This window comes from Phasianus colchicus, chromosome Z, assembly GCF_987193195.1.
Source record: "Phasianus colchicus chromosome Z, bPhaCol1.hap1.1, whole genome shotgun sequence".
NCBI lineage: Eukaryota > Metazoa > Chordata > Aves > Galliformes > Phasianidae > Phasianus > Phasianus colchicus.
In genome coordinates, this window is record NC_143476.1 from 47,129,937 (window position 1) to 47,351,578 (window position 221,642).

General features: G+C 41.9%; 4 protein-coding genes, 2 long non-coding RNA genes and 2 pseudogenes across 22 annotated transcripts; 4 read left to right on the forward strand and 4 right to left on the reverse strand.

Moving 5' to 3' along the window:
• The first annotated feature begins 37,893 nt into the window (after nucleotides 1-37,893).
• Nucleotides 37,894-48,990, forward strand: LOC116241483 (maestro heat-like repeat-containing protein family member 7). 3 transcript variants are annotated; one of them, XM_090131736.1, is made up of 22 exons: nucleotides 37,894-38,665; nucleotides 39,030-39,130; nucleotides 39,345-39,449; nucleotides 39,692-39,777; nucleotides 39,887-39,998; nucleotides 40,226-40,312; nucleotides 40,913-41,017; nucleotides 41,380-41,560; nucleotides 41,807-41,898; nucleotides 42,366-42,515; nucleotides 42,700-42,845; nucleotides 42,962-43,100; nucleotides 43,337-43,521; nucleotides 43,605-43,742; nucleotides 44,097-44,211; nucleotides 44,578-44,730; nucleotides 45,132-45,308; nucleotides 45,685-45,840; nucleotides 46,126-46,227; nucleotides 46,565-46,667; nucleotides 46,970-47,032; nucleotides 47,325-48,990. In XM_090131736.1, exons 1-22 carry the CDS (start codon nucleotides 38,446-38,448, stop codon nucleotides 47,510-47,512), a joined length of 2,904 nt encoding a protein of 967 aa, XP_089987862.1. In that variant the 5' UTR covers nucleotides 37,894-38,445; the 3' UTR covers nucleotides 47,513-48,990. The 3 variants fall into 3 exon arrangements, 2 of the variants coding, with proteins under 2 accessions (XP_089987862.1, XP_089987861.1); XR_016461872.1 differs by having other exon boundaries at nucleotides 46,565-47,032; nucleotides 47,325-47,360; XM_090131735.1 differs by having other exon boundaries at nucleotides 46,565-47,411.
• A 10,880-nt stretch (nucleotides 48,991-59,870) lies between these two features.
• HINT1 (histidine triad nucleotide binding protein 1) lies at nucleotides 59,871-63,889 on the reverse strand. Its single transcript, XM_031611745.2, has 3 exons — nucleotides 63,710-63,889; nucleotides 60,936-61,040; nucleotides 59,871-60,201 (listed from the first exon to the last, which is right to left on the reverse strand). Exons 1-3 carry the CDS (start codon nucleotides 63,818-63,820, stop codon nucleotides 60,037-60,039), a joined length of 381 nt encoding a protein of 126 aa, XP_031467605.1. The 5' UTR covers nucleotides 63,821-63,889; the 3' UTR covers nucleotides 59,871-60,036.
• Nucleotides 63,890-65,915: 2,026 nt separating this feature from the next.
• Nucleotides 65,916-83,394, forward strand: LYRM7 (LYR motif containing 7). Of its 8 annotated transcripts, none has more exons than XR_016461986.1 (6): nucleotides 66,000-66,335; nucleotides 68,350-68,422; nucleotides 69,435-69,505; nucleotides 73,219-73,300; nucleotides 74,658-74,743; nucleotides 76,251-76,337. XR_016461986.1 is itself a non-coding variant. In XM_031611741.2 (5 exons), exons 1-5 carry the CDS (start codon nucleotides 65,976-65,978, stop codon nucleotides 76,325-76,327), a joined length of 321 nt encoding a protein of 106 aa, XP_031467601.2. In that variant the 5' UTR covers nucleotides 65,916-65,975; the 3' UTR covers nucleotides 76,328-83,394. The 8 variants fall into 8 exon arrangements, 2 of the variants coding, with proteins under 2 accessions (XP_031467601.2, XP_089988068.1); XR_016461985.1 differs by lacking the exon at nucleotides 76,251-76,337 and adding an exon at nucleotides 73,625-73,761 and having other exon boundaries at nucleotides 74,658-74,737; XM_031611741.2 differs by lacking the exons at nucleotides 66,000-66,335; nucleotides 74,658-74,743 and adding an exon at nucleotides 65,916-65,993 and having other exon boundaries at nucleotides 76,251-83,394.
• Nucleotides 83,395-85,675: 2,281 nt separating this feature from the next.
• LOC116241121 (actin, acrosomal process isoform pseudogene) lies at nucleotides 85,676-87,234 on the reverse strand (annotated as a pseudogene).
• A 12,977-nt stretch (nucleotides 87,235-100,211) lies between these two features.
• LOC149912950 (uncharacterized) lies at nucleotides 100,212-106,123 on the reverse strand. The gene is made up of 2 exons (XR_016461993.1): nucleotides 105,827-106,123; nucleotides 100,212-104,918 (listed from the first exon to the last, which is right to left on the reverse strand). It is a non-coding gene; the product is annotated as an uncharacterized LOC149912950 (long non-coding RNA).
• CDC42SE2 (CDC42 small effector 2) lies at nucleotides 104,844-205,124 on the forward strand. Of its 5 annotated transcripts, XM_090131946.1 has the most exons (7): nucleotides 105,300-105,721; nucleotides 126,824-126,896; nucleotides 131,195-131,251; nucleotides 159,268-159,585; nucleotides 194,106-194,207; nucleotides 203,896-204,013; nucleotides 204,423-205,124. In XM_090131946.1, the coding sequence occupies exons 4-6, from the start codon at nucleotides 159,532-159,534 to the stop codon at nucleotides 203,992-203,994; spliced, it is 255 nt and encodes an 84-aa protein (XP_089988072.1). In that variant the 5' UTR covers nucleotides 105,300-105,721; nucleotides 126,824-126,896; nucleotides 131,195-131,251; nucleotides 159,268-159,531; the 3' UTR covers nucleotides 203,995-204,013; nucleotides 204,423-205,124. The 5 variants fall into 5 exon arrangements, with proteins under 5 accessions (XP_089988071.1, XP_089988072.1, XP_089988070.1 ...); XM_090131945.1 differs by lacking the exons at nucleotides 105,300-105,721; nucleotides 131,195-131,251 and adding an exon at nucleotides 104,844-104,984; XM_090131944.1 differs by lacking the exon at nucleotides 131,195-131,251.
• On the reverse strand, nucleotides 122,812-126,817 carry LOC116241752 (uncharacterized). Of its 3 annotated transcripts, none has more exons than XR_004169582.2 (2): nucleotides 124,558-126,817; nucleotides 122,812-124,085 (listed from the first exon to the last, which is right to left on the reverse strand). It is a non-coding gene; the product is annotated as an uncharacterized LOC116241752 (long non-coding RNA). The 3 variants fall into 3 exon arrangements; XR_016461992.1 differs by having other exon boundaries at nucleotides 122,812-124,081; nucleotides 124,240-126,817; XR_016461991.1 differs by having other exon boundaries at nucleotides 124,240-126,817.
• On the forward strand, nucleotides 195,695-203,888 carry LOC149912951 (uncharacterized; annotated as a pseudogene). The gene is made up of 2 exons (XR_016461984.1): nucleotides 195,695-198,516; nucleotides 198,556-203,888. The product of XR_016461984.1 is annotated as an uncharacterized LOC149912951 (transcript).
• Nucleotides 205,125-221,642: the final 16,518 nt, after the last annotated feature.

Here is a 221,642-nt window from a genome sequence, read left to right on the forward strand (position 1 = left end):
ACTTTAATGTTTTGATTTTTTTTTGTATAGATACTAAAATGCTCAGCGAGACAAAGGCTTTCCCATTCTAAGTGTCTGTTTCAACATAACGGGTTTTTTTGCTTTTTTACTCAAAGTTTGAAATCTACCGAATGACTCTTGCACCACACAACACTCACACTCCACTGTCTACTGGTCATACTGCAGGTTGTGGATTAATACGTCATTCACATTGCTTCCTTAGCTTGCATTACTTCTGTTTTGATCCAAATACATCAGCAGTACACCTAGTCTTAAACTAAAAACTTTATCTTAAATAACTGTAGGATATTAATTTAAAGTTGAGTTTAGTTGAGATTTGTAGATATCATTGATATTTACCTAAAACAGAGGAAAAATTTTGGATTCCAAACTTATAAATGGCACAAGAAGAAACAGTCTGGCAAAAACCAAGTGCACTATATTTCCATATTCAGAAAGGCATCACCATCAGAAGAGATCTCTGAAAGACCATCTCTTCAAACAAGAACATTAAGAAGGAGTCTGTTGGTGAAAAGACAGCAGGAATACAAGGTTTATAGCAATTAAACATCCACATGTAATGAGCTATCTTCTCTAAATTCAGACAGTCAGAAGATAGCAGGAACTCTCTTCATCTTACATACAGATAGAAGGGCTATAAGTAGAAAGGAATGACTTAGTAACGATGCTTTGTTTAACAATACCATTCTCAAGGCTGCAGACTTCATTTACATTTAACCAACACAAGAACTTAACATGTCCCATACATCCTCATGAAGTCTTACTGAGTCTTTGTCAGTGTTGTTGTGCAATGTTTCTGGTTGATTAAATCATCACTAGTTTGTCTTATATCTATGATTTATACCATGATCAATGATCACTGCTCTTCCCCCTCTTCCCCCCATCTCATTTTCAAGTATGAAGTTGCCCACTTGTAGCAAACATTTTTACTAGTACCTGTGTTATTAATCTAGTCTTGTGTGAATAAATTAATTTTGGCTCTATTACTGTAGCCTCAGGCTTGTTTTATTTTTTCCTGTACAATATCTGGAGTCCCTTCTGCACCTTGTACAAGTGTCATAACTATACTGCTGCACCTTTTGTGCAAGGATTGCTGGGAAATACCACTACCCATGGCAATCTTTCAGAAAATTCACCTGCAACCTCAGAGCTGGTATTTAATCTCATTCAAAAAGAAGTTCTTATCATCTCATATTTTTGCAAGTTATTCACTAACGTCATAATTCTTATACTAAACTCTACCGTAAGTGATAATTTTCCTTGCCAGTGTTTACCAACATTTCCATGAACTTCAGGAAGTTTTGTTTCATTTTCTCCACGTGATCGGTTACTGAAGAAATTTATTGAACATGGTGAGAGTAAGTTGCTTGGATCACTTGTTTTCTGCTAGCAATAAACTACTTCCTATCAACCCACAAAGTTGAATAAGGAATCACTGTTTTTCTATGAGCATTCTCTGATTGGCTTGTAAACTTGTGTGCTAGAGCTTTCACAGTTGTCAGATGCAGATGACTTGCTTCTTGTATTTTAAACTCATATTAACTGACAGACTTAAATGCAAATTTGAGTGTTACTTCTTTCTTTGATCTGATCACCTCATTCAATGTCACTTTGTATTGTGCAGATATCTCCATCTTAAACTTTGTTCTCAGTTGTAAGGAGAAATAAGAAGGAAGACAAAATTCTCTTTAGTTTCATTGCATGGTAGTTCTTGGGTTGAATGGAATGCAGTTGTCCCAAGAGGTTATCTCTGCAGAAGGAAATGTGACCCTCAGGTATCTAAAACAGGCAAATGTGGTGCTTTCAATATGAAGGCAGTGACAGAACACATTCTAGATTTAGTTGCAGGCAAGCATGGCAGTTTTGAGCTCTCTGCTGTATGGACCTGTTAAAAAGCCAAGTTAATATGTTCTGTAGCAGACAGTAGATTTCTACTGTAAGGTAGTTTCAATTAAAAAACAAAACAAAACAAAACAATAATAGTCACAGTTAGGGTAAATATATTTGTGATTACTGTCACCATTTCTGGGACTAAGAGGATAGGTAGAAATGTCCTTGCATTGTATGTATCACCTCCATAAATAAGTGATCACCCAACAGCCTATTGGAACTGTAAGGACCCTGCGTGATTGTTCCAGTTCCTGATATGGGAGAGAAAACCCTAAAGCTGAAACTGAACAACAGTTTATTTTTACACCATAAGCAAAGCACTTAGTTACAGAGTCAGGTGTATTAATTTGAGATTTGTTAAAAGATAGTAAGGTGTATGCACGCACAGTAGTTTTTCATCTCTTACCTCTCTGGAGCTTAGAGAGGTGGCAGACTAACTGCTCACTGCCTCCTGATTGCTGTCTTCCTCTGAGCAAAGCCTGGCAGGCAGCAGCAAGCACAGCTCTTCCTTGACCTCAGGAAGACAGGAAATGTTAGCATGTAACTGCAAACAGAGCAGAGATTTTAGGACCATGTCTACAAACATGGCTTGTGACAGCACAAAATAATGACATCCAAAACAAAAACACTGGCTTCTCTTGTTTTTGCTTTTGTTTTGTTTTGTTTTGTTTCGTTTTTCCCCTCCTATCTTCCTACTCTCTGCTCAAGTTGTGTTAGCAATCTGCCTTGCTACTGATCTTGTCATAGAGTCTCACATAATGCCCATGTGAGGGTAATGTGCTCAGAGCAACAAAAACCCCTACCTGGACTGGGAGAAAATCGGAGTTCCAGGAGTACATGGTGAGCAGTGGAGTTCTTGATGAGGAACCAAAGCAACACATCGACCGCGGATAATAACAAAAGCCAATACAATGGAGACTTTATGCCAGAAATTTGAGAGATCTCACTGATATTTCCAGTGACACTGCCCAGAATGGGAGTGTTTCCCTTTGAAAAAAGATGCTATTGGGTGCACATTTCTAAATAAATAAATAAATAAATAAATAAATAAATAGTTAAAGAATTTAGTGGTATTTTTGTAATTTAGTAGATGTTTTTGTTCCTGATTTAATGATTGAAGGAATCCCCTGCATTAAAAGTGCTGTGCCGGAGTGTTTCTAGCTTGGCTGTAGCTTGCAAGAATTCCTGTATTCTTAGCACATAAAAATTGTTATTTTAAAAGTATAATCAGAATAAATAATTGTAAACTATTATACATATGTAGTCCTTGACTGAAGGCTGCTAATAAGAACACAGTAGGACTTATTCAAATTACGCAACTCTTCTGACAAGCTTCCACAGCATGCTCCTGCCCACCAATGTCCTACACTGCCTCTCCTAGAGCATGCTACTCTTTTCAAGGCAGTTTTCAGAGGCAAGATAATTTCTTTTTTTCTGCTTTTTCCCATTAGTCTCACACTTTGCTACCAGCTGTGGTTCTGTCAATCCTGGCTGTACGTTCTGCAGCCACCATTTTGATACAGTATGATCCCAATCCTGTTGGTAGTACCACAAAAGCTTTCAGAAATGATTTTTTTTTTTTAGCAGATCCTGAGATAACTGTCGTGCTGTGGACTATTGCCCTCTGGAGTTCAAAGCTGGGATGAGCGTTTTCTTTACGTAAAATGTTTGTCCTCCTAAGGCAAACTTGGTGCTTTTTATCTCTTTTCAATCCATTCAGTGATCCTTCACACAAGTAGGAATGTTTCTGCCTTGCTATCAGCCTGGCATCCCAGCTCTGCTGGTATAGAAAAAACGGAATTTTTTTTTACTTGAAAATGCATTTTCTGCTTTAGGGCTATGCCAGTGGTTGAGCTGGCAGTCTTGGCTCTTTGCTAGTGCTTATCTTGACTTCAGAACCTTTTCAAAGAAATTTGGAAGTCTATAGCATGTCTGGGGATCAGCATATTCTTGTTCCCTCACACTATTATTAATTATGGGAATTAACAGATCTAACAGCTAGCCTCAGGTATCCAATGAAAAAGATATCAGACAAAATCTCACTGAACTTTTTTTTCTTCTCTTTAAGAAATACCACAAGAAATCAAGCTGAAAACAAGAAAGCATCCCTGTGATTCTTTTGTTTTCTGTGGGTGTTTGGCTGTTCAGGGTCACAGTTTTGTTTTCCTTCAGAGCCATTCACACAAGTTAATTGGTAAAATATCTGGCCCAAAAATACAAATTCAAGACTGATTGGGATTTCCGTTACTTATATTTCCTAGTGAAAGTGGGAAGGAAAGCATGAAATGGAAGGCAAAGAGGGTGGAAGGGGAGGGAAAGAGAGGAGAGGAGAGGAGAGGAGAGGAGAGGAGAGGAGAGGAGAGGAGAGGAGAGGAGAGGAGAGGAGAGGAGAGGAGAGGAGAGGAGAGGAGACTGATAACCAGAACATCTAGATTTCTGAAAGCCCTAAAGCTTTCTGTTTGAAAACACATGCTGATATATCCTGGTTTAGTGTATTTTCCTATGGATATTCAATCATGCTCAGCATGTATGTGTAATGTTTGTAAGAGAATTCTCTCACAGCAATGCTTAAACTCTCAATTATGTGGAGACGTGAGAGTTGAAATGGTCCAATAGAGAGTAAAATTCCTTTAGGTTCATGGAAATAAGTGTCAGGGATGAATACAAGAACCTATGTGTCATCTGGTAGAGGACGAGGCCATGCCAGACCTTCTTTTTCTTGGACTATGAAGCAAATTAACCAGAATAAAGACATCCATCTGAAAGCAGGGTCCCCAGGTTCTCCTGCTCACAAAACTACCTGTCCTGAGGTTTAGAACCATGTTCTGAATACTCACAAGTTCCTTAACTGGGTTTAGCTGCTAAGGGGTACCTGAAGAGGGGTACCTCCTCTTCACGCTGAATCTAGTTTCCAAGTGATCTTGAGTTGTTTTGGCTTCAGTTTTGCTGGTGGGTGGTGAAATTAAGGAACGCTGTCAGGGGTCTGAGGGAGTACAGGTATGGGGGAAGCAAAATCCTTTCTTCTTCTGGCATTCCTATGCCATTCAGAGGGACCTCGAGAGGCTAGAAAGGTGGGCCCGGGTGAACCTGATGAGGTGCAAAGTGCAGAGTTTTGCACTTGGGCCAGAGGAATCCCAGGCATCCATACAGACTGGAAGGAGCAGTTCTTGAGAGCAGCCCTGCAGAGAAGAACTTGGGGGTCTTGATAGATGAAAAGCTTAACATGAGCCAGCAGTGTGCTCTTGCAGCTCAGAAAGCAAATGGTATCCTGGGCTCCATCAGAAGAGGGGTGGCCAGCAGGGACAGGGAGGTGATTGTCCCCTTCTACTCTGCTCTTGTGAGGCCCCATCTGGAGTACTGCGTCCAGGTCTGGAGCCCCCAGAACAAGAAAGATAAGAGAGCTGTTGGAGAGGGTCCAGAGGAGAGACACAGAGATGATCAGGGGACTGGAGCACCTTCCCTATGAAGACAGGCTGAGGGAGCTGGGCTTGTTCAGCCTGGAGAAAAGAAGGCTGCGGGGTGACCTCATTGCAGCCTTTCAGCACCTAAAGGGAGCCTCTGAACAGGAGGGGAATCAAATCTTTGAAAGGGTAGAAGTTCTTTACAGAGAGAGTGGTGAGGTGCTGGAGCAGGCTGCCCTGAGTGGTTGTGGGATGCCCCATCCCTAGAGGTGTTCAAGACCAGATTGGATGGGGCCCTGGGCAGCCTGGTCTAGTATTAAATGTGGAGGTTGGTGGCCATGCCTGTGGCAGGGGAGTTGCAGATTCATGATCCTTGAGGTCCCTTCCAACCCTGGCCATTTTGTGATTCTGTGATTTGGGGGAATAACACGGGCAGCAGCTTGCAAGGAGCTCCAATGAGCCAGATGGACCACTCATACCTGGAGAGGTCCAATGGACTTAGATATGCCAATGGCATTGGAAAATCTGTTCTTTCAAGACACTGATAAAGGATATTTCACTTGACAAGAGGAACGTAATATAGACCTTGCTATACTGTAGCTTCTGAATAAAACTGCGGGAAGGCAGCGTTGTTAGCATGGTTCCTAATGAAGATATACAGAGCTCTATTTTTGGAGAGTCTATAACAGGCCTAGTGACAGCCCATGGAGATTTATGCTGCAGGGTATCCTCAGATATCTAGTGATTTCCCTCCCACAAAGATGTCCCACCATCCTGCACATTTTGTTCTCATGCATCTCAGGAGAGAAGGCTGCTTATTAGCTGGACTAGTGTAAAGTATTAACTAATGGCCTTGCATTACATTTTGTCCTGCATTAAGCTTTATACAGTCACTTAAAAAATCAAATCCATGGCCATTTATTCTGAATTCTTAATAGTTATTTTAGCAACAGTAAGAGGGATATTTCTTGGCTTATCATAAAAAAAAATTAGATTTTAAAGAAGCTGAAATTCTAATCAATGATTTTTTAGGCTGGCTTGTTTTTCCACTATATTAAAAAAAGTTCTGCAAATACTTGAATCCCCCAAAGTCTGTGGAAAAAAATGAAATCTTCTTCTCCCAGACCACACTGTGGTGAAATAAATTAGTATAATGATTTATGTTTACCGTTTTAGTCAATTCTGATAGAGATTATAGAGACAAAATGACAAACTGCCTTAGCGGTAAACTTAAATCATGTCAGCCAATCTTTAGTTTTTCCTTACTCTAATTGCTCCTCTTGTTCATTTATCTTCCCAGGCAATCTTTAGAAGAAATACTAGTTCAATCAGTGCATGTGCAAACCACCAGAGATAAAAAGTTTAGCCTAATTTGTCTCACTAAATTGTAATGCCTCTAGTAAACAAATCTTAGTTTGAAAGGAAACCAAGAAAATCTAAATAAACATCCTCTACAAAATGTTTCTCCCCTGTTTGCTACACCTAGTATTGCTGATGTTTTATAAACCTTGCACTTAGATGCAAACAAAACAAAAGCATAAAAATGCATAATACTGTTTTGCAGTCAGCCAGAATTGTTGCTTTCAGCTATTCATAATAGCTTTTAAGCGTAAGTAATTTGGTATTATCACAATAATGCAATTAAATGGCAGGATAAATTACTGCCTTACAGCAGTTATGCAGCAGATATTCAAAACAAAGGAATTTTAATTTCTCTTTCTATAATATTGAAGCCAGTACAGTTCTGTAGCTTGCAGAATGCAGAAATTCTTAATTTAATGTAGCTTTACTGCAGTTAATATTAGCTTCCTTTCACTCATGTGAACAGTTTTCCCATTCACTATGAGAGAAGTAGGTTCTAATTGTTAAGCTCTCCTTCCACAAATGCATCTCTTTTATTTCAGCAGGAGTACAAGTCATGGAGAAGGACACAAGTGTGCTAGTCTTTTCAGAGCATAGGCAAAAGACAGTGAACTATCACTGGGTTGTAAGCATGCCTGCTACAAATTAATTCAGAATATTCACTTGATTTCTGGGAAAATTAAGGCTCTTGAATACAGATTCTGATTTCTGAAAAAGTCCACAGATCTAATTCTCCAACAGCATGCAGTGGCTCATTTTTTTAAACAAAGATTTGAATGGCTCTGATTTTGTTGCTTCTCTGGAGCAAGAGTCCTATCAACGGGAGAAATCTCATTAAATGGAATTTTGACCATATAAGGCTTTCACAATCCAGACTTTCTGGGCATCTGAGATTAAAATCTGATCTGCACAGCCAGGTTTTTGAAATGCATGTGTGTGTCATTACTCATATAACTAATCCCAGCAATTGAATCAAACCATATATGTGAGTAAATGAGCATGTATTTTCAAAACTCTGTGGGATTGGGCCCTCATCCTTTAATCTTTTTCTTTTTTTTTTTTCTTTTCAAATCATCAGGATCCCATCAGATTTTATGTTTAGCAATTTTTGTTATATATCACTGCATTAAGCTTGCTCCTGTGGCTCATGCACTATAGGGAGGAGAGACATTTTCAAGCATTAAATTACAACAGTATCTATAATAAGGTCATTGGCTGAGATGTTGTGTTATTAGACAACATGCTTGCCAAATACGTATGCACTGGGTGGAAAATATGCTTTCTTTCTAATTAAGAAGTTAGAGAGTAAAGATAAAAGCAGAGCATCTCCATTTTTGGACGTCAGAAGCATAACTCATGTCAGATGCTGGTATTCTTATCACTTTCTCATTATGGGCATTTATCATGGTCATTCATCTACTTATCAGGTCTGAATGATGGTACAAACATCAAAAAAGCACAAACAGCCATAAGGCCTCTAAAGGAGCATGGCTTTGGTCCTGACCTTTGAAAATATATCAGAAATATCTCATGCTCTGTTTCATAGATGGAAAAAGATTAAAACTTTAAAGATTGAAGACAAACAAAAACTGTATATATATATATATATATATATATATACACACACATATATATAAACCTCTATTATCAACATATTTTAATGGTCTATGTCTCATTTTGGCTGTCTTACATTTCTCTTTGCTCTGTCTTTGGAGCCAGACTCTCAACTGTTCCCTACTAAAGCTCATCACAACAGCCAATTTACACAGTCTGAGGATCCAGCCCTTGCTTGTTTCTGAGAAAGCACTGGCCACGTTCACACTCCCTTTTTCCTTTTTTTTAGATACTGTCCCTGTGCCTCTGGGAGCAGCAGAATTACACTAGTGAGAATTCTGCAACTGGTCCTCTTTATGTCTTTTCAACTTTAGTAGAAGCACAGTAGGCTCTTCTTCTCTATCTTACAAGACATTTATGCAGAGGCTCAAAGCCTGACTATGTGGATGATCTGATAAAAATAAAGTTTCTCTCTGATAATTTGTCTATCAGTCAGCATATTCAATCAACCAGAACAATGTTCTAGAAGAAAACCCAACTCTGTTCCCAAAGCACTTTGACAGGGTGAGTTTTATAGCTCTTCTTTGTAAGGGCAGCAGACAGAAGAGCAACACATAGAGTACAATCAGCCAATTCAGGACAACACCCAGATGGGAAATGTTATTCTGAGATCTGTGGTGTGTGCTACTGCAACCTCGTGGAAAGCAAAGCAGGTGGTTGAGAGCTGGCAAACTGATGTCCTTGCACCCATTTATATCATCTGACCAGTCCTTGGATAAAACAAAACTGGGGAAAGAGCAGCCTCCTTCCTTATCCTTCATGGTGCAGAGAAGACAACATCGTGCCATGGAAGTGACTTTGGCAAACAACTGCCAACTCTCCCTGATGGTGTTGCTTGCATTGACTCTTGTGAGGCCCCATCTGCAGTACTGCATCCAGGCCGGGGGGCCCCAGTACAGGAAGGACATGGAGCTCTTGGAGCGGGTCCAGAGGAGGGCCACTGAGATTATCAGAGGGCTGGAGCACCTCTCCTGTGAGGAAAGGTTGAGGGAACTGGGCTTGTTTAGCTTTGAGAAGAGAAGCTCTGGGGAGACCTCACTGTGGCCTTCCACTCTTGAAGGGAGCTTATGAACAGGAGGGGGAACGGCTGTCTACATGGGCTGATAGTGATTGGACAAGGGGGAATGGTTGTAAACTGAGACAAGGGAGGTTTATTATTTATATTTACATTTACATTTACATTTACATTTACATTTACATTTACATTTACATTTACATTTATATTTATATTTATATTTATATTTATATTTATATTTATATTCATAAGAAGGAAGTTCTTTACTCAGAGGGTGGTGATGCACTGGAACAGGTTACCCAAGGAGGTTGTGGATGCCCCATCCCTAGAGGCACTCAAGGCCAGGCTGGACATGGCTCTAGGCAGCTGGTCTGGTGGTTAGTGACCCTGCACATAGCAGGGGGGGGGGTTGAAACTAGTTGATCATTGTGGTCCTTTTCAACCCAGGTCATTCTATCATTCTATAATTCCATGACCTATGGCATGAACCCGGCACAGGGAGGATGCTAGGTGTGGGATGTTAGCAAGAGCACTCAAGATCTTTCTCCTGCATTGCATTTGAGTGCATTTGTACAAGTGTGTCTGATTGAGAAATGAAGAACAGAACACTGTATAAGAGTTTCTCTTCTGCTGAATTTAAACAAGTATGAACAAGGAACTTGACACGAAGCCCAGTCTCTCTTTTCAGTACAGACAAGGACACACAGTGGTTATGAGGCCTCCTTAGCCACTTTAGCTTTCCAGGTGTGAATTACAGAGAGTTGAACAGGGTTTGAAAGCAGTCTGGAAAACATAGCCTTTTTGTGAGCTGCTTGGTAAGAGATCACAAATTTACAAAATAATGGGCAGTCCAAATCATAGGATGAACAGTTGGCTTAAAAACTGTGTCTGCCTATCATAGAATCATAGAATGCCCTGGGTTGAAAAGGACCCATGAGCACTTCCAGCTTTTATAGCAGTTGTTAGGTATATGCCATACCACCCTACATGCCATGCCACACCTTCACTGAATGGCTTCAGCATACTTATTATGAGCACCTGAAAAAAAACTGTGGAGCTCAGAGATACTCGGACAAGGGGTGGGAAGATTGGAGCATTCCTCAAGCACTGCCATAAGTGCCAGGTGCTGCAGAAATACATATTCTCTGGCTGCTTTAATTGTCAACAGTGTCCCACAGGTACCTACCTACCTGTATGGAACAGAAAAGACACTTATAAAGTTCTGTGGTACCTGAACCCTAAGGATGATACAGGAATTGAATGATTCAAGGAACATAGGAAGAACGTCTCTCATTTTTCCACCTCACTTACTAAGCAAGAAAATGGGGAGCTTCTTTACTTTCTAAGTAAGTTGCAACAGTGCAGTACAGGAAGTGCATAGGAGCATGGTATGCCACAAAGATGGCAAACTGGTCCTGCTGTTTGTGGGGTGTCCTAAAAATAATATGTCCAGATGGGAGCAGTGTCCATGGGAGATACAGCTTTGATCTATGCCACTCCAGTGGGTTCTTAATCAGACCCAATATCACACCACGCTTATAGCTATTCTCAGTGGTTTCCTCCTAGCCCCATAGAGGGCCACTAAATGATAAGGACATCTGGCCCATAATAGAAAGCCAGGCAGGGAAGAATCCACAAATATGCAGAAATGAAGATGACAGAGCAGTGGTCTTGGAAATCACCAACAAAGTGCAAAGATGTCCACTGAGATTCTCAGGATTTGTTAGCCTCTCTGATCCAGAAGTGACAGAGGCCATATTCAACCTCTAGCATTAGTAAATTTTTTTTCCTAAGAATGACGATGATTATGACAATGGCCATGTTTTCGCTGCTGGCATGTTGGGTTGTTAGAGACAGGATGTAACTACAGTGCAAAGGAAAATTATCACCGAAGCCCTACCTTCTTGTAAAATCATGAGTTGCAAGAGAACATGCCCCAGAAAGCTCCGTATGAAAGAAAAGCTGTGTTTATAATACTGATCTCTTAAGCCCACACAGCCTATTGTTTCCAGCTTCAGTGAACCTTTGCTAGGGCTCTGAAAGGATTTACAACTTTAGCAAAAGATAATCAATTCAAATAACAAAGCACAGCTCTGAAACTATCCAAACAGAAAAAAAAAAGCTGACAGTTACAAAGAGAAAACGTGTGTTCCAAAGCTGTAAGTTGAACTAGACATAGTACTACCAGACACAGAGCTAAAATGTACAGGCAGAAGAGAGTCTACTAATGCACACAGAAGAAGGAGATAAAAGCTGGAAGATGGCAGGTTGTTCAGTCACAGTTTCAGTGACTGAAGACTAGGCAGATGTAACAGACTGATATTTTTAAGTTACTTCACATTTGTGTATGATAAACCAGAAGACCAAGCTAGGAAAAAAAAAAACACCACCAAAAATCAACACCCTTACATAGCTGGAATTATAATACAGTAGTCAATATTCCTCTTTCTTTACATTTATTGGGTTTTGGTAACACTGTTAGAGCATTTCATACTCAATCTATGTATCAATTTACATAAAACATTCTGAAGAGGATAACCTAAAGATCCACAACATTTTCTGAGGAGGTTTTATGAAGAAAGTATGCTTTAAAGTTTACAGAATCACAGAATTGCCAGGGTTGGAAGGGACCTCAAGGATCATGAATCTCCAACCCCCCTGCCACACGCAGGGCCACCAACCATCCCACCTAATGCTAGACCAGGCTGCCCAGGGCCCCATCCAATCTGGCCTTGAACACCTCCAGGGACAGGGCATCCACAACCTCTCTGGGCAGCCTGTTCCAGCACCTCACCACTCTCTCCGTAAAGAACTTCCCCCTGACGTCCAACCTAAATCTCTCTTCTCTCAACTTAAAACCATTTCCCCTTGTCCTGCAGTTATCAATCCTTTCAAAGAGTTGGTTCCCCTCCCCTCTGTAGGCTCCCTTTAGGTATTGAAAGGCTGCAATGAGGTCACCCCGCAGCCTTCTTTTCTCCAGGCTGAACGAGCCCAGCTCCCTCAGCCTGTCTTCATAAGGGAGGTGCTCCAGTCCCCTGATCATCTCTGTAGCCCTCCTTTGGACCCTCTCCAACAGCTCTCTTATCTTTCTTGTTTCATCCAGACCTGGATGCAGTACTCCAGATGGGGCCTCACAAGAGCAGAGTAGAAGGGGACAATCACCTCCCTGTCCCTGCTGGCCACCCCTCTTCTGATGGAGCCCAGGATACTATTTGCTTTCTGAACTGCAAGAGCATACTTCTGGCTCGTGTTAAGCTTTTCATCCATCAAGACTCCCAGGTTCTTCTCTACAGGGTGATTCCATCATCGATGTCATTGATAAAGATGTTAAAGAGCACCGGTCCCAAGACAGACCCCTGGGGGACGCCACTCGTTACCGGCCTCCACCTGGACATAGAGCCATTGATGACCACCCTCTGTCTGCGGCCTTTCAACCAGTTCCTTATCCATCCATCAAATCCACATCTCTCCAGTTTGGAGAGAAGGATGTGGTGGAGGACCGTGTCAAAGGCCTTGCTCATGCCCAGGTAAATGACGTCTGTCGCCTTTCCCTTGTCCACTGATGCCGTCACTCCATCATAAAAGGCCACCAGATTGGTCAAGCATGACCTTCCTCTGGTGAAGCCGTGCTGGCTGTCTCGGATCACATGCCCTTTCCTCATGTGATCAATCATGTCATCCAGGATGATCTGTTCCATGATCTTCCCAGGCACAGAGGTGAGACTCACCAGCCTGTAGTTCCCGGGGTCCTCCTTGCTCCCTTTCTTGTAAATGGCAGTGATGTGACCCTTCCTCCAGTCATCCGGGACCTCACCTGACAGCCACGACTTTTCAAATATGATGGAGAGCAGCTCAGCAGCTCCTTCAGAACCTTGGTATGCCCGCCATCTGGCCTCATAGACTTGTACACATTCAGTCTCATGAAGTGGTCTCGGACCTGCTCTGTCCTCACAGCGGGGGGGGATTTACCAGTGAAGACCAAGGCAAAGAACTCATTCAGCACCTCAGCCTTCTCTTCATCCGTTGAAGCCAATTCGCCTTTTACATTTACCAAAGGAGGTACACTTGCTTTGGCCTGTCTCTTCTGGCCAATGTACCTGTAGAAAGTCTTCCTATTGTTTTTCATGTCCCTCACCAAGTTCAGTTCCACTTGCACCTTGGCTTTCCTAATCCCACATCTGCAAGTCCGGATGACATCCCTGTATTCTTCCCAGGTGACACGCTCTTGTTTCCAGAGCTTGTACGCACCTTTCTTCGCCCTCAGCACACCCAGCAGGTCCTTACTGAGCCATGCCGGCTTCCTACCTCCTCTGCCCCCTTTCTTGTTCAGAGGGATGGAGAGTTCTTGCGCTCTCAGGGAAATTACAGCAATTAAATCAACTGCAGAAGAAAATGCAGATAGTGTGAGAAGATTCACAATTGCATTAGGAAGATCACTGACAATGTTTAATCAATCAGAACAAGATTTGTTTGAGTATGAAATTTTAAACACACAAAATTAACACCTAGAGATGGCTTATATAAAACATAGAATTTAAAAATAAATGCTATCTTGGTCAGTGACAGAAGCCCTTAGTTGTTACAGGCTGCAAAATGGCATAAGCAGTATAGACAAAGCATGATGGGGCAATAGATCACAGTAATAACATTTGCAATAAACAATAACAGAACAAAGCAGACTTCCATAAAAATCCCATGAGGAATTTGCCTTATCCATAATTTTCCTTTACATTTGAGAAACCATGTCAGGAAAGGCCATTACAGCCAATGGCACCAATTAATTTCTGCAACTTTTAATGACATCTTTCCGGGTAGAAACATCAGATAATACCCCAAGCACATGATTGAAAGAAGCCTGTGTTTGATTTGTACCAGACTGTTGATTTTTTTAGTATTTTTAAAGAGTCCCAGTGCAGCCAATCAAGCTATCAACATGAAATACTCAGATATTCCTTGTAAAGTAGAGGAAAAGAGAAAAACAATGGGACTTTCTTAGTAGAGTTGACAGACTGCTGGTGATTTTATTTCAGTAGCTCTCTGAGTGATGGATTACATGAATTTTTATTCCAAAAGAAAATGCTATCTTGAAAGAAATCTTTGATTTTCATTTCATCCTGGATGTTACTATATCCTTAAAAGGACTGTTGAAATGCAGAGGAAATAAAAATAATTGATTCTGATGGGTGAAACATGTAACAATATACTGACTTGCATTTGGTTCTCTGGTCGCCAGTTAACCATAATTCAAGCATATGATAAAAATTCTGTCTGGAATTTCCTCATAGATAAACCTTAGGAAAATTTAGAAGATGCAAACATGATTCCATGTTTCTTTGCAAAAGAATTTAGTAACATCATTCTCTTATTATCTTGGATCACTTGAAGAATTAAACAACACCTGAAAGAAGATATACTAGTTCTTCTTTGATTAGTGAGCTTCCCACACCCAGCAGAATAAGTTTAGGGATTACCATCTCTGTGGTAATTATGACATACGGTACCATAGTGACAATAAAATCATGTGCGTCCCACCCTGAAGCTGGGCCAAATCTTGTGTCAGGGGGAAAATCCCACAGTGTGACCTTCCACATGGGAGCTGTGTGCATGCATGTTTCTGCCTGTGTTTGTAGGGGTTGTGATCCGATCGTTGATAGATGGTTAGATAGTTGTTAGGCTGCAGTTGGACTTGATGATCTTGAAGGTCTTTTCCAACCTGAGCAATTCGATGATTCTGCATATCTTTCTAATTGCTGCTGAAATAATTTGTGTCCTCATGGAAAATACAACACAGCTTAGCATTCTGTAGGACCTAACAAGAACTTTTGTTATTATGAACTCAGATTCCAATTTCTGGGATCTGTTGCTTCCATACTTGATGACTGTTACAGTATTCTAGTAGAAAATAGGATAATGATTCTCATAGATGAATTAACTTGAAGGTTTCCAATAACACAGATATACCCAATTTCTTCAGAGTATTTTCTGAATACTGAAGAAAACCTTGTAGTATAAGAAGAAGTATATCATCACAATTTGATCTTCTAACAAGCAGCAAATAACAGTTCGTGGTAATGATCCTCTATGCACTGCATGCATATCAAAATTAGTACTGCTGCCTGTGAGGTAACAGCAGATTTTAGCCCCCTCTTGGTGTTTATGAAGAACCTCGCCTGCTGTTGCAAATGGCAATAAGCTGTTTAGCTGAACGTTCTGACCTGGATTGCCAGCAAGGACTGTGCCAACTGATGGGAATGGGCCAATCCCAGCCAGTAGAGTGGATAGTTCAGAACTGTAAAATCTATGAGGCCAATATATTTCATTCCCTCTAAGTTTTGTATGTACAGTTTTACTATTATTCCTTTTTCAGAGACCTTTCTGCTGCATGACATTGGATTTAATTGCTACTGCATAGCTCTTGTGAATGAAAACACCTCCTCAAAACCTGATTTGCATTTACTGTCCCACTGCATTAAAACAAACGAACAAGACCCAGATCAAAATTTCTTCATAGTTCTCCCCTTGTCCTAAAATAAAAGTAAGAGTCATCCCTCTGCAAACAAGCAGATATTTCCATGTTTCCCTTTGAAAAAGAATTTTCCATGAGACGTTTGTAGTTTATTCTTCCTTACAGAAAATCATTGTCGTATCAGCCACTTCAGGGGTCACATCTGCTACCATTGTCTCCTATATAATTACCATATACCTATGACTACACCAGAGGTTAAAATTTAACTCTCATAATATCTATTCTGGAAGGATATTTTCACCTCAGGCATTGCCCCTCCCAGTCCCATACTGCCATCTCTTCAAAGATGAATTATCTGTCGTAGAAAAAGAAGTATCTGCTGTGTATATCAGATAAGACAAACGCAAGGACTAAGAGTATTAAAAATAATTATGTTTACTTTTATTGGCAGAGCTGCTCAAAGGAATAGCTCAGTAGCTGCAGCGCAGATATTAATTATTGTGTAATGATCAGGAAACAAACTGTAAAAATGCTGCCAGATTTTTGTTACAAGCACCCTTTTTCTCTCTCCTGCTACCTTTGTTAACTACTGCAAATACTCAAACTAAAAGGTGAATTATGTCATGGATGACCAAGTAAGCATGTGCTTTTTTTGCACAAAGACGGGTGTTTCATCCCAGAGCCTAATTCACTAGATTTATCTGCTACAATTACAGCACTTTGATCACTTCAGAATAGGTGGTGTAATGCGTGGTGTAGCTGTCCTTTTGCAATTCACTCTCCTTATCAGGATACATGTCTGTTGATTTGTGGGAAGCTGGCTGTTTTTCGTTCCTGACAAACTCCAGTGATTAAAATGTAGTGGCTTGCTCTTGTTCCCCTGATAAAGGTGACAGCTGCAGAGTTTCCAGTGTTAGTGGATATGGTCCATGCAGATTGCTTTTTAATGAAAGCAATATATTATCTTACCTAGAGACCCCGCAGCCTTACCTTGTTAATGTATTCTGGCTTGGCACCACATTCATCTATAAATTAGTTGTATTAAACATGCTTCTTACTATTTATCCAGTCTCTAAGAAGTGGGGTTTTTTTAAGTTTATTTGTTTTGTAACTTTTCTTCACACCTCCTCCAGCAGCAACACGATGTGCAAAGTGAACAATGGTGTGGATTTCTCATAAAAATATCTAGCATTATATAACATAGTCACAGACACCTCCACACTCAATGACTTGATAACCCTTTACATTTAGCTATTAAAATACAGGCTGAGGGATGTGGAATCAACAGCATTTGATTATACGAGTCATATCTGCAAAGGTTTTCCCTTCCACCGCACTTCTGCTATCGAAATGATGTAAGTTAATAAAATAAAACCAAACCTGGATTAAGTTAAATTGTCCAACATGTACTTCATTTTTTTCATAGCCACGTCGTTTAAATTGTCTGTAACAAAGCAGATTGAAAATTCCAGTTGCACTTGTATCCTTTAACAAAAGTGTGCAGGTCTCTGGAACGCTCAAATGTCAAATTCATTATCACTATGAATGGTCTGTTCTTCAGATATAAGCAGCACACTCACTGTCAATAATTTATATTATTTCTACCAGCCTTCAGAAAAGGACTGGGATATCATTTAAAGACAACTTCTGCTCTTCCACCAGGGGTTTTCTTCAAGCATAAGCTAAATACTTTAACTCAGTATCTCTCATAAAAGAGACATGAAAAAAAGATGAAAATTTAATTACACTCTTCTTTCTTACTTCTAAACCACAACGCCCAGTACATCAGTATAATTCAAAGGTGATCATTAAGTGATCTTTACACATCTCCCATGTGTAGTGTAGTGAAAAAAAAAAGGAATGCTTCAATAATGCAGAAAGATGCATGTAAGAGCTACTCATCATTGTGAGGATGCTTTATAAAACTCAGAAATCAAATATGCTCTGGTGGTATGAGGACTTTTTCAGTGTGGGGTTATTCTGCATTTTGGACTTGCAATATTGGAATTTAACTCCCTTAGAGTGCCTGCACGTCTCTGCACCAGTTCTATCTTTGTTAACAACACATGTACAGTAGGAGAGATAAGAAAGGGATTAGCAGTGGGTTAAAGGAAAGCCTTTGGTTTATATACACTGCATGCATTGCCCCTGCAGTTAATTTTTTGCATTTTTACATTTTGTCAGATAGATAACAAAATACCACGTTTGCTTATTTCCTCCATCTGAACTAGCACCCTGCATGTCTTCTAATTCCTTGGAAAAGGCTGTGTCTAGACATACAACTAAAGAAAAGTTGAATTTCTCCGAGCAGCATCTTCAAAGCCAACAAATTATGTTACTTCGTTTCTCATCTTGCTTTTATTTGCTTTATATGTTTTAAGCCAACCGGACCTTTGAAGTTTTCTTGTCTCAAGGAAATAGATTGTCTTCTTTTGGTCAAATACCAACTATCCTGTGGGTCTGTAAGTGCAGAGATAAAGACAGAGAAAAAACTGTAAAGCTGTAGTCCTGCTCAGAGACTGCACATGGATCTCTTCACCCGGAAATACCAATTCACAGCTTAGGTGGGAACTGCACTTTCTCATGCTCCCTTTTCTCTGGCAAAGTTTGTTTCTAAAAATAGGTTTGCTTTTTATCCCTGACAAAAATGTGAGACACGCTAAAGGAATGAGCAATATTGCAACTAAACAGGCTGCCATTCAAAGCTTTTTGAAACGAGCTGGTTGGATTTGATGATTTTAAGGTCTTTTTCAACCTGAGCAATTCTATGATTCTATGATTCTATAAACAGGCTCCAGCTTCCTGGGTTATTTCAGCAGCATATATTTGCCTCCTGTAAGGAGACCTCATTGTATTTTTGCTCTGCCTTTCTTTTCTTTACAGTCATGTGAAGTCCTGATTCCATCAACACTGATATCTGCATCATATTTATGGTAAATACTGGAAGTCTAAACTAGAGATTTAAGGCTACAAATGCCAGTTTGATTTTTGCTGTTGCCAGAAACAGGCCTGTGAATTTGGGAGGTATAGGACTGAGCTGCACAATGTGTGTATGCCTCCATAGTGGTGTAAGAAGGCTGCCTGCATGTACTGTGCACTGTACCACACAAAAGCTGGACACTGTGCTTGCTTGTCTGGATGGGCACTTGTCTCAGTAGAATTGGTTCCAACAAAATGGAAAAGATTCAGCCTGAAGTTGTCTTTAAGCACATGGTATCCCTTTGAGATTGTTCTCTCTACTTTGTGCAATACTGCTGGCACTCTTGTCATAGAATTTTGTGGGGAGCTCTTTTGTTTCATTTCAGTAAAAGCCAACTTTTGATGGTTTTCCAAAATAAAAACATCACTGAAAGAAGAAACATCAGTAGAAGAGCTTGTAAAGTAGTGTATCACAGAATTATAAATCTGATAGACCTGTAGGAAGAGATCAAATGGAACACTGGTTATCTCATCTCACTAGGAAGTATTAAGGATCTCGATAAACTTGTGTTTTCTACATCCAGCTTTTTATGCAGACTGCTCTGAATGGTCGGTACATGTGCCATCCTTTTCTCTTCCACCTTAGAGGCCCAAAGCAGCCAAGTCCCAGGCAGAGCTTCTCATTACTCCAGCCTGTAGCTGTAAGTCTGCAAGAGGGGAAAGGCAACAACCAAACCAGATCCATCCCTGTGCTTTGTCCCAGTAAGGCCAGGAAGATGAGTAAAGCAGCAAAGACAGAGGATAGGACTCCACCATCAGGAGAGAGAAAGGAAAGGTACAAAAGCTCAAAAGGAAAAAAAAGGAATTTTCATTTTGTGTTCATTAATCATTTAGACAACTGTACAGATCCACAAAATTTATGCAAACAAATCCACAGAGTGCTGATTGCAGCATTTGTTCTTTACATATTGCCAACCTTTGCTTTCCAAATTGGTTCCTCTGATACATTTCTCCATCAATAATCTGTTTAAAGCACACATTAGATATGAGTTGCTCTCCACTTTTTTTTTTTTATTTTTGTATATCACTGTTGCACATATTGTGATTGACAAAAATAGCATGCTGATATAAAACAAACAGAAATTCCACCTCATAAATCACAACAGAAAGAAAAGAGATTATCAAACAACTAAATAATGCAATCTACAGCAAAACATACCGGTAAATCATACAAACCAGGGTAAATTAGATAACACTGTCCATATACAATTACACTGGTTGGCTCCCATGACAGTCTTTAAATGTGACGTGTTATTTGACATGTATGCAATTAGGGCTTAAAATCAATTTTTTTCTATTCCATTTAAAATAAAAAATGTACTGTTTCCAAACCAAACACTACCCTTTTAGTGAAGATGGACAGGAAGTAGTACCAGGTTAGCAGCTTCTCAGCACTACAATACAAGCCTGTAAGGGATGGTTTTCTGAGTTAATGTGAAAGATCAGATCTCAGCAAACAATCATTACTGCACACTGTTCATGCTCAATTATTGCTGCTATATTATTATTTTCATAGGACCTACTATAAAACCAGGCCCCAGTGAGAAGCAAGAAATCTGATGCACAAAGCTATAGATGACACAGTAAACACCAGGGCAGATCTTTCCAGGCACAGCACCTCTTGCACGCGGTGCCCTGAGTTTGTGGGGGAGGGAAGGCCTCACACTGTGCTGGGAAGAGAGATGCTGCTGGTGCCATGCTTTGGGGTGAGGAGTCACCACTCTGCTGCTGTTCTCTCAGCAAGAAACGAGCATGACAGTGCTCCTGCATCTTGCTCAGAGAAGAGCTAGGAGATAGGGCTCCAACAAAAGAGGGCTGGCCAGCAGGGACAGGGAGGTGAAAGTCCCCCTTCTACTCTGCCCTCGTGAGACCCCATCTGGAATGCTGTGTCCAAGCCTGGGGTCCCCAGTACAAGAAAGACAGAGCTGTTGGAGAGGGTCCAAAGGAGGGCTACAGAGATGATCAGGGGACTGGAGCACCTCCCCTATGAAGACAGGCTGAGGGAGCTGGGCTCGTTCAGCCTGGAGAAAAGAAGGCTGCGGGGTGACCTCATTGCAGCCTTTCAGTACCTAAAGGGAGCCTACAGAGGGGAGGGGAATCAACTCTTTGAAAGGGTAGATAACTGCAGGACAAGGGGAAATGAAGTTGAAGGAGGGAAGATTTAGGTTGGATGCCAGGGGGAAGTTCTTTACAGAGAGAGTATTGAGGTGCTGGAACAGGCTGCCCTGAGAGGTTGTGGATGCCATGTCCATTCCTGGAGGTTTTCAAGGCCAGATTGATGGGCCCCTGGGCAGCCTGGTCTAGTATTAAATGAGGAGGTTGGTGGCCCTGCATATGACAGGGAGGTTGGAGATTCATGATCCTTGAGGTCCTTTCCAACCCTGGCCATTCTGTGATTCTGTTTTGGTGAAAACTCTCAGAAGGTCAGTTGGTGATAACTGCTTGTTAACAGTTGGGTTGCCAAGCTGTCAGGGGCTCCAGGCACTGATTTCCATACAGCTTGTGTTCCTTATTGTGGGGACCTATGTGAGGGCAGCAGACTGGTGCTCCATCTGGGACAAAGCAAGCTCAGCCTGATGGTGCCTTGATGCCTTCAAAGAGACAAACCTGCTGCACTGTTGTGGTAAGGATGGGCTGCTTTATCTCAAATTCTCAATTTGTCCCACAGTTCTACTCACTTTTCTTCTTGACTATTTAAAAAGCTGAAAAAAAAAATGATCTTCTCCTTTAAGCATAAAAACTCTGAACAAGCCTTAAGATTGGAGTATGTCATCTGGTGCTTTTATCCCCTTTTTCCTCTTGCTGACTATCCTGTTTTCCAGACACGTTTAAAAAGGTGTTACCATTTCTTCAAAAATTAATTTCCAGACCATCATGAAAATTTTTCTCCATTTGAGGAACCAAAGATCATTTCAATTTCTTCCATAATATCTTCATAGACAAGCTGTTGAAGTGTGGATTGGGGGAACAGTGATACAAAAACTGGCTGAATGGCTGGGCCCAGGGGGTGGTGATCAGCAGCACAGAGTCTGCCTGGAACCAATAAATAATGAGGTCAGTACTGGTTACAGTCCTGTTTAACATCTTCGTTAATGACTTGGAAGATGGGTCAGGGTGTACCCTCAGCAACTTTGTTGATAACATGGAACTGGGAGGAGTGGCTGATACACCAGAGGGCAGTGCTGCCATTCAAAACGACCTCTGCAGGCTGAAGAAATGGGCTGAAAGGAACATGGTGAAGATCAACAAGGAGGAGTGCAAAGTCCTGCACCTGGAAGGTAACTCCAGGCACCAGGAAATGCTGGGGAATAAATGCGAATTATACATGACAACACTTTACTCCTTTTCATGTAGAGAATATTAACCTTCAGGAAATAGTAATTAATAAAACAAATCTCTCTGTAGTGATAGCTTCTATCCTAGTTATACTTTTTGAAGACAGGGTCTCATAAGCAGGTTCCATCATGTGTGGTATTTCATTGCCATCAGTACTGTGTTGCAGTCACTGGTGTGAAGATAAGATGAATTCTGATGAGTGCTACATCAGTTCTTGACAACCTATACTTTAATCTACATGTGATTAAAAAAATGCAGCCTTCTAAGTGAAAACTTTTTTTTTGTACACTTTACCAGTTTCAGGCAAGTCACTTGATAAGGAAAATAGGTTGGAAAATTCTCACTGTTCAGGACCAACCTGTATTCCTGTAAAGGAACTGTAAAAATGGGGCATGATGGGGATAAGCGTTTTCTTAGCATCATAGAATCATAGACTGGCTTGGTTTGGAAGGGACCTCAAGGATCATAAAGAATCCTAGAATGGCCTGGGTTGGAAAAGACCACAATGCTCATCTAGTTCCAACTCCCTGCTATGTACAGGGCTGCCAACCACCAGACCAGGCTGCCCAGAGCCACATCCAGCCTGGCCTTGAATGCCTCCAGGGATGAGGCATCCACAACAGGCAACCTGTTCCAGTGCCTCACCACCAGGCTGCCTCCAATCTCAATGTCTTTCACAATCATTGCACTGGTGAGCTCCAGTTCCAGCAACGCTTCAACTTTGATCGACCTGTCCAATATATGAGTTATCATCAGTGGACTCAACGAGTCTCCTAGATCCCTCGCGGCTCGCCGTCTTGTTTTCCCAGCAGGTATCCCAATGATTGCAATCCCCCATCAGGATGAGAGCCTGAGAATGTGACACTTTTTGCAGCTTCTTGAAGCCTCCGCTTGAAGCCGTAGCCGTGAGCAGCCCCGCGTAGCCCCTTCTGGTCGCGCTCCGCGGGGCACGAGCGCCCTCTGCTGCTTCCTCCGGGAACTGAGAGGCCGCGGGACGGCTGGGTTCCTCGCCGGGGCCCGGGCTGCAGCGGCTTTGGGGAGATTACTGAAATCCAGCACCGCCCCGCGGAAAGGACGTCAAAGGAAAGCTCTGTCTGCCCTCCTTTCGGAGAAGCTTATGTGAGAAGGGGCACCGGTCGCCCCTGTGGTTGCTGTGGTGGGTCCCTGAAAAGGACTGACAGCAGAAAAGCGAAAGTATCTATCCCCAGCAGGGGCCTGTGGATATTCCAAAATAAATCCAGCTCTCAGAATGCGTGCTGAATGCTGCCTCAGAGGCTGCTGTGGGCTCATGTCTGGAAGCAGCACTGCCCACACAAAGTGTGGGTGTCTGCAAGTGGTGCCACCCAGCAGCAAGCGCACTTTCATAGTCCTCTCTGCAGGTTTGCTTCTTTTCCTGCAGTTTTGCTTTGCACTTTCTCTTCTAACACTGAGTTTTGCATTTGTCAGTGCATAAATAGAACTGAGATTGTAAAAATATTCTGCTTGGTGGCCAGGCTTGGCAGTTCCAATCAATTTAGGACCATTAGTCATGATGGGATGGAGAAGGCAGCCCAGGCCTGAGGAGTATAAATGTTCTCAGGGACTAAAAATTTCCTTGGCAGCCCCACGCAATTCAGTTTGCTTAAATTACTCTGTTTTCCAGTGTTCCTGTGCTGATACGGTGTGGTTTGCCTCGTAAGGGTGAGTGAGACCTCAAGAACACTTTCTGCGACGCTGACAAGGCATCAAGGTATTTCAGGATGCAAGGATCAGAGAGGCAAGCAGCAAGGCAGGAGTTTTTCACAGTGTTCTGCTACACATCTTCTACCTCTTGAGTAAGTTACAATCACAATAGCCTTCTCGCTGTTTACCTGCATGCCTTCCACAGCTTCAGCCACCAGGAAGGAGGTGTTGCCAGCAGTTGTCTGTCCACCAACTTCTAGGCATCATGAACTACAGCCCTGTGCTGTGTTAGTCCTGCTCACTTGTCACATGGTGTGCAGGGAGAGACCTGTGCTGAAAATAGCTGTGCTGCCTGGCAGCTGTCAGCGCCTTGGTTTCACTTGGAAGCAGATGCAATGCATGGAACACAGATCAGGTTTCTCCCAGGTAAGCCACCTGACTAGAGAGCAGCCCTACCACCCAGCCTTCAGAAACAGCTCTGGGCACAGCAGAACACACTGGCGATTGAGTCAAGGGCTGAACAGCTCAAAATTGTCAGGCAGCTCAGTGCAGGGTGTAGCATTGAGTGTCACAAACACTAGGGACAATCAGAAAATGAAGGCATCCATTGTCTCAGCTCTGCTTGCATCGCAGCCAATACAGATTGCATTGGGCATGCAGGTCTGCCGTGCTACATGCACATCCTGGGAGCTTGTCCTTGCTCACAGATCTCAAAAATCCATGTTGAGAGAGCTATCTGCTGGGAATGGCACAGCAGACTGGTGGTAGCCTGGCTGCTACACTGAGCAGATTGCTCAATACCCATCTTGGAGTCAGGTAGGGTTGGGTCTTGGTCTTGAGCTGGGCAGGTTGGCACAGTCACGATCTGATCTTTGCTTTATTCCTCAGTGTGGTCAGGGCAGGAAGGCATTTTCCTTTTCCCTGTACAATCCTAGAGTTTCCATGTTGTAAGAAGACTAAGACCAGAATTTTAGTCATGGGATCCAGACAAATGACTCTGGCCACCTATTGAATTAATCTGAATGGGATCCACCCTCATGGCTGCTAACTGCACGCTTCTGTGTAAGCATCTTCTGCAGAGATTTGCAACAGATTTATTTGCTGGAGCCAGATACTTTTCCTAGTTCTGCTTCATGCCAAAAACATGCTTTAAATAAATATTTCTCTGTCTGGCACTGTGAGATCTGTTTGACTTAGTCTTTCTTCTTTTCTCATGACAAGGGATTCTATTTTGTGCTCCTGTACTATGAACATTCATGTTCTATTTTAGCTCCTGCTTAAGCTTCACTAAACCCTGGATTGCTTACTTGCCCAACAAATATATAGGTCTCATTTACCTTTTCCAGTAACCAAAACTGAAATTATTGATTACCTGTTTCCTCCAGGACAAATTGTTAAACTGCTCCACTTCCAAACCAGAGAAACTGCAGAGCAGAAAATTCCCCTGAAAATGTAAAAAGGTCAATGGTGCATTTGATGACATGAGTGCTTATGAAGCCACATAATTCACCATTTGTTACTACAGAACTTATTCCTAGGGGGATTAGCATTGCCAATAAATATACTGTATGCTGGATTCTGCGTGGAGATTTTTTAAGCTACCTTACTAAGTCATTAGGATCTCCCATGACAACTATGACTAGAATGGGCCAAACCCACCAGGGTTCCTTAGACCAGTGAAGCATGCACTGGTTAAAGGATGAAGTCATGTCTCACTCATGTACCAGTTCTTCAGTGAGACATATACAACTGAATAGTTTGCCTGTGACTTGTCTTTTGGGAAGAGCTATTCCCCCTCCACGAGGACATGAGCTTAACCCTTCCCTCCCTCCAGAAAGGGAGAAGAGGAGGAAGCACAGAGGAAGGCACAGCAGAGTTTGAGCAGCAATTTGTGACCGCAGCAGCTCAGGCTCCAGCAGGAATCATGGAGGGAGGTTATTAACTGTTTCTTATTGCTAACAAAATGGAACTTAGTTTTTAGATCAAAAGGCTAAATAAATCGAAGAGAATTGATTCTTGGAAGCTGGCCTCTCACAGGAAGAGCTCTTGTGAGCATTTTCGTGCTGCCAGTGGCTTTTCCTCAGCAAAGTTGCTTGAAACTCCAGAGAGAGAAAAGCCTTACCAGAGCAGGAAGCTGTGTGACAGACACGCACACACAGAGGGAAGGCTACACCGACCTGCTGAGAGAATGGTATTGCAGATGATGAGAAAACATTAAGCCGCTTTAGATCTCAGTTATTTTCCAGACTCCTAACCCCAAGCAGCCATGTGCCTCCATCAGCTCCAGCCAGCCGCCAGCAAACAAAGCTCTGCCAAGCACAGTGCCTGAGTGTGTGAGCACGGACCCCAGCTCCTGCAAAAGCAGTGTTTGCCTTGACATAAAATCATGGTACACATTTGACACTGCAGGGGCTGAGCAAAAGCCTGGAGCACACAACTGGAAACAAACTCTTGGAGGGACCGGGAACACCGAGGGGAGGTCTGCACTGTGTGTGAAGTGTAGGATGTTACTTAATTGTAGAACATGGGGAAAATTCCCAATATAGATGAAAACAAAAGACAAAATTCCTGTAGACTTCATTGGAAAGAGTATTTGGCTCATAGGACATGGCACAGATGACTAAATTTTGTCAGGATGGATACAGGGTAAATTGCTGAATAAAGAAGTAAAACAGCAAAGGACACTATGAAGTGAAAGCAATTGTAATGTATGTTTCCTAAAGCAATCCTAGAATGATTGCTCAAAAGAGATATATGTTGGGCTTTTGTCCTCAGGAGCAACCTAATTTGCTGTTTGCACTAACACAGATATTTCCTAAAGTAACTTAAGCTAGGGCTAGCACACAAACACCCAACTCACATTACAACAGGGTGAAAACATGTACTTTCTGCAAACATTTCACCCACCATGTAAAAACTAGCAGAAACCTAGCAAATGTGAGGGGAAATGGAGGAACAGAAGGCCAGTATGTGCCTTCTTGCCGGTATAAACTTATTCTTCAATGTGAAAAACTCTTGAGAAAGCCAAATCCAAGCAATTAACGAGGTAATCCTGATGTCTTCCCCCTCCATATTTTAAAAATCTTTTTATATCATGGTGTTTGAATAGCTGAAAATGGTACTGTATCTGCTAAAGTGAGTGCTAAGCAATCTATTCCTCCCATAATGTGGGTAAAAGGTGTTTAGTCTGGGGCTGTTCAGTGTGGGGAAGGGGAGGCTGAGGGGAGACCTTATTGCTCTCTTCCGGTATCTGAAAGGGGATTGCAGCAGAGCAGGGCTGGTCTCTTCTCACTCGTGACAGGTGACAGGAAGAGGGGAAATGGCCTCGAGTTGTGCCAGGGGAGGTTTAGGTTGGATCTCAGGAGGAACTTCTCTAAAGAAAGGGTTGTTGAGCAGTGAAATGGGCTGCCCAGGGTGCTTGGGTCACCATCCCTGGATGTGTTTAACAGTCGTCTGGATGTGGTGCTCAGGGCCATGGTTTAGCAGAGGGCTGTTAGAGTTGGGGTCGGGTGGTTGGGTTGTGGTTGGACTCGGTGATCTTTGAGGTCTTTTCCAACCTGGGCAGTTCTGTGATTCTGTGATTCTGTATGTACTTACAAGAAATGACAGATTTCGTGCATGTGTTTTATATTACAGGTTACTTTGTTGCCCACATTATGCTGTCCATTAAAGGCTGGTTCTACTCTGAGATGTATCAGGGTACTTGCACTAAGGGACAGTGCAGTGAAAAACAGTGTCTGACAGCCCAGCTATTTGCAAATCAATATGTTGCCAATTTCTTCTTTCCTTTCAGTAAGGTAAGATGGAAACCAGAACAGAGATGTTTAACCATGTAGGCAGCTAGCAAATCCTGATTCTTGAAAGCAGAGGGTATTAATTAGCCTTGGTCAGCCAGATAGTCATGATGCTTTTAAGATCTGCAGGCCAATTGCCAGGACCAATACCATGATTCTTATTTGACAGATTTTTTATTTTTTTTTTTTTTCCCCAGCAGTCAGTACCATTCTAGATTGCTAAATCATTGTTTTGGTTAATGAAGCAGGGAAGGTTTTGAGTTCCTCATCCACAGCCTGACCTCACCTCCTGTCAGGTGTTGGGCCCTGGAACCTGGGCAGAGGTGATCTTCCTGTTTGACAAGAACATTATCTCCCTAATGACAAGAACCATGGTTTTATTAAAAAGGATGCATTTTCCCCCCATTCTCTGTCCATCAAAATTGACATACTTATTAGTTTAAAAGCATCAAAACAAATAATAATGTAGATGCACCAGTTGTACAAACAGCAGCTTCCTCTCATTCAAGTCTCTGACATCCTCTGAGTTACCTATCAGTAAGGCTGCACTCCAACAGTGTGTGTACTTGCAAACTGAGAGATTTAGTCAAACTGTTGTTTATGAGAGTCTTGTATTAACACATTATCAAAAAATAATTAAAAAAAAAGATGACTCCTGATTCCTGCTTGGGAACACTTCCCCTCAGCTGACTTGCAACCACTCTCACTTCTCCCTCCACTGCTCAGAAGCAAACAGAGATGAGCACCCATCTCCCATCATCTCCCAGCACTCATCTCCCAGCACCCATCTCCCAGCCCCAGTCTCCCATCTCCCAGTCCAGGTGATGCTTTAGTACCCATGGCCATCACCTGTGGCTGTGACATTCTGGATGTCATCTCCAAGCAAGTGAAAGAAAAAGAGGTTATCAGGAGTAGTCAACATGGATTCATCAAGGGAAAATCATGCTCAAGCAACCTGATAGCCTTCTATGATGTCATGCTGGCTGGGCAGATGGAGGGAGAGCAGCGGGTGTTGTGTACCATGACTTCAGCAAGGTTTCTGACACTTGCTCCCATGGCTTACTTGTAGGCCAGTTAGTAAGCGTAGAACGGATGAATGAACAGTGAGGTGAATTGAGAACTAGCTGACTGGCAGAGCTCAGAGAGTTGTGATCAGTAGCACAGAATCACAGAATCACAGAATCACAGAATCACAGAATGGCCCGGGTTGGGAGGGACCTCAAGGATCATGAATCTCCAACCCCTCTGCCACATGCAGCGCCACCAACCTTCCCGCCTAATGCTAGACCAGGCTGCCCAGGCCCCATCCAATCTGGCCTTGAACACCTCCAGGGACAGAGCATCCACAACCCGGAGGCCTGTAGTTAATGGGGTCCCTTCCAACCTCTACATTTCTTCTCAGTAGCAGATGTAAAGAGGGTCCACCTTCTTGCCCATGACTTTTTGGCATCTCAGTCCCTGCAGTAGTAGTTTCAGAATCACAGAATCACAGAATCGTAGGGGTTGGAAGGGACCTCCAGAGATCACTGAGTCCAATCCCCCTGCCAAAGCAGGTTCCCTACACCAGGTCGCACAGGCGTCCAGGCGGGTCTTGAATATCTCCAGAGAAGGAGACTCCACAACCTCCCTGGGCAGCCTGTTCCAGTGCTCCACCATCCTCACCGTAAAGAAGTTCTTGCACACATTGGTGCGGAACTTCCTGTGCTCCAGTTTCTGGCCATTTCCCCTTGTCCTGTCTCCACACACTGCTGAAAAGAGTCTGGCCTCGCCACTCTGCCCCCCACACCTTAGATATTTATAGACCTGGATCAGGTCCCCTCTCAGTCTTCTCTTCTCAAGGCTAAACAGACCCAGTTCACTTAGCCTTTCTTCATAGTGGAGATGCTCCAGGCCCTTCACCATCTTTGTGGCCCTTCGCTGGACTCTTTCCAAGAGATCCCTGTCTTTTTTGTATCGGGGAGCCCAGAACTGGACACAGTACTCCAGATGAGGCCTTACCAGGGCAGAGTAGAGGGGGAGGATCACCTCCCTCGACCTGCTGGCCACGCTCTTTTTAATGCACCCTAGAGTGCCATTGGCCTTTTTGGCCACAAGGGCACACTGCTGGCTCATGGCCAACCTGTCATCCACCAGGACACCCAGGTCCCTCTCTGCAGAGCTCCTCTCCAGCAGGTCATCCCCCAACCTGTACCGGTGCATGCAATTATTCCTCCCTAGGTGCAAGACTCTACACTTGCTTTTGTTAAACCTCATCTGGTTTCTTACTGCCCAGCTCTCCAGTCTGTCCAGGTCTTGCTGAATGGCAGCACAGCCTTCGGGTGTGTCAGCCAATCCTCCCAACTTCGTATCATCAGCAAACTTGCTGAGGGTGGCCACTATCCCCTCATCAAGGTCATTGATGAAGATGTAGAACAAGACCGGACCCAGCACCGACCCCTGGGGAACACCGCTGGTTACAGGTCTCCAACCGGACTGCACCACCAATGACAACCCTCTGTGCTCTGCCAGTCAGTTTGTCAGTCATTTACTGAAATAGGCTCCTATCATTCCTTCCTGCTAGAAGCTGCAGAGCTATACTTTAAAAGCTGGAGCTGGCTGCTGACCTGAGGTTAATACTATAAGGGTAGCTGCAAATGGGTCATACCACTGACATGACTTTGCAGTTACAGGGTTCCAAATAAAGCTTAAATCCACACAGTTTGAATCTAACTTTTAAAAAGAGTTTTCCTTTCCAAATTTGTATTGATTCAAATTTTAATTATATCATTAGGAAAATTTTGGCTCCTAAGAAAACTGTTTCCTGAGAGTTTTTCTGAACATGCAGTGTATGATTGTCTACACAATTTGCTACAGAAATGCAAACAAAGAGCACAAAATACCAGACAATACCTGCTAGTTTCATAGGTTGTATCTTTTACCTGTGCAGCATCTTAAAATCTTTTTATATAGAAGAATGCCTATATGGTGGAGGTGTAAAAATCAGCCTGTTAAAAGTGGAGTTCCTTTGTTTCTGGATACCTGTGCTCTCTCCACTCTCAAAATAAATTCATTCAGTTCCCATGTCTGACTTCCCTCATCACCCAGGAGATGGTGACCTTTGACAGCTTTAAAACATGCTGTTACAGGAGGAACGTGTCCCTTGAATATCATGCACTGGAAAACTCCAAACGATTTACCTATTTTTGTTTTAATCAACACCAAACTCTGTTCTCCTCAGCTGCCACTGGTCTAGTCCTATTTAAACACTGTTCTGAGCACATAACACATCTGTTAAACATACACAACTTCTGCCCTAAAAGTCATATGTTGAAGTAGAAATCACCCGTAAGGGCAGGAAAGGGATGAACAACACCTTGTTAAAGATGACAATATTTTTTTCCCTAAGATGGAACAAATTTTTGTACCCCAAAATTTAAAAAATTGGAAATCAAGCATTACTAATTTTCTAGTTATGAGCTTTTATAAATAAATCTCCAAATTACACTGGAACACATAAGTATTGATCCCCATATGGATGTTTTGTCTATTTAACACTGCCAGAAACATGCAATTTTTACAATTGTTTTAAAAGTATAATAAAATGCAAAGAGGGACAGTGCTTGTATTTTATTGCTACAGCATGAAAATGATTTTCTTCCTGTTTCTTTCACTGTGGCCTCTGATGCTGTGCTTACTTATCTTTGTTCATGGAGATACAGTGTAAATTTCCAGAAAAAAGTCCAATGTTAATAACTAAGCTGGAATTTGTGAATTTTGTTTCTATGTGGTATCTTTTAACACTTTAATGTATGTTTTAGTATCTGCATTTAGTACTGTCACGTTTGCAAGAATAATAGAGTTCCACAGAAAAACTGTGAAAACAATTTCCAGTGCTGCCACTGGACACTGGATGTCACTGGAAGGCAATTTTCTGTTGCAGAATTGGAATTAGAGTTGCTCTTAAATACATTGGTCAGTCTCCTGTCCATCTTACAGTAGAAATTGGCTTCAGAGAAGAAGCTGCAGAGAGGATGCCAAGAAACAAGCTGGTCAGATGCATTCAAGCAAGCAAGAATTCCAAGTGTCTTTAGTTGAGAACAGTCCTCACTGAAAATGCTTTCTCATGAATTTTTCACCTGAAAAATTACAAGCAAGCTACTGAGAGGAGATTTCTTTCTACTGTTAAGATTTTATGTATTTCAAGTACAATTATGAGCTGTAGTATCATATTAAAGAGTGGTCTAAAGGTATTCTCATTATCAAGCACCTGAAGAAGTAATGCATTGAACCACAGCTGCTGCAGGCTCTGTGCTGGGGTGCAGCTCTTCTCTCTCAATGTAGTTCATTGCCTCTCATAGGGAATGGCCAGCTTCACTCTCCAAAAGACAAAGCAATGTGTCTGGTCTGCTTGGTGCTGCCCAGGACCTGGAGGCAGCCAGCAACCTTTCGCACAATGTCACACATGGCCTTCCTGAGCAATATCAGCAAGCCAGGCCCCAACTCTAATAGCAGAGAAGATCAGCACGCACCATCAAACAAGGTCACAAGAGTTCTGGCATAGCAGACTTACCCAACTGCTTACTACAAACTCTTCCCTCCAAAAATCAGGAGCCTCCAAAAATCAGGAGCACTAACAGCTTCTTTGACACACATGCTTCCACAATGCAGCTCTTGCTTTGTGCACAGGCCATGTTCCCACCCTCAGCAAAGCAGGCAGCTGGCAGGAAACCAGCCTAACAAGGGCACGACTGCTTGTTGCTGCCCTGTGGATGTCCAGACAGTGTTGCTTAGGCAGAGGCAAGAAGAGCTTTGGAAGCAGCTGTGGTTGAGGATGCAGTTCAGTGGTCCTCTTCTTCCAGAAGCTGGCAGCAAGTCGGGCTTGCAAGAGTCCTTTGCCAATGTACCCTTTCCATGCCAAGAACTCAACTTTTCCCCATGCTGCTGAGTGTAGTAGTATTTACTTATTTGATATCTCTGTCTTGATTTTTTATGGAAACATCCAGCAAAGGAAAGATAGAATCCTCATTTCAGCAGTAAGGATGAGAAATTAGGGAAATGGGCTAGATACAGGGCCAGGATCACCACCAGGTCTGGCACTCTGCCATCTCACATTTGCTCCTGTTGCCAATGGCAGCTCTTCTTCATCAAAATGGGCAACTTCAGGTGCTGCTGGAGACCCTTCCTTATCACTCAGTCTGTACCACTCTCAGTGAGTGATCTCTTCATTTCTCCTGCTCTACTACCATGTGTACAGTGAAAACAGAGGATCCTGGACAAAAACATTTTCTTATGGCTCAGAAGGCTGGTACCTGGTGAAAACAGGCCTCACCCTGGGGAGAAGGAACCTACCTGTGTTGTTTTTTTTTTTTTAATGGTCCAGAAACATGTTTTAGAAGCTGTCATAATTCAGGCAGACATTTTCAAGGAAGGCTAAATTTGTGACACCTATTAGATTCCTTAGCAAACCCATATGTGGGTATTATTTGATCAGTGTTCTGAGATAATAAATGCCATATCACAAACCTCTGGCAGAATGCTGGTTCTCCTGACAGTGCTATAAAAGGCATGAAATGCAAAGACCTCAATGGTTTTCTCCCCTCTGAAGCTGATTCTGACACTGCTGAATCACAGACCCATTAAAAGAGAGCAGCCTGAGAGGGATCTCAGGAGGTCAGCTGAGTTCACCTGCCTGCCCATGACATTTCTCATGGCTGCCTCTGGCATGTCAATTATGACATTTTTTTCTCCCACCTGTTCTTCAAGTCCTCCAATTACAACTCTCCCACATCTTCCCCCTCAGGCTATTGATTCTGGTGCTATCATTACTTGAAGAAAGTTTTGCTAACACATAACCTCCATCCCCTTTGTTCTATATTCACTGCTGCTTGTTTTACGCATGGCAGACAATGCATAGAGCAACACAGAGAGGCAATTTACTCCCAGCGTGCATGGGTGCATTGTAGTTTTCCTGCTCCTTCAGTCTGTCACCAGTGTCCCTTTTTAATCTATGTATGTCATCCTGTAGCCCTGCCCCAAGGCAGAGCAGTTGTTCTGCCAGCTCACACCTCACACAGCCGCTCTGAGTGCTGCCCCGCAAAGCCAGTGAGAGGCTCACGCACTCCACACGGCCGGAGGTCTGAACTGCTCCACGTTCACCTCTGAATTCAGTCAGGGTTGTTGGAAACCCTTATTTATGTTGACTATTAGATTTGCTCTTTGCTCATATAACCCTTGCTCACGTCCAGCAGCACGAAACCTTTAATTAACCACCTGCTAAGGCACGCCTCACAGTCCTTCCCATTCCGTGGCACGTACATTTTTAAAGCAGTGCTTATAGAAAACGCTCAGTAACCGTGAGCCATTCATTCCTTTGCAGAGATTTCTGTGCAATGGAGTGCAATGTCATCCTCGTCCAGAAGGGGGGACTGTTGTTTCGTATACAGCGAGTGCTAAACCTTCAGAACACATTTTTAGTCTGCGTTTCACATACGGCAAAGAGGAAAGTGAGCTGCTGTAAGGATGATAGAAGATGGACTGTGAAAACAGAGTTATTGAGTTAATTTAAAGAAACACCAACAGTTTGGATCATAGGAAGACTGAATCTATCTTTGTGTTTTGTATATTCTTACGCCGGTGATGTATACAAAAATATGAATGTTAAATTAAACTGTATTCATCATAAAACTTGACCAGTTGAGATCTTGTTTTCTGGAATGTCGAATTAATTTGTTGTAATTAGATTCCTTAGGTAACATGGCTGACATCGCTGTGATTTGTGTCCAGTGCCTGTGATTTTCTGGGACACAACAGAAGCCCATGCTACAAACGGTGGTGTTTGCAGTTCTGCTGCTAGCCACTTCCAGGAATCACAGAGCAGCGTTCTCGAAGGGATGTTCTCAAGCAAACACTGATTCTCGGTGTTTTGGTTTTATAAATCTCTGTGTTTCATTAAGAATGGCTTAAGGGGGGGAATTTTTTTATTATTATTCTGTTGTAAACGTATGCTGAGAGAATTTAACAGTCATTTACTTTGTAGCTCTGGAGAAGGTGCTTCTTTGTCATAACTGGTCTGTTTCCATCTCCAGTCTGCTGGTCTCATCTTGCATTCTCAACATGAGATGAGGTATTCCAATTGTGACATATTTTGCACTGTCTTTCATCGTGCATAAAAACATGCAAAAGAGTGCAGGCATAGTATGGAACCATCAAACCTCTGTCAGTTTGTTTCAAACTTGGCTTTGGGTATACAGACTGGGGTAGAGAATAGGAATGGAAGGTAAGTTAACTGCTTTCGAAACAAAATGTGGACAATGTGTCCTATGTATGATGTTCCTTGTACTACTGAGTATTTGACATCAAATCTGCTGAACTGCAAACACTAAGGCTAGCACGTGAGAGTAAACTTGAAAAGAGATCTGAGGGCTACTGTGAAATTGCAATGAATGACTTGTCAATTAAATCACTCCATTGTCTTCATTACTGCTGCTAACCATAAAAGCAGTGTATTAAGACCACTAATATCATCCTTGTGGCTCTGTCTTCAGTCCTAATAATCTTATGGCCTGATGATGGCAGCTGTTTTGTATGCTCTTCTTTGTTTTCTCCCTTATCTATCACCAGTTCATCATACTGAAAAAAGCTAAAATTTCTAAGTATTTTCAATTGTGGTTATGTGGGAGATGATTCTGTACAATGATTTCTGTTTAACATCACTAGACCAATTGTATTTCTTAGGTAACTCCAAGTAAAACCAGTGGAACATGGTTGTCTAGATGTCTTACATCTACATCTATATCTACAACACAGCAATTTGCAGTGAAGCTGTGCCTCTTCCTACAGTCTGTGGCTGAAAAAAAAAAGCTTAGTCACTTCTAATGAGTTTGTTTGTTCTCTTTCTTTGTTTTCCAATAATATATAAATTAATATCCATTCTTCACGTTTTTCTCTCGTTTTTATTCATTCTCTTCTTCTGCAGTCTGTGTATTTTTTTCAGTCTGTGTATTTTTTTCCACCTTTTTTTTTTTTTTTTTTTTTTTTTTTTTAATGGATATTAAATACAACAGAAAAGCAGTTATGGTGGTTTGCCATGTGAACATCAAAGAATTATGTTAATATTCTAGCTCCTGAATCTTAGCAACTGATGGCGATATTCTGAGTGAAAAGAACACAACTTGTGTTGCAGGTAAGATGGCAAGACTGGCAGTTTAGACTAGCTCTTCCTTTGTTGATAAACAAAGCAAATAGGAATCCAGATGATACCTCAAGGCTATGTTATAATCTTTCTACAAACACTGCATGTATTTGCATTTGCAAATTTACCATGGTGTGAAATTCTTTATAAGATTAGTATAAAATATTTGTTTAATGCAAGAAAACAAGTGTATTTCAGTCTCAGAAAACAAAACAAAACAAACAACAAAAAAAACCAACACCCAAACAACAAATCCAAAGAAGCAAATGTGATGTGAAACTCACTAGTGAAGAATAAGTACAGTTAAATAAGATGTCACTTCTTTATTAGCTTCATCTGCCTGAGTTGCAGGGTCAGTGACTTCACCACCTCCCTGGGCAGAGTGTTCCAGCACCTACCACTCCTTTGGAGAAGATTTTCCTAACATTAAACCCGAATCTCCCCTGGTGCAACTTGAAGCCATTCCCTCGTCCTGTTGCTAGTTACATGGGAGAAGAAGCCGACACTCACATCGCTATAAGCTCTCCTCAGGAAGTTATAGAGAGCAATAAGGCCTCCCCTGAGCCTCTTCTTCTCCAGACTGACCAATCTCAGCTCCGTCAGCTGCTGCTCATAAGGCCTGAGTTCTGGAGCTCCATTGCCTTCCTCTGGACACACTCCAGGGCCTCGATGTCTTTCTTGTAGTGAGTGGCCCAACACTGAACACAGTATTCAAAGTGTGGCCTCACCAAGCTGAGTACAGAGGGAGGATCACTTCCCTGCTCCTGCTGGCAACACTTCTGATACAAGCCAGGATGCCATTGGCCTTCTTGGCCACCTGGGCACACTGTTAGCTCATATTCAGCCAAGCACTGACCAACAGCTCTAGATCTGTTTCCTCTACGCAGTGTTCCAGCCACACTACCCCAAGCCCGTATTGTTGCCAAGGGTTGTTGTGGTCAAAGTGCAGGATCCAGCACTTGTTCTTACTGAACTTCATCTCTTTGGCCTCGCGTTATCTTGGCTACAGTCCTGTTTCTATATGCCTATATCATGTTTGCTTTCCTAAAGAAATGCATGGAATACTCAGTCCGAGACCGCCTCATGAGACTGAATGTGTACAAGTCTATGGGGCTGGATGGCGTGCATCCAGGGTTCTGAAGGAGCTGGCTGAGGTGGTTGCCGAGCCGCTCTCCATCATATTTGAAAAGTCGTGGCTGTCAGGTGAGGTCTGGATGACTGGAAGAAGGGTCACGTCACTGCCATTTACAAGAAAGGGAGCAAGGAGGACCCCGGGAACTACAGGCTGGTGAGTCTCACCTCTGTGCCTGGGAAGATCATGGAACAGATCATCCTGGATGACATGCTTGATCACATGAGGAAAGGGCATGTGATTCGAGACAGCCAGCACGGCTTCACCAGGGGACGGTCATGCTTGACCAATCTGGTGGCTTCTGTGATGGAGTGACGGCATCAGTGGACAAGGGAAAGGCGACTAACGTCATTTACCTGGACTTGAGCAAGGCCTTTGACACGGTCCTCCACCACATCCTTCTCTCCAAATTGGAGGGATGTGGATTTGATGGATGGATAAGAAACTGGTTGAAAGGCCGCAGACAGAGGGTGGTCATCAATGGCTCTATGTCCAGGTGGAGGCCGGTAACGAGCAGCGTCCCCCAAGAGTCTGTCTTGGGACCGGTGCTCTTTAACATCTTTATCAAAGACATCGATGATGGAAATGAGTGCACCCTCAACAAGTTTGCTGATGACAGCAAGCTGAGTGGTGCGGTTGACACGGTTGAAGGAAGGGATGCCATTCAGAGGGACCTCAAGAGGCTGGAAAGGTGGGCCCGGGTGAACCTGATGAGGTTCAACACGGCAAAGTGCAGAGTTTTGCACTTGGGCCGGAGGAATCCCAGGCATCCCTACAGACTGGAAGGAGCGGTCCTTGAGAGCAGCCCTATGGAGAAGGACCTGGGGGTCTTGATAGATGAAAAACTTAACATGAGCCAGCAGTGTGCCCTTGCAGCTCAGAAGGCAAATGGTATCCTGGGCTCCATCCAAAGAGCGGTAGCCAGCAGGGATAGAGAGGTGATTGTCCCCCTCTACTCTGCTCTTGTGAGGCCCCATCTGGAATACTGTGTCCAAGTGTGGAGCCCCCAGTACAAAAAAGACAGAGCTGTTGGAGAGGCTCCAGAGGGCGGCCACGAAGATGATCAGGGGACTGGAGCACCTCCCCTATGAAGACAGGCTGAGGGAGCTGGGCTCGTTCAGCCTGGAGAAAAGAAGGCTGCGGGGTGACCTCATTGCAGCCTTTCAGTCCCTAAAGGGAGCCTACAGAGGGGAGGGGAACCGACTCTTTGAAAGGATTGATAACTGCAGGACGAGGGGAAATGGTTTGAAGTTGAGGGAGGGGAGATTTAGGTTGGATGTCAGGGGGAAGTTCTCTACCGAGAGTGTTGAGGTGTTGGAACAGGCTGCCCTGAGAGGGTGTGGATGCCCCGTGGCCAGACTGGATGGGGCCCTGGGCAGCCTGGTCTAGCATTAAATGAGGAGGTTGGTGGCCCTGCACGTCGGCGGCACGGGGGTTGGAGATTCGTGACCCTTGAGGTCCCTTCCAACCCAGGCCATTCTGCGATTCTGTGAGACAGCTCAGGTGCCCGAAGGCGGACGGGCTCGTGGCAGTCCTCGGGCAGCGGGCAGCGCACCCACTGTGCGCACGTGACGGGAGGCGTCACAGCAGGGCCTTTTGTGACATGCCCATGGAACGCCTGGGGCTACCCGGCACCGGCACCGGCACCGGCAGCCCCGCATTGTCCAGGAGGATCGCGATGGGACAGCGCTGGAGCAGCGCGGCTCGCGGAGGAGCCCCCAGTTCCACCGATGGCGTTCTCCCAGAGTCCCGGCTCTTGCGTTCCCCGAGGACAGAGATCGAAGGCCGAGAGTCGTTCGAGGAGACCCGCGGTCTCCAGACCGGTGAGTACGCGCGTGGCACCGGGCCCGGCCAGCCTCGGCCCCGGCTCCGGGCTCCACGGCGGGCTGCGGTCGGGGCTCGACGGGGGCCGGATGCCACAGCACGGCGCCGCCGTGTCAGCGCCGCTACGCGTGGAGCCCGCCCGGCGAGCGAGGCTCTGAGTCGGGCTGGGAGGGACCGAGGCCAGGGAGCGCACCCTGCTCTACACCGGGAGCCTCGTTCCCCGCTCCGCCAGGGGAAGAGCGGGCGCCGGCGCGCCGACGCGGGGCTCCCCGCGTGCGGGGCGGCGGGCACGGAGCAGGAGGGGGCGCGGCTCTTTCCTGCGCCTCCCGCCGCCGCCCACAGCTCTCCCCACTCCTTCAATAGATGACGCTGCCGCTGCCGCTGCCTCCGGCGTCGGGCAGCTGGATGACAAGGAGAAGGAGGACTGCGAGTTCTTCTGGTCCTTCCTCGCCGACCGGGAAAAGGTAGCGATGTCCGACTTCGTCGGCGCGAGGCTCTGCCCGCCGCTCCCAGCCGGGTGCCGCCGTGCTTGCCGCCCGCGCCCAGGCTCTCGGAGCGCTGCTGGCTGCGCAGAGCTGCTGCCCTCCCGGCCCCCCGCGCCACCTCTGCACCCCCTCCGCGCAGCGGCCCCGCCGCCCGCGCGCTCTCACCCTTCCCGTTCGTCTCCCCGACTGTCAGGACCTGGACGCGAGGACGAGGTTCCTGGCCTCCCTCCGCACCGTCTGCAGACTGCGGCTGGAGGGGAGGTACCTGCCCGACGGCAAGCTGGAAGCGCAGCACGAGGTGAGCGGGCACCCGGCGAGGCTGAGGGAAGTGGCCGAGCTGGCCGGACGCCGGCCCGGCGGTGCGAACAGGGACGAGTGGGACAGGTCTCTTTGGGCGCAGACCAGCCTGCCGGCCAGGGGGCTCCTTCCCCGGGTGCCGGTGCCGGCGCAGGGACAGCGGTGCTGTGCCCGCGGTGCATCCTGGTGCTGGCCGCCGGCAGCGCCCGTGTCCCAGCTCAGCTGTGCCGTCCGTGTCTCCAGGTGCTACTGCGAAAGAAGTTCCCCAGTTACCAGTGCTCGGAGATGTGCCTGGGCAGGCACGCCGTGCTCGCCATCACTGCAAGGAGGCAAGTGCCCCAGAGCCCGGCTGTGCCAGGGCCTCTCCACAGCAAGGGCCCGATGGCAGCATGCATGCCCCAGCTGCCAGCATCCAACAGGTGTTTCCTCTCCTTGCAGCACTGAGATCGCAGCCCAGATCAAACGGCACCTCAGCCCCTGCATTAGCTACATCTGCTTTCTCGCCGTACAGAAGGAGCAGGCCAGCTTTAACACTTCTCTCTACAACGAGGTAAGCGCTGGCTGTGCTACGGAGAGCCTGCCAGCCAGTTCTGCATGTTTTTTCCAGTTAGCTTTGGCTGCTGGAAGGAGACAGCCAAGGCAGACCCTGAGGCACAACAGGGCAGGCTCCTGGCTCCGCAGGGTGGCTGAATTCTGCTTCAGGTGGCAGGAGTTGAAGCCAGCTTCCCGCAAAGAAAGGGCAAGCAAAAGTGCACACCTGCTCTGTTCTTCTTGCAGATGCTGCAGTCTCTGGACAGCGTGCTGCGAGTGCTGCTGCGTCTTCCGCCACGCTCTGCCGCCCTCAACCTGGTGATCGTCTTGCAGGTCTGGCACGTGCAGAGAGCAAGGCTCACAGGGGCTCTTCCTTCCTCCAGAGAGAAGGGACACTCCGGGGTGGGCACCGTGTCCCAGAAGCAGGCACAGAAAGCGTGCCATGGGGTGGGGATGCAACCACCTGAAACCCAGTGGTTTGCACCTGAGCAGTGGAAGGCCGCTGAGTGCCCTTCCCAGATCCCGCAGCGGCAGCTGGCACTGCTGACCCACTGCCCTCCTCCCTGCCTTGGTGGTGCTTTTCGTGCCAGATGTCAGCAAGGCCGAGGTCTGCTGGGATGTGGCCATCATGCAAAGGGAGCTCAGCCTTGAAACTTTCTTCTTCTGCCGCTGTGGACACCCAGCAGCATGCCAGCCCCAAAGCCCTTCCCTCTTGGAGAAGGGGCAGAGGGCATTTTGTAGGAGCTGAGGGTGGGGATAATGATTGGTGACCTCAGCAGGTCTCCAGTGGGGCAGCCATTCCTGAGGCTGGGCCTCCTTTCCAGGCTCTTCTGTTCAGGGGAAGCCTGGGCACCTTGTCAGGTGCCTGGCAGAGCGGCCGCTTCAGGAGCTGCCATCGCATCTGTGGTTGACCAGCAGCTTTTGTCTTCTCAGGCCCTACTGCCTTGTGCCAAATCTGAGAGGGTGAGAGTACGCCAATGTGCCATGGAGAGGATTGCCAACCTGAGCAAGGTCCTAGTCCCTGCTTCGCTGATAGTGGTAAGGAGCCGGAGAGACAAGCAGCATTTAACCCCCTTCTTGTCCCATCCTGGTGCCCTAATAAGCTGGTAGTTCTGGGCTCTGTGCTCTGCAAGACCAGCACATCTGGGGCAGATCCCCCAGACACCAAAATCCAGCAGCCACTCAAAACCCTTCAACAGTTCCCACCAAAGACAGTCAGTGTGCTCCTAGATGTGGGTCTGCCACGGGTAGGCCCCTGCGTGGCACAGGGCAGAGCTGGCCAACGCGCTGGCTCTCAACTCCTGTGGTGCTCAGCCCGCTGCTGGCTCTGGGGGGTCAGGGCTTTTGTCCCATGTGCTTCAGTTCAACCCAGCTACCTCTGCCTTTCCTTCGTTCCTCAGAGCTCATCTCGATACAGTGAAAGCGGGGACAGCAATCGCTTCTTAGAAAAGAAGTCTGAGATGCTCGTGGGGCAGCTGTTGGGGCACCTCATCCTCTGCTGTGCTGAGGAGGATCAGGACATCAGGCATGATTCTATGGAGGCTCTGCATGACATCCACAGGATCCTGGCAATGCGACAGAGTAAGAGAGGCTGGGATGGACTGGGGTTTTCCATACAATAAGGCCCAGGCGAGGCAGCGCACCTCTTTGGACGCCATCCTTGTCTTGGGGAATCCTGGGGAGCAGCGGCATAGCAGGGCTTCTCTCCTTCAGAGCAGAAAGCTGGACCTAGTTCTCTCCTGCCTCGCTGCAGCCTGAGAGGCGCTCTTCTTGCCTTCTCCCCGTCATTCCTACCACTCACTCTCTGTCTCTCCTGCTGCTGCCCAGGTTACAAGTTTGGACGTGCTAATCTCGAACTATATGCGGAGAGTGAATGCTGGGACTACTTCTGCGCCCAATATGCTGCCCTGAATACACTGGTAAGCAGCTCATCCCTTGCTGGGATGCTTGACCCCTCCCCCCCCCACGGCAGGAGGCTCACATGAGCCAATACTTCAGTAAGTGTGGGCACGAGGCAGGGGCTGTCTCAGCCTCTCAACAGTCTGGCTGCAGGGTCCAGCCATGGCTCAGCAGGGAGTAGTCAAAGGCTTTATCCCAGTGTCAAAGCTGTGACTGCAGCTGTTCTGGCTATCGGTGAGCCCCAGCTGCTTGCAGAGCCAGTGCTCTGTGACCCTGACTCCAGCCCAGTCATGGCTCTGCACACCAGCTCCCTCTCTGCACCCACTGAGGCCGCAGTCAGCCCAGCGCTGGGCTCTCCTGGGGCACAGTGCCAGTGCTGCCCCGGGTCTCTCTCTCTCTCCAGAGCCACCCTCACTGCTGCTCACGTGTGCCCCACCACCATTAAACACAGTGCATCTGGTCTTATCTCCCTTCCTCCTTCCCACAGGTAGTGGGCAGCTGGCTCTGCCCCGGCGAGAGGGGAAACTTCATCCTAACCGTCCTGGAGGGCATGACGCAGCCGAGGGTCTCTGACACCGAGGTGGTTACCAGGACACTGGATGTGGTCCTGAAAGACGCGAGTTTTCAGCTCTCAAATGTAAGCAGTTTTCAGCCAGACTGCCCTGTGCTTTTGCCCTCTGGGGCAGCTTTCCCTGACCTGAGAATGGAGCTTGGGAGCTCGGTTGGCTTTTCAGGCCGGTGAAGTGCCACGGGAGGGAAGCAGCAGTTCCCGGTGGCAGCTGTGGCTGTGGCTGTGCTCAGTGCCCTTGTGTCTTCTCCAGGTGCGACTGATCGTGCAGTGCATCTACGACCACCTCATGTTGGGCTGTAAGGAGTCGCTCCGAGACATCGCGATTCGGACCCTTGTGCAGATGACACGCTTGAACCCGCAGTGTGTGGTCAGCACTGTGCTGCGTGACATCCCATGGTGCGACACTTGCGGGGCCTGCCCACCTCATGGGTAGCTCAAGACCCTTGGGGCCAGCACAGGCCAAGGGATGGTGGCTGGGGCAGCCCCCGACACAGCGTGCTTTGTCTCTGCAGGTCTTCCACAATCATGTGGCAGACGATGGTCTCCGAACCCAGCCTTGCGGAGGTTGTGCTGGAGAGTCTGCTGCAGAAATGGCCAAAGCCCAGGCATGATGGCCTTGGCCCAGACCACAACTGCACCGGTTACCTGGCTGTGAGTATCTGGATGACACCTGGCTCACCCCTGGCGGGGCTGCATTCCGCACCCCTCCCCTCCTGTCCACTCCCTTCCCCTTCCTTGCTCTCTCCTCTCTCCTTCCCCCACAGCCCCTCTGCAGCTCTTTGTCCTCTCTTTCCTTGCCCTCGAACCCCAACACCTCAGCCCATGGCCTTGGGCAGCACGGCAGGGGCAGCTGTATACTGAGGGCCATCCTTGGGTGTTTTCTGCAGATAAGCCACGCCCTGCATGCGATCCTCCACCTGCCCTCCAGTGAAGGCTGTGCATGGCGGCTGATCCACAAACTGTACATGGGGCTGCTCTTCCAGATCTTCTTCATGCTGCAGTGCTCACAGCGTGGCTGCTTCAGTTTGACCACCAGTCATGTGGAGGGCATGTTGGCTGGGAACAACATCAGGTGCTCCATCCCCGCTGCCAGGTCTCTGCCCCAGGCCCAGAGCCAGGGCTCCCCGGGTGACGCACGCTTTGCTGTGCCTGCAGGTATGTGGTGGAGAGCATGAGAGCTCTTTTCCAACACGTGAGGAGTGACGGTCTGGTGGAGGACATAGAGCAGCAGGGTGGCTGGGACATGCTTATGAGCCTTAAGACCTACCACACAGGCGTGGCTGTGCTGACCAGGTGAGAGTCTCCCCTCTCGTCCCTGTCTCCCCAGCTCTTTTCTCCCGGAGAGGGGCTGCTGTTGCCTGGACTGTCTGAGAAAGGACTTGCAGGGCCTGTCACCTCCCAGAGTGCCCTTTCCCTGCGCACCGACTGCGGCTATTGCTGGGGCTGGCTCTGCATGCAGTGCGGCGGCCTGTGCCAAAGCCATGTGGCAGAGCAGCCAGAAGGGTGGCCAACAAGTATGGGAAGAGTCCAGGGGCCTGGGAAGCTGAGGTGGTCAGCAGTGGGCGCCTGTGGGAAGACCACAAGTTGTTTGTAGGCGAGGCTTCTCTCAGCAAACTGAGTGTCTCTCTGCGTTCTTTCCCTGACCAGGGCGCTGCGAAAAGCAGCACCACTCTGCTGTCCCGCAGTGTTTGAACAAACAGTCACAGCTCTCGTGCACAGACAGGAGCACAAAGAGATCGGGGCCATGGCTGTGTTCCTTGAGGTGGGCTTAGAGGCGAGTGGTGCCTCCTGGAGGTGCCTTTGAAACCTTAGTCTGTCTGGCAGGGTGGGAAGGGTCAGGTTGCATGTCGACAGAGCACCCCTGGGGACACCCCCGCCCTGAGGCCTTTTTCCCCATGAGTCTGAGGAAAAGGGTGGAAGCACATGCATTTTGTGCAGCTCCCGAGAGCGAGAGGCTGCACACGGCTGTGAGGGCAGGAGCAGCAGGCAAGGGAGCTGCGCTGTGTGCCACAAGACAGAACTGTGGCTAGCCTTCGCCTCCTGCCTTGGGCATTGCGGGAGGGGCAATTCAGCACAGGGATCCTGCTGACGGGGATGGCCTCTCATGGTACTGCTGGGTGTGTTTCAGCTGCTGGACTGCGTTAAGGTCACTGACATCGTGGCGTACATGAATGGCTACAGGATCCAGAGCCTCCTCCAGTCACACCTGCAGAGTCAGAAATCAGTGCTGCGTGACTTGGCTATCACCACCCTGGTCAAGCTGTCTGCAATACCCACGATGGTGAGCGGGTGGCACTGAGGCAAAGGGATGGCAAAGAGGGCAAGAGGGCCTGCAGCCCAGCACCAAGCAACGGTGCCCACAGAGGCTTGCCTGGACTTTGCTCATAATCCTGAGAGGTGTCAGCTGTTCCACTGTGCTGACACAAATGGCTGCTTTGGGAGTCAAAGGCAGCAGCCCTCCAGCCTGTTCCTTCCCATCCTGTCCTGTCTTGCTCCCATCCCATCCCATCCCATCCCATCCCATCCCATCCCATCCCATCCCATCCCATCCCACAGGGCCACAGTGTGCTCAGATCTGGCCCCAAACAGGTCTCTGCCCTGGGCTGTGCCATCCGTAAGCAGAGATGTTCTGCTGGGGTGGCGCTTGGGGTTTCTGAAGAAGAAATGCTGTGTTTGCCACAGGCAGTAACTCTGCAAGACCTGTTGCCAGAGGTCATGCAGCAACTGCAGCATACCAACAGCAGCATCAGTGTGAAGTCCATGACTGTCCTCCACAACATGCTGCACCTGGCAGACCGACAGAAGGTGGTACCCATTGCCCTGCAGCTGCCTGAGCTCCTGCTGTCCTTCTTCTTAAACGTAAGGCTAGCGGGGGAGCGGGAGGCTTGGCTAGTATGACTGCAGAGTGTGTGAGTGCGTGGTGTGTTCCTAACTGGCCTGGCCTGTGAATTCTCCTCTTCCCACCACAGTGCCTGGCTGCATGCAGGAAACCTGTTGCTTGGTGCTTCTCAGGCTGTTGTGCTGGGGCAGCCCCTCCCTGTGCAGAGCCCTGCAGATGCAAAGCTTTGCAGTGGTGCACAGCTGTGCAATGGTGCTGCCTGCACACTGGCTTACCGCAGCTCCCTGCTGTGAGCAGGAGAGCCACAAATGTTTGGGTCCCTGTCGGCCAGCCCACTCCCCTGCTCAACGTGGGCTTGGCGGCAGGACTCAGTCCCTCCTTGTTCTGCGTCACCAGGAGTCCGCCCAGACAAGGCAGCTCTCCATCCTTCTCTGTAAGGATGCCATGGAGGTTGCAGGGGACACCCACAGAGCGGAGATGAAGAAGGAAGTGCGCAACATCCTCCTGCCTCTCTTCTTCCACCTGCACGACGAGGATCAGAGCGTGGCTCAGGTGGGCATTCTAAGCTGCATGGTCACTGGAGGAAGGAGGTGCTCACAGCCCTCAGCATGGCCAGGGCATTGGCAGGATCTGTGCTGCAGCCCCAGCAGCACCCAGTGCCGGAGGTGATGGTTGGCCCACGCCTCTGCCTGAGCACAGAACAGATGGCTTTCCCCAGCTGCTGCATCTTCCTTCCCACCAGAGCCCAGGAAAGCCCTGAGCTGTGGCAAGGTGCAGGACACACCAGCCCTCTTTGTCGGGCTTTGGAGGCATCTCCTGGTCTCTGTTCCTCTGCAGGCCTCCTGGGAAGCCCTTCTTTGCGCGGCCAAGCTGCTGAAGCGCAGGCACCTCAGCTATCTGCTGAAGACAGCGCAGCTGCAGAGGATTGGCGAGTGCCTGGTGAGGACAAGTGCCCCAGAGCTCCTGAGACCTGGCCCAGATGAGGCCTGCCAGCCCTGGCCCGGGGCGTGGGGCCGGTGCCCGTGCCGCTATCACGGCGGCAGGCCGAAGGGCACAGCCTGCCGCCGTTCACACACCCCTTTCCCTCAAGCGCGTGGCAGCTCGGGCTCTTCTCCGGCCTCCTCTCCCTCCCGGAGGCCCGGCCCGCTTCTGCTGGCCGGCTGTCGAGGCCAGCGGCCTGGCAGGTGAAGGCAGCGGAGGCCCAGGCCGCACACAGTGCTTGCCTGCCCGAGGGGGAGAGTCTGCGCCAGCCCCATCCATGTGTGCTGTCTTCCAGCTGGTGGGCCACAGCAGCAGAGTGAACCAGTTCCTGGAGCAGAGCCTGTCCTACCTGTGGAGCCCCCAGGAACCCCTGCAAGAGGTGGCCGTCAGGTTCATTGGTGAGCCACAAGCCCCGACCCTTCTGTGCCACGCAGCAGCTCGGCCCCAGCACCGGCTGCTGCTGGCTGAGCCGCGTGCCTGCAGAGCCGTGCCGGCCCAAGGCAGGACCAGGCGCTCAAGGGCCTCCCTGCTGCCCTCCAGCAGCCCTGCCTGCGCAGCGGGTGGCGTGGGAGTCTTGCTGGGTGCCTCAGAGCCTCCCGGGGTGCTGTGGCCGCGTGGCCAGGCCAGCGGGAATGGTGGGGGGGCTGTGCTGGGGAGGTGGGCTGGCCAGTGGGATCTGTGACGGGCTGTATGTGCCTAGGGCTTGCTGGGCTGTACCTGAGAAATGGCAATGAGGAGAAGCTCATCAACAACATCATCGAGGGTGAGTGAGGGCAGCGTGGGGGTCAGAGCGGTGTGGCAGGGAGAGGAAAAGACCCTGGGCGGTGAGCTGCAACCCCGGTCCCGACCCAGGAGAGCTCCGCAACCTCTGCGGACAAGGGGCAGTGCAGGTGAAGCAGTGTTTGCTGCCAGCCCCTCTGCAGCTGACCCCGCTGTCTCCCTGCTCCGTGCTGGCCCTGGGAAGAGCTGGGTGGGGTGGCCACAGCAGGAGGGTTTCCTGGCTTGCTTTGCACAGACAGGGGCTCTGATCTCCACTCTGTTCTCTTCCACATCAGTCCTGAGAAGTCTGGAGAGCAGCTGCCCTTCCATTTCCACCCTGGCGGCTGAAACTGTCCAGCTTCTGAGAACACCCACTGTAGTCAGCCTGCAAACTCTTCGCTACCGGCTCAGCAGCGCGTGGGAGAGGGGGACGCACTCCCTAAGAGCTGGCTGGCTGCACTTCTGCAGTTGTGTTCAGGGCTGATCCCAGCTCCAGCCCTGAGGCCCTGCACACCCCTTCGTGTGCTCCTTGCTGGCCCCTCTGCTGGCTTCCCTGAAAGACACAGCCCTCTTGCTTCACCGTGCTGTTACTGAAGGAAACCAGCGCACCATCATCGTCACTCACAATAGGGAAGCTTTTGTCTTTACATCTACATCTATGTATTAACATCTATTTACTGATACAGAATAAACATCATCTGTATTATTCATGCAGTGTAGGTATCATGCAGTGATTTAACACTCCTGTTCGGTCACGAGGCTGCTTTCCAAACTCCCTGAAGCGTGGGGCAAGGAGCCTCTAGGTCCCGCTGAATCCACTCGTACTCGCAGGGCCGATCAACGGTTTGTGTCTGCGGGATCACAGGAGCACAGTCAATCTAAGCTAAAAGCTTAGCAAAGCTAACAAAGCCTAAACAAAGCATGAGGCAGTTGCTGAGGTCTATATTGGGCAGGCCCAAGGGGAGGTGAGTGGTGATGGAAGATCTGCCTAGGAGAGAGCCTAATTTGAGGCAGTCACCTCCACGCCTTGAGACTGCCTCTGACAGGAAAGAGGGAAGGGTGATCGTGGTGGGCGACTCCCTTCTCAGAGGAACAGACCCCATATGCAGACCTGACCCGGTCCACCGGGAAGTGTGCTGCCTTCCTGGGGCTCAGGTCAGGACATAACCGGGAAACTCCCTAAGCTGGTTAGGTCATCTGACCACTTCCCATTGCTCGTAGTTCAGGTGGGCAGTGATGAAATCGCTCAGACAAATCTACAGACTATGAAAAAAGATTTCAGGCGTTTGGGGCGTTTAGTTCAAGGAGCAGAAGCTCAAGTGATCTTCTGCTCTATACCTTCGAGGGGGCAGTAAGGGACACCGAGCGGGATTGGAAAGCACGAGCAATGAATAATTGGCTCGGAGCCTGGTGTTGAGCCAGAAACTTTGGATTCTTTGATCATGGGGCAGTTTACTTGGCCCCTGGCCTGTTGTCTGTCTGTGGAACCCGCCTATCTCTAAGGGGGCAACGAATACTAGCGCAGGAGCTAGCAGGGCTTATAGAAAGAGCTTTAAACTATCTATGAAGGGGGAAGGGGACAAAACAGGTCTCACAAGAGATGAGCCTAGGAGAACAATGATTAAGCTGCGGGGAGGTAGACAACTCCACTGAAGTGCATCTATACCAATGCACGCAGCATGAGCACTAAGCAGGAAGCCATTGTTGAGTCAGGCTGATTATGACCTTGTTGCTATTATTGAAACATGGTGGGACCACTCCCATGTCTGGAGTGCTGTGATAGATGGTTACAAGCTCTTCAGAAGGGATAGACCAGGAAAGAAGGGTGGTGGTGTGGTCCTTTGTATCAAAGACTGTTTTCATGTTGAAGAGCTTGGGCTTGGTAATGACAGAGCTGAGTGTCTATGGGTAAGGATCAGGGGGAAGGCCTGTAGTGGCGACATCTTGGTGGGGGTCTGCTATAGACCGCCTAGCCAGGATGAAGAGTTGGATGAAGCTTTCTATGAGCAGCTCGCGGAAGTCACGCGATCACCTGCACTCGTTCTCATGGGAGACTTCAACTTCCCTGACATATGTTGGAAGTATAATACAGCACAGAGGAAGCAGTCCAGGAGGTTTCTAGAGTGCGTGGAGGATAGCTTCCTTATGCAACTGGTAGGAGAGCCTACCAGGGGTGGGGCCTTGCTAGACCTGATCTTTGCTAACAGAGAAGGACTGGTGGGAGAAGTGAAGGCTGGGGACCGTCTTGGGCATGGAACCGTACAATTCTCTATTCTTGGGGGTGTCAAAAGAGTGACCAGCAAAACTACTTTCTTGAACTTCCAGAGGGCGGACTTTGATCTGTTCAGGGCGCTTGTAGCACAGGTCCCTTGGGAGTCGCTTCTTAAGGGTAAAGGGGTCCAGGAAGCCTGGACGCTCCTCAAGACAGAAATCTTAAAGGCGCAAGACCAGGCTGTCCCTGAGTGCCGTAAGGCGAGCTGCAGGGGTAGACGACCGGTGTGGATGAACAGGGAACTACTGTTGAGACTCTGGAAGAAAAAGAGAGTTTACATCCTCTGGAAGAAAGGACAGGCTAGTTGGGGAGATTACAAGGAAGTAGCTAAGGTATGCAGGAAGGAAGTTAGGAAGGCAAAAGCCCAACTTGAACTCAGATTGGCCACTGCAGTAAAAGACAATAAAAAATCCTTTTATAAATATATCAATGGCAAAAGAAGAACCAAGGATAATTCTCATCCTTTACTTGATGCAGCAGGGAATGTGGCCACTGAGGACAAGGAGAAGACTGAGGTCCTCAATGCCTTCTTTACATCTGCCTTTAATAGCCAGACCAGTTATCCTCTGGGCATTTTACGCCCTGATCTGGAAGTCTGGGACGCTACTCAGAAAGCACCCCCAGCGATTCAGGTGGAGACAGTCAGAGACCTCCTCCTCCATCTGGACTGTCACAAGTCCATGGGACCGGATGGCCTACACCGTCGGGTGCTGAGGGAGCTGGTGGGGGTGACTGCCGAGCTGCTCTCGGCCATCTATCAGTGCTCCTGGTTAACTGGAGAGGTCCCAGAGGATTGGAGGCTGGCTGATGTGACTCCCATCTTCAAGAAGGGCTGTAAGGAGGATCCGGGGAACTATAGGCCTGTCAGCCTGACCTCGGTACCGGGGAAAGTAATGGAGCAAATCATCTTGGGTGAGATCGCACAGCATGTGCATGGTGTCCAGGGGATCAGGCCTAGCCAGCGCGGGTTCATGAAAGGCAGGCCGTGCTTGACCAACCTCATCTCTTTCTACGACTGGGTGACCAGACTGGTAGATGAGGGAAAGGCTGTTGATGCAGTCTACCTAGACTTCACCAAAGCCTTTGACATGGTCTCTCATAGGCTTCTTCTGGGGAAACTAGCTGCCCGTGGCCTGGACAGGTACACACTCCTTTGAGTAAGAAACTGGCTAGAGGGCCGTGCTCAATGGGTGGTGGCTAATGGAGTGAAGTCCAGCTGGCGACCTGTTTCAAGTGGTGACCCCCAGGGGTCAGTACTGGGGCCTATCTTGTTTAATATCTTTGTTGATGACCTATACGAGGGGATTGAGTGTACCCTCAGTAAGTTTGCAGATGACACCAAGTTGGGAGGTGGTGTGGATCTGCCTGAGGGTAGGGAGGCCCTTCAGAGGGACTTAGATAAGCTGGATCGCTGGGCTGGGGTGAATGGAATGAGGTTCAACAAGGCCAAGTGCTGGGTCCTGCACTTTGGCCACAACAACCCCATGCAGCGCTATAGGCTTGGGGATGAGTGGCCAGATGATTGTGAAGAGGAAAGGGACCTGGGGGTGCTGGTTGATGCTCAGCTGAACGTGAGCCGACAGTGTGCCCAGGTGGCCAAAAGGGCCAGCGCCATCCTGGCCTGCATTAGAAATAGTGTGGCCAGCAGGAGCAGGGAGGTGATCATCCCCCCGTACTCAGCACTGGTGAGGCCGCACCTCGAGTACTGTGTTCAGTTTTGGGCCCCTCACTACAGGAAAGACACTGAGGCCCTGGAGTGTGTCCAGAGAAGGGCAACGAGACTGGTGAGGGGTTTGGAGCACAAGTCTTATGAGGAGCGGCTGAGGGAGCTGGGATTGTTTAGTCTGGAGAAGAGGAGGCTCAGGGGAGATCTCATCGCACTGTACAGCTTCCTGAAGGGAGGTTGTGGTGAAGAGGGGTTTGGCCTCCTCTCCCAGGCCAAACAACAAACAGGACGCGGGGAAATGGCCGCAAGTTGTACCAGAGGAGGTTTAGGTTAGACTTAAGGAAGAACTTTTTCTCTCAGAGAGTGGCCAGGCACTGGAATGGCCTGCCAAGGGAGGTGGTGGAGTCGCCATCTCTGTCAGCGTTCAAGAGGCGTCTGGACGAGGAGCTGCGAGATGTGGTTTAGTAGCTTGTGGTAGCAGTGGTAGTGTGAAGACGGTTGGACTAGATGATCTTATAGGTCGTTTCCAACCTTGTGATTCTATGATTCTATGGAAGTAGCTGCCATTCTCAGTGAGGTCTCAAGGCATTTGTCAGAGACTTCAGATACGTTTCTCCTGCACTTCCTCCTTGAAAACGGGTGCTCACAACTGTGCGTAAGGCCTACAAGTGGTGACACGAATACGGTGCGGTGTTTCTCTCTGCTAAGATAGGGCCACCGCTGTGATGGCGCCGGGCAGGGACGGCTGCACTGCGAGCTGTGCTGGGCTGTGAGGGTCAGGGGCCACAGGTCAGACCCTGACTTTTACCCTTCAGCTCTCAACCCGATCGTGGCTGTTTTTCAGAGGCAGCTCTTTGCAGTCCCCGTTGATTAACACAGAGGGCAGCTCTCCTGCCTCCCCTTCCCTGCCTTCTTTCTTCCAGACATCTTGTGGCGCTCCATTGTAGCGTCCCAGTGTGGTGGTTCGTCTCACCGCACCGCTGTGACAGGAGTTAGGTCATAGATTTCTGATTGCACTGTAGCTTGTGACTCCTCCTACTTATTAACCGTGCTGCGTGTGTTGATGTGGAGATGCTTCAGCTGGGCTATCAGCCCTGTTACCTTCTTGGAGAAGCCATGCTGAATTCCTCCGTTACAAATCTGAGGTTTGGCCATTTCCAAAAGTGACAGTGTCTCCAGGCTCTTTTCTATCGCTTGGAAATATACCCCCCTTCTCTCACCATATCCAGCTTGAAGCTCCATTAATCAGTCCAGCCAGTGTGCTGCCCAGAATTCTTGCCCCTCCTGGTCAACTGCATTTCATCCAACATCAATACGCCTGGTATCTCGAAGCTGTGTCCAGGAACACACTACCCATAACCCTGAGCAAGACACCATGGAGATTAGGAAGAATTTCTTCCCAGGAAGAGCGGGGAGGCATTGGAACTGGCAGCACAGGGAGGTGGTGGAGTAACCGTCCCCAGAGGTGCTCAGGGAACACGTGGACGTGGCACTGAGGGATGTGGTTAGTGGGCGCGGTGGGGATGCGCTGACGGTTGGACTTGATGATCTGAGAGGTCTTATCCGACCCTAATGATTCTATGGCTCTATCACACCACCAGCCATTCACCTGCTGGTTTGCCTCCTTCTTCCTGGGTCACAGTCGCCCAGCAGGAAGGTCGAGGAGAACTCTACCCATCTCCCTTCAGATTTTGTCATCTCTTTGTTGCATGTTGTCATGTGACCCGCCTTGAAGGAAAAGGAATGGATAGTAGTTGTCCGTCTTTATCAGACCCCACGACCTCTTCTGCAATTCTCTTCATGAACGCAGGCGCCTGGCAGATGGCAAACCTACTCGGAGAGATCATTAGGTGGCAGACGGCTGCCTGGATGCCTCTCAGCAAGTAGCCTCCAGTTGCTAACACCTCTTGCCTTTTTCTGCTGACACTGGTTTAGAACCGGTGGCACGAGTCCTTGGCTGGACCAGCTGAACGTGGCTGTAACTTCCTGGGTTCGAACTGTTACCTGCACACCCTCATCTCGTGTCTTTCTCACCCCACAGCCTCTCAGCTGTTGCTCCAAGGCACTTCAGGGGAAAGGGAGTGGCTCCTCCTCCTACTCGGAGCAGAGATGCGGATCCAGTTTCCCTCATCTTGTGAGCTACTGCCGTCTGCCTTCTCAGGGTTGGAAACGAGCTTATCTTCTTTGCCTCGCAGGGACTTATGGCAGGGCCGCAGGTCTGCCTGTGTCACTGCACGACGCTAAGCATCAGTCTCCCTCTGCGTTTCTGAATGAATTGATGAATAACAATGGGGTATCTGGTAGTTGACTCAGTAGCTTTTCTTTCACTCCTAATTAACCTGTCCTGCAGGTTCAACGTTTGCAGATCATTTAACTCCCACTGCTTTATGTGATGTTATGATGTGGAATACCGACAACAAAAATCACAAAACCACAACACTTGCAGTGGCAGGCAGCGCGCTCTGCAGACCACGCTCCAAGACACAGTAGAAGAGAGCAGCTATTGCCTGCTCAACGATGTTTTCTTTGTCAAGGCGAGAGGGAGAGGCCGTCCTGCTTGGATGCTCTGCTGGGAGCGGCTCAGCTCAGGGCTGGGACTTGTGGGGCTCGTACCCCACCTGTCTGATTCCTGTGCCCGGGAGTCTCCCAGTGCATGGGGTGCTCCTGTGCCATGCACGTGCCCTGTGTCTTGTTCAGCACCCTGGAAATGGCATTGAAGAGGGGCTGGAAATGCATGCCGCTGGCCACATGCAACAGCAGAAGCATTTTGCTTTGCAGTCTTGCTTTGGGGTGTAGATGTGCCCAGACCACAACACCCACGGACAGGGAGACTCCTGGGCACCAGGATCAGATCGGTGAGGTACGATAATATAACAATATAAAAGCTGGACCCTCTTGTAGCAAAGCTGGAGACCTCATCTGCATGAGTGGATGTGTTGTGGAGGACCTCGCAATTGCCAGGAAAGGCTCTCAAAATCCTCGCTGCAACCAGAGCTCCTGAGTGACTGCAGATCTGGTTGATGGTAAAGTACTGGGGCAATTGGTGATTTATCTTTCTTAATCCCTATAGTTAATCTTATGTAGCAATGGTTTGGTTTGTTGCCTTGTTCTCTTTTATTCTTGCTGTATCATTTCATTTACTATCTCATTGTTTTCAACGTAGGTAAAGACAAACTCACTTTGTTAACTTGGTGCCTGTGCCCCTTGTGCTCACCCCATCTACTGGCAAAACAGGCACTGATGGAAATGGATGGGACGGTATATCTTTTCCTAGAAAGTTAAAGATAAGCAAATCGTTACCATCATCATCCACATCTGACTCTCTTGTCAACATTAACTATTTTGGCAGCAGTTCAGTTCATAATCATATTTGCATTGCTTTTGTATGGTATGCTTTTTGTGTATGCTTTTTGTATGCTTTTTCAGGAACAAATACCACACTGTGATGACCACTGTAATTTGTTCTTCCTTAAACTGGTATTTCACAGGCAGGAAATAAAGGCAGAACATGGCCCTACAATGTTATTTTGCTGCTAACTCATGCAAAAGGGGAGAAAACATGCAACGTGCATACTGACTGGCAAACACAGCCACTGATGGAGATGCTAGTGCAATTTCAAAAAATATGTCACTAGAGAAAAAAAAGCGTTCTAGTGATTGGAGGGAAGCATTCATCCTCATAACAATTCTAAGAATATGGTTAAAAATAAGTGCAAGACATACTGTATGTTACTACCATTGTTTTTTTTTTCCTCCTACTCTTACTATTCATGTTAAAAAAACTATGCTGAAATGATTTTCATTCCCTCTCCCGCCCTTAGCCCAGAATACAAAATCAAACGTATCAAGAGTCATGAACTATCAACAGGACTAAGTCTGAACTTCCACATGCACTTCTTCAGAATAATCCAGTTTATCAAGAACTTCTAAACTCCTGACTCCACATTCACAACAACCTTGTCAGAATCAATGGGACTGCAGCAATGATTTGTGGTTTGCTCGTTCGTTAGCAGGCTATGCACTAACTAACTTCATTTTACTCTCCAAAATCATAAGTGGAGAAATTACCGCTAAAAACTGTGCAAGGGAGTAATAACTAATAATTGTAATAATCTGAACAGTGTAGCTTTTGGCACGCTGCTAAATTCAGTCCAAATGCCACAGTCAGCTTTCACAGAGTCTTACAGCCAAAGTGATAAACTAAAAAGAACTGTATTGGCAACTTTCTCTTGGCTTTCCACTTTTTCTGCTGAAACTCTGAGGTTTAGTTTTCCAGTATCAATACTGGGGAAACGTGTGTCTAGAGTATATCCTTCTTTGAGTGACCTACATGCTGTGTGTCTTAAATCTTAGTACAAACAGAAATGTTTCCTTCTCATTAGGTCATGAACATGCAGAATACTGACTGACTTACAGGTCTAATCTGGAGGTCATTTAACATGGAAAAAAAAAAAAGTAAAAGTCAGTTAACTTTCCGACTGAACTGAAAACTGACTACTGAATCCACTCATGACGCTAAAAAACATAAGAAGGGAAACAGACCTCTAATAGTCTACATTCCACAATCTCATAAGTACGTTCCATTCAAAGAGCATCCTACAGGAGCTTTCTGAGAGAGAGGAGCCAGAATTCAATCCATTCATCTCATGGCTGCAATATTATGTCACTTTGGTGAAAGAGACATTGAGAAAAGTTATCTTGTAGCCTGCACATCAATTAGGAAAGAGAAAAAAAAATTACATATTGCAGAGAACATGCTGTCTAGTATCTAAGGAACTTCACTGTACTTTAAAAGTAGCTGAAAAACTTTTCAGAGCAAAAGCCATCAGGATAGGACACCATACTGGAATATGGAAGAGACAGTGAAATCCATGGCTTTATCATTCCTGTGTATCCCTGGGCAAGTAATCCAATCTTTCTCTCACAGGTGAAGCTCTGGGGTAGTGAAGTCAGCTCTCATTTATCTTCTTCCCCTGGCATTTCCCAGGAGGGACTGGAGGAGAGATCGTGAAGGCTGTTGGGTTTTGTAGGCACTTCTGAGAGGTGTTTGGCAGCTGTTTGTGCAAGGGAACAGGTCTGGAGACTTGTGGAGCAAGGCTTATGGTATGCTGTCCCCCTATGTTTATTGTCAGGCTCTAGTCAGAGGGGATTTTGAGTGTTCTCTGTTTGCAAATATTGGCCTCCCTATCTGGCACTGTTTTTCAGCTGCAGGTGCCTTCTTACTGAATTGCTGCCTGCTTTTCTTTCCTGGGCTAAAAAATAAAACATAAAAAAATGAAAAGCAGGGCACTTACAAGAGACCGAAGTGCAGCTTGAGAGAGAGGTTCCTTGCAACATCATAGAACCCTTAGAGTTGAAAGGGACCTCTGAAGGCCATTCAGTCCAACTCCCCTGCAATGCACAGGGACACCACAGCTCCACCGTGTCGCCCAGGGCTTGATCCAGCTTTGCCTTGAAAGTCTCCAGGGACAGGGCCATGTCTCTGGGCAACATCTTCCAGTACCTCACCACCCTCACTGTAAAAGATTTTTTACTATTATCTAACCTAAACCTGCTCTTATTGAGCTTGAACCATTTCCCCTTTTTCTGTCACCACAGACCCTGCTGAAGAGTCTGTCCCCTTCTTTCCTGCAGCTCCCCGTTACATATTGAAAGGCTGCTATCAGGTTACCTTCACTTCTCCAGGCTGACCAGCCCCAGCTCTCTCAGCCTGCCCTCACAGGTGGTGTTCCAGTCCATGGGCCATTTTTGTGGCCCTTCTCTGAACGTGCTCCAGCAGGTTTATATCTCTCCTGTGCTGAGGACTGCCCATGCAGTACTCCAGGTGAGGTCTCACCAGTGCAGAGTAGAGGGGCAGGATCACACCCTCGACCACTGGCCACACTTCTTTTGATGCAGCCCAGGAGGATATGGTTGGCTTTCTGGGCTGGGCACACTGCTGGCTCACGTCCATCTTGCCATCCACCATTACCCCCAGGTCTTTTTCACCAGGGCTGCACTCAATCCTTTTGTCCTCCAGCTTGTATTGGTTTGCCCCGACTCCGGTGCAAGTTCTTGCACTTGGATTTGTTGAACTTCGTGATGTTCACCTGGGCATCTGGGCCCTGTGCTCAAACCTGTCAAACCTGTCTAAGTCCCTCTGAATGGCACCCCATCCCTCTGGTGTTGAGCGCACCCCACAGCTTGGTGTCATCAGCAATCCTCCTGAGGGTGCACTCAACCCCACTGTAATTCTCGGTGTCACTGATGAAGATATTAAAGAGTATCAGCCCCAGCACCAACCCCTGGGGGACACCACTTGTCACCACTCGTCCATCTAGACACCGAGCCATTGACCACCTTTCTCTGAACTCAATCCTGCAGCCAGTTCTTTGTCCACTGAACAGTCCCCCCATCAAATCCATATCTTTCCAATTTGGAGAGAAGGATGTTGTGGGGTACCGTGTCAAAGGACTTAGTAACGCCCAGATAGATTTTTTTCGATAACCTGATGTTTAAACACAGGCTGCTTTGGGTCTGTGTTTTTGTTTGTTTGTTTGTTTTTCTTTGAAATAACCTGTCGGTGCATGGGTGCATTGTAGTTTTCCTGCTCCTTCAGTCTGTCACCAGTGTCCCTTTTTAATCTATGTATGTCATCCTGTAGCCCTGCCCCAAGGCAGAGCAGTTGTTCTGCCAGCTCACACCTCACACAGCCGCTCTGAGTGCTGCCCCGCAAAGCCAGTGAGAGGCTCACGCACTCCACACGGCCGGAGGTCTGAACTGCTCCACGTTCACCTCTGAATTCAGTCAGGGTTGTTGGAAACCCTTATTTATGTTGACTATTAGATTTGCTCTTTGCTCATATAACCCTTGCTCACGTCCAGCAGCACGAAACCTTTAATTAACCACCTGCTAAGGCACGCCTCACAGTCCTTCCCATTCCGTGGCACGTACATTTTTAAAGCAGTGCTTATAGAAAACGCTCAGTAACCGTGAGCCATTCATTCCTTTGCAGAGATTTCTGTGCAATGGAGTGCAATGTCATCCTCGTCCAGAAGGGGGGACTGTTGTTTCGTATACAGCGAGTGCTAAACCTTCAGAACACATTTTTAGTCTGCGTTTCACATACGGCAAAGAGGAAAGTGAGCTGCTGTAAGGATGATAGAAGATGGACTGTGAAAACAGAGTTATTGAGTTAATTTAAAGAAACACCAACAGTTTGGATCATAGGAAGACTGAATCTATCTTTGTGTTTTGTATATTCTTACGCCGGTGATGTATACAAAAATATGAATGTTAAATTAAACTGTATTCATCATAAAACTTGACCAGTTGAGATCTTGTTTTCTGGAATGTCGAATTAATTTGTTGTAATTAGATTCCTTAGGTAACATGGCTGACATCGCTGTGATTTGTGTCCAGTGCCTGTGATTTTCTGGGACACAACAGAAGCCCATGCTACAAACGGTGGTGTTTGCAGTTCTGCTGCTAGCCACTTCCAGGAATCACAGAGCAGCGTTCTCGAAGGGATGTTCTCAAGCAAACACTGATTCTCGGTGTTTTGGTTTTATAAATCTCTGTGTTTCATTAAGAATGGCTTAAGGGGGGGAATTTTTTTATTATTATTCTGTTGTAAACGTATGCTGAGAGAATTTAACAGTCATTTACTTTGTAGCTCTGGAGAAGGTGCTTCTTTGTCATAACTGGTCTGTTTCCATCTCCAGTCTGCTGGTCTCATCTTGCATTCTCAACATGAGATGAGGTATTCCAATTGTGACATATTTTGCACTGTCTTTCATCGTGCATAAAAACATGCAAAAGAGTGCAGGCATAGTATGGAACCATCAAACCTCTGTCAGTTTGTTTCAAACTTGGCTTTGGGTATACAGACTGGGGTAGAGAATAGGAATGGAAGGTAAGTTAACTGCTTTCGAAACAAAATGTGGACAATGTGTCCTATGTATGATGTTCCTTGTACTACTGAGTATTTGACATCAAATCTGCTGAACTGCAAACACTAAGGCTAGCACGTGAGAGTAAACTTGAAAAGAGATCTGAGGGCTACTGTGAAATTGCAATGAATGACTTGTCAATTAAATCACTCCATTGTCTTCATTACTGCTGCTAACCATAAAAACTGTACTCTGGAGAAGTGGTGATCAGAAATATAATTTTCTTATGGCATCTGCTTAAAGAATCGCAACAGTAAGAAGCAATAAAAACTAGCTAGATTTTCTCAATTTTAACATAAAGATCAGTTGCTTTATATTTACACTGGCAGACACTTCAATGAGCCTAATTCCAGAATAACTGTCTTGTAGAGATTTGGTAACAGCATTAAGAACTGTACAATAATGACAAAGTGTCACACTGATGGACACAATGTGCCCAATTAAATCTCCAAAATGCACACTTACATTACGAAACAACTTGAGCATCTTGAGAGGCCCTACATGAATAGTTTAACATTTTCAAGTCCTCAATTCTATAAAAATCATGATGTAGTTATAAATACAATGTCAGCTATGGTATAGTTTCATAGTACTTTAGTCTAAACTACTGCTTAATCCTTTTTTATAGGAGAAGGACGACAAAGGGGCCTTATTAAGCAGATACTGATGGAGTGATTGAACTGGAGTTGTAGGTTTCTAAAACAACACGCTTTGCTTGAAACAGTTCCTGCATGGCATCTTCGTAATTTCACACTAAAAAAGAAAAAAGCTTTGTAAGTTGTAGCTGCATCTTTCAAAAAGCTTACGTTTTTTTTCCAAAAGAGCACGAAGGACTGCTATACAGACACATCCTCAGGTTTCAAATGGCAAACAAATCACCATCTGTAGAACACTGTTAATAGTAGAGCCACACACATCCCAGAAACAATATTTTAACTTACAGAACCATCATTAAGACACATGAGACAGATCATTCCCACATGCTGTATCTTTATTGTGCAAGTGTTGTTCAGAGCATTTATTACCCTTCAAATACACATATTCAAGAACAATTTACATTAACAGTGGCTAAGTTGGCAGGAAACAAATTTATTTGCTATGATTTGTACGTATGCAGCATCTCCTGTGGTATAAAAATCTTAGCCAGGAGGCCAGCCCAACTGACGACCTCCCAGAATATGGAGATGTACATGATAGACAGACTGCCCACCCTCAGGCCCTTCATTCAAAACCATCCGGAATCCATTGGTCAGGCCCAGGTTAGCAGCACACTTCTTGCCAACAATCATTAAATGCCCAAGAAGCTGGAGGAGAAAAAGAAGGGAGAGGGCACGAAGGGAAGAATGAGAGCAGGGAACTACTCAGAGGTCAGTTAATTCTAAGAAATCCAGCCACAGCTATTCAAATTGCTGTCTGTCTGCAACTGATGTTCTCCAAGCAAAGCTATAAAGACTGACCGTGCATAATACAGGGAGAAAGAGCAAGCTGTGGAATTTTTTCAAGCTAGACAGTAATAAACTACAAAGTATCAGAGAAGCTATACTTGTATCACAGTTAAAGGCCTGGCAACTTCTGCAGGCAACATAAATAATTAAAGAAGAAAAGAAACTTCATCTTGGAAACCTGTAACTGCTTTAGCTAAAAAATGCACTGTTCAAAAATTCACAGCTGAATCTCCCTTTCTTCATCTCTCATCTACCAGAAGACCCAACCTCTGTTCTCCACATTAGAAGTTCTACTCTATATATATTCTCCATATGAAGTACTACTTACCATAAACTAGAGTTGGAGTACAGTCTGATGCATGTCTGAAAACAATGCATTCTGCACTGCAAATACATACCTAGAGATTTGTTTAGCATTATATCACTACCTTTACTGGAAAAGCTGAATTCCATTCCCATTCTAAACTAGAACCAATAACTACAGTATCAGAAAACTACTTCTTCATAATGTCAAGATGAAAAGGGGGAGAGAAAAATATATTATGAAATATTTAGAAGTAGTTTAGTGTACAGAAAGCTTCTACAGTACTTACAGATTCATCAGAATCTTCTGCTTCAGATAACCTGACAATTGGCTTCTTGGGAATCACTAGAAAATGCGTTGGAGCTTGGGGTGAGATATCATGAAATGCAAGGCACTGGAAGAAAAACAAACAGGTAAAAAGTAAACTTGCTTCAGAGAAAGGTAAGAATTTAAGGAAATCAGTATGCTCCATGACATATGCACTTAGGAGATTATCAGATATTTTAAACATAACCAGAGATGTTTTTTTCTTGAGTGATATATTACTCAGGTTTATGATTTCTACACACTGAGCACCAACTTAACAAAACTTACTGGTATGAAAAGAGAATGATCACTTTTTATAAGTGTTATTCAAGTGTTGTATTCAGCAAGTTAATAAGACTTAACAATTTTTCCTTTTCAAATATGAATAACAGCTAAGAGAGTTGATGCACACATATCTATAGAAAGTACACTTATTCTAATTTTTCCTCTTATTGCTCAGTTCATTAAGAAAAGAGCAAACAGTTGCCAGCCATATTGCAAAAATGTCTAAGTATTGTCTTGGTCAGAAATAGGGAATCGGCTTTAGTGAGGGAATTGAACTAGACAGTCTCCAGATGTCCCTTCCAAATCCTACAATACCATGACAGCAAGGCAGTTATGCAGTTGAAGCCATATTAAATTTCCTGTGCCCAATAACATCAAGTCTTTCAGAGAAAGACTATTTCAAAATAGTGTATTAAGGCTGCTATTTCAGATATTTTCAGACTAAGAAAAAGGATCATCTTTAAATATGAATAGCTATGCATGGTAAGTAATTTACTCCTACCTTATTTTACATGAGTACCAAAATTTGTACTGAAACTTCATTCAGTACCTTCTTAAACAGATCAATAAGCCTCAACATAGACATTTACTTCCAGAAGTAAGATGCAAGATAACAAGGGTAAGGAGACAGATGTTTCCTTTAAATTAAGAAAGTCCAGTAGGTAGAGAAAGAGAAGGGAAAGGACATTTATGCCTGTTTGTGCAAATAACTGACAATAAAACCAGATTTTGGTATTGCAGCCATCAGTCTTCAGAAGCCCAGACAGTGTTCACACTCAGCTACTAGTAGCTAGAGATCATCTGACTTACTCATCCACTTCACAGCAAAACTTACAGTAGTAACGTTCCTCAAAAGTGTCTTTCCTAGAGGTTTCATGTATTTGTTAATGAATAAGGAAATTCCTATGCAACTCCAGATCTACAGCTTTTCTAGTTCTCCTGCACAACAGAAGCCATTGTCAAGCATCAGCTTTATAACATATTACTTTATTCTCCAATCCACCTTATCTTAAACTACCTTTACAAAGAAGGCCAGTTTTAAAATTTCTGTTGAACTGCTTGTTTCTCCCTAATAGAGTAGTAAACAAAGATTAAACAATGACTAAAACTAATTTGCACATAATTACATAAATTTTACATTGTACTCAGTTTTTCCAAAGCAATTTTTCTGTGGCTCCATGGGGGAGTGTATACGCATAAACTAATTCAAGTAATTTAATGAGCCAAAATCCATCAACAACTAATTTTCTGTAGAAAAGGTAGCAGAAGTAGTAGTCAACAAATCAGAAAAGAAAACCTGAGGGCACACAGGAAATTGATTTTCACCTGTCACCTTCACAAGTGCTGTTTTTATTTTTGACACAACTAAAAGAACAGTGATAAGATTTAATTCCACGGAGACTTTGTACTTTTTATTATTTTTCTCTGCATGTCTATTTACAATGCAAAGTCTCCTCTGTATCAGTATTACCTCACTTTAATCTCTAAACATGTCTTCAGTATAGTTAATAAAATGAATTAAAGATTATTCTCTCTAAAAACAACTATAGCTTCAGGTAAAAATCAACCAAGAAAGTACAGTTCATCACTCTTCCAAAGAATACTCAGTATTGGTGGTTGTCAGAGCCACCTGTTACTCAGGCAGCCAGCAGCACCCTTCTCAATCAAGTAATCCTAAGGCTGCTGCCAGAACAGCTCAGAGAGATTCTCACGCAGCTTTCCCATGGTACAGAAAGGATGCAAACACATCCCGACACAGGCACAGTATTCTGATACTCTGAAGCCAGGGAAATTTCTCTGGAAAGTATACAGCAGCTGCAACATTACTACGATTTGTTAAAGCATTGTTTCAGGATGCCCATAATTGTTAAGCACGTAAATAAGGCACAGAGATGTATTCCGTAGCCTACACTGCAGGTAAACCATTATTTCAAGAGACACCCACCTAGCGTATCGTACTAAAGTAGAAAAAAACCTACGCTAAACGCTAACTTAAAGCCAACACCTCGCAGTTAACACCTGCGTTCGCATCCTAACCGGCTTACTGAGCTCCCGTACACCGCGATGCACCAGCAGCTACGTCTCCGACCGCAGATCCCCAATGACAGGATAGCTGCTTCCAGACTTCCACCCACGAAACCAGCAGCTAGAACACTCCCTCATTTCCTACTTTAATGGCGCAGTCCAGAGATCCGTCGCAGGGCCCAGGGGGCAGAGCCCCACACGCTCCACGGCGCTGCGAGGCGGCGCTGCTGGACCCGCGCACACCGACCGTGGGAATCCCGCTCGCGGGCAGCAAGGCCGCACCGCCGGGAGGCTTCAACGCGGCACACGGGCCGCCGACACCGCGGGGCCGGGCGCCAAATACGGCCAGTCCGCGGCCGCACAGCGGAACCAGGCGATGTCTGGAGACACCGTCCCGCCCGCCCCAAGGCCGGGAGCGGTTGTAAGCAAGGGACGCCCTGCCCGCACCTGCTCGTCCTCGTAGATTATGTTGGCGGGAATCTCCTTGCGGATAATCTTCCCGAAGATGGTGTCCCCACCGGGGCGCGCGGACTGCGCCTTGCGGATCTCATCAGCCATGGCGACGACCGCAAGACGCCGCAGTGGCTGCCGCAGCCGCTCTTTCTCGCCGCCGCAGCCCCGCCCCTCGCGGAGCTCATTGGACCAGCAGAGCACCGCCCCCCTTTTTCCTCTTCGCCATTGGTTGAGTTGCCTGCCTTTTTGGCTAGGACCCGCCCCGCCGACCCCGCGCTCTGGATGTCGGAACGCGTAAGCGCCAAGCGGCGCGGAGGGATCCAGCGAGGGCTGGGGGAAGTGAATGAGAGGCGTGTGTCGGCTGCTGGTGTTGGTTGCAGTCGCTCGTTGCGGTTGCAGGCGTCCGGCGCCTGTTAATCCCGCGGTCCTGACGCCGTTTTTCGTGCACGGCCAAGTCCAGAGGTTTGTGATAGAAAGTTGAAAGAGAAACAGAGGCTGCTGTTAAGTTTGCGAGCAGCCATGTGTTCGTGGCGGTTGCTAAGTGAGGTTGTGCAGCTGCTGGCACAGAGCGTGAAGTGCCGGGTTTGTTATACGCCTCTGCTAATAACACAGAAATTCTGCATCTTTAGACACTACACAAAGCTCTGAACGCTGGGATGACGTTCTGTGCCTCGCTGTGGTCCTGCATTAATTTATTTTGGTGTGTACGTGCCCAAAGGATTCTACTGCAGTGCAAGGCCTAAAATGAGGAAGGAATTGGTGCTTCATAGGCAAATGCATTTGGTTTCTCTGTTTGTCTGTTTGTTAAGGAAAGATAGATGAAATCATTCTATTGGCCGTGGAGGAGTTCTTAGTCTGGAATTTATATGTTAAAAAAAGCCATAGTGATAAATAAAGAAAAACAGTAATTTGATACAGGTTGGTTTGTTTAGCAGTAGGGATTAGCACATTAGTTTAAGAACCAATATATTACTTTAAGAAAAGGAATCTCTAAGTGATAGTTCTGAAACTTTCCATTTTGGCTTTAGTGGTTGAAGAGTTCTGTTTTTTCTCTATAATTTTGCACTGGGGACATAATAAAATACTCTTATCTTCTGCCTCAATGATTTTGTCTCACAAGAAGTACTGGAGTCACAGTACTTTTATCTTTTGCGTCAAAACATGCAAGGACATTTTCTTTGGGTTCTGCATACATTGTTTTTAAAAGTGGCTGACTGTTGCCTAATAAGCAATGGAAATCTTCCATAATGGGGAAAAGTGGATAAAAGTGGGTCGAAGGCTTCAGTGATGAAGCTGATGGTGAAAAAAGGGTAAGAATTAGGTGGGCACTCGACCACCCTGAATGCATGCCCAAAGGGACATTAGCACATATCTACAAGTCCTTGAAAAAGAGTGAGTATGTCTGCTGGTGTACTGTATATGTATGTCTCAACTGTTCAAACGTACTGTCTGAACTCCAAGAGGATGCTCCTGCTTGTCAAGTGCACGTCGTGAGGAGTACAGGCAAGTTGTTTTCTAACACCAGTTGGAGTTAGAGAGTTTTTTTCCCAGATCTCAGATGACAAGTTGGCAAAGAGAGAGCTAAATGCTTTTGTGATCGGGCAGAAACTTTTTTCAAGCAGCTGACTTCAACAGCATTTTTGTCTCACTGGGTATATTATATGTTGTTTTGAAAATAGTAAAACAGTTTTCAGAGCATCGCGTTCATTTCATTTACAGCTATGATAAGTAATCCAGCAAGTGATAAAGACAATTTCTTCTGCTAAGAGGTCAATTTTTGTTATGAGATACATAGTCCCTCATAATATAATGCTTATAGTCCATTTCAGGAATCTGACATTAAAAATACTTAGTAATATTTTTATTTTCACACACACCAACTATCTTTGAATACAATTGCAATTAAATGTATTGAAGCAAGAGTTAAAAAAAAAAAAAAAAAAAAAAAAGGCAGTAAAGCTGATTACATTTTAAATCCTTATGCCCCCTTTTTTTTTAAGAAAGATTAAGTTTTGCAGCATAAGACAGCCCAGCGATGGCCGTGGCGGGGCCGCGCGGGGTCGCACTGCGTGCAGCTGAAGCAGGGCCGTACAGCGCGGCGCGAACGGCCTCAACTGGGACGGAGCGAACGCTGCTCGGCACCAGAGGGGTGGCTCGTTGGGCTCGGCCGGGCAGCGTTGTAGGCTGCACCCGGCTGTGCCGGGCCTGGGGCGGGGCCGGAAACTCCGAGCGTGCCTTCCGCTTCCGCACATCGGTCGCCATGGCGAGCCGCGGGAGGGTGAGCGCAGTGCGCATGCGTGGCGGGGAGGGGGCTTCCGTTCTCTCTGCTAGCTGGTCCCGCTGGGCGGAGGGCTGCCCGGATTCAGGCCCAACGGATCGGGTTTCCCTGATCCTCGGGGGCTGCATTGAGGCAATTGGAGCCTGGGCCGAACGGGGAAAGGACGGAGGCGGCCCGCGCGGGGTCGTCCGGTCGGGGTCGTCGCCGTCCCTTCCCCGTTCGGCCCGTACCCGCCTGAGCTTCCGGGAAGGGAACGGACGTCGAGGAGAGGGAGCTGTTGCCGCTGTCCGCCGGCGGGGCGGGATCTGTCTGTCGTGCTGTGTTCGGTGCCAGCTTCTGCGGGTCTGTTCGTCGGTTATGGAAGTGTAAATAGAAGCGGCCCACATAATGTACTTACTAGATTTTTGCTTATATTTAATTGGAAGTTACATGAAAAATGCCGATCAGAGAGTTCAAAATAATCATATCCTTCCTCTGATTTTGTCAGGCCTATGTCTTTGACTCAAAGCCGGTATTAATGTTGATTGTGCTATTTGCAAGGATGATGAAAACAAAGAACAGATATATTTTAAAATATGCTATTCAAATGGCATGGTCACATCTACTAAAATGGATTTATAGGACAAGAAGTGCAGTTGCTGTCTGCTAATGTCATTTATCAATCTGTTTTCCGCAGTTTTAACCACCTGGGGAATGGTTCATGAACAGCACAGGTTTTGCTGGCTGTGAATTATTGAGGACATAGAAAGCGAGTGGGAGTTAGCAGAGTCCACCTCTTCCATATGTCTGCACGTGTGGTTTAACTCATTGTCAACTCCTATAGCAAGTCTTGTAAAAGAAAAGGTTTTTGCATGAGCATAACATTGAGTAGTGGTAGAGAGTGTACTGGTCTGCCTTATGGCACAAAGATCTATATTGCAGCAGTATATCCGCAACAGCAGGATACTTGATACTGAGTTATAATGTCTACTCGCTGAGGTGAAGTGAGATTGGAATTTGCTGGAGTTTGTAATAGCACTGAAGTTGTAATGTTATATTACAGAAGTAATGGTAAACTGGTAAAAGGCTCTTAGTGCTCATAGCTTTTCTCTCTTGTCATCTGTCTTTGTGTCTTTAAATCTCAGGATGAATTATGTTGAGCCAAGTGTGCAGCATAGCAGAGGAATCAGGAAAATGGCTTGATGCCTGGTGGAAGTAGTAGCATCCATAGAAGCCTGCTGCTGCTTTCCCTGCCGTTCAGGGACTGAAAGCAATATTTTTTCCAGGGCCCTGTCAGGATGTATTTACTAGCCACTCTCCCATGATTGGTCTTTCACCTCTAAGGCATAGGCCTACTTACTGCTCCAGTCCACAGATAAAAAGAGTGCTAGTGAAAAACATAAGTATTTCTCATTTACAAGCGTGTGTTTCCTCTTTTTCCTTCTGAGAAATTTGTTGAATAGTAATTGTGAGAACACAATTCGAGGTTATCATGAAATACTGAGAACTTTCTGAAGTGCCTAAACATACTAGAAAATACTAGAAATAACTTCAGAAGACGTCCCCTTAACAATCTTTCTTGACATGGAGTCGGGATTTCCTGAAGATTGCATTAATTGATTACGTTCTATGTGATAAGCAGTCAAAACTGTATGACTGTAAGCTGTGATTCTCAGTATTTTTGCTGTATATCTGTAAGCAGATCTGTCATTGTTACATTGTAAATCCTGATTTTCTGGCCAATCTGGCAGTTGTATTTAGGGAAAGACTTTGTTTTATTTTGGATTTTCCATGTCACCTGAAGAAGGTATTAACTAGGTTTTTCACAGGGACATTAAAAATGTGTTCTAACTAGTGACTGTACAATTTTGAAATTCATTTGAAATTCACTTTCTTTACAATGTCTTGTAAGAGTACTTTGGCCATTTAGATTTCTTTGCTTTTTTTGCTTTTTTTTTTTTTTTTTTTTAAATTGCAGAATATCCGCTAAAATGATCGTGCCAGTCCCTTTGGTGACATATTTGCACAGTTATTCTGGTTTTGTTGTTTCTGATTTATATTGGCATAATGGATATGCTTGCATGAAAGTATTTTTATTATGTTAAAAGATTATTTAGAAGTATACTGCTGGTTCTGCAGTATTTCAGGCTGATATGAAATATGTAGAACCATCTAGGATTTTTTCTTAAATCTGCTTTGGCTGCAAGCTATCTGATCAGGAATTGAGGTAAAGTACCTCAAATGTTGATTTCATACCAAGTGTACTAAATGGAAGTGCTGTGAAAGATCAACCAAAACACTTTTAATCACAGCATAGTTGTTTTAACTAAGAATCTTCCTTGCAAGCACACTAATTCTGTTCATCTTGTATTTACAGGCTTTGAGGCTTTTTAAATTGTTACACAGAACTCGACAAGAAGTTTTTAAGAATGATACAAGAGCCCTTGAAGGTAAGATGGGCTTTTGTGTGATGACTGCATGTTACGTGCCAAAATAAGATTGATTCTTATTGGTGTCATTGCTGTGTCCATTAGAGCTACTTTTTAATGTTATGGTGAGGAAGCTGTACCAGTGCTGTTTTTTTTTAAGGATATGAAAGTGGTGAAGAGAGCTAAAAATACTACCTTTCCAGAGAAGGTGGTGTCAGTTCTGCAGCTCCAGTTTGTACTTAACAGTGCTAATGCTTCCACAAAAATGAGAGATTATGTGATGCAAGAGCCTAAATGCAAGGTAAGGAGATGGTATCAACGTAATTTCAGTAGAAATCATGCTGTCTTATCCAATTTTTTTATGAGAAATAGCTAGCTGGATTCACAGAATCAATCATAGAATGGTTTGGATTAGAAGAGACTTTGAAGATCATCTAGTTCCCCACTGCTGTGGGTAGGGTTGCCAGCTGCTAGATTGGGCTGCCATGGAACCAACCTATCAAGCCTGACTTTGAACACCTCCAGGGAGGAGGCGTCCACTGCTTCTCTGGACAGAGTGTTCCAGTGCCACACTACTCTTTGAAGTATTTCTTGCTAACATCTAACCTAAATCTCCCCTCTTTCAATTTAAATCCATTCCCCCCAAGATTGTCACTGTCTACCTGTGTAAAAAGTTGGTCCCCCTCCTGCTTCCAAATATTGGAAGATCACAGTGAGGTCTCCTCGGAGAAGGCTAGATGAGCAGATCTGGCATTGTATCTTCCTCCTGTACCAGTAAACTCAAAATATAACATCACCTGAGTTCTGTGGAAATCTTGTATTTTTCAGAATGAGCGCTCCAAGAAGGTGTTGATATGTATATTTTTATTAGAGGAAAAGGGTAAATAGGTAGCCAAAAGAGCATAATTAAGCCAAGTTAAGAAGCAGACCTGAGGTAGATATCACAGCCTTATTGTCATGAGCTTTGTTCAATCACAAAGACAAGATATTATTATATTGTTTACATTTTATTTACTTTGCTTACTTTATTTAGCTGCAAGACAAAAGATAAATGAAGAATTCAAAAATAACCAAAATGAAACATCTGAAAAGAAGATAAATGAGGTATTTCTTGTTTTCATTATACTTAGGATTGGGTTTTGTTTGTTTCCTCTTTGAGTAAAAAGAGCACGTTTTACTCAAAAAATCCCTAAACCATCACAGATACTTACTGAATCATTACAAGAGGTGGTTCTGGAAAGGCTTTCCCATGGATCTATGTTTATAAATATATTGATCTTAATAGTCTGTCATAGAATTTTGCACATAAGAAAAATATTAAAGTAGTTTTTTTCTAGTAGTTTATTGTGATAATTTTGAAGCGTATATTCTTCAGGGGAAAAAACTGCTCTATTTTTCATGGAATTTGTTTTTCCCGTTCTGTCATAATTTGAGTTTTGTTCACTTGAATTTACCAGTTTAGTTTGTTGTATAACAAAGATGTGAAAGTTTTAAATAATCTGCTCAGTAATTGGTAGAGATGAGAATTTTTTTTTTTTTATTTTTGAGCACTAATGAGATGGCTTCTATTATAAGAGATGGAAAAGAAACTAGTAGTCATGACTATTGTAACTGTTGTACTATTTATATCTATTGGGTTTTTTTGCTTCTTTCCTCATGGTGCATTAATAGTAATAAAGTATTCTGTTAGTTCACTTTGTAAAGTACCTTTGCTTAGTTGTTACTTTAACACATTTTACTGAAAGTGTACCTGAGAGCCAGAAATAAAGCTTCTGTGTGAACTACTTCTCGTATTAGCATCCATATAGAGGAAGTAATTTAGTCAGTGACTTTTAGCCTCATAAGGGACTGTATGTGATTTCTAATAACACTGAGATTGATGTTTTAAAAGAGGTTGCCTCCACCTGTCATTGAGAGAAATAAATCTAAACTTCTGTGTCATGTCAGCCACTCAGTTATATCATAAATAGATCATAGTACTTAGTTGTCAATTCGTAGCTTTTCTACTTGTTGTCAGGCCCCGGTAGTGATACTTCTGTGTTTACATTCCACATATGTGATCAATTATGTTCTTTTTTTTTGGGGGGGGGAGGAGGAGGAGGAGGGATAGGTGTATGGAAGAAGTACTTGCTGTAGTTTTAGAATCTGTATATATTATGAATGGCCTACCAAAGAACCTACAAAATACATGTCACATTTTGAATACATGTTAATTACTATACTGATTAGAGGTCTATGGAAGAAATGCTAGAATTTCATTGAAACTGCAGTATCCTAAAACACCATGGAAGCTTGGCATTATTTATGTAGTGGGGTGACTCAAAGGCAGGGGAATTGAATCAAACGATTTCTAAAAATCTAGATACGTACTTTCATAAACACCTGGGGAATTAGTGTTCTGCTTCTGTATAGCAGCTAATAAAAGCAAATACTGACCAACCAGATGCGCATTACTTTGCCAGAGTTGAAAGCTGTAAAGTCTTCTAACATGACATGGCGTCATTTAGGTATATAGTAACCAAATGCCTACAGAAGTAAGAGTAACTGCAATATTAGGAAGTGAGAGATAGATAGAACCTGAATCTACTAAAACGGTTCAGGTCAGAAGTGCATCTCACCTTGGTTGTTGCAGCTTACTGTGGTTTTCTTGTTACGTGAAACAGTCTAAAAGCAGATGACAGTTGCTTTAATGTGAAGCTGAATTGGAAGGGGTGTATGCAGTCTAGCTCCTAATGGATGTTCTGGATGTTTTCACTTTGAAATGAGAAGCATGCAGAGAAATTTTGTGTAGATGCCCAAATCCTCAGCTCCAACTCTTACATTGCAGAAGGCCTCTCCTTTGATATACACTGCTTCCTGGTGTAGGCATGTTTCCTAGGGTGTCTCATTTGTGCAAATTAACTTATTTTTGACAAAAGTATCATGCAAACAAGTATGAGGCTTCTGATTATTGCTTAGCAAAATATGTGAGGGATGCTGTACTTATCTTCTTAGTGAGGAAGGGAACTGTAGGTCTTTTGCCAATTATGCTGTGGTAATCTTTAGATAGTACCTATTTCTCTACCTCTTTTAATAAACCTCAGTATTCTTGTCATATTGTGCCCCTTTTTTGCCACTTTATTTCAAAAGCAGGAATGTTAAAGGAGAAAGCTTGCCCTTTTAGTAGATGTAAGTCAAACTATGTTATTGAGACATTCACTGATGTAGGTTATCACTGAAATGGATGTGAGGCCATCACATGAAGTCTTTGGTGAATGGAGAAAGGGAACTGTTACTCCCGTATTCAAGGAAGCGAGAAAGGAAGACCCAGGAAGGTACAGGCCAGTGAACGTCATGTCTGTGCCTGGGAAGATCATGGAGCAGATCCTCTGAGATAGCCAGCGTGGCTTCACCAAGGGCATATCATGCCTGACCAGTCTGGTGGCCTTCTATGAAGTGACAGCATTGGTAGATAAAAGAAGGGCAACTGATGTTGTCTATTTGGACTTGTGCAAGGCCTTTAACGCAGTCCCACACCACATCCTTATCTCTAAACTGGAGAGGTGTGGTTTTGAAGGCTGTACTGTTAGGTGGATAAAGAATTGGTTGGATGGTTGTAACCAGAAGGTTGTTGTCAGTTGCTGTATGACCAGGTGAAGGCCAGTCACAAGTGGTGTCCTCCAAGGGTCAGTCTTGGGACTAGTGCTCTTCAACATCTTTATCAATGACATAGACAGTGGGATTGAGTGCACCTTCAGTAAGTCTGCTGATAACACTAAGCAGCTGACACAGTAGAAAGGAGGGACACCATCCACAGGGACCTGCACATGCTCCAAAAGTGGGCACATAATAATCTAGTGAGGTTTAACAAGGCCAAGTGCAAGGTATTGGCATTCGTTGAGAGCAGCCCTGCAGAGAAGGACTTGGGAGTCCTGATGAACAAAAAGCTGAACATGAGCCAGCAGTGTGTACCTGGAAGGCCAACTGAATTGTGGTCTTTATCAAAATAGGAGTAGCCAGCAAGGTGGGGGAGGTTATTATCCTCCTCAGTTCTGCCCTCTTGAGGCCCAGTCTGGAGTACTGTGGCCCCCACTACAAGAAGGACGCTGGAGAGGGTCCAGAGAAGGGCTGCAAAGATGATCAAAGGGGTTGACCACCTCTCCTATGAAGAAAGGTAGAAGGAGTTAGGCTTGTTTAGCTTGGGGAAGAGAATGCTCTGGGGAGACCTTCAGTACATGAAGGGAACTAACTAACAAGCAGGAGCTGATTTTTTACATGGTCTGGATGAATAGGACAAGGGGAAATGTATGTAAACTAAAAGAGGGCAGATTCAGGTTAGATTTCAGGAAGAATTTTTTTACTCAGTGTGGTGAGAGATTGCAACAGTTTGCCCAGAGAGATTGTGACTGCCCCATCTGTGGAGGCATTCAAGACTGTACAATGGGATCCTAGGCAGCCTGATCTAGTAGTTAGCAACCCTTCCCATGGTAGAGGGGTTGGAACTAGGTGATCTTTAAGGACTTCTCCAAACTAAGCCATTCTGTGATAAATGTATTTACTTGTTTTGGTAATTGCATTCTACCATATTCCTTTGCTGTTTTAATCAGATGTATAGATTTTATACTGCTGTATTCTATTCAGCAAAAGGTTTAATCATGCTGTAGCTATTTTATCAACTCTGACCTCCAAAGTAAAAGCTATGTAGAGGTAGTAAATAGCTTACTGAATAATAGACCTGACTGACTTTGGTAATTGAATAGCTCTCTAATGTGGAAAATACTTTCAGAAAAAAAATTATGTGCTATTTAAACTACTGTTTGTTTGTTTCTCTTTATTAGCTGCTGAAAATAGCTTCAGATGTTGAAGTGATTCTCAGAACTTCTGTTATTCAGGCAGTTCACACAGAATCCAACAAAATATGTGAGTAAAGCTGCATGCTTAAGGACGTTTTACATTTTTATTTTTTTAGTGGGAGCTATTAGAAAAGAAGCTCAAACTATCTTTAATGCCCTCAGGGTAGAAAAGAAGTTATACTTGGTATCCTAACCATTAGCTTGCATGTACTGGCTAACCAGTCTGTGTATGCATGAATGAATTAGCCACAATATCTGCAGGTTCTTGCTATAACATATAGGTAGAAGCCGCCTGAGAAGAATTAACAAATGCAATCTGTATGATGCCTGTCCAACAGCATTTTCTTTGAAATGCTGTTTCCTATCCAAAACCTTATTTTGACTGTTAAAGTTTCAGGTGGTGCCTTGGAATATTTACCACATGATGACAGCCTTGATGCAGAGCCTATCAGATTCTGAAATCTTGTCTCCTGGCTTGGAAATTTTCTTGTAGGAAGAGAAATAATAAGTTCATCTTGCAGCCTTGTGGTAGGATATAGAAGAAATCTTCAGCTGCATGCATGATTTCCTTTCACTTCTGCTTAATGGAGTCTTAGTGTAGATCTTCATATATACTTTCAAGTTTGGGGTTTGGTAAAGCATTTAACATTAGAACAGCCATAATGATTGAGGCCAGAGATTTGTCTAGACCGTACTGGCTGTGAATCTCTATTGCGTAGAAATTGTAGGCAGATGACAGTAGTAGAGTAGGAACAGAGGAAATGTGCTTTGCTTTCTTCCATCTGTTTACACGTGGCACTTCCTGAGCCAGGAGTAGTTTCTATTTTAGTTATTCTCAATGAATTTCTCTTGTGTTTCCTCCTGTCATCCACTCAAATTTCTTGCGTTCAAGTGCTTTTGACAGAGAATTTAGTATGTTTTATCAAAAAATAATTTGCTGTGGTCTTGCTTATCAGTTGCCATCCATTTTTGCCAAGCTGCTCTTGAGTTTTTAAGACCTTTGTTGCCTCTGTTTTGTTTTCTTCATCTATGGTAAAGCTTCCCTGTAAAACAGCAGCTGAACAGCTGTGATCATTCTGTTGCTTTGTTCTGTGCTGTTGTCAGTTCTTCTATATGTCTTTTCAGATGAGGGCATCAGAGCTAAGTGGAGTCATCAGACTTTGGGAAAACCAGGAGTTTTTGGCTGCTGTATGCATACATGTATTTATTTTTACAAACTTACCTTGTATTCATTTAAATCATTTAGATAATCATAGTAATTAAAGCAATTTTAAAAAGAGATTAAATTTAAAAAAAATAAAAAATTAAAAGAGGAGAGGAAAAGGAGAAGCTAAGCAAAATATGTTACAGAAGCTTATTGCTGCAGAATTGTTCTTAAGTGAGTTACTGTCAGAATCTTTAGTACATTTTTTTTTCTATTTTAGCTGACAACATATGATTTAGTTTCATCTGCTGTTGTTAATTCTCTGCAGTCCTGCCTCTCAGCCTTAGACAGTGAGAAGAAATACTGGTATGGAGACCTTTTTTCCTAATCAAATGAAATTATTCTATGTTGTCTTAACTCTAGAACCAGTGCACAGGGCCATATTATTCTTTATAAAGAGAATTTGGGACTACTGTGTATAGTAATGTTTGGATTCACCAGTAAATTAGTTTAGAAAAGAAAGTTAGACTGAGCTTTCCTTACTAAAGAGAAAACATTTTCATTTTGGAGTTTGTTAGTCACAGTAAACATTTTTCTTATGCTTTTTTTTTGTAGATTCTATATGAGTTAGGTTACTGAGCAGCATACAGATGTCTCTTATTTTATTCATTTCCCTTTTCTTTCAAATTAAACTTGTGCAAGTAAAACTTAAACTTTAGTAGTGCTCTATACACACAGTATGCTTTGATTGTTTTGATTTGCTGTATGTATGGGTATGTTCAAAACTTAGCTTCTTGAACAAAGGTTTAAAAGTTCTTTCATCTTTATCTGTTTGTACTGGTATTTTTCAATATTTTGAAATTTTTGTAAATTCTGTCTTTTGCATTTCTATTTCATGTGTCTGTTCAAAGTGAGTATATCAATGTGACTTGTCATAAGCTTAATTACCAGTTTTTTCTCTATAAGAGAAAGGGAATTGAAATTTTATTTCAAGATCTTAGAAACTTATTAAATGCATTGCTGTCAGTCCACAGAGGCAGAAAAAACATAACGTCAGGGAAATCAGTTTTCCTTCTTATGGCTTGTGGGATATCAGTGTACTCTGGACCAAATGTTTGTTTTTACGCTTACAGATACACACACACATTTGTGGGTTTGATATAATTTTAGAAGCTGTCTGACTTGGTCCAAGTGTTTAGTAAGTGCTTTATTTTGTACTGCTTGAGCAAATCTGATGTGACACAGCTCTTTCCCCGCATGGGGAGGGGGCAGGTTGATTTCAGAGGAGCTAGATGCAAGAATTTAGTAAGGAGTGGGTTAAAGTGATACGTAATTAGGCAAACCCCAGTTTTATGCAGTTCTGTGAGGATATGGCGGTCAAAATTTTCAATTGATGCTTTCTTTTTCTGTTGGCATTTAAAGCATGTAAGAAGATGAATATTTTACAGATTAGATTTCAGGAGGCTGGAGTGGAAGGCTATGCCAAATTTAATATTAGTTTTGGGAACTGTTGAAGTAAACAATCTGGCTCAGGACTTACTGATTGACTGAACTTACTGTTCTCTCTCGTGCTAAATGTTATTGCAATTCTTTGCCATTTTTTTAATGAATTACTAATACTATTAAAATATCTTCAGTGTTCTTAAAAGCAAAAAGGTCAAAAATATTCTTCCAACAGAAGGTAAAATCATAAAATCAATATGATGTTGTACTATGTTAGTAACATGCTGCTGCTTGTTTGCTTACCATAAATTTAGATTCTTGCTTGACTAACCTGATTTTCTGTTTTTAAATGTAAAAACAATTTTATCATTTTAAGTAGTATTTGCCATAAGGTGATACTCTTAACAGTTTTTTTTTTTTTCTTTTACAGTGCTCTTACCCAGGAAGGATCTGCTACAAGACAATATTCCTTACTTTGATAAACCAACAAAAAATCATGAATCCTGAGAAGAGTGTGCCCTTCTTCACAGTAGTAAAACCTGGTAATGAGAACTCTGAAAAACAGTAGTGTGTATCTATCTTAATTGTTTTCCAAATTTTAATTTAATGCCAAGAAAATGTGGACTGAAACCAGTTTTGTTTGTTATGATATCACCATGGACTTCTTTTGAGGAAGATGGTACTATTTCCACAGAAACTTGAGAGACACGATTTCCTTGAAAAAGAAAGTGTGTAAATATATGTACTGCTGAACTTCAGAGAGGAGTATCAGATATAGATTGTTTCCTAGCAGTCTAGAATTTTGACAAACTAAATGCAAGTGAATTGTAGCTCTTAATCTTGATAACATTACATTATATACTGCTTTGAAATAACTGAAAACCATGTTGTAAAACTTACCATTAAATTTATGCTTCACATCAGAAAGCTTGAATTCTTAAGTTATTAACTCTACACTAAAATACTGTAGTGTTTGAGAAAGTTCTTAAGACTTGTCTGAATAAATTATTCAGGTATTACAGAAAGGCAAGAGTGTGCAGTGTTTGTATTCTCTCTCACACCTTTGAATGGAGCAGGATTGGCAGGGTTTGAGTTCGTGAATGACAATGAGACAAGAAAACCGAAGGATATTGTTTTAGATCACAGGGCTTATTAATTTTTTTTTTTTTTAATCTTGTGACTATGTTGAGGCATTTTCCAAAGAAAAGAGCCTTGTTTCTTAGTTGCAGTGGTTCTGATTTCTTGAGGCTGAGTTTATGGTGAGTTTTACTAAGCCATTATCACTTCCTTTTTTTTTTTTTTCTTTTTTAAGGAAACTCATTGGCTTCTCACTGAATTTATCATACCATACCATTTTGTTCATTTCCATTTTAATTGGAGCCTAACTGCAGTGATACGTACAAAGAATCTTCTGATAAATCAATACCAGGCGTCATGCTAGGATCTAAGCATGTAGTACCATGGAAGAAGGATTCCATTTCAGGTCCAAATGACCTTCTTTATTTTTATTAAGCACTAAAATATTTGTGGCTCGTGTGTTATCTGATATTGGCTGTGACTGTGTAAAACAAAAAACTAGTGCTTGAATCCAGTCTTCTTCTCACTGGTTGAGACAGCAGGCAAATTTTAAAACTGTTACCTCCAGCTGCTATGAGCAGGGTAGCCAGCAATAAATAGTTTGTGTAGCAGAAATGTTAAGTCATGGCTTGAAACCTGGGAGGAAGGCAAGGCCAACCCAGAGGAGCTCAGGTGTATGCAATGCAGGATTAACTCCTTCCCAGACCTTATTTAAGGGTTGGCAGTGGAGGCAAGGGTATCCCTCTGGAGACCCCTGCATACCTGAGGCTTTATGAAGGTAACCAGATGAGATTTAACAAAAGCAAGTGTAGAGTCTTGCATCTAGAGAGGAATAATTGCATGCACCAGTACAGGTTGGGGGATGACCTGCTGGAGAGGAGCTCTGCAGAGAGGGACCTGGGTGTCCTGGTGGATGACAGGTTGGCCATGAGCCAGCAGTGTGCACTTGTGGCCAAAAAGGCCAATGGCATTCTGGGGTGCATTAAAAAGAGCGTGGCCAGCAGGTCGAGGGAGGTGATCCTCCCCCTCTACTCTGCCCTGGTAAGGCCTCATCTGGAGTACTGTGTCCAGTTCTGGGCTCCCCTGTACTAAAAAGACAGGGATCGCTTGGAAGGAGTCCAGCAGAGGGCCACAAAGATGGTGAAGGGCCTGGAGCATCTCCCCTATGAAGAAAGGCTAAGTGAGCTGGGTCTGTTTAGCCTTGAGAAGAGAAGACTGAGAGGAGACCTGATCCAGGTCTATAAATATCTAAGATGTGGGGCCAGAGTGGTGAGGCCAGACTTTTCAGCAGTGTGCGGAGACAGGACAAGGGGAAATGGCCAGAAACTGAAGCATAGAAGTTCCACACAAATGTGCACCAGAACTTCTTTATGGTAAGGATGACGGAGCACTGGAACAGGCTGCCCAGGGAGGTTGTGGAGTCTCCTTCTCTGGAGATATTCAAGACTTGCCTGGACACCTACTTGCGACCTGGTGTAGGGAACCTGCTTTGGCAGGGGGGTTGGACTCAGTGATCTCTGGAGGACCCTTCCAACCCCTATGACTCTGTGATTCTGTGTGATTCTGTAAGCAGCTTCTTTCCCTTTTTAATGTGCCCACTACTGTCACATTTGAGTGAACCCTTGATGGCCATAGCCTGGTATCTTGCTGTCATTGTTGCGCTTTCCATCACGTTACATTCAGTAACTTTATTTCTGTTTCATTGGTATTTCCTGCCAACACAACTAGAAGTTAGCAAGCAAGTGATCAGAAGCAGAATGAAATGCTTGCAGTTCTTGCTGTTTTGTTGTGGTCTGTATGCTCTACGACAAAACGAATATCTTGGTCTGGAGCAGATGTATTGTTTTAAGCCTTTTGTGTCAGTCACTTCCCAAAGAAGTGTGTTATTCTTCTGGTTTTCCATCCGTTTGCACCTTGCCTTTTTTTCTTAAAGAGCTTAAAAGAGGGGTAGGCCAGGGTGAGAGAACAGGGGGTGGTTGTATCTATAAAGAGAAAACAACAAAATAGAATATGACCTTATGCAAAGTGACAAATTTTTAGCAGAAATTGCTTAGTAGTGGACTGGCAAGAATGACAAATTGCACAGCCTTTAAGTTGTAGGTCACCTGGCATACTGGAATTATGAGTCAATTCATTTCCTGTATTGTCACAGCTTCTGGCTATAGGAAAGTGTATTAATGATATTTAAATTGATTTCATAAAATTGTGAGGTTTGGGAGGTCTTTACTCTTTCAGTGGTTATGTAAAATTATGTTATCCATTACTGTGCATAATATGTACTGAAAAAATGAATGATACTTAACAGTAGGTGGCACTGTTTTGGCACAATGTTTGAAGAAACTGCAAGCAGAGAAACTATTTGCATGTGACTATATTTAGTGTTGTTGTGCTGCTTTGTGTTTATTAGCTTTTTGTCTTATGTATGAATAGAATTGCAAACTTACAGATTCAAAATTGGAATTTGACAGCCAGCTGTGTTTCATTTTGCATACATCTTGAATACTCAAGAAAAATATGGAGTTAGTTACTGGAATAACATATAGAACTGCTGAAAAATAAAGGATATGCTCAGAAAATTCAATGGCTGCAGGAACATTCTCCTTACACTCCTATACAGCATGCCTATGGTTCTGCATACTAACATTCCATGTTTCTGCTGCCTTTGTGCATTCCAGGGCAGCAGAGATGAAGAGTTTCAAGTGCTGAGATGAGAAAAATCAAATTGTTAGACAAAATGCTATTAAAGGAAAAGATTAAGAGGACTATTGTTCTTGTTTCACTGTTTTCAAATAGGAATCTGGTGAATATCCAGATATGGGATAAAGAATTGAGCCTGAAAGTACTTCAAAATTACACTCACTATTTGGCACAGCAGTTATTTTCTTTCTGCTAACTTATCCATCAGCGTGAAAAGACTCTCATAAACCTGCTTAGTGAGCAGCTGTTTCCTCTTCCTCTGATTCCTTGCTTACCTATTGATTCATATTCCAGTACCCAATTCTGTCCTCCAGCTTCCATTACCATTTGCTTTCACTGTAAGTATTATTCTGTTTTTGATACTTACTACTGGCTTTGTGCTTTTGTATATTTTTCTTTTCCTTAAGAATTAAACGTTAACTGAAATTTGGCTTAAAACATTACAGGGCAATTCACTCATTGGTTTGGAGGATTAATTGTACTCAGGAAAAACTGTAATTTGATAGGCTCCTGATAATGTGATTCAGTCATACTGTGTCAGATATATCTTCATTAGTGACATAGACGATGGCATCAAGTGCACCCTCAGCAAGTTTGTGGATGACACCAAGCTGAGTGGTGCAGTTGATACATGGGAGGGAAGGGAAGTCATCCAGAGGGATCTGGACAAGCTGGAGAAGTGGTCCTGTGAAAACCTAATGAGGTTCAATAAGGCCAAGTGCAGGGTGCTGCACTTAGGTCAGGGCAATCCCAGGTATTTATACAAACTGGTGGAAGATCTCCTTAAGAGCAGCCCTGCAGAAAAGGCCTTGGGGTCCTGGTAACGAGAAACCAGACATGAGCCAGCAGTGTGTGCTTGCAGCCAGAAGGCCAACTGAGTTCTGGGCTCTATTAAAAAGGGGTGGCCAGCAGGGAGAGGGAGGTGATTGTCCCCCTCTACTCAGTTCTTGTGAGGCCCCATCTGGAGTAATGCATCCAGGCCTGGGACCCCCAGTACAGGAAGGACATGAAGCTCTTGGAGTGGGCCCAGAGGAAGGCCACTAAGATGATCAGAGGGCTGGAGCACCTCTCCTGTGAGGAAAGGTTGAGGAAACTGGGTCTGTTAAGCTTGGAAAAGAGAAGGCTCTGGGGAGACCTCATTACGGCCTTCCCCAATGTTTCCTCTTCCTCTGATTCCTTGCTTACCTGTTGATTCTTCCAATACTTGAAGAGGGCATATAAACAGGAGGGGGAATGGCTGTTTACAAAGATGGATAGTGATAGGACAAGGGGGAATGGTTTTATACTAAGATGGGAGGTTTAGGTTAGATATTAGGAGGAAGTTTTTCACTCAGAAGGTGGTGACACAATGAAACAGATTGCCCAAGGAGGCTGTGGATGCCCCATCCCTGGAGACATTTCAAGGCCAGGCTGGATGTGGCTCTGGGCAGCCTGGTCTGGTGATGGTGACCCTGCACATAGCAGGGGGGTTGAAACTAGATGATCATTGTGGTCCTTTTCAACCCAGGCCATTCTATGATATTGGAAATGCAAAATTTCAGAGCAGACATATGTGCCTTTTGTGCTGGGATGTGCATCTATCACCCTCAAAAGATAAAGCTTAATGGTAGTATTTTTTTTAAGCCAAGTAGAAAGAGACAGAAAGAGATTTTTTTTTTTTTTAAATCCATATGGATTTATTGCAGGCAGGGAATTCTGTTGAAAAGGTCTAATAGCTTGTTCAGATGTCTTACAGTTCAGCTGGGATAGCAACAAGATTGGTATGGTTTAACCAATTGGGTGTTATCTGTCTCTGCTGACAACTGGCAGGAGAATATCAGCGGTGCTACATAGTAGTAGGCTTGCATAGTTTAAAGGCTAGTTTCTGATCTACATAAGGTATGCACATGCTTAGTTAGAATTTAGTAGAAGAACTGTCATTTCAATGATTGAATTTAAGAAAATTCTTAGCATATCAGCTTTTGACATCATCTACTAGAGAGACATCTGTTAGAGACTTCAGGCCTGGCATTCTTCTTGAAGTCTTTATGTGCACTACAGCTTTAAGGAAGTCATTAAAATACAGTAAAGCTGTATTTCCTGTTTAAATATTAAGATATTTTATTGTTCCACCACTTTTCCCTTCTTTTTTAATAGTTTTAAAATACGAGGTTTCTTAACTTCTTTCTGCAAGCAGTAGCTCAGGATAGGGACCAAACATAGTCTTAGTATGTTTGCTGAAAACTTGAGTTAATAAAACACAGTGAGATTTTATCTGTGAACTGCATGGTAGGATTTGAGCTCAAGTCTTTACAGCCTTCAAGTGAAGGTGGCTGTGCAAACTTAGCACCAAATTAAGCCATTCCTGTACACCTTGGTAAAGGAAATGTTTAGCTGCTATATAGCTACTCTTGTATGATACAGGTTGATTCCACAAAGAGTTTATCTAGAAGTAGTGCCAAGAGTGTAATCCAGAAAAATGGCTTGCACTTTCCCTGATGTGATGAGCTCTTGGAGCATTTTTTCAGGTTACATAGGATCAACAAACCTATGACACCTTCAGTGACTAAATCTAGCGTTCGTATTTTTTAGATGTCAATGCTAGTTGAAGGTGCTGGGCTAGATAGAGTGGTGCATGGCATCACCTATCCTGTTGGTATTGTTCTGAACCTGTAAATAAAGTAATTGAGCTTCAAGTACTGGCAGTTCTTTACACTTCCTTTACAAAAGAGGAAAAAAAATACTGCCAATAAAAAACGGGAAGTTAAGGCTGACCAACTTACCGGAAGAACTGACTCCCTGTACTTCCCTACCCTAGGTAACTTTTTCCAACCTGCTTGCAACAATGCATCCTGAAGCCCTGAAGTTCAGTGGGCAATCAAACTTAGGTTGTCAGCTTTGCTGGAAATTGCACAAAGCACAAGTTACAGTGTGAATTCAGCACTAAGGCTGGTGTTTTACAGCTGCAATGTTCTGATATTTTGATAACTGTAGTAGAAATTCAGTGATATTTGAGGGTAAGTATACATTACTAGTATAGGTCATTATAAATCTGTGAAGTGGGCATCTAGATCTTTTGAATTCTGTTGGAAGACCGTGCTATAGAAGCTTTTATGAAAGTCTTCTTAAGGTTTTTTTTTTATTATTCTTTTGGCTGTTTTCTTCAGGAAAAGTAAATCTGGGGGGAGGAAAAGGGAGGAAGGACAGATCTTCATACTTTCATAAATTTATTTTTTTTTTTAACCAAATATTTCCATTTAGTTGGCATTTTGATAATCTGGTTTGTGTCATACCACAGCATCTAGTTTCCACTTTCCACTTTCATTTTTCTCACAGTATAAACAACAGCTTTCCATTTAACCTACCCAAAAGACTACAGTTTGAGCCCAGGATTAGTCAAGATTAAATAAACAGCCTGTGAAACTAATGTCTGTAGGAGCTGGGAGGAAAGATGGCGTTCTTTACATTGAGCTATTAAAATGGGAACAGTTCTGGTGTTACATCTGCTACTATAGTAGTTGCAGCCCATTTCTCTGAAGTCAGCAGTTTTATGCAAAGGTTGATTCAGCATGAACTGAGACTGTGGAAAAACAAGTGATTTTAAGAAGGTACATGTTTCCTTTTTGCAGTTAGCTGTCTCTATGTCACAACATGAAGAGCGTGTGTTTCAGGAATTAACATCCATTCCTTTGGATGTACTTCCAAATTTCATAGCTTTCTGCCATGGTTTGTACATTATATTATAGTGGAACATCAGGGAAGAAATTTCCTTCATTAAAGCATAGTACTAACAAAGGGTAAAGAAGAAATTCTTTGGGAAAGGAAATTGCCTGCAATGTGAAAAAACCTGTCTGATTTTTTTTTTTTTTCTGGTCAGAGGCATTTAATTAGGTGTGTAGCTTTCTCAGTAAATATTCTCTGCACATGGATCTTAGCTGTGGAAATAAAAGCAGACAAATGGTCTCTGTAAACCCTGCTGAGCTGCACATTATAAGCTGGGGGAAGGGCTGGCTCCTGTCAAAGCAGTAAATGAAATACAAATGGAATGAGCATGTGAATGAGGATGAGAGAATTAAAACTCATAGAAGGATGAGCAAATTGAATGAAAGAATACTAAGAACAGTTTTTGCACTTCTGAAACAAAGATGTTGATATACTAAGTGGTTCTTAAAGCAATTTTGCACTATAAATTGTCCTATTTTCATTTTTTAATTCTAGTCTGCAATGCAGGCTGAAGGTGAAAGGAGGATGTTATACCTGGACTGAAGAGATTGAGCAAATGAATAGAGAAATAGTAAAGGCAAATAATTTGTTTAATTTGCACTTAACTATATTTCGATGCAGACATAGTTAGGGCTTTGTTTGACCAGAAGGTAACTTCTTTGAATGGAAAGATTGAGTGTCAATCATCTGTTTTGCATCAATTTTTCTGTATAGTTTTGTCAGAGTCTTGGCTTTATCATGTGTTCAATGGAACTTGGAGAAATAGCTGCTATGATGTTAGAAGTTTCTGTCTTTATTTGAATTCCATGTAGAGAATAAAGAAAAGGAATGTTTCCTACAAGGGAATTGTAAAAATCCTAAATATTGTGAGGAGGATCATACAAGAACTTTCTGGTTACAGTGTAAATCTGCAAACATTGTGTGATAAACTTACTACTTCTCACAATTCTGTCAAAAGATGGAATTAAATAGATCTGAAGTGTGCAAGGTAGGAAAAATTGAAACATGACATCTTAATCTGGGATTGACACTATAACAATACTTTCTTAAAAAGGGAATAAAGACTGTAGGAATTGAGGTTCATTTTGGATTGTCTCATATATGCTTATAGAAATCATGCAGAAAGGCTTCAGGCAGGCAGAGCTGTATCAGGTGCACTCCTCGCTGCTGTTTTGCTTTAGCTACTGCATAAAAAGACAGCTTAAGAGACTTGTGACTCTAAGGACAAATAAGGACAAAAGACCTGGAATAGAGTTGTAAGGGGTGCATTATCTGGCTTTCTCAGAGTGGAAGCTTACATTATGATGCACCAGTTACATCAAATGATGGATCAGAAGTGACAGCATGCAGTTCAGCATCATTCCCAATCCTCTGAAATTGATTTGTAGTTTGCAGTTCTGCTTTAAAGTGAATTAAAATTCTTTTTTCCCACCATTTTTAACTGTATTTCAGTGAATGCTGAAGTAAGTACCAACGGTGGAGAAATAGAAAAATAAAATATTCCAAGTGGGAAGGGACCTATGAGAATCATTAAGTCCAACTCCTGGCTTTACACAGGACCACCCAAAATTTAAACCCTATGCCTGAGAGCATTGTCTAAAAACTCACTCCCTGAACTCTGGCACGTGGGGCTGTGCCCACTGCACTCTAGTGCAGAATCTGTCCCTAACCTCCGGCTGCCCCTCCCCTGACACAGCTCCATGCCATTTCCAAGCTCTGTCACAGAAAGCAGAGCTCAGCACTGCCCCTTTTCTCCTTGTGAGGAGCTGCAGCTGCCAAGAGGCCTCCCCTCAGCTCTGGGCTGAACACACCCAGAGATCTCAGTTGCTCCTCAAACATCTTGCCCTCCATACCCTTCGTTATTCATCATAGCCCTCCTTTTGATGCTGTCTTAATAGTTTTGCATCCTTACATTGTGGCACTCAAACCTGTACCCAATGCTCAATGTGAGGCTACATAGAAGGATGACTTGCTTAGCTGATAGTTCAGAGCCTGATGACCCCAGAGTACAGCTGACCCTTTTGGCTGCCTGGGAGCACTGCTGGTTTTTACTTAGCGCAGCACCAACAAAAACCCTCAGATGCCTTTCTGCAAGGCTGCAGTCCAGCCATTTGTCCCCCATCCTATACATCCATCTAGGATTACACCTCCTGGATGCAGAATCTGGCTGGTACATGTATTCCATCTTCATTTCAGGGCAGTAGAACCCAAATTTGAATGGAATAAGGGTTGTAAAAAAGGGGGGAGAAAGTCCCTTGGGGGGGAGGGGGAGGAGAGGGGGCAAAAGAGTACAGAGCTTGAATTTATTTATAAATTTTTAAAATAAAAATTTTCAAGCAGATGTAGTTGCATGCTACCTCCTGCAGCATTCTAGCAGGGTCAGAAGCAATGCTGGTGCACAGCACTGGGGCCACTCTCAATGTAGATATCCCGTGGAAGCCATGAGTCCTGGAAGGCATCAAGGGAAGCAGCAATGGAACCTCCTAGCCAGGCAGCAACATGGCGGCTGGGGGCAGCAGCAGGATGCCCGCTGCCCAGGCCCTGAGCCACACGCTGAGCAAAGCCACACAGCAGTGTGGTGCCTCCAGCCAGCAGCAGTGGGGGGTTGCCAGATTGGGCTCCACTGAGGTGCAGGGAACAGGCTGCCATCTCTAGTAGTCCCGGGCCTGACAGCCCCACGGCCTCAGGGGTGAAGAGGGCCTCAGCACAGAGGGAGTACTCATCCTGAAGGAGTGGCCCCATGGGCTTGGAGTGGGTACCAGGTGGGTGGCAACAGCAGCGTGTCTCCTTCAGGTGCTGGAGTGTCTCTGCTGGCAATTGCACTCTGTGGGCTGCCAGCATCTGGCCCAGGTAGACAGTGAGATCGTTCCCAGCCAAGTCCAGGCGGAAGGAGGCATGGGGCAGCACGTAGCCATCCTGTACTGCCACCGCATAAGATGTGCCGGCGCCAGAGCCCAGCACCACACCAGTGGTACAGCCATAGGAGTAGGCAACGAGCACAGAGCGGGGCATCACAAGCATGGCTGGCACACCAAAGCGCTCAAAGAGGAGCTCGGCCACCTTCTCACGGTTGATGATAGGGGACAGTGGGGCATCGGTGGCCAGCACAGCCAGCTCCTCGGGGCACACAGCCAAATCGTGGTAGAATATGTGATACCACAGTTCTTCCAGCCTGTCCCAGTCAGTGACCACACCATGAGTGACAATGGAGCCATCCTTGCCCTGGCTGGGCACCACTGATCGTGGCCTCTCATCCCCGGCCAGCCCGCTCCTGGTGTGGCCCATCCCTGTGTCAATGACAACAGGGCAAAGATCCTTGTACTTTGCTGCTAAACTGGAGATCATCAAACGTCTGAGGCTGGCTCACTGCAGAGTGGATTGTCAGTTGCCAGAGTGCCTGCCTGCATCACAGTTGGAGGGAGGTGACATCACTGATGGCATCAGAGAATAGAGAAGGACAAGAAGGAAGACAGTGATAACTGCAAGCCTTTCAGTCTACTTCAGTGCCTGGTAAAATTATGGAGAAAATTATGATGGGAGTTACAGAAAACACCTGAAGGAAAACGTGGTCATTTGTTGTAGTCAACATGGGTTCATGAGGGGAAAGTCCTGTTTAAGTAACTTAATTCCCTTTTATGACAAGGTCACCCAACTAATTGATCAAGGGAATTCAGTTGATGTTATCTTTTAGAACTCAGTAAAGCTTTCGATACTGTTTCTCACAGTATCCTTCTAGACAAAATGTCTAGTATATGGCTAGACAAAAACATAATGCAGTGAGTGAACAACTGGCTGATGGGTCAAGCCCACGGTTTATAGCAAATAGGATAATATCAGGCTGGCAACCAGTCACTAACAGGGTACCCCAGATTCCATTCTCTTTGGTGCTTTCTTAAATGAACTGGATGAGAACTAGAAGGTGGATTTTGCACCTTGGGAGGGGCAACCCTGGCTGTACATACAGACTGGGAGATGAGATGACTGCTGTGGAGCAGCCCTACTGAAAGAGGTCTTCATCAATAGTAAACTGAACGTGAGTCAACAGTGTGCCTAGGCAGCAAGCAAGGCAAACCGTACCCTAGAGTGCATCAGGTCTAGCACTGTCAGCCAGACAAGGCAAGGGACTGTCCTGCTCTACACTGCACTGATGCAGCCTCATCTTGAGTACTGTGCGCAGTTTTTGGCACCACAATACAAAAATGACATAAAACTGTTAAGAGAGTGCAGAAAGGAAGACTGCAGAGGTGTTTAAGGGTCTGGAAGGGAAGACACTAAGCAGTTTATCTCTGTTCACTGTAGCTAACTAAGCTTGTATAAAATGTAATTTTTTCATGCTTAGTCTCTCTTCATGCCTGAGACACCTTTGGAAAGAAAGGAATTCATGGTCTCATAAAAGTTGTAGTTGGAATAACTGTCAGAAGTCAAATCATAAATCACTGTTAGCGGGAAGGCATACTTGATGCAAATGAATTACATGGGCAGAGAGCTGAAATAAGCCAATTGAAGATATTAACAGAAACCTCCATAAATAGAAGTTGTTGGAAATAAACACCGACAAAATAAAACTTAAATAGATTATTAAAAAATGAAATACATAATTCTGATGAATTATACATGATTTTTTTTCTCTTTCTTACTTACCTCCTTCTTCCTTACCTCCTTTCCCCACCATCAAGCACCTCGGTAAGCCCTACATTGTGTGGTGGATATGCCTTAAGTTCCCAGCAGGCATCTTTACAGAAGAACAGAGTGTTGCACTACCGAATGTTGTGTCCCTGTGTTTTTGGTGTCTATTTTAGTAGTGGAACTAGGTTTGTACCCTTGACCTTCCCTTCAGTGTCTCAGATGTGTTAATAAAGGACATCATTAGTTGGTATGGAGCTGTGTAAGCAAGAAACAGGAAAAAACAAGTTTCAGGATTTGTCTGCTCCTTTTAGGTGGTGGTTTTCAGTTTTTTATTGGGCTTCTAAAGAACTATCTGGCTTTCTGTCATGGTTTTATGATGTTTGGTTATCAGTATTCCACATCATAACATCATGTAGTGCACTGAGAGTTGAAGAGTTAATGCTCCAGGTCTGGATACCTGTCCTGGAAAAGAACTACTGCATGCCCCAGAGGACTGCTTGCTGTTCTGTTATCATTTCCACTCAGGGGAAAAAGATGAAATGCCTTTGTAGGTCACCTGATGGCTCTTTTGATCATCTGGCTTGTCTCTGTTGTGGGTGCCATCTCGTCACAGCATTAGAGTAAAGCCTTTGGTTTTCAGACAGTCTCATAATTGATTTATTTGCTTCAATTCTGATTATACTGTATTATATTGTATTATAGTGTGTTATCTTGAATGCCAATATCTTATTTAGTAAATTAGTGTGTTTCTCCTCAGGTCGTTGCCGCTGTTCTGTCTTTAGGCCCATCTCTCTACACTTTTCCCTTTTTTTCCCCCTTTCTTCTCTTTCGTAGGTGTGGATCTATGGGTCCCTCCACCATGCTAGTCATGGAACCAGGCCAAACTAGCCTGTAAACAGTTGACATTCTTGGTGGAGAATGCCTTGACACGTTCCTAGCCCCTTGTTATAAAACTCCTAATGCAGATCAACATTCTTTTTTATTTTAAAAATTAGCCGCATTTAAAAGGACTTATTTATTTAACCAAATGTTATCAACTACTGTTACAGCACTGTGGTATAAAACAGCACTGAAACTCATTCTTTACTTGTGTAGAAATCTTCGTGTAGAAAGTTTTGTGTAGAAAAGACTGGCAGTACTTTAGCAGAAAAACAGGAGCAGAAGGATCAGTAGAGGATGGCTCTTGTGAAAGAGGTTCAGGAAGGAAAGTGAAAGAAAAGTAACAAGTGAGTCAAGTGAGACTCAGTGGGACAAGAATCTCTTCTTAGCATCAGTGCCCTCTCTTAATCATCAGCACTCCTCAAAACCTTCATGTGTTTTATGTCTCAAAACAATCTTCAAAGAGATAGCCAAAATGTATAAATAAAAGCATTCATTTTCAAGATGTATCAAAAATAAGCCTCCTCTCACACCATTCAGCTGAGCAGCACAGGCACCAAGCTGTGCTGACTCCCTTCAGAGCAGGGTTGCATCCATCCCTCCTGCCACACTGAGGTCACAGAACCCTGGTGAGTAATACCTGGCACTTGCAAGAACAGTTTGTGCTCCCTAGCTGCAAAGACACTTTGCAAATTGTCCATCAGTGAGCTTGGGAAGCATTACCATTTCTCATTTTATAGCTGGAGGAACAGATGCAGAAATGTTAAGCACTTTATCTGAGGTATGAGAAGAAGTTGGTGGCAGGGCTCAGAAGCTAGTTCAATGAAGTCTAGATCTTAGGACTTTGAGCTAAGCGACACTTTATTCTGAATATGTCTCAGTATTCACATTTGCTTTTTTGTATAACAGGTATTTAATTTCAACTATATGGAAAGAGAAACAGTACAGAACATGAGAAAGCCAATTATATAAATAAGGCTAATTTCATCAAGAAAATAGGGGGTGTTTATTACTGAGAGGAATAGAATATTGAGTAAGCTGGGAGCGTGAATACTCTTAATTCTGACTTCTGCAAACAGATCTTGTTAGATTGGCAACTGACACAAGCAACCTTCTGCTGCATTTCCAGATACGGGTTTTGTCTGTTCAGGACTGTCTTCCTGCATTCATGTTTTAAATCATATAATTTTCTGAGAATAAAAGTAGCTTTGTTAAACTTAGACATTCAACAAACTATGTCAGATTGCTCAAGGCGGGAGAAGTATTTCTTCACATAATAAAAGTTCCTGAATACAGAACAGTTTAAGAGTTAAAACTTATATCCTGTCCTGAGGTTCCTCTTGTGTTCACCAGTTTTGCTCTGGATAAAATGGATGCTGTTGCTTACCCCATTTACTTTTTTTCTCACACTGAAATTTGTAACTACAGTAAAAACCTAAGTCTACATCTGAGTTCTTCCATCAGACTGAGATGCTGAACAACTTGGAGAAGTATCAGTATGTAATATTTTCTTATGCATGCACAGCTGGACAACAGTCTATGTCGTGAACTTTGTGAACAGCCTCACTGAAGGTAATCAAGATGCTTCCACACAGTGGGATATAAAGAAACAGTCTGCTTCACTAGTGAGTAGACTGCCATTTCTAGAGAATTCCACAGGCCACAGACTGGGTGAAGCTGCAGTCCTGAACTGTCAAGTCTCCTGAACTGTCAAGTCCTGTGGGCAGGAGCTAGCCCAGGGACCACCTGCATGCCCTTGGCAAACAGCAGGAGGTGGAGGTGTGCAGCACATGCTGGCAGAGGCTGGCAGCTGGGAATAGCTCTGCACTTCCAAATGTGTCAAATTAAGGCAATGAGACAACTCCTCTGTGGGGGTTTGATATGGGTGTGTCTAAGATATTATCACAATAAAATATCACATTAAGGCCCTACTCAGTGTCATATTTTCAGGGGGAAAAAAAAAAAAAAAGAAAGACAAATCCTACAGAACTTCCCGAGGTGCAAACATTAGCAACTTTGTATACCATCTTCCTGAGGATATTTCAGGCCTGAATCACTGACAAAGGAGTGCAAGTTGTCCGCCAGGCACTATATGCCTCTCAACTAATGAGTGCATCTGGCTTTTAATCCCTTCATGATACAAAGACACTCTTCACATCATCAAAGAATGTTTGTTCTGTTTAGTCCAGACAAGCATATGACAAGGAGATTCTCACTTGCTGGAACAGCGCACTGAAGAAGGGTCCCCTTCCTTCGTGCTGTCACTTAGCCGTGTCAGTAGCTTTCCTCTGCTCACTGCTGCAGTGTTGCAGTAGGTCTGTAACTGTTGGTGGTTGCTGACCTGACAGCAAAATAAGAGACAACTGGAAAAGATGTGGAGGACGGAACAGCAGCACAGTTTTCTGCTGCACTTTGCTACTCGCCTGAGGAGAAATTCTGAAGCTACACACACATTTTCTTCAGTATTTATTTTCTCCTGGGAAGTAGAAGCATGAAATGAGAGAAAGTCAGCTTGCAGTATCAACAGCTTTCCAGTACTAGCATCTTGGGGCCATATCATGACAGTCATCTCTAAAGAGGCTTCAGGCATCTCTTTCCTGACAGCACCATTGACAATGACTAAAGAAAAGAAAGCAAATTACAGCAGAACCAATAGCACAAAAGGGAATAAAGAAGAATAATGCCATTATGCACGAGGGACTGAGCAATGCTGTAATAGAAGTTTGTGATTCTCCAAGCCTCATGAAACTGGTCTCTGCTACACATGCATGTATGCACAAAGATTTGATGTAAATCTTTGTCAACTCAGTAGACAATACAATAGTCAACCAGAACTTGAATGATCAGGGTCCAGCAATCTAATTTTTGAAGTGTATGGAAGGTTGTTCAAGTTATATCTGCTGCTGTACATCAATGAATTCAGATGTCCTAATAACTTTTAGGGCACTTCTACATTTTGAGGTCTTTGTGTCACAGTGAGTTTATCTGACATTCAAAGAAGAATACACAAATGCTTTTTTTCTTATTGGCAGCTGAGAATTGAGCGTTTATCTTCTCAAAAAGAGTCTGAGAAATTAAACAAATATCCTACATGCAGGGTGGGATAGTAAGCATTCTCAGTATAGGTTGGGAAGAAAGCAGTCCTGAAGTCTGAGCCAAAGCTAGAAGTCACTTGCAAAATTTGATTATAAAGTTACATGTATAAATCTGTATTAGGGAATCCAGGGATGCTTGAAAGAGACAGAAAGCCTAACACCCTCCAGCCAAGTTTTGTACATGGGTTGCTGAAGTCTGGTGTAGGATGTGTTAACTTTGTATCGGAGATCTGAAATAGTTTAGAAGGACAGTCTCTTCTTGAACAAGCAGCATAGTGCAGCTGCAGCAGAGCAGTAGAACAAAATGCTCAGTGTTGAGGACTAATGACCGCAGTACATTGGAAGTTTTGAAAGTGTAATGTAAACATGAACTAAGTGATACAGAGGCAAAATGAGTAAAAGCAAAAAAAAAAAGAAATCTATCAGCAAACATGCTGCAGATTTTTTTAAATTTTTTATTATAGTTTTGCACAGAACTTCTGCAGACTGAGCAGTAGCAAAGGCAATTTCCAGTGCCAGATTGGGTTGAAACAAACAATTTTGATAAACTACAACAACAAAGCAACAGAAAAAGATTTGCCTTTCACTGGGAGGCTGGGATTTGTCAGAGTGGTACCACAGCCACCTAACCACTCACGGAACCACCCACACCTCACTTTGATTATTTTTAAGTTCAGCTTGCTCCTTCTTGCTCTTCAGTTTGACTGTGAGCTCTTCAAGCAGATTCTCTTTTTACATATATAAGAACTTTATTGTTTTGGTTAAATATGCCATAATGGGGCTTTTGGATGCTGACCAAGGCAAAAAGTAAACAGAAAAAAAACCAACAGTAGCCATGTTTAATATCATAAGATTTCATTACATTTTCTACTTGCTCCTGGTTTTTCATTGCTGTTGACCACCCTGGAAGAAGAATGAATACAAACTCATTTTTTGTTTCAGTAGTCTCAGTTTTTTGTGCTTCAGAAAATTGTGTAGGTATTGGTCATATATGAGTGAATTCCAAATGTCCAAACAGGCCAAAGAAACTGGTGCCTTGTTCAGAACATACACATGAGTAGATTCAAAATTTGAAAAGAAATTTACAGTTGTGAGATTTTCCAACATTAGTAGAGGCAAAGATGCTGTGTCTCCACTGTGATCTGAATGCACTTTGTGGCATATTGTAGAATCTTAGAATCACAGAATCATAGAACCAAACATAGATATAAATTGGAGGGGATCTTGAACATCACCTAGTTCCAACCCCTTGCTGTGGACAGGGCTGCCACCCAGCAGATCCGGCTGCTCATGTCCCCATCCTACTTGGCTTTGAACACCTCCAGAGATGGTGCATCCACAGATTTTCTGGGCAGCCTGTGCCAGTTGCCTCACCACCGAGGAAAGATTTTGCCCTGAAGTTCCCCCCTAACACCTATTCTAAATTGTCCCCCAGCAGAAGACCTGCTGTACCACACTGTTCATGCCCAGCAAGCTGCAAATCCTGTTTAGCACTGTCTCACAGGCAAGGCACAGCACAAACAACAGGCACTGTGCGCTCCCTAGGCTCATCCGAACATGGAACTGCCTGTGTGTATTCTTAGACTGAGATACTGTAAGAGTAAAAATGAATTCATTAATAATGCAAGGTGAACAGTTTGGGGAGGGAGGAATGTTATAACTTCTGGTAGAGAGGTGTTTTTCATGTGTGTGTGTGTGTTCGAGTCTTATCTGAAGGAGGTAGTATGAGGAAATTTCTAAGGAAACCCAGAAACTGTTTAATTGTTCTGTTGCCACAATATATTGTTTGGGCATAATAAAAGGAACATGAGCCCCATGTCTCTAATTTGATACCTCAGAAAGTCCTTCATTCTCTTCTTGCTGAAGGAAGACATCTATTCCCCTGTTATATTTGCTCTAAAACTAATGCAATTCTTGGGATTTAATCCAGCTTCCATAGAAGTTAGTGGAAAATTCTTAATTGATTTCACTGGGATACAGTGATTATTTATTTACTTATTTCTTGTCAGATTAGGTCATTACAAATACATCCTTCATTCTTAAGGAAGTGGCATGGGAGAAAGTGAAAGGATTTCACTTCCATGAAATCCCTCAGTATATTTGAAATCTAAAATGAGGAAAGGAAAAAAAAAATGGAAAAATGGCCCAAAAGACTTAGCACATTTTTTTTTAAATTAAACTTCTGCAAGTATATCCCACATACAAAGTGCGGATTGTCACCATAAATATCTCACAAATGAAGTATCTTACAATGCTAATCCATAAACTTCCAGTAGCAACTACCCAAGTTTTTTGTCAGAGTCCCAACCATTCCTGAACATGGTGGGAATCTTCTGGTGCAACACCGATATGTGGAACACTGGGTGCCAGCAGGATGTCTTTGCTCTCACTCCTACCTGTTCTAAACATTAGTGAAGCTGTCCTAGCACTGGCAAAGCATTAGTAAGAAATACATTCAAAGAAAAGCTTAATGCATTAAGCTTTTGGATTTAAGTGTTTTTTAATTGTGTTCCCACATTGTATGAGTAAATTGTGCTAAAAGTTTTCCAGGAAGATTTTGGCTTAAGTTCCCGCTGCTTCAGATGCCTTAGGGACAAGCCTCAGAATAGAACTGGCTATGTATAACTTGATGGTGACAAAATACTAAGCATTCAGGGAGCAGCATGTCTTTTTTGGTCCTCTGCACACTGAGGCAATCTGTTTGCTTTAAATGTTCTGCAGACCCTCTTCTTTCCAATAAAGCAACCAAAATAAAGCCAGTAGCAGCAGGCAGTGTGATATGCTGACGTTGCTCCCTGCTTTGAATTCCTAGCTCAGTGGGAAGAACAAGGCTGTGCACCAACAGCTGAGCCACCTCAGGTTGATATGGCTTTATAAGCATAAGGCTGCTTGTGTCCCAACGAGATGAAGTGGTGCTTCATCTGTTTCCAAGCACACATTTGGACCAACAGGACTAAAAATACGGAAACCAAAAAGGAAGCAATCACATGGTGGACAAAAAACACTAAAGTACATACTGAGTTTCCAAAATTACACATCCTTATATTCTCAAGGGCACAGCTCTATTTATCTCTATTTATGTATCATTGCCATTTACTGCTCAGCTGTGGATTGTTTGAGTTTGAAAAGAGAGTTTCTATGAGATAATCCAGCACACAAATCCTTGGAATGTTTTTCTAGATGTATAAATAGGTGGTACATTTTATTTGGTAGCTCCCTTCTGCTGTCCTACACATTTTCACTGTATTTTTTTTTTTTCTCATTTATGCACACTGTAATCAGTCTCTCTGTCGGGGATCTTTAAAGTGGAAAGCAATTCATCAACATTTTGCTTGACTTTTTGGAATGCTGAAAAAGTAAGTTATATGAACCAGCAGGGGATAGCCTGACAAACTCTTGAACTTGTTCAAGTAGTGTATGTGCTTTGTTCATGAGCAGGATCTATGCTAGTGTATTTTGTTTATAGAAATAATTGCTCTGGAACAAATAGTTGAACTCTACTAAGGTGAATAAAAAACCTACAGCTCTCTGAGAGATTGCTAGAGTTGCTTTAAATTTCAGTGGGAGTTTAATATCTGAAGAAGCTCCAACTTCTCCCGGTTTGGAACCTGAGTTACATTTAATATGCATTTGAAGTCTCAATTGTTTTTAAGTTTACCCACCAGAATTATCACTGGTGCTTAATTTTTCTTTGCAATTGCTCAGAGGACACCAAACTCCATCCAAGTGATTATGCCCATTAGCAGCAACTAAATACATCTATTTATGGTGAAAATCAGTGTGCATTCTTGTACTTTTTTTCAGAGGAGCTTACTTTTATAGATTAGTCTGGGAGCTTTACTGCTTTCCCCTCAAATATTTCCTATAAAGATTTCCATGACATTATAGAGGTGAGACTTGCCTACAAGTGGTGAATACTAAAAATCCCAGGATTTCTCTGAGGGATTGCAAGGGAAGACAATCCTCAGCACTACAGCCATTTCCCATTGTGCTACGGTGCCTGCCTGAAAAAAGAGAGTTCCAGAATGTATGAAATACAATACAGAACACCAAGCCTTACTTACAATACATTTCAGCGCCAAAGTCTTGGCTGCTCTAGTAAAGAGGCAGACTCTCTGTGGCCTGACCTCACTAGAAGGAGGCCATTATGGTGGAAATGAAACGTAGGCCTTCTTAGCCGTCCTACACCAGCCCCAGCTTCCTGCACTGCTGCCAGGCAGGTGCCAAAGACACAGGTGCAATATACACCCAGGTGGGGCCTGCCATACCTATAAGTCTGCTCAGAAGGACATATTTGGATAACCTTTCAGGTTACAGCTTACTAATTAAGTCATAAGAGTGAATCCTTTCTTTTTTTTTCTTTTTTTTTTTTTTTTTCCCCAGCATAAGTCCCAATGATTTAGAGCCCCTTATTCCAGAATATTTACTTTTCTCTTTGGATATAACAGGATCGTTCAGGTCAAATATCCCAGTGCTCTGATAAGTTAGAAAGCAGTGCTGGTATAGCTGACATCCAAGGGAAACTTCCCATGTTTCTCCTGGTTTTGTGAGGAAAGAAAATAAAGTCAAATATAGACTCAGAAAGGGAAAGAGAATGGTTGATTAAATACTCCTTTGTCAATTCTGTGCCATAGGGGAGAAAAGGCAGTCACTCAAGACCCACAGGAAATATACTTTCAGAAAATATTTGAACGATCATCTTGCAGAACTTTTTGCTGCCATATATTGCTTAAGGCATTAAGCTGGAAAAATTGTATTCTGACTGCCTGCAGTAGCTGTGATTTCTATTATGTGAATTGGGTGATTGGATAGCCCCATTTTCATAGCTAATTCTGTCAAACACATAAATGTGAAAATCTGAGATTCCTTTAAGGCAGTTTTCATTGTTCTATTAGCTTTCTTTTCAGACTGAGTTTTTCTCTCTCTCTTTTTTAATTTCCTATTCAAATAAATAAGGTTTTCTTACCTTGCTTCAAGCTGTGACTGCTGTGTAAATCTTTGTCATAAAAAGATAAAGTCTCAGATTTGTAAGTTCTTATAAGTTTTTGTTGTCCTTTATTAAACTGCAGAGAAACCACACAGCAGAGAGTTGGTGAACGTCTCACCTGCCAGAAAAACTTAATTCATTTGACTTTCTACCAGACCTTATAGAGAAAAAACCTAAGAAACTAGAATTTATTTGTTCTAGCAAACCTGGAACTTCATACTAATATTTTATTGTTAGTATATCTTAGTCACATTTCAACTTACAAGTATGCTTTTGTCATTTTGTAGTTCAGTCACTACAAAAGACCAAGTTTTCACTTCCCATTGTACATCTGAGGCCAGAATTCAGAATGGATATTGTCATCCATTTTCATGTCAGGAAGACATTTTCCTGCCAAATATTATGGGCAACATCCATGTAATATGATACCTTGATTTAATTACACATACAGCATCGATAATTGCATGTAGCTATAACTTTCAGTTATTTACTATGTCCATAAACATTTTGTTTTCATTCCCTCAGCACCTGTGAAGAACTTTCCACTTCTACAGAGATGTTCACTCACCACTCACTTGTCCTCAGTGTCATTTGCTGCATCTCTGGTCTTGTTCAGTTCAGGAAAAAAAGACACGTTTAGGCCTGCCCCACACAAAAAGCCATGCCCTGCCACGGCAAACTGTGGCAGTGCAGCTGGACAGGCAAGCCAAAACTGTGCTTCACCCAAGAAGGAATCAGTGAGGCTGATGGTACAATAATAAAAAGCTGCATAACCTCGCACATACATTTCTTCTACTGTGTGGATGGCATTTGAGTTAAGTTTTTTGATGGATCACCACATATATCCTGCCCCTGGCTTTGCCTGTGAGCTTTCTAAAATTCTCCCAGCTCTATAAGCAGTCATAAGGATTCTTATATTAAGGGAAGCTCAGCATGTTTTTCCCCCACATCATCTAGTTCTGTTATGAAACCCCAACTCTTTTGACCAGTGCTATGGACACAAAATAAATGTCTACACTTAATGATAGGACTATTAGAGATTCCAGTAGCAAGCAGAAAGATCATAATGCTTCAGGACACAACACTACTGTGCACATGCTGAGGGCAGTTGCTTTTCCTTTTTCGTCAACATGAATGTCCTGCTCAAAACAAATGCCAGTCTCCAGTGGCTTGAGACTGAAAGTTATTCCAAATTAATGTAGCAGGTTGGAATGAGATCAAAACTACCAGCAATATGTGAGTTGATGTAACTTGCTGCCCATTGCGTAAAGGAGGAAAAGAGGTATGCCCTAATGGAATGGTTAACTGCTCAGCCAAGTACCACTGCAACCAGGCTTTTAGTACCACCCATCCACCTGCCAAGTAGGATTCTGTTTTTAAATGTCTAGCTGCATTAAATAACAAAACCAGCAGCAATGGAAAAGGTATACTGCAATTTATTAGTGTAACTGAGCATGAATCTTTGTGATATATTAGGGGGGGGGGGGAAATAAATAAATAAAGACCCAGACACTCAAAATGCTGTGTTACAAAGCTATAAGCACACAAACATGCAGTAAAAACCTGGTCTTACTGAAGACAGGCATATTTCCCACTGAAGCCATTTGATCTCTAGGGTCAGCAGCAGTTTGGAGTACTTCCCAGAAAATATGAGACAAAAGAATCACAGAACCCCAGAATCACAGAATTGTAGGGTCTGAAAGGGCCCTCTAGAGATCATCAAGTCTAAACCCCCTGCCAAAGCAAGCTCTCTACAGCAGGCTGCACAGGTAGGCATCCAGGTGGGTCTTGAATATCTCCAGAGAAGGAGAATCTGCAACCTTTCTGGGCAGCCTGTTCCAGTTCTCCATCACTCTCACTGTGAAGAAGTTCTTTTACATATTAATGTGGAACTTCCTAAGCTCAAATTTAGGGCTGTTTCCTCTTGTCCTGTCCCCACAGACCACTGAAAAGAGGTTGGCCATGTCCCTTCGTCTCTCACACCCAAGATATCTATAAACATTAATAAGATCACCTCTCACTCCTCTTTTCTCTAAGCTGAACAGACCCAGGTCACGCAACCTTTCCTCAAAGGGGAGATGCTCCAAGCTCTTTATCACCTTTGTGGCCGTCCGCTGGACTCTCTCCAGGAGATCCCTGTCTTTTTTTTTTTTGTTGTACCAGGGAGCAAAGAACTGGTTACAGTACTCCATGTGAGACCTGACCAGGGCAGAGTAGATGGAAAGGATCACTTCCCTTGACCTGCAACCCAGGATCCCACTGGCCTTCTTGGCCACCAAAGCACACTGCTGGCTCATGGCCAACCTGGACCCCCAGGTCCTTTTCCACAGAGCTTCTCTCCAGCAAGTCATGTCCCAGCCTGTACTGATACTTGTGGTTATTCCTTCAAAGGTGCATGACTCTACACTTGCTTTTCTTGAACCTCATCTGGTTTCTTACTGCCCAGCTCTCCAGTCTGTCCAAGTCTTGCTGAATGGGAGCACAACCTCTGGCATATCAGCCACTTCTCCCAGCTTTGTATCAATGTAATTGCTGACGGCGGATGCTACTCTCTCATCAAGGTCGTCAGTGAAGATATTGAACAAGACTGGACCCAGTACTGACCCCTGAGGAACACCACTAGTCGCAGGTCTTCAACCAGACTCTGCATTGCTGATTGCCACCCTCTGAACTCGGCCAGTCAGCCAGTTCTCAACCCACCTTGCTATCCACTCATCTATCCCACACTTTCTTAGCTTCATTATGAGGATGTCATGGGGGACATTATCAAAAGCCTTGCTGAAGTCAAGGTAGACCACATCCATTGCTCTCCACCTATCTACCCAGCTGGTGATGACATCATAGAAGACTACAAGGTTGGTTGAGCACGATCTTCCCTTGGTGAGTCCATGCTGACTATTCCTGATGACCTTCTTCTCTTCCAATTGTTTGGAGATGGCATGCAAAACAAGCTGTTCCATCGCCTTTCCAGGGAAAGAGGTGAGAATGACTGGTCTGTAGTTCCCTGGATTCTCCTTCCGGCCCTTTCTGAAGACTGGAGTGACACTGGCTATCCTCCAGTCTTCAGGCACCTCTCCTGCACTCCAACACCTGTCAAAGATGATAGAGTGTGGTTCGACAATCACCTCTGCCAGCTCCCTCAGCACATATGGGTGTATCACATCAGAGCCCATGGATTTGTGCACATTGATGCCCCACATTTCACAGAGAGAACGGAAGTTCCTTTAGAGGTACAAAATGCACCTGACGCCAGATGTGGCATTGAAATATATATTTTAAAGCTAGAAACAGAATTATTGTGAAGGTACTAGTCATTTCTTTTCATGCTCCTTTGGCAAAAAAAAAAAAAAAAAAAAAGGGAATGAAAAGAAAGAGAGAAAGAAAAAGAAAGAAAGGAGGAAAGAGAGAGAGAGAAAGAGGAAGGAAGGGAAGGGAAGGGAAGGGAAGGGAAGGGAAGGGAAGGGAAGGGAAGGGAAGGGAAGGGAAGGGAAGGGAAGGGAAGGGAAGGGAAGAAGAAGGGAAGAAGGGAAGAAGCAAGGAGGGAGGGAGAAAGGGAAAGAAAGAAGTGGGTATTTATACTGAACATTTCTCTGCTGTAGGTACAGTTATATTAATTTTTTCCAGAATGAGTAAGAGAAGCTGTCTAGGAAAACACTTGAGCCTAGTCAGCACTACCAATGGGGTAAATCTGTAAAAGTCTCCATGCCATCAGTAAGACACTTGGGAAAATTAATAGTAATGGTGAGAAAAAGTAGATGTTCAAGAGGATTCCAGGGGGTTCGCTCTCATCCCCTGACCTTTCTGCCAGCATCTCTCAGCAAAGCCTGCTTTCCACAGTGCCTAAAGGAATGACCTTTGGTCCCTGGTAAAACCAATAAAACTCATATTTTCATAAATAGGAAAACAAAGTTAAACTCGAGAGCTTCTGAAATCATAATCATAAAAAAAAAATAAATTGCAGCATTATTTAGTATTTATATTACAATAGCAAGTAGAGAAGCCAATCTAATTGGAAATTACTTAAAGCCAGGCAATGTGCAAAGACAGCATGAACATAACATGCACCTTAAACAGACCAGGAACAGAGGGTGAGAGAGGAAACAAAGAAGGAAGTTAAATAATTACAGCTTTCCAGGACCATATAAATGCCTACAAAGAAAATTCAGGGAAGTTATAGAAAGTGTGTTAGAAACCTAATTATCAGCCCTGGTTCTTGCACAGACAGTAACTGTAAAAAATTTTTTTGTGGTATTGCATTTCTGTCAGGAAAAAAAAAAAAAAGAGCACTGAATGAAGACATTGCAGAGAGATTTGACTGCAGGCTTAGAAAGAAGCAACAAAATCACTGCAGCTATTTACTGAAGCTCCTTTCTGACAGAGGAAGTGCTGAAATGGAACAGATCTGCAAAAAATTCCCCTTGAATTTACAATTGGTGAGCTGCTTTTGTTTAAAGATCTTATTTTTTTGTCACAGAAAAGCTCTGGAGTACTCTGCCAGATTCAGGTCTTTACATGTTAAGTGAGAAGTGATTGTGCTGATAAAGAACACGCTCCTTTCCACTCTCACCTTCCTGATGAGTGGTAAATGTGCCTCATGATCCCTGATGACGGAGTACCTGAGCTTGTGCATCAAGTGTATCCTCTGTGAGTCTAAGTGAGAAAGAAAGCTACGAAGCATGTGGCATGAGCCTCCATGTCAACAGGACATATGGAGGGGCTGGTATGCCAAATCCATGCGAACTGGGAGGATTTACAGGGACTTCCAGGGGGGGAAAAAATCTGGAGAAATAAAGGTCTTGCTTTACTCTGGCTTGTTCGTCGCGAAGGACTGGGGATATCCACTATGGGATGGTGGAGATCCCCATGGAAAGATGGACATCAGAGTAGCTTTCTTTTTCAGTAGCAGACCAAAGGCTAAACTTGCTCCTTGCCCCTGCACCACCTGTCAGAGCTGTTCTTGAGTCTGGCTCTTTATGTTTGGACTCATCTTCAGCGCTGGCTGGGAACAGATCCTTGCAGACTCTGAATGAACAGAGCTTAACACGTTGCCTCTCACAGGTTGAGCTTTATTAGGGGCCCCTAAGTTCTTGTTTGCAGAAACAGCAATAGAAAACACTTCTGCACAGACTGCCACAGGAATGTGCAGGGTTGGCACAGGTCAGCAGCATTGGCCTGGCCAGTCGCAGCAGCTCCATATATTGCTGACCCCACTGCTTATAGCTGCCACCCAAACCTTCCCAGAACACCCATGGCAATGCCAGAAATAAAGGAACACCATGGTGTTTGTGGGTTTTACACCCACACACTGTAACCTGGTCACAGCTAACATGTTCAATTTATTGTTTATTTAAAACAGAGAACAATGCATTGCTAGATTTATTATATTTATTTAGAATTATTAAACTTTGTTTTTTTCCTTTTAAAAGGCAATCATTCTTTTGCAAACATGATCAAAGCAAGCACTGATAGATTTCTCTTTGTTTGGAATGCTAACTGCCAAGCACTCTGGTACACGGGGTGGGAAGAATGTCATTTATCATCAAAGGTTCATTCAGATATTGAGTTTTTTCTGCCCTGATAAATTTCACTCTTTGGCATGAGGCCTTGAGGAAGCAGGAGGGGGAAAACTAGATTCTGAAAGATAAACTTCCCTTCTAACTTTAGATAGGGAAGAGATAATTTTAAAAAGTCATCAGTAATGGGAAAGAAATGCAGAGAACAGTCACTTTTTAGTCAGAAGGAAGACAAGTATTTAGAAAGTGAAGATTTTATGTGTGGCTGTATATATGCAGCCTGGCCCATGACTGTCCATTGACAACTTCTTGGCACAGTGTAGATGGATCTCTCGTGGTGCTGCTGGACACAGCTTGGAGACACTGGGTGCTCACTGCTTTGTGCTACCAGGACCAGCAGGACGCTCTGGGCACATGGTAGGGAAGACACCGAAGACTATGAGCATTATCAGAAGCTGCCTAAAACAGAGAATGATGAATGTATACATCATTGGTGCTTTCAGTGTGGGCAGTTCTCCACAGGAAGAATTCCTGTATAAGCAGGTTTTGCCCAGTATCCTGCAGTGTCCCTCTGATTTATGCATTTCAGCACAAAGTCTGGCCAATAAGACCTGGACATTCTCACTTAAATCAAGTGCATAGTGTGGAAGCGACACACTGCACAGCATCCTTCATTACACTTTTTGAATATACACTACCAAGACAGGACAAAATTCTGCAGAAGGTTTTTTGTACAAATATGCTTAGTTACAACATTTCTATTTAAATATTCAGCTGATATAATTTGTCTGGACTCCAGTAAGGACTTTGACATGGTCCCCCATAGCATCCTTTTCTATAAATTGGAAAGAGGGATTTTTTGGGTGAACTCTTTGATGAACAGGGAACTGTTTGCAAGACTGTATCCACAGAATTGTCTTAATGGCTCAGTATCTGGATGGAGATCAGTGACAAGTTATGTGCTTCAGGGATCAGTACAGGGAGAGATGTTCTTTAATATCTTATATCTTAATATCAGTGACATTGACAGTGGGGTCAAGAGCACCCACAGCAAGTCTTCTGTGGATGACATCAAGCTGTGTGGTGCAGCTGACATGCCTGAGGAATGGGATGTAACCAAGAGAGACCAACCCAGGCTTGAGCAGTGGGCCTAGGAGAGCCTCATGAGGTTCAACAAATCGAGGTGAAAGGTCTTGTACTGGGTTGTAGCAACCTCTGCTATCAGTACAGTCTGAGAGACAAGAAGATTGAGCTTAGCCAATGAAAAGGTGAGGGTGAGTAGAAGCTGGATGTGAGCCAGCAGTGTGCCCTTACAGCCCAGAAAGCCAACCGTACCTTCGGCTTCATCAAAAGAAGCATGGCCAGGAGGTTGAGGGAGGTGATCTTACCCCTCTGCTCTGCACTGGTGAGATCTCACCTGGAGTATTGTGTGCAAGTGTGGAGTCCTCAGTGCTGGAGTGACATGGACCTGTTGGAATGTGTTCAGAGGAGGGCCACAAAAGTGCTTCAAGGGATAGAATACCTCCCCCTAAGACAACAGACTGAGAGAGCAGGCAATGTTCAGCCTGAAGGAGAAAAGTCTCCAAGGAGACCAGAGAGCTGCCTTTCAGTATCTAAAGGGGGGCTGTAAAAGGGATCAGACTATTTAGCAGGGTCTGTTGTGATAGGACAAGGGGAAATGGTTTCAAACTAAAAGAGGGGAAATTTAGACTGGATATAAAGAAAAAGGTTTTTAAAGTGATGTTGGTGAAACACTGGAACAGGTTGCCCAGAGACATGGTGGATGCTCTGTCCCTACAGACATCCAGCATCAGGTTGGACCAGGCACTGAGCAACCTCGCAGAGCTGTGGGCGTCCCTGTTCATTTTGCAGGGAGGTTGGACTAGGTGACCCTTGGGACTCCCTTCCAATTCAATTATATGATTCTATGATTCCATGATTTAGCTTCTGGTTTTACCAAGCACTATCTGTATGACCAAAGGCAAGCTATAATGTTTTTTTTATGCAGAGATTTCTCATCTTGAAAATGGTTATGATAGTATTTTCTCTGCATCACACGATTCTTATGAACTAAAGTCCATTAAGAATAAGGAGAGGTTTAAAACCAGTGCTAACAAGGGCTGCAACAGCACTTTGCAAGAACCTGATAATGTAACATCTAAACAGGTGTGTGAAAAATGCTGCTGGTGTGGCTGATTCATACTTGGAATTGCTTGGAATTTTTATTTTTATTTATTTATTTAATTTCAAGACAATGTACGGTCCTAGCAAGTGCTGTGGAGAGCACTCTGCTCAAGACTCCTGATGCCGTAGCAGCTATTTGGGATCGGCGAATCAGTGACTGCTTCACCACCCACTCCGCTGACGGTAAGACGGTGAAGGTCATCAGCAAAACGCGGGGCCCGCTGCTGTGAACGGCCTGGGGTCCAGTTCAGAGCCTTCTGCCGCGCTCTATACTCCCCTGTGCTCCTGGAGCTATGATCCGACCGCATCAGATCTCGCTAACTGCTTTCCCACGGCCTCTGCAAGGACAGCGCACTCCCGCTGATGACTAAGCAAGCGACTAACCCCTCACAGATGCACAGCAGGTGAGGCGAACCCCGCGGCGTGCCGGGAGGGGTCCGGAGCTGGGCCTGCAGGCTGCGGTAGGGATCTTCCCGCTGGCCACGGCGGCGGCCGGGCTGCTGGCAGCTCTAGCACCTTATAGGGGCTCCGTGTGGGGCGGGCGGCGACAGCTCGCCGGCCGGCACGACACGACACAGCACAGCCCTGCCCTGCCCTGCCCTGCCCTGCCCGCCGCCGCCGAACCCAAGGCCCCGCTGCGCTCCGAGCAGAGGGAAGGGCCGGCAGGGGTCGCTGCGGGGCCGGGCGCGTTCCCTCCCGGCACCGGCAGTGGTTTGAAAGCGCTCTGGCGGCGGCAGCGGAGAGGGAACGGGCGGCGGCAGCCGCCGTCGCTACCGCCCGGCCTCCTTTGTCCCCTCCCTCCCAGCGCCGAGCCGAAACCGGCGCGGAGCTGGCCTCCCGAGGATCCGCTCCCCTCGCCACAGCAGCGCTGTCGAGGTCGCCATCTTCACCTCCATCCACCCCGCCCCGGAGCCTCCCGGCCGGGCTCGCAGCGCCGCGCCCCACCGCGCAGGGAGGGCGCTCGGCCGGGAGCGCGAGAGGGGGCCTGCACCCGCTGCATGTGACGCCCCGCCGATTGCACCCGCATCCTCCTCGCGGTCGCCCCGCAACGCGGGGAGAGGCGCGGGGCGCCCGGCGGAGGGGTACGGAGGTTCCGAGGCGCAGCGGGAAGACAAAGGCGCGGGCGCCACCGTGGGCAGCGGTGAGTGACGTCGCGGGGGTCCGCAGAGCCCGAGCACCCGGTGGCACGGGAAGCGGCAAGCGGGGAAGGGAAAGGCCGGGCCGGGCAGAGCGCGAGTACCGATACCTGGCGGTGGGGCGGGACCGCTCCCTGCCCGCGCGCTGGCGCTGCATCGGGGCCGGAAGCGACGCTCGGCCGGCGGGCCGCGGGCAGGGCGAAGCGCGCTGCTCTCTGTCGTGCTATCGGGCAGGTGCCGCGCTGGGCGGCTGTGCGGGATGCGGGCCTCGGGCCCGGCCTGCGGGGGGCGGGGGCGGCCAGGCGGCAGCGGGCGTGGAGTGACCCGAGGGTGGTGCTGTGGATGGACGCCCCGAGGGCCGCGGGCTTGCCGCAGATGCAGCCTGGTAGTGCGTCCCCGGAGGAGCGGCCGCGTGGTAGCGGAGGTGCGCCTGCCTGCTGAGTGGGGGGTTCGACTGCTGCTGACCGCATCTGACCGTGTGCTTCTGTCAAAATCTTGCTGTTATGAAGTTGATATGATTGAAAATGTAAGTCCACTCATTCTGTTCTTAAGTTTGGATGGGTGGATGGAGGAATTATTTAATCTCTCACACTTTTTTTTTTTTCCCCTACAAAAAACTTCAGATGCAAATTAAATGAAATCCTAAACGGATTTCTCTCAGCCGTTTCAATACATCCTCACAGTACTATGATAACAGGATGCAAAACTGAAGTGGTTTGTAAAGTCTGGGTGTACTGTTTTTAAAGCAAGAGGTTCTGTTTTTGTGTGTTTTGTTTGGTGCTTATTTGATCCTGAAGGACAGGTGGCTGCCACTGAATCTCAGTTCAGCAGGCAGGAAGCCCTTGTAGCAGTAACACTAATGTGCTTCCTTATATTTAACTGAATAAATTGGGGCTATGTGTGAGGAATAAGCACATTCTAAGGAATGTTTAGTCAGTGCCATTTGCTTAGGTAAGTCTGATTAATGATAGCTCAGTACAGGTACAGGGGTGTTTCTGAAAGGTATCTTTCATGTTTGTGACATAGTCATAATTTTGAAAGACAAAACAACTTACAGAGATTTTTTTTTTAAGGTTAAAAGGGGCTGTTGTCAGTGAATTGTAGAGAATGTTCAAGCAAATAATGAACTAAGTAGAAGTTCAAATAAGCAAAGAAGTCATGCACTATATATAAATTCTAACTTGTACAAAGATTTGTTTACCAATGTATACATCACTGGTCTCTTAAATTTTATTTCACCTTAAAATCTGAATATGGTTGTCTGAACACCTAAACATGTTTGCTAATGTAGAAAATGTTTTCAACACAGTTTCTGATTTGAGGAAAGGATGCTCTCATTACCATAGAAGATCAATTATTCTGTGTTCAAGACTATTCCTTGTGGAGTTTCTGAGTATCTAGACCAAAGATGTTTAGGTCAGAAACTGAGAAACTCTGTTGTACGGTCTATGAAGTGTCCTAATCCATTTCTCACAAAATGAAGAAAACTGAAACTGTCAGCAGGTGCAATTGGTTGTCGAGAAATGCTGTAGCTGTATCACATATTATTTTTAATTTAAAGCTGTAAAGCTAAACTTATACAATTTACTTATACTGTAATACAACCACACAAACTACTTTGAAGAATCCTGATAGTTCTGACCCTATAAACATGTAAGGAGTTCTGTGGTGTCTTTCAGTGTGGCTGTCTAAGGGAAAGCCTGTGGAGGGGCTGGCTTGTCATGATTGAAAAAAGAGAAATGAAAATGTTTCAAACATCCTAAAATGGTTACTGCTGTTTAGAAGAAGGAAAAAAAAAAAAAAGAAAAAAAAAAGTTGGGCTGCTTTAGAAATGGAAAGGGGAAAAAAGAAAATGCAGTTTAATGTTCTAAGTGACTTTCTGAATGTTTTTTCTTTTTTACTGTTACTTTCCTTCTTACCCATCAGAGCATTCACTGCAGTGATTGGAATACTACTCCTAAAGTAATGTCAAGAAATTGGATTATGTCCTATGGAAATGTTGCAGTAAACAAGAAATATTAGATGTTCAAACTTAACATTTCTCCTTGGTGCATAATCAACACTGTTCTGCTTTTCTAGGAGTAGTGGTTGTTGGTGGTAAAGTAGTTTGTTAATCAGAAGTTCCTGAGTAGTCTAGCACCTGGTAACCTGAACAAGCCTTTTGGAGCTTGCCCAAACCCTTTAGATGTTGGTGCCAGACCTTTTGACCGTCAAAGCTGGAGTGTGTGTGTGTGTGTGTGTGTGTGTGTAGGGGTGTCTCTTTTTTCAGTAAGATTTCGTGCTGGCAGTGCAATACACTATAATGTAAATAAAAATGACTTTTAAAAACTGTTGACATATAAATAACAAGGAGAATATTTCATTATGGAGTGTATAATTGAGGTGGCAGTTTCTTGGTGCTGAAGATTTTTTTTTGAAGTTAATAGTGCAGTGATATTTCGTTTGTTTAATGTGATCATAGACCAACCCTTAGGCATGAAATGTAAAGCTGAATTAAACTACTCAATGATATAACAAACTGCTTCCCAAAAGTACCTTTCTTTCAAGTCCTTTTTTTTGGGGGGGGGGAGGGGGAAGGGAACTTAGCTTGTTGTGAAGAGGCAGATTGTACATAAGCCTGGTGCACTACACGTCTAAGAAAATTTCTTATCAATCTGTTTTACACATACAGTAAAGACTCATTTTTAGTTTTGGGTTCTGGTCAGTGTCACTGAGCACTTGGTTATAACTTGGTTATAATCCAAATACAACTGACCTTTACCACCTCTGAGTGATCCCTTGGCTGTTCAAATGAGTTTTCGGTTTCTTAGTTGCAGCTTGTGACTACATTTGGGAACTTCCGTGTAGGAGCTGAGTAGAAATTCCACATCAGATATATTAGTTCAATGCATGTTTTTAGTAGGTAGGGTTCTATCTAATACTAAAAAGTGTTGCTTGACATAAACATATGCCTGAACAACCCACTTATCTTTGATCACCTCCCTAGCTCTGAATATCTGTTTCTCGTGGTATGCCTCTCTGTATCTGCAGATATGAGAAAATGGGTAGTCAATAGCATGGTCCTTCTTACAACCTCGCTAGTACCTTCCTCTTCATGTTAATGAAAACGTGTTTGCTAGTAACTAGCAGTAACTACCCATCTTGAATACTAGTCTCATTATGTCTCCCAGTAGTAGTATTTTTCTGAGATGTGTGAAAATGCTAGCTAGTTCTGATGCCCAAGATGCATTCTTGTTTTTGCTGTAGGTTTGCGGGGAATTTGCTGCTATGTGCTTCATTTATGTGGTTGGTACATATATGCCAATTTTCTAATGCAATTTTATCAGTTCTTAAAGCACACTTTAGCAGGATTAATATTATAGTGGATTTTTTAGTATTAGAGCTGTTTTGCTATTTTCCTCTTGGAACAGACATGCTATACAAGCTAAGTGTATATGATGATGACTGCACAAATATATAATTTTTTGTTGTTGTTCAAGAACAAACTTTTTTGAATAGACTAGATTGACATAAACTTGGGATCAGAAAAGGGGGGATGAAGTGTTTTTGTAAAGCATTCTGGATGAAAAAAGGAGCAAATTTCATTCATCTCATAATCATTTAAAGATTTGATATTTTGATGGTGCAAGAGAGTCTTGCATTATTAGTGTCTTTTTACTGCATGACTACTGATGATATAGAAATAATGATAAAGACAGAGCTACCAAAACAAATGAAAGTGGATAAGAGAAAAGCCTAGCACTTGCACTGAACATGTTGAAGTTTTGAAGTTCATGCTGCACTTAATGAGTAGAATAAAGAGAAAATTAACGATGAGAATGCTGGCTGGTTTTGACAGTGTTTTAGGGAAGAAAAAAAAAAAAAGAAAATAATGAATGATTCAGGAGAGTGCTTTGTGAGGGACTGTTCTCAGTACTTGTTGCATAGCTGGGTGTTATAGTGCTTGAGGACCTCTTTGGTCTCTTTTTACTTCTATGTGTTGTGTGCTGTTGTTGTTTAATTTTTCTCATCAGCTTTTTAGTCTAGTGATAACTACTGTCATACGCAAGTTTAACCTGGCAGGTACATGAATACTACACAATCATTCACTCATTCCCTCCTCTCAGTGGGCTAAGGGAGAGTATTGGAGAAAAAAGAAATAGAATTCATAGGCTGAGATAATGGTGTTATCAACACTGTTTTTCTCCTAAAGCCAAACCATAGCATCATATCAGATACTATGAAGAAAATAATTCTGTCCCAGCTGAAACCAAGACATATCCCAAAGAGAACAGAAGTTTCTCTTTGTAGCTTATCTTCTCTTTTCCAGGAAAAGTAGAAGTTTTCTTGTCTGTAATGAAGGCACATGTGAGTGCTCTTCCATCTTCCTAATCAGTGCTACAGTTAACACACTGGTTTGGGAGAAGATATAAGAAGGAAGACTTAAGGTGTCAGTTTTATCATCAGCAGATCTTGCGAGCTTTCTGAGATGTTAAATATATCATTCTGACTTCCTCCTCTGATTTACTTATCCTTCTCTCCAGTCAAATCAGTAATGTTTGTTATAAGATATCTATGCGAGAACAGTTACCTCTCTGTACACATACAGCAGTGCATCAGAGTGATATATGGGAGAAAGCAAGCTGCTGACATTTTCACTACCTGAAAAGCTAGAATCTGCTGTTTATCATGTTTCAAAGTTAGGGCTATTCAACAGGTAGCTCAAATGGATATTGCTGGATTACATTCAATGAACTGCTTATTTGGCTGAAGTTGAAAATATGGCTCATAATGCAGGCTACCATCTAGTACTGTCAGGAGTCTGTTATAATGCAGTTACCTTGTGTACCATGATGTGGTACTGTGGTTATTAGAAAATTGCCATTTCCATCCTTTGCTGGGCAGAATTTGATTCCTTTCTCCACCATATATAGCTGTAGATGAAGTATCATGGTTTGTGTTAAGGCTTGTGTATAAACTGCCTCTGTGTATAAACACAGGGTTTGTGTATAAATTGTCTCTGCATTGGAGGAGACATGCTAGAGAAGAAATAGTGATTCATCTTCATCATGATAAAAGAGGAATTTTCACATAAAGAGATGAGGGATTCCTAGTGCTAGGAGACGATCACTTATACTGATGACATTTCTGACCAAAATGTTTTTACATTGCAAGAGAATATGGTATTTACAGTTGTTCTTTAGGCAAACAGACAAACTGTTCTAACTATATCTAACCAGTTAGGCTAAAACAGCTTGTTTTATCTGTATATGAATCCCAGTATAGGGACAAAACAATGCATGAACCAAGTAGCTGCTGAAGCAGCTAAGTTTAAGGTACTAAGTTTAATTTCTGTGTTAAACCTAGTACCTTTTCTGTCCAAGCATAAGCTTATTTTTATATGTTTTTTTTAAATCACTGTTATTTTACTTTTAGCCCTTGGAAAGGAATTGTTTTCCTCTTGTAGTCATCAGGTGTATTTGGAGAACAGCTACTTAAACTTTGTGCAAAAGCAGAACTTTCATAAATTGGTTTTCTCACGAAAACAGTCATAATTAAACATTGGATTATTATGCAGAAAGCTCCTCATTGCTTTTATTGCTTGCTTTATCTTGTGGCTCATGCTCAATAACACTTGTGCTGACTGATAACATTTCTTCTAATTGGCCCCATGTGGTGCAGCTATTCTCGTCAAAAACCAGTTGCTAAAGGAACTCCACCTACTCCTTTAAAGCTTCCTGAGAACATTTTTTTGTTTGAACTCAGCTACCTGTTTCCCTTCTTAACCATTCCAGTGAAAGCTAGCTTGGTCAGATCCTCCATATCCAAGTCTCTTTCAGATAAGCTGTGTTGTTTAAGGCTTACTCTTGAGAGAAACAAAAGTAACTGAAAAGTAATTGATTTAAAAACCAGTTTTAAGTTAAGATCTGTCGTGTTTACTTGAATTCTGTAAACAGATTTTGAGCTCTAGTGGATACTCATTTCTCCAGTCAAAACTATGTGTTGTAGAGTTCCGAAGCAGGATTTTAGCTAATTTTCTGTGTCTAGGAAGTCAGTTTACTTAAAAGAAGTAGACTGAAGTTGTTTTAAGTAACATCTAATTTTTATGGGGTAAGTATGGTGGAGAGGTCCTCAAATTATTGTTTATTTGATATTTCATGTGCTCTCTGCTCATGAGTTTTTTAATTGTCCTCATACACGTGGTACTTAAACAAACAAAAAAACTTTCTTACAATATTACTACAAAAAAAAAAAAACCCAAGAACAAAAAAAAAACCCTGTATACTGACAGTTTATGGAAACAAATGCTATTTGCACCATTTCTTATGGGTTTGAGGGAATCATTTGTGGAGCTCGTGGAAGACGAGTACATTTTATTTTATTTTCATAATTTTATTTCTTGTCCTGTCAGAAATTCATCTTAGACAAATATTCAGGTGATCTGCTTTCGCTTGAAGACTGTCACTAGTATCAGTGTGGCTGGTACAGCAATGGTTTGCTGCATAATTTGATTTTTATTTCAATGTTGAAATAATGACTTACTCTGAAAGATAAATATAGGTGTGTTCAGCTCTGTTATTTGACTCACTAAAGCTGTTTCGGGTTACATTACTTCGTGATTGTCTTAAAAAATGGTAGTTACACTTGAGTCTGTATTAGGCTCTTTCCAAGAGGCTATGTGTCAGTATAGAGCCTTTGAGAAGCACATGGTTAACTAAACATGCTGTTTTTCCTCATGTACAACCCTCCTGTTGCACCAGTGCCAAACTTGTTATGAGAGTTCTAAAGAAAAACTTGTAAGTCTTGCACTGGAGCTGCTGCTTCACCTACGCGTGAATATTAAGCAGCTTTTCCACTTACTCCAGACCTTTCCCAGGAATTCGATAGGAGCAGTGAGTGAATTCGTTCAGTTTGAAGTATTTCAAGTGAAGCCCTGGGTATGATGAGTTAGCAGTAAAATTATCATTGAGATCCCAAACTATATCTTAAGCAGGTCAGCCACTTTCTTGTGAATGCATTTGCAAGGTATTTGTCATTACCTACAAGTCAGAATTATGGTGAAGTATTGTCTCTTCAATCTCTTCATTGGAGTCTTAATTGCTTTAGTTATATTGCAAACTGTTTTACAAACAAAAGAATGAGACATTATCACAGTATACAGAGGAGAATCAATGTACGAGAGGCTATGGTGAATTTGTTTGGTCAGGGCACAATGAACCAACAGTTGTTTGTTCTACCAGTCCTTGCCTTCTCTGTTTTCAGGATGCATATATATATATTGATAGTAAGATGATTCTTTTTTCTGTCCTTTTCTATTTTTTAAAAATTTCTATTTGAAAAACATGTTGTTGAAGTTAAACTGGGTAAAGTGATTCCATTTCTGGGAAACTCACAACAGGCAGACATGCTGTATTCAATACTAGAGGGCATTTTAGTGAAATACTGTATAAATGAAGAATTCCTTTAATGAAAATATAACTTTAAAATAAAAGTCTGGTTGTTCTGAAAGTGGCATTTATGCAAATAACTATTCAAATATTAACAATATGCTAAATATATGCTAAATAAATACTATTTCTTTTTTTTTTTCTAATCTTCAAACTCAATTCCTTTTCTTTCAGGATATGAAAGTGCAATGTGAAGGCTTTGTTGGTTTTGTTTCTACCAGTTGAAGTCATAGTAAGACACCTTTGTTAGTGTTCTGCTGTAAAGACAATTTTATGTGGATTTGATGGGTGGACTACCTTCTGGATAAGGAAGGGATTGGTTGAAAGGCCACAGACAGAGGGTAGTGATTAATGGCTCTATGTCCAGGTGGAGGCTGGTAACGAGAAGTGTCCCCCAGGGGGACACTTGGGACTGGTGCTCTTTAATATCTTTATCAATGACATTGATGATGGAATTGATGACACCAAGCTGAGTGGTGCGGTTGAGACGGTGGAAGGAAGGGATGGCATTCAGAGGACTCAGCAGACTTGAAAGGTTGGCCCAGGTGAACCTAATGAGTTCAACATAGCAAAGTGCAAGGTTTTGCTCTTGGGCCAGGGGAATCCCTTTGAGAGTAACCTTGCAGAGAAGGACCTGGGGGTCTGGGTAGATGAAAAACTTAGCGGTGTGCTCTTGCAGCTCAGAAAGCAAATAGTATCCTGGGCTCCATCAGAAGAGGGGTGGCCAGTGGGGACAGGGAGGAGATTGTCCCCTTCTGCTCTGTTCTTGTGTGGCCCCATCTGGAGTACTGCATCCAGGCCTGGAGCCCCAAGTACAAGAAAGACAAGGAACTGTTGGAGAGGGTCCAGAGGAGAGCCACAAAGATGATCAGGGGGCTGCAACATCTCCCCTACGAAGACGGCCTGAGGCAGCTGGGCTTGTTCAGCCTGGAGAAAAGAAGGCTGTGGGATGACCTAATTGCAGCCTTTCGGTACCTAAAGGAAGCTTACAAACTGAAGGGGAGTCAACTCTTTGGAAGGGTAGATAACGGCAGGACAAGGGGAAATGGTTTTAAGTTGAGGGAGGAAAGATTTAGGTTGGATGTCAGGGGGAAGTTCTTTACTGTGAAAGTGGTGAGGTGCTGGAACAGGCTGCCCAGAGAGGTTGTGGATGCCCTGTCCCTGGAAGTGTTCAAGGCCAGATTGGATGGGGCCCTGGGCAACCTGGTCTAGTATTAAATGGGGATGTTGGTGGCCCTGCCTGTGGTGGAGGGGCTGGAGCTTGATGATTCTTGAGGTTCCTTTCAACCCAGGCCATTCTATGATTCTGTGATTATGATAGTGTTTGTGGCATATTATCTTTGTAAATGTAACTTACTTTGTATTTGCATTTATTCAAAGATGGTGAGTACATTTTAAATTCTATACTATTGATAAATTGCAGGCAGAAAATTTTGTAAGCCACCGTGGTAAAGTGTGTGGGGAGAAGAAAGGCTGAAGTCAGAGCCTCTATTTAGTATTGCATATGCTCAGTTTCACAGGCACTGCATTCAGCATTCAAAGAAGTTGGTGGGGGCTTTTGAGAGCTGCCTGTGCCAGGATGATTGGTCTAACATGGCACAAATGTGCACTCCGACTGACATTACGCAGTAACCTGTAGAGCTGAGCCATCATGATTGTGTTCTGGTCATCCACTACATTTTGCTTTTACAAATTGTTATTTGTAGTGTTTCATGCCAATAATGCTTCCACTGAAGCATTTTTTCTTTAATGCATCAGGCCTTCTTCTAAGAGAGTATGTGTGGGAAATAATTACTTTGAATTTCTTTGTCTTATGTAAACGAGTTTTGTATTTTGAAGACTGTGTTTGGTGAAGTCTAAGGCCATTTGTGTAGGCAATCACTAGCTATCCAAATAGCTCCACTCGATAGACTTTTTCTTTACTTGTTGAAAGAGTTCTGTAAAAGACATAAGATTGGGATGAATAGAACTTCAAACATTGATCTGTTTGGTTTTGTTTGTTGTTCTGTTGGTTACCTCAGGCCTTCTCCTTCTGTTATGTACAGGATTTGTACTGCAGTAAGGAAGGAGACTGATGTATTTGTGAATTAGACAGTCAAAGGATTATTTATACTACATTTTGAAGGAATAGGACTCTCAAATCTTAGGTTGGCAGGTATGAAAACTGACTACCTCCTTCTGAAAAGCACACTATTAAATACACCTCTCTTCCATCAAAGCCCTGATGACAGCAACCTCATCCAGCCATTTCCTTAAAAAAATAGAAAGAAAAATAAATGTTTACATGCAGTGAAAGACACACCTCAATGAGATTTAGGCATGTGTGCTTGTATGGTTGTAAAATAATCAGAAATAAAATTGTTAGTTCACAGTACTTTCTCTTTATAAAATGTTTACATGCTAAAACACTGTAATACACACATAATTTTTCCATAATAATTGACTGTGTCCACCTGGAATGAAAATGAAAGATTTCAAACTTTACTTAGCTGCATTTCTATGTTCCCATCCTCTGACCAGAGTATTTTTTCAGTTTTCTCCTTAGTATGTTCATACAGCATAGTCCATTAAGCATCCAAATAAACACACCTGTGCCACTGAGCCAAAGAGTTTCATTAGACCAGAGAAGAAATAGGAGAGCTTGATACTGGCACAGATAAAGATGACAAAGATGACCTAGACCTAGAGGTCAGCATTGTAAGTGCCTGACCACAATAGTTTCTTTGAAGATTATTCGTTTGGGTTTTTGTTTTTTGTTTTTGTTTTTACTAGGAGGGAGATTTCTGGAAAAAAAAAGGGGGGAAGAGAATTAAATGTACATAATATGAGATATCGAAGTATCTTAATATTAATGCCTTCCAGGGTTGTTTGAAAATGTTTAAATTAAGGGGAAAAGTTATTCAGAGGGAGTTTGCTGTTCCAAGCAGTCTCGTAGGCTGTCAGTGAATACCTCCCTCTTTCAGAATTATCTGTGTTCATACTAGCTCTAAATTGTTCTCTAAAGGATTTCATTTTTGAGGCATACACATCTCTGATAGGACTGGGAGAAACTTAAACTATCTTTATTGATTCTTATTGCCTTGATTTACATTTAATGTTTCTTTTCACAGTAATCTTATAGCCTTCTATTTCCAACTATTCGCAGTGATGAGATCATTGCCATTTACTAACTCCGTTCACATTCATTATCATTTCATTAAATGGATTGATATACAGAATCACAGAGTTTTAAGTGCTGGAAGGGACCTCTAGAGATAATCCTATCTAACCCCTTGCTGAAGCAGATTCAACAGAACAGGTTGCACAGGAAACATCCAAGTGGATTTTGAATATCTCCAGAGAAGGAGACATCACAGTCTCTCTGGGCAGCCTGTTCAGTGCTATCATCCTTGAAGTAAAGAAATGGTATTCCAGTGTCAACCACCTCTTTTGGACTACCTTATCTTCCAGCGCTCTAGCACATGGAATACCTCCAAATAGATCCTTGAAGTGGTCAAAGTTAGCTCTCCTCAAATCCAGGGTTGCAGTCTTTCTTCTTTGCCTTTTTTCTTCCATATCAGATCCCAAACTCTATTATCTCATGGTTGTTGTATGTAAAGCTGTTCCAAGCCTTTACATTCCCAAGCAGTCCTTCCTTGTTTGTAAGAACAAATTCAGCAGCACACTGGCTCCTCTGCAACTGTGTCAGAAAGTTATCTTCCATGCACTGCAGGCAATCTGGACTGTGTGTGCCTGGCAGTATTTCTTTTCCAGAAAATATCAGGGTAATTGAAGTCTACTATGGAAGTTCATGCCTGTGGTTCCGAGGCTACTTTCTTCAGTCTGTGGAAGACTTCATCAACTTCCTCCTCCTGATCAGGTGGCCCATAGTAAACACCCAGAATGATGTCACCCATATTAGCTTGTCCCTTAATTCTCACCTGTAAGCTCTCCACTCATTCATATTCATTCCTAGACAGAGCTTAATAACAGTAAGAAGCTTTATGATTATATGATCTGCTGGCTGTCTGTCATTTTTTATAGGCATATGACTGAAGATACGAAGAAATTTCTGAATTTCCTCTTCGACTTCCCATTGACTAGAATGGGAGGATGATTGAATATATATGTATATAAATGCTATATATAAATAGAGACATGTAAATAACGCAGCAGATATAAAAACAATACTTTGTATCATTTCTGTTTTTAATAGTTTGCAAAAGGATGAAAATGTTTGTTAATAATCTGATGATATCAAAACAACATACACTCCATCACTTTCTTATAGATAAATTTATTGAACTGCTAAAGCTCAATATTTGTATTCTTTAAATGGAAATAACGGAATGTTTAAGGACTATTTAACGATTTACATGCATTGAAAATCCATGATCTCTTTAGCTTAGAAAATATTTTTCCCTAAGAAGCGAATGTATTTTTTTAAACTTCCTCTTTTAGAATAGTATGTTAACACAAGTCCATCAGATAAGAGCCTTAGAAAATTCTATATAGTTCCACTGATCATTTTCTCTCTGAATTTGATACACTTATTAGTAATGGTGTTAGTTTTCTGAAGTGTTTTAGTTCTAGAGACGTGCTTCTAGCTACCCCATCAAAGTAGGCTTGTTTGATGTTTGGGCTTTTCTTTTTTTTTGAGTGTGTATTGCTTCAATAGAAGCATTATACTAATAGATATAGATTGTCATTAAAAGATGAAATATATGTCATTTATTATATTGATTCTTATTGTGTAATCTTTATTTTCATCAACAGCTTTTATACTGAGTTTCTCAAATACAATCATATGACTCTTAAGCAGTCATGATCTAAGTAAAATAAGAAATCATCTAAGCAGATAATGCCAGGATAATGATGAGATTACATGCAAATCTTCCAACACCAGGGATTCCTTGCAAATACTTAAATTGGAGTTTTAGCTCTTTTATTTAGAAATAGAGAAAATATATTGAATTATTAACTCTGGAAACAAGGCTCTAGACCAACAGAAAGCCAACACTTGAACAACTGTTATTTATAACTAGTATTATTAATGAATGGTATGGGTAAGTGTGCAATAAGCTGTTAAAACTTTTCATAGAAAGTGGTTACAACTTAACTGGTAGTTGGCCCTGACAGTACCTGTAAGCAGACATTCTTTTTGATGGCTGATGCTCTATGCCAGTTAATTTAGGAGCATTTCAAAGCAGAAGTTCAAAACCACTTACAAAAGTGGTTTTGTCAATTTAATTGTCTGTTAGGATGTGGGTTTGGTCTTAGTCATCCGTGACAAATAACTGTAATGTGTCAATTTCAAACTAGCAGTCCATTTGTAACTAAATTCTGAAAATGTTGCAAGAGGATGGCTTTCATATTTTGTTGGTGTTACTTTTACCTTATGGTCTTAGATTTTGAATGTTATCGTTTGGAAAGGTGAAATTCATGTATTTTCTACTTAGTCTGTAGAGGGATGAATAAATACATTTGGCTTAGTATTTGTAAATATAGATAATCATACATCAATAATTATCTAGCAATATTTAAATAAACAAGATACCAAGATAATTTATACAGAACTGCAGTCCCTACATGTTTTTAGGATGTCCCTTGTGCTGCTAATGACCTTTTCATGTGTACTCTACTAAAATCTCACACACCATCAGGATATTTAAGAGCTCTTGTCTCAGTTTTCTCTCAGTAAAATTTACATGATATGAAAACAAAACAGTGTGAATTTTTATTCTGTTTCAAATTCTGTTGCATTCTATTTGAATGGGGGTCTACGTTATACTGAAGTTAAATTAATAGGCTCTCCTATAGTTATCTTAACAATTGGCCACTGGTAATTTAAATAGCTAACTTTCAGTGACAATTCCATTACAGCATTGAGGTCTACTTTAAAAAAGCACATCTGCCTTACTGACTTACAGGATTTTATTTAGTTTTTTTTAATTAAACTTGTTGGGCAACCAGTGCAATGTCATGTGTTATAAGCTGGCTATTCTGTTGTTTTATCCAAGAAGCAGTTTATTATGATGTATGTAAAGTGAAAGAAAAATCCCCCAAACTCAACTTACAGATATTCTGAATACAGTTAACATGGAGGAAATTCTCATTTAGTTGGTTCTGTGCTATTTTGCAAGAGTCTGATCATATGTGAACTTTTCAGTGAAAGTGTCTTTATTAATACCAACTGCTTAAGCTTTTAATGCTTCAAACTCAGGGAAACTTGACTAAGTATTACTCATTGAAATGTTTTCCCTGCATGTCTGCTGCTGTGTTGGTAGCCTTCTGCTTTGCTCTGACTCATCATCTGAACTTCAGGACCCATAGTTCTCCAGCTCCTTAATACTTCTACACCCTTTATATAGTCAACTGAACAGCTGCAGTTCTGTTAATTGAAGTTTATTTTTGTCTTTTACTTGTTCTTCTGAAATATTTGAAGATATACATAGTATAATGCCAGAGTTGTTGAATCTTTAACTGGAGAAAAGAGACCAAACTTGTTCTTTCCACATTGCCTTCCCTTGTATCTATGCAATAGAAAAGCATTGCTTTCATAAAGATAGTTACAGCTAATTCCTAGATAATTCCTAGTATCATCTCCATTATTAATCAGAGAATCATAGAATCCTTAGAGTTGGAAGGACCTCTGAAGGCCATCTAGTCTAACTCTCCTGCAATGAACTGCAGCTAGATCAGGTTGCCTAGGGCCTTATCCAGCCTCGCTTTGAAGGTATCCAGAGATGAGGCATCAATCACATCATTGAGCACCTGTTCCAGTGCCTCACCACCCTCACTGTACAATAATTTTTTCTTGTATCTAACCTAAATCTACCCTCTTTGAGCTTGAAAGCGTTTCCCCTTGTTCTGTCACTACAGACCCTGCTAAAGAGTCTGTCTCCTTCTTTCCCCATTGATAATGAAAGGATGCCATCAGGTCACCTTGCAGCCCTCTCCAGGCTGAAGAATACCAGCTCTCTCAGCCTGTCTTTGTAGGAGAGTTGTTCCATTCCATGGATCATTTCTGTGGCCCTTCTCTGGATGCGCTCCAACAGATCCGTGTCTCTCCTGTACAGAGGACTCTAGATGTGGAAGCAGTGCTCAGGGTGAGGCTTTGCCAGTGCAGAGTGGAGGTAGGATCACCTCCCTCGTCCTGCTGGCTGCGCTTCTCTTGATGCAGCTCAGGGGATGGTTGGCTTTCTGGGCTGTGAGGGCACATGGCTGGCCCATGTTCTGCTTTCCATCCAGCAGTATTCCCAAGTTCTTCTCAGGAGGGCTGTGCCAGTCCATCAGCTTGTATTGGGTAATGGGGGTTGCCTCAACCCAGGTGCAAGATCTTGCATATGGATTTGTTGAAGCTCATGAGGTTCACGTGGGCCCACTGCTCAAGGCTGTGTAGGTCCCACTGGATAGCATCCTGTCCCTCTGATGTGTTGTGTCAACCTCACTCCACAGCTTGGTATCATCAGCAAACTTGCTAAGGGTGCACTTGACCCGCTGTCAATGTCATTGATGAAGATATTAAAGATTATCAGCCGCAGCGCTGACCCCTGGGGGACACCACTCGTCACCAATTTCCACCCAGACACTGAGCTGCTGATCACCTCTCTCCGGACTCAATCCTACAGCCAGTTCTTCATCCGTTGAACAGTCCACCCATCAAATCCATCTCTCTCCAATTTGGAGAGAAGAATGTGGTGAGATATTACAGGCCTTACTGAAGTTGAGCTAGATGACATCTTTTCTTTTCTTGTCCATTGATGCAGTGACATGATTATATAAGGTGACTGGGTGGGTTAAGCAGGATTTGCCCTTGGTGAAGCCATTCTGATTTTCTCATATGATCTCCTGCCTTCCACATGCCTTAGCAGAGCTTCCAGGATGATCTGTTCCATGATCTTCCCCAGCACAGAGGTGAGACTGAAAGGTTGGCTCATCCTTTTAACGTTTTAAGAGATGAGTATGATGTTACCTTTTTTCCAGTCACGAGGGACTTCACCTGATTGCCACATATTATATTTATATATTATATTATATATTTTCAAATATCATCGAGAGTGGCTTGGCGGCTACATCAGCCAATTCCCTAAGGTCTCTGGGATGCATCTCATCAGGACTTGGGGAAGTTCAGGTGGACACGAACCTGATCTTCATTTACACTGGGAAGGACATTGCTTCCCCATTCCTCCTCTTATCAAACAAAATGTTTGAGAGCTGTGTGATAAGTAGATATCAGGGAAGACTGAGGCAAAAAAGCTGTTATGTACCTCAGCCTTCAGTCTGTCATTACCAGCTTGCCTTTGTCACTCACTGGTACTGTGGGTATGCCTTCCTGAACTTTCCTTTTCTGGTTGAGATACCTTCTTGTTCTTTTTGACATGCTTGCCAAGTTCAGTTGAAGCTGGGCCTTGGCTTTCTTGACTGCATCCCTACACAGCCTAGCAGCTTCCTTATACTATTCTCATGGTATCTGCCTGTTTCCACTGCCTGTGCATTTTTTTTTTTTTGCTGTTCAGATTGACCAGCATGTCCTTGTTCAGCCTTGCGGGTTTCTTCCCTTCCTTTCCTGACTTACTACACCTGGGGATGGAGAGCTCTTGCAACCAGAGGAAAGCTTCCTTAAACATCTGCCAGTTCTGCTCTGAACCCTTGTTCAGAGGGCAAAGGACAGTTTCCCAGGGTGTTTAGCTGACTAACTCCCAGAAGAAATGGAAGTTTAGCTTCTGAATTTTACTCTTCACCTGTTTCATATTCCTCCAGAGTGTGAACTCAACAATAGTGTATGAATGGCATGTTGTTTTTGCATTAGAACTAAATATATTACTAATAGTCCTTTCCTAGTCTTTTTACTTCATCCGGGTCTCTAATAGTCTTCACATGCTCAGCAGACAGATGAAGTAATTTATAGTCACAGAGATTAGATAGATGGAGTAATTTATAGGTACAAAGACTGCAGCTCTTGTCTGTCCAGCCATCTGGAGTACCTCTGAGCCTTGAGTTAAAGATAAGTTAGATGGCTGTATGGGAACTGTTGATCACAGCCTGAACCTCTGATTGATCACCTGAGGCAAGCAGTAAGTCAACCGCAGGAGCACAGGTGAAGGCAATTCTCCTGTGCTACCGGAAGGGGTGGAGCCTGGCTCCACCTTTCCTAGATCCCATCTAAGGGCTGACTGCCACTGAGGAAAGATCTCTTTCTGGGGATTGCTCTTTGTGGAGTTTATTACGAGCCTACAACATCAGTGAGCACTTTTCATTTGTTATCTTTCCACCGTGATAATCCTACTTAGCCTAACATCTGTACATTTATTGATTGTACACCACTGTACACCTATTGATTGTACAATGGCTCACTCCTAAACACTGTGACAAGGATATCAGTAGGCTCGTTATGTTGAAAGACTACTAATTTTTTGTGCTGGACAGAAAAGACCTGAGTGGAAGAAAACTCAAGAAGAAGTTAAACAATTAGCAATATACATGTTTAGATAGCAGTGATTTATGTTTAACAGGTATCCGTATATTTAGTTAAGCATCGGGAAGATTAGTAAATCTGAAGTACTCAGCCATTGAGGAACCAGGGGAGGAAAAGATAAGCATTGGGTGATAGGCCATAAAAGATGTAACACTGTTTTCTGTGTGCGTTCCAGCTTGCAGAATGCCCACCATTGCAATCACAAGTAAAATCTGCTTTTATCAGAGACACCGTCTTGATAAATTGTTTGGATATTTCCAATAATAGCATAGTCACTACAGCCCAGACAGCCTCCAATCCTGATGTCACCGATCAGTTCATTTATGTAGGTGAGCAACAGGTCCAGTACTGCATCCATAGTGAGGCTGTTCTATTACTTGACTCAGGAAGTCAGTGCATTGCAGGAGCCTCCTGGGTTGCCTACAGCTCACTGTGCTACTTTTCCAATAGATGTCTGGGTAGTTGAAGTCCCCATGCAGGACAAGCACTTGTGATTGTGATGCCTCCTGTAATTTGAGGTAGAAGGCCTCATCAACAGGCTCTGCCTGATCTGGTGGCAGATCTACTACTATCTGTAGTAGATACCCATCACAAGACTCTTTTTGCTGCTTCTGTCTATAACTGTCATCCATAGGCTTTTGACTTTCTCATGACTATTCTTTAGTGAAAGATCTTCACATTCTCTTCCTTTCCTGATGTAGATAGCAACATCCCATCCCCTCCTTCCTTGTCTGTCCATTCTGCACAGCTTGTAGTCATCAGTTGCCACACTCCAGTTGTGGCAACCATCTCACAGAGTTTCAGTAATGACAGCTACATTTATGGTCTTCTAGTAGCACAGTAGCTTCCAGCTCCTTCTTTTTGTTTCCCGAGCTGCACACATTGGTGCAGAGGCACTTCAGCCGGGCAGCTGGTATTGTTACTTTCTTAAAGGATGACTCCTCAATTCCTTTTAGGTATTTCCCTTGATTTTCTCCATTGCATTCTCCTGCTGCCCCAGTAGTCATTGCCTCATCATCGTAGAGTTTTGTATGTGCTGCAGTGTTGCTATCACCTCTCAAGACAATGGGTCCTTTGGGTTTCCCTGAAACCTTGACCTAATATAGTTATGTCTTCCCACACCTTATCATGGGAAGTCTCGTTATCCCTGCACCCCCTTCACCTTGTTTAAAGCCCTTCCAGCGAGCCTCGATAGCTTTTCCCCAAGGACCCTTCTTTCCCTTTGAGAAAGGCAAACCTCATCTGGTGCCCGTAAACCCAGTACTATGTAGATTTATTGGTTGTCAAAAAACCCAAAGTGCTGGGATAGCACCAGCCACAAAGCCAGGTATTTAAATATAAGATCCTTTGGTTTGTTTCTGTGTCTTTAGGCAATGCAGGAGACAGAGAAGATGATCTGTTCATTCAGTTCCTTTAGCTGTTGTTCCAAAGTCCTGAGGTCGATTTTGATAGTCCTTGACCTACCTGAAATTGCTTCATCTCTACCTGTATGGAAAAACAGAAAGGGGTTGTGGTCTGCTGGCTGTACCAGACCAGGTAGTTTCCTGGTGACATCCCTCACCCAAGGACAACAGACTTCTCTAAGAAGAGAGTCTGCTTGGAATACTGGATGTTTAGTTACACATTAGGGAGGAATCACCTACAATACTTGTCTCTTCTTCTTCAGTGAAGTAGTCCCGGTGTTGAGGGAAGGCTTTTAATGGTCTGGTTTTGTTAGAATGTCTAGACTGAGTGAGCTGTCACCCACAGACCGGCCTTCCACATCCAGGGCCTCATACCTCTTGTACAGAGGCACCTGGAGGGGTGGAGCAGACAAGGAGAATTTTATTTGCTCCTTCAGGTGCAGACTTGCCTCCATCTGCTCTGTTCTTGTCCCCAGCCTTGCAATTTTTTTTTTTTTTTCCAACCTGATGTGATACTGGTTGCCTTGAGCTTGTGTTTTTTCCTTAGAAATAACCTGTTTGTGCATGGATGAACAGTGGTTTCCCTGCTCCTCCTTTCTGTTCCCAATGACACGTTTTCATCTTGTAGTTTGGCCACGAGGCTGAGTAGGCCGTCATTCTGCTCGCAGTCACACAGCTGTTCTGACGGTTGCCCCACGGAGACAGTGAGAGGCTCAGGCGCTGTACACATCCGGAGGTCTGAAGTGTTGCAACATCCTTCCTGACATGCGTGACACCCTAGCTCTCCTTCGGGTGGATACCATGATTAAGTCTCGGTCCTTGAGAGGATAATCCTGCACTTCAGAGTGTGATGAGCCTGAACTTTGCAGCTGATAATCACCTAATGAACTTATCTCTGTAGCCTTTAGGGTACTCGCCTGCTCGCTCGCTCGCTCGCCCAACCGCCCTGCTCGAGCTGCCGCCTCACGCCGTTCTGACGCGCCACGCTCTGTGTGCCCGGACGTCCTGTTTGCTCAGCTCCCTCGTGGCACGTTTTTTATGCTGTCAGCCCCCGACTCCGCCCCCACCGCGTCAGTGCCGCCGCACGGCGGGGGCTGCTCCCACCCTCCCGACGGCTTTTTCCGTGGAGCCCTGCTGCGGATTTTCTTTCTTGTGAAGGCTCCCTCGGTGTGAATTTCTGCTATGCAACTGATGTGCACGTTTTTTGTTGTTTTTTGTTTTTTTTTCTCGATCTCCCAAATTTCTGTCCTAATAAGGAAGTTATCAGTTTTCCGTCTGTGACATATAAGCATTCTTCTCTTGACTTAAGAATTTTGTTCATTTATACAATCTGTTTGACTTGCTTTTGTCTACCTCAACTGTTCCTGGTCTATAAATTTTCCTTTTAATTTTTTTCAGGAGAGCATGGGGTAAAGGTTTTTTTTGTTTGCTTGGTGTTTTTGTTTTTTTTTTAAGTTTAAAAAGACTACAGTTTTATTTTTTAAATCTGGCTTACGTCAGCCTGACAAAAAACAGAAGACTCAGTTCCTTTGTTTGTGAACAATGGAGGACTGAAATATGACAAGCCCCTACTGAAAATCAGCAAGCAAATGTAGCATGACAGATAAAATACTAAGAATCTCAAGAGTAGAAGAGATTTAAAATTCAATAAACATATTTAAAATCCACAAAATATTGCTCTGTTTAAGCAGCATAACATTTAATTTATTATATTTTCTGCCATATTTTACATTAACATTTTGAAATGGATTGGAGGCATCTACTTTCCTTACATCTTCACTGTGTTTAGAAGTCCAGTTCTGATATGCAAGTGCAATCAAGACAATTTATCATTACAGGTGGATGTTCTCTGAACACAGGATTGGTTGTTACTGTTTTGGTTTTTGTTGTTTGTAACAAAAGTTTACCACCAGTCAATAATCCACTGACCATAACAGTTCAATAGCAGGTTCTAGTGCAGTGGCTATTCTTGTTAATTGGAGACAGTTCTGCTGAATCTGTTTCCTTTCTCTTATTGCTTGCAGTACTTGTAGTCTATCCTTCCTTTTGCTGAGAACTGCTGAGCTTGTTAGCAGATTTCATGGATGATGGTTAATGGCAAACGTCTTTGCTCACAAATACCACGAGTCATAACTAAAAAGTTATGCATTTCTATTACATGCATAGTAAATGGTTTATACAGTCTGGCATTACCTGTGGTCTGAAGCCTGATGAGTGAAATGGATTGCCTAGCTGGAATTGCACACAAAATTGGTTGGAACATACATCTGTTTTGGTCCTATCCACCAGCTCCTGGTAATATTAAGATGTGACTAGCAAAGCAAGCAGCCAGAACTGAGCAAATGCTGCATTTGAATTCCTGTTTCTCAGTTACTTCATGAACTATTGCTATATAATGTGTTAAAAACAGATTGTATATTTATGTACATAAACACATGCCTGTCTATATATAAAACATATAAATATATTATAAAAAAAAAAAAAAGAATTGTGTATTTCCTCAATTCTTGTTTGCGGAAACATATTAGTAAAGAACACCAAAAGTGCAACAAGTCAGTACTAGCATTAAACACTGCAGTAAACAAGGAAGACGCTTCTTGAATTCATTCACTGATGCCAGGAGCTATCAAGCTTTTGTGAGTTATGGTATTTGTGGTGCTTTACAAAGGAAAAGAGATGAAGAAACTTCTGGTTTTGGCCTGACTGTTGCTCTCTCTTGTATTTTCTTCATAATAACATGAAGTTACATTGTTCTGAGCTATAGATTATCTATAGTGACAACTGTAACAGATACTTACACTATTTTTTCCTCTTCTTTAGAATTGGGGATATCTTCAGTAAATAACTTGCTGCTTACAGAAACGACTGAAATAACTGAAGTTGTGAAATACAGGTAGGCAATACAGCTAATTTATTTTTCATTTTAAATGTTCAGCTGAACGTGGATGATGAATCTATTAATATTCATTGTGATGACAAAACCATGAAGTCATTATAGGGTTTTTAACCTTAAAAAGATTGGATCTGATTTCATGGCACTTTTCATGAATTCTAAAAATCATTTTGATTGCCACCCTTGTGATGGTGGCTGAGAAACTTAACACGAGTCAAAGTGTGTTCTTGCAGCTCAGAAAGCAAATGGTATCCTGGGTTCCATCAGAAGATGGGTGGCCAGCAGGGACAGGGAAATGACTGTGTCTCTCTACTCTGCCCTTGTGAGGCCTCATCCGGAGTACTGTGTCCAGATCTGGGGCCCCCAATACAAGAAAGGCTAGAAGAAATACAAGGAATTGTTGGAGAGAGTTCAGAGGAGGGCCACAAAGATGATCAGGGGGCTGGAGCACCTCCCCTACAAGGACGGTCTGAGGGAGCTGGGCTTGTTCAGCCTGGAGAAAAGAAGGCTGTGGGAGGAATTGCAGCCTTTCACTACCTAAAAGAAGCCTACAAACAGAAGGGGAGTCAACTCTTTGCAGGAGTAGATAATGGCAGGATCGAGGGGAAATGGTTTTAAGTTGAGAGAGGGAAAACGTAGGTTGGATGTCAGAGGTAAGTTTTTTACAGAGAAAATGGTGAGGTGTTGGCACAGGCTGTCCAGAGAGGTTGTGGATGCTCCATCCCTGGAGGTGTTCAAGGCCAGGTTGGATGGGGCCCTGGGCAATATAGTCTAGTATTGGGTATGGAGTTTGGTAGCACTGCCTACAGCAGGGTGGTTGGAAGTTGGTGATCCTTGAGGTTCCTTCCAACTCAAGCCATTTTATGATTCTGTGAGTCCCTGATGACAAATCCAGCAGAATTATGATAAGCAGACTTCTTTTGTGTTTGTAATAAAAACACTGGTTAATATTCATACCTAATTCAAACCAACTTTAATAGGAAGTCCAGTGTCTTTGTGACCCTTGATTTCATGAATTATTTTTGAGAGCATTGAATTGTCTTATTGGCCCAACGGACTCAGGTGTTCCTGGATAAAATTCCACTTATTTTATCTATTTTTTTTCCCTAATTATTGTACTCAAGTATATTCTCTTTGGCATTTTTGATTATTTTATGTCAATTTTACATACCTATTTCACTGTTGAAATTAAGTTTTTAAAATATATTTGCTATATCTAATTCTTCAGTAAAACGATAAAATTCTGGTTTTCTTTCATGACTAAGAATTCTACTTAAATTTAGTATCGTGTTACCGCTTATTGTAGTTTGCTGAACTTTGAAAGACCCATTCAGCTTGTCTATACTACTTAATTCCCCTCAAGTACTTATGCTTTGGTGTGCTCTCATGTAATGTAGATTAATGGCCATTATTTTTAATGAGCTGAGTTCACCTTTAATAAAATTCCAGGATATATCTATTCTATATCAACTTGAATAGTTGATATAATTACTGCACATTTATGTAGGATTTAATTCAGTGAATTCAAAAGGTTTTAAATTATACTTCAATGTTTTCCTTTACTGTTTTCTATTCTGTTGTTCAAAAATTCCATATGAACTTTCAAGACAGATTGTTAGATAACAGTACTTTAGGAAGTATGAGCAAAAAAGTGTTACACGTGTTGCTTCCTCAGGAAGAAATGTGTCTTGTGAACACATTACAGAATTCTGTTGTAAGAGCAGAGCATGCAAAATAATATTTAATTACTCAAGTACTAAGAAATAAATATTTTGCTATTTTACATCATCCTTTCTGCTTCTGAGTACTATTCATGAAATATATAATTTGAGTAACAGTCACCCCTAAACACAATCAAAGTCAGCTGAATTTCATTTAAATATTTGTTAATAGCTAAAATGACTTTTTTTTTCTCTTCTTTCTCTCTCCCTTCTCCCAAGCTTGTTTGACAACTCTGAAATGTTTTGAGTATGACTGCAGTAACAGACATGTTTGGGCTTATCTTTCATGTTAAGCACTTCCTTTCTATGAGCATACTTGCTTTTTTAAGCTGTGATTTTGCTATTAGTTGAGAGCACTGTGCTGGAGAACCTGGGAAAGGAGAAGTCCACACATGTATTTGTCCTGGAGAGATCTGTAACAAAGAGGTGGTTTTTATTACCAGCATCTGAAACTAGAAGGGTAGGTGATGTCGTACATCAGGGACAAGAGCTGCACCTTGCTTCTTCTGGCCCTGCAGTTTCATCTGTGGCCTGCTTCAGTTCTGTTATGTCTCATGAACAGATCCGGAAGCTTATATACTTACCTTATTAAAAAATGTTACAATGGGGAATTGGCATGGTGTGTGGAGATGGGAAATATCATTCTGGAGATTCTGTCAGGAGTTTGGAGAAGAAAACAGAGAGAATCACAGAATCACAGAATCACAGAATTGCCAGGGTTGGAAGGGACCTCAAGGATCATGAATCTCCAACCCCCCTGCCACATGCAGGGCCACCACCATTCCACCTAATGCTAGACCAGACTGCCCAGGGCCCCATCCAATCTGGCTTTGAACACCTCCAGGGACGGGGCATCCACAACCTCCCTGGGCAGCCTGTTCCAGCACCTCACCACTCTCTCCGTAAAGAATTTCCCCCTGACATCCAACCTATATCTCCCTTCCCTCAGCTTAAAACCATTTCCCCTTGTCCTGCTGTCACTCACCCTTTCAAAGAGTTGATTCCCCTCCTCTTTGTAGGCTCCCTTTAGGTACTGAAAGGCTGCAATGAGGTCACCCCGCAGCCTTCTTTTCTCCAGGCTGAACAAGCCCAGCTCCCTCAGCCTGTCCTCATAGGGGAGGTGCTCCAGTCCCCTGATCATCTTTGTGTCCCTCCTCTGGACCCTCTCCAACAGCTCCCTGTCTTTCTTGTACGGGGGGCTCCAGACCTGGACGCAGTATTCCAGATGGGGCCTCACAAGAGCAGAGTAGAGGGGAACAATCACCTCTCTGTCCTTGCTGGCCACCCCTCTTCTGATGGAGCCCAGGATCCCATTTGCCTTCCGAGCCGAGAGAAGAAAATGGTATTCAGATGAATTAATAGAACAAAAATGCATCCTGTGGAGGTTGGTAGAAGTGAGAGAAGAGACAATAGGCATTTGGATGGCAGATTATAGGGATAATAACAGCAGGTGAAAGATGTTGGTGATTTGTGATTGAAGAGGAATCCAAGAAGAGACCGAGGAATGGAGGTAGCATGTTTAAGGAGAACAGGGATTGTACTGAGTGTATCAGGAGGTCTTATGCATGGGTGATAGCTGGTGCAGGAGCAAACCAGTGGGGAAGGGAAAGGGATTCTATGCAAGCACTGGAGACAGTCAACAGTGATACACTGGAAGAAGAGGGAGGCAAGAGGCAAAGAGAATTGCAGAATCATAGTCATAAGTGTTGGAAGAGACCTCTGGAGATCATCTAATCTAACCCCCTGCTAAAGCAAGAATGGGTTGCATAGGAAAGTGTCTAAACGGGTTCTGAATATTTCCAGAGAGAAGAACTCCACAATCTCTCTGAGCAGCTTGTTCCAGTGCTCTGTCAGCCTCAAAGTAAAGATTTTTTCCTTATGTTCATGTGGAACTTCATGTGTTCCAATTTGTGCTTGTTACCCCTTGTCCTGTTGCTACATACCACTGAAATGAGCCTGGGCCCACCCACTTAAGTACCTCCTTAGGTATTCATAAGTACTGATAAGACTGCCCCCCTCAGTCTTCTCCAGGCTGAACAGTCCCAGGTCTCTCAGCCTTTCCTCATAATGGCAATGGTGTGGTCCCCTCATCATCTTTGTGGTCCTCCACTGGACTCTCTCCAGTAGTTCACTGTCTTTCTTGAACTCAGGAGCCCAGAACACATTACTCCAGATGCGGCTTCACCAGGACAGAGAAGAGGGGAAGGATCACCTCTCATACCCTGCTGGCCACACTCTTTTCAGTGCACCCCAGGACACTACTGGCCTTCTTGGCCATAAGGGCACACTACTGGCTCATGGTCCACCTGTTGTCCACCAGCATACCAGGTCCTTCTCTGCAGAGTTCATTTCCAGCAGGTCATCCCCTAACCTGTACCTATGCATGCGGTTATTCCTCCCCAAGTGTAGGGCTCTATATTTACCCTCATTGAACCTCACAAGGTTCCTCTATACTCAACTCATCAGTATGTCCAGGTTTTGCTGAATGGCAGCACAATCTTCTAGTGTGTCAGCCACTCTTTCCAGCTTTCTAGCATCAGCAGACTTGCTGAGGATGCATTCCGTTCTTTCATTCAGGACACTGATGAAGATGTTGAACAAGACTGGATACAGTACCAGCACCTGGGAAACCTTGTGAGTTACAGGCCTCCAGCTAGACTGCACTGCTGATCACTACCCTCTAGTTACTCTGCCAATAGGCCAGTTTTCTTCCACCCCACTGTTAGTCTGTCCCATGCTTCTTAAGCTTACTTATGAGAATATTATGGGAAACATCATCAAAAAACTTGCTTAAGTCAAGATAGATTAACCTTAACTGCTCTCTCATCATCTACTCTTCCTTTTGCTATCAACAGATTTAAAGATCTCTGTGTTGTCCTTAACTTCCTTTGCTGGACTTAATTCTAAGTGGGTCTTAACCTTCCTCATCGTATCTCCATAAACCCTGACAACATTCCTATATTATTCCTGAGTGGCTAGACTCCTTTTCCATTGACTTTCTTCTTCCATTTCAGTTTTACCTTGAGCTCCTTGATAATCTATGTGGGTTTCCTGCCACCTTTGCCTGATTTCTTATTCTCAAGAGTGCACTGATTGTGGTCTTGAAAGAATTGGTACTTGAATGTCAACCAGCTCTCTTGAGTTGGTTTTAGTTGCATTTAGTGCTCTAACCCATGATATATCTACAAGTAGGTCCTTGAAGGACTCAAAATTGGCTCTCCTGAAGTCCAGGATTGAAATCCTATTTGTTGTCTAGATCCTGAACTCCACCATCTCATGATCATTCATCCAACATAGTCTTCAGCCTTCACATTCCCAGCTAGTCCTTCCTTGTTTGTAAGAACTCCACAATGTGAAAATATCTGTACTGTGCTCTTGTGCCAGAAACAAGTGAAGTGTAGTGGGTATTTCTAACCTGTTGACTTCCCTTTCTGTGCATATTCCAGGGGTGTCTGCAGGAAGCTTCAGTTACAGGTCAGGAAGTACAGCCTTCCTGGCCTGTCTCACTGATAGCTATTGAAATTTGGAAGGGTAATATCTCCATAAACATCTTGCAGTCTGTCCTGTTCTAGCCTTCAAACAAGAAAACAAATGCATTTCTTCATTTATTTTTAAGTATTTTGCTGTTCAGTTTGGCATGAAATGACTGTGCAGAACAGCACAGCACCACCTACAAGGCCATTCCTTGCTGCCTCTTTACTGAGAAGCCTGTAGCTTCTCCTTCCCTTGAGCCCCCGCAATTGTGTGGCTGGACTTGCATCTTCACATAGCCAGACTTGTCACGTGGATTTGATTTGTTGATGTTTTTCCAGTAATGAGAGAATGTCATTAAGACTTGTGGCTTTTCATCATGGTTAGTATATTCCTCACCTAGCCTTATGATATTTTGAAACCAATTCTTTCCAACTGCATGGAGCAAACTCAGAATGATCTGGAAAAAAAAAAAAAAAGTACTTTCCTTTTGCTTTCCAGTATTGCCACATACCACTTATCCTACTGAAAGTCTAGAGTTTGGTGTGGGGAAGTACTGTTGCTGTCAGAAGTACTAACTTAGAATCTTAGCAGACTGTTCATGGGTTGTGTTTGTCTGGATACCACTACAGGAAAACCTGCTTATTTTCATAATATGAATCATCTTTTCTTTTACCTTGGTTTTGTAGTATACGGTGTTAAAATTTGGTTCGTAGGTTGTCTTTTCCATATAAGGTTTTCTTTGAGTTCTACATCCTGAAAGTAACTGCAGAATTGCATAGACTTCATCAAATGTCTTTTCATCACTCTAATTTCCAATTTAATAATTGATTAAATTGACGTGTGCTCTTCACTTTAAAAGCAAAGGAAAAAAAATCAACAGAATGACTGCTGTTTTTCAGCTTAAGTTAAGTAACTTCCATTCTTCACTCAGAAGTTCCCGCTAATCTTGCAGATTAACTATTTGCAGTAACACAGGTGTGAAAACTGTGCCCTTATGTTACTTACTTTCACATGCTCTTCTGTACAAATACTCACATTTCTTTATTGCTGTCCCTTGTACCAACTGTATTTCTGTCTGTCTTACACTTCAGTTGTTAAACTTGGGTCAGATCACTGGGGTGCAGTTGGATTGTGTGACTAACTCATAGGACTTCTTACACAGGGAAATAAAGCCAGTGGAACTGTTTTTTAAAGTGCTGAAATACTTTGTTAACTTTCAGTATAGAACACAGCTGATCCAGAGCAATGTTAATGCAGAAGTCTGCAGTTTGACGCTTGTTGCTTTTCAAACTAAAGTACACCTGTGGTGTTAAGTCACTGAAGCTTTTTGCCAAATGGAAAACATAAAACAGAAGTCAGTCAGTAAAGACCAGTAAGAAAATTGCTATAATGGAAGCCAACTTTCATTATATCTGTCTCTCTGAAAAGAATATTAACCAAAAATTGGGATTGGAGAGTACTGCAGGAAAATTGGCTGATATCTATATTGAATACTTAAACCACTTTGTCCATTGTGGGTAAGCCCTTCTGTAGTCTTTGGTCTACAGGAAGAACTTAGAAAGCCTGAGGCCTCCAAATAAAAGCTGCCAGAAAGTATAACTGAAGTATATCTGCATAATGTTCACTGACTGCACTTGGAATGTTGCATGTGCACTCTGAGAGATTTTTCATTTTCAAGGTTTTACATTTTGACTTCTAATTAGCTATAGAATATATTTTATAATGATATTTAAAGTCTCTCTACCAGATGGGAGAGTTCTATTCTCTAAGATATATATTTTTTTCTTTTTAGAAGTGCAGAAGTGCTGTAATCTTAATTTGGATACATTTATATCGAGCATGAAATATGGTTGTGTGTGTGCTTCCTGTCCTCTGAAGCACAGTGTACTTTGCAGTTATTTTCAGGTTTTGGTCCTAAATGCCCCAAGCCTCCATAATGCTCAGGACAGACTGCCATCTGCAATTAGCACGCTGAAGAAGAATGTCCTGAAACTACTTGGGCACTGAAGTCTCAATAGTCCTTGTCAGGGATTTAGTGCTTGCTATTTGTCTTCTGTACATCAGCTTTGTAGTTATTATCCAATGCGTAGTGCTACCAGAAAGTTTGCATGCATTACATAGTTAAGGAACCCTACACTAGAGCACGAAATAACAAGATACCTAAAATCATGTAAGCCTGGCTGGGCAGAGGCAGAGAAGACCTCATATGAAATATAAGAATCTGGTCTTTGCAGCAGGCTGGTTGTAAAAGAGAATTTATTGGAAGATCTCTTTCCTTTATCTTGTCTAAATGTTGTTCCTAAATACAGGTTTAACTTCTGACTGGCCATTTAGAGATATTTTGAAGTCTGTTTTCTTCAAGAAAATGAAGAGTATAATATTCTCTTCTATGTTAATGTTCTAAAGAAAGAAAGAGTAAATGATAGACAGATGTTTGCTAATGGTGTAATTTAATTTCAAGTTCCTCTTTGCCCACAGAAGATACTCTGATATCACTTTGGCATCTTTTTTTGGACCAACACTTGATATAGCACATTGAAGGACACAGAAAGGCTTATTTTTTAGCTCTGTTTTTAACTTGATATACTGCTTGCTACAGGGTACTCCCTTAATTGAGAAAGTACTGTAAGTCTTGGAGGACATATGTGTTCCAGTAATCACTTACTCAGATCTTTGGCAACTAGATTAAAAATACTGTCTTGAAAATCTTACAGACATTCTACTTCAGCCGTTAATGTTTCACAGATGTCTTGCTTTCTTTTGCATGTACTTATGTCCCAAGTTGCCATAGCTTAGTTCAGAAGTTTAGGTGCTACCAAGTGTTCAAGGGAGACTGATCTGAAACGTTTATTGAAATTCTTCATTCAAATATCAGTTTTCTCAGAAGACAAGATTCTGCAAATTACCTCTTAATATAGTGAACAAAGTAATTTCTTCTTGCCCCTGCCTTCCTAAGCGTGAGCGAGCCGCAATATTTTTCTTTATTTGATTGAGGGCATTCAAAGAATTGTCATGCCTGTTTGTCTTCTCTGTTGAAATGTACAGCAGTCTTCAACTCTTCTTGCCTTTCTTGATTCATAGTTACTAATTCTACTGGGAATGTTATCTCAGACTCAACTGGGGAGGGAGTGTAAGCAGGCAAAAATTTCTTTTATTGCTGTTGCCTGTCTGTTTGGATTATGTATTACTAACTGTTCTTTTGAGGCTATTTTATTAGACTTTGTTTCAATTATTTGTCAACAGTTATTCTGTCAGTCAAGTTGGGGCAACTAGCCTTGAGAACAAATTAAATTCAGATGCTGAGCACATTGTATGGCTGCAGCAGGAGTTTGAAGAACTAGAAGATTGTCATGGAATCACAATTTACTTGAATCCTGTAGAACAACAAAAAGAAAAATGCTGCTTTTGAACTGAATAGAGCAGGAAAAGAGTAGTGAGGGAGTTGCTGTGTCTTCATTTGGTTTGCTTTTTAATCAACGAGTGGATTAGAAAATAAGGGTGGTAATGCCAGTTAAGCTCCCATTTCAAGAGTAGTCTTTACAAGTTAGTATTAGTATTGTTTGGAATGGTAGTTTCTCTATGTGAAGGTGGAAATCTGAAATACTTTATCCCAAAGATTAATGCATGATGTTACATATCCCTGACTTTATTCAGAGCACTGAGTTGGGTGCATGGAAAAGCATTGTGATTAATTATTGAGACTGAGGAAGGAGGGCCCAAGTGTGAAGCAAATTGCCATTTAACTTGTAAAAGAGCAGGATGAAACTGTAGTTGAGAGTGCTTGCTTGGCAGGTATGAAGTGGAAATTGTTGGATACTTGGCACTGCTGCAAACCAGCTACCAAACTTTCCAGATACGTTTTGAGAAACTTCTAACAAGGCTTTTTACTCAAAATGCCCCAATTGACTAGAATTGCTACTATAGTGAATGTTTTCTGCCTTTTAACAGGCTGTGACTGTGCAAGTAAACTAAAAGCCATGCGGTGACCTGTGTTTGTGTAATCCCAGCTGATTTTAAAGTACATATCACCTGACTAATACGTACTCAAATCTTCCCACTTGATTTTTCCATTGTTGGGAGAATAAGTTTGTGATAGATCATTTAATCTTTCTGACAAAATTGGTATGGGAAAAATATCTAGAAAAGTATTTTGTGAACAATTGCATTCTCATAAGTGCGATTTCTCCTTTATTTCTTTACCCTCTTCTGCTCTCAGTCTGCTTTCTCAGTATCTCCTATCTTTGCCTCTGGATATTTAGATGCAAAGGCTCCTAATGCAGCTGTTTATCTATTGTGGTATCATTACATGTGCTTTTACTTCCCTTCCCCCACCCCCCCAACCCCATTTATTTGTTTGTTCTAGATCAAATCTCCCTTTCAATCTGTTTGTGTTTAAATGTAAGACCTGTTTCGGGAGCATGGTTTCTTACTCTGCCTTGCTTCTGCCTTGCTTCTTCTCTCCCTTTCTTCCCATTACATCCTTTCTCATTACTTCTCTGTTTTTTTCCTATCTCTTTCAGCTGCTTCTATCTCAAGTAGCTGTAGCGGTTGTTCTTGGTGTGGTTATGCTGACAAGTGTACCTGGGACTCAAACGCTATTGGGCACATTGTTCTGAAGTCTTTAATGGGGTGATGAGCTAGAAAACTCAAATACATTCACAGTGTTAAAAGAATTAATAGTTGTCTGGAAACAATAGGTTCTGCCTCAGAAACTGATTGTATTTGGAGGACACTTTTTCAATGTGAACAAGCAATTTTGAAAAGAAGGAATATCAGCCACTTCAACTGTAAAGCTTTTCACTATTACATTGTCACTTTGGTAGTATTTGTACATTTTTGACAGTTTTTTTTTTTTGTTTTGTTTGAGATGGTACATTTTCAATATATCATTCATCAAGATATTGTAGATGATGTGTGTTCAGAACTCCTTCAAAAATCCCCACTTTTTTTTTCTCATCAAAGAATCAATACGGAATTAATGAGTTGATGTCCAGTATGTGCTGTTATTACTGGTGGTACTATTGATGTCTAAATTTCATAGCATTTTGTATTATTATAAAATTAAGTCAGCATTTGTTTTGAATTCTTAGTCTCAAGATGAGGCTGCTGGCTTTGTGCACTCTCAGTAGATCAACAGGAGTGCTTGATTCTAAGTATATAATAAATATTTTCAAGCATTCAGAAATGGATGTGAAGGCGACATAAAAAGCAAATGCACTTTCTTGGTAAACAACAGACAGCCTTATTCACTTGCTACCTATTCAAGAATTAGAGTTATTTCAGTGCAACTTTGTATTATTCCACCACAACTTTGACAGTTAAGCATCTTTGTTCTTTGAGTTACTTATGGTGGTTGAGTGTTGTCTAATGTGAACTACATGTGTTTGCTGGCTCTTCCCCCTTCCCCCACTTTTTCTATCAAATGCATGTCTTTAAAATAAAAACTTAGGTCCTTTCTAGCAATTGTTCCATGATTCCAGTTATGGAGCATTACAGTAGGAAATAGATAAATGTGAAATTTGGCTAGGAAAAGAGTAAAAAAGTGAAATCAAGTATTCCAGTGGAATCAAGAATAGGTGGAAGCAACTGTTACAAGTAAACAGGTACAAGTACCTTTTTTGATTTTCTTGTATGCCTCTGGGTGAAAGATCACAATTACAGGTTAAGACATCACAAATTCTGGGTTAGAAGAACAATTAAGTTCCTACTGCACTGGAAGTATTTGTGTTATTTGTATTATTTATCCTACTGACTTCTTTCTTTTCCACAAAGTTGTTATATGGCACAAAAAACAAAATAGTTAACTATAAGTATCTTGCTTTATTTTATTTTGTTTTCCTAACTATGAACTTTTAAAGCAGTTTCCTTCCAGAAATTGTACTTATTTGTCACTGCCTTTCTTTAAAGGGATGGCCTAACCTGTTTCTCACAAGGTTAGCAGAAAACAGATTAGGCAGTGTGCAAATGTCGTATGTCAGTGCAGAATTAAAATATTACACATCTGTCTATAGTCTTTCCAGAATTAGATCACAGGTGTCAGCATATGGAACCGGTAACATTCTTTTGGTTTTAGACTCTATCTGGAAGTCATCATCTGGCTGAGTGTGTAACCTTGTCAGAACACTGTGTTAATCTTATGGGCAGCCAGCACTGCAATTCCTACTGCCTTTTATGGAGACTTCAGTTCCTCTAAGCTGGCATAAATCCCAAATGCTTTCTCCACTGTTGCTGGAGAGACAGACTTTTCAGGTAGGGAATTTCTAATCTGAATTGAAAAGTTATTTTAGCTAAGCTATTGTAGGACCTGAAAAGAATGGGCCTAGAAGAAAGACGATTTCCATTCTATCTCTTTGCTGAGTAATAGTGTGCACACAATGTTACAGTACTTCTATTCCTGTGTACTCTCTGAATATGCTTATTACTGTAAAACTGATGATCACTTCGGTTTGCTTTCCATGAAATGTAATCTTTCTTCACCATTTTCATTGTAAACTACTAATTTTCATGTAGCATCTAAAAACCCAAAGCCATTTTATGAGTAACTATGTATTGACATCAGATTTTTTTTCAAGAATTTATTTATTTTTATTTCCTATTCTTTTTCTGCTATTCCATAGTTATTGTTTTTTGTTTTTTGGTTTTTGTTTTTTTTTTGCCTAGAGGAAGAGGAATCAAAAGTGAACACCAATTATTTTGGGGTATTTTCTTTCTGATGACACTACAAATAGTAAACAACTTCTTTATATGTAAATAAGCAAAACAGTATCAGAGTTAACCAAGAAACAATTTTAACTTGGGATTTTATTATTATTGTTATTATTTAAAATTTTGCAAAATATTCTGAATAGAAACACTGCTCATATCCCTCTCCCCTTCATAGCTGACACAACCATATTAGCATTTTCATAGAATGCTAATAAAAGATTTGATAATAATTACTGAGTAAAACTGAGAAGGAAGTTCAGTGTTAGTGAGCATCACTGTGTGCTGGTTTGGTGGTTGTGTTCTTTTCTGTTCTGTGTCCTAGCCAGCATAAGTATGTATATGCAGAAGATCACCAGGATTTTTAAAGTCAGTTGTTACTTGAAGGTTAGCAAATAAGGAGATGGTTCTTAATGGTTTTGAAAATCATGCCTCACTAGTTCTGAAGCAGTGCTCTAATGTTAACTTTTCATACAATCATGGTGAAGATAAACGGACCATAATTCAACAGTGAAGACCTTGTTTACTGAACTGGATAGTCGTATGAAATTTAGTAAAGGCGTGAGATTCCTGATCCATATATAAATAGTCATGATTGAATGGCTGGGATTCTCTGAGTACTCTGGTTGGGGGAAAAAAGGGGAATGCACAATTCTGATGGTCCAGTGCTCTAAGAAAAAGATAGTGAAAATCTTTGTGTCCCCTTCCAAAGACATGCGCTTCAACAAGAGTGGACCATGCAGCTGCAGCCCTAGCAACAAGGCACTGGAGAAAAGAATTAGGGCAGCTTTCCAAATGAGAACAGCCACATTTGAGTATGATCAAATTAAGCTTCTAGCATAGCAGTTAGAAGAAGCAGCTAGAAGAACCTCTGTGCCTGTCAGTCTTCTAGGTTCTCTTTGTTAATTTTTAATATTTAGATGGAAATCTCTGTTCTTGTTTTTTAATATAAAGATAAATCAATTACATGCTACTGTTGTTATTGTGTGATACTTTTAACTGTAATCTATTTTGAGCTTTAGAAATCTGTGGTTTTCAACATAATACTGTAAGTATGTCCTCATACAGAGTAGAAAAAACTTTAATGCTTTTTTGTGTGTGCATGAGTGTGATTTTAAACTTAAATCAGATAAGTGTATTTCTTGAAGAATGAGTGGTGCTATTGGATACGGTGCACAATTCATTGTCACAGGTTAAATAACATGAAGTAATTTGGTTGGAATTTATTTTTCTAGTATAGATGCATAAAATCTTTAAAGAAGTAGTGGTTTGAGAAATTAATTTATTGTAAATACATATATATTTGCATATGTATATATGTATTTATTCATATATATATGTGCATGTGTGGATTATTTGTAAGATTTGTATTGGTTCTTACCAAGTGGTTATACTTATTCTAACAGATGTTTTATAAATGAATTCATAATACGTGTTTTTATTTGTAAGATGCAGCAATATGATCAGTTTGCATGGAGAGTCCTGAATGAATTGTAATACTGCTGCTGATGTGAACAAAATAAGCTTCACTGAATATCCAGCTGTACCCATCACAGGTCTCTGCATGTTTGGGAAAGAGGGAGGGCTCGTTTGAAAGGATGACTGAACAGTGAATACCTTAAACCAAATGATCTGTGGCTGAGTGGCAGAGGGCTTTTAAGAGGTGACTGGTGATGCCTGTGAAGGGGCAGCAGCCATGTCTGGCTTTCTTTGAACCTAGCACGTGAGCCATCACCTCCACCTCTCTTGGGAGAACCAGGGGAAGTGAAATCCACTCATATCTTCCTTGAAGCTGCTGTTACTGTCTCATGCTCAACTATTTACTGTAATGAAGAAAGGCAACATGAAAAGTTACATTGCTTACACTGTTTTCCTGTGATTTGATATACTTCAGTAGAATTGGTGCTTTTTTGTTTGTTTGTTTTGCTTTCTTACTTCCTAAATCCAGTCCTCAATGTCTATCATAGAATCATAGAATTACAAGGTTGGAAACGACCTGTAAGATCATCTAGTCCAACTGTCTTCTCATTACCATTGCAACAGTCTGTTGCATAAGTCAAGGCCCAAAGCAAACAGAGCAGCAGATCTGATGGTTTCTGGGTGAGCTCTGGTGAGGCTTGACTTGCTGACCTGATGTGCTGAGAGTCTGGAGCAAACATGTTCCCTGATGTGCTGAGAGTCTGGAGCAAACATGTTCCCATCTGCTGACTCTGCTGCAGAGATGATCATGTCCTGCAGAGAAACAGGATGGAAAGCTGTAACAGCATCATTGAAAACTATAAGAGTGGGATTTACTGGCACTTGATTGTAAATGTGATGTGGTATTCAATTCCTGGTTCTTTTGTTTTTTTCTTCTGCCTTTTCCTTTACTAGTTCTTACCTGTACCCTATGCAGTGAAAGAGGGCTGAAGGCTAGGAAGAGCGTGTTCCCTCTATAGGTGTGTTTCTTGACATGCCTTAAAGTGCAAAGGCAAAAGACTGGCACCTGTGTAATACTTGGATATAACTTGAGTTTCAAATTATTTTTGTGAAGGGTAGGAAAAATAAGGAAACTATTTTAGACAGGGATGGGATTTGAGGCTGTACTTAAATGCCAAATTTAACAACTACATCTTGTGTTCCTTACAGAACTTTCTTAGAGAGCTCCCCTGTATTTGAGGAAGTTCAACAATAATGGAAAAAAACTCATTAAAAAGCATGTGTAACTTTTATCTAAATGTGTACTTTTTTTTACCTTAATGTGAGCTTTCAGATAAAAGGTGGTAATGCCAGGCAAAGCAATTAGCTTGTAGTTCTGTTTGTTTCCTGATAGACACAGGATTTCTTTGTCAGCAGATTCAAGGAGGATAACCACCACCCACCCACACACACACAGAAAAGAAAAAATGAACAGATGTATGGCATTAGAGGAGATGAGATCTCATTTAAAATTGGGAAATTCTGCATGGCAAACTGAATTATCACAATTACAGAAGTTTGACAATTCAGTCAAGTTAGTTGCTGCTTGCTTTTCATTTGAATTTATTTACTTAAATCAGTTCTACAAGAAAAATTTGCCCCCCAGCAAAATCCTAGTGACTCAGTTCCAGATCTTCCATTGGGAGAGACTGCACATATGAAATATTATAATGTTATTACATAATTTACAAAAACAAACAAACAAAAAATCAAACCACAACAACAAACAAAGGAACAAAGAAACAAACAAAACCACCCAGAAATGTGAATGCAGCAACAATCCTTCTCTGTCTCTTTTTAGTAGAGATGATTGCATTGAATTTTACAACTTAAACTTCTAGAAGTAATGGAGATTGCCAGCAGTTCTGTTGTGTGCAGAAGTAATGCTCACCAGAAGTGTTGTAAAGGTCAGCAGGAAGGCATTTGCCAACTGTAAATATTTCAAAGTTATTGTAGTCTCTACTTTTAAAGTGGCTGCAAAAGTTTTTAACAGTTCAAAGTAACTGATGAAAAGGGGCAGAAATTTCCATAGGGCTGGAAAATAGTGTGTCTTCTCTCAAAATCCAAAAATCTGCACTCTTACCTCCTTTGTTATTGTGCTAGTTGGGACTTTTTTGAGTTTTCCAAACCTTTTTCTGTTTAATTATTGTTTCTTGGCCATTTGCCACAGCAGTTTCTAAGAGAAAATGAAGGTGGTGTTCTACTTAGTGCTTTGTATTTCCAAATTGTCAAAGTCTCTGCAAATGTCAAAGTTTAAACTGTGTTTAAACACAGCACGATTTCACTTGAAGCACCTGCCTGTATTCGTTGGCTTTCCTGGGCCAGTAGAAGAAGCAATGACTTTGTACATAGGGAATTATGATGACCTATCCTGTTTCTCCATAACATCACTTGCAGGCAGGATGGTTGTTCTGAACAGCAAGGTAGTTTTGTGGGCTAGGGAATTAAGCATTTGTGAAGAGAGATAACTGGTTAACTGAATTTATCTGTCAAAAGAGGTAAGACACTAGGCCGCAGGGTATAAGTGATGTTGGCAGTGGTTTGGTTTTTGTTTGGTTTTTGGGTTTTTTTTTCAAGCTTAAATTTGGGAGCATCTGATGTTAAATCCATCATGAGCAAAGCTTTGTAATTCAGGTCATTTTCTGTGTCTTGTTTTGCAGTCTTATCAGTGTAGCACACAGGAAGGGCCTTGAATGAACCTGGCAGTCCTTCCTGATGCAAAGAACTGCAGAGGCTGCTCCTGCTGTTTGCCTTCTGGCTTTGTCATGTGTGTTACAAAAAGACTGCCTGTTGTGTTGCTGTCTGGAAAAATCTGCAGCTGATCTTGAATATTTTGTTGTTTCAAGTGTGCAAACAGTTCTGACTGATGTGAGAAACACTTGAGTCTTCTTGCTTATTTATGGAGAATCTTATTTTGATTTGCAGCAACATTCTTTTCATAGCAAGGAAGTGTAAATTTTGTGTATTAGTTATTCAAAACCTTTTAAGTTTATCAGCAGTACTGTATGTCTAGTGCTTGTCTTGGTATGAGAAATATTGTTTATTTTTCAGACTTCCCTAGGGTTTTTGGCTGCCTTTTTTTATGTCAAAATTTTGGAAAGATGGGATGAAGAAGCCCATATTCTCTCATGTGTTTTGGTTTGCATTCCCTTCTTTGCCTGTATGCAAACAGATTCTGCCAAGCTAGTGCAAAGATTTTGCTTGGAGGTAGTATGCCTTTGATCTGTATACAGGAATTATTAATGTTGTTTTCAAATGTGTTTTCTTGCAAATCACATTTTTTCCCTTTTCTTACTCCAAAATAAATTCACCTGAACTTAGTTTATGTGGAAGTATTACTTCAGTGTGGAAGCAGATACTTTAGGAGTAATGTGATGGCAAAACATGACTTGCTTACAGTGTGAAAAGGAACATAGCTTCATTGCTGTGCTAGCATACAGTGATAACAATTCTTATTCTGCTGTTATTTGCTATAAGCAGGCTCTGTGTTGGCCACTACATAGGTGGTCATCTTTTTTCTTCACTGTAGGTGCATGGTGGAGAGATTCTTGAAGAAAGGATGAAAGGGTAAAATTAGGTAGGGGCAGTGTCTGAGGACAGAGCCAGTCTGGTGTGGAGATGTGGACTGTAACAGGACAGGGGGAAGGGGTATGGCCTCCTCCCTCGATAGAATTTCTAGGAACAAAATCGTGAAAAGATTCTCAAACAAGAGAAGCCCTTGAAGAAATCACTTTGAAGGTCAGACTCTTTGTCGCCTTGACCATGTAGAAAAATTATGCCTTGATAAGCTTGTCTAAAAAAACCCCATTGCATCCCTTTACTCAGAATGTCATACATAATAAAAGGCAAGCAATGTGTGATCTATCATGTGCACTTTACAGGTGCTTTTCTGAATTACAAGGAGGAAAGGAGCCATTTCTGCTATTTCTTGCCTTTTGGAAGCAATGAGGAGGTTGTGAAAAGATTGTTTGAGAAAGAGAATAAGAAGTTGTGTGAGGCATGTTAACTTTGAGTTGTTACTGAAATGAAGATGCAGACTTTTGAGACTGTAATTAATCATCAAAAAAGGGAAATAATAGGTTACTCTTAGTTCATTTTTTTCTAATGACATTTGAATGCCTGAAAGAAAAAAAGACACAAATCATTCTAAAGATTGTTCTTAGTGTTCATTCAGTTCTTAGTGTTCATTCAGTTCTGACTTTAATTTCATTTTCTGTAGAATATAAGAGAGCAACACTATAGAATTCTCTTCAATTTAGAAGAAATATCATCCCACTTAATATAACTATTTGTATTTAAATCAAGACTTTCTTGAGTTAGCTGATGTTTGTCCACACAGCAAACTTTGATATTTAAGACCTTTTTTTTTCTCTCTTATATTTAAAACAATTAAAAAAAAAAAAAACTGAAAATTTGACTAAATACAAAACACATGAGAAGCATATGATTAGCCACAAGTCAACTGCTGACATCACTGACTTTATTAATTGTTGTGGGTTTTTTTTTGACTGACTAAAAATACATTTTTTTGCAGTGCTTGGTAAAAGACAATAAAGAAATGTAGATTTCTGTCATGGTGACATACTGACAAATTTATATACCAGTAAATATGATGTTTGTTTTTTTTTCTCCCTCTGTTAAACTGTAACCACTGTAGGTCAGCTTTAGTTAAGTCAGCTTTCCTTCCAAGCCATATTTACATCTATTTAGCTTATTTTTTTCCTCTATAGTTTCTCATTTGCAAGGCATTTGCCTCTAATCTGTGGTCTCAGGTTTTAACTATAATATCTTACTATTGAGAATACTGATTAGGCTTTTTAAGATCTTGTTAAGAAAATTCATGCAAATAAAACACAAAATTGCTCGGTTTTGCACATCTGTGTGTTGAATTTGATACATTTGAAAGTGCAGTGCTGTCTGGCATGATTATAGCCCTGTGCTGTTTAGTCACTGCAGTAAAGAAGGCAAATGTTCTTTTATTTTTCATATTTGGGAGATTTCTTTCCTTGAGGTGTACCTGACAAGTTGACTTGAATAGGTGTAAGCACTATATATCTGATGTACTAATATGTTACTTTAAGAAAAGACTTACTGTTTCAAGGATGTTTCACAATGTTATGTTCTTGAAGGGCTGCTGAGCATTCAGCAAAGCCTTCATAAGTCTGGAAGACAAGGATTGTCTTGGGGGAAAGGAAACTTGTAAATGTTCATAAAGCTTGATAGATATTACATACCAAATCCCAATGTGATAGTAGAATTTCAGATCTGATAGAGAAGTAGCATAAGTGGATGGTTGCAGCCACTGTCTAATATAAAGAATGTAGTAAGCTATGTGATAAATATCTTTTCCACCTACACAAGCATAAAACCTGTCTTAGTGCAGTAGTGTTAGCTAAGAAGCAGTATGTTGTATTGCTGTTCTAATTCCAAAAAGCCATTTATTTTATTAATTCTAAGCAACAAAATTAAAATTTTCATTTTGAAAAAATAATGCAATTTTCTCATGAAACATTCTGAGTACATGACTTTATAGGTATGTTACTGGAATACAAAGAAAGCAGATATCAAGATAGATGTGAAGGTTTTTTAAAAATTATCACTGTTTTAAGTTACCAGCACAGTATATTCAGGTGTTTTCTTTTTTGTTTTGTTTTTCAAAGCAGATTGTTATTGGCAATTTCAGAGTTCTTTGGACAGAATTTGGAGAAACATACCTGCGTAATAGGAAAAGGATGCCATATATTTACCTTGTTCTTTCAATGTCTTCTAAAAGTTCAATGGTTAACATACAGAATTCTAAAAACTAACATTTACTTATGGCCTGCTTTGCTGGGGGAAGTGTTGCCCTCGCTGTGTTATGATCATGCAGTTTCAAGTTCTGCTAAAATACGCACACTGCAGTCAGTGAACTGGTGGAAATCTCTTGTATTTATAATTAAGAATGTCCTTAGCTATATTGACTCATAAGATAACATGATCACAGTGCCTTAGTTTCCCACACACATGCTAACTTTGAAGAGGTCAGGAGACTTCCTCAAAGTTAGTGTATTTATGGCAAAGCCAAGAATAGAACCTGTATTTCCTGCCTCACATTTGTGTGTCTTCTTTTTTAAAAGTTAAACTGATTCCTGTTAAATATTTAGCTATAAGACTTCTGTTGAATAGTTAGTGTGGTTCATGATGATGGATTATAAGCAAAGATACTAACAATAATGCAACCGTTTGTACACATGATTTTTTCAGTAATTTAGCAATTACCAGGCTTGCTACGACACTCCAGTCAAAAACTTGACTTCAGAAATTCAGTAAAGTCACCATAGCACAAGATCAAGAGAAGGCCTGTATTAAAATGCTGCAAAGACAGTGTTGTAGTTCTTCTGCCTATTTGGTATTGGTTCTCAGAGTTTTTATCAGACCTTTTAATGGTTACTGAGTCATTTCTTTAATTTTTGTTAATATGGCTTTGCTCTACGTTGGAGATCTTTTGATTTCTTTCCCACAGAATCATTTAAGAATGGAATGGAAAAGATATGCTCATTCATCTGTTAATTTCTTTGCCATTATGTGACTTTTTGTTTGATTTAACTAGTGCTCTCTCCAGTGTAGTACTAAATGGAACTTCCACCACTTGCCTACTGAGGCAGTTCTATAATTCAGTAAGAATTTAAGAAGTTTTTTAAACTTTTTTTTTCTAATAATAACTTTTCTGGTTTTTTTTGTTTGTTTTGTTATGTTGTTGTTGTTGTTGTTTTGCCTCTACAGCTCTTACTGTTAAGGAATATAATCACTAGCTTAGGTTGAATTGTTTAAATTTGTATTTGAGTGAAGGCTAGATGTCATAGTACAGGGTGCTAGTTGTCAAACTTGTCCTCAAAGGTAATGCATTTGGGCAAAATAATCAATTTGTATTTTTTTTTTTAAATTAAAGGAGAGTTTTATGCATCCATCTACCATCTGAAGTTATGACTACACAAATTTAAAAAGAACATTCATATTTAAGGTGAATTCAATAAATAAACAAGATTCACCCTTTGCAGTTACGTTTGATCTTCATCTGTGAAAAAAATCTGTATTAATTACTCTGCCTTTGTTGCTCGTGGTGTTTGAAAATACTATCTTAATATGCGGGAGACTTTCCAGGTAGCATCAACTAAATAAAAAATTCATGTATGCATTATGTATGGGCATCAGTTTTTTCCCTTTGAGGACAACAGAACTCATCTTTGAAACTGAAACAGAAGTGTTACACAAAAATGTTGAAATTGCACAAGCATCTCTGAGCTCTGTTTAAAAAATAAGAATAATAATGAAATCAGTAAATGTTTTATAATAGCCCTGTACTCATATATGTGCTTCATGCATGAAACTCTTACAATAGAAAAGGGAGAAAACAGATCCTTTAAGTGCAGATTTTTTTTTGTTGTTGCATTAGTCTGGAAGTAGTTATTTTAGTTTTCATGCAATGCAGCTTTGGTTCTATCATGAAACAGAGCAACATGCAGCAGCTTATCTTAAAAACAGTGATGTTTCTAGCACTTGGTGATCCCAGCTGTCCATGCCAAGGGACGAGGCATAGTGCTTGCAAGGTAGGTGGGATGCTTGGTGAGGGGTCCTGCTCCGAGACTGGTGCAGGAGGGGTCCTGACTACTCCATGGGGTGCTTGTCAATCAGCCTGCCTGCATGTGGCAGCTAGCTCTCTCACTTACAGTCCTGTGCTTGTGGATGGGGGTAATTTGCAGTGTGGTTTGGGGAGATTTCTGAGGGAGTTAGGATTTTTGGGGGAGTGTTTTGTGCTGTCATGGCAGATGTTTCTTAATCCAGAAGAGAACTTCCCGTTTAGTCATGTGAGCCAAGACTGTTAGGAAGATCTGAGGAGTGTGAAAATCTTTCTTTAATGTAACTAGAGCCTTTTTAGGACTCCTGATGTCTGCAATTGAGAGTGTGATTGGAACATCAGTTTCTGAGCACCTGGTAGCATAGTGGAAGATATGTTTCTCAGACTACATCTGAGAAGCAGATAGTTTTTCTGGGAGTTAGATTTTAGTGTACAAGGAAAAATTTTCTACTCACAAGGAGATTCACAGTCAATGGTTTAATTGTTAAAGTAAATTGAGAAAAATGTTGTGCTGTTTAGATTTTCCTTATTGTCCTTTGAAGAAACAGAGTAAGCTTGCTAATGGGTGTGCTCTTCGCTTTAAAGTAGCTTATGTCTTCACACTGCAGTGTTCTTGGATGTCAAATAAAATTTTTGTCGCAGTGGAAGTTGTGTTGAAAGCTACAACCCTGGGATTGCTGGGAGGAAATGTGGCAATGTACCTTCCTCGTTAGAGGCACTCTTCAGCTTGTGATTGAAGCATGAAAATCAGTCTCCTGTCATACGATTCTTAATGTCTTCTGATGTACTTCTTCCCCCCCACACACCCCTTCCAGCTTGTGCTTTTAGAAGTAAGAAATGCTGTTTTGATTAACTTTTGACTAGGTCACACTGACTAGCTGGCCTGACTCTGCTTTGCAGATGTCATGTAATAATTCTTCCTGTAGTGACTGCAACTTCTATTGAGTGATATGAATTTACCCTAGCATGTATTATGAAGAGATAGGAAGGGTGTTACTAGTGCCAAATGTTCTTAAGAGCAAATAAAAAGAAGTGTTCTTGGGGAAGAGAATTAATAGCAGATGCACAAGTACATTAAAGCCAACTGGCTGAACCAATTGTGCAGTGAGAATAAATGAGTAAATGTGCTGTAGGTGAATCAGGTTTTTACTGCAAAGAAAAAAAAGAAAACCTTAGTAATCTGCGAGTTTATCTCTTATCTCCTTTAGCTCTTAGATATGTCAGTTTCCTGCACTCAGTGGGATGGCTCCGGCTGATCTCTGCAGGTGCCAACAAGTATCAGTGATGCCCAGGGCCAAGAGGCTGTGAAGGGAGACAGGGCAGCAGGACCAGCTGTCCTGTTCTGGGAAACAGCACACCTTATTCAAACCAAACAGTTGGTGAGGTGTGGCAAGTTGTCTTGCATGTTCATGTAATATGTAGAAAATATTTTCTTTGCATAACAAAGAACAGAAAGATACTCGGTTTGAGAAATGTTTGTGTTTATCACAATTCATTCCACTCAAGCATTATGTTAAAAAAAAAAAAAAAAAAAAAAAAGCAAAGAAAAGGAAAGGAAAAAAAAAAGAAGACTTTCGTTATGTGAAGTATTTTAAAATCTGTTCTACTGGTGTCTTCTTGGAAAGAAATTGAATAGTTTGTGACATGCAATTATCATTGAAATTAATTCAAAACATGCTTTAAATTGTTGGCAGACTAAGTTTGTATTTTGGAAACCATAACCTATTCGTGATACTCTATTTCTTAAGCATATACATGGTAATGTAATTTCTAACTACATGTCATCTTCTCTCTGTTGTATGAGAACAACTGTAATTAATGTAGCTGAAAGTTCATTCTGGGGTTATAATGTGTCATACTGTGGTTATTTGGTGTCAGCGTAGACTTGGTGCATAGCCTGCTTACTTCCTTACTGTAGCGAGCTATTGACTGAGAATTGAGATGTATAAAGTTACTTCAGTACTGAGCAGGCAAGCCCTGCATATTGCTGATGGTTTTGTCAGCAACTTTAAGACTGCAGAACTTAAGTGAACTTCTTTAGCATTTCCAATTATGTACAACTTGTCTTAAAACTAGTTGGAGAAGTCTGTAGAATTTACACTGTTTTAATCCAGGTTTTTCTGTTCACTGGTTTGTTACCAGCGCAGATAAGCCATGTTCTACTGTATACATTGTGTTGAGAAAGGAAAGCCAGATCACTTCAGATGATTTTACATTGGTAATAAAATTCAAGACTTAACCACTGCTGAAATATGACCCACAGGGCATTTTCCAAATCAACACTTGGGTTGCAGTGACCTTGAACTTTTTCTGGGTACATAGGGAATACAATTCATTGTTTCTTGGCGCGATAAGCAGGTCATTTGTGAGGAGACAGTTTAACTTCCTGTTCTTTCAGATTTCAGAACAGGAGTGGTTGTTCTGTTGAGAGTATATACTTTGTTATAATGTTTCTGGAACATTTTGGATTTGCCTTTGTTTCGTTACTAGGTCAACAATTCTGGTATCTCCACTGAAATTTCTCTAGAATTAGAAATATGTCTTGTGCAGCACATATTTTTATCTCAAGCTGTCTGTATCTACACTTGACTGTTTTTCTATGTATGTTATGGCATAGTGTCTTTTCTCTCAAAATATTTGTTTCTAAAATTGCACATCTCTGCCTGAATTCTTAAGCTTTATTGATCTATAATAAATCTTTATTTGGTAAAGTTCTTCTTGTCTTCTTGTGTATAAGAAGGTATGCCAAACAACAAACCTGTTTTGTACTTTCAACCAGAAGATTAATAAATGCATATCTATCACAAAACTAAAATCTTTGAGAATTTTCACTGTTTTCTTTTCATACTCCAGCCTTTGAGTGAGGAGATAAACGTTATATCGGTGTTTTAAAAAAAGACATGCAAGAGCTCTCTGAGGTGAAATATTTTTTGTAAAGATCCTAACTGAATGCTAAGTATCATTCTCAGTGACCCTCAGAACCTTGGGAGAATGGGAAGAAATTGAAAATAAGTCCTCAAAATTGTCTGAATCAAGCTGCATCTGAAGGTGGTCTCAAAAGAGAGAAGTGGAGTAACCTAGCATAAACAAAAATCTCCTGAAAACTTTTTTCTCCATCTCCCTAAATCTTATCCTCTTCTGAAAAAAATCATTACTTTCAGCACAAGAAAAGGTGTTGTTGACCTATAAAACCTCATTTCAGACTAACTGCAATTCTAAGATGAATTTTCTTTACCATCTGACCTAGAAACTTTTTTCCAGTATGTAATTATTCTCCTTTATATAGGTACACTGTTTAAGGATTGTAGAGGTAAGAGTTTGTTAGCTTTATGGCTATTGTCATATTTGCTGCACATAACATGATGGTCTTAGCCCAGTGAATCAAATGTTTTTTGACCATCACAGGTACAGAGTTCAGGTTTTGTGTGTGGCTTCATACAGACAGAAACATATGCAGTCATAGTATTTTGTAGGCTTCTGGTGTGTAGAAATTGATAGGGAGGGGTTACCTGTACTGTGGAAGTCACATGAACTTCTTTCTTAGCAGTTTAGTTTAAATTTATTGTGAGGTAAACACAAAGCACAATAGTTTGTTTGCTGTTTTGTCAGTTGTTCAGGAATTCTAGAATTAGGATATTTCACTGCATTATGGAAGATACTGGTTATATTACACAGATGCAACTTCTTATTTCTCCAGCTTTTTTTAGATTTTCTTTCTGCTTCAGTGAGACAAGAAATGTCTGGGAGGAGACAGCCTTTGCTATATAATTATATAGAGAGATGAAATCTGAACCTGGCGTCTGGATGTTACATTGTGCTGCATGTTTTGTGGTGCTGCCTTAGCAGAACTCTAGGTATTGATGGGAGGAAGACAAAACTTCAGCCAGTTTTTCAGGTGTTTTTCATTTGCTCTTGTCTCACAGCAACTGCAGCTGTGGCAAGTGTTATCACATGTACGTCTGTTTCTGACTAGAGCATACTTTTTGAGGCCTACATCATTAGCCTACTGGTGTAGCTCCAGATGCTTACCTTGGTGATCAAGTCCTAATAAGGCCATTTGGTTCTATTTTAGCAGCCTAATTTATTCTGAGGTATGCATGGTAGTTGTATGAGTTTGTTCTGAGTGAGCAACAGTAGAACCTCCTGTGGGAGGGAAGGTGTGAATGGAGTCTGTGCACCTGGCTCCTCAGACCAGTGACGTTCAGCCTTCCTAGCATTCTGTACTGCCAGACAGACTTTCCTGTCCCATCCCACAGAACCTGATTCTGCTTTGATTATCTAGTCAGTCTCAGAACTGCTTTGCTCTTGGATGTGAGGCAAGGACATGGTAACAATACGTTCCTAGGGCTTATCATATCTTTGGATAGAATGGTAGGCCTTATTGCAAGTGTTCCATATTCCTTTTTTTTCTTTCTTTTGGAATGAAGCTCTTACCATTCTGTTGATGGGTTGCCTCTATGAACTGCTTATAGTTTTCATGGCCTTTTCCCTGTTGGTTCCCACTTAATCTTTTTTCTATCCTAAACCTTCCTTGGAAATTGCTTTGGAACATTGGTTTCCTTGAAAAAAGGAGTATTAAATGCTGTGAATAATTCTTTTTACCTATTATCATACTAGAACAACTAGATAATGGTCCCTTGATTATCTCATATGGCATATCAAATAGTTTGTCAAGGTTTTTTGTTGTTGTTGTTTGTCTTTTTCAGAATCTTCAGTAGACTGTTGTTCCACTACTGTGGAAACTACTGTATTCAGATGGTGAACTCCAGGGACCCCGATGCTGACTAATTCTGTCTTCAGTTTAGAAGTAAAAATGGGGGACTGCTCATAGAGATTTTCTGTTTCCATTCATTGTGGAAATTATGCCTTGTTCAGAGCCTGCCTTAGAGCACTAATTTGACTCTTTAGTTTTTCCCTCTGACTGGTATTACCTGTCAAGATAAATAACTTCTCTTTTCATCCACTCTTGTGTTCTTTTGTGTTACCTTCAATAGGAATTGTCAGCTAAGTAGGTAATATTATTGATCAACTGAAAATTTAGAAAAACAAATTCTGTTAGTCAGTGGAAATTGATAAGAATCGTGAACTTAGATTTCCTGTATGCATAGCAATGTGCTTAGAGTAGATTCTTAAAGATTTTCACTTGTTATTAACAGGTTTTATTAGATAGGAGAAAATACATTATGTCTAGTCTAGGTCTTAAGAATGACAAAATGTATCTATTTTGTCTTAGAATTTCCTTTATCATTTTTATAACAAATTTGGATCTTAGTTTTCTGTTAGTCTTCAGATACTTTCATAGTGCAGAGTTACTTAATGTTTTGTGCTGTGTTTTTCAAAGAAGAATGTTACTGTTTACATGTATGACAGATCTTTGTGGAGGAACTAGTGTGAACTGTGTTATACAGGCTCTTTCAGAAAGCTGCGTTGGACCCATGTCATTAATTGAAGACACAGGCAACTTTAAAACATCAGTACTGGGCAAGAGCTTGCCTGTCATACACAATCACTTATACAGTATTGCCTGTAAAATTTGATTAAATCTTGAAAAACAGTACTTTTGTTTCTGACTGACCAATACTGGAATTTTAATGAGAATCATGCAATATTGTCTATTTCAGTTGTTAATTTTGTACACAGGGTAATAGGGACCTTGAAGGCTGGGACATTCATTTAAGTACGTAACAAAATTTAGCAGAGAGTAGAACACAGGGAATTGTGGGTGGAGAGTGAAACGTCAGGACAATGGTCAGTGGTAAAACATTTGTTTGAGCTTCCTGTTACCAGTATGTATTAAAGATGCTTAAAGACGGTCTTCTTTAAGCTTCCCACTAGCACCCACAATGTTACTGCTTGTACCAAATGAGCTGTTTTCTTTGACTGTGTAGTGTGCTTTCCTTCCTGTATCTATTTTAATGCTTTCTTTAAGTCAGAGACTTGGTAAAAAATACCTGGCTGATTTACTGTAGCTCCCTTCCTGCACTTTTTGCTGCCTTTCCTTCTGTTAAGTGTGTGCATTTATTGCAGGGAAATCATTGTTGGCTTGCTACCAACTGAGAACACAAACAAACTTGAAGTATTTTTGTTCCAGTAAAATATGTGGTTGATAGCATTATATTAGCAACAACAAGAATTAAAAAAAAAAAAAAAAAAGACAACTTTTTCCTTCAAGTAAGCTGTAAGAGAATCTTCATCATATATATATATATATATCCATATTTTCTGAAATTTTTCAATTGGAAACAAAGCACTTTTATTAGGCCTCTATGGCTACTAGTTTGTGTTGAGCTTGATTTGAAGTACAGCCTGTTCTCAAGTTACTTTGGGAAATCAATTAATGAAAACTATTTCACTGTAAGTATGGAGAAATAAACTAATGAAAACTATTTCACGTAAGTATGGAGAGAGGGCATAAAAAGAGGAGGGAGGGACTGATTCCAAATGACCAATTACAACCAGTAATCCTCAAATAAAACACTAAAATAAATCCTCAAATAAAACACTAAAATAAAATTTCTTAATTTTAAGCAGATTTAGTCATAATGTTCAAATAGGAAAATACATGAATAAAATATGCCTTTTAAAACAAAGTCAGGGCCAATACTTTCAATATTCAAAATGCACGAGAAAGTCTTAACTCAGTTTGAAGAACTTCAACTTCATTGTTTTGAAACTAAATCCAAAAATATATTGCAGGGACAGGGATAGATGTTGGAAAGTTAGAGGGAAGTGGGGAACGGATTTTGGCATTGCTTAGCTTGTGCTGATGTTGAATAACATCTTTGATCTGGCAAGAGCTCCTTGCAATTCAGATATCTCAGAATCTGAGAGTGCAAAAGATATCCAGAGCATTGAAAGCAGCAGTAAAATCCCCCAAAGCGTCTCCCTGCTGTTGGGGAAAGGAATAATTGCCTGATTGCCTATGCCCTGCCCTGCCAAGGCAGACTGATAAAATGTGTGCAAATTTTTCAATAGACAGTGGATTTTTTTAAGCCTATATTGCTTGTCCTACATATTGCTTTGTTTCAAAAAGTAGTTTAAAAATCAGGTTGGCAAGGAAGGAAACATTTCCAACTTCCTTTGAGATCTGGAAAGCATCCCTCAGTTGCTACAGCTTAAAGAGTATGGAAAGAGTACACAAGCTCGACCTCTTTGTTAGTTTGCGTGCAGCTTAATGTCATTCATTCCTTGCTGCCACTTGAGCACATATCCTCTAAGCAGCAAGAAGAAATGTTACAGCCATAATAGAGATTAATGGGACAATATGAAAAAAGTTTTAAAAACAAACAAGAAAACACTCTATAATAGATTTTGGAGCATCTAAAGGAAAAAAAATTATATATATATTTAAAATTTCTTTCCTATCAACTATTAGAGACAAAAAAAAAAAAAAAGTAATAGTCCTAGCCATTACTGTATGCATACTTAAGCATAACAAGGTGCATCATAAAATGACATAACATACTTGGTTATGACTTTGACACTTCACTTCTTTTTTTTTTTTTTTTAGTAATTTTTTCCCCTCTCCTTAAATGGTAGTCTGAGCTTTGGGGCAAGTTAAAATTCAGACATTAACACCTGCAGTCATCTTCTTTCTCTTCCTGTGGTTTTATTTGCTTTAAGTAATTGTGAGAACCTTGTTACCACGCTTCCTGTCTGAAGCTACAACAAACAGTATGCAGCTAGATGATACAGAAGGTTAACCCTTAAAAGAAACTTAATAGAACAGTGCGCTGTTCTTAACCTGCGAAATTAATAAGTAGCTTTATTACAACTGTACTCTCCACAGAATGCAGTATATCCCTGTTTGGATCAACTCAGGTAAATTCTAATTCCTTTTTGCTAGTAATTCTAAAAAGCTCAACTGGGAAAATGTCTGATTCATTTTTTACCCTTTCTTATTTCCTGCTTTTTTGTTAGCCTAGAAAATTTAATTGTAGTTTAATAAGAGAAACTACTGATACTGTAACAAAATATGTTTTCCACCCTCCCGCTGCTAACATAGTTTTTGCACTTTCCACCTTTGTGACTGGTATTTAACAATAAGCAATACATTATCTTTTTTGTTTGTTCTGTGGAATAAACTTCGGAAACCAGTAAGCTCATTTTCATTATTTCACTTTAAATAATGATGCATCCTTCTTTTTATATATTTGTTTTTCCACACTACTTATAAATGAAGTAAAATAAAAGTTATAAGTAAGATATAAGAAACTTGAAACAAGCAAAGAATTGTGGCATGGTAGTTTTATATGCTCTTCTAATATGAATGGTGTGTTATAAAATATGGCTTTGTGTCTGGAAAGTTCAAACTGGAAAAAAGCAAGTAGATGTTTTGACACCGATCACTATTTTATCCTTCTAGTTCAGACAGAATAAGTACATTGGCCTTTCAGTCTAAGTTGTGTGATATTCTGCTTCTCTGAGCATCATAAATCTATGTAAAGAGCAAAAAGGAGAAGCAACGGTGCTTTTTTTGAACTTCATGCTTGAATTGGGAGCCCTGGTACTGTCTGCTTGATCTGGCAGATCTACAGAGATGAATATGTTCTTCACATGATGCCATGTTAATAGGTGGATAATGTGACAAAGCAGAGAACAAGCTGTGAGATGTTGTTTCGTTATTAAATGTGTTCAGATTTGCAGTAGGCCAGGCTTTACAGAAACACTTTATCATCAGATTGAAGGACTGATACTGAATAATTGCCCGGCTTGTAGATGTAGGTCAATGTGGTCATCTTTTTCTTTCCCTCTTTTTCTTTCTGGTGATTTAAAAAGGCAATTTTTCTGTTAAAGTGTGTTCTTTAAAGGCTCTGGTAACAGCATAAGATCAAGTGTCATGTTGTCAAGTGTCAGTATCTCTTCTTGCCTTCAACATTTTCTTTCCGTTTTGGTGCAGCAGATTTGTACCTGGTCTTTTATATTAACTTGGCCACTGTAAAAGAACATGTGTATAGCAGAGTGGGGTATATAAAATTCCATCATTAGATAGAAAAAAGTGCTTGATACTAAAGCAGTAACAGCTTAATTTTGGCATTCAGTGGCTCTTCACATAAGATCAAATCAGTTTTAGAGAGAATCGTGTCTGTGAGAATTCAAGTCCAGCACAGTGAGTGTGACTGGGTAGAAGAGGTCTTACGTCTTCTGCACACTTAAGTGTTTTGTAACCAGGAAAAGCATTCAAGGCTCAGAGTAGCATAGCCAATCTTTTCAGTTTTGTTTTGAGGGCTTCAGGTAAGCATGAGTGCTTAAAGCTGCAGCAAGCTGGAGAGTATGCTAGCTGTTAGCATGGAAGTGAGCAGGCTGGTCAGCAGAAGAATTTCCATGGCTTTCCATGAGCATGGGAGAAAATTAACCCTCTGTGAAAATTAGAACTTGATATGCAAAATGTGGACTTTGTCAAAAAGAAGTTGTGAGAAATTTATGTCAGTGCTAGAACTTCAAGGGCTGCACGTAAAAATTCTGCATCACTTGCACAACAAGAGAAGACCAGTGCAAGACACTTGTTTATATAGCTTATGCAGACTGAGGTGTATTAAGCTTCAAAGTGCTGTTTGAGTACTTCATTTTTCAACTGCTCATAATTTGAGTAGCTAGAGTTAGGAGAGAATTGCTCTATTTCAAAGCAGCTTTGGAGCTCATCTTCTGAATAGCAGAAGTCTTAATTTTAAGTAGAGATAAGCTATACAGTTACAGATTCCAATTTTGTTACATATTGAATGAAATCCAGAAAAGAATTACATAGGATGCATATTCTGAGATGGGGAGGAGCAGCGTATTTTCTTATCAAGCTTTATGCTATACTCTTGCTGCTTAAAGTCAATCAAACTTTTACTCACTAGAAGAATTGAGAAAATTTTGACTTTACCGAATTATGACAATAGAGCTTCCTTACAGACCTTTAATGTTTAAAGTTATTTAAAGTACTACAGTATTGCATTTCACATTGTTGGTTGATTGTTCCCATATTTTATTGTAGCTTTGTGATTCTTGGGGTTTTTAGATGGTCATTTTGGAGGTAGAAAAGATCTTCTAAGTAGTGAAAATAAGTCATGTTAGCATTGTAGTAAGACCTCTTTTTGAAGTAAGATTGACAAAATAGGGATTATGTGGAAGAATTATTTTTTTTAGCTGTTCCAAATTGCTTTGCTTTGTATAGTATTCATTATAAGGAAGCACAATAAAATAAGTAAGAAGTGGAAAGGCTCCCTGGAGGCTTTTGACTTTTTAGAGAAAAGGTACTGCTCCTTCTCTGCATGTGCATGATAGCCAACAGGACTGGAAAGTACCTGTCTTGTAGTGGCTGCATGGTACAGTGCCTTGGCTTGTGTGCAGTAAATTAAGGACTTCATTTGCACTGTATGTAGAGAACTGATATAGACAGCTGCTAAGTGGGCCTCCTTTACCACAGAATCAACTCATCCGTGCCCATTAAAAATTGCTTCACTGTGTGTACATACACATAGATGTACCTTGTATATCTCATGGTGTCCTAAACCACTTCACACTGTGAGAAAATGCATACAAATAATAATGCATAGATATGCACAAAGGAAATTTAAATGAATGTGAATAAAGATGCAGCCATATTTAGAATTTTTTAGGAGTATATATGTAAAAATTTTGAAATGCTCTCTATTTCATTTATCTGCAAACCAGTGTATGATTAATGGCAAGGCATATGATTTCAGTGAAATCTCAGAGGAATTTTTATTGCACACTCAGTGAAAGAAACCAAGTTGGAGATTAGCCAATAAGCATTATTACAGCAAATGAGTGACTGGAATCTGGAGCCTCGGTTATTCCATGTGAGGAATTTTTGAAGGTTTAAGGGAACAGTTTCAAGCTCGATAAATAATTTATTTTTGAGGTCAACTGTACGTGTAGCAGTGGAACAGACAGAATGAAAAAAAAAAAAACATCTTGTTTTGACCAAGTTTATCCTTTTTGCAGATTTTTTTGTTTGAATTTAGGAAAGCTTGTTTTTTGCTTGACAGCTGTGTTACATCCTTGCTCTCTGAATGGACCGGGTAAATTTTCAGTGAATGTAAATTAAGTGCCAATAGGCTGAATTCCATAAGTTAAAGGGATGTATAGTCAATTGTGATTTTTTAAAATGACATTAGAAAGCTGGTAACAGATTGAACAGTGAGTGCCAAAAGATTGGACACAAATCCATTATACTGCTTCATTGTCAAAAAATAGAATCTAAGCCTCATTCGAATTTCTAATATATGACATTTTGTGTAGTTTTTGAAGAAATTAGCACGTGACTTGATTGCTAGCATCTTTTCATTCAGTAGTCAAGATATTACCACAAAATCACTGGTATGGGTGGCTCTCTGGGAGTATGAAATTCAGTATCCTATTTCTTTTTAATATAATGTTCTTCTGTTTTCAGGTTCATATAACGCTAGAGACCAAAGAAGTGTAAGTAACATTTCCATGGTTCTGGGACCAGTCTGTTGAGAGAAGATTTCTAAAGTAACTTTTTAACTGCATCGTGTTTGTCCTGAGACTGTCTTGAGAGAAGAGCTCAAGAGAGGAAAATTTTCACATCAGAACCATTACAAATAAATCTATTTAAAGAACTTGCTACCTGGGGATACTTTTATAGAGATCAAGTTCTGGTTGTCAACTGTGCTCACACTTCAGACCGTAAACAATGAGTGAATTCTGGTTGTGTTTCAACTGCTGTATTGCAGAACAGCCTCAGCCTGTAAGTATAAATATTAGCACTGCTTTTTGTATAATTAACAAAATTGTATATATAATATACATGTATATATATGTATATATATAATTGTATGGGTTTTTTATGCTTTTTTAAATTAATGCCATTTGACCAAGTTCAATTAGAGCTGAGCGGTTAACTACTGGCTTAGTGGGAACAGAATGTCTTCTAGATGGATGTTGCACATTTGCTTTCCCTATTCTTAATCTCACATCTGTCCAAAGTCTTTGAAATAGAAGCTTGTATATCTTTGAATTCAGTAGAGGGGGGAAAAGGGAGGGAAACATGAAGATGACCTAACCTGGTACTGCCAAAGAGCAGCTGGAAATCTGGACATGGTGACTCAGTGTCCCCAGCCTGTCTTGAGGTGTGGCTGGACAGTGGTGAAAGAAGTTTTCTTAGAAAAAGCAGAGTGAAATCCAGTCCTTTAAAACATTAACTGGAGTCAGGTTTTCAGTCTTAGTTGCTTTGTTAATTTTTAGATAAAATCTTTGAAGGGTGAAGGACTCATACTGCACATAACTTTTTCAAGAATTTGAAATGACTGTTGTGTGAAAAGGTACATAGTGACCAATTTGTTAGAAGAACTTTTAGAAGTATACCTGAGGGGAAAAGATACAAATATTCTTCTGTTTCTTTGGAATATGCATTGTGCCTTGTGCTGTAGGAGCAAGTTTGCCTGCTTTAGGGTGGAATTAACCTGGATTGTGGTTAATACTTCAAGAAAAAAGCATTGCATTGTGTGACATCCAGGTCAAGCTAAATGAACTTAAAGAAAGGAGAGCTATCTTGCAAATATGACTACTGAAGGTGCATTAAAGTGACATTAGAGAATGTGAGTAGGGCAAACTCACATTCATATACCAAGGTGATCTTCAGGGATTTAAAAAAAAATCTAACATCTGATGACTTCAGAAAAAGTGGGTAGTAATTGGCACTTCTCAAAGCTTGAGTGCCAGACTGATCCTTATGTGTCAATGAAAATGTTAGAAATTTGACCATTAACATTTGTAACTGATGAATGCAACATTATCTCAACCTTAGTGCATTAGAACTGTAGGAGATGAGATCTCAAATAACAGCATGGCCAGAAAGTCCCTTGAAACACATCCAAAGCTGTTTGCGTAGTTTTTGGATTGTATATTTCAGTTAAAATCAGATATAACTCCTAAAAATCTGAGATGTAAAATGGCGTATTCTGTGTGTTTACAAAAATCTCTACTGTTGCTCCTTATTAAAATCTTGATTCAAGCTTTGTGAAACAGTTAAGCCTAGAAAAATACATGGCATGTTAGTGCGGCATGTAGTAATCTGTATATCATGACTCAAGGTAAGGGTGAAGAATATATTTTGAAAGTGGAGAAGAGGAAAACAGCCCATTTTTGTGGATTTCTGTCAGGCTGGTGATGTGCATTTGCTTAGGAAATTAAAGCCATCCTTAGTAATTAAAGTACAAACAGCACTTTGTTGAGCATTGACCTTGTGCTTGAAATCAGTCTTTCAGATGTTCATAGAATCATCATAGAATCATAGAATGGCCTGGGTTGAAAAGGACCTTTAAAGATCATCTAGTTTCAACTCCCCTACTGTACAGGGTCACCAACACTAGATGAGGCTGCCCAGAGCCACATCCAGCCTGGCCATGAATGCTTCCAGGGATGGGGCATCCACAGCCTCTGTGAGCAACCTATTCCAGTGTGTCACCATCCACTGTGAGAAAAACTTCCTCCTAATATCTAGCCTAAACCTCCCCTGTCTCAGTTTCAAACCATTCCCCTTTGTTCTATCACTATCCACCCTCGTAAACTGCCATTCCCCCTCCTGTTTATATATTCCCTACAAGTATTGGAAGGCCACAATGAGGTTTCCCCATAGCCTTCTCCAAGCTAAAGAAGCCCAGTTTCCTCAACCTTTCTTCTTCAGAAGGGTGCTCCAGCCCTCTTGATCATCTTAGTGGCCTTCTTCTGGATCTGTTCCAAGAGCTCTGTGTCTTGTGCTGGGAGCCCCAGGCCTGGCCGCAGTACTCCAGATGGGCCTCACAGGAAGGCTCATGGCTGCAGGGAGTTCCTGAGCTTGCTACTGCCTGGGGATGGTGGCAGGGATTCCACCTGTGTGAGGTGTGAGCAGGTGAATGAGGTGGTGGAGCTCAAGGAGGAGGTGCAGAGACTAAGGACTATCAGGGAGTGTGAGCAGGAGATTGGCTGGTAGAGTGACTTGCTGGCGTGCTAGAGGGAAGGATGCCAGGGAGATACCTCCAGAGAGGTGGTGGACCCCCTGCCCTGTCACAGTCAGACAGATCTGATTGGTAAGGAGGTTGGAAGAGAGTCCTGACTCAGTGTCACAGGAAACCTCCCCTGCCTGCCTACCCTGCTTCCCCAGTTCCCACTAAGCAACAGGTTTGAGAAACTGGAAATTGAAGGGGAGGTGAATGGTGAGGTGATGAAGGGTCTGCATAGGAGGGAACTTAAGGTGAGGCAGTCACCCTCATGCCTTGAGACTGCCTCTGTCAGTAAAGAAAGGTGGTCATGGTCTCTTCTCAGAAGAACGGAGGGCTCCATATGCAGACTGGACCCAAGAAGTCAAGAAATGTGCTGCCTTCCTGGGGCCTGGGTCAGAGACATAACAAGAAAACTCCCAAAGCAGATTCGGTCCACTGATTACTTCCTATTACTCATAGTTCAGGTGGGCAGTGATGAAATCGCTCAGAGAAGCCTATGAATTATGAAAAGAGATTTCAGGAGTTTAGGGCATTTAGTTTGAGGAGAGGGAGTGCAAGTGATCTTTTGTTCTATACCTTCAGGGGCAGTGAGGGACATGGAGTGGGCTTGGAAAGCACAAGTAATGAAACTTTGGGTTCATTGACCATGGGGCAGTTTACTTGGCCCCTGGCCTGTTGTCCGTGCATGGAACCCACCTATCTCAAAGGGGGTAGCGAATCCTAGCGCAGGAGCTAGCAGGGCTTATCAAAAGAGCTTTAAACTAGCTATCATGGGGGAGGGAGACAAAACAGGGCTCACCAGAGATGAGCCTAGGGGAACAGTGCTTGAGCTGGGGGTGAGGCAGATAGCTCAGCTGAAGTGCATCTACAGCAATGCACACAGCATGGGCAACAGCAAGGGGGAGTTGGAAGCAATTGTGTGGCAGGCTAACTATGACTTAGTTGCTATTACCGAAACGTGGTGGGACCACTCCCATAAGTGGAGTGCTGTGATGGATGGCTGCAAGCTCTTCAGAAGGGATAGATGAGGAAGGAAGGGTGGTGGTGTGGCCCTTTGTATTAAAGACTGTTTTGATGTTGAAGAGCTTGGGGTTGGGAATGATATAGTAGAGTGTCTATGTGTAAGGTCAGTGAGAAGGCCTGTAGTGGTGACATCTTGGTGGGGGTCTGTTATAGACTACCTAATCAGGATGAAAAGAAGGATGAAGCATTCTGTGAGCAGCTTGCAGAAGTTGCACAATCACCAGCACTCTTTCTCATGGGAGTCTTCAACTTCCCTGATATATGTTAGAAATATATTACTGCACAGAGGAAGCAGCCCAAGAGGTTTCTGCAGCGCGTGGATGATAGTTTCCTTACGCAGCTCATACGAGAGCCTGCCAGGGGTGGTGCCCTGCTAGACCTGCTCTATCACTAACAGTGAAGTACTGGTAGGAGACACGAAGGTTGGGGACTGTGTTGGGCAGAGTGACCATGAAATTGTAGAATTCTCTGTTCTTGGATATGTCATAGGGGTCACTAGCAAAACTTCTATCTTGAGCTTCAGGAGGGTGGACTTTGACCTGTTCAAGACGCATGTAGCACAGGTCCCTTGCTTCTTAAGGGTAAAGGGGTCTAGGAAGCCTGGACGATCCTCAAGATGTAAATCTTAAAGGCACAAGAACAGGCTGTCCCTGTATGCCATAAGGCAAGCCGTAGGGGAAGAAGACCGGTGTGGATGAACCGGGAACTATTGTTGAGACTTCGGAAGAAAAAGAGAGTCTGTGTCCTCTGGAAGAAGGGACAGGCTACTTGGGGAGATTACAAGTAAGGTATGCAGGGAGGAAGTTAGGAATGCAAAAGCCCAAGTTGGACTCAGATTGGTCACTGCAATAAAAGAGAATAAAAAATCCTTTTACAAATATGTCAGTGGTAAGAGAAGAATCAAGGCAAATTTCCATCCTTTACTTGATGCAGCGGGGAATGTGACCACTGAGGATACGAAGAAGGCTGAGGTCCTCAATGCCTTCTTTACATCTGCCCTTAATAGGCAGATCAGTTGTCCTCAGGGCACTTTACACCTTGATCTGGAAATCTGGGATGCTGTGCAGAGTACAGCCCCAGTGATTCAGGTGGAGACGGTTAGAGAGCTCCTGCTCCGTCTCGACTCTCACAAGTCCATGGGACTGGACAGACTCCATCCTAGGATGCTGAGGAAGCTGGAGGGGTGATTGCTGAACCACTTTCCGCCATCTACCAGTGCTCCTGTTTATCTGGAGAAGTCCCAGAGGATTGGAGGCTTGCCGATGGGACTCCCATTGGCAAGAAGGGCCGTAAGGAGGATCTGATGGACTACAGACCTGTCAGCCTGACTTACTACCAGGGAAAGTTATGGAGCAAATCATCTTGGGTGAGATCACACAGCACATGCGTGGCATCTGGGAGATCAGGCCCAGCTAGCATGAGTTCATGAAAGGCAGGACATGCTTGACCAACCTCATCTCCTCCTATGTCTGGGTGACTAGACTGATAGACAAGGGAAAGCCTGTAGATGCTCTTTACCTAGACTTCAGCAAAGCTTTTGACACGGTCTTTCACAGTATTCTTCTGGGAAAACCAGCTGCTCATGGCCTGGACAGGTGTACCCTTCTTTGGGTAAGGAACTGGCTAGAGGTCCATGCCCAAAGGGTAGTGGTTAATGAAGTCCAGCTGGCGACCTGTTACAAGTGGTGTCCCCCAGGGGTCAGTACTGAGGCCCATCTTGTTTAATATCTTTATTGATGACCTAAATGAGGGGACTGAGTGTACAAACTGAGTAAGTTTGCAGATGACACCAAGTTGGGAGGTAGTGTCAATCTGCCTGAGGGTGGAGAGGCCCTTCAGAGGGATCTGGATAAGCTGGATCGCTGGACTGAGGTGAAGAGGATGAAGTTCAACAAAGCCAAGTTCCAGGTCCTGCACTTTGACCACAATAACCACATGCAGCGCTATAGGCTTGGGGCAGAGTGGCTGGATGACAGTGAAGAGGAAAGGGACCTGGGAGTGTTGGTTGATGCTCAGCTGAACACTAGCTGACAGTGTGCTGAGGTGGCCATGAGGGCCAATGGCATCCTGGCCTGCATTAGAAATAATGGACCAAGCAGGAGCGGGAAGGTAATCATCCCCTTGTACTCAGCACTGGTGAGGCCGCACCTTGAGTATTGTGTTCAGATTTGGGTCTCTTGCTACAAGAAAGACATTGAGGTCCTGGAACGTGTCCAGAGTAGGGCAACTAAACTGGTGAGGGGTCTGGAGCACAAGTCTTACAAGGAGCAGCTGAAGGAGCTGGGATTGTTTAGTCTGGAGAAGAGGGGGGTCATGGGAGACCTCATTGCACTCTCCAACTTCCTGAAGGGAGGTTGTGATGAGGAGGGGTTTGGCCTCTTCTCCCAGGTGACTAACAGGACCCGAGAAAATGGCCACAAGTTGTATTGGATGAGGTTTAGATTGGACATGAGGAAGAACTTTTTCTCTTGAGAGTGGTCAGGCACTGGAACGGCCTGCCAAGGGAGGTGGTGGAGTTGCCATCCATGGTAGTGTTCAAGAGGTGTCTGAATGAGGAACCTCTTGAGATATGGTTTAGTAACTTGTGGTAGCAGTGTAATGGGAGGATGATTGGACTACATGATCTTGTAGGTCCTTTCCAACCTTATGATTCTACAAAAGCTGAGTAGAGTAGGACAATCACATACCTCTCTCTGTTGGCCATCCTTTTCATAATGCAGCCCAGTTGGCCTTCTGGTTGCAAGCTCACACTGCTGGCTCATGTCCAGCTTCTCATGCACCAGGACCCCCAAGTCCTTCTCTGCATGGCTGCTCTCAAGGGGATCTTCCTCCAGTTTGTATAAATACTTGGGATTGCCCCAACCCGTGTGCAGTACCCTGCACTTGGCCTTGTTGAACCTCATTAGGCTCTTATGGGCCTACTTCTCCAGCCTGTCCAGGTCCCTTTGACTGGCTTCTCTTCCCACCAGTGTATCGACTGCACCACTCAGCTTGGTGTCATCCACAAACTTGCTGAGGTTGCATTTGATTCCATCGTCTTTGTCATTGATAAAGATGGGCTTTGGGCACGCCACTTTTGACCGGTGTCCACCCTGACATAAATCCATTGATCACAGCCCTATGGCTGTGTCCAGCCTACCAGTTCTTAATCTACTAAACAGACAATCCTTCAAATCCTGACCTGTCCAATTTAGAAAGAAGGGTGTGTATGTTGTAGGAGTTTGCTTGTTATAAAGTGATGTGTTCTTCAGGACACATTCCCCCCCAAAAAAAAATCATTGTGGGCTTGCCTTCTTGTGTTTCACCATGAATGCTTAGCTGTCCTTCCACCACAGAGGAGATGAGCTCATTTTACTGTGTGCTGTTGTCTTGCACAGCCTTCGTTCTGCCATGCACCATTGCATTAAGTGGATTTAATCAGAAACATATGCATCTGACTAAGTACAGATTTTTATTATTCTGTGACATGCATATATAGATGTATATTCTATCAGTGTAGGCAAATTCTTAAGCCAGACAGGTGTTAAGAAAACAGTTCTCACCCTACCTCTACAAGGACTGTGTAATTCAGGAGACTTGGATGTTAAAAATGGTGCTAGGTTTTCATCCAAATATACTGGTATTTACTTTTTCAAAAGTTTCTCAAAACAGATAAAAAACACAGACTTGAATAGCAGATGCGTGTCCAATCATATGATACCTTTAATCTGTTAGTGTAATCCAATCGAGTTTCTCAAAAAAAATGTGTTGTCTAGTCAGTTTCATCTGTTTCATGTGCCTTCTTTCATTTTACCTTCCAAATCTCAACTTTTTCACGGCCCAGTGAACGATGTTCCAGCTTTCACTTTCATGTTCTGCCATAAAGCGTGTTCCCTTCTGGGAAGGCCTCATCTCATCTTGCAGAAATATTGAAAGCAACCAGTGTCTCAGAAGAAACACCTTGAAAGCAGGATGTTGCTTAATTTTCTACTTATCCTGCTCAAAGCTTAAAATGTTCCTTTTGTTTGTAAATTTATGTTCTCTGAAATGTGATTATTTTTTTTTTCCATAATCTTTGACAGCTGCTGCTGTCTGGGACATCTTTAATGTTGTAGATATCAACATAAGTTTAAAGCCATATGAGTGGTGGGAAAAGAAAACATATTTGAGTAACTGCATGTGTTTCTGAGATATTCACAACTTCCTCTGAATAGCGAGGTTTTCTTTTTCTCTTTAAAGGCAGTGTGGAAGAACAGACTGTTTCTTCATTCTAGCAAATGCTGGCATATCATATCATGTATCTTCTGTACAGCATGTTTTTTTTTCCAGCTATAGTGCACTTAAAATGAAAAATATACAGAGGGACTGAGACATTTTAGTCAGTTTTGCAGAAAGCTGGTTCAAACTGTATACAGACATCTTCGAGGTCACTTTGATTGCTCTGTAGACCTTCCAGAATTATATACTTGTGCTTTCAAGGGCTTTCTCATGGTTTTGAATCATGCCTTTGCAAACAGATCTGTGAATACTATGGTTAGAAAAACATGTTACTTACCTAGTTTTACTGGTGTTATTCCTCTAATAGCATGCTGTCCAGAGCGCTACAGTAAGTTGTTAGTGTATATTAGTGCACTTGAGGAGGATCCTTAGGTATTTAGGTATTACCATCATGTTTTGTACAAATGTATTACCACACAGCTTCAGCCCCTGTCTTTTGTCAACACTAGACAGATAACACTGTGTTGCTTCTTCAAAAGAATGGTTTTATTAGCTCTGCTAATGTTACTTTCACTTAGTGCTTCTGAGACTCCTAAGATGATCGTGAAAGAGGCATGTTTGAACATGGACCTGTATTCTTCTCTGCAATAGGATGATAAATAAAAGAATGGAGTATTCCAAGAAGTGATAATAAATAGTGAGGCAATTGGAGGAAACATTTCCCATGTGTGATTTTAGTCTTGTAGTATCCTGAGATCTTTTCTATGATAGGGAGAGATGGGGTGTGAGCAGTGGATGTCATCTACTTTGACTTCAGCAAGGCTTTTGTTACTGTCTCCCATGACATCCTCATAATGAAGCTGAAAAAGGGTGGGAAAGATGAGTGGATGTTGAGAACTGGCTGACTGGCTGAGCACAGAGGATTGTGATCAGTGGCACAGTTTGGTTGGAGACTTGTGACTGGTGGTGTTCTCCAGGGGTCGGTACTGGCTCCAATCTTGTTCTGTATCTTCATCGATGACTTTGATGAGGGAATAGTGTCCACCCTCAGCAATTATGCTGATGATACAAAACTGGGAGGAGTGGCTGACGTGGTGTCATTCAGCAAGACCTGGACAGACTGGAGAGTTGGGCAGCAAGCAACCAGATGAGGTTTAAGAAAAGCAAGTGTAGAGTCTTGCACCTGAGTAGGAATAACTGCAAGTATCAGTACAGGTTGGGACATGATCTGCAGGAGAGAAACTCTGTGGAGAAGTACCTGGGGGTCCTGGTGGATGACAGGTTGGCCATGAGCCAGCAGTGTGCCTTGAAGGCCAAGAAGGCCAATAGGATCCTGGCTTCCAGGTCAAAGAAGTGTGACCTGCAGGTCAAGGCAGGTGGTCCTTCCCCTCTGTTCTGCCATGGTCAGGCCTCATTGTGGCCTCATATCCAGTTCCAGGCTCCCTGGTACAAAAAAGACCTGGATCTCCTGGTGCAGCAGAGGACCACAAAGATGATAAAGAGTCTGGGACACCTCCTCTATGAGGAAAGGTTGGGTGACTTGGGTCTGTTCAGCTTAGAGAAAAGAAGAATGAGAGGTGATCTTATTAATCTTTATAAATATCTTAGGTGTGAGAGACAAAGGATGTGGCCAACCTCTTTTCAGCATTCTGTGGGAACAGGACAAGGAGAAATAACCATAAACTGGAGCATAGGAAGTTCCACAGCAATGTGTGTAGAAACTTCTTTACAGTGAGGGTGACAGAGCACTGGAACTGGAGCACTGGAGGCTGCCCAGGGAGGTTGTGGATTTTCTTTCTCTGGAGATGTTGAAGACCTGCTTGGACGCCTACCTGTGCAACCTGCTCTAGGGAGCCTGCTTTGGCAGGGGGTTTGGACGTGATGATCACTGGAGGTCCCTTCCAATTCCTACAATTATGTGATTCTGTAATTCTGTGATACAATACTGGAAGGACAAAACAAAAAGCCAAGAGAATGTACTCTCGTGTAATTTTCTTTTGTTAACTTTTTGATTCCTAATATATTTATAAATATATGAAGATTTCAAAGAACTATTTGATTTTGTGTTTCTTTATATAAAGTGGTTGAATCATAGAATTACAGAATCCTTAGAGTTAGAAGTACCTCTGAAGGCCATCTAGTCTAACTCTCCTGCAGTGAACTGCAGCTAGATCAGGTTGCCTAGGGCCTTATCCAGCCTCGCTTTGAAGGTATCCAGAGATGAGGCATCAATCACATCATTGAGCACCTGTTCCAGTGCCTCACCACCCTCACTGTACAACAATTTTTTCTTGTATCTAACCTAAATCTGCCCTCTTTGAGCTTGAAAGCGTTTCCCCTTGTTCTGTCACCACAGACCCTGCTAAAGAGTCTGTCTCCTTCTTTCCCCATTGATAATGAAAGGATGCCATCAGGTCACCTTGCAGCCCTCTCCAGGCTGAAGAATACCAGCTCTCTCAGCCTGTCTTTGTAGGAGAGTTGTTCCATTCCATGGATCATTTCTGTGGCCCTTCTCTGGATGCGCTCCAACAGATCCGTGTCTCTCCTGTACAGAGGACTCTAGATGTGGAAGCAGTGCTCAGGGTGAGGCTTTGCCAGTGCAGAGTGGAGGTAGGATCACCTCCCTCGTCCTGCTGGCTGCGCTTCTCTTGATGCAGCTCAGGGGATGGTTGGCTTTCTGGGCTGTGAGGGCACATGGCTGGCCCATGTTCTGCTTTCCATCCAGCAGTATTCCCAAGTTCTTCTCAGGAGGGCTGTGCCAGTCCTTTTGTCCCTCAGCTTGTATTGGGTAATGGGGGTTGCCTCAACCCAGGTGCAAGATCTTGCATATGGATTTGTTGAAGCTCATGAGGTTCACCTGGGCCCACTGCTCAAGGCTGTGTAGGTCCCACTGGATAGCATCCTGTTCCTCTGATGTGTTGTGTCAACCTCACTCCACAGCTTGGTATCATCAGCAAACTTGCTAAGGGTGCACTTGACCCGCTGTCAATGTCATTGATGAAGATATTAAAGATTATCAGCCGCAGCGCTGACCCCTGGGGGACACCACTCGTCACCAATTTCCACCCAGACACTGAGCTGCTGATCACCTCTGTCCGGACTCAGTCCTGCAGCCAGTTCTTCATCCATTGAACAGTCCACCCATCAAATCCATTTCTCTCCAATTTGGAGAGAAGAATGTGGTGAGATATTACAGGCCTTACTGAAGTTGAGCTAGATGACATCAGTGGCTCTTTTCTTGTCCACTGATGCTGTGACATGATTATAGAAGGTGACTGGGTGGGTTAAGCAGGACCCTTGGTGAAGCCCTTGGTGAATCCATTTGTGAAGCCCTTGGTGAAGCCATTCTGATTTTCTCCTATGACTTCCTGCCTTCCACATGCCTTAGCAGAGCTTCCAGGATGATCTGTTCCATGATCTTCCTCAGCACAGAGGTGAAACTGACAGGTTGGTAGTTCCCAGGGTCATTCTTTTTACTGTTTTCAGAAATGGGTATCCAGTCACGAGGGACTTCACCTGATTGCCACAACTTTTCAAGTATCATTGAGAGTGGCTTGTAAACTTCATCAGCCAATTCCCTTAGGATTCTGAGGTGATGTTGATCTGTTGAAGAAATAGCTGTGGATACATTTATTTTTTTTCTATTCTATGTATAGCTGAAATTTAATCTCTTGTGATCTGACCCACCATTGTTTGTTCGTTTGTTTTATTTTGAGAAAAGTAGCACTTTTTGTTAATGCATGAGCTTTCTGAGAAAAGTAGCTTTTTCTGTGATTGCATTAGCATTCTTACACTCCCATAAATACACTTTGTAGGTTCTATAAATTGATCTTGCATTTTCCAGTGACAAGTGTTTCTTTCCATGTATCATATGTGCTGTCACCTTATCCACTGCTTTGTTTCAGTAAATTCTGCCAGATCTCCACTACCAACTACATTGCTTGTTAAGAGGAGTTCAGTAACCCTTTTGTCTTGAAGATTTTTGTAGAACATTTCTCTGTTTTCTTACCTAGGCTAAACTCATTGCCTACACCTGGAGTCTGCTGTTTTTCATCTTGTTGGTTTCTGTCCTGACCATTTTTATCTTGCAGAGTCTGAGAAGTCCTTGGTCACAGCCTGGTGCCCTCTCACCTGGTCTGTACTACTGCTCAGTACACTTGAGATCTTAATATTCCCTTGACCTCGCATTAAAATTATTGCTCTGTTGTAAAGGAATAAACTGTTCTGACCTGACTAGCTCTGAACTTCCTTCTCCAGTTAATTAGTTCCTTCTCTGTTGTTTGCCTCTTGTTTAGAGATTTTTGTATTTTGTCAAACGTTTTTATGATTTTTTTGTACATTGTGCCACAAATGTTAGAAGTAATTTAGAAAGTGACATTTCCTTTATGTCATTTTTGATATATGAAACAGAATTGAGTGAGGAAGCACAACATAAGATAAAAAAAAAAAAATTGTTTTCACCTCAAGCAATCTTGTGTTATCACTGGTTGAATAATAGTGTTACAGAGGTCAAAAATGAAAGTTGGGCATTTGTAAGAAGTGGGTTTCTATGCAAATGATTTCAAACTTGGTTGAAGAATTTAACTTTTGGTGCTCAGGGCTCTGAAAAGAGGAACACAGGAGGAACATCATCTGGAACACAGGAGATACCCTATGAACATCAGGAGGCACTTCTGTGATGTGTGGTTGACCAAACACATGCAGAGGTTGTGCAGAGAAGTGGTAGGATCACAGAGTGACGGGCTGGAAAGCACCTTTTGAGATAGTTTAGTCCAACCAATTGCTAAAGCAGTTTCTCTAGAGTGGGTTACGCATGAGAGCATCCAGGCAGGTTTTCAGTATCTCCAGAGACGGAGGTATCTCCACAACCTCTCTGGGCAGCCTGTTCCAGTAGAGTCTCCCTTCTTAGAAGTTGTTGAAAACTGCCTAGATATGGTTGTGGGCAACCTGCTGTGGGTATCCCTGCTTGAGTAGGGATCGAACCTGCTGACCTCCAGTGATTCCTTCCCACCTCAACTTTATGTAACTGAGTTGAATTGGGCCACTAAGATATGCTGGGTGTTCCTGCCTTAAGATTTTTGAAAAGTACACTGTTTTGGAGACTTGACTGTGATTTTTTTTTTTCTTTTCCCTTTTCTCCCAGTTGTGATAAAATAAAAAATAAATTTTATTAGGAGATAAGTTGAGCAAGTTCACATGAATGTGAAGAGGTAGAAAAAACTAGATAGGCTAACACACCTGATCCATTTTCCACTATAGTTCTCAACAATTTGTGCACAGTAAATATAATTAAGCTTTCAGTACACATAACAAATGCAGAACAAATCACCCTTGGTGCATGTTTGCTGCTGGAAAACGACTAGCTTCCGTACTGTCATGTTCAGCAAGTTCAGATTCTGAGTTAAAATTATGAAAATGTTTAGGGTCTCCTATTCATCAAATTTGTTCAGGAAGCCTATGGAAAATGTCTAATGTAAAAGGTGACAGCTCCACAGGGACATCACATTTCATAGTTGTCATACTGAATTATGTATTCAGCTACTAGTTTCAGATGTTTGAAATTTCTTCTTTTTGCTCTTCAGTGGTGTTGTAGAGCTAGCCTGCAGGAACACCTTTTCAAAGGGGGTCAGAGTCCAATAAGCAGCAAAATACTTAGCTTTTCTTTCTTGAACCATATCTGTTTGTGCTGCTTTTAGCCTGGTCGGGCTGCTTTACATTTGTTTCTTTTAAATTTAAATTAGTCCCTGCACGGTCTTGAAATATCTGTTATGGTGTTTGAGTATAAAATGTTTATAAAGAAAGTAAAAAAGAAAGGCAGCATTCTGCCATTGTAATTAACTGAATATTTTATGATTCTTAATTATGAGTATGTGTGTGACAATTTTAGGAGCAGTGAGTGTTAGCTCAGAGCTTGAAAAATTTATACTTTCAGACTCCAAAAAGAAGTATGCTTTGTATTAATGAACAGAGATGTCAGTTGTTGCCTTACAACTAAGGCCTACAAACAGGAGGGGAGTCAAAATTCTTTGAAAGGGTAGGTAATAGCAGGACAAGGGGAAATGGTTTTAAATTGAAGGAGGGAAGGTTTGAGTTGGATGTCAGGGGGAAGTTCTTTACAGAGAGAGTGGTGAGGTGCTGGAACAGGCCGCCCGGAGAGGTTGTGGATGCCCTGTCCCTGGAGGTGTTCAAGGCCAGATTGGATGGGGCCCTGGGCAACCTGGTCTAGTATTAAATGGGGAGGTTGGCCCTACATGTAACAGGGGCGTTGAAGATTCATGATCCTTGAGGTCCCTTCCAACCCGGGCCGTGATTCTTTGATTCTGTAACTGCTTCAGCTGGTACCCTTCTGTATTTTTACAGCAGCTTCCCTGCAATGGACCTGAGGTGCTTCATTAGAGTTGATTTTTAAGACCAATATACAACTCATGAAATATAACTCACAAAATACACATTTTATTTGGCTGTTTTAAATATAAATATATCCACGTTAACTTACATTTTTAATTCCTAACATTACCAAAATCATAGAAGTTTTCCCTTTTCAGACTGTTCCTCAAACCTTCTGCAGTTCCAATTATGACTCTTGTTTATGTCAGCCGTGCATGGTATCAAAGTTCCCATTAAACTGTATTATAGCTATTCTTCACGTGTACTCAGAGTTTTCTAAGGTGCTCCTTAAGCCAGAGACTTTAGCACATAACCACTTGCAGTGATTTTTCTCACTTGCATCATCAGGGTTGCTTGACACTCTGAACTTGCGTAGTTCTGAGCTGGAAGTTGGGCAGAAGAGGTGGAGTTGTGAAGTATCTCAGATTCAGATGTAGGGAAAGTAACACCTCTCTGAATCCAGTTTTCAAATAATTTTACTTTTTAAGCTGCTTGGGTTACCCTCAAGAGCTGTACTTCACTGTAGTTGAGAGATGGCAGCATCTCTCTTTGCACAGAGCCACACTGAGCAGCAGAGTAGGGCTCACCACGTATCAGATATGGCAGGAAGCATGCATCTTCGCTATGGGACTGCCTCACTGCTGCTTTGCAACTGTCCTCTGGGGCTGTGGAATGTCACACAGTGTTCTGGGTTTGCTGTGCTGAAGAAAACCGTGGTCTCATTGGTCTCTCAGCTCAAATACTGAGAGCATTTCCAATGGGCCATGAATGTGGTAGCAGCTGAATTGAGGTGAATGCTCTGGGAGTTGGCATCAGGGCCCAGGTTGCTTTAAGCACTGAAAGCCTGGAGGATGTTTCTGACCTCAAACTGTTTTCTGGCAGCTAAGGTTTGACTCAGCTGGGAGACACAAGGCCAATTGCTTTGGGGAGCTGTGTGCATGGTAGTTAATCAGTAGATTCCAATTCTCTCCGCTTAAATGGGAAGAGAGAGAAGACAAAAAGTGCCAGGGCACATAAGACATGGTGGTCAGTAGGGAGAAATGAATTGGAAGAGAATAAAATGGAAGAACAGACTTCAAAAGGATTGACAAGTAGATGTTAACTGGGAGGTTACATTGGAATTATACAACTGTCTTTTTAAAAACACGGAAGTGACATAAGCTCTAATTATTAATCTTCACCTTGTTATGTATAATTGCATATGTCTTGCCTTTTGGGATGCTTTATCTGAAAAGCTGATGCTATCAGAAATGAAATTTCCTGAAGAAAGAACGCTTGTTCATAATTAACTGGGAACTACAATTGTATATCAGTGGAGTGTGTTATTTATAAATGGAAGTTAACTTTATCATTCATAAAGTTCCTGTAAACTTAGTGAGCTTCCAAAACAAATCAATTCAGGTAAATTTCTTGAAAATATGAGTGCCTAAATGCAACATTAATATGGGACATGTTATTAAACTGCTTGGAACAAACATGACATATTTTAAATATAGCTTGTGGGATGCCAGCAACTTAAAAACATTTTAATGCCTAGGCACCATGGTGTTGGTTACCTAGTAGATTAGTTTTAAAATGGGGCAGTGAGCCAAAATAGACATATATTCTGAATAAATCCATTAGAATATGACAGTACATGCACTTGTGTATGTGTGTGTAGCATGCTTGTAGTTATAGTTGTGCTTGTACTTAGATGGGCATTGATGAGCTTATGAAGAGAAAAGGAAATGCCAGAACACTGATGTGTGCTGATCTACATAAAGTAAGCAAGAGAGCCTGCAGTACCTCTTATTCTTCGTGGAAAAGTATCATGAGCATGTTTTCTTTTTGTAAAAGCAGAATTAAGCTTAGAAGATGAAATAACTTGTGAACTTATAATGCAAAGGAAAAGTAGTCTGTGTACTTAAGAAAATAAGAAAATTAAACCTGGATGAGAAAGAAGATTTTGGGGTGCTGATTCTTGCTTTTCAAAGCCATATTTTAAATCTCTCAAAGATATCTAAGCTCATTATGCCATGTGGATATTACATTTCCTGTAAATTAAAAAGTAAAGTAAAACATTATGCAACCAATGCTAGGCTGCTATCAATAGTGAGTCTGAGAAACATCATGACTTTTTTTTATTGAAGGTAGCAAAGCTTAAATGTTATGGCAAATATTAATTCTCACTAGATTTTAAAATGGGTTATGTTAATTAAAATCTGGCTTATTTTATACACTTTATTCATTCGATGTTCATTTCAAACAACTTTTCATATCTAAAGAGCTTAATTAAAATAGGAGTTTTTGAAGTGTGTTATGCTTATATGAAATAACTGCTTTGCATCATTTGCCATAATATTTTACAGATAGAAATGTGAGAACATCTTTATTATCTCCTGATCACAACAAAATGGTATGCTGTTGGTATGAGGTTTCATTTCATCAAAATGACATTCTGTAATTTTTTTTTGTCCTACTCTCTGAATTTACACCATTGTAAATACTTACTTCTATTTAGTCGATTTGAAATGAAGGCCATAGCTTGATCTGAACTATCTTACCTTAGGAAGATGGGGGAAAAGTGTTCACATTATTCCTCAGTTAAAATGTAAGAAAAATGATAAATTGAATGAGAGGATTTGGTTTGGTTTTGGTGTCCTTGTAGTTTTTTTAATATAAGAAGACAGACAAAAGCTGCTCTTCCAAACATATTCTGAAATACAATTCAGAAACCTTTGTTTACTGTACAGTAGCTTGTTGCTCAATAAAATGTGCATAAATGATCAATATTTACAAAGAATCACCTTTGAAAATTGGTAGAACTTTCAACTGCCAGTTCTGGAAACTCGGTTAGAGTTTTGAATCAAGCTGAGTACTTTTCTCACACTGGCACGGTTAAGTTTTCTGCAAGTAATTCCTTTGCTTCAGCTCATTGGAATTTAGTAAATAATTTGATCATGCCCGAGAAGGAATAGAATTCAACTTAGGCTCTTAAGCTATTTTGGCTCTGCAGGCATTGCAAGGGCAGATACTGTTTTTATAACCTAACTCAGCAGGCGCATTTATGTTTCAGTATGTAAGACTAGAAATGCTGCAGGATGCACTAAATGTGGTACAATTCTGTGCTGTAGTTGCTCCCTAGCCATACCTAAGTTTTATGTTGTGCTTACGCACATTTGCTTAAGAGGCTACAAGTAAACATGCCCTGTAACTATACAGTCTCAGAATACAGGATAGTAGTCTGAAGATGAAGCCTGGGAAACAGAATTGGGAAAGGCATAAAGGTTTCGATTCTTCAATTTTTTCTTTTAAGATACCAAAGAAGAAATGTTGAGAGCTTTGATAATAATGCATGTCTCTTCAGTTTTTGACTTTTTTCATTATTGCAAGTGGAATAACCATTTGGGTGTTTATCCCAAGTACTTAAAAATTATTTGGATTTTCCATGTGATATGTTTAAATTAGCATTCTAAAGCATAAGACATGGTTGTTTAAAATTGTCTAAAATTATGTCATAGAGCTAGGGTCACTTCTGAAGCCATAATCTTTGGTTTTGCATAAAAGCATCTTGCACATACACCGAATACATATTGTTTTTATAAAGATAAGCATTTTAAACTTCTGAAAAGCTACATATACTTGCTTTTTTTAGGGATTTTAACATGTCTTTTACAAATGATTTAGAACCAAGTAATGTGAGGGAATTGCCAGAATCTGTAAGTTGGATGATTCCTTAATACTGTTTTATCATCTTATAGTTCATGCAGCCTTTGGGATCCTTTACAAAAGTAATTTGTCAATCAGTTCTTTGCATTAAGAATTACCAGCATCACTTGGGTGAAATTCCTATCTGGATGCCTGTCCAATGACAAAGTTTACAGGTGTTTATAGCAGACCAGAACAGACATAAAAATAACTCAAAAAGAGCCAAGAGGGAAGGGAAGGCTTCTGAGAAGTAAAATGTAGGCTGGTTTTGTCAGTCACTTGGAAGGGTGGTATCTCTCTGGCTTTCTATGTGTGACAGGCAACAGAGTGATACAAAGTGAATGAAAGAGAGAGCAGTGAAGTTGTGAAAAAGACTACCCCATTCTTCTTATTTTTCAAGTGTTCCTATTGCACTGTTTCCAGAGATCAGAAGTGGAAGGATGAAGAAGGATGAGAAACCCTCTGTAGGCTAACTGTAAAGTAGTGGCCTGTCTCTTGCTCATTTCACAGTGTATTATTCAAACGCTGCATATTAAATGTGCAACAGTTCATGCTGCTATGTTTCTTCTTGTGCAAAACTAATTTACTGCTGTTCTTAATCTGAAATCTTGAAGCAATCTAGAACTATGTAGACTGAATAGGCTGTTGAGGGCAGCAGCTGTAGAAGGCTACTCTTACGCCTATATCTGTAGATCTTTGTATCTTCCCATAGTCTCAGGGAAGCACAGTGGAATGGGAGGATACTCTTGTGCAGATAATAAAATGGAGATGAGACATATAAACCATATAGAAAATCTGGGAAGAAAATGAATTTATTGCAAATCCCATGCCTAGGATTCACCACACCTGGAGACCTGTGTGTTGGTAAAGGATATCTGAATACAGCTATAAAAGAGTGTTGTGGTGGTATTTTAGCTTAATTTTCTTCTGTAACTGTGGAGCGATAGATATTTTCCTATCAACAGTTAATGTTTGATTTTTTTATCGCATCTCTAGACCATGGGAAGATGAAGTTGTGTGCTTGTCTTTTTAGGTATCATGTGGTTCAATTTTTTTCCTGTAAATGAAAAATATATACCATAAATAGTCTACATTTATCTTTATGTACCCAGTTTGGAAATTCTCAGCCTCTGGCTCTTTAGAAAACCTGTTTCTGTTTTGTATGTTTGTAGCTTTTTCTTTTCTCCATTCTCTAACATTTTTGTTATTGTTGTCAAACTGTCTGATTGTAAATCTGTAGCCAGTAGCTGATGCTGGCAGTGTCTTTCATTTTGATAGAAGCTGACTACATTTGTGGAACTTCAGTTGACCTGAAATTGCCAATAATGGCAAGTCATAGAATGATTACATTTGGGAAGACCATTACGATCATTTAGACCCATCACCACATGCCTACTAAAACATGTCCCTCAGTGCCAAATCCAAATATTTCCTGACCACTTTCATGTGCAGTCTATTTCAATATCTCACCACTCCTTCTGAGAAGAAAAGTTTCCTAATATACAACCCATACATCCCCGGTAGTGCAGCTTAAAGACACTGCCTCTCATCCCCCTCAGGTGGAGGGATTACAGATCTCTGTGGTGCCTTTTGTTGTAATGCTTAGTTTCCCTTTCTTTGCTGACTATTAAAGAACCATGTTTTCCTACTCCATCTTCTCTAAGAAGCCCCTGAATATAAGCTTGGTTTTTCATGACCAGTGAATTTAGTACACTAAGAAAGCCACAGTATTTCCTGGATTTCTACAATGCACACAACAAACTTCAGAATTACCAGATATAGATGGAACAACTCGTGTCACAAAGTATGTAAATGGAAGACACACAATAAAATAAATTCTTCTCTCACAGTAATAAATATATTAGTGCAGGTGATCTGCAAAGGAACTGCTTTGCCAAATAAATGGAATAGGAATTGCAAGATTTTCTTATAAAATTCTAGAGGAATTACTTCTCCTAGAAAAGGAATTACACAAATAAATAAATAAATAAATAAATCATTTTATTACTGTTGTAAGAAGTGCGAATACTTCAGTACTTCCCTGGAAAACCATATGACTGTTCAGGTCTTATGTTGCATACATATGAAATTGAAACTACTTCTATTTTAGAATTGTCGAGTTTTGGAGATTATGTTCACAAAGCTCATGAATTTTCTGTGTTTGTAGGTGTTTATTCTTAAGAGTATACTTATTATATATTATGGCTTTGCTTTTGATTTGTGACTGCAGCAATGGTATCATAGAATCATAGAATGGCCTGGGTTGAAAGGGACCATAATGATCATCTAGTTTAGATCCCCCTGCCATTCGCAGGGTTGCCAGCCACTAGACCAGGCTGCCCAGAGCCACATCCAGCCTGGCCTTAATGCCTCCAGGGATGGGGCATCCGCAGCTTCCTCGGGCAACCTGTTCCAGTATGTCACCATCCTCTGGGTGAAAAACTTCCTCCTAATATCTAACCTAAGCCTCCCGTCTTAGTTTAAAACCATTCCCCTTGTTCTTTCACCGTCAACTCTCATGAAGAGCCGTTCCCCTTCCTGTTTATATGCTCGATTCAAATATTGGAAGGCCACAATGAGGTCTCCTGAGAGCCTTCTCTTCTCCAAGCTAAACAAGCCCAGTTCTCTCAAGCTTTCCTCGTAGGAGAGGTGCTCCAACCCTCTGATCATCTTAGTGGCCCTCCTCTGGACTTGTTCCAAGAGCTCATCATCTCTCTTTTGCTGGGGCCCCCAGGTCTGGACACAGTTCTCCATTTGGGTCCTCACATGAGCCAGGTAGAGGGGGGACAGTCATCTCCCTCTTCCTGCTGGCTACCATTTTCTTAATGCAGCCTAGAACACAGTTGGTCTTCCGGGCTGCAAGCACACACTGCTGGCTCATGTGCAGCTTCTCATCTACCACAACCCTCGAGTCCTTCTTTGCAGGGCTGCTCTCAAGGAAATCTCTGTCTGTAAAAATGCCTGGGATTACCCTGGCCCAAGTGCAGCACCTTGCTCTTGGCCTTGTTAAACCTCATTAGGTTCTTACGGTCCCACTTCTCCAGCCTGTCCACATCCCTCTGGATGGCTTTCTTTCCCTCCAGTGTGTCATCTGCACAGTTCAGCTTGGTGTCATCTGCAAACTTGCGGAGGGTGCCCTCGATTCCATCGTCTATGTCATTGGTAAAGATGTTGAAGAGCACTGGTCCCAAGACTGAGCCTTGAGGCACATCTCTTGTGACTAATCTCCACTCAGACATAGAATCACTGATCACAGCCCTTTGGCTGCGACTAGCCAACCAACCATTTCTTAATTCATCAAACAGTCCATCTTTCAAATCAATTTAGAGAGGAGGATGTGATGAGGAACTGTGTCAACAGGCTTCGCAGAAGTCCAGGTAGATGACATCCATCACCCTTCCCCTGTTCACCTATGCCATCAATCCATCCTAGAAAGCCACCAGATTTGTCAGGCAAGATCTGCCCTTGGGAAGTCATGCCGTCTGTCTTGGATCATCTCTTCCTCTCGTATATGCTTTAACATGATAACCAGGAGTGTCTGCTATGTGATCTTCCCAGGCACAGAGGTGTGGCCTGTAGTTCCGAGTCATCCTTTTTCCCTTTCTTAAAAATGGGAGTAATGTTTTCCTGGAATTTTGCTCTCCTGAAGTTTAGGGTCCTGACTCTGCTTTTTGCCAGGCCTGCATTCCTCAAGATCACAGATTCCTCCAAGGCATGATCACTACAGCCCAGGCTGCCTCCAATCTCCCTTAATCCACTGCCTTAATAATTTTTGTGGCTCTGCGCTGGACTCTTTCAAGCAGTTCCTTGTCCTTCTTGAACTGAGGGACCCAGAACTGGACACAATACTCCAGATGCTGTCTCACCAGGGCAGAGTAGAGGGGAAGGAGAACCTTTCTTGACCTACTATCACACCCTTTCTAACACACCCCAGGATGCCACTGGCTTTCTTGGTTACAAAGTCACAGTGCTGGCTCATGGTCATACTGCTGTCCACCAGTTCCCCCAGGTCTCTTTTGCCTACAGTTCCCAGCCTATACTGGTACCTGAAGTTGTTCTTGCCCAGATGCGAGCACCTGCCCTTGTTGTATTTCATTAAATTTCTCCCCTCTTAACTCTCCAGCCTATCTAGGTCTTGCTGGATGGCAGCACAACCTTTTGGCATGTCACCCATTCCTCCCAGTTTTGTGTAGTCAGCAAACTTGCTAACTGTGCTCTTTGTTCATTCATCCAAGTCATTGATGAATGTATTGAATAGCACCAGTTCCAGTACCAATCCCTGAGGGACTCCAGTAGACACAAGCCTCCAACTAGTCTCCATCCTACGGACCACAGCTCTATGGCTTCTTCCATCCAGCCAGTTCACAATCTCTCTCTCTACCCCGTCATCCAGACCACACTTCCTCCGTTTAGCTGTGAGGATGCTGTGAGAAATGGTGTCAAATGCTTTACTAAAATCAAGATAGACCACATCCACTGCTCTACCATCATCTATCCACCTGGATATTTCTTCATAAAAGGCTATCGAGTTGATCAAACATGATTTCCTATTGGTGAAGCCATGCTGACTGCCTCTAATGTCCCTCTTATCTGTGATATGCCTAGAAACAGCACCAAGGATAAGTTGTTCCATCACCTTTCCAGGGAGGTTAGGCCTACTGGTCTATAGTTACCAGGGTCCTCCTTCTTGCTCTTTTTGAAGACTGGCATGACATTTGCTTTCCTCCAGTCCTCAGGCACCTTTCTCATTCCCCATGACTTACCAAAGATGATGGAAAGCAGCCTAGCAATTACTTCCATCAGCTCCCTCAGCATCCATAAATGCTATTACTAAAAAAATGTCAGTGCTGTAACATCAGAAAATCCAACTTCTCCTCATAATGGAATTACCAGGAGTCATGTGCAGAAGGACTCTGAGAATGTCACGTGTCCCATATTGTTGTCAGTAGTCAAAGATAGATTACAATGTGCAGTACACGAGTGCTGCTTGGTAGCACAAACTGCGGTGTGTTAAGAGCTGTTCTTCAGAAATGCAGGTGTTCTAACTGTTCTAGTTAGTGTTAGACATAGACTAGTGTTTTGGTTTTGCATTGTGAGTATGACTGAGAATCCAATACCTGGTAGTAGCTGTTATGTTGATTTTAGTTTGTCTTAGCTCTCCTGCTTTCCTGTAGTGGAGTTTGAGACACATACATAATTCTGAGTTGGAGAATCAAACAGAGAGGAATATACATAGGCGTATTGAAGGCTTATATGTAATTTATGTAACGCATCATAGGGGACATAACAAGACTGCTTGAATTATCCAGCTAACTCTAGGATTAGATCTTGGGGGATTTGCAAGCATGAAATCTAACTTCTTGATGAAAGAATTTCAATATGCAGAATATTTAAGGACACACAAAGTTGTGTTTGTTGATGAGGCTGATACTCACTTGGCTGAGCAAGAGGGGCTTTGTGTTGCAAGTCCTCTTCCTCTGGAGAATTGTAGCTCTCATCAGGCCACATCACCTTTTAAATATTTTCTGTATTCTTTTTGGAAAAGGTAGCATGTAAAATGAAAGAGTATAACATGGTACACATCTCAGTATGCTATTATCTATGCTGTGTTATCTAGGATTTGTTTTTTTAAGAGCCTATTAAATATACCCAGAAAGCTTGTATTGATGTATCTTTATAGCATTTGTTTAATCTACCTCTCTTTTTTAACATTCTGATTTTGTTCTCTGTGAAGAATACCATATCTCTGTTTCAGCAAAATCATTTCCAGCCTATGTTACTGTTATGTATTCCTTCTCTTAATCACCATCTGAACTTAGAGACTTGAAGAATAAACTAGGTGGGAAGAGACCTCTGGATGCTGCTGAGTGCAAGCCTCCATCAAAGCAGTCAACCAGACCAGCTTCCTCAGGGCCATGATCACTTGCGTTCTGGAGATCTCTAAAAGTGGACATTCATATTTCTAAGTTAGTCAGGATTTGGTATGCTGCAGCTTGAGATGTTGAATGTATCATTGTGTAGCTCCAAACCTGTCTTCTCTTACCATCTTCTAGGTAGTAGAAGATCAATAAAGCTACAGGCAGGTTTCACTTTGGAAGGCTGAACAAATGCACTCTTTTAGTCTCTCTTTGTATGCCATGGCATGCGTATGCAGCAGTTCTGGATGCATTCCAAAAGCTGCAGTGTTAAAATTTGTTTCCAGCTGTGGATTGCTAATAAGCACTCATTCCAAGCAATAGCCAATGTAGGGCAAGTTATAATGCTTGGCAACTGCATGCAAAGCAGGTATTTTAAATGCTAAGATCTGATTTTTATTGAGATAATCGCAAGCTTGTATCACAGATTTGTTCCTTACATTATGCCCTGCTGTTCATCTAGTTGATGAATGACCTGCTATTCTGCAATCAAACAACGCAGTCTGAAGATTTTATAGAAAAATTATTCCTGTATTAGAAATAGAATATTAGATGATTGTAGTTTAATTACATTAAAGAGGCATTGAAGTTGGTGGTAAAACATGACCGCCAAATTCTGGGGAATATATATCATCTTAAAATTGTGCTGGCAGGTATTCTGAAAAGGAAAGTGATTACTAGCTATGAAATGGATACAGATTTACTATATGACTGAAAGTTGGTTTAAGTTTCTGGAATGGAAAAAGTTCCTTTTAATGTGTAAGCTAAACATTTATTTAATGACCTGTTGTCTACTGTAGTCATTTGACCTAATCTGGCAACTTTTCCTGTTTGTTTAGAAAATGTAGACTACAATTGCTGGCATTGTCATCAGATGACAAACACCATCATAATATAAGGGAATACTGTATAGACAGATCAGAAAGCAGGCACCTCAAAAGATTAAAGCTGATGATATACTGAATTTGCTTTAAAACAAGCAAACAAAAACAAACAAAAAGACAAAAGTGCTGTTTGACATAACAAAATGCAATCCAGCTTGAGGTATTTGTTTACAGAATAGATTGATTTATAAAGTTGTACATAAAATCAAACTGGAAGATTTGACCTACTCTATTGTTTTAATTTGCCCCATACTTCTGTCTTATTCAAAATATGAACTGCTGTTTCATTCACTTATTCAAAATGCTGTTAGATTTTCTCATTTTTTGTCTCTTGAGGCAGTTAGATGCCAAGTAATGTTGCCTAGATCCAGTGTGCTCTTGATAGGAGTTTTTTAGGTTCTAACTATAATGACTTAAGATATTTCAAAACCTCTCTCTTTTCAACCCTTTGTCTCAGTTTCATAGCTGTCCTTTAGCTAGAGGAGTCAGACAGCACTCTGGCTTTTTGGAATACTGCAGGAAAGCTGACTGTGCTGGAGGCCTACTACTTATCTTTACGATAAATAATTGGCATGAAAATTTGTCCTGATTTCCTCTTCTTCTATTCTATCAAAAATGTAGTTTGTAAGATATGGAAGCAATCTGCTAGAAAATGCCAATGAAAGTGACTGAGAAAAATCTGCTGGTAATGGGAACAGGTTTGGTGCTTATAGTTAATGAAGACAACAGTGCTGGTCTGAACATCCTTATACTGGCCTTAGATTCTGATTATTAATGCTTTAGAATAAATCTGTCACTGAAATACAGTGATTTGGAGGAAGTAGCTAGCATTTTATTTATTTTTTTATCCTAGTTATCCTTCTTTGTATTTCTCCTGTATAATAGAGAAATTGTTTTAAAGCATTTGAACACTGAATCTTTAATTCTTCACCCTTTCATCTTTAGAGGGTGAAGAGTGTCCTGCAATTCCGTACTGCCAGAGACAATTTATAGCTGATTAAAAAAAAAAGTTAAATGTTAAAACCTTTAATATACACTGTTGCCTGACTGGAATTTTAATGTTACCATGGATAGCGTGTCTTTAATTTTAATTCCGTCTAAGTATACTAGTAACAGATTGTATGAATATTGGAATTAGCTGTGTATGTTGTGGGTTTAAAAAACTGAAAAAAGAAGGAAAGTACTATGGAAATCAGGAAGATATTTGGAGGTGTGTATATACTGGCATACATATAATAAAATAATGTACTGGCAGTATAATGACTACATGTCTAACTGTGAGTTTCACAGTACTATTTTCCTGTGTAATGATGCCACTGCTAGAACTGAGAGTGTATCAGCATTTCTGCTTTGAATGCTTTCTTTCTGCATGGTTTTGTGTGTGTGTGTGCAGGTTTTTGTTTTGTTTTGTTTGTTTTGGTTTGGTTTTTTGTTTTCTTTATTTTTTTTAAAAACACTGATCTGTAGGTTCCTCAAAATGGAAAAAAATATGGAGAAATGCATCCTAAAGAATAGTGCAGTAAATAAATAAATGCAAAGGACACCCTACATCTGCAATCCTTTTTATGTAGAGCTTGATGAAAAATACTTTTAAGATCTTTATAGCTGATTTTGATGGGGCAATATTGGAAACTCAGACACATCACTCAGACCACAGCTTGTCTTGAGAAGCACAGCCACCATGCTGCTCTTAGGCATGGCCCTGTTAGTTTTGTCAGGTTGTACTGTATTGTTTGCACTGGTGGATGCAGCTGTCCTGCACACACTGGACTTCACTTGGGAGCAGAACAGCATGTATGAGGGAGAACAGAAAACCACCTCTTCACAGTGATCCAGTATACTCACTATTCTGAGTACCTAGTTCCTCTTGTGAATGAGCATGTGTAGAATCTGCTGGGTGACGCTGCACAGGGACTCCATTGCTTTTGCTGTTGGCACTCTCTTAAAAGCAAATGTATAGTGCAAGAAAGGTCAAAGTAGGAACAGAAAATGAAGTATGGTGTCTCTTTAGTTTCTCTTCTAACAGTCCAAATTCCCCATCTTTAAATAATTGACTAGCTTGGCTGTGATTAAATACTTTTCTTTTCTTAGTTTAATATCTCAGTTTTTGTCTTTGGCTAGTACTGCTTTTAGCAGAGTTCTGGGATACAAAGCTAGCAAACAGCTGTTTCAAAATATTTATATCACTGAAAACTTTAGTAAATCACTTTGTCTTTAGCGTGAATATTTGAAATGCATATCTAGTTGGAGTGGAAGAATCCAGAAAGCAAAGAAGCAGATTAAAAGAGCTTGCTTTTTGCATTGATTTAGCTAAAACTTACACTTTTGTGAGTGGTAGCAGAAGTTCTCAAAAAAAAAAAAAAAAAAGTATTGCCATTTGAGAGCTATTTGTGACAGAAGGCCAAGCCCTGACTGCCTGCCTTGATCTGATAATTTCTGTTTCAAAAACAGTTTAGCAAATTGCATACTTGCCTGTCTTGATAGTCCCTCCATTCAGTATTGGATTTATGTACAGACTAACTCCTAGTCAAGAAAAACGATGCTCTTGTCAGGTAGAGAACTAGCAGTGCTTTGTTTGTGTTTGTCATACTAGCATGAGAATGGCAGTAGTGGAGGCTGTACTGGGAATTATTTTAGTTCAGTTCACTTTATTTTGTTAGAGTTTGAGATTTTGATTATTTTAGTATGGAAAGATGCGTTATTTCTAAATCTGCTAATGTGGCACAGATTTAAATGTGGTTAAAATTATTATGATTCAATATGTTCAAATTACCCTTCTGTTGCTTAAAAGTCAAGCTTGCAAAAAATTATAATGGAGGCTAACTTGCTTCTTAGTGTACTAGAGGATGCCATTACAATCACTGAAATGTGATAATAATGTTACTGAACAGTCTGAAAAATGACCCTCATGTTATGAAGACAAGCTTGAAATCTGTGCACATTACTAGTGTTTATGTTTTCAGTCATCTTCCTGCTTCGGAAAGAGGAAAATTTTGGAGGTAATAAATATAAGTAGTCATTTTTTGACCACAAAACCTTATCCCGCAGAGGAGCCCTTTAGGGCCTCCAGCTGGATTGTTCACTTCTCTGTTGATCAGGGTAAGTTTCCCAGAAGGGAGTCAGCAAGTAAATTTATTGAGTCTTCAGCAACTCCTCAAAGTGGAATTAAATGCTCTTTACTTATCTTCCTGCCAAGAGAGATATGCCTATTTTTGACAGTAATCATTTAAGAAAAGAGAAAAAAAAAAAGTATCTATTTTTTGGCCTTAGCCAGGTTTACGGGCCTGCAAGCTACCAGTGAGTGCTGCTGACTTGAAAGCCACCCCAGCAGGTGAATGTGACTTAAGCATGATGTGCTGCTGGAACATCCACTTTAATGTGTACTGTATGAATACCTTGATTTCCACAACCTCCATTCCTATCAAGGAATTAATTTTTCAAAAATAGTCTAAAATTAGAGGAGAGACTGATAAAACACTTGAGGATGAAACTCAGAAAGCTGAGATTTTTAGTTTGCATAAAATGAGGCACCAAAGGTCGTTTTTGCTGTTGTTTTTTTTTTTTCTTTTGCCCGATTATACATCAAGGCTGTTTTGAAGTTAAAATCAATAGATGTTTCTCAGTGTATTCAGAAAAGAAGTCTGTGAGGTGCAGGCTTTGTACTACAATGTCACTTCTTAACAGAGAATCCAGAATAACAGATTTTCATGAAGAGCAATAGAGATAGTCTAGTACAGTAAGCAGAAATGATTATGAATTTGAACCAGAGTTGCTCTTCTGCTGATAATTAGAATGAAACAAAGAACTGTGTCAGAAAAATGAAGGTGCATCACTTGCCATTTTGTGTACAAATCACTTTGTGTTGATTTAGATCTGGCTGGAGGCTTGTTGCACAAAATTATATATAAGTCGCTCCAGAAGTAATGCTTGCTGTTTATTTCCATGGAAACTATGACAGATATAAAGAACTACTTAATAGTGCTAATACTAATAAATTGTCAGCTACAAAACACTATTTTTCAACATAGTCACCACCATTAGCTATGCATTTTTGCCAGTGATGACCAAGAGCCTGTATGTTGCTCTTTTAATAGTCTGCACCAGCAGAAGTGACACACTCTCACCACTGTTGAAATACACCAGCCACCCCTCACTGTGCTCACATCCACTCTTTGATCTCCATCAATGTTCAACAAGCATCAGTGAATGTCAGTGGGTGCCATTTTTTCTACATGGAGGAAGTCAGTGTCACACATTTACTTCATCTGTACTTCCACGTCTGATGCCATTTTGTCAGACTGCCCCTTTGCTGTAGTCTGTCACATGGTAACAAAATGTAACAGAATACTGGCAGGGAGATTCAATCTCTACTGCCATCAACATCTGCCTCTGATATCATGGAGTACCATAATAAAATAGGAGAAGCAAACTTTTGGAGCATCCCTTGTACAGTGTAGGTCAGGTCAGCATGCTGTTTCCTTTCAAATTAACCTACTCTGCAGTACATTTTTTAAAGCACAGCTAAATATTAAGTTGCAGAAAAAAATGCCTTGTTATACAATATATGATGTAGTATCTAGTTGTATAATGTATATTTATATAAATTGTTTAATATAGCATTTTAAATACATGCAGTGTGTATTTATTGCATAAAAAATTATATGCAATTTGTATTTATTTCATATAAAATAAGCCAAAACCATATATATGGAAATTGAGTTGTGAAAAGTCTCACTGTTGCAGTGTTCAATATTAGTAGTGATAAAGTAAGTTCTATCCTTGCATTATGTTATGTTGCTAATACATAAAATAATGAGAAATAATGGTAAAATACTCTCCTCCATAAGGGAAAAAAAAGAAAAAAAGAAAAAACAACTGTGTTAGTTTTTAGGGAAAAATGATCACATCAAAGTTTTATTATGCGACTTAAATACTAAATTTCATTTTCAGCGTTCAATGCAAAGCTGCAGTCTGTCTCTGCCACAGTCTTATTTCTAGTATAGGTGTTCTCTATTTTGTCCTCTAATACTTTTTGTTTTGCTGAGGGAAGCAGGTTTGCTGTTGCTTAGTTTCTTACAGCTTATTTAACATTACTGAAATACTAAGACATAAAAAGTCAGTCCAACACATACATCTGGGTAAAATCCATTGCTGTATGGGGATAAAAAAGTGTGACCTTGTCTTCTTGCATGTAAAATGGAGATAAAATGAAATGTGAGGTGACAAGAGAGAAGAACCACATGTCATAATTTCAATAAAGAGGCACTGTTTCAGAAGCTTTCTGCATATTTGTAGTATAGCAGTAACTTAGCATCTCCTTCTAATTTCTTCAGTTCCTGCTGTGTATCACTTTATGTTTAGAACTCATATTCCAAATCTGTACCCACAGTACCAGCTCTATCTGCGAGGGCCTGAGATGGAGGCTTATGCAGCTCACATCAGCTGGGCTTTTGTGTGCATTGATTGGACTCTCTTTGAATGATATTCTGCTTGACTTCACTTGTGACTTGCTTTTAGCAACTTTCAGGAATATAATTATCAACCTGCTATGGGTTTTGTGAGTGGTGTTATTTGTTATTTTTTTTTAATGTGCTTTTTTCTTTGTATATTTGATTGGTGCTGGGTGTTCCTTTTTTTTTTTTTTTTTTTTTTGAGAAGACATGTCATGAAGGTAGAGATGTATGCATAACTGTGCAGATAATAATAATTTCCAGAACTTTCCTGTGTGTTTGTGTGTATGAAACCACAAAAAATATCCAAACTAAGTAGTGCAGGGTCTCAAATAGGTCAGAAAAGATCTGAATGCCACTTAGGCCCTATATACACCACATATATATACACATACAGATACAGGCTAAAAGGTTGTCTGGAAATGTTGCACAGTTATTGCCATCACTGTGAAATTACTTTACCTAGGGAAGTGTATCCCAACTTCTGGACAGAATTTGGAGATGGTCAGAAAAGATAACTTTTCAGCAAAGGAGAATTAAAAGGAAATTGTGCGTGCTCATCAATGGCAATCATTTGTTGGTTTATTTTGTTTGTTGTTTTTATTTTGTTATGTTTTTTAAATCACAGTTTTCAGCTTCAATCATTAAGATTTTTTCAACTATTAAAAAGATGCTTCAATAAGGTGTTACCTAACTTCTGAAGTTTTTAAAAAGGTTATGAAAAGCTTTTAGAAATGTGCAGGGTTAATATTTCAATGTGATGCAACAATTCATAGCTTTCTGAATTCTGATCTTCTACAGCAAGAGAGGTGCTGCTTTTTGTGGGTGCAAGATACTACTCACAGCTTTAGAAGAAATATCAATTCTTTACTTCTTTACTTTGGTAGCTGAAATGTGATCTCATTACAGTGCGTGTAGCATATGTGTTCAAAATAAAACCACTGAGATGGACCCACAAACAGCTCCCGTTCCCCTCAAACATTTAACACACAAACCTGCATCTTTTCTACTTATTTTTAAGTATGATTTAATTATTCTTATGATGCAAAGATTACCAGGTGTGTACTTCGCAATGCAGACTCTGCAGATTTATTTCAGGGGAACAAACTGAGTAAAGCCATTAAATGATGATGAACATTCATACTCCACTTCCAGGATTCCTCTACAAGTCTTCTTTTCTCATTTCACCTCCCTTGTGCTCCTTGCCATGCCATAACACATTAGTAGAGGAGGAAATAAATGACTTCAGATAAGGCAGGAATCAAATACGGAAATTCAGTTATAAAATTTTTTCAGCTTTTGATACAATATCTTTCATTAATTTGACCAAAACTAAACAAAAAGATGGCAGATACTTAGTAAGTTAATCATACTAGGATTTCCCAAGGAAATATCCATCCACAGAAGTACAGAAACAAGAAAGAGGATGTTACTGCAGCTAGATTGCCAGAATTAGGGCACTTGCATGTGCAGTCATTTATATATATATATTCATTCTGAGGTTAATTATGTATGGTATATGCGATGTTAGAGACATGGATGACTAGAATGGCTTTATCTGCTCAGACGTGAATGGCACTGAGAAACAATCACAGAACAGGCACAAATGGTTCATGGAGGGAAGGGAGCTATTCATGCTATTAGCTTCTCAAGTGAAAGATGTATGTGCTGTCTCTTAGCTGCTTTCAAATTACATGTACTAGATTTATTGAAGAGTCAATCTGTGTGTCTGAGCAATGGTACTGCATGTATATTTGCAGATGCAAGGCCTCAAAAAATGCAATAATAAAATAACACAATATAGACCTGACAAAGGTAGTCTTTGTAGTATTCCCTGTGAAAGTTTTGTAACCTTGCTATGCATGCTGCCCTACTCCTGTCTCCTGTGTTATATCCTTGGAAAAAAAAATGACTTCTTACAGTCCTATGTCCCTTCCCCTGCGCTCATCAGTTCATTTCAGTTCTGACTGGGGCTGTGTCAACTACAGAAATAGCATACAGTAACAGGAGAGCAGTGTGGAGCAAAGCAGTATTGAGGAACTGAGGCATACATTTTGGGTTCTGCTCCAAACTGGCTTGCCTGTTTCTCTAGCCTTGACGTCCATTGGCTGTTGGAGTACATCAGCTAGCCTTCCAGTTCAGGTCCTTTAAAAAAACGTCTGAGATTTCTCAGAAATACAAATTGAAGCGTGTAAATACGAACTAGCACAGTTCCTATTAAAGTATGCTCATAATGCAAGCTAGAACACTAATGTAAAGACAAACTGAAGCAAAACAAAACAAAACAAAACAAAAAAAACCACCAAACACCATTTTGGTTTCTTTTAGAATCATGGAATAGCTTGGATTGGAAGGGACCTTAAACATCATTGGATTCCATTCTTCTTGCATTTAAATATTGTTCCATTGCTTCAGGATCACATCAGTGGGCACATGCTACAGGGCAACTGCCTGATGGCTTTTGTTAAGAAACTTGCCTTAGATAAGAATCAAGGCTTGATAGCAGTTTGCTTTAAATAGTAGTTACTAGTTCACTAGCTGATGAATACTGAAGAATTATTTTCAGCCATTCACGAGATCCAGTACTCCTTAATGCTGTTTCTGGCACGCTAGTACTATTTGCAACATGAAAAAAAAAAAAGAAAATATAAGTTAAATTGACCAAAAAAAAAGAGCTTGTTTGTTTTCCACCTCTCCTTCCTTTCCCCCCAAAATAATCTGCAAGCTTTTGAGATTTGTCTGTGTTTGGCCTGCATCAAATCCCAGTGTTTCCAAACTCAACTAAAACCAAGAAATCATGGATGTATTGTTTAGGTGTGCAAATGACTCACACTCTGGCTTTCTGTTTATTTGTTTTAAATATGGGGGTGGGCACCTGCTTGATACTTGAAATAATTTTAAGTGTTCTAATTGAGTGGCTTGTTTCACCTACGAGACTCTCCCTGTCAGAGTACAGTGTACCACAATATGGTGTAAGTCCAGCAATGCATCTTTAGCATCATTTGTCCATTACACCTGGTGGGAATGCTCCTAATTCCAGTCATGCTAGATTGGTAGCTCTCATCCAGTGTAACTAGAAACCTGCTATCAGGTCTTTCCTCCAAGTTAGTCACTGCTTTACTAGCTCATGTCAAGCTTAACTTAAGAAGTAGTTCGCTGTTTCTATCAATGACTTTGTTTTCCAAACTGAAATACTGACTCATTGGTGGGACGTGTTGATAGATCCTATTGTTACTGCTTATGGCCTATAAATACTAATAACTTCTGTAGCTGAGACATCTCCATTTCCATAAACACTTTCTCCTTGAAAGCCCTCAAACTACACAAAATTATAGCTATAATTATTTTATTTTGTTGGTTTTGTCAATGCACTGGGAGTAGAGTATTCATCATCAGTTTTGGCATAGATCAGATTTTTTGCTGTTTCTCTTGGAGTGTGTTAAGCGTTTCTTTTACCTGCAACCCCCTTTAGGCCACTAATACTATAAAGTGAGATACAGTGAAATCTCCTAAAACTTGTTTTAATAAGGATTAAAAGTGTTTTGTGCTTGCTGTCTTAACCCTGTGGTGTATTCTCATAGCTGTGGATCTGATTCATTAAAATCTAGTCTGTAGAAGCACTCCAAAAGTAGTTGGCATGTACATTTCTGGCTTGAGTCATAGTGGTCTTATGATCATAGTACAGATTAGGAGTGGACGTCCCTCTAAAATGGGACCAAGTGGAGCTTTAGGGCAGTGGGAAGCTCTTAATTGTGCTCAAGTAATTTGTTAGCTATTATACTGTATTTTAACATACCTCAAATTGAAATATACATGTTGTGCTTTGTGGCTATTATTTTTTTAAAATACACCATATAGGCACGTGGCAGCTGCATACTGTATGCTTTGCTCTGCTTAAGGTCTCTGATTGTGGCCTAAGAAATGAGGACAAGGTATTCTGTTTTGTTCCTTTAGATGCCATATTTGGCTGGAGGCAGACAGCCCACATAGCTTTAACTAGAGGAAGTCCTTACTGCTTCTGATTTTTAATTTGCATATTTGTAAATTAATAAAAGTTGAAGCAGTATCTCTGAGAAGAGGGAGGCAGAGTTAAGGAGTTCTTTCCATAAACCTCACAGAACAGAAATTGGCGTACCTCTAGGGTACAGTCTGGCTCACTGCCTCACTACCCTCTGCAACCCTTTAGCTCACATTCCACATGAGGAGTGTAAGTTACCTCAGTGTATAAGGTTCAGTAGGGATATTATAGTGGGTGATACCAATCAAGACATTACTCTGGAGTCTATTATAGAATCAGTGACACAAGTTCCCATGACATGCTGCTCAGAAGTTCTATAGGTTAGCTGCTTTGTATGCCCTGATAATGCTCTTTGATCCTTAATTCTCATTTTGAATAACTAAACATCAAATTTGATCCATCACATCATGATTAAATGATGGACAAATGGATAGAAGTTACTGTATGAAACATTGCAAATATTGCTTATCAAACACTTTGTTAACCTAATTGCTTAGGAATGGTATCAGTGCTAGTCTGATGATCTTCTAAAGATACCTTAAGTGAAAAGAATGGACCGTATTACCAATGTTTAGATTCACCTGGGAATTCAGACTCTGCTTTTTGATTTTATGAAAATGTCTTATGGTGTATGGAGTACCCCATGTATAGTTTATGTTTATGACACATCCTGGTTCTGCCTTTTAAACGAATCTCAGCTAGATGGTTTCTTTATCTTCCTTCCAGAAAAGACGACGACGCATAGACCGAAGCATGATCGGGGAGCCAACAAACTTTGTTCACACAGCTCACGTTGGATCAGGAGACCTATTCAGTGGAATGAATTCGGTAAGCATCTGTGTATGAAGATATTTCATTTTATACAGGGCACAGGAACATTGTAAGAGGCTAAAGCAATGCAGAATGATTCTCTGAATTGTGACAGAGAGACTCTCTGTAAAACCGAAGAGTAACTAGTAGTGTGTGAATTCCAAGTCTTAGTTATTTGCATTCTAGATTATGAGAACCTGTAGTTACTGACAATATGTAGCAGACATTATATATACTGTGCAGGCTATGTATAGAATATCACTGAAAAACTCATTCTGATGGCATGTGCAAAGTAATATAGAGGAATATTTTGAGAAGTATTAGTTATTTAGAAAAAAAATCTTCTAAACATATCTTGTAATTCAAGTTAGATTTCTTAGCTTAAATGCTTTAAAGTATTTTAACTTATAATTGTATTAAATTTGTAATTTATATGAAATTGCAGTTCACCGTATTTTATGGTGCACAGAAATATTTTTGTGTGTACTTGTTGAGACTGTCTATATTTTGTAACTCTATTTGCAATGTGAATTATTTCCAGAGCAAGCAGTTATGTCACAAGCAGGGTTTTATGGCTTCCTGTAGATTCTTGAAGGACTAAATACTTTTTCTCCGTGAAAGTGAAAAACAGGCTAATATTGATAATGAAAATGAGCTTACGAGGGTATATTTCTTCTTTACAACTATATTTTATGTGAAACATCAATCTATTTTTTAAAGTCAATAATTACAAAAAGGGGTGATATTTAGATAATGAATAAAAGTATTTCTCAACCTAAGTAATTATTTTAAAAGGAAAAAACTTCTTTTGAGATGGTGGATTTTAGGAAAGAGGAAGAATGACTTCTGTCAGAGGTATCAATGTGGAGAGCAGAATTGAATGAAAAAAGTCAGTTTAAATGTAGGAAAGTGAGGTCAATTGCAGTTTCAACTAGTTTGCAGCTTACTGTGATTAGAAAAAAAGAAACTTCTTTAATTTCATAGCTGTTAGGGAAAGGCAAATCTATAATATCTGACATGACTAACAATATGCTAGGTTTTCCTTGAAACTAGATAAAGGAACAGAAATTATTTGTACTAAATCATCAGTAAGGTAAATGGACAAATACAGCTTCAACTTGATAAAATTCAATTAAAGCTGAGGGTCTATTTAATAAATAATAAATACATTCTGAATTTAAATAATGAAGTCAGTGATTCATTTTTCTTGAATTTCTTTTAGAAGCATGGCTGTTTGCTCTTTAAATGTTTTCTCTCTCCTGTGTGCGAACCTTCTTCATTCTCACATCTGAACTATCTCTTGGGAGCTTTGTGGTGGCTGCCTGAAGCTTTGCTCTTTCACATCAACCTTTCCCCCGCTTGCCCTCAGCCTTGCCTTGTATGTTTAGTTCATCTCCAGATAATATTTAATGATTGCTGTTGCTACATAGACTTTTCCATTTTGAACATTTATAACTGAGCATATCTTTCACTTTCACTTTCACTTTCACTTTTTTTTTTTTTTTTTTTCTCCCCAATTTGGATAATGTGCTGCAGCAATGGCCAGAGGAATATTTTCTAATAAAAGAAAGAGACTGTATGCAAAAAATAATCTTTAGGAGCAGAAATCTCCAGTTCTAACCTCATCTCTTTTTCTACCTCTTCTTTGATGATTTACTGGGGTAAAATTGTATCCAGTCTCCTTGCTTATTCTTTATAATTCTATCCCCAAGGTCATGGTGGCATTTCCACTTGTTTAACATCCTCTATAATATAGGCATTATACTCCTTTGTGAGCCTCCTCCAGTTTTATCAGCTTTTTCCATATAAGTTTGATTCTTCAGTAAGTAGCTCATCTGTGCCTTTTCTTCATCAGAGTTGTTCTTTATTCCCTTGTACTTCTGAGTGCAGTAGTATCCTGGTTACTGAAATTCTTAGCTTTTTTGCCTTCCTTGTTAAGAGCCTTGCTCATTTGTGAAATGTAAATTTTAACAGCAGTGAACTCTTACTTTCTCATGTCTATCACTTTTCTACTATTTTGTTTTAATCTTTGTATTGCTCAGTGGAGTCTCCTACTTTATTTTTTGTCATTGTATTCCTCAGTTTAGCCTTTAATTTTGCATATTCCTTCCTTCTTGTAATTTTTCCTCAAGGACCATCTGTGCTATTTCCTGATTCTGAAAGTGAGCATATGGGGAAAAAAAGAAAGAAAGAATATAATGAGGTGGAAAAGCACACAGCATATTTTATGATATCTAATCGGTGCAATCCTCTTTTCCTTGCAAAACCTTTCAATCCTTATCCTACCTAATTACATGTAAGAGGAAAAAAACAAGCAAACAAACAAACACAAGAACATTGCTTTATGTCATCTGAGTGGCATCTTTTTAGGGGGAAAAAAAGAAAAAAAAGCTTGTTCTTGTAGTTCAGGCTGCCTCAAAAGGAAAGTGCTTCAGAAGGAGTACTACCTTGTAAGGTGGATTACTAGACCTGGCTTTTTTGACAGTTTTTAGTATTACATTTCTCGCATGTAAGTTTTAACACATAAAGTATCCACTGAATCAAGGAGACTCTTTATATCCACAGCCTCTGTATTTTAGAGTGATAGCTCCTAATGCACTCCTAAAAATGTCTGTATGTATCATTCCAGTACCAGAGAGATTTCTGAGTCTTTCTTCTAAAGGTTAGAGTAAAATCTACACTTCCGCCTTGGAGTTTGTGTTGATTCCTCTATAGTTTCGAAGGAATGTAGGCAAGTTGTTTGTTCAGAGAAGGGCAGCAAAGCCGGAAGGGGTCTGGAACACAAGCCTTATGAGGAGCATCTGAGGGAGCTGGGATTGTTCAGTCTGGTGAAGAGGAGGCTCAGGATTAGGGCTCTAAACAACTATCAGAAGAAGGTTGTAGTGGGCTGGGGATTGTCCTCTTCTCCCATGAAACTAGTGATAGGTCTAGAGGGCATGGCCTCAGGTTGCACCAGGGGAGATTCAGATTGAACCTTAGGAAATAATTCTCTGAGAGAGTGGTCAGGCACTGGAATGGGTTGCTCTAGGAGGTGGTGGAGTCGCTGACTCTGGAGGTGTTCAAGAAATGTTTAGGCATTGTACTGAGTGTCATGGTTTAGTGGGAAATATTGGTGATAGGTTGGACTGGATGATCTTGGAGGTTTTTTCCAACCTTTGTGATTCTATGTTTCTGTGATAATAAGTTGTCTGTCTGGAAAGTAACATACCCTGAAAATAGTTTCCAGCTCTTTTTCTCTAGAGCCGGAGGTCATTCAGATTAAATACTTCCAGTCTGTAAGTTGTGCATACACTGACATGTAGATTGGATATATTCTGGAGAAAATAACATTCACATTTCTTTTGTTCTAATGACCAACAGAACATGCCAGATGAAGAAGATGATCAACTTGGTTAGATGCAAAAATTTTCAAACACCCTATGACTATTGTAGCACTCTCTTTCACTGAGTCAGTGATGTCAGACGTGCTCGAGTATTGGCTCTAAATATGTAGCCCTGCAGGAAAAATTTAGTATAACACTGCTTTGCAACAGCTGCTTCACCTTTGCAAGCAAGGCACCAAGGTAAAAAATACTGTGCTGCTTCAGTGCATTAAAAAAAAAAAAACACAGTTTTTTTTGGTCAGCACTGCAATACATAATACTTTTGACAGAGTATTGTCAAAGACAAAGATCCATTTTAGACACCTTTTTCACGCTGATTTGAGAAACAGCATGCAGCAAAAAGCCGTGCTGATTCATTTTGTATGCATGCATTTGTTTTGCTTAGCTGTGAAAAAGAATATACTTTTATAGATGGGGAAAATATTATGCATGCTGCTTAGCTGTATGAAATCCACACACTGGACAAATAAGTCTTTCCCGTGTTGTTCTGAGGACTCTGTGAAGGAGCTGTGCATGAAATAATTGCAAGTGGCACCCTACAGGCTCCTTGATGCAAGTTCGTTTTCAGAAGCTGTAGCCTTAAATGCACGTATGTGCTTATTGTGTAGTTGTTACATATGCTTGTAAGATTATTTTACATCATCATTGTCTCAAAGCTTGTTAGGGGACACAGATGAACAAGTCCCAGCAAGTCCTGCGCAAAGGTTGAGAAATCCTTTGTCTGAAGGACATGGCCAGGGGCCAGATGGACAAGGCCAGGGGCAGTGAGAGAGAGATAAACTGCAGCTTAATGGCCCTGAAGCGGTCTTTTGTGTGGGCTTATCTCAAGGAAGATGGCCATCTCAGGAGGTACTCACATGACTCTTGGTCAAGCACCCGGGGATGTCACATAGGCAGAAAGAGAAGAAGGATAAAATGGGGACCTACAATTGTGAAGAACTAAGGTTTTCTGGCACCAGATTCCTCATGAAGAAGAACAAGAGGTTTTCTGGCAACAGATTCCTCATGAAGAAGAACAGAGGTTTCTGCCATGAGAAGCCTCACGACCTGCCTCTCTCGCTCTTGACTTGCTCTGCGCTCTACCACAATGCTGAAGAAGAACAAAGGTGTCTGCCATCAGATTCCTCACTACGGGATGCCTGCATACTGACGGACTCTCCTGGGCCCGCTACCCGAGTCCTGCTGCTTCCCCCCAGACTGGCTCTGTGACTGCCTCCTGCTGCCTGCTTGCTGCCCAAGGCCGGCCACGCTGCTGCTCTCCCCCCTGCCGCTCCTGCCTCGGACCTTCAAAGCGGCGTGCAGCGGGACCGCTGCTGGATCCTGGTGGTGACTATCCCCGCTTTATGCGATTCTTGCTTCTTTCCTATCTTTTCTATCGCCCTCCTTCCCTTCCCCATCTCCCTGAGTAGGATTTATAATAAACTGGTTGGACTAACATATGAACCGTTGTTTCTTAATCTCACACTGGGTATATGGATATTAAAAAAACCTCATCTCCCTCCTATAAATTGGAGTGAGACATTTTTTATTGGCGTAGTCGGCAGGATACCCGCTGTGAGAGTCTTGTCCTTTCAGATATAGTTTGAAACTTCTCTGTGTGTACCTTCTGGAGTTGCAAGGAGCAACATTATTGAAAATTTAGACATGAGTCCTTCTTCAGGAAGACTGCTCTGCATTCTGAAACCTTGCTTTTTATGTCTGTACCTCTCAGGGACGTATTTTGAATACTTGCTTATTGTTTAATATGTGTGTGCCTCGTTGGGAAGACATCTCTGCAGTTTTCTTGTAATTGAAGTACAAAATTTGAGCCTTTTTTTTGTGCGCCTCTTGGGGAAGTGATATTTTGTGACTTAAACGTGTGTGCCTCTCCAAGAAGTTTCTATTTATATTATTGAAACCTAAAAAGTGTTGCTTTAGCTTCTTCGCATTTTTGTGCTCTCCCCAAAGAAAGGGAGGAGTGGTTTGAGTTGTGTGCACCTCCTGGAGTTACAAGGAGTGAATTCTAACTTAGCTGTGGTGTTTACGGTTTTTTTCCTCACACTGAAACCTAATAGGTGTTGTTTTAGCCTCTTGTCCTTGTGTGCTCCCCTCAAGAAAAGGGAGGCGTGATTGGAGCATTTGCATTTGTTTAGATGTGGTTTACCTCCTTGGGAGGAGTGGTAAAGAGTAACTGAGCTTTTGAACACATGTACCTTCTCCTGCCTTAGTGTAGATCTTTCATTGTATTAAGAAATGAGTGACAGTATTGCCACTATGAAAAGTGAAGATTTGTTATTTGACCTTTTAAAAAAGCATGGTGCTTGTCTCTCTTTATCAGGGGTGGACTTGGCACGCCAAAATTGGCATAATTTGCAGAGTGTTTCGGACCGCATTAGTGTTTTACAGAATGAGGCTCGTACACGAGCTAGAAAAGGAAAGTCGTTCGTTTGTGCCGTACTCCGGGCTTCTTTAAAAGCTGCTGTCGAGTTCCGAAATGAAAAGCATTTGGCAGAACTCCAAACCATACAAGTACTACAGGAGTTGGTTGGAGTTACACAAGAATTGGTGAAAACTCTGCAGAATCAAGTAGTTAATCTTGAGGAACAGTTAGAAAGAGAGAAACATAATTTGGTTTTGTTGCAGATGGCTTTCAAGGAACTGTTAACATGTAAGGATACTAGCGATAATGTCACCCACAGTTTGCCTCAAGAAAAAAACTTTTCCTCAGGAGGAGCTACAAGAAATAAAGGAAAGACTAGACAAATTAGAAACCCCAATAGTCCCATTGCATCCTTTGATAAAAACCGAATATACTTTCAATAACAGCGAGGATCTAGGTCCTCAAATGAATGTTAAGGAAATTCCGTTCTCGGCCACCGAGCTAGCAAAACTGAAAAAATACTTTAGCCACTCTCCAAAGGAGTCAGAAACAGAATATATATGGAGGGTTAGTCTCACTGGTGGCGACCAGATTCTGTTGACAGAAAAGGAAGCAGAAGGTTATTGGGGACCAGGAGTATTTCTAACTACCGGTAACAATCGTGCTCCCTGGTCATTAACACAAAGGGCTGCCTATTGGGCAAGTGTTCTCAACTCTTTAGAAAGAGGAGACCTTCTTGCCATTACTGGAACAACTGATCAATTACAAGGCTGTTTGTCTCCAACTGATGTATGATAGAAAGCTGCAACCACATCATGAATCACCCATGATGATGCCCGTTGATCCTGAGAGGATGACCCCTTTAATTAGAGGGCTTCCAGCATCATTGAAACCCATAGGCATACAATTACAAGCAAGGATACAAGCTGTGTCTCAGGGAGAAAGAACCTGGGCAGTGTTAGAAGAAACTGTAACCCCCAACCATCTGTAGTCAGGATGCAAAGTATGGACGTGTGGGGAGGTTGCCCAAGAGTTAATTAACTATGGGAGAAAATATGGGCCGGTAGTTTCTTCTTCCTCTAGTAAATTTGAACCAAGAGAAGTAAGACTTGCAGCGGTCAGCCTTGCTCCCAGGCCACCTAGCCCAAAGCTCAGTGGGTCTGGAAGGGCCTCAGTGCCAGTAAAAACTGGTAGGTGGAACATTGATCATAAATGTAAGTGTCTCTGGACACTTGGCTGGCTAAAAGGTGTTCCACGAGGTCTGATGAATGGATTACCCAAATCAGGTTGAACAGATTAGTTAAGTGGTGGCCAGAACAAAAGCTCGAGAATATTGAGGAAAGCAAAACCCCAGGTCCTAGGGCCTCTCCCAGGGAACCTGAATGGCTATCCAAGCCAGAAACCTGATGTCGTCGCCCCTCCTAGGTGAGCGGGGTGGGGGTGGTGAAGGGTGGATGCATTAGAAAGCTCACAACAAAGGGAAACACTTATCTCCCGGGCCAGCCTGTGTCGATTGGCTCAGCTAACCTGAGGCCATTTTCCCTAACCTTAATGGAATCCCTTAACAAATATCCTTGGAAGGCTAAGGACACCCCGAAAAAGGAGTATAAAATTAACACTTGCTGGATTGTTCTCTTCATTTTTTAATCATATTAACAAAGACCCAAAAAAGGGCAAGTCGGTGTCTCATTTTACAGAGCACTCCTGTGGATCTTGACTGAATACAGAAAGGACTCTAATAATTTGTGTGTGTAATTTGTGACAGAAATATTGAAAATTTGATCATGCTAGAATGCTGAATATACCTCTTGATTACAATTTGTATTTTAGTTGCAAAAGTACTATGTTGTTGTGGGTGGTAATGTTGTACCTCTATTTGTTATATTTATTTGTTATTGGTTATTGTTAAATGTATGGTTATTGTCAATTCATTATGTAATATTCGTGTCACCAGTCCTGAAGAGTCACAAGATGGTGTCCATGGCAAGTTGATATTGTGTGCTGTTGCAGCTCTTAAGTTTGTTTCTTGTATGGTTCCATCTCTTATGCAATGTGTTGTATCATCTATGTACTCTTTAACCTCCTCTACTGATGGGGAAGTCAAGCACATCAGGGCCTAGCCTGCAAAATATTTTGTAATGACTGTACGAATCCTTTGATTCCCTGCCACCCTCCCTTCTTTAGCCTTATGCTTGCTATCCTTTTCTCACCATCATGGATCATCTGTGTCCCATTTTAAAGCAACCTTTGAGTCATGAGGTGGTGTAAGATATTATTTTACATCATCATTGTCTCAAAGCTTGTTAGGGGACACAGATGAACAAGTCCCAGCAAGTCCTGCGCAAAGGTTGAGAAATCCTTTGTCTGAGGGACACAGATGGACAAGGCCAGGGGCAGTGAGAGAGATAAACTGCAGCTTAATGGCCCTGAAGCGGTCTTTTGTGTGGGCTTATCTCAAGGAAGATGGCCATCTCAGGAGGTACTCACATGACTCTTGGTCAAGCACCCGGGGATGTCACATAGGCAGAAAGAGAAGAAGGATAAAATGGGGACCTACAATTGTGAAGAACTGAGGTTTTCTGGCACCAGATTCCTCATGAAGAAGAACAAGAGGTTTTCTGGCAACAGATTCCTCATGAAGAAGAACAGAGGTTTCTGCCATGAGAAGCCTCACGACTTGCCTCTCTCGCTCTTGACTTGCTCTGCACTCTACCACAATGCTGAAGAAGAACAAAGGTGTCTGCCATCAGATTCCTCACTACGGGATGCCTGCATACTGACGGACTCTCCTGGGCCCGCTACCCGAGTCCTGCTGCTTCCCCCCCAGACTGGCTCTGCGACTGCCTCCTGCTGCCTGCTTGCTGCCCAAGGCCGGCCACGCTGCTGCTCTCCCCTCTGCCGCTCCTGCCTCAGACCTTCAAAGCGGCGTGCAGCGGGACCGCTGCTGGATCCTGGTGGTGACTGTCCCCGCTTTACGCAATTCTTGCTTCTTTCCTATCTTTTCTATCGCCCTCCTTCCCTTCCCCGTCTCCCTGAGTAGGATTTATAATAAACTGGTTGGACTAACATATGAACCGTTGTTTCTTAATCTCACGCTGGGTATATGGATATTAAAAGAACCTCATCTCCCTCCTATAAATTGGAGTGAGACTGTCTGCTCTGGTGTGCGGACAGAAAATCTGTAAGACTGTAAGGTTGGAGTTGTCTTCCTGCAGTTGAGAAATAATTAATGTGCCTTCTTCACAGCAGAAAAGAACTACAGATTCTCTTTCTTATGCTGATAAAAGTAATGAAAGCGATTCCTTTAAATAAGTTGTTTCTAGACTAATTGATAGGTTCAGTATGATTTAAATACTTTGCCAGTTACAGGAATTATATGGAGGAAGTGAAGTGGGACATGCTTTTGCATAAATGGATAAGTAAGAAATTTTCCATACACCACAAGCTCTTGTTTGGTTTTAAAAGCATTTTTTATTATTATTATCTGAAGTTACTCATGTACTGTAGGTATTATCCTAATGTTTTATAAGTTGTCTATTCTACTTTTTAATTTAATGGTGCTAACCTCACTGGTTTATCATACTTGACAAATATTGTTTCTCATATAACAAACTAAATTGCAGCTTGTCAGGTGGAGTGGAGTTAGATACCAGTACAAGATTTGATAAATTTTCTTGATCGCATGGTTCAGTGAAAACCTGAATTAGCCAGTTTTCTTTGGGAGTGAGGAAAAACTTCTACATCAGACCAGTTCGTTAGTCTCTCCTGCTGAGCTACCTTAAGAACCAAAAATTCCAGCAAGCCTGCACTGCCTATGTTCTCACGCAAAAGTAATGTAGCTTTAATGGTATAAAAGAGCTCTTGAAAACCAATCCAAAAAGAAAACTGGAAGCAAGAAAATACCACAGTTCATTTCTAACTGCCTGTCTTGTTCTCTTTGCTTCATTTACTCTTTATCCTCCAGGTGAGCTCAATTCAGAATCAAATGCAATCCAAGGGAGGCTATGGAGGTGGCTTGTCTGCAAATGTTCAGATGCAACTTGTAGATACAAAAGCAGGATAACCTTGGGGATATCTTTCTAGTAAGTATTGCTCTCTACTTTTTGGCATTATTAGATTAGTAGGGAGGAACATTCTCTCACATGCCACAGTTATCTCCCTATAAATAGCTGTGTGCCTTATGATGCATGACTTTAAAATGCACTTCTGATTTTTAAAAAGCAGTACTGTGTGATCATGTTTGTTTGGTTTTTTTTATATAATGACCAAGAGATTGTCCTGACTGCATCCCGATGTCTACAGATCTTTGCAAGTAAAGTTAGTTGTGTAACACATCAAAGAAGAATTTGATGATAGTAACATTTTTACAACGGTTCAGTAATTTAATTAACCAAATTAAATATGGTGTTAAATCATTGAATACTGACATTATGGTAGAATGGTCACTCAAAAGGTTCAAAATTTAAGTTTAACATGTTTTCTGTGTTCCAGGTTTCTGTGAGTTCGTACATCTTCTCTCCTGTGTCCTCTCTTTTGCCTTGGTGACTGCTTTCTGTGTTCATGAAAAGAGAGAAGTAATGGCTTATTGTTCACCCTTTGTGAAAAGTTGCTGCTCTGCTCTGATGATGCCATTTTTCAGATTGGTCCAACTGTGCCTTTCAATGGCATGCACACTTTGGCCTCTACCAGTACCATGGACTTGGAGCTTTTTAGGGTTGTTTTTAGGTTGTTGTTTGTTTTAAGGCAAATCAAAGCACCAGCCTTAGTTTCCGTCACCCCTCACAAATACTAATGCACAGCATCATGTTGCTTTTTATTCTTTAAATCTTCTTCTCCACTCATGTAATTTAGAAATGATTGATTTCCAGTAATGTTTTTAATCACTCATTGTTCATATCAATTTTTGAAAGGTCTGGGACCTGCAAGCACAAGTGATTATTTCTTACAAAATCAGCAGAGTAGATGACTGCATGCTTTGTGAGGTTGCTTTGTATGGTGGCCTGTTTGGTGCCAGAAAAAAAAACTGTGTATTGCAGACTGATGATACTGTTGCTGGTGAAAAATTACGCTGTGTCACAAGTCATGCCTGTTTCTGAAAAAGGACTTGTAACTTAGCTGCTTCAGAATTATGTCTTTTAGTTTTTATCCAATGGGTCTTGAAATAATAAAGAGAAAGCTTGCATTCATAAGGCATTTGTTGTAAATGTTCGGTAAACCAGTGTAGTACTGTATCTAAGTGTGGTGGAAGCGCTTTAGACTATTTAGAAAGCATCATGTTTGACTGCTTCTTTTTCTTTTTACATTTTTTCTTAATTTTAGGCTGAATGGTCATTTCCAGTGGCAGCATGTCAGACTGCCTGCAGTATTAGCTAAAACGTTTAGTAGACCTCTCTCTCTAAGTAGTTGGCTGTTTCTGTGTACTAAATATTTAGGGGCCATGGAAGTTGCTAAGAGCAACATACTAATCTGGCAGAACAGATGCCAGTGAAAACAACATACAGGGTGACTTTTTACTAAGTCAGTAAAAAGCCTTTTGCTCAGGTTCCAAAGCATGTTTCTTTCACATGTTGTGAAACTTGTATTTTAATATTGCACTGTTTTCTGATTATCTCTGTAAATGGTTTGTTTTCCTTCTTGCTGATAGTTTGGAAAAAGTCAGTGATGCTAGTCCTGCTTGAGTTATTTTTTTATGTGGAAAAAATCATTCCAAGAAGGCGGAAGTGAGCCTAGTCAGATCCATTTTTGTGCATAAGCATGCACGTGCTTATAAATACAGACTGCTGTCATAAGTGATTCTCTACTCTTTTTCCATGTTTTCCCTGATTTCACATTGCAACAACTGTTAGACTAATTCAAAAATATATGAACCTACCTACTCTTCTCTCAGTTCACAAACACCACACCAAATGCACGGTGGAGGTAGTTTGTTTCCCCTCAGTAGTATTTCTGTGGTAGATATCAGTTATCTGGTTGAATAGCTCCAGTTAGGCTGCTTAGTCTTCATTGATGAAGGTACTGACTCATGATGACAGAAGATCAAGACGTTCAGTTCTCTGGGTACATAAACACATGGCAATGAAGTGATTTTTTTTAGGAATCAGCATTTCCAGTGCCGTGTAAATCAATGAGTCTTAAATACACAATGATTAGAAAATGATTTGAACTTTGACATCGTTAACAGCAGCTTAAATTTGCTTGCCAAAATGATCTTGCACTTGTCAAAATGTTTTCAGTTTACCAGAAAAAAAAATTAACATATTTTTATAACAGACATACTTTTTTTTGTACATCACATTCATTCTTGAAAAAAGTCAGTTCAGTATTGGCTTGTAGATATTAAGAGGAAAATACTGACATTGATTCAATAAATGTTTCCTTTCAGTTGGTGGCCTACCTTTTTCTTTTTTTGTAAGTTACATTTACATTAGAAAACAACTGCAGCTTACAAATTTGTGGTAAAAATTCTCAGGATAAATTCTTAGTATGGGTAATAGGTGATTGGTAAGGCTCTTTGTGTTTTTTTATCATATATCTTGACCGTTTTGTTGTCAAGTGGATTAATCCATTATTTGATTAGTAGTTTTTCCTTTTAACAGCAGAAGTGATGTGTATGTTTCTTTATCAATTGTTATGCAGAATACTTTACAGTGGAGATCATAGACTAATTATACACGTGATTATAGTAATATCCAAATCTGCATTAAATATCCCTGTAAGGCACAGTATTGTCTACTCTGTATTTGTTTCAGTTCATTTACTTTTTATCTGATAATCTCAAAGTTAAGCACCAATTTTCTACTTATTCATACTAACTTATTTTGAAGGCTGACACTGAATCATCTTGTTACAAGTTTTTGAAATTGCCAGTTTGTAAAAAATGAGTTCTGAAGGGAAAGAAATCTCAGGATAAAACTATGAGGCAATGATAATTAACTAGGCTGTTCTTTTTTTTACCTTTATTCTTTCTTTTTTTCAATGTTAAAATGTTAAGAGGTTAACCTAGGAAAGCAGGTAATTTAATTCAACAATCCTCTCAAAGGGAGACAGTTTCTGCAAACTTGGTCTTAACTCTGTTTAGATGCCTAAAGCATGAGTTAGATGAGTCCTTTTATCATTTTTTAAATGAGAAGGGTTGACATTAGCAGCCAAATCTCTGAGAATAGTCTTGGATCCAGCAAGCACTATACACTGCAGTGGTATGATAACTGGGGAAATAAATAAATAAATAGATAAAATAATGCACACACACAAAAAAGTCATAGAATCATCATAGAATCATATAATAGAATCATAGAATGGCCTGGATTGAAAGGGACTATAATGATCATCTAGTTTCAACCCCCCTGCCACTAAACCAGGCTGCCCAGAGCCACATCCAGCCTGGCCTTGAATGTCTCCAGGGATGGAGCATCCACAACCTCTTTAGGCAACCTGTTCCAGTGTGTCACTGCCCACTGCGAAAAATTTCCTCCTAATATCTAACTTAAACCTCCCCTGTCTCAATTTAAAACCAATACTTGTTTACTAAAAAAAAAATTATTGAGTCACTACTGCAAATGTATAACTGGCTAGATTCCTTGAAAATAACAAAATACACGATGAGGCAAAACAACTTTATAAGTCTCAATTGTATGAATATGTATGCAGATACTAAAATATTTTTTATTTAAGCTTATTTGAAAAGTCTATGTAATGAAAGGAAGAAGTGTGTGTGCACTTGCAGTATTCAGAAGAAAAAAACACATTGGTTTACCCTGTACTTATGGCATGAAACACAAAGCCACCTGTGTCTACTTATTCATATCATCACTTAACATTACTAAATCAGCTATACAGATGCTTGAATAAATAATTTAAAGATATGTGCTGCTAGCCATTTGTCAAATATTTAATTGAATCCAGCATTTCTAATGATAATGTGCAAGCATATAAGTAGACCTGATTGTACATTCACATACAGTGACTGTGACATTAAATTATTGAAAATAATCCCTGAACCTCACATCTCTGAACCTCTTGGTGGGAACTGGGGGAGCAAACTCCCCCCCACTGTAAGGGCAGCGCAAGTCTGAGGCTGCCTCACGAGACTGTGTGTGTACAAGTTTATGGGGCCAGATGACATGCATCCATGCATCCCAGGGTACTAGGGGAGCTGGCTGATGTGGTTGCCTAGACTCTCTCCATCGTATTTGAAAAGTTGTGGCTGTCAGGCAAAGTACCAAGTGACTGGAAAAAGGGAAACATCACTCCCATTTATAAGACATGAAGGAAGGAAGATCTGGTGAACTACAGGCCACTGAGCCTCACCTCTGTGCTTGAGAAGATCATGGACCACATCCTTCTGGAACTCATGTTAAGTCACATAAGGGACAAGTGGGTGATCCAAGACAGCCAACATGGCATCAAGGGCCTGACCAATCTAGTGGCCTTCTATGATGGAGTGACGGCATTGGTGGACAAAGGGAAAGCAAATGATGTCATTTACCTGAACTTGTGCAAGGCCTTTGACCTGGACCACTGTCACTATTTAGTGGATAAGGAATTGGTTGGAAGGCCATAGACAGAAGATTTTGGTCAATGGCTCTGTGTCCAGGTGGAGGCCACTAATAAATGGTGTCTTTCAGGGGTCCTTCTTGGGACTCTTCAACATTTTTATCAGTGACACAGATGATGGGATCAGGTGTACCCTCAGCAAATTTGCTGATGACACAAGCTGAGCAGTACAGCTGACACAGCAAAAGGAATGCATAACATCTAGATGGACTTGAAAAGCTTGAAAAGTGGGCTGATGTGAACATAATGAGGTTCAACAAAGCAAAGTGCAAGGTTTTGCACTTTTGTTCGGGGGTAATCCCAGACAGAATGATAGAAGATCTCCTTGAGAGTAGCCCTGCTGAGAAAGACTTAGGGTCCTGGTAGATGAAAAACTTAACATGCACCAGCAGTGCACACTTGCAGGCCAGAAGGCCAACTGAATCCTGGATTGCACCAGGGTAAGGGAGGTTATTGTCCCCCTCTATTCTGACCTCATGAGGTTTCATCTGGAGTACTGAGTCTAGGTCTGGGGCCCCCAACATAGGAAAGATGTGGAGCTTTTGGAGAGGGTGCAGAGGAGAGCCACTAAGATGATCAGAGGGCTGGAGCACCTCTGCGGGAGCGGGATTGTGGAACTCAGTGATGACTTGATATGAGTTAGCAGCGAAGTCCAACTTTAATGAGTTAACACAGCAATATGTACACCAACAAGTACCCCTGGCCGCGTACGGTTGGTTATACGAGCCCGCGCATAACCTATCGCCGTGCGTATCCGATCACTGGGCAAAAGCTGTCACCATGACAATGCAGAATTCCCTGAAACCGCCTGTTTTTTCCCGCCAACCTCCTCATTGGACAGAACTCAGCAACCACTTGATTATCTTGAATCCCCACAAAGTCACCATGTCCCCAACATTCCCAAGGTGGCCCTGCTTCCCAACCCACCCCTCCACACACCTATGAGTAAGGGCTGAAGGAGCTGGGCTTGTTCAGTCTGGAGAAGAGAAGACTATGAGGCCTTCCAGCATTTAAAGGGAGATTATGAACAGGAGGAAAATCAACTTTTTACAAGAGATAATAGTGATAGGACAGGGGAGAATGGTTATAAACTAGAGAAGATTTTGATTAAATGGCAGGGAGACATTTTTCACTGAGATGAGGTGCTGGAACAGGTTGCCCAGAGAGTTTGTGGATGTCCTGTCCATGCAGGCGTTCAAGGCCAGGATGGATGGGGCCCTGGGCAGTCTGATCTAGTGCTTTATCTAGAGATTGGTAACCCTGCCTCTGGCATAGGGGTTGGAACTTGATGATTCTTGAGGATCCCTCCAACTCAAGCCCTTCTGTGATTCAATGAAAATGATGTTCTAGCTGCACCAGTGCAATACAAGCTGTTCAAATGTGTGCCAGGAAGACTGAATAGGACTAGTTCCATCTATTTTCTCTGTGAGTGTTCAGCTGACTGCATTGGGAGCTAACCTAAAGGTGTTTTTGTTGTTGTTTTTGTGGTTTTCTATTTAATATCTTAGTCTTATTCTAGGTCAGTTTTTTATAGAGAATAAAGCTGAGAGTGAGTGGCATGAGATCAGAAGATGTCTTTTTCTGTGGAGCATTGATAGCTAACCCCACTATGGAAAAGCACCAAACTTTCTGAAGGAAGAAAAACTTCACTGAGCCAAGTAAAAGAGCTTGTGATATTTCTACAGAGAAGTTAATCCCACTTTTTGGAACCTATGTCTCCATGTATCATGCAGCGATTGAAGGCACAGACTCAGATGTCTGAACAATCCAGCGATTGAAGGCACAGACTCAGATGTCTGAACAATCCAAATCCTTTATTGCAGGTTCTAACATCCCTTATATACATCTCTAAGCTTCCTCCTGTAATTTTCCATTTCCCTACATGTCAACAGAACACACTAAGTGCCCACCCAAGTGCTCATCCAATCAGAGTTACACGTTGCTTCTATTCACAGGATTCTTCTTCAGTCAGCTAAATTTATGCTTCAGAAAGTAGGAGATTCTGTCCAACATGTGCATGCCCCCATCCTCTCTTCCCCGCTGACATTAGTAGTCATGACATTCCCATCACAAGATGTTTAAAAAGTTGTGATAAGTATTTGGAAAGTAACTGGAAAGTAGGCACTGGGCATGCTGCTTGGGCATCTGCACTGGATTGCTTGTTGTCTCAGCGTAAAACCAGTTTCACAGCACACTGGGCTGCTACAAACTATTTTCCAATTCAGAACCCTACATCAAATGTTTTGAGATAAACGCACCTGTGTCTGAGAATAGACTTTTCTAATGAGGCTGAGGTGATACAGAACCTGAGGATTGCAAAAAGTTTTAGGGATTTTACAGAACTAAGAATATATTTGCATGGTCCAGGATTTCATTGCCTTACTTTTTGCTCTGCATGACTTTTTGGCCAAATTAGTTGTACACATTATATACATTTTTGTTCTTTCAGTGTGTATTACTTAAGGTTTTAGCTTTATGAAAACTGTTTCCTAAGACTTTATCTGCATTTTTCCCTTTTGAGGTTGGTCTTAATCCTCTCAGTACTAATGGAACCATAGCCAGATTCACAAGTTATCAGGAATACACAGAAGGAGCTAATGAATTGAAGTAATGCTTGAAATAAAAACACAGGAAAACAGGAAAACTACCCCTGAATGCTCTTAAAGTAGCATTTGCAGTTTCCTATTATTTGGTCAAGAGTTAAAATTCTCTGAAGGACAGGAGCAGAGCAGCCTCATGCTTTTGCAGCACTACATCAAGTGACAGGCATCCCAGACGATGTCCTCACCTCACTCTTACTGAGTGAGGTGTGCTTACTGAAGGGTTACTTCAGAGCTTTCTAGTGAGGAGCAGAAGAACACTTTAAAAAGGAGAAACCAATTTATTATTAATTACTATGTAAATTAGCTAATATCTTTTTCATGTAGTAATTGCCTTGTCACTTTCCAGTGTTCTGTATCCAGGAAGATAAGGCTGCCTTAGGGTCAGCAGGGTAACAAGAGAGTTCTCCATTGCTTCAAGCAATTACCACAAAATAAGAAAAAAAAGAGAGAAAAGTAAAAAGAATCATCTCCCTCATGTTAAAAAGCTTCACTAGTTTGAACGAAATAATCTACTTTTGCAGATACTTCAGTAAGTAAGCCAGGGCAGGGCACAATTTGTCTCATCAGTAGTCATCTTCCTTTGCAAGCTGCTTTCACATTGCTAATTTATATCAGTAAGAGCACTTAGGATACCAGTGAGAAAAGAGAGAACCTTTCACTTCTGCGCTCCTGCTTCACGTGCAACCTTCTAGCACAAATGTTGACTTAAAAAAAACATCGGAATGAAATCTGTATTCTGACAGCCACTGTTAGTAACATGATATGCCAAACCATAAGAAGAAAGACCAAGGACCTTGCCCAGTCAGGGGAAATAATAGTTCTTCTTGTGGCTCCTATGAACAGCACCTGCGGAGGAAGAGAAGACCAGAAGGGAGCCTGCATATTTCTGCTGCTACCAACAGCTCAGATCGTGAGATGTACCTTGCGTTCATGCTGCAGGCCTTGTGGCTGGGTTGGTGTCACACCAATGGGTGACTCAGCTCCACTGCACTGACCTCTCATTGCTCTTCCTCCACAGAAGAGGAGAAAATACAGTGAAAAGGGCTCATGGGTTGGGATAAAGACAGGGAGATAGCTCATCAGCTACAGCTGTGGGCAAAACAGACTCAGCATAGGGAGTTTAGTGTGATGTGTTGAGTGTTTCTGATAACATACCAGAGCAGTGAGAACAAAAAGCAAACTTAAAACACTTTCCCCTTATCTGCCCTCTCCTACCTCCTCTGCCTGAACAGCACAGGGTGCTGCCAGTCCATAACGTTTCACCTCTGTCATTCCACCATGGTCACACTCTGTCCCTGCTCCGCAAGGGTTCCTCCCACAGGATGCCATCCTTACCAACTGATCCTTCATGGGTTTCCCACAGGCTGCAGCTCCAGCACTGCTCCAACACAGCTCTGTACTGTGGAGCCCACCCTTCAGGTACTGCTCTGTGCCTCAAGCTCCTGCTGCTCTCCTGGACTGACCTTGGTGCTTGCAAGCCCACTTCTCTCCCATTTCTCACCCCTCTCTCCCAGATGCTGTTGTATAGCTGTTTTCCCTCTTAGATCTGCTCTCCCAGAGCACAGTGTTGCCCATGGCTCAGCTCTGGCATCAGTACATCCCTTTGGAGCAGTTGTAGCTCTACACTGATATAGAGCCTTGCTGGGCTCTGCTCACAGAGGACCCCTGCAACCCTCTGCTATCAGAACCTTGCCATGTGAACCCAATACAACTGCAGAGCTGCTGAGCTTTCCCAAATTAACAAAAAAAAAAAAAAATTGTTTTTGAAACCCTGCCACAAACAAACACCAAACCCACAGTATCTTATGCGCACACTGGCCTGTCCCACCAGCTCTTGGCAAGAGATGGAGGTCTCTGATATGCAACTTGCACAGTTTCAGCAAATATCTCTTCTGTCAGTCTGTGAATGTGCTTGCACGTGGCTGTAAGAAAGGTTGTTCACAACACCATGCCAGCCCCTCAGACAGTCTCAAAGATTCTACATTGTCACTAATATAATATATCTAAGAACAGAAGTATCAGAAACACTCTGTTGTGTTCCTTATCTATGAGGTTTATATGAGAACCTCATATATATATATATATATGAGGTTCATTATGTATGAGATAAAGAGGAACGCTTTTAAACATAGCACCATTACCATCATTCAAGCTGAATTCCTTAGGTCTTACCATTTTGCTTCTAAGATTAAATGCAAAGTTCATAGTAGCTTTAGTTGGTTGTGGCTCTTAAGGCAGCAAGTAGATTGCACACACAGGTTATGGGGAACAGCAGCAAAGCCCCAGCCTCACTGGAGGTCGAAGTGTACAAGGAAGTGTGTGCTTCAGGACCAGGACCCTGCAGTGTGGCTGCCTGGCTGCTCCATGGTCAAGCATGCTTCTCAGGAGAAAAGCCTGAAAATGCAAGCATGCTTTTGCAGCAGTTCTTGAGACCAATAAATGTTCGGCAGCTTCTGCACTTGCAGGCTCCACCAGCTTTCTTTGTTCAGTTAAGCCTGTCTAGACAGAGGAAAATGAGAAATGCCTCTGGTGTGGACAAATAGGTGGTCCAAGATGGAAGGGATACTTTGGTGTAGATGTCAACTCCTCCTGGTCTGACAGATAGCTGTCAGCATCATGACTTAAGGAAGATAATAGGCAAAGTGACATGTGTGAGTTTCTGGTAGCTGAAAGAAAACCAGACAGGCTTTGAACACTGTGGCAGTCTCCTGAAGGAAAGGGGTGAGGGGGGTGTTTGGTGCATAGGTGACTAAACTGAATGACACAGCAGTACCTGCTAATGAACTGAAGGATTCAGTTGCAGGATCTTAGAATCACCAAGGTTGGAAAAGACTTACAAGATCATCCAGTCCAACCGTCCACCTATCACCAATAGTTCTCACTGAACCATGTCTCTCAACACGACATCTAGCCCATGCAGGAGCCCCAACAGGTTGCCCTCATCTTGCTACATAGGCCAGGAGTTTGTTTCCCTGCAGACGTGCTTACAGGTCCTGTGCCATTCCTGCTGCACAGGCCCCTGTGACTGTTTGGCAGTAGTTCCTTGCAGCTAATCCTTACCTTGCACCAGGCATCTTTGGGAGACATATGAGCAGACAATACCCTCTTTCATACCCGGTGGGCTAGTGAAGGCTAAGCCATATTGTTTTCAAAATATGGCACAGAACAAATCCTCCAAGCTGTTGGCTGTCCTGATTCCTGCTGACTGAGATCTTGCTTCCCTCCAAGGCCATGCTACCAGCCTCACTACAGACTGGATGCCAAGACTAGGAGGTCTCCAGCAAGCAGCATGTTGGGGTAGGGCCCTGAGGAAGCCCTGGAGGCAGGGAGCTGCCCCAGTTTCTGCACCGGGCCCTTCAGATGAGTAAGCAAGAATATTGCTTATTGTTCCAAGTAAAAGAAAAATAGAAACAAATAAATCTAGGCAAAAATGCGCTTTTCCTTCTCCCATGACTTTGCTGTCGTGCCATTGCAGAGCACTGCAACTTTAGGGGGGTTATCTTAGAAGTGAGATTTAAGGCAACTTCATTTCTCACCAAGTATTTGGCTGTTGGTCTTTTGATAGTCTAAAGCCATTAAAAAATAAGATCACACATGAAGAAAAAAAAAAGAGTGCATAACACTGTCCAAGAATACTGTGAACAGATGAAGCAGCATGTACATACCCATGCCCAGTTCTCAGCCTGTGCTCCTGGTACTACCTTTGAAAAAGTTCATCAGCTCTGAACTGCTGTGAGAGAAACGAGATGAGACAGCATTAATTTATCACAGAGGTGAGGCCTCTTCTCCCTGAAGGAAAGGGATAATAAAGATAGTATATAATAAATAAAACTCACTCCCATGCTCTTCCTACGCCCATAAAATCAGTCCACGTCCTTGCATAAAACGTGACCAAGGAGCTGCATGTACAGATTCATGCCATAGCTATCAGGAGTAATATCCTCCAGAGTTTGGCAAATGTTCCGTAATTCTAGCTTGTATCATGCAGCTTTTTCATGGTGGTAATTAAGTACGTGGTAAAAGATACTCTGCAGAAGTATTTTAACTGCTAGTGTCCTGGTCTCAGGTGTCAGAAGTATTTCCAGAGCTTTTTATCTCATTTGGGTCAGCTTCTCTGGAGTCTGGGATCAGACAGCTCAGGACCTAGTGCACACCAAGGCTAGAAGTTTATGGGTGAAAATTACCCCTCCTAAAGGTGTTTTTCTTTAGTGCTTGAGAAGTGGTTAGACACTTCAAGAAAGATCTGGGGAAAATGAGGTTTTGGTTTTATAGCCTGGAGTCCAAGACAGAGCACTGACCAGGCAATAGCACTGTGGATACTGCTTTGCTCCTGAATTTTGAGCATTTGCACAGAATACATTTTTATTTTCCTCAAGCATTCTTCCGCAGTAATTGCTTGTAATTGCTAGCAATTCTACCACAGCAGTGGTAGAAAGATGCCAACTGCAAAACAAACTCCTGAGCATACAATCAATCAATTATTTTCTTTTTGTAGTTTGGGCTCTTTAGGTAGGAGTTTTAAGAGATGAGGAAGCAGTGCTGCAGCAAAACACCTCATAAGATCAAGTACACGCGGCACAATGCAGTCAGCCCTCACATGGTTGCATCAAACACTTAGCCCAGTCACAGCTAAGGAGAAACTGGGGCTGAAAGCAGCTTGCAGCTTGTATTTGCCAGTGGGGACAGAACCAGAACAGCTTACCTAAACTGTCCAATGGGATATTCTACCATATGGCATCATGTGAAAAAAATGCCAAATTGAGGGAAGTTGGCCAGGGGACTGCCACTGCTTGGGTCTGGCTGGGTGGATAGTCAGCAATTGCTTTGTGCATCACTTGTTTTGTATATATATATATATATATATATAAATCATTACTTCTTTTTTTTTTTTTTTTTTTTTTTCCCCTTCTCAACCTATCAATTCTTCTTTTTCTTTTTTTCTTCTTTTTTTTTTTTTTCTTCTTTTTTTTTTCCTCCTTATTTTCTCCCCATCCCACTGGTATGTGGGACAGTGAGCAAAAAACTGCGTTGTGTTCAGCCGCCCGCTGGGTTAAGCCACAACATGCCTGTATTTGGTGTTCTTCTATTTGGGACACCTTCTGGGGCTGAGATATTCACCCATGAGGATAAGTTATATATGATATGTATATACAAGTGAGCAATTATTGCCAATTGGAACTAGAATGTTATAGTTTGAACAATGTACTGGAGCACCCATTCATTTCTTTTCCATGACTCACAGCAATAAATGCAGTAAAAAACACATGCATGTGATCCTTGTAAAATAAAAATAAAAGAGAGGAGATTTAGGTTAGATGATAGAAGGAAATTCTTTACACAGAGATTATGTAATGTGAGACATTGGCACAGGCTGCCCAGAGAAGCTGTATATGTCCTCATCCCTGGAAGTGGTCAGGGCCAGGCTGGATGGGGCCCTGGTAGCCTGAGCTGGTGGGTGGCAGACCTGCCCATGGCAAGGGGCTGGAACTGGATGATTTTAATGTCCCTTCCAACACAAGCTGTTTTGTGATTCTATGATTCTCATGCAGTCTGAGGCTGATAGCTGCCAGTATTACTGTATACCAGATAATCCCAATTATAGACATTATCTGGAAGAGTTGTAACTTCTGTGGATTTCTTGGGCAGAGTAGCAAGAATTCACTGACATGTACGCCCTTAGCAGTATCAAATGAGGAGCCAGAGGACCAGAAAAATACCTCATGAGAGAACTGTAGTCTTGGATTTGTTCTTTTTTCCCTTTCTTTTATTGTTCTTTACTTACACTTTCAATTAATGGTGCTGACAAGTATCTGCAACAGTCTTGTAGAGTTAAGAATAGCACTGGCTCCAAAATGAGAGCAAATTGATAAGAGACAGTTACTTTGAAATGAAACTTCTTGTTGACAGTTCCAGAGACTGGAGGAAGAGAAGGACGAATCTGAGAGAGGAACAGAGGGTATGTCTGTCTAATTGTACACAACTCTGAGCTAGGTCAGATTATTCTAACATTTATGAGAGTTTTTTTACTTTTCCTTTCCTTTTAAAAGCTGGGACAAAATACAAGAGCTTAGTATCAAAAGCTAATAATGAGTTTGGTATGCTTCTGAAGGCTCAGCTCCTATAAGTCTTCCCTAACTGCTTAAACCAACTGAACTTTCAAACCCTGCCAGAATAGTAGGCTGCCGTTCTGACTTGTCAGTGTGCACAAACAATGGATTACCTGAGGGATAGTCAGTGCACAGAACAGAGAAATATTTTAGCAACAATCTTCAAACTGCATCTATAATGTCATTCTTGTTAAGTAAATGTGCATTAAGATGCCTCAGAAGGAGAAGGGTTTTAGGGTGTCTGCAAAATCACTCATGTAGCCCCTTGGACTATTTTTTGTATAATGGTTAAAGGGCTCCAGCTGAGACTGAGGACCCCATTCAGTAGATAGGCTCTACACAGGTAGAGACAGTCACTACATGCCATCCAGGGAAATCTGAATTAACAATGCAAGAGATAAAATATTACTAGTATTACTTCTAGGTGTCAGACACAAACAAAACAACAAAAATATGCCACTTTTTTTTTCTCATTTAAAAAAAAAATCTTGAATGGATTCAGATGGTAGTAGAACAGGCCAAACAGAGCTATTTCTTCAGAAATAGTTTGTAATTTCCTTTCACCAGTTCTGAAAATATGTCGTGTTTACAGCTTCATCCTCTTTTTCCAGTCTATCACAGAATATAACTGGCCTACAATGAACAACTACTGGATAAATAAATTTATCATAGTTTTTTCCCAAGAAGAGAGATATGCCAGTCCAAGCTTTAGATTGGCATCAATTTTTGTTTCCAATAACCAATGAAGTAATATAATGAAATAAATGTAAACTAGAGAACTTCGTACATTGTGGGTGGCATCTGATGTAATTAAAAAGCCAGCTTAGCTAAGGACCACAATGATTTCTCTGTCATTCCTCCTGGAAATAGCTCTTATGGAACTTCTCCAAAGAAAAAAAAAATTATCAGAGGATAGCTACTGAAAAAAATACAAATTAGATGAGAAATTCTATTACAGGGTTCTTTCTTGAATTAAAACAGCCTGCCTTTTTCAGAAGTGTATCATCTGCTTGTTTCTGGCAGAATTTGATAATAAAAGTTGTTTCATGCATTCAATCTATGCATTATTTCTTCATGTTTATTTTTCTTAATTTGTTGTACAATGGCACTGGATTGTCTTCATGGTAAATAAACCAAACCTACTTAACCTTTCTATTCTGTGACCCCTTACCATACAAAGAGTTCTAGTGTGTCACTTTCCTGTTGGTCAGAGGCACTAAAGCCATTTGGCCATTCTGACATCTCTCTGTTGGAAAGAAAACTGTCTGGGTTTTGCCCAACTCAGATATATCCATCCATGTAGAAATGGTGACAGTGAGGAATTTCTGCTAAGGAGACCTGACGAGGATGTCCAAGACATGTAATGAGTCATGTCTTTAGGCTGAAGAAGGGCTAGCAAATTTTCATACGTAGACCTTACTCAAGTAGTGGAGTATATAATCAGAAAGGCAGAAAAACATTCACTTAATAGAGGTTTTGTTCATTCATCATGCATGTAAACTCAACTGTCCAGATGACAGGCAAGTTTGTCACTGGATGGAGCAAGCTTGAACCTCTATGCCAGACTAACTAAGCTGTGGCAAACAGTACATTTTACTAGTCCCTGGGATGCAGGTAGGCAGTCCCCATACACGCAAAAAAATGTTTTATGAATGTACATGAAGCAGAGTGCTGAAACACAAGCTTCCCTGTGTTCTCAGCTATGCTCTTGACTGCATATAAATATGTATGGATCTGATACATTTCAAGTTTGTCCTCTTTTCCATGTCTTATTATGTATAATTCAGAAAGTAGTGCAAAATATCCATTTTACCAAAATCTAGAAAGCTGCTTGAGATACAGCTAAGTTACTACATTTGCTGCATTATTGGCAATAAATGACACTCTTGCATTTAATGAAAACAGAGTTCCTCAGGTGTCAGCTATTCTGGCATCTGGCTTCTATGTGGTAACAGAATATTAAAAACATTAGCAGTCAGAGAACCCAAGCCACGTGGTTTGTTTGTTTGTTTGTTTGTTGTTGTTGTTGTTTTGTATCCTGATGGATGAAAGTATCAAATTTCTGGATTAAAATCATGCACAACAGATGACGTAACAGATGAGTAACAGTAATATATTCCCTCCCCCCTCCACCCCAGAATGTCTTGTCTTACTGTGAATTTCCAGCAACACTGTTAAAAACTGAGCATTTATTTTCAACATGAAAGACAATAATGGAAATATTAAAAATATTTTTCCCCCACAGCTACTCCAAGGAATGTACCTCTCTATGAGGACAGACTGAGAGAGCTGGGGCTGTTCAGCCTGGAGAGGAGAAGGTGCCGGGGGGACCTGAGAGCAGACTTTCAATATCCAAATGGGGCCTATAATAAGGAAAGGGACAGGCTCTTTATCCAGGTTTGTAGTGATAGAACAAGGGGAAATGGTTTCAAACTAGAAGGGGGAAGATTTAGATTGGATTTAAGAAAGAAGTTTTTTACACTAAGGGTGGTGAGGACAGCAACAGGTTACCCAGAGATGTGGGGAATGCCCTGTCCCTGGAGACAATCAAGGTCAGGCTGGATGGGTCTCTGAGCACCTGATCTGCTGTAGATGTTGCTGTTCACTGTGGGGTAGTTGGACTAGGTGGTCTCTGGAGGTATCTTCCATCTCAAATGATTCTGTGATTCTCTGATTCATTCATTCTTGTCACCCAGCACATACTGTCTTCCTAGAACTGAGAGATGTATTTTGACAGTAAATTGTTTCTGTAGTCCTGAACAGAGGTTTCTAACCGTGAAGGTGCCAGGTACTTCATTTCTGTATGCTGAACTTATGAGAAAAAATCTCACTCAACAGAACTAAGTCTGTTTTCCCTGTTGCCAATCAGATATGACAACATTTAAGAATTAGCAGAAACTGCTGATTACATGAAATATTCAGACTGGGAGGGGAAACAGCCAAAAGCTGCAGAGCAGTCTCCACAGGTTGCAAGAATAGCATCTTCTCCCATATTCATTTATTGAAAAATAAGGCATATCACAGCATGGAACAAGCGCTAGGAATATTTTCCTGTATATTTACTGCTCTGAAGCACAGAAGTGCTAGAAGCAAAAAACTGGGTAAGGCCTTAAAGCAAGCACAAATAAAGCTTTAGAAAGCATCTGACTTAAAATTTGTCTTTGCATGCACTATAGTACTTATTTGCTTCTTTGTACTTCTTGAATAGAGAATCTGTCTTAGTATGTAGGAGCGCATGGTAGCAAAAAGCAGAACTGTGCACCTCAACATGAATGTGTTCATTCTCTGAGCAATTTTTGGTATCTCTCATATGGTGATAAAAGCAACCAAGTTAGTCCATAGGGAATGGGGAAGATATATTTAAAGAAAACGGCTTAACCTTAACATTCTAGTAGCTTGCAAATGCAATTAAAATACTTTTGTTTAATGGAAAAGGCACTAAAATTAGGAAGAATTACTGTGTTATGAGGCATAGCAAGGTGATGGAATGTGGTATGGTATTAGTCATATGTGTCTCTTCTGTGACTAAAGTTGCACTGCAAGGGGCAGATGACAGAGGGACTCCTGGATTGTCATTACAAATGCCTTTCCAGGAGCATGCACATTTCAGTCACTCCACCAGAGACTGAACCACCAGCACCACTCTTACCAAGGAGCAGCTGAAGATGTGCCAGTCATAAAGGGTGACATGCTGCAAGAGTCCTGCGATCAGCAAAAGGCTGTGCAGAAGGAACATATTGTTTTGCAGGGGATAACTGGCATCAGCAGAAGAAAAGCAACAGAATGAGATGTTTGTCCAAGCAATATCTTTTCCTTTTGGTTCTCTCTTTTGACATAGAGCACTCTCTTCAACAGCATCTGAGCTCTTCTGTGAACTGAATGCTCTGTCCTAAATCATTCTGAGGAAAGGAGGTTTTGCAGAAGCTGTGTTTTGTTGGCTCCAGGCAGAAGAATGATAAAAGGCACAAAAAGTAATGTTATGTTGTTTGAATTACACTGTCACAAGCCCCAGAGGTCTTCACTTTGGAATTTTCCTGTTGGCAGTAAATCTCAAAGTACTAAATAGTTGATACAGGAATTGAAACAATTTGGGGATGCTTCTGTCAGCCCTTTGACTTACTGACCCTAACATACTTCTGTCTTACAAATACAAACCTGTGAGACATCACAAGTTTTCCTGGATTGTTGAACTGGTCACAAATTTCCAATTAACCTGCTGACCTAGCACTTGCAGATAGGACTGAATTGCTGATAAAGGCTTTGTTCAGCATAGCCAGGAGTTATCTTGTGAAACCACATGTAAATGTTAGTGCTAAGAATTCCTTGTCCAGATAAATCAAGGCTCTCACCAGCGCTGCAAGTGAGGAAGGCTCGTTATCTAGCTTCTATATCTTAAAATTCACATTCTGGATTGTTTCTGTGGTACTGCCACACAACAAGATAGTTTG

Bases quoted from the DNA above. Each gene is read 5' to 3' on its own strand.
- LOC116241483 (XM_090131735.1), top strand. From the start codon at position 38,446: ATGCCCATGGAACGCCTGGGGCTACCCGGCACCGGCACCGGCACCGGC. The intron at 43,522-43,604 runs GTGCTCCATCCC...CTGTGCCTGCAG, and splicing joins TTGGCTGGGAACAACATCAG to GTATGTGGTGGAGAGCATGA. The intron at 44,731-45,131 runs GTGAGCGGGTGG...TGTTTGCCACAG, and splicing joins TGTCTGCAATACCCACGATG to GCAGTAACTCTGCAAGACCT.
- HINT1 (XM_031611745.2), bottom strand. From the start codon at position 63,820: ATGGCTGATGAGATCCGCAAGGCGCAGTCCGCGCGCCCCGGTGGGGAC. The intron at 61,041-63,709 runs GTGCGGGCAGGG...TTTTTCTTCCAG, and splicing joins TAATCTACGAGGACGAGCAG to TGCCTTGCATTTCATGATAT. The intron at 60,202-60,935 runs GTAAGTACTGTA...TTTCTCCTCCAG, and splicing joins CAGAAGATTCTGATGAATCT to CTTCTTGGGCATTTAATGAT.
- LYRM7 (XM_090131942.1), top strand. From the start codon at position 66,009: ATGCGTGGCGGGGAGGGGGCTTCCGTTCTCTCTGCTAGCTGGTCCCGC. The intron at 66,336-68,349 runs GTCTGTTCGTCG...TTGTATTTACAG, and splicing joins TTCGGTGCCAGCTTCTGCGG to GCTTTGAGGCTTTTTAAATT. The intron at 69,506-73,218 runs GTATTTCTTGTT...TCTCTTTATTAG, and splicing joins CTGAAAAGAAGATAAATGAG to CTGCTGAAAATAGCTTCAGA.
- CDC42SE2 (XM_090131945.1), top strand. From the start codon at position 159,532: ATGAGTGAATTCTGGTTGTGTTTCAACTGCTGTATTGCAGAACAGCCT. The intron at 159,586-194,105 runs GTAAGTATAAAT...TCTTCCTTCCAG, and splicing joins TTGCAGAACAGCCTCAGCCT to AAAAGACGACGACGCATAGA. The intron at 194,208-203,895 runs GTAAGCATCTGT...TTTATCCTCCAG, and splicing joins TATTCAGTGGAATGAATTCG to GTGAGCTCAATTCAGAATCA.